Consider the following 288,358-nt stretch of genomic DNA (forward strand, 5'->3'; position numbering starts at 1 on the left):
CAAATCTCTTACTATCTTTTCTTTCAGTTAGTCCTGATGAAGGGTCTTGGCCCAAAACGTCGACTGTACTTCTTCCTATAGATGCAGCCTGGCCTGTTGTGTTCCACCAGCATTTTGTGTGTGATATTAAACCTGACCCTGTTTCTGATTCTGATTCTGAAATAGCATACTTTTCACAATGTTTTAACTATTGCTGTTTCCCTGTAACAGTTGCATCCATCAGTGTTTCTTTGCATTGCTATGTGGTAAAGAGAGTAAACTTTAACCGGAGCTTCCATAGACAGCAAACCACTTCAGTAAGCCCGGTGGCAAATACAACAAAAGTTGCATCTCGTGGTACTTAAAGGTGATTTAAAAAAAAATATTTATTCACAGAATCTGATTGAGGTTGGTATTGCCAGTATTTGTATTTCATTTTCAATTGTCCCTCAATGTCTATCAGACAGTGGTCAGCAAAAGACTCCCTGTAGGAGTCATAGAGCACTACAACACAGAAACAAGCCCCTTGGCCCATCTAGTCCATACCAAACTGTTATTCTGTCTAGTCCCATCAACCTGCACCCAGACTTTAGCCCTTCATTCTCCTCTCATCCATGTACTTATCCAAATTTATCTTAAATATTTAAATCAAACCTGTATCCACCACTTTTGCTGGACTTGTGGGAGAAACACATGAGAATGATTTCCTGAACAGACTGTCCAAACCACTGGCAGAATGCATCATTTCCAGAGCTCACCAGCAAGCACCAAGACCTCACTCAGTGAGACTGGCCCTGCCCATCGGCTCCTTGCTGCACCGTCACTGTATCACCCACAGCACACACTGCCCCTCAAGGTGGCCACAATGAGAATGAGATGATCATGGCTGTGGACCACGCATTTGCAAAGAAAGTTGGAAGGGTCCTTGTTGAGATTCCAACAGCCCCAATCTGTGGGCTGTTCTTAGGGACACATACCAAGGCAAGCATTAATTTCTGCGAAAAGATCATTAACTCAGTGAAACAAACATTTTACTCTTCCCAAAATTTGTTTGTTTTCCAGTCCATAAGGGAACACTGCCTCCTGGCACTTCCCACGATACAGGATAATGAGCTATGAACCACAAGGCATAGGAGAAGAACTACAGCTGATTTACTTTCCCTCTCAATCCCATTTCCCTGCTTTCTCCCAGTAACCTTTGATGCCCTGACTAATCAAGAACCTCTCAAACTCCACCTTAAGTGTACTCAATGACTTGGTCTCCATAGCTGTCTGTGAATGAATTCCACACATTAATCACCATCTGGCTAAAGAAATTCCTCCTCACTTCTGTCCTCACTTCTATTCCAAGGCTGTTCCCTGAGGGACTCATTGAAGCTTGGTACAGACAGTGCGAAGTTTTTATGGGGAATGACTGCATTCTGAGGTCCTGCCACTCATGGAACTCGAGCAGCTGGATCCAATGAATTCATATGAGTACCAGTGGTGCCCTATACACAGAATGTACTAAAACTACAAATGTATGGAGCCAATAACATGATTATATGATGACCAGCATACAGTACTGTTTGAGGACATCTTCAGTCTCACACTGCTGTGGTGTAAGGTTCCCACCTGCTTCCAAAGGGCGGTAGTCATACTGGTACTCAAGAGGAGCAGGGTGGGCTGCCTCGATGTCTATTGACCAGTAACACTAACATCTAATGTAATAAAGTGCTTTGAGAGGTTGATAATGACGAGAGTTAACTCTTCCCTGAGCAAGGACCTGGACCGACTGCTAATTGCCTATTGTCACAATAGGTCTTCAGTTCAACAACCTCACTGGCTCTGCGCTGGAGCACCCAGACAACAGCAAAACATAAGTAAGTCTACAGTTATTTGGTTACAGCTCGGCATTCAAGCCTATCATCCCGTCAGTATTAATCACCAAGCTTCAAAGACTGGGCCTCTGTAACTAGATCCTTGACTTTCTTATGGGGGACCTCAGTCCTAACATCTCCTCCTCACTAATATTCAACACAGGCACAGCTCAAGGATGCATGTTAGCCCACTGCTCTGCTTTCTGTATGGCTGTGCATAGCTCAATCATCATCTATGACAGGGGCTCCAACCTGGGGTCTACGGACCCCTCGGTTAATGGTAGGGGTCCATGGCATAAAAGAAGATTGGAAACCACTGATCTATAAATTCATTGATGAGAGCACCATTGCAGGTAAAATCTCAGACAACAACAAGGAGGTGTAGAGGAGTGAGAGAGATCGGCTGGTTGAGTGGTGTCTAGACAACCTTGCACTCAAAGTCAGCAAGACCAATGAATAGATTGTGGACTTCAGGAAGGGAAGTCAGGAGAACATTCGCCAGTCATTACTGAGGGCTCAACAGTGGAAAGGGTGAGAGTACTTAAGATCCAAGGGTTCAATATCTCAGAGGTTCTGTTCTGAACCCAGCACATTGAGCAATTATTTAGAGATACAGTACTTCTTGCACTGCCCAATTACAGTCATATAACCAATTAATTTGGGATATGGGAAGAAAACACCTGGAGGAAAACACTACCATGCACCCCCAAGAATATCCGTACCACCAGTCACAAAGAAGGTACGACTGCGGCTCCACTTAATTAAGAGTCTGAGAAGATCTGGTATGTCATCAAGGAATGCTGCAAATTTCCATAGATGAACAATGGAGAGCTTTCTGAATGGTTGCAGCATGGCCTGGTAAGGAGGCAGCAATGCACTGGGTCGAAAGAGGCTGCAGTGGATTGTTATTTCAGCCCCTCCATCATGGGCACAACACTCCTCACCACTGAGGACACCTTCAAGAAGCAATTCCTCAAGAAGGCACCATCCATCACTAAGAGATCTCAATATCTGGGCCATGCCTTCTCCTCATTACCACCATCAAGGAGGAGATGCAGGGACGTAAAGACTCACACTCGGCAATTCAGGAACTTCTTACACACATGCATGAAAGAAATATGGAGGGGTTCTGCGTTATGTGGGAGGGGAGGGTCAGAATGATTGTTGAGTAAAGTTCAGAAGTTCATAGTTCAAGGTAAATTTATTACCAAAGCACATATATGTCACCATCTCCAAGCCTGAAATTCATTTTTGCAGGCATACTTAATAAATCCATAATAAAATAATAACCATAACAGAATCAGTGAAAGATCACATCAACTCGGGTGTTCAACCAGTGTGCAAAAGACAAAAGACTGGCCAAGTGCAAAAATTAAGAAATGATAAAAATAAATAAACAAGCAATAAATATTGAGAACATGAGATGAAGAGTCCTTGAAAATGAGTCTATTAGTTGTGGGAACGTTTCAATGAAGGGGCAAGTGAGTTTAGTGAATTTAAACCCTTTGATTTAAGAGCCAGATGGTTGAGGGGTAATAACTGTTACTGAACCTGGTGGTGTGAGTCCTGAGGCTCCTGTACCTTCTTCCTGATGGTATCAGTGAGAAGAGAGCATAACCTAGGTAGTGGGATTCCCTGCAACAGATGCTGCTTTCCTGCGACAATGCTTCGTCAATATGCTCAGTGGTGGGGAAGGCTTTAACAGTGATGGACTGGGCCATATCCACAACATTTTGGAGCAGCTTCCATTCAAGGGCATTGGTATTTCCATACCAGGCTGTAATGCAGCCAGTCAATACACTCTGCACCACACAATCATAGAAGTTTCTCATAGTTTTGCACGCCATGCCTAATCTTCACAAACTCATAAGGAAGTAGAGGTGCTGTTGTGTTTTCTTTGTAATTGCACTTACATGCTGGGCCCAGGACAGTTCCTCTGAAATGATAACACTGAGGAATTTAAAGTTGCTGACCCTCTCCACCTCTGATCCTCCAATGACAACTGGCTCATGGACCTCTGGTTTCCCTCCTCCTCAAGTCAATCATCAGTTCCTTGGTCTTGCTGACGTTGAGTAAACAGTTGTGTAGGTTCAAAAGTCAACCAATACCATGGACTACAGAGTCCATTCTGCACGGTACTGTTCTACATACTCCCCCTCTGCCATCAGATTTCTGAATTGCCCATGAACCCATAAACATCACCTCAGTATTCTTTTATTTTGCACTATTTATTTATTTTATATTTTAAATTATTTTATGCCTTTGCACTGTACTGCTGCTGCAAAACAATACATTTGATGAGGTAAAAAGACAGTTGTATTAAAGCTGGTTCTTAATCTGATATAGACAGGGTGCCACCCAAAGTGAAGAGAGGCAATGCTTTGTATTGCTTGTATATCTATTTTTATTAATAGAATATATTTTTGAAATTTATAAAATGCCCCTTAACTGAGGCAGCAGTTGGCTGGGTCTGCAGTCACATATTTCCTGAACTAGGATAGGATTTTATAACTAGCTGGCAATTTGTGGTTATCATTACAGAGACTAGATTTTGTTTCATTCTGGATTTTACCCAGTTCAACTTCCACTGTTCTAGTGGACACCCCAACAGTCTCTGGGTCAGTAGTGTAGAACTTTGAGTAATTTTTACACTATCATATTCCCCCGGAGTGGGGACCAAAACCAGCGAACTGCCTCACACTGTCCAACTCTGAGCAAGTCAAGGGGGACTGGTCTCCCCTGTCATACCTAGTAAACCGCTCCAAATGATGATCATTTTCTTCCTCAACAGCAGCTTTTTTTGTCATTTGTTTTAATTTTCGGTAATTCAGATAAAACATAGCAACTTTAAGCTAGTGGAACGAGAGGCTATCCACTAAATAATTATTGTTTCAGATTTCCGTGGGTCTCCCCTAACCTCTGCTCCTATATGACGGGTGGCTTATACAGTCGCTAGAACAATAGGCTATCAACAATTGGCCAGACCTTTTCCATACAGAGGCACCTGAATTACTGCCGAATTGAAAGCACTTTGCACTGAGGCAAAACCCATAGTATAGGTAAATGAAGCAGACCTCTCATTTTAAAGACTACACCGAGTTTCTATTTACAAACACATCAGTGCATGGCCAAACCTGCACAAAAACTTGTGGTAACTTTTATCTTTTTGGAAATAATTGTCTTTTTTCTCCGTGATAATTTTCCCGGATTTATTCATTATTAAAAGCGTCTCCGCGTAAGGGCCTACAGTTGTGAAATTGCTTAATGTGTGTTAAGTACAAAAATGTGTATATATGTGTGTGTGTGTGTGTGTGTGTGTGTGTGTGTGTGTGTGTGTGTGTGTGTGTGTGTGTGTGTGTGTGTGTGTGTGTGTGTGTGTGTGTGTTGGGGGAGGGGTTCTTGTTATGAACAAGTGCCTCTCGTTTACTGCTTAGTTTTAGCAGGAGAAATTCAACATGCAGCCTGCAACTCAGCTGAGGGGAATGTGATCAACAGCGACTTCTATCGAGCTGGTGGGACGGAGGAACCTTTACTGTAGTTAGTACCTGGACTCCTCTGCACAGCGCCGTGTCGAAGACCGGAGGGGATCTGCCCTGGCAGCCCCAGGTGCTAAGTGGTGATGAGCCGAGCTCGGTTCCGGCGCAGTTCATCACAAACCAAGCAGCCAGAGGGGGGAGGGGCGGTCGAGGGGCTCTGTGACCGCGAGAAGCACCTGACCCACAAGGTGGGGAGACGCTTCCCTCGAAGCCCCTCGTCCCTGCCTCCTGTTCTTGCAGGAAACTCAAAAGCTTTTGATAAACCATTAACCCCCGTGGAAAATAAAACAATCTCTTCCCTTCTCAATCTCTGTCAGCGATGAAACGGATTGGGATGATAAAAAAAATCTAACGAGCCACGTTGGCAGCTTGATTTGCGACAACTTATTACAACCTAAGAGTGTTTTTGTAAGTAGCAGGGAGAGTTGGATGAGTTCATCAGACGTGTGTAGGAGTCCGCGCTGCCAAGGGCTGCCATGCACCAGTGGATTTTGTAGATTTTCTTTTGTGTGTGTATTTGTGTGATTGTAAGTGAGAGAGAGAGAGAGAGAGAGAGAGAGATTGGGTTCTATCTGTATATGTCTGTGATTGGGGTTTGTCTGTATTATTTGTGATTGGTGAGCGTGTGTTTGAGCGTTTGTTGGGTATTCGCCTGTGTGTCGGGGTGTACCGGTGTGCCTGTCATTGCGTTTGAGTGTTGGGCGCAGGGTCCCTATCTCTTTTACGGGATGTTGGTCTTCCTGCTTTGGGGCGTTGGTGTGTCTGAGGGTATTGTTTATCCATCATAGTGTTTGGGTGTCATAATGTGCATGCCTGCAGGTGCTGGGCTGTCTGTGGGGAGTATTGGTATGTCACTGTATACTTGAGGGCGTTGTGATAGTCTGTCTCTGCCTGTATCCTGGGGTGTGGGGGTTGCTTTGTGCGTGAGCTGATTAATTAGGATATTGTGTGGGGTGGTGTGTTTAAATATGTTGTAGCTGAGTGTGTAAGTGGTGTGTATATCTGCGCGGGTTGCCAGGCACACACGTATCTGTGTATGTCTGTATTATATCTGCAGACGAGTATTTGGACCGTGCTCGTGTATCTGTGTGTGGCGTAGTGTTGTGTATATATGCGGGGTCTGTGTATGGGGGTGTTCTGTATAAGTGTTGAGTCTGAGGTGGTGTGGGGGGTGTGGGGTGTAGTGTGTGTGTGTGTGTGTGTGTATTACGCAGTTAACAATGAGTTGAAGGTCTCGCAGTTCGAACCCAATGAATCTCAGAGACCATTAGCCGTGGGGATCCCAGGCGGGGCTTATTTAAATATCGAATCTGTCAATGTGCGAGGATGTATATAAACAGCTGCTTTCATCTGATTCCCCTGGACTTCAGTTATGAAATTTAAGCGGAGATTAATGCGCCGGGATCCCTATAAACAGTGCAGTCAAAACAAAGTCGTCTCGCCTGTTATTATACACGAGGGGGCTGCATTGGGAGACTTTCCGTATCAGCGAGGTGGTTAATAAAAAGTGATCGCGGCTCTAATTGATCGCCCCTTGGCCCGGCCGCCCCATGATTCTGATGGCCGAGGTCGGCAGCTATCTGGGAGCCGTGGACGTAGACATACACGCCGTTTCTCTTGGGAATATGCCGCTGCTAGCCCAGGCCGATTCCCCCGGGTTCCTGAACGAAAGGCTCGGGCAGATCGAAGGCAGGCTCCAGCGAGGATCACCCACCGACTTCGCCCACCTGAAGGGAATTCTCAGGCGGAGACAGCTCTACTGCAGAACGGGCTTCCACCTGGAAATCTTCCCGAACGGAACCGTGCACGGCACCCGGCAAGATCACAGCCGGTTCGGTAAGCTGCAGCAGCAACCGAGGCAACCCCCATCTCCCTCGCTCCCCGTCTCTCTCTCTCTCTCTCTCTCTCTCTCTCTAGCAACTGGTGTCTCGAAACACCTTCGCACACGGACGCGTTTGTATCTGAGCGGGGATTAGGAGGGGAGAACTCGGTCGAGGTCGCTCCGACTTGTCACCAAGGTGGAATTCACCTGGGTTGGCGAGGCGCCGGGGGCCAGGGTTCCCGGGTTGAACAATTCGCGTTTCACAAGTGCAGTCGCCTCCGCGCTGTCTGAGGCACGGTCCTCCGGCAGTGCTCGGCAATATTCCTAAAGCTTTTCTTTCTTTCTCTCTCTCTCTCTCTCTCTCTCTCTCTCTCTCTCTCTCTCTCTCTCTCTCTCTCTCTCTCTCTCTCTCTCTCTCTCTCTCCCTCTCCCTCTCCCTCTCTCCCTCTCTCTCTCTCTCTCTCTCTCTCTCTCTCACTCTCTCACTCTCTCACTCTCACTCTCTCACTCTCTCTCTCTCTCTCTCTCTCTCTCTCTCTCTCTCTCTCTCTCTCTCTCTCACTCTCTCTTTTAATGCTGCGGTTTCTGAGTGTGTTTCACGAGGCTGGAACGATTTGGACTGCTTTCGATGTAGCACAGAGTCCTGTCCAACTGTGTGGATAAGAGGGAATTCGTGACGCCTTTTTCGAGTGGTGTAGGGAGAGAGCAGGAGGGAGAGCAAGAAAGGGAGAAGGGGTGAGAGAGAGAGGCATACCCACCGAGATAAATTGAGTCGAAACTCACAGCCGGTGTGGGGAGACAACAAGGGGTCAGGGTCGAACATAATCTGGCAAAGATGACACGCCACTCCGACAGAGTGAGGGGCAGTTAGGCGGACACAGAGGCACGATCTATGGCTAGTTGTGTTACTGAACTGGGTCAGATTGGAGGGGAAGGTCGGGCGGGTTGGAAGTGGGGAGTCACGGAGTGAATGCACGCCAAGGCACACCCCGGGCACAGAAGATTGCGCCTCCTGTCCTGAGCTCACGTTGGTTAGCAGACTCTGTTCGCAACCCCCACGCCACCATCACCCCTCGCCATTCTCTCCCACTTCTTCCAAAAGTTTCGACAGGTGTCTTTCATCCCCATAGAAATGCGACTGTGGTTCAAGGCGCAGAACCGCTCGGACCCAACAGCACCCAAACTGAAATCATCGCAGACAAATCACCCGCCGTCCCAATTAAACATGGGCAGAGATTCTTCAAGACTCTTTTCTCAGAGGCAGGGAGGCTGATTACGAAGCTTTTCCCTTCATTGCTCATTGCCTTCGTTTAAGGCCAGTCAGACAAGTACAAGTGGAAAGCCGAACGGGTGGAAGGTTTCATGATTAGAACCAGATTCAAGAGCCAGACACCGCAGTTAGACACGATTTTGTGAAAAATCGCTGATCGTTTTGTTAAATGTTTAGCGATAGTTTGAAAGGAAAACCAGGGGCTACTTTCTAAATTCAGAATGGTAAAAGCTTTCAGTACCGGTGAGGTGAGTCCACCTTCTCCGGAGAGAGTCGGCTGGGTCGGGGCATGACTGAGGTTCTGTGGCCTGTAGGGTGACTGGCTTCCTGGGTCTGCAGGTGGGCAGTTTACGCGGTGCATGGGGCCATTGAGCCGTCGAGCACTGCGGCACATCTTTGGATGTGGTCGCCCCGGCACACTCGGAGCCCCCGGGTGGGGGGGGGGCGACTTCACTGTGATTTTCCTTTGATCGGTCCCCTCCCGCGGCGCTCCCTCGTGGTTCTGTGACCGTAATTCACTGACCAACCCCCCCCCCCCCCCCGTTTCTGCTGTGTTGCTCAGGGATCCTGGAATTCATCAGCCTGGCGGTGGGACTGGTCAGTATCCGCGGCGTGGACTCGGGGCTCTATCTGGGGATGAACTACAGAGGCGAACTCTACGGCTCGGTAAGTTCCGACATCTTTTCCACACATTTAAGCACACGTGCCAAGCAAAGATGTAATGCGTAATGCACTTGGACCAAACTTTACACTGGGAACTTGGGATAAAGATAATTACTGCCAGACTTTCGATGATGTAGTGGGGGATGGGTATGCTTTGTAGATCTGAACTGGAAAGGGATGAGGGTGAGATCACTGGTGACACAATATCACCTTGGTATTGTTGTACAGAAATGGGTTCATTTCCCCCACCCCTCTCCCCACGCGCACATCACCTTCTTAGCAAATCCTAGAGTGCTTTTCTCCCGATTCACGGTCTCAACCGCCCTATTCCAGTAGCAATCTTTCACAATCAGTCTGGAAATAAACTCCTTGACAGGAAATATTTTCCAGCCTTTTCAGTTCTGAATTTGCATCATCTTTTCCCCTCATCCGCGGTTCCTCTCTGGTCGTTTATCTCCAGTATATCTTGTGTTTTATTAATTAATAGCACGCAGGTGTCAAAGGCGAGACCGGCCTAAGTTTCCCATGTAAGCGGCGGTGTCCCGTCTTCCTCAGTTATCAGAGTTAGCATCTCTGCCCTGAACTGAGGCACGAGATTTCCTTCCCTGAAAACATCTAGATTCATAGCAGTACAGCCCAAATCAATCTTGCCCATCTATCAGCGCAGCCGATGATCCTCCCCTTGACAATCCAGCAGTAAGTACCACAGCGTTCTGCCTTTAGGATAATGATGCCTTTATCTTACGTTTCTCATGACAGAGGAGGAAGTATTTGACCCACTGAGGATCAGAGCATTCCTATTCACCGGCGTACTTTCCCGTTAACTGTGCTTTCTACCCCCCTCTCCCATCAATTACCCCACCCCACCTCTCACTCACACGCTAGAGGACATATTACCACTCTCAGCACGCCCCTGGGACTTGGGAAGTGAGAGGAAAACGGGCCAGCCACACACCGATAATACCAGAGGGCAGAATTGAACCCACGCAGCAGGAAAAGGGAGCCGGAACATGGACTTATAGAGTGGGTGATGAGCACTTGATGATGTTTAATAACCCTGTGGATTTCCAGTGGGGCAATGGAAAATTATTATAATGGTTATGTGCAGGATCCTATTGATAATGGTGAGGACCGTTTTAGCCAGAACTGGAGATTGTGATTGTGACTTACAGAAATGAAATTGTAGATTTTCTATTTGAATTGCTGCCAGTGTAATGGAACCCCTGTTTGAATGCTCCTACACTGGCTATTCTGGCAGGTTACCTATCTGGGGTGTTTTTGCAATGTAAAGGGAGGGAGATGGTGCAGAATGTAATTTCTTGTAAAAATAAACAAGCTTTCCCTAAGCAGATACAACACCTGATAGTGAAATCTTGCCACAGCAACTCTCTGAAGCATATTTCCTGGCTGGTCTAGACCTGTGCTAATAGTAAACCCACTATTAAAAGGAATAACGCCCTTTGACTCACAACCATTCATCAGAAGCTGCCGTATAAACTTGTTCCTCCTTTTAGAAGTCGAGCATTGTTATCAAGCAACAATTGGAATGGTATTTCAGGAGAATGAAGCTGCATCAGGCCTGGCAGTTCCCATCAGGTCACACAGCGCACTATTTTCTGGTCTTTGTTAGACAGAATGATAATCCGAGTTAAAGCATTCTCTTGTGTTAGGTGACAATGTGCTTGGTGTTTGATATTTTAGACAGCTTTACAGCAATGAGAACAATACAGTCTCTCTCCATTTTAGGAATTAACCTCTGTATTGAATATGAGTTATCATTGTCAAGGAAGACAGTCACTGTGGAATAGGTTTGCATCTCATGAAAGGCAACTTCTTTCATATGTGAAATCCTCAGCCACCCCATACTTTCACAGCCAAAGGACCACTTTTGAAGGGCAGTTACCTTTTCAATGTGAGAAACCATGGCAGCTAATCAGTACAGGAAGGCTCCATTGAATTAGGACATGTATATGAGTGATGTCATCAAAGGGACCTCAACACCAACACTGGAATTTCTCACAGTCAATGTTTCAGGCCGAGACCCCTTGTCAGGACTCAGTCCCCGAAATATCAACTTTTATTCCCCTCCATAGCTGTTGCCTGATTTGCTCAGTTCCTCCAGCACTTTAGTGGATGTTGCTCAGCATTTCCAGCATCTGCAGAAGACCTGATGGTCCTGGCTTGAAACTTTAACTGTTTATTCCCCTCCATAGATATCTGAATTGCTGACTTCCTCCAGCATTTATGTGAGCTTGTTCACCTGTTCAGTTTCCTGCCTGTAATGATGGTCTTTTGATATCAAAGCTGGGGTAAAAGGAAGGAAGCAAAGTTATCCTTAAATGAATTCGACATATGAACCCTTCTCTGGTTTCTATACAGGCTCAATGTTTGTAACTTTAATGATTTTCAGCTTTGTGACTCATTAAATATCAAAGCAGGGACAGATTAACTCACAGTTTGCATGCATTTGTTTTGAATAGCTGTTGCCAATAATTAATATGACAAGAGAAATTACTTTCCAGATTATATTTAACCTCAAATGATGTTTCTCCAAGGCACTGTGTCTGAGATCAAGAGAGTCCATGAAAAATCAGAAACAGGGAATAAAATTAAAGAAAGAACTCTGTGTGAGCCCAGAGAAGTTTACACAGAAATAAAGATCCATTTTGTTTATACAATTTAGTATCAGGAATTATTTTATTTGTAATCATTCACCGTCATACAACTCTACATTGGGAACATTTTTGGAAAGTAAAAAGGCAGAGAATTAAAGTAAAATGATAAATTCTAATCGAACATGACTTTGTCTCCGGAAAGCTCTTCCAACAAGTCTTAAACTTTAAGATAGAGTTTGAGCGAGTTTCTTGTCAGTGTAAATGTACATTGTAAATGTTTAAAGGGTTTTACAGATTAAAACAATGACTTTCCCTAACGCAATCTGTGCTATATCTCACAATCTATTGTGAGATATTTCTTACATCCTCAAAGAACTGTAAATTGAAGTGAAAGAAGGGTCAACAATGAAGACCTCATCAGCTATTGGTACTTTCAGATAAAGTAATTTAATTGGTGGATGAAGACCCCATTTCTGTGCCACCCCAGTCTATGATTGTTGTCTTGGACTGGGGTCGAGGGTGTGATGCTGCAGACAGTTATAAGGTCAAGGCCTGTAAATTGGATAACTGGCTATAAAGTCTTTTCATGCTAACATTCAGTGGGAAGTGCAAAATTAATTGTTTTCAAATCAGATGTAACAATCGCAGTTGGGTAGAAAAATGAGTTTATTAAGTGTGTTTCCCACACGTGTTCTCTCTAATGCACATTATTATACGTTTAATGAGATTTGCAAAGGGCTAGTTTAATCAGCATTTGAAATCTCCGTTTACTTAAAAGTGGATTTTAAATGGTGGCAAGTGGTTCTGTAAACCTGGTTTTAACAATAGGGTTTTAATAATGGCATTCCTGCATAATTATAAAGTAATTTCCCAAAAAAATGCATTTAGCCGCTGTCATTTTTTCCCCTTCAATAGAAAAACAGATTTAAAATCATGTAGAGCAAATAGTAAGAGGTGTAATGTTATTCAACAATCTGTGAGGTTCTTTAGTTCAATCTGATATTCAGAATGAAATATACCATCTCATGAAATTAACTGCTTGCACAACTCCAGCAAAGTAATGGCTTAGCATATCAAGGCATCTGCCATCTACTTTCCCTCATTTAAATTGCAAGAATGTCAGTTAAAAATGGACATAAAGTAGGTTTACATCAGGGATTTTCTAATATAAAAGAAAGCTGTTTCTGACAATGTGAAAGTTTTGTGTCAGTCCTACCCTCCCCCACGAGTTTTCTACCTCCCCCTAGGCCCCACATTGCCACTTCCATCAGAGCAAGATGGGTCTACCATTAATACAAGTCGGATTGTTTAAAAGAAGACTTGTTTCCAAGGAGCAGAACTGGTTGTACCAGTTCTTTGCTCCCTCTGTCCATGCTCTCTGTCTGTATGGTGTTTGTGCTGTCCCTCAGTGCTCCCTCTAGTGAGCTATTTGAAACTGACTACAGTACACACACATCCAGAGGTTAAAACATTGGTCTATGTGCAAGAATGCAAGTTTCTCCAGATGGAACTGTGCAGTTCTTTTCCTGTAGATGCTAAAAAGTCCATAGACACCAACAAGAATAAATAAATATATTTTATTGGGTACACAAAGTTAACACATGGAGTTCAAATTTATATAATACCAACTGCGAAAATGAAGTATCCAAAAGATTTAAAGGTATACTTCTTTAAAGCAATGCGGATAGTAGAAACAGGCATTGGTTTTCAATTTCCCATAAGACGTAAGGAGGAGAATATCTTTCTCTCGTTAGTTATTGAGATACGACACAGGACAGGCCCTTCCCGTCCTTTGAGTCCTCAGTTCAATGCCAGCCTAATCAGGGGGAAACTTACAATGCTCAATTATCCTAGCAACTTTTTGGACTGTGGGAAGAAACCGGAGCACCCGGAGGAAACGCGCGCGGTTACGGGAAGAAAGTACAAACTCCTTACAGGCAGCATGAGACCTGGATCGCCTGCACTGTAAAGTGTTAATGCAGACTGCTACGCTGCCGTGCTGCCCAGAATCAGGCCACTCGGCCCATCAAGCCTGTACTGCCATTACTGATTTATTACTCCTCACAAGCCCATTCTCCTGCCTTCGCCCCATAAACTTTGGTGCCCATATCAAATGTATTCCCTATCTCTCCCATTGCTTTCTCTAATCCTCTACTTAAGATACCAACAAATCCTAGTCTTACTGAATTACCACTTTTAACTGGTTGCTGCACACAAATGAACCTTGAAAGCAAATGCTGTTTGCAGGAACCATTACTTTTGCTCAGCTGCTGCTCATGGGTACCCTCTCTCCAGATTGTACTGCTGCTGTTTGCCTTTTGCCCAGCTCAAAGTGATGCTACCAACTCGAGCATCCTCACTGCCAACCAGAACATAAATGTTCCAATGAGACTCTGACCCTGACTCACCAGGTCAAGTTACACTTTCTGGAAAAAAAGTGTTGAAAATTTGTTCTGCGTCAAGAGCTTGATGGAAAGCCAAACAAATTATTCTTCCATTCAAATCAGTCTCATTTGAAATGATAAATAAGACAAAATCGATTTCCTGCAATTTACCATCTTTTACAATGGGTGCATGTTCATTCAACCAATTCTGTCGAAGGGAAAGACTTCATATTTTAAAGTAGCCTTGATTTCTAACGTGAGGGGGATAGAAGTTCGACAAGAAGTTTGACTTTTTTTTCTGGGAAGTATTAATGTTTTAAAATATCTAGATCTATTTGCTATTTGGCATTAATGGTGGGCTACTGAAGACTGTCAGTGAATAGTTTTATACTGAAGACATTGCATGAGACTGGAGCAGAATTAGGCCATTTGGCCCATTGAGCCTGCGCTGCCATACCATCCTGGCCGAGTTATTTTCCCTCTCAACTCCATTCTCCTGCCTTCTCCCTGTAATCTCTGGCACTCTGTCTAATCAATAACCTATCAACCTTTGCTTTAAATATACTCAATGATGCAGCCTCCACAGCCATCTGCAGCAATTAATTCCACAGATTCACCATCTTCTAGCAAAAGAAATTCTTCCTTATTTCTATTTTAAAGGGATGTCCTTGTATTCTGATTCCATTAATTCTCTTACCCCACCTACAAGGTAAATACTTAAAATGAATATTGTTATAAAATAGCTGGCATTATGGATTTTCTATAGAGACAGTACTGTGCAAAAGTCTTAGGCATATATAGGTACAGCACCTACGCATCAACTTTGTATAAACACGTGGATACTGCGAGACATTATTACGTGGCTTTGAATAAAGATGGATCACCAGGAGAAGGATATAGAACTACACGGCACCAAAAATTTACTCACGTTTGTAGATTTCTATGCTGTATGTAAGGAGCAGAGAGCAAGTTGTAAATCGGGCGTGAGCAAAGGATGTTTGGAATACCAAAGGTGGAATGTAATGGGAGGGGTGCGGGAGAGGTGGCAGAGAGGAGTGCCAGGGGTGGGGGCACGGTTGTGTTTGGGTGCAGACTCACCCATTCCGGAGACACCAGGCAAGACAATTCAAACAATTGGTTTATTGATCATTACAGAATGTCTCTCTGGTGCTTTCTGCTCACTCCCCTCTCCTTTCCTGCTTTCCCTCTCCCTGCCCCCTTCCCACTCTCAGTTCACAATAGAAACCCGTATCGGAATCAGGTTTATCATCACTCACACATATCATGACATTTGTTTTTCTGTGGCAGCAGTACAGTGCAATACATTAAATTACTGCAGTACTGTGTAATATATAGCTAGGGTTCCTAAGACTGTTGCACAGTCCTGTAGGTTGGACTAATTTCTAATTGTAGTATGTAGTCTCCAACTTGTTAACAATATTCTTCACGAGACGTGCACCTTCAACGGTTCTTCCTTCATTTGTTAAGCTTCAGCTAATGAAAAACTCGGATTGAATTAAATAGTAATGAAAGTACATGAACTATACCCTCTGACTGACATCTGTTTCTTACAGAAAAAGTTAACACCCGAGTGCGTTTTCCGGGAGCAGTTTGAAGAGAACTGGTACAACACCTACGCATCAACTTTGTATAAACACGTGGATACTGGGAGACATTATTACGTGGCTTTGAATAAAGATGGATCACCACGAGAAGGATATAGAACTAAACGGCACCAAAAATTTACTCACTTTTTACCCAGACCCGTGGACCCTGAAAAAGTACCGACTTTATACAGAGACCTCTTGAACTATAGTTGATAAATTCCACTGCCTTGCATGTGTTGTACATAAGTGGGGGCTTCAGCTGTCCGGGGGTGCAGTGCCAACGACAACCTCGTGGCCACTTTGAGACGACCACTTTGGTTGAGTCTATTACCACTACTCATGCTATCAAGCCATTATCAAGTGCACAGTTCCAGGATTTTCCTTTATACTCACACACCTATATTCTCCACTGAATTTTTTTTTGCTTCTGGATAATGGTTGAGGAGGAGAGGAACAAAGCCTCGAGAACAATGGACACTTTTATTGCTGGAAAGGCCACTAAGTGGTGACAAACGCTGCTGCAAATAAAGGAGCTTTGAGCTAAAATTTATATATTTATCAAAAGTTGATATATTTCGAATCTGTGGATGAGAACCTGCTGAAAGCTGTTATTTACTATGCGACATGGAAGAGAAGAGCCAACAGGATATAAGGTTCCCAGCCTTTGAGATGCCTAAATTGACCATGGACACTGTATAGATCAACAATAAACTATTTATAGAAATGTCAATATTATATTTATTTTATATATTTATTTATTACATAGACTATATTTTTAATGACAATGTATAGATCAGATTGCTATCTGGGAGGATTAGATCCTATTGAAATGTAAATGACCACTTTTTAAGTTATGAAGATCTATGAATGTTGAGTTTGACAATAAAAATACTTTGTTTAAAGCAAAAACGTATATTGTACAATTAACATTACTTGTTCACCCAATAAATAGAAATTATTATGATGGAAGTTTCTGATAAAATTAAATCTGTTACAAAATTCTCCCGAATACTTCTTAATGTAGCAATTGTTATGCAAATATTTTCAGTGTGCAGTTTGCAACTCCTCTTTATGTTGGTCTTTAATATATTTGAATATTGCTCACCTACCTCATCTTTGAATAAGTTTTAATGCAGATGGTTTCATTCCTTTACAGTATATTCAAAGTCTGGTAAAAACTGCAAAGTGAAATCTCAGCTTACCTTTTCTCATACAGTGATCAACTTTTTCAACCATTAGTTAGACCATTGATTCATTTCAGTGTTACAGTTTACAACAACCTCTTGAAATGGAATCAAACAGTAAAATTCCTCCCCGCAAATAACTGGTTCAGAGCTTCTGTCATTGGCTGGTAAGAGAGAATTCAATTGTAACCACATTTGGAAAGGCAAGTTCAATACCAACATGTATGCAAGAGCTTCCTTAATGTGTTTTACTTTCAGGAGCAAGTCCCAAGCTCAACACCCTCCCCGACCTGCTGCAAAGATGCCTGGGACATGTCACTTACTTGTTTTAAACACTCAGAAGGTTACATATTTGCACCTGTTAAAATGGAGGCAAAAAAACTAAGAATGTATTTGTTTAAAAGTTATCAAATCTCTCTTTTATTTGCCCACATAAAGATATTGAAGCAAATTTCAGAATATCAAATCAGTAGAAAAATTGCCAATTTCTGGAGAATAAAATCCCCTGATTTAGCTTCATTAGGCCCCAGATTATGTCTTTATCTTAATTGAGATGTTTACAACCTTTCTCAAACCTCTACTGATAAGGGAATACTTTCAGAATCATTATTTTTGAAGGCATCCTCTTCAGATCTTCCTTTGGGTGGTGTGTGGTTTTGGAAACGGTTTGATCATCTGTTGATGATGTTGCATGCTGATAGATAGTAACCTTGGTTGGGAAGCCATCTAACCAATCCCCGTGACACTGTACCCCGTACCTCAGTCTGCCCAGGATGCTTCAGAACAACCAGAGGAGAATCTCAACGTTTCTTAATATTGCTCCTTAATAACAATATACAGCACTCTTTAGACAAAATGAGAGCCAATGCCTCCAGCTGTACACTAACTAGCAAAAATTAAAGTTTCAACAGTGCAGTGAACTCTCTTTCGGTACAGCGGAAATGGTGCATCTCCAGCGATCTTGCCTCCTTTCCAACCCAGTTAGTGCTCACTGGTAGGAGGGAGTTCAGTACTGAGGGTGATGCTGTCCAATGGCAGCTTCAAGCAATCTATAGTTTATAGAATATATTGTCTCATCCTCTGTCCTAACAACAAAACTATGGTCCTTTAACCACGGTGCAAAGCTTTCATATGTCTTTAGTGTTTTGATAAATGGTATTCTCACTCCAATCCAAATTGCCGTGTGCAATGAACTCGCACTCACCCAAAGGAGGTTGAGAGTACTGCTCCACAACTTCAGTTAACTTCCCAGCAGTAGTGATGGAAGACCACCAGCTCAGGTCCCAGCGGTGAATGTTTAGTATGCCTTTAATTCTTTGGCCAAGTTCAGAAGCCAGCAACCTCTTGATGATTGTGGGCCGTTGCTCTAATGCCCAGATAAACATGAATTAATCCAACAATGCAGTAGCTGCAAAGATGCTTAAATATCTGGAGAGGAGAGAAAGTAACTCATTCCCCACATTATTTTTTATGGAATACATGAGGACAGAGCGATTGAAGGAAATGTACATTAAAGTAGAAGAGGATTAAAAAATGGAATAAAAAATAAAATGCGATTTTTATCACTCAGTCAAGAAATAGATTGGAGACGAAAGGAAAATGAAAAAGAAATAAACAGTAACCAGAGAAATAAGAAAATCAATATTTTCTTAGCAGTTTATACGACTAAGGCATAGGAGCAGAATTAGGCAATTCAGCCCTTTGTCTGTTCTACCATTCAATCAAGGCTGATTTATTATCCCTCTCAAACCCCTTCTCCCGATAACCTTTTATTAATCAACAGCTTTTCAACCTCTGCTTTAAATATACCCAATGACCTGGCCCACCATAACTGTCTGAGGCACTAAATCCCACAGGTTCACTGCCCTCTGGCTGAAGAAATCCCTGCTCATCTCTGTTCTGGGGATTAGCCTTCTACTCTGAAACTGCACTGTCTAGTTCTCGACTCCCCCACTGTACGGAACACCCTCTCCACGTCTGCTCTATCCAGACACTTTAATAGTCGATGGGTTTCAATATGAACCCGCTCTTTCTCATTCTAAATCCCAGCAAGTACTTGCCCAGAACTGTCACATGCTCCTCACTGTACTTCTCCTGACATTAATATAACCCACATATCATGCAGAAAACATACTCTAAAAGATATTTAAAAAGAACAAACCTGTATGCTTTCTAACTCCAAAACAAAACCAATCGAAAGAAAAACTTGGAGCTGGGAATAACCTGCATTTACTCTCAGTTTCACTTTTTAGTGAGCTGTGCACTTCCGACTCGCTGGTGTGATGACGTATGCCATTCACGTACTTTTACATGTAACCCGTAATGACTTATATAAACAACAAAGATTGCTTAATCAAACAATATATTTACAATATTATTCAAATATTACTGAAATATTAAATATACAGCACAGCCTACATTACTTCTCTGCAGGCGGTAAAATATTTTTAACTTTCCTTAAGAGTTTGTAGGACCCCATAAGTGAGGAGCTAGAGAAAACCAATGAACTAACTCCGTAGCTTACGCCAATGAGTAACAGCATAGAAAATTACTACCAGTTTACTAATACAATCAAAACTCAAGAAAATCTGAAACAAAGGAAAAATTATAGAAGAATTGGATAGCCCTGGTTACGAATGGTAATCAACAATCTTGCATGTCTGGCAATGTTCTCTTAAAGGAACAAGCAGTCAGTTGGAACATTGAAGGGGCTGCTCTTGAAGCACCAACTAGTTCTTTTACAGTACATAGAACATAGAAGATTATGGCGCAGTACACACCCTTCAGCCCACAATGTTGTACCGACCCTATAACCTATTCTAAGATCAATCTAACCCTTCCTTCCTACATACAGTAGTCCTCCACCCTTCTATCATCCGATTGTCAATCTAAGAGTCTCTTAAAAGCCCCTCATGTATCTGCCCCTACTTATACCCTATATTGACTGTTATTATTAAGATGTAAACATTGTAATGAAGCAATGTCAGTTTGCAGTCGATACTTTAGACAAGATAAAAGTCCCATCAGTTCATACCGGGTACAGAAGGCATGTTGTACTGTATTGGCTTGTGTCATTTGGTATCTTGTTAAATGCAAATCCGAGGATTACATTTTGCCTCAATAAACAATTCAATTGGTCTTATAGCATGGAATGATTCAACCCCTCTGACAGCTTTAGCGAATTAATATATATTCCTTTAATGTATTTTACACCAGAAATATTTCATAAATGATATCAGATAAAATGAGATTCAATAAACCTCGAGTTGGTCTGTGCTGTGTTGGGAGCTGTGAGGAGCAGGGCAAATATTGGGAAGTGTGAGACATGATAATTCCACTGGGTAGTTTGTAAAACAATGAAGTGGGCACTGCGAGGTATTAGCTCCTGAATAATGCAATGCTTTACTTAGGTACCCACACCAAAAGATAAAATACACACCTGGGGATTCTGTGATTACTGCTTCCGTCAGCAATACCCAGCCTTCCTAAGATTCACGCAACATTAGGGGATGCAGGACTGGTGCTGCCACCTCGTCTCTTCAGACCAGCCCTTCAACCGAAGCTTCCTCCCTTCACCGATCACAGTCTGTCCTCCTCTATACTGAAGAAATCAAACTACCATTTTTCAGGACACCTGCACCCTGAGTCCTTGGTGGCCAGGCACTTTTTCCCATCCCACTGGGTTCTCTATTATTTCCCTCCTGTACTGCTCCAACACCGGCCGAGGAAACAGCACTTACCCTCCCACCCAAAATCAATTATTATCCAAGTACATCTATGTCACCATATTCTACCTTAAGATTCAGCTTCTTGCAGACACTTACAGAAAAATAAAACAGGTTTCAATAAGTACATTTAATTGCAGAGAAATGTATTCAGTATACATCCTGAAATTCTTTTTCAGGACATACATTAGAATTTATGAAAACTAAACATAAACAAAGACTAACAACTAATGTGCAAATGAAGACAAATTGAGCAAATTTTAAAATAAATGAGAATGTAGTTATATATAATAGAGTGGATTACAGTTAATTGGGGCACATCTGGACTTGTACACTTTAAAGGGTTTGCCCCTTTCAGCTGATGATTCATGAAAAGAGCTGAAAAGGTAGAAAAATGACAAACTATTGATTAACTGGGTAACGAGTTGTGTATTTAAATGAAAAACAGAACAAATTTGAACAATATTAATACTATTACAATATTATAAAACTGTGTGTTTGCTCCTAATAGCTATCAATAGAGGAATTGCTGCTGCTGTGTTTTCATGGTTGACTGGGAATGAACAGAGTCAGCACAGACACAGACACGGACAATGAACTACCTTCATACAATGCTTTTGACTATTGCATTCTCCACATCTTCATTTTCTTGCAACATGCAAGATCATTGTTGATACCTTCAAATTATTTGTAATTCCAACTGTTGAAGTAGGGGAACCATTTCATTTTCACTCCCGGCCATTTCCGGCATTTCCAAGCCTGAATGCCCGAAACCACAGCGAGTAAAACAGATCTGAATTGTCTTACTGTTTATTTCTCATCAACTATCAGTGACAAAAATCACTGCTTTCTGAACGCAAGCACGCTGACACTATTTAAAAACAGATTGCTCTAAATATAGTATAGTGACTAATGGTTATGCAAGTGCACACATCTGACACTAGTTAGAAACTGTTCAGCAACAGTCTCCTGGGCCTTTTAAGTGGCAGAATGTCCCAAATCAACAAAGGGGATCTTGGCTATTTTCTTGATTGGTCTTTGTTCTTTAAGAGTTATCCCCGATAAGTGGCTGTACCAATTAACGGATGGCTCAATTAACCAGAATCTAGTATACTAAGAATGTGAGTTGTAGAGTCATTGAGAGTGAGTCCATGGGTTGTGGAATCAATTCAGAGTTGACGTGAGTGAAATTATCCACACTAGTTCAGGAGCCTGGTGATTGTGATTGGCTCCATTACACCCTTCTAAGATCAACAGTGAATTCAACAATTTCAAAAATAATCCAAGTTTATGTCCCACATTTTGAGTATTCTGTTTCTCTCCCTTCCATCTCAACGGTCTTTCATGAGAACTGGGAAAATAATAAATGTAACAGATATTTTGAGCTGCAGAGAAACTGAGGAGGGGCAGAGGAATCAAACGGAATGGCTGGAGAGAAGATGGACCAGTTGAGATAGAAAGGCACAAGTGATGCTGTTGTTGGCTGAAAGAGGGTGAGAATTGTCCTTGGGACAAAGCAAAGCACATCTCTGCTCCTGCCTCCACCAACCACCGGCACTGCACTCCCCACTATTCTCACCCCTCTCATCGGGATGATTCTCTTTACACCTCTTTTGTCAGTTACATATCCACATTCTTCCTTTAATGCCATTGGCTCATGTTAAAACTGGCCATCCAAAATTACAATCATTGTAAGTACAAAGCAGAGGAATTTTGGAACTGAGGTTAGCGACTTTAGCTAAAATTGTCATAAGATTTTTATAAACCTTTCCTATTTTAGAGTTGCACCTAATATTCTTAAAGAGATTAGCTTAATTAATTTTTTGCACTTTTTTCTATACCACTGATTTTACTTGAGGCACCAGATTCTTCTTGGTTTGTAACCCTATTGTTTTGAGTAAACATTGAGACGGGCAAGGAACACAACGGGATATGGGCGGAGAAATGGCAGATGGAATTTAACCCGGCCAACTGTAAAGTGTTGCACCTTGGTAGGTCAAATGTAAAGAGACAAGACACTGAGAGCCAGATCCTTAGTGAGATGCACACATATAACATTTTGGCACAGTGACATATGCCATTCACATACATCTTACATATAACCCAAGGTGAATCATATCAACAATGAAAGAATATTTAATCAAACAATGTATCTACAATGTGTCCAAAATACACTACACTTAATAGTGTTGGTGAGCAGAGGGATTTTTGGGTCCAAGTTCATAGCTCTCAGAAGCTGGCTACACAGGTTGACAGGGTGATTAAGAGGGCATATGGCATGCTTGCCTTTACTAGTTGAGGCATTGAGTTGAAAACTCATGAAATTATGTTGCGGCTTTATAAAGCTCCAGTTAGACGGCATCTGGAGTATTGCATACAGCGCAGGTCGCCCCGCTATAGGAAGGATGTTAAAGCTTTGGAGAGGGTGCAGGAGAGAGTTACCAGGAGAGTGCCTAGATTAGAGGGCATGTGAATGAAAGGTTGGCCAAACTTGGGTTGTTTTCTCTGGAGTGCCGGAGAATGAGGAGAGATCTAATAAAGGTTATGAGAGGTATAATAGATTGGGTAGACGGGCAATATCTTTTTCCAAGGATTGAAATATCTAATACCAGGGAGCATGTGTTTAAGGTAAGAGGGGGTAATTTCAAAGGAGATGTGAGGAGCAAGATTTTACACAGGGAGTGGTGGGCACTGCCTGGGGTAGTGGCAGAGGCAGAAATATGAGACACTTTAAAGGGTCATTTAGATAGGCACATGGATGTGAGGAAACTGAAAGGAAAGGGACATTGTGTAGGCAGCACACACAAAATGCTGGTGGAACACAGCAGGCCAGGCAGCATCTATAAGGAAAAGCCCTTTGTGACGAAGGGTCTCGGCCCGAAACGTCGACAGTGCTTCTCCTTATAGATGCTGCCTGGCCTGCTGTGTTCCACCAGCATTTTGTGTGTGTTGTTTGAATTTCCAGCATCTGCAGATTTCCTTGTGATTGTGTAGGCAGAAGCGGTTAGTTTAGTTGGCCATTTGATTACTCATATAATTGGCTCAGCACAACAGGCTGAAGGGCCTGTTCCTGTGCTGTACTGGTCTATGTTCCAGTTTCATCTGCAGGCTATTATAATAGCACCAAGCAGCTGTTTATCGTGATTCGAATTTAAAATGTATCCTCAGCAGATTTTCCAATGGAGCCTCTTGCATTGATTTTGGCCAGTTCTGACTGATAACTTCTCTGTCAGATTACATGCTGTCCTATAAATCTGAAGACCCAGCTAAACAGGTGCCTGACGCATAAGCTAAAAGGCAGCTGAACTGTGGCAGATAAAGGCACACCACACACCATGTGTGTCCGTTTATACTTTGTGGGAGAGGGAAACGGGCAAGAGGGGGGGAGATGGATGTGAGAGAGAGAGGGAGTATGTGTGTGAGAGCAGAAGAGCAAAAGTGTGAGAATGCAAGAGTGCAAGAGAGTGAGAGAGGAGTGTGAGCAAGCATATGAGTGCGAGTAAGAGAGAACATGAGGGAGTGTGCGAGAATGTGCACAAGAGAGTATGTGAGTGAGAGTGTGCAAGTTTTTGTGAGTGACAAAGAGAGTGTGGATGAGTGAGTGTGGGAGAATGAGAGAGTGAGAGACACACACAATTACAGAAATGATAAGTTGCATCTGGAGAATATCAATAGACTTAAAAATGCAAAGGGGATTTTACAGAGAACATTTCCCCATTATATATTGAGCAAAACACATCACCACAAAACTATTCCAAGTAATATAAAACACTAATTTGGACACTCCATGGAGACTTCCAGGCAGCAAATCCAATCTCCGATCCTGGCGATCATTCACCACCCTTTCCCTGAACAGTTGTCCAGCTTTAGGCTTAGAAATGGCAATTGTAACCCTATTCCTCAAAACAGTGAGAATGCCCTTTCAAGTTTTCAAATTGTTAGTCATGCAAGAATGTCATCAAATATCACACAATAAGCCCTATGTTTTCTATTCAAACAAAACATTGGAACAACCATTTTTTTCTACTGGAGTTCCCATGATCTCATTTTATTAATAAGTGTATTAACTAAAAATTCAGCAGAATATCTAGACAGCTTAAGCATCACATGTAACAAATAGTTACTTCTCAACTTTTATAAAAATCTTGGTTTTCAGTATCTGTCCTCAGTCCCAGCTGAGAAACATCTATAGAAAAGGGAAATAATGAAATCTAGAGGGCAAACCTAGACATAGGGATAACTGGAAAGATAGAAACTGCCAATACAACTATTCTTCACTGGACTTGCTTACTAAGCATTTTCTACACAGAAAAATGCATTCAGAGATTCACATAATGCTGCATTTTGTGCGCAGAGGTTGCAAGATTGAAATGCTTGCTTGGGCCTTTTCAGATAGAACAACGTAGCACATTCAGAACTCAAACTGGACATCAGCTTTCTCATCAATGGCAGAACAAGCCTTGCCTCAGACATTTCGAAAGTTAAATTAAAATGTGCAGCATTGTCTTCAGCAGCACACACTCTGACAGAGTCAGGATTGTGGAACTCAGGTAGGTTACTGTGAGAAAAAAATACTTGAATAATTCGAAAATTTTCATAAGAAGAAAACCATTCAGTTCAACAGTCACCAAATTATTTGATGGAACTGAGTTCAGCTGAAAAGTCTAATAATCATAACAAAAATTGGGTGCCACTGGAATGTGTTAATTGCTCCTCCCTAATTGCCCACATGAGGGCGGTAGTGAGCAACTTTCAAACTTCGCAGCCTGTAAAATGACAAGTGCTCCCGCAGTTACTGTAAATTGGAAGTCTTGGGACTTTGATCCATTACTGACAAAAGAATAACTTCTAAGTCAGGATGGAGTTCATCTTGGGAGTGCTGCAGTCTCCAATCCTATGCTGCCCTTGTTCACCTAAGGAGGAGATGTTCAAGATTTGGCAGGGATTGCGGAAAAACTTTCAGTAATTTGAAACGCTGGAGGAACCCAGCAGGTCAGGCAGCATCTAAGGAAATGAATCAACAGTCGATGTTTCAGGGTGAGGCACTTTATCAGCACCGGAAAGAACGATGTTAGAATAAGAAGGTTGGGGGAGGGGAAGGAGGACAAGTTAGAAGATGATAGATGAAGCCAGGTGAGTAGGTGTTTTGGGGGTGGGGGGGGGGGGTGGAGAGATGGAGTAAGAAGCTGGGAGGTGTTAGGTGGAAAAGGCTGGAGAAGGGGGAAGCTGATAGGGGAAGGCAGTGAACCACGGGAGAAAGGGAAGGAAAGACACCAGGGTGAGTTGATAGACAGGTGAGGAGAAAAGAAGAGGCAAGGGGGACCAAGAGCAGGGAATTGAAGAATAAAGAACATGGAAGGGAAAATAATTACAAGGAGCTGATGATCATGCCATCAGATTGGAGGCTACCCAGATGTGTTGCTCCTCCAACCGGAGAGTAGCCTCGTTGTGACGGTAGAGGAAACCACGGACTGACATGTTGAAATGGGAATGAGGGTTGGAATGAAAGTGGTAGGCCAATGGAAACCCTATTTTTTACAGATGGAGCGAAGGTGCTTGACAAAATGGTCCTCCCATTTACATTTCCTAGGTAAATGCTCTTTTCCACTGTTACGTAATGGAAGAATTACTGTACTTGGAATTGAAGTACAGGTTGTTTCCGGACTACAGCAGAGTTCCATTCCTGTGAGATTTCCATAACCCAAACCATTTGCAAGTTGGAAGTGTAGCCACAAACCAAGTTCCCTCCCAGCAGAAGATGCCTACACTCCTGTAGCGATTGGCAAATATATTTCATATTGTATTCAAATCGTATTCCATCTGGGTAGCTTCCAACCTATGGCATGAACGCTGATTTCTCTAGCTTCTGGTAATTTCTCCACCTTCTATCTTTTTTTCCATTTCCCATTCTGTTTACCCTTTCCTACTTTCTCTTCTCACCTGCCCATCACCACTCTCTGATACCCCTCCTCCTTCCTACTATTCTATGGCCCACTGTCATCTCCTTTAGGATCCTTTCTTCTTCAGCCCTTAACCTCTTCCACCTATCACTTCCCAGTTTCTTACTTCATCCCTCTCTTCCACGGCAGATGGAAGAATGATTTGAGGCAATATAAAGACCCTGAACCATTCCTCATCCCTATCTCCATGATCTCAATATTCCAGGCCCATGATAGTCCCAAACCCTCACATGCATTGAGATTAATGCTCTTAGCAGAATGATCCTCTGCTGGTTGTATAATCCCATCAGCCCACATCCCCAACCATGTCTGTCACCTTCACCCTCAGGCCTTGGGTGACTAATGAACCTCCATCTCCCCTGCCAGTCCTGATCCTCCCTGGAGTCTTATCCCTTTTCCATGACCTCTAACTTTGACCCCACCACACTGGTCCGATGCTTCTTAAATTGTCTGTCCTCTTTCTACTGGGACACCAGGACAGTAATTGGAATCGAGTCCTACCCACAATCTCTCTCCCAAATCCCCGGACTCCAGCAGTACATTTTCCATTGGACTGAAGGCCTTCGGGTACAGTCCATGTCTGAAATGGCTGAATGCACCACAGTGCAACACTCATTTAGGCAATTAATTTCAAGGCCCTGCTTATGTGAATTTCATCTGGACGTTTTGCAATCATACCATTTATATATGGGATTGGTTCACTTTGTTAGAATGCATCTTACATTCAACATTGCAGAACTTTTGGAACCCAATACACAATACCAAATTGGTTGAATTACTTTGGAGTTTTGTCAATTTCCCTGCTGTGTTAATTACAGTAACCACAGATCTCTCTGCTTTTCCACACATTCACACCCATTAGATAATAAAAGCCGAAAAAATCAGCTTCAAAGTAAAACATGAAGTGACATACAAGTTAGCAGATGTGGTCGACAATTTCATTCCAGAAATCTCACTTATGGAGATAAAAAAAGGTGAAACAACTCTTTGGCAACAAAATAAACATGAGGGCTATTGTAAAGGCATGACCCAGAAACACAGATTGGTTTAGTGAGGTCGAGAGCAGTACATTTCAGATGAACTATAACTGACTAGCATCCACAGAGATCTTAAAGAATACCTTGGTCTCAAGTAAGCTGAATCTAGTGGAACCACAGGGGAAGCCTGGGCTCCTGAAGTCCGTTATTTAGGATGAAGTTATGGGGAAATTGGAAGCACATGGTAGAATAGGACAAAGTCAGTATGGGTTTCTAAATGTGGTGGGGGGGGGGGCTCTTAGAGGGAACAACAGGCAGGATAAACAGCGGAGAGTCAGTAGATGTTGTTTACTTGGATTTTCAGAAGGACTTTTGACAAGGTGCTGCACAGGAGGCTGCTGACACCCCATAGTATTACAGGATTACATAGTATTAAGATGGCTAGAAGGCAACATGAGTGAATCTGTAGATGCAGGAAATAAATAAAAACACAAAATGCTGTCAGAACTCAGCAGGCCAGACAGCATCTGGGAGGAGTGACTCCTGATGAAGGGTTTCGGCCTGAAACGTCGTCACTGCCTCCTCCCTTAGATGCTGTCTGGCCTACTGAGTTCTGCCAGCATTTCGTGTTTTTAAGATGGCTAGAAGATTGGCTGAATGGCAGGAGGAAGAGAAGGGGAATAAAGGGCTTTTTCCTGGATGGCTACTAGTGATTAGTAATTTTCGACAGGGACTAGTGTTGGAACTGCTCATTTTCACATTACATGTAAATGATTTGGAAGAGAATTAATTGATGGTTTTGTGGCCACACTTGCAGATGATACGAAGATAGTGCTGAGGAAGCAGAGAGTCTGCAGAAGCACTTAAATTGGGAGAATGGACAAAAAAGTGGCAGATGGAACATATGCACTTTGGTAAAAGACATAAAGGTGTAGACTTTTCTGAACAGGGAGGAAATACAAAAAGGAGAGGAACAATGTGACTTGGCAGTCCTCGTAAAGGATTCACTGCAGGTCCAGTCGGTGATAAGGAAGGAAATGTAATGTTAACATTTATTTTGAGAGGACCAGAATATAGAAACAAGGATATAATGCTGAGGTTTTTCAAGGCATTAGTCAGACTACACTTGCAGTATTGTGAGAGTTTTGAGCCCCTTATCTAAGAAAAGATGTCCTGGCATTGGAGAGGTTCCAGAGGAGGTTCATGGGAACGATTCCAGGAATTAAAGGGTTAATGTACGAGGAGTATTTGATCGCTCTGGGCCTGTATTCACTGGAGTTTGGGGGGGGGGGGGATCTCATTAAAAGCCCTCAAATATTGAAAGGCCTAACTAGAGTGGATGTTTCCAATAGTGGGTGAGTCTAGGACCAAAGGGCACAGCATCATAATAGAGGGACATCAATTTAGACTAGAGATGAGGAGGAATTCCTTTAGCCAGAGGGCAGAGAATCTGTGGAATTCATTGCTACAGATGCCTGTGGAGGCCAATCATCGGGTATATTTAAAGCAGAGGTTAATAGGTTCTCGACTAGTCAGGACATTTAAAGTGTTTTTTGAGGGGGGAGTGTTAAAAATGGAGAATGAAGAATAAGGATTAATGAATTGGACATGTTGGAATGGCAGAGCAGTCCTGATGGGCCAAATGGCCCAATTCTTCTCCTTTGTCTTATGGTCTCATTACAGACAGCCAAAGACTTGTGAAGGTTACATCATGTCTAATTGGCTTAATCCAAATTCAGTCAGTGTTATTGGGGGAATACGATGAAAAAAGCTTAAGAAGAGGTTGGAAAATGTGTTGAATAACACTGCTAAGGCAGAGAAATAAAGAGAATGCAAATCCATGAGAGGTGAGGAACAGAAACACACCTAGTTTGAATGACTGGCTGACCACCTAGTGGGGATTCAGTTGGCATTAAAAACAAAAGGAACTTTTTGGGACCTCTTTTGCCTCCTGTTATACATTTGATAGGGTGTATGTGATGTCCAGAGAGTGACAGCATCTCTGCTGAAGGGGCTTGCCATGCCCATTCTGGGGCAGCTTAAACACTTCTGGTCTCCACAGGCGATGGCTCTCACCTGTGGCTCCAAGTAACAGACACTGGTTCTTCAGGCAGGCTAAAGCAAGTAAGGGTAGCCACCAGGTCTTATACCCTGGTGAGGTAGGGCCATGCCAATCTAGTAAAATCAGCTCTGGTGACTGGGTGGATGACGTCAATAGTGAGACCCATTGATCATGAAGGTGGTTCTCCAATGTTTCATGGAGAATGATGGGCATAACGAGGCACAGAAGTAGTCATGGTTATCCACTGCAATCAAGGGGACCCCAGTTCTGATGACTAGCTGTACCACTGGACCTGGACTTGAGGTCGAGAGATTGGAATTGCTGCAGTGCCACAGCTTTTCCGCTTTTAAAAAGGTTTCAAACTGTCATCGTCAGATACAACAGACAACCAGTCAATCATAAGTTTGATATCTTCCTTTCAGTTGTGTCTTCTGAGTTTTTTTTTGAGTAATTTCATTTCAGCACCACTGCTTTGGAAAGGAGTAGAAGAAAAAGTAGAGGAGGGGAAAGGGCAAAATAAGAAACGAGTAGCATTGCAAGTGGGAACGAGAGATGAATGTGCGGTGGGTAATACTTAATATCACACGGTCTGAACGATGCAACTCAGCCTGCCACTAAAAGGGAGCCAAGGAAAATAACATAGGACAACCACAAAGGAATGAATGAAAAATAAATTAAATGCTGGAAATCTGAAATGGAAACAAATAATTCTGGGAAAATTTAAGTCATTTGTGAAGAAAGATGCTACCTAAAACACAAATGCTTTGTGCTCTTAGCTGCTGACAGAAAAATCAAGCTCACTTACTTTTATGTGGAGCTTAGCAGGAAGAAATGCAAGACTTGGAATGGAGGAATTTGAGATAATTCAAAACCACAGGGTCAGAATATTAGACGCGAGCCTCTGGAGACAAGCTCAGGTCTCAGGCAAGCCCAACATAAGGAATGCAGATCTATTCCCCTCAAAATATCAATCTTATAAACTATTGAATATTCTCCAGGGTTCTTTGCAAAGAGGGGGTGGTAAATTATAATGACAACGGAAAAGTCTTAATGAGATCTTGACAAAACAAAAGAGACTAGGAATTGCACAGATAGTTTGTCAAATTCCACCAGAAAGTGTTCTGGCAGAAATTTACAATGCAGACCTAGACAATTTGGCCTGTGTTTGCACTTATCATGAGGCGCTGTCTTAAACCCTCCAGAATCATAAAATGATGCACACCAGGAGGCCACCCATCAAGCACACGCATGTTTTTTCCCCCCAAGGAGCAGACATCTCTCATTCTCCACCTTAGCTTTTGCCACATTCACTCAGTGGCCATTTTATTAAGCACACCTGCTCATTAATGCAAATATGTAATCAGCCAATCATGGTGCAGCAACTCAATGCATAAAAGCATGCAGACATGGTCAAGAGGTTCAGTTGAGTCCTGAGCAAACATCGGAAGGGGGAAAGAAATGTGATCTAAGTGACCTTGACTGGAATGATTATTGCTGCCAGAAACTGACTTCCTGAGATCTTCATGCACCAAGGTCTGCTGAGTTTAGAGAACAGTTTGAAAAAGTGGGTGCCAATTCTGAGAGTGAAAACCCCTTGCTAATGAGAGAGGTCAGAGGAGAATGGCTGGATTGTTTCAAGCTGACAGTAACTCAAAAACCCATGTATTACAACATTGATGTGCAGAATGGCATCTTTGAATGCACAACACACCAAACTTCGAGGTGGACAGGGCTATGGAAGCAGAAGACAAGAGGCGCCTAATAAAGTGGTCACTGAGTGGGGATCTTTATATTTCCTACTTTTACAAATTAATCTAATGCTTTGAAAATTACTTGAGTTCAGGCTGTGCAATACAGATCACAGCTTGACGCAATTTATTTATTTCTTCAAGCAGACTTCTTTTACTGTTTGCCGTACTCCCATGTTCTGTCCTTTCTTCACATTTAAACAACTTGTTTCCTCTATTGCATGCATTATTTTTAATATTACTGCTAAATCTTAATTTAACATTTTTGGATCTGAGAACCAGTTGTTTCTTTATTCTTGTCACAAGTTGAAACTTTATTTTGTACTGTTCAATTAAATTTAATTTGCATCCTCTTTTAAGCCTTGGCATCTTTTCCAATTTATAGTGCATAGAATTGGACAGCTGGTCTTAACTGGGACATTTGGCTATGGTTTTCTTATTTTCCTCTTTATTCTTCTTTCAACAACAGACCACATTGGTTGTTGGAAGATAAATGGTTCATCAGGGCTGATCTGGTCCTAATCACAAAAACCCAGTGGTGCATGCCAGAGCCTCTCATTTCTCTGCATCCCCTTTCAAATCATATCTCCCCCATCACTGAAAATATGATTTCCTTTCATAATTTTAAAACATCGCTGTACACTATCTGTATTCCTGGTGTTCAGTTGAAATCAAGTCTTCAGTAATTTATTTGTGATATGGAAACTCCAGGAAAACTGCACTGCAAAGTTTTCATCAGCTTCAATATTTATAGCTTTTGCTTTACGACACAAAATTAACCTTTTCTATATGGTGGTACCTCCAAGTCCAGTGGACCTAAACCCTTCAACTGTAACACATTTTACTTTATTAATGCATTATTTAAAATAATATGTCACATCATATATATTTAATGATTAGAATTCAATCTGGCACTTTGCATCATTTCTACCCTCTCCTTAGTATCAGTCTGCTTTCTGACCACCTTCTTGTGGCTTCAGACACCAATAATATTAGAAGAAACAATTGATGGAAGGTACAGTCAAGTGTGGATAAGCACAGCTCCAATGCCACATTCAAGCTTGAAGATAACACCACTGTTGTAGGCTGAATCAAGCGTGATGAATCAGTATATTGGAGGGATATTGAAAATCTGGCTGAGTGGTGTCGTAACAACCTTACTCAATGCCAGCAAGACGAAGGAGCTGATTATTGACTTGAGTAGCAGGAAACTGGAGGTCCATGAACCAGTCCCCATCAGGATGGAGAGGGTCAGCAGCTTTAAATTCCTCTGTTATCATTAATGTTTATTAAGGTGGTTAAAAATGGTAGTAAGTGGTTTACTGAAAGATTTCAGAGTTTGGAACTTTGGCAGTGTAAGGCACAACACAAATGAGAGTGATTGAATGGGTTAGAAATGGAAGAGTGTAGTTTTATTACCAGAGATAGAATTTGAAATCAAGTTGCCAGTGTAAATAGTTGGTATTAAACAATTTATCCAAAGCAACTTGAATTACAAATACATTACTTAAAAGCATAAATTGAAAAAGCTAAGTGAAATGCATTCAGGGCATTTCAGTTACATTATATTCTCTCTCTCTTTCTCATACATATACACAGAGCCCCCCCAGCATCTATTAATGGCAACAAATAGCTTTGTAAATGGAAAACATGCACCACATAGGTGCAATGGTGTTGCAGCAAAAAAAAAATTGTAAAATGATTTTTCTTAAGGAATTATTGTTTTCTTAAAATGAAAGGAAAATCTGAAGAGTGACAACCCTCAAAACCAAATGCAGATATGCACAAGTGAGGGAGCCTTTCACAAAAAAGAACACTTCTAGAAAACAAGTAAGCCTTGATTACTGACTTTAAATTATTGTTGTAGTCAAATGGATGGGGTTTACATGTCAGCTTTGATCTCATTGAAAGGTGGAGGAAAAGCCAATGGCATATACCCATTTTCACAACCAAATTAGAATGTGTCAACTGAGAGTGGAATTTATTGAAGAACTATTTCTTGGACTGTTAAGAAATGCCACGATAGTGTTGAATGTTAGAACAGGCTTGAGAAGTTTATTTCCTGTTCTCATTTATTTTCTTCTATTAATAATTCATGGACAGAACATCAGATTTTTATTAACTAAATTAGTGATTGATTGACATTCTAACCCTGGTCAAAGGATCCAAAACCATTAATAACCTTTTTCAGGCAAGTGAGGTCTCTTTTCTTTTAAGGACTACTGATACACCAACCAGGGATACAGAAAGTTAGACTCAGGAGGTAATCTGCCAGGCTTGCTTTAATAGGGCTGATTTCAGCAACCATTTTATTTGATAATTAAAGATAAGATGAAAAAAGGGGAAGGGACATTTCCCATTATATACTGGAGTATTTTAGTGAATATACCAAGAGCAGGATCCATAATGAGGATTAAGCAGATATACACTAAGCTTCAACATTAATTTTGTATTATATGAAGTGGTTTCATGCATGCAGTTTAACAATAATGATTATTTTATACCCTTTTACTTTAGAGTTTCAGTCTGACTGCAGAAGAAATAGCAAAGGCTTGAACACTTTACTCAAAGTTCCCTAATGAGCTTTATGTTTGAGGTAAAGCCTGAACACATCATTGTGATTGTTTCCTTCAGAATAGCAGAAGGTGTAATTTTTTTAAGAACCCAAACAAAAGAGAGCAAAGAATTCCTTCTCAATATAATTTTTTTCTTCAGATACATAATGATAAAGTTGTAATAACGTAAATTAATTCTAAAGACTGACAAGGACAACCCAAGAGATTTCAGTTGCCCCCAGGAATGGACCAAAATCCACTAAATGCAAAAATATTCAATTACAAGTTATCATATTCCAGGCCTTGCCAAGAAAAATATACCTAGACAAACCAATTTTCAGGAAACATTTTAATAAATAGCCTAAGCAAATTCATTTTGTTATTTTTATTGAATATTAAATATTAAAATTTCAATGTTTTGATACGACTTGCAAAGGTGACAACACAGTGTGCGTACTTATTCATCCACTACAATTTCTATTAAAACACACTGCCAGAGCTTATTTTACACACAATAATCCCTATGGGATGAAGTTGCATCAGTTCTACAATATTCAGGGTAGTGAATAAATACAGTTGAAACAATTTCTAAAATATGTAGAAAGCAAGCAGGATTGTTACATCTTCCTAGCTGTTGAAATCCAACAGCAAATGATAGTTTAGGGCTTGCTTTTACTATTCAACTAGGGCACATCTGATACAAAACATGTAACTAAGCAAAGAATGCTTTACATCCAAAATTAAGGACAGAACGAGTTAGAAAATATGGTTTTCCGCCATTTTTAGTCTTAATACAAGCTGCAACATATTTATCAGTTAAGCAACAGCAACTATGTAAATCACATCTAACTTTATAAAAAATTAACAGTGTGGGTGATGTAATTTGTTGTCCAATCACAACCATAATATATTTCACAACTATTTCCTGGTAAAACTGTGTGCCAAACAGAGCACAGAAAATTTTAAAGGTACAATGCGACTTTAAAGTGAAACATACCCAGCAGTCCAAACTTTATACTGTTTATTTCATCTGGAAAAAAATACATATGTATTAACTCAATACCATCAATGTGAAATCCATGGCTTCATTTTTTTTTCTTATATTTAAGAAAAATAAAAGTAAATAGATTTGAAGGTACTGTCAGAATATTTGGTAAAATGTCTGCTGGCAATTGTTGCTCTTGCTACAAAAAGAAGAATTCTAAAGAAGAAATCAATTATAGTAGAAGAGAGCACTGTGAAAATAAAGCCAATTGAGTACCAAAACCAAGGAAATGAAAATGATCTCACTGCCCAAATACATTTTAATGTATGAATGTATATATTCTCTTGAATGTATGGACACCTAACTTTAATTGTTTAGAGCTTCAAAAGACAAAGTCTCGACAATTAAACTGCACATTATATATGACATCAATTTTGCAAATGATGAGCAAAAGAGGTTAAGACTCAGGTAACTGGCTAGCTCAATACTGGCTTGGGATGGGAGATGGGAAGAGGGAAGGGCAGTAGATGTCATTCTACCAAATGAACAAAATACAGTATTAAAACACACACACACACACACACTTCTACTCCCACTTCCTAAAGATCTTGTAAGCAATTTGAGGAACAATATATGGATGTAAATTTATTATACAAATTTAGAATTTCCCAAAGGTGTTACTCAGAACTGCAGACAGGGCACAAGGTGATCAATATTTAAGGGTAAAAGTGGATGGCCAGTCTATTTAAAAGACAAATCTGTCACTGAAAGCAAATAGCTACTGTGCAAATGGATTTTATTTTTTTAATTTATCAGCCAAATACGTAAGTCACATCTTTCAATAAAACTAAGAGGCTTGTTATATTGCATCAATTGCATAGTGAATACAATAGACTTAAAAACAATATGTCTTTTATAACACACAACAGCAAATAAAGACTTGAAACTGTTACATTTTGCTGCTGCAAGTTCCTAATAAAATCATCTGAATATATTTGCATGAATCAATCATTGATGCAATCAGAAAACACTCATCTTTCATTCATCATTTCACTAGCTAAATAGCTTTGAGTTGTAAAGATTTGAACAAAATTGCAGCCAGAGTGCAGAGTAATTTTATTTTTGGTTTACATTTGGCTGACAGAATAGAAATGCATATTACCATACTAATACAAATTTATGCCATTTTAATCATGTATGAAACAAAATGTCATGTGATTACATAAAGAGAGATCCTTGTAGGCTTCTGAAATTTACATTACCTGTCCTTAATGTGTTCTTTAGTCTTTGAAGAGAAGCATCTTGCACTTACCACAGATAGTCAAGATTCTCAATAGGAATATAATTCCATTAAGATTAAAGAAGTAATGCAATGATCTCATTTTGTTTCCCCACCAGAACCTAACAATGTCTTGTTTGGGAATCAAAACCTGCAAATAGGCAATACATATTGACTCTATTGAGTACGTTCAAAGGTAACAGAAATGGTTGAGTGAATTGTTAATAATTCAGATGCTTTTATTCAAGAGAAGAGCACTGTACTAATTAATCTAGATTCCTTCCTCAAATGAAAATCAACAATATGCACCAGGAGCATGACCTAGCAGCATCTAATAGGCGGAATGAATTTCAAGATTTTTTTGATGGAAAACCAACATAGGGTGGTCATTCTCCCCTCAAGCCAGCCCTTCAGATATTGTATGAAATACCCTCAAAGCTAGCCCGTGATATTGAAGATGGTTTTTAGTTGACTTCATTTAATCAATTTTCAATCTGTATGATTATGTAGAATATATTAATAATTGCTTTCTGATTCCTAAAGCACAATGTATATTGTTAATGTTACAGATTTAGTCTAGCCTTCATCTGCACAGTGAAATCAAGATACTTTCTTTGTGACAGCTAAGAGGTGATTAGGGCCAAATTTTTCATGGGCTTTGATACAGATATCACATTCAACAAGGAGAGAATTTAGCAAATCAACAGTCTCAATCATTATGGTTCTGACATCTATAGCTGATGGAACACCAAATCTAGAAGCTCACAGACAATAATAATTTCTACGTAAAATGGAAAGGGCTCAGTTGCCATTTGCAAAATGCAAGTTACAAAAACTGGATGATGACTTTCCGGGCAGCCAGGGAACAAGCTCAGTTATCAGTAAAGATGTAATTCCAGTCCTGATGGAACAGTCGGGTATATCCTAGACCAGCAACAATCAAATCATTATCCTAATTGAGAAACTGAAACCAATCAACTGCAGTTGGACAGCTAGTTTCTTAACAGCACAAATGCATGGGTTAGCAATTTATGCTCACTTACTACATAGATCTGTAATGTCAATGAAGATTCCCTGACAATGCCATAACCAGCACCAGCAAGGATCAAATGGTGCCTTTTAAAGCATATGCCACAGAATCAGGAAATGCTCATACTTGCAAGAGTCCTTATGGAAAAGGATGACATTCTTACAGTAGAAGCTAATTCTAGCAAAGTAACAAATGTATCAGGCTGCATAAATTGAATCAATGTTTGGTGAAGACTACATCAATAGTAACCCACAGGGCATGACTGGGCACTCTCTAGTTCATCCACAGTTAAAGACGTCCAGAAATAACATCACACCCGAGTTAACAATTCTGGCTTAATATCTATCATCTGGCACATAATGAAAGGCGAGATGAATTTAATTTCATATTGGATTCACAGGCAACAAATTAGCCTAAAGAGTTAAAGCCCATTGATCTGTATTACAAAAGCTGAAAAAAAAAATACACTAAATCAATAAACTGCACAGTGGAACTGCTAAAGAATTAATCTCAATTTGTAAGAGAATGGAGGCTTTATTCAGAAATTTGAGTTGTCATTCATAACAATTTCCAAATGAGACTAGCAAATAACAGCATCTTGATTTATCAAAGATAAACCAGTTCTAGAAGTTTCAGCAATTCAGAAATGTTACTGTTTTGGAACAAGAGGTTTAAGAATAAAAGGTCATGGCGGAAAAACCTTGACTTGTTAGTTCTGAGACACGCAAGCATTATCACCCAAAACTATTTCTGGAAGGGGCAACAATAATGAATTGTCCTTTTGTCAACTTGGGCTTATTCCTGTGATATAGGAAGCATGTGAAAAAAATGATAATTTAAATACATTTTCATTGGTCAGTGAGTTCTGGACTCTCAACTTCCCACCTCCCCAAAGAATTTCAAATTGCTCTGATACATCATAATTAAACAAAACTGGCAGAAAGAAAAAAATATTGGAAGAAAACTGGTTCTCCTCCACACCAGTCACATATTTATTAAGGCTATATACACAATGTTAAGATTCCTTGGAATCTCCTATGACAGTTACCACTGAGTATCTCAGCATGATTCTATGCACTCAAGTAGTGTCCCAGTTATAAATTGGTCACTTGTTTTTCTTCAGTTCAGAAATGTGCTTGCTACCATAGCAAAGGCACAATATTATGTTTGTGTCTTCTGGTAAAATCTCTTATTATAATGGCTATTTCTTTGAATTTTTTATTCCTTGTTTCAGTTGTGGGGGGCCAGGAGACTGCCCCTTCAACTGCATGGGTGCAGGTGGTGCTCTCTGTAAAGGGGGTGGCCGTATGCCAGGCGCAGTTTGTGGGTACATAGACAGTCCTCTTAAACCCAAGTGTGGATAACCAAGTATCGGGCCAGGGTTTCTTGAAGACAGAAACTGGTTTAAAAGTGGTGTCATTGGATACTGTTGCTGCTGCTGTTGTGCCATCTGGTTGATCTGCTGCTGCCGTCGGCTCATTAATATCTGTTGCACTGAACGTATTAGCTGTGAATGGAAACGAGAAATGAAAATGAAAATTGCATGCAGGATCCAGACTACAGGTGGGATGCTAAACATCTCTGAAAGGGCATCCCTTAAATCCAAACATAAATGTTCGAAAATCCCAATTTTCAATGCTACCTGTCCATATACTGTAGGAGTAACTATCATTAGATTCATTTCAGTGTTGAATATGAGACCAAGAGAATTGTTAGTTATAAATGTAAGTATTTGTAATGCTAGTAAAAGGCAGCTTAGAAATCAAGATACTTTGCTTCTCATCCCCACTTTGCATAGCTTGTTTTTTTTTTCAGGAGGTATTGTGAGGAAAGACTCAATGACTTTAAATCTTTCTTGTAGCAACCTTGATTCTGAATCAGCAATAAAAACGGCAATCTTGCCTCCGGCACGGACAAATTAAAAAATTTGCTTTTTAGAAGGTAACTTTTCAGGTTTATTCTCAGATAAATGAAAATAAAATGGACGTTCTGTGCAATAGTAGCTCCTATATTTACTGCAAGTGAGATTCTGAAAAGTACTATAGCTTTCTTTGGCTGCCCAATAATACCAGCCCCTCTAAGGCAACAAAAACCGATTCAAAATGATTTTACATGTAACACAGCTAAAACAGATAATAGTCCAGCTGTGAGTGTGAAGTACCCGATTCTTAAATAATGAAAGCTGAAGGATTTAATTTAGTTGAATGTGGAAGTTTATTTACTTCAAATTGAAGATAATAAAAAGTATGATTGTAAAATTACAGAAATGTTCAAAACCTTTACACATTAGTAATAATTCTTATTGAAATGAAGCATATTCAAGATGAACTGCAGCTATAGAATGTCATCTTTCTTTAACAATGTTTCCTCATCAATACAGATATTAAGAAAGAATTAAACTAACCATTGGGAACACAAATTCTCATGAACACCTTTCCAAATGAGAAATCGACAAGACTGGATATAGCAAAACACAAATTATATGTCGTTGGGAAAATAAAGACTGACAATACTTATCCCATAAACTTGAATGCTTATTCATTACAAACAGGTTTCAATAACCAAAAGATCTTACCAGCTGCTGCTTTGAAAGGATATCATTGTACATAGCTTCTCGACGTTTTATTTCCAACTCTTGGGTTGCTTGCTTTGTGAGTGACACTGCTTGAACCTGTTCTTCAGTCAGGTTGGGATTCTCTTTCCACTAAAAAAAAGGAACAGCTGTTAAAAATACTACAAACCTGGACTAGAGGAACTAACAAAAAACACTAGCAGTGCACAGTATATGACTAAAACATCTTGTGGCACAGTTCCCTTAAATAGCTCATGAAAATTCGGCCCTAAAGCAAATTTGTAAATAATTTCCATGTCCAACAAGCATAACACAGAGCAAGACAAAAACACTTATAAAGACAAGAAAGCTTGCAGATGCTTGAAATCTAAAGCAATAATGTATTCTTCAGGGCTGAGAAGGAAGGGAGAAGATGCCAGAATAAAAAGGTGGGAGGAGGGGAAACAGGCTAGCTTTAAGATGATAAATGTAGCCAGGTGGGTGGGAAAAGTCAAGGGCTGGAGAAGAAAGAATCTGATAGGAGAGGAGAGTGGACAATAGGAAACAGGGAGGGAGAATGTGACCCAGGGTAAGTAATAGGTAGGTAAGAATAAAAAGGCCAGAGTGGGAACAAGAGGAGGGGGCAGGAAATTTGCTTACTGTAAGGAGAAATCAGTATTTATATCATCAGGTTGGAGGGTACCCAGACTGAATACAAGGTGTTGCTCCTCCATCCTGAGAGTGGCCTCATCTTGGCACAAGAGGAGGCCTTGGACTGACATGACAGAATGGGTATGGGAAACCGAATTAAAATGTTTGGCCAACAGAAGTCCTACTTGTGGGAGATGATACAGAGGGCCTCAACAAGCGATCCACCATTTTATGACGAGTCTCATCAATTTACAGTAGGCCACACCGGGAGCACTGGACACAACTGATGATTCAGGCAGATTTGCAGGTGAAGTGTTGCCTCACCTGTAAGGACTGTTTGGGGTCCTGAATGGAGATGAGGGAGGAGGTGTATGGGCAGGTGCAGCAATTAGGCCACTTGCAGGGTAAGTGTCTAGAGGGAGGTTAGTGGGGAGGGACGAATGAACGAAGGAAATCTGGGGGGCAAGTGAGCCCTGCGGAAAGTGAGGGGGACAAATTAATTTAGTCAGAGGGTGGTAAATCTGTGGAATTTGTTGCCATGAGCGGCTGTGGAGGTCAAACCATTGGGTGTATTTAAGGTAGAGATAGATAGGTTCTTGATTAGTCAGGGCATCAAAGGGTATGGGGAGAAGGCAGGGGAGTGGGGATGACTGGAAGAATTGATCAGCCCCATGACTGGCAGAGCAGACTTGATGGGCTGAATGGCTTACTTCTGCTCTTATATCTTATGGTCTTATAAAGATATGTTTAGTGGTAGGATCTCTTTGGAGATGGCATACATTGCAGAGAATAATGTGCTGGACGCAGAGGCTGATGGGATGGTAGGTAAGGACAAGAGGGCCAATATCACTATCATGGCAGCAGGAAGATGGGGTGCACGCGGATGTACGGGAAATGGAGCAGATGCGAGTAAGGACAGCATCGATCATAGAGGGAGAGAAGAGGGTGAGAAGAGGTATAGTCAAGATAACCGTGGGAATCAGATTTATAAAAGATGTTGGTTGACAGTTTGTCTCCAGAGATGGAGACAGCAAGATCAAGAAAGGGAAGGAAGGTGTCAAAGATGGACCAAGTGAATTTAAGGGCAGGGTGGAAGTTAGAGGCAAAGCTGATAAAATTGACAAGCTCAGTATGGGTGAACAATGCTGTGCCAATGTAGTGGAGGAAGAGTTGGGGAGTGTAACCAGGGAAGGATTAAAACATGGACTGCTCTACATAGCCAACGAAGGGGCAGGTATAGCTGTAGTCCTTGCGAATGCTCATGGTTACCCTCCGAGTTTGGAGAAAGTGGGAGGAGCCAAAGGAAAAATAGTTCAGGGTGAGGACCAGTTCTACCAGATGGAGAAGGGTGGTGATGGAGGGGATTTAGTTGGAAAAAATTACATTTATCTGAAATCAATATTTGCCAATGAAAATATCCATTAGCATGTAAAAATCAGAGCAGATAAGGCAGAAGCAGTAGATGTAATATATTTGCACCTCCATAGATATTTGATAGAATATTATAGAAAGTTACAATACAAATTAAGAGCTTATGACATTGGGGGTAACATACTAGCACAAATTCAGAATCAGCTAACCAACAAAAAACAGAGTCCAGATAAAGGTTAGTAGCTAGCTAGTGAAGTGGCAGAGGGCTTGGTGTTCGGCCTCAACAATTTACAACCATTTCATCTAAGTCATTAATATTGTTAAGGGTATTGCAGTTACATTTGCTGACGATGCAAAGGAGGTTGCGATGACTTTTTGAAGAGGCAGGTTAGTAAGTGAATTAAATACGCCAGATGGAGTACAATATGGGAAATGCAAAGAAAAACAAAATGGATCCACGTGTGTGTGTATTTATGCATGCACATCGTAACCCAATGTTGGCCTTACTGCAAAGCAGATTAGTATGGAGGCGAGGACGTTTGACTATTACTAAAAAGATAGTCAGTGAGACCATGCATACAGAACTCTGAACATTATTGGTTCTTCCTACCCTCTCCATTTTTTCTTTATAAGAATATACAGTGGATTCTGGTTAATTGGGGCATTGTTTAATTGAGGCAGCTGTTTATTTGGGACAATTCTTAAAAAACAGAAACTATATTGTTAAAACAGCTGGGGTTCCCTTAAGTTTATTTGGGACACTATACCACTTAATTGGAGCAGGAGACTGTTGCTGAACAGTTTCTAACTAGTGTGCACTTGTGTGGCTGTTAGACCCTACACCAGGGGTCAGCAACCTTTACCACTGAAAGAGCCACTTGGACCCGTTTCCCACAGAAAAGAAAACACTGGGAGCCGCAAAACCCGTTTGACATTTAAAATGAAATAACACTGCATACAACGTTTTTTTTTTTGCCTTTATGCTATGTATAAACAAACTATAATGTGTTGCATTTATGAAATTGATGAACTCCTGCAGAGAAAACGAAATTACATTTCTGCATGCAACAAAAACATTTTGAACTCCGAAAAAAAGACGTTGGGTTGGTTACTTTTAAGTAAAATACTCAATGTCTATTTGAGTCCTTCTTGTATTTATGAAAAACGCCGAACTTAAATTTTCCACCAGCAGCAAACCAAAAATAACGTCAGCCAGCTGTCAGCCTGAAAAATAAAAGGACTATTTCACAGAACAATGAAAAAATATGAATATACGTAAAATAATAGGCAATTAAAATATCTATCATACTTGGTTAATGGTATTTCTGCTCCTGGACCTCAGTGCACAGCGTCTGCACATCAGGGCTGTATGACGTCACCTTCATCTTTACACAGGATCGCAAGCTGTCATCTGTGAGGCGTGCGCGATGTTTGTTTTTAATAAAGTTCATGTTGGAGAACACCTGCTCACATACATATGTGGATCCAAAGATCGACGGGACTCCAAGCGCATACTTTTTAATGTTTACATAAATGTCGGGCATAGCATTCCATGTTTCGAACACGTTTGTCCGGTTTTGGGAGGTTTTCAATATCACTCCATTTGTGATTCTGAGCAAGAATGGTCTTCTGACGGGCAACATCTTCAAGGTCTGCTGTCAAGCGTCTAAACTTGGACACCCATATGTCTTTGTCGGCTATGTCGGCCAGTTCCATCTGAAGATCAGGTTTACTCACACCTGCCAATGCAGTCGTATTCAGTAGGGAAGGATCGATGCTTAAGGGAGTGACCAGGAAGGATAATGTGTTTTTTTTCCTCTCTGAACTCACAGAAGCGTTTCCCAAACGATGTTTGCATTGCGATGATTGCAGAATGTAAATACTCCGAAATTATCATGTCGTGACCTTGTTTGAACTCTCTCGAATTGGGGAAGTGAGACAAAGTGCCTTTCTGTAAATCTCTGGCAAGCACTGTCAACTTGCGCTCGAATGCCAAAACATCCTCCAACATGTGCAGGGCTGTGCGTCCTTTCCCCTGAAGAGCTGTGTTCAGCGTGTTCAGGTGCGCTGTCATGTCTACCATGAAGTGTAGCTTTTCCAGCCACTCTGGCTGTTCCAGCTCAGGAAAGGTGAGCCCTTGCCCGAGAAAGTTTTCACCTTTTCCAGACACGCGACAAAGCGTTTCAGCACCTCCGCTCTGGACAGCCACCGGACTTTGTTGTGCAGCAGGAGATCAGAATATGCAATTTCCAGCTCGTCCAGTAACAAACGGAATTGATGGTGATTTAAACTTTTTGCCATTATTTTATTGACAATCTGAATGACAACATCCATTACTTCTGTGCATTCCGGAGGAAATGTTTGAGCGCACAGTGCCTCTTGGTGCAAGATGCAGTGAAAAGTCAGCAGCTTTCTGTCCAGCGACTTCTGCAGTAAAGCCACAATTCCCTTGTGCGTTCCCGTCATATTCGGTGCCCCCATCAGTAGCTACTGACACCAGATGGGTGGTCTTTATTCCTTTGGCTCTTAAACAATTCAAGACAGCCTCACAGATGTCCTCCCCCCGTGTTTGGTCTTTTAGAGGTATCAACTCAATCAGTTCTTCCTGTGGCCCGGCAGAGTTTACATACCGGCAGAACAACGCTATTTGTTCAATATCACCTTTGTCTTTAGACTCGTCACAGGCAATCGAGTAGGCCACAGCTGAATTGATGTCTTTAATTTGCTGTCTTGTGATGTCTTCTGCCATTTTTATGGTTCTGTCTTTGACAGTCTTTGCAGAGAGGGGCATATCCCTGATTTTCTGCACAATTTCACTCTTGTTTTTAAAGTCCGTGAATAGATGTTCTGAAATCTTAATGAAAGATTCTTTTATATATTCACCATCTGTAAACTGCTTCCCGTGCCTGACTATTTCCTGAGCGGCAATATAACTGGCGTATGTCGTTGATTTTCCAGACTTCATCCATTTCTGGAAATGATTTTTGCTCAGATCAACCTTCCGCATCAGTTCCGAAACGGCTTTTTTTCTCTCATCTCCATCCGGATATTTTTGAGCAAAGGCTGCGTGTTTATTCTGGAAATGCCTTGCGACATTTGACTTTTTGTTGTTTGCTAGTTTCTCATTGCATATTAAGCATACCGGTAAACCAGTCTCGTCAACAGTGAAAGCAAATGAATCTGTCCACGTATCATTAAACGTTCTGTTTTCTTCAGTCACTTTTCTTTTTTTAGAATTCTCCATAGTTGGCTTACCTTGGATCGAAAAATCGCTCACTGGCGGGTGTCAGGTATTGGCAGTGGTGACGTATATTAATAGCGATAAAAACACGTTGTAGCGGTGTGCTCACGCAGTCAGTAAACTGCAGTCGAATAACTTTATTCGAACTAAACAGCCTTGCTTTTAAGCCTCCCTCAACCCAGCCCCCATGGACGCAGATGCTGCAAAAGACGCGTACTCACAAACCCCCGTAGGCTATCTCCCTTAGCCGGAATGCTGGCTAATTGTGAGGAAATGTGTCGCCACACTTAGATTGTACAAGATCACCATAATTTTCAAATTTAGAATTACATTTCAAAAGCTAACAAACTAACATAAAATACATTTTAATTAAATACTGACCAATTATTTCCCAAAGCCACAGGGAGCCGCAGCACAGAGGTGAAAGAGCCACAAATGGCTCGAGAGCCGCAGGTTGCCGACCCCCGCCCTACACCATTCTTAAAGTAATCGTGTGTGCTCATGTTCAAAAGGCAGTGATTTTTGTCACTGATAGTTGGTGAGAGATAAAAAAAAAGACAATTCAGAACTGTTTGCTCACTGTGGTTTCAAGCAGTCAGGCTTGCAGATGCCAGAAAAGGCCGTTAGACAATATGGAGCAAACAGTTTTTAAACAGCGTCAGTTGTGTGTGCTTGTACTATGTTATCCATTTTGGGGCTGGATGCTGATTCAAAAAGCAGTGATTTTTGATTTTGTTTTTTAATTTTAAATTTATGCAGGAAGGCAATGGAATTAGTCTATTATCTGCATCAGGTGACTGTGCTGATTTTGTTCATTCACAGTCGATCAAAACAATACGGCAGTGATGAATTCTGTCATAATTACTGGAACTAAAACATTTTTATAAAACTGTAGTTGTATTGGCAGTGTTCTAGTTAGTTCTTTATTTCATTTAAATACATAATTTGTTACTCAGTTAAACAGTAGTTATGCGTTTTAACAAGTTCCATGAAAGTTTGGCTAATAGGGGCAGCCACTCAATTGGGCCAAAATGTACTGGTCCCGATATGCTCCAGTTAAACAGAATCCACTGCACTTGCATTAGAAAATGCCGGGCATGCATGTCCTAAACTTACTGGTGTTTCAGAGAATCAAAGGTGATCTTATGAAATATAATAAATTCTGATGACAGAATATTTCCATTGCAGAGTAAATGCTGAACTAGGGGACATGACCTCACGTTAAACTGAAGACAAAGATGAGGAAGACATCTTTTTCAGAGGGTTGTGTCACTCTTTGGAATTCTAACCATGTGAATCAGTCAAAGTATTCAAAGCTATGATAGACCCAATTTTCCTCTATAGGGGAATTAGAGTAAGCAGATAAATATAGTGAGGTCAAAAATCAGATCAGTCATGATACTGTTGAATAGCAGAACTGGTTCAAAGGCAGAGACTAATCTTGGCTCCATTATCTTATGTTCTAGAAGAATCACAACCATTTAGAAGTACAAATATGGCCACATTAATATTTGCAATAGTTCTCCATATCTACTTGAGGTGAATATTAGTAGGGAACATATTTTTGTCTGCTCTCAATAAACTTAGGTTTGCAAAGAACACACTTGACTACAATGAGGCAAAATCATTTTTCATGCTCTGTGCAGATAGCTTCAAAAGCATATACAGGATTACTTCTATTTGTAAGCACAGTTAAGTCACTTCTTTACCATCTTAAGCCATCTAGCCTTCAAAAGGTAAGGAGGAAATTATGGAGGGATTGTCTACTGAGTCTCTGTGGGTGGAAGTTAGGAACAGGAAGGGGTAAAAAAAAAACTCAACTGGGTGTTTTTTTTAAATAGACCACCCAATAGTAACAGGGATATCGAGGAGCAGATAGGGAGACAGATTCTGGAAAGGTGTTATAATAACAGGATTGTCATGGTGGGAGATTTTAATCTCACAAATACTGATTGGTTTCTCCCTAGAGCAAGGGGTTTAGATAGGGTGGAGTTTGTTAGGTGTGTTCAGCAAAGTTTCTTGACACAATATGTAGATAAGCCTACAACAGGAGAGGCTGTACTTGAGCTGGTATTGAGAAATGAACCTGGTCAGGTGTCAGATCTCTCAGTAGGAGTGCATTTTGGAGATTATGATCACAATTTTATCTCCTTTACCATAACAATCGAGAGGGATAGGAACAGACAAATTAGGAAAGCATTTAATTTGAGTAAGGGGAAATACGAGACTATCAGGCAGGAACTTGGAAACACAGATTGGAAACAGATGTTCTCAGGGAAATGTATGGCAGAAATGTGGTAAATGTTCAGGGGATATTTGTGTGGCGTTCTGCATAGGTACATTCCAATGAGACAGGGAGAGGATGGTTAGGTACAGGAACCGTGGTGTACAAAGGCTATTGTAAATCTAGTCAAGAAGTAAAGAAAAGCTTACAAAAAGGTTCAATAAACTAGGTAATGATAGAGATCTAGAAGATTATAAGGCTAGCACAGGATTAAAGAAAACCCCAAAGCACTCTACAAGTACTTGAAGAGCAAGAGGATAAGACATAAGAGAATAGGACCAATCAAGTGTTACAGTGGAAAAGTGTGTATGGAACTGGAGGAGATAGCAGAGGTACTTAATGAATACTTCGCTTCAGTATTCACTATAGAAAAGGATCTTGGTGATTGTAATACAGCAGACCGAAAACCTTGAGCATTCAGATATTAAGAAAGAGGATGTGCTGCTGCTTGTGGAAAGCATCAAGTCGGATAAGTAACCGGGACTGGACGAAATGTACCCCCAGGCTACTGTGGGAGGCGAGGTTCCGGAGGATTGAAGAGTTGCAGATGTTGTTCTCTTATTCAAGAAAGGGAGTAGAGATAGCCCAGGAAATTATAGACTAGTGAATCTTACCTCAGTGGTGGGTAAGTTGATGGAGAAGATCCTGAGAGGCAGGACTTATGAACATTTGGAGAGGCATAATATGATTAGGAATAGTCAGCATATAAAGGTCGTGCTTTATGAGCCTGATTTTGAGAATGCGGCTAAACACATTGATGAAGATAGAACAGTAGATGTAGTGTATATGGATTTCAGGAAGGCATTTGATATAAGGTACCCCATGCAAGACTTATTGAGGAAGTAAAGAGGCATGGGATCCAAGGGGACGTTGCTTTGTGGATCAAGAATTAGCTTGCTCACAGAAGGCAAAGAGTGGTTGTAGACGGGTCATATTCTGCTGCAGGTCTGTGACCAGTGGTGTGCCTCAGGGATCTGTTCTGGGACCCTTACTCTTTGTGATTTTTATAAATGACCTGGATGAGGAAGTGGAGGGATGTGTTAGTAAGTTTGCTGATGACACAAAGGTTGGGGGTGCTGTGAATAGTGTGGAGGGCTGTCAGAGGTTACAGCGGAGCATTGATAGGATGCAAAACTGGGCTGAGAAGTGGCAGATGGAGTTCAACCCAAATAAGCCTGAGGTGGTTCATTTTGATAGGTCAAATATGAAGGCAGAATTTAGTACTAATGGTAAGACTTTGGCAATGTGGAGGATCATAGAGATCTTGGGGTCTGAGTCCATAGGACACTCAAACCTGCTACGCAGGTTGACTCTGTGGTTAAGAAGGCATACGGTGCATTGGCCTTCATTAACCATGGGATTGAGTTTAGGAGCCAAGAGGTAATGTTGCAGCTATATAGGAGCCCATTTGGAGTACTGTGCTCAGTTCTGGTCACTTCACTACAGGAAGGATGTGGAAACCATAGAAAGGGTGCAGAAGAGACTTACAAGGATGTTGCCTGGATTGGGGAGCATGCTTTATGAGAACAGGTTGAGTGAACTTGGCATTTTCTCCTTGGATCTCCTTGGATTCTCTTTTTACGCAGAGAATGGTGAGTGCATGAAATGGGCTGCCGGCAACGGTGGTGGAGGCGGATACGATAGGGTCTTTTAAGAGACTCCTGGATAGCTTAGAAAAACAGAGGGCTATGGGTAACTTTAGGTAATTTCTAAAGTAAGTAGTATTTTTGCACAGCATTGTGGGCCAAAGGTCCTGTATTGTGCTGTAAGTTTTGTATATTTCTATGTAATAACAAAATTTAGAAGATTAAATTATGAAGGGACTTTGCATAAACAAGGTGAATATTCTTCCAAATTTGTGGACTGATCTAATTTCTAAAATGGATTTTAGAAAGATCTTTGTTAGCAGGGGGTATGCAAGTTAAGATAAAAGAAAGCCAGGGATAGCTGACATTTCAGGTCAGGACACTGCCTCAGAATTGAGAGTATAGTGGGAAGATAGCCAGTATAAGGAAGAAAGAAGATAGGAGCTGGTAGGTGATAACTGGAATCAGGAGAGGTGGAAGAAGCAGCCAGGTGTGGGAAGGAGGAGCTAAATTGATATGGAATGGAAAAACACATACTTGAAATTATATAACAATCTATTTCTTAACTCTCACAATGAACTGCCAGTATTCACTGCTCCATGTTGATTTTCCAAGCGGCATATTGAGTCAGTGTAATACTCTGTAGAAAGTCAAGGCCCCAAGTTAAATGTTATTAAATACTGGGCATTATTACATTGTCATTAAATATTTTCCAAATCTTGAGCTAGATGTTATGAAGCATTTATTATGAGAAAATTCAATAGGCATCACTTCTGAGACTTTGACCAATGCACAGCTATACACCACTGTATGACCAAGGAGTTACTTAACTGTGTTTACAATAGAAGTAATTCTGTATATGCCTTTGATAGCAAGAAGAAATCTAATGCTATAAGAAGGCCGCCTACTTTAACAACAGGATATAAAGATTTTGAGATAAGTACTGGAATTTCTTACCACTTGTGCAATGAGGTCCTCAAGAGCCTCTGCTCTCACACCTGCTATACTAGAACTGGCTTCAACTACTTTCTCTCTGCCTTGGTTGATAAGATCCTTAAAGGACAAAAATAGGAGTGAAATGGAATGAATTCAAATTCACAATTGCATTAAATAAAATTATTTAATATTTTCACTTGATACAAAAAAAATTCAACACAGAAAAATTCGGACCAATCTGTAAAATTGTGTTATTCATCTATTGAACCAAATTATTAATAAGAACACATATTTTCACAATTCTATAAGATATCCTCATATACTGTTGATCAATACACATGTTTGACAAGCATTGCAAACAGTAGTTTATTCTGATCCTACAACTGTGATATCATGCAAATTAGTCATATTCAACAGTGCTGAACTACAACAATATGATTAACTTCTGATTTTGGAACAGAAAAAATAAATCAGGAATTCTGCTTCTAATCAAGAATATGCAGGTCCAACAGCCACATCTTAGCAACCCAACACCATTTGCCAAACTCTGAGATGTTTGGATGAAGGCAAAATGTGATTTAAAAATTGAATGCTGCACTAAATTTAAAAACATTTGACTCCAGAACAAGTCCTCTCTCAAGCCAAATACTTGCCATCATACAGAAAGCAGCAATTCCGTTAATAGCTGAAGTATACTACAATGAAAAGTCGGGGAAAAAAAAAGCATCTTTCTACTTAGAATTTATTAATATAGAGCATCCTCTTATAGAGCACTTTTTAAGATAATCATATAAACACAGTACTTTGAACCTCACATAATCACCCAATTAAGGTACTGGGAATACTAGTTACACGTGGATCAGATTACCTACCTCCAGCTGTTGATTACTCATTGCGGATAAAGTTGCTATGTTGAAAGGAAAATGTGTAGCTTGCAAGCTGAAATTGGCACCAGGGAAATTAGTCCCAGTTGTGATATTAGTTCGTAAGGAGAGACCCTAGAAGTAAGGAAAGAGAGAAAACCAAATTTATCATTCTGAAGCTGGTGAGAAATATGAAACTCCGAAGGCACCAATTCCATCTTAAGTCATTTGGTAACTCTACAAAGCCCAGCATTTCCATATGCCATCTGCAAAGAAAGGGAAATTAGAGTTACCCAAATATACTTCCTTCCCAATTTTTATTTTTGGCCATCCTAACAATAGCAATTTAAAAAAAAGGTCAGCCCAATAAACAGCTTTTGGCTATTTCTTCCTAATTACTCCACCATCTTTATGCAGCATAATTCCTGTAAATGAATTTATCAGAAAACACCTGATTTGATGAGAGTGAAATCAGTCTACTTACATTTACTCATAGGCTAGAAATTTATGAATAATATTGACTGTTTCTTCAAAGGAAATTAAATTCCAAATTTCCTATGCAATCGTTACAATTGTAGAATGACAGAAAAACCTTATATATTAGGAACTCAACCAGTACTCATTCTGAATACTTACTCTTCTGACAGAATTTGTGGGCAACCATCATATTTAACAGTCATGGAGGTAGATCGGCAAACATTTCATTAGCACCCTACCCAAACAGATTAATTCAGTTTCTCCTTTTCTGGGCTACTTCCTATTTTGAGTGGGCTTATCTACGAGGTATATTTTAAAACTGATTTCACATTATGCAGGTAATTTTTAAGTACTAGAAACAAAAATGTTTGCTATAATTTTTTAAAAAGATACCTCCATCAATAAAATGCAAATTCTTCATCACAAAACAATTACATTTGGCATTGGAATTCAAATATTAAAATTTAAAATTTGACCAGAATTATTTAACCAACATAGTATTGCTATATTTGTCTATATGGCTAATTTTTCCATGGCTTGATAACCTCCAAGAAGCTGATTTTTAAGGAAGATAATTCATGAGCAATTTGGTCTATTTTGGAAATTCATATCTACATTTTTGCTACAGAATTATTATTTTAGACCAAATCAGTATGTGTCTCTGGAAATTTATGCTTCTTTGATGTAATTGCTTAGATAATCTACAAGATACTTACCTTCTTTTCTGCTTCATATTCAGCCCATGCTGCTTTACGGTCCTCCTCACTCAGTTCTTCCTCCTCCTTGTGGTCCAGAAGTGAGTCATGTTCATGATAACCCACAAGGTAGTCTTTCCTGTTTTGAAGTATTTCTGCCAAAATATGATCCTTTGAAAAAAATAAAGGCAATTAATAATTTTACAGACTGGACTATTTCCTGGACACTTACAAAACCATTTGAAAGAGAACAACAAAACTCTGCAATAACATCATAATTGCAAGAATACTGCAAATGTTAGAATTTTAAAGTAGATAGGCTGAATATGCTCAGGTCAGCTAGATTCTACATTTAGTGACTGAATGGAAATGGCATTAGTAGACCAAAAAGAAGACATGGAGGAAGTGCAAGTAGAAAACAAATGAGTACATGAATTAGTCAGCAAAAATGTGAAGGGGAAAAATACTGGAGATGCTCAAAGGCCGGAAATGCTGATTTCTGAAATAATTTAGCTCCATGTCAAATTCTGAAGACACTAAAGACCTAATGGTCCTGTTCCTTGTGCTTGCATTGAGCTTTGAGGCTGAGGATGGAAATCGTAAAGAGGTGGAAGTGAGTTAAAGAATTATAGCAAGAGAAAACTAGAAATTTGGGGTAAAAATTGAAATTGAGTAGAACTGTTTTGCAAAGTAGTTACCCACTGTCAAATATTCAGTCATGATCCAGTTTCTCCCAAAATTAATCTGAAACACTGGGGGCTGTTAAAGTTCACTTCCACAACCTGAATCCTACCTAAAATCTCTACATACATTGCAGTTGGTGACCGCTGCCATGTTGTTTCAGCAGTTAAACTTAATTTAGTCCAAATTAAGACTGTTGGCTAAATTATCAGGAAAATCAAAATTGCCATCGATGAAAATAAATGTATTAATGTACATTGCGCAGTTTTTCGTTTCCTTCATTAAATGAACCTGTCAAAATTCATAAAGAAACAGAGTTCCAAACAATTAACACAAACATATTTTGAACAGAATAATAATTTTTCTCTATAATAGAGGACTAGAACAGCATATAGAGGGAAAGTAAATTTGATTCAGGGACTAGAATTGCAAAATCACTAGGAAAGATACAGAACAATTGGACTCTATCTTTCTTAGTGTTTGACAGATTGCAAAGTTGCCAGTAAGGCTCTGCTTCAAAGTTTCAAGGCCATTGGTTCCCTAAAAGTTTTACATGCCTCTGATAGACATTTAAAAATACTACAATGCAATGTAAACAATTCTTAAAAATATTCAAAATATTAATTAAATTATTAATATAAAAAGTAAAATGAATAAATTTCGTATTTACTGGCCAAGAATGCACAGGGGAACAAATGTAATTTCTTATTTCTAGCAGGTCTGACAAGCATAGGATCAAAGAGGTGCTGGTGCTGGTAAATCCTAGCAACAATGAGTTCAACTTTTGCATTATAACTGGACCCAGTGACGTAGCAGTGACAGCTGTGTTTAGGCTGGGTCTTGCTAGTGAGGAAACATCTGAAAGCGGGCAGTTCTGTCCAATGTCCAGCTGTTTAGTTGAAAGGATTAAACAAAAGATGCATTGATTCATTAAGCAAAATGAGCAAAGGCCTGGCAGAATTTCAATCAAGTCATCCATTGCACCTGAAAAGCTTAGAATCTTTGAAGATAAAATGCCAGCAGTGGAGATCATAAATGATGCAACTGTCTAAAGACCAGGTAGTCACATCCTGTCAATAACCAGCCTCAGAATAGTCAACAAGATACACACCTTCAGAATAAGAGGTTTTTAGTGCAAGCAGAAAAACATCACATAAAAGCTATACAAAGTTCTGGTTAACTATCAGCAATCCTGCGCATAGGAAGATCTAAGTTATGAACTGTGTGCAAAATGCATTTAAAAGAATGTTATCTATACTCAGAAGTTACATAATTTTCTGGAATAAAGTATATAGGTTATACAGTATTTTCTGGAATCTTTAAAAGGTTAGATGATTTGATTAAAATTTTCAAAACACTGTCCTAAGGCAGAGAAAAGTTTAACCGGGTTAAGAATTTATGAAAGAACCTGGTATAAATGAAGAAACTGCTTCCACAAATTGCTTGGTTAACAGTTTAATTTTGAGGTTGACATGTCATTAGTTGAAGTACAGGTCCACAATCCCTTATCCAAAATTCTAAAATCCAAAAAGCTCCAAAAACCAAAGTTTTTTCACCAACAGCTGATGTCACTCAGGTGTGATGCGGCAGTACTAGCAGAGGCCGCCAGATGTTAGTTATGGCTCAGCGCTTGTACTGGTTACACGTGCGTTTGCTGTTCGCTGATATTTTGTGTTCACTGTTGACTTTGTGTTTAATTTCACTGTGAAAATGTCAAAAAAAGCTGGAGATACGCCTATGGGTAACAATGAGAAAAAGAGAAGGAAGCATCTATCATTATCAGTAACACAGAAAATGGAGTTATTGCAGAAGCGTGATCGTGGTGCGTCTGTGCGGCGTCTTACCGAAGAATATGGTGTTGGAATTACCAATGTATATGATTTAAAGGAACAGAAAGATAAGTTATTGAAGTTTTATAGTGACAGCGACGTTCTACATTTATTCCAATAAGTCATTTACCATGTGTTTGATTTGGTTCGTTTGAAGCTGTATATTTTTATGTTTTATTGAATGCTTTTGTTGGAAATAAAAAAAATTTCTTGTCATTATTCCCTAAACAATCAAGTATAACAACTATTTACATATATATTTACATTGTATTAGGTATTATAAACAATCTAGAGATGATTTAAAGTATATGGGAGGATGTGCACAGGTCTGGAGTTTCGCTGTGTCCTAAAGTCCACTGCACTGAGACAGGTTAAATAAGGGACTTGAGCATATGTGCTTTTTGGTATCCGTGGGGGGGTGTCCCAGAACCAATAAGGAGAGATTTTGAAATCTGAAAAATTCTGAATTCTGAAATGCAACTGGCCCCAAGGATTTCGGATAAGGGATTGTGGACCTGTATTTATATTTGGTCACGAATCCGCCTATTTCTTCATCCTTGCAATTCTTAACCTAAAGAGGACTATGGAAGCTCCATTGCTCAATATATCCAAGACAGAAATTAACAGATGTGTAGCTATTAAGGGGATCAAGGACTATTGAGTTGCTGCAGGAAAGTGGCATTGGGATTGAGAACAGCTACATTCTTATTAAATATTTAAACATGTAGGACTAAATGCCTACTGGCTCAATCTTTGTTAAAAATATCGATGAAGGAATTCATGGGCTTTGACAAGAAGGTGGTATAGTAAACGTGCATAAGGAATATGTTCAAAGGCATAGATCAGTCTATAAACAAACTGCACAAGAAATTTAATCAATGTTGCACGTGCACTAAAGAGGATGCTGTACTTCAGAAAACAGAATCAAACATGTTTCAGTCCTATTGCAGGTTGAAACCCTTTGGTCTGGCAACTCCCGTAACTGGGGATGCTTTAAATCTGTAGTTCAGAACCATACTAATAAATTCTAACCACACTTTAAAATTAACCAAAGTCTGTATTAATTGGCAGCTAATTAACATATCAGTGCAACTTTTGCTACCTCAGCCAACAGCATTTTTAACTTACAGAAACTTCAGGTCATCGATAATTATAAAAACCCTTACACAGCTTAGTCTATTTGCAAAATGAACTTCTGCTCAGAGGATGGTGATAGGGGCAATTTCTGTGGTCTGGATTTTCTATGACTGCCAGACAAGACAGTTTCAATCTATCTTAGCTCACAGTGATCAATTTTGGTCAACCAGTAGTCTATTTATTTCCCATAAAGCGAAGAATGTTCAAAAGTAATTCTAAAAAAAGCCTTTATAGAGGAAATCCCCACTTCAAACTCAATTTGTCCTGAAGACTTCACATGGGTCAATATATCTTATTGGCTTGGCCTGTGGCCCATGACCTCCAAATGTGGAGAGCTTCAAAAGCCCACTGTCTCCTTGATTCTGATTATGTCTTGAGTTTCAACTTCAATTGCACAATGAACATGAGAAAAGGGTTGGCAGGTTGCAAAGCTCTAGCCAATTTGGCCTGCTATCAAAGCTGAGGGTTATTTACCAGTATTTAAATATCTCTGACATTCAATAACATTTTAAAATCTATTCAAAATAAGAAAATCCAAAACACTGAAACATAATTAAGACTATTTAACTAAATTGAAATAAAATAGTAACTTTGCTTCCTTTCATCCCATTGCATGCAGACAAATGATCTCAAATCTTCCCCGGTTCAATGTTTTCCAAGTTTGGCAGCACATATGCAATGGTCCTGAATTTGCTTTCATCTACCAAAAAGATTTGAGCCAATAAACTGCGTCCCAAGAATGGCTGACAAATAAGTTTCAGCATTGATATCAAAAATGCCCACTCCACATCACTGAGTGGCTACACAAATGATAATCTGAAAGTGTGCAATACTCTGTCAAGTGAATTAATGAAGTTTCAGATATTCTGACAATTTTACCCACTTGCAAAACAATTAATGCCTTGGTAGGAAACATAAATTTGTTTGTAATGGTCACTGCATGTACAGGAAAATGTATGCAATTATAAAAATAAACACTTCGCAGGAATTTCTTTATGTACCCATACTAACACCTCTGGAGACAAAATCAACATTGTGCAACACAATACCTGCCTACTCTGCCAATATTGTCATGAAATCTGGTTCAGATTACATCCAACTATGCTAGTTTGTTTTTTTTTGTCCAAGCTTTCTCATACTCTGGATGGGGGTGATGAAAAGTGAAAGCTCCTTCAAATATATATGCAATTATTACATCACTTCAGAGCTGTATGCCACTTTTTTCAAGAAATACGAATTGTTTATACTGCGTGAAATGTCAGAGATGAGAACACTGCACTCTCTTCACAAAACCAAAATAACGGGTCATTCATGGTATCAATATAGTAATTAGGCTTTACAATTTACACTGACTGAAAATTTAATCAGAGTTTAAACCACACATTCAAACATCAATTTTTTGTAAATATTTAGAAGGCAAAATAAAACTAAAAATCCCCTGAATTCCAATATCCCACTGCCATGTTAAATCAAAGCAAATCATTTTGTTGAAACTTAACAGAAGTTTCAGCAGACTTAATCAAGGAATTAATTAATAACACCATAAAACAATAAATTTATAAGAAATTATTTGAGGCAAAACACAAACTTCATAATCATTTTACTTGATTTCTTCACAATAGCCAAGGATAAGTGTGAATTTTTCTTTGCTGAGATTATCATTGAAAGCCAATGCTCACTGGACCCATGCTTTTGAGAAACAGTGAAATGAAACTGCCAGTATCATGTGGAGAGAATAAGCAGGCATCTATAGCATTATTGCCCAAGACCAACTCTCATTTATTCTTTCCCCTGTATTTCTGAAATGTAGAGAATTTTGTGTCTTTAGTTAATACAACTTTGCTTAAGATGGAAAACAAATTAAATAGTTCTGCCAAATCTAGTTTTTATGGGTATTAAAAGCAGGCAACATCTACAACTCACAATGTGGAATAAAATCTCAATTGTTTCTGGATAACTTTAAATACAGAGAAATTGATGCTTCTAGCCTTTTCAGCTTAGTAAACACTCAATTTGATTTTCTAAATTTTAACGACAAATTAGTCGCTATCCTTATTAGCTAACATCTTTGTTTATAATTTAAAATGTGCAGGAAATTATATGTGGATATATAATAGACAAAGTAGACAACATTCAAAAGGTGCCTGCAGACACAAAACCTGCAGGAGTCGTAGGCCATGCAACTTGGACCAGACAACAGCCCAAAAATTATCAAAACTTTTCAAAATCAATCTTGTTTCCCAAATCTTCTCACAGCAAAGGATGCTATTCAGCCCAGTATAAACCCATCCATCCATAGTAATTAACCCAATAACTTATTTTCCCTACATTAAAATCAACTCTCATGCCAACCCCTCACCTTAACGGTATTTTTATACCACTCCCCTACACTGGAGGCAATTTATAATAGTCAATTAATCATTGTGAACCACATTTAATCTCCCTAAAAACTTACAATCAATTGTTAATCTCCATTTAAAAATCTGGGCCATGGCAAGAATCTTTGAGAGCCAGTAGAAATCCACGCAAGAACATGGAAACTCCACAAAGAGAACACTAAAGATCAGGACTGAACTTGGTTGCTGGAGCTGTGGACACTAACTCTAGCAGCAATGCTACAGTGCTTGCTTAATCTCTCTGTTAGATTTCAAAAAAAACTTCTCAGTTATGAGCGTACTCATAGACGAAACATTCACAACTGCACAAGGTAGTTTAGTCCAAAGTTTAGACACCACCAACAGAAGAAATTACTCTGATCACAGACACAAAATTGGTGTCCGTTTGATTTGAAACAATGGCCATCGTTCTAGACTTTCTCATTATAGAAAGTAATTCTCAGCATCCACTTAATCAGCATCTGTGGATTCATCTTTAGATGAACTCATTCTTCTGAGAACCACAGAATATGCCCAATCTACTCACTTTCTCAGTTTTATCATGTGAGAAAAACTGTTGAACTGCCAGGAAAGGTTATTCTTCCTCAGATAAAGTTTGAAACTGCATATAAACCGCATAAGTGTGGTCTCACCTTAGCCCAACATGCAGTGGGATTTATTATCCCCCTCGATCCCATACTCCTGCCTTCCACCACCCTCTAAACCTTTGACACCCTGACTAATCAAGATTTTTTCAACCTCCCCAATAAATATACTCAATGACTTGGCCCCCACAGCATTATTAAGAGGAAATTTACACGGATGTTGTTGGGTCTGGAGAACCTGAATTAAAAGGAAAGTTCAAATAGGTTAGGGCTTTATTCCCTTGAACATAGAAGATTGAGAGGGGATCTGACAGAGATATACAAAATTTTAAGGGATATAGATATAGATAGGTTAAAAGCAGGCAAGCTTTTTCCAGCAACACACACAAAATGCTGGTGAAATGCAGCAGGCCAGGCAGCATCTATAGGAAGAAGTACAATTGATGTTTCGGGTTGACACCCTTCGTCAGGACTAACGGAAAAAAGAGATAGTAAGGGATTTGAAATTGGGAGGGGGATGACTCAAAATGATAGGAGAAGACAGAAGAGGGAGGGGATGAAGCTAAGAGCTGGGAAGTTGATTAGCAAAAGGGGTACAAGGCTGAAGGAGGGGAAGTATCATAGGATGGAAAGCCTTGGAAGAAAGAAAGGGGAGGGGAGCACCAAAGGAAGATGGAGAACAGGCCAGGAGTTACCGTGAGAGGAAAAGAGAGAAAAAAAAATTAAAAATTACGGATGGGGTAAGAAGGGGAGGAGGGGCATTAATGGAAGTTAGAAAAGTCAGGAAGGGGTGGGGTGAAGCTAAGAGCTGGAAAGGTGATTGGCAAAAGGGATGCAGACCTGGAGAAGGGAAAGGATCATGGGATGGGAGGCCTAGGGAGAAAGGGGGAGGAGAACACCAGAGGGAGATGGAGAACAGGCAAAGAGTGATGGGCAGAGAGAGAAAAAAAAAGGGGGGGGGGAAATAAATAAATCAGGGATGGGGTAAGAAGGGGAGGAGGGGCATTAATGGAAATTAGAGAAATCAGTGTTCATGCCATCAGGTTGGAGGCTACCCAGACAGAATATAAGGTGTTGTTCCTCCAACCTGAACATGGCTTCATCTTGACAGTAGAGGAGGCCATGGATTGTCATATCCGAATGGTAAAGGGACGTGGAATTAAAATGTGCGGCCATGAGGAGATCCTGGTTCCTCTGGCGGACAGAGCGCAGGTGTTCAGTGAAACAGTCTCGCAGTCAGCATCGGGTCTTACCAATATATAGAAGGCTACATCAGGAGCACCGGACACAGTATACCACACCAGCAGACTCACAGGTGAAATGTCACCTCACTTGGAAGGATTGTCTGGGGCCCGAATGGTGGTGAGGGAGGAAGTGTAAGGGCAGATGGAGCACTTGTTCTGCTTAGAATAAGATTTTTCCACTGAGGTTGGGTGGGACTACAACCAGAGGGGAATTTTCTTCACTCAAAGGGCCATGAGAATGTGGAATGAGCTGCCAGCACAAGTGGTTCATGCAAGCTCTATTTTAACACTTAAGATAAGTTTGGACTGGTATATGGATGGTACAGGTATGGAGGGCCATGGACCCAGTGCAGGTTGATGGGAGTAGGCAGTTTAAATGGATTGGGCATAGACTAGATGGACCAAAGAGCCCATTTTTGTGCTGTACTATCTACCATTCCATGACTCTAACATTTGTTTTCCTATGCTTTATACCTGCACACTACCATTGTGACTTATTCACATGAACATCAAATCTTTCTTAAAGCTTACATTTAATTGTTGATCTCCAATTAACAAATATTTCTTGTGAATAAACTTTCTATATTCCCTTTCAATCACTTTGCACCCCTCACCAACCCCAGCACTGTATTATGAGTAAACTTGAATACATTATGATCCAATTTTCAGCAACAAAACAGTAAACACTTGACCATACCCCACTATAAAGCTCATCAGTCCAACTTGCCCAGTAGAATTTGTTACTTCTCACAACCTTATTTCTTCACTTGACATTTCAGGAAGTCAAAGTACACTGACAGAATGGACACAGATTTTAGATGTTACAGAAATTTGGAGGTATCTAGTCGAAGCAAGAATGTGGTGAATTAGTCATGATATTAGTAAATGGTGGAGCAGCCACAAGTGTCAAAAATGGGCTATTCCTGCTTCTGCTTTGGTTATTGCATTCATATGACACCTAAGTAGCGTCATTCCATGTGAAAGAATTCCAATGGATTCTGCTAGACAGACAATGTTCGATTTCTTGCCAATTTCTAAAACTGACATCAGGATTACTTCCAGTGTACATCAATTGTTTATTTGATTTGTCGGTGCTACAGACACTGGAATATGGAGCAAAAAATCAGATTGGTTGGAGGAACTCAGTAGGCAATTATCATCTGTGGTGGGGGGAGGGTGGGGGTTGGTTCTGGAAGAGGAGGTTAAAGCCCTGATGCAGGGTTCTAACTTGAATAGTTGACAATCCTCTCCCCATACCCAAAACACGTGCAAATACTGCTTGACCTGCTCAACTATCACGAATCATCTACATACACTTTTGCCTTGAACTTAAACTTAATATTAAATTAAAATTTAGATATTTGGACCTTGAAGGCATTTCCTCTGCCATATGATTTCCTTCAGGTTGATCAGTTTTATGACTTTGACCCAGTACAACCAGGGTCAGACAATAAAACTTGTCAACATGAGAAGGAAATCGTAAGACTTATTTCTCTGGACCTCCCACCCAGCAGAACTCCATAATAATTTACACAAGCCTTATAAACCCCAGCTCCAGTAAACAAATAATGAAATTTCACAAGTCAATGAGCTTCCATCTGCTTCAATTCAGTGACAATTTTCTACCATACTAATGCATGTTATGGAATTGTGAACTTGAGATACATTGTTCATTAAGATAAATCATACTGATATTATTCAAAGCTCTCCAACTATAATCACTATTACTTTGCTGCAAATTAAAATTATCAACCATCATGATCTAAACAACAAAGAATTACCTCAGCTATACTGTTCTATTTGCTATTAGTGATTATAAATTGCCAGTGACATGAAACAATGAGATCACTGTTGGAAAACTGAGGTATATGTTACATGGCCACTTTGTTCTCCAATTACCAGGATACATCCAGGTTAGATCAATCTGATCAGTGCTATTATGATCAGCAATGTGGTGCTACAATTATCCATGCAAACAAGAGCTGTTTTTTCCCTTCCCTGACACAGCAGATTTCTAGATATACTCATAAGTTCAGAGTGAGGCAAAAACTTCTAATCTTTGAGCTGGATCCAAGAGCAGCAAGTTCACAATGAGTTATTAATACTACAATAAATAACACATGTATGAGGTTTATGGTTTTTAAACATGAGCACACAGTATTTCTGAGTTAATACATGAAACACAATGGGATAAATATCATGGTTCTTTCATATTTCAAAACCAACTGATTGACTAGAAGTTGGAGCTTCAACCTTTCATATTCCATAACCATCAAACTCATGACAAATGGAGAGTCCTGAAGCAGGTTTCACAACAACTTATCTTACCTCCATTGCATTGCCATCTTCAGAATCTCTCCATCATCCGATGCAGACATTTTAACACTGACTACAGTGATAGGATCTGCCTTCACATACAATTTCACTCAGTTTTCCTTTCAGCCACTTTCTTAACTGCCTTCAGATACTGTCAAGAGTAAAAGCATCCACTTCGATATACTACAAATCACTTTCCTCTGGTATTTTCTCCCCCCCCCCCCAGCCTGAAGTGGACTGACTGATGTAAGCTCATAGGTTATTAGTGGATTCCAGTTAATTGGGCCATCGGTTAATCAAAACAACCACTTATTTGGGACAACTCTGAAAGAACGAAAGCTAAACGACAAAATAGCTGGGATTCCCTCCATTTATTTGAAACACTGTGCTGCTTAAGGAGTCTGTTGCCTTAAGGAGTCTGACAGGAGTCTGTTGCCGAAGTTTTTAACTAGCATCATTTGCATACACTTCTATGGTCCTTACACACACAACCATCCTTGTGGCGAACAGTTTTTGAATAGCATCAGTTTTGCGTTCAAAAGCAGTGATTTTTGTCAACTGATAGTCGGTGAGAAATAAGCAGGAAGACAATTCAGAAATGTTTTGCTCACTGGTTTCAAGCATTCAGGGTTGAAAAGTGAAAAATGAAACTATTTCATTACTTCAACAAGTTAGAAACTACAAAGAATTTGAAGGTATCGACAAATCATCTTGGAATGTTACAGTGAAAATTAAGATTTGGAGAATCCAATTGTCAATAGTATCGTGCGAAGGAAGTCCGTTACCTTTACTAGGTGTCTGCACTGATTTTGTTCATTTACAGTAAAGAAAACATGAAGCTGATTAATTCCACCATTGATAAGTATTACAAACTAATACACAGTTCTATAATACTGCAGTAGTGCTCTAATTTGTTCTGTATTTCATTTAAATACATAATTTGCAAATCAATTTTGTCTTTTTTATACTTAAACTATTTCCACGAAACCACCTAACTAGGATAGCTGCTTATTTGGGCCAAAATGTAGTGGTTCCGATGTATCCCAATTAGTTCTACTCCACTGTACATATCTAAATATTGCATATGGTAGATGACTGCGAATCTGGTACTGGTATCAGATTAATTCAAGTTACGTAATTTAAATTAAATCAACTCTGGAATTTAAACAAAAGATTGTCTTAGTTACAGTGACCATGAGGTGACCAGATGGTCATATGGTACATAAATATCCTTATCTAGTCTGACTCAAATGCAATGCCAAACCCACTGATGTGGCTGACACAAACTGGTAATGTTCCCATCCCATAAAGTGCTTAATGTTTGATCATAAAGCACTGACAGCTTTATACTAGCTGTTATTTGAGCAGTAGCTCCTTAAAGTTGTATGCAATAAAAAAGAATATAATAGCTTAAGTTATCTGATCAACTGATAACTTCTAGTTCATATGTTAAATCATATTTCATTTATCCTGGAGAAGGCATTTGGAAGTTTATTAACAGCTTTGTCTTAACAATTACATCACCATCAAATACCAAAAAAGTCTTTACTTTTATTCTTTCCATCCTTAGATTTGTATTTGTTAAACATCTATGTCTATTTATCATTATTTTAGAATGACAGTTGCAAATATTTTCCCCAAAATTATATTATTCATCTTATTCAACCTTTCACCTTAACATCTTGTAAATCAAAGTTCTTAAAGATCTTCCTGTCAAGCATATTTCTGTTGGTGCCTTGATTTTACTTAAATATAATCCTTAAATCAAAATTTAAAAAAATAGCAATTCAGGTGCTGTCATAAAACTCATACCGCATCCCCATCATTCCCTACATTACACAGATTTAGTACATACTTAAAATGGCCTCAACCAGAAAACCCCCTAATTTTGATTTAAGAGTGTGTGAAAATTCTTTTCAGCAGTGCTGGAATATTCAATGAGATAGTTACATTCGTGCATCTTTGAACCTTGGTTAGGTTGAGCTGTACTTGCTCTTTGTAAATACACTTAGTAGCCACTTTATTAGGTACACCTGCTTGCTAATGCAAATATCTAATTAGCCAATCATGTGTCAGCAACTCAGTGCACAAAAGCATGCAGACACAAGACCAGAATACATAGGAGCAGAATTAGGCCATTCAGCCCATTCTGTTCCACCATTCCATCATGGCTGATTTATTCTCTGTCTCAACCCCATTCTCTTTGCCTTCTCATCACCCTCGTAACCTTTAACACACTGACTAATCAAGAAGTTTTCAACTTCCACTTTAGATACACTGAAAGACTTGGCTTTCACAGCATTGTCAAGAGGTTCAATTGTTGTTCAGAACAAATATCAGAATGGGGAAAAAATGTGATCTGACTTTGACCATGGAATGTTTGTTGGTGCCAGATAGGGTGGTTTGACTATTTCAGAAACTGCCGATCTCCTGGAAATTTCCTACACAGTAGATTAATGTTCGCTAACCTTTTTAAGCCCAAGATCCACTACCTCAGCCATGGTGAAAGGCAAGATCGACCTACTAAATTGTTTAGGCACATGCATGTGCACCGGGCAGAAGGGACCAGAAGTGGAACCCCACAGCCCCGGAAGCAGTCTCTCTTTGCAGGCGGCTTTCCATAGCAGGAGTGCTGCTACATTACCATTATCTTAATTGGTATTACTTGTTTTTATAATGCTCGTATTACAACACCTCTAATTCTATGTTTCATTATTTAATTTTATTTCAACATGAAAAATAAATGTATAAAAATTGACTGTTGCACTCAGTGTGATGACTGGGGCTGAATACTTTCTGCAAGTTCGCTGAAATTTGGATCATAACTACAGACAGCCAGTCTGAGACAGTCTGTGAGGTGTCTGTCAGTAAGACAGCTCCTGCATTTAGATTTAATCATTTTCATCTTTTGCAGCATAGTGCCCTCACAAACCTCCTGACAGACTGAATATTTGAATGGACAGTTTCCTTTGTTAGACTGAATGTTGAACCTGCCACGTTTTTCAAGTGTTTTACGTTGGTAAACTGTTACTGAGACACTAGTATAAGTTTCAGGGGTACGCAAGCTAATGACACCACTGTTTTTTGTTTCCCAGTTCTTTTACATTTGGGGAACGTTGGAATTTAAAGGGGGAGAAGTGTTGTAATGTGAGCATTATCAGACATCCCACCCTGCAAAAACTCATTTCAGGGAGGTAGCACCATCAATTTGCGGAAGACTCCCGGGAGAGGTGGGATGTCTGCAATCGAGTAGCTCCTTAGCAGCTAGCCAGCTACTTTAAATAACGTTAGCTATGATAATGAACGAATGACACCTGTTAAACTCATCTCAAAGTGTCTTTTACATTTTAACCCACCATGGGCAATAGAAAAGTCACTGTTGCAATCAGTGCAGCGAACAGCACTGTCATTATTTTTGATCCCTATTAAGCAGGGGTACACTTTAGTGTAGTCTGGGGTGAAGTACGTTTTATATTTTCTTTTTTCTTGGAACACTGCCATGGTGCACTCTCTCTTTCACTGTCTCTTAAAAAAAAATCGATTTCCAGGATATTGTATATAATTTGCAGGCGTCAGGGTGCCGCTATCACTATGCGGGAGACTCCCGGAACTTCTGGGAGAGGTGGGATGTCTGCATTATAAAGATAGGTTGATGCCAATTAGGGTAATGGTGATGTAGCGGTGCTCCCGCTGTGGAGAGCTGTTTGTGGGGAGAGGTTGTTTCCGGGTTTTACTTCCTGTCTTTTCTGCCTGGTGCCCATTTAAAATTTTTTCCGGGATCTACTGGGAAAGTCTCAAAGATCAACCGGTCGATCGTGATCGACTGGTTGACGACCACTACAATAGACTCTAGAGTTTACAGAGAATGATGCAAAAAAATCCAACAAGTGGCAGTGCTGTGGGTGAAAACACCTTGTTATCGAAAGGTCAGAGAATGGCCAGACTGGTTCAAGCTGACAAGAAGATCACAGTAACTCAACAGTAACCACTTATTACAAGTGGTGTGCAGAAAAATATCTCTGAAAGCACAGCAAATCAAATCTTGAAGAGGAAAGGCCACAGCAGCAGAAGACCACATTGGGTTTCACTCCTATCAAATAAAGTGGCTACCTCATGCCAATTACTCAGAATCTGGCTAGCCCAACCCAAATCCACTTTTGAACTTGACACATGCATCAAAAGAATTGCTCATAATCAACCATTGTGTTTTGGTTGATCGTGGTCTTGTTTTTATTTAATAGCAGAGCAGATCCTTCAAGACAGTGACAGTTTGTATCAATGAAGTGAGGTCTCCAGAGTTTTCAATTTTTATTGAGCACTGTATAAATTATGTGATGCTGAGGAAATTGCAGGGAAACTGTCTCTGAGAGCTTTCCTCAGTTCTTGGTAATACGTGAGGGGGGAATTTTTGTGAAATATTTTCATCTTTTCAGATGTTTTAGTTAATTTGAAAAAATCAAGGCAGCTAGCTAGTTAACTGGAACTATACTCCAGTATCACAAAAATTGCACCACAGATAGCAACAAAGTTGATTCATATTGGAGTTTTGATACAAGCTTGGAACTCTTGTTTTCTGCATAGCTCATTTATCATGTTCAGAGAACTCAAAAGATACAAACATTTTCACAACACAAAGCCAATTTCAAAAGGAATTTATGAAGTCACCAACAAATTAATTGGTACAAATTCAAACAGTATGGGGAGACCAGATGTGCTTTTCATATCTCCAAGTATTACTAAGATTGGGAGTCAGATTGGAATCAATTTCTGAATTACATCAACACTTACAATGATCCACACCTGAAACTGTTTTGTATCAAATCCAGCAGCATAATTACATCTTTATTCTCTGTTCTGTGGTGTACTAACAGGTAGTTCTACTGAATATTCTAACTTACAAGAAACTAACAGCAATTTAAGAATCCAAAAAAGTGTCACTTAAAATTTTGAATACTGTTTTAAAGTCAAGTTTTCATTCACACTGTTATGACATTTTCAAAAGTAAATTTGCCAGTCACTCCATTCAAATCTCTTAAGTAAATAGAGTCATAGAGCACTACAACGCAGAAATCATGCAATCTATGCTGGCCTGGCTTTCTGCCTAGTTAGGTCTCCAACCACAGACCTCCATACCTTCTCATCCATTTATCTATTCAAACTTCACTTAAATGTTACAATTGAACCGATACTTACCACTTCCACTGGCAGATCATTCCACATTTGCACCACCCTTTGACTGAATAAGATACCCCACAGATTCCCCTTAAATATTTCATCTTTCACCCTAAGACATCTTGTTCCAGCTGTACCCACCCCAAGGAGAAAAAGCATGCATGTATTTACTCTATCTATACCCTATATAATTTTGTATAAATTCACAAGGTTTCCACTCAATCTTCTGTGCTCCAGGGAATACAATCCTAATCTTTCCAACTTATCCATGTAATTCCAGACCTCAAGTCCTGGGAACATGCTTGTAAATTTTTATCTTTCAACCTTCCTGACACATCTCCTTAAGGTAAGTGACCCGAACTACACACAATACTCTAAATTTGGTCTCACCAACATACAACTTCAACATAATATCCAAACTCCTGTACTCAATGTCCATATTTATGAAGGCAACATGCCAAAAGCTCTCTTTATGTCATTATCTACCTGGTGAGCAATCCTTTTGTTCTACCACACACCTCAGTGTCCTATCATTCACTGTGCAAGTCCTACCCAGATTTGTCCTCCCAAAATGCAAAAAGAATTATCAGAGATTTAAAAAATTTAGACAAAACTGTTGTCGAGGGAGCATTGGAAGAACACAACAATATTTAAGAGGCACTCAGACATCCTATGAACAGACAGGGAATGAAGTTACAGACCATATGGAGGCAGAAGTGCAGTTTAAATGGCATCATGGCCGGCAGAGCCATCATGGCCAAAAGGCTAATTCCTGCCCTGCATTCCAGATTCTAAACTTGGTGAGGTGCTTTCCCCAAGTTTGGTGCTATACATTGAATGCAACAGGATAATAATAATCGTAAATGTTAGCATAATAAACAACATGTTCTGATTTAAGTGGGAAAAGAATACTGTGGTCAAACTGTGACAACACAGTAATGTAATAGTTAGTGTGGCAGTATTACAGCTTGGGGAATTCTGTAGTTTGAAGTTCTATTCTGTAAGGAGTCTCTATACACCCTGCCCGTGGATTTTCTCCAGGTCCTCTGGTTACCTTGCACAGTCCAAAGACGTAGCAGGTAGGTAGTCACTGTTAATTGTCCTGAGATTAGGCTGTGATTAATCGGGATTGTGGCGTTGTTGGGGCAGCATGGCCTGAAGGGCTGGAAGGCCTAATCCGCATAGTATTGCTAAATAAATAAATGCACATAAACTAAAAATATAAACTATGTAAAATGCAGCAACAAGGCGGCTTTCACTCTGAAATTTCTTCACAAAGGCCACTTTTCTGAAAACCTTTTTACAATTTAAGATCTTGCCATAAGCCAATGGTTGATTACAAACACTACTCAATTTAAAACTTTTGCTATTGCAAGTTATATTTACTAACTGCAAAATACCTGTATGACAATGTAATAATAATTTACAATATTTACAGATGAAGTGCCAAACGTTTTATCTTCAGTTGAAAGCACAAACAGCAGGATTTTAGTACCAACAGCTGAACATTGCAGGAAGTCCACAAAACTTATACTATTATTTCTAAAATATAAAGTATTTAAATTATATTTTTAATCCTTGATCTGAACTGCCATTTGACAATAGACTTAACAGAAGCATAATGGTTAATATCAATTTAAATTTACGATATTTATAATACATCTGAAGTACACCATTCTCAGTAAAACATCTGGCATAATGCACAGACATCAATTGTAGCACTTAAGGGTGACCTAACCAACATAGCATGATGGCAGCTATTATCCAACCAAACAGTGGATTGGTTTTTCAGCCCTGGTGCCAAAGAGTAATCTCAAGCTGTCAACTATTAAAAACGCCTGGCGGCACATCTCCCACAAGAAAGATTCTGCAAACCTTACATCATTCTTCTCCATTTCCATCCAACCCTGCTTCTTTTCATCTAATTCAGCCACCAGAATAATTTCCAACCAGTATGTTGTTGCTTCTCATCCATTTCATTTAATCTCACCAACCCTGGTCTGAATTGTACTCATTTCACTGGCAATTTCCTTACTTTTCATCTTCAATCTTCTGCTTTTCTCATTTTCATCCACTTCATCTTCCCTTTTCTTTGCTCTTCTATGGATATTTCCAACACCAAGAAACCTTTATATTTCTCATCATTTTACTTTCAGTCTAATCTTTTCTTTCCCCTAACCGTGTGTCTCTCTTCTTCCTTGGCTACCATTCCCTCTACCTCTATTGCAAAGTTACTTTGACCACCCCGTCTTCATTTTCCACTGTTCTCTCTTCTAGCTCATCACTCTAGATCACGGGTTCCCAACCTGGGCTCCATGGACCTCTCGCTTACTGGTTGGGGTTCATGGCATGAAAAAAAAAGATTAAGAACCTCTGCTCCAGAAGCACCTTGCTGTCAATGATAGATAATAAGATGAAAGTGAAATTCTTGATCAAGATTTCCTATTTGAGAGTGAAATGTAAATATGAAAAATATTTATTGATGAACATTGATACAAATAAAGGAGCAAACCTTGGGCAAAACAGGAGTATCTCTTTTCTTCTTCTTTTCAGAGTTTGGATCATCTAGCTGATCTGGTTCAAAGGTGTAGAGTTCAGTCAACTCATTCATTGTGAAGTGACGTTCAATCTGTTGCTGGTCGACTACACGGAATGAAAGTGACTGTTTTGTTACTTGACGATCATAAATCTTTTCCTCCATGGTTCCCTGTATTTAAAAGCAATATAGAACTTTATGTTTTCTTCAAATACTCTCTAAGCGCAAGCCCTCCACAGTACACCTGATAGCAAAATTGACTTATCAGTAAAGATTTTGCTTTACTTATTTGATTGAGCAGCCTTAGAGAAAATAATCACATGTAGGATTTCAACTGCAATACATTATGTGATGGAGAGTACTAGGTAAACTCACACTTTTCACAGTCGCGTTTACCCATACAAACATTGCCTTGTTATTCTGCTGTCAGTGCGCTGGTTATACACACTTCAATGGCTTCCCCAGTATGTTCTCATAATGGGTCCTAAACCAGGTTGATGTGCTCGGGTTGGCTTCATGGTGCCTTTCCTGCCATACATAGCAGAATATTCAATTTCTTTAGTAATGGGGATGTAGAAATGTGTATATATTGTTTGTATTTAATGTGTATATATTTTGTAAGTACATTGTGGGGTGCATCATATTCCAATTCCTGTGTGGTCTTAAGTTAGCTTTGTTGGTAACTAAAGATGGTCATGTCCTAGATTTGAATAAAAAGGGGTTCATTGCCCTCAGTGAGTGAGAGGTAGGGGCAGTGAGGAGTCCATGCTGGACAAAAGTAGTATGGAGCTATTACAGCATTTTCTGGAAGGTATATTTTGTAGATATTGGCAGTTTTTTTTTGCTATTTTTACTAATTTTTGTAAGTTTGATTTTTGACACATGTAATAAACACCCTTGCACTAAAGTGCTAAGCAACTTCAGCCATTATTTTCTTTGGTCACTGGGCAGTGAAAAGCTCGAGTGGACAAAGGGAAGTAGAGACCGGGGAGCGAATACAGCAGGATGCCGAATAAAAGCAAGAAAGTCAAGGAGCCCAGTAAACCCAGCAAGAGTTCCAAGAGCGGCGTCAAGGATGTCACCGAGAACATGGAAGAGGTCCAGCACGGCCAGTTTAAGTGCTCCTTCTCAATGCAACAAAATTAAGTACTCTGGAAGAGCACAAATTCTGAAGAGAGATGCTAGAGTTCATCCCGCTTCAACACAGCTAAGAATAGAGTGCTTCAGTAACAGATGGCACTTAAAGATGCACAGACTCATGAGAGAGAACAGCTGCTTGTTTAGAAGTTGTGTCAATGATGTGTTCTCTTTGACTTTGTCCCTGAGCCTCTCAGTGACCCCAAATACTAAGAAGTGAAATGAGCAGGTTTGAACAAGATGGAGGAATCTATAACACACAATTGGGATGTGATCGCAGAAGCTATTTACCCAGAGGTTGGTATGCTTTCAATAAACCTATGAAATACATGGGTACAAAAGAAATACAAAGAAATAAAATTAGTGCAAGGATGTTTATCAAAAATCAAACATATAAAATTAGCGAAAATAGCAAAAAAACTGCCAATATCTACAAAAAGTTATCTTCCAGAAAATGCCATAATAGCTCCACACTACTTTTGTCCAGTGTGGACTCCTCACAGCCCTTATCTCTCAATCAACGAGGGCAATGAACCCCTTTTTATTCAACCCAAGGACATACCATCTTTAGTTATCAACAAGGTTAACTTAAGACCTCACATGAATTGGAATATGAAGCACCCCATAATGTAGTTACAATCATATTACAAAATAAAAGTATCTACCTTAAATATGGTATGCAAACAACATGTACATAATTACATATCCCCATTACTAAAGAAATGGAGTATTCCACCATGTATGGCAGGAAAGGCACCATAAAGTCACCCTGAGCGCATCAGCTTGGGTTAGGACCCATTATAAGAATAAACCAGGGAGAAGCTGAAGTGCAGACACTCAGTGCAACAACAGCAGAATGACTAGGGAATGATTGCGCACGTGTAAATGCACATGAGTATGGAGTGTGTGTGCTGAATGCACTCTGTTACACATCACAAATTCACTTCTGCCATATTTAGCCAATCAAAATATCAAAGAGCATCAGTAGCAAGTGTGATGTGTGACAATTACTCCAAAGTCACTTTTGAATTAAGTTCCTGCAAGGGTTAAACAAACCAGCCAGATGCTGGAATTTGAATGCACTTCCCTTCAGGTCTTTCAAATGCTTCTCAGAACAGTAGCTATTGTCTGACACCATTTACAAAATATCTTACTCATGGAGTCAAGTCCTGCTTCCATTAGTTACAGCTAGTTCAAATCACAGCTAATTGATGGATCACATGTGGTAAAGCGGTATAGTTGTAGAATACAATGAAACAGTTTGCTTTGAGAAGCAAATCATTACAAAGATATTTTACTAAAAGAATCAACAGCATGTTTCATTATAAATTTATTTACCCATGGTACCCAGAAATTAAATACAACTGAATAGGAGGATGCTGAGAAACAAACAATTAAAATGCACTGCCACAAATATTTCAGGCATTTTTTTTAAAACAGATGTGCTAATAATTTTAGGATGAAAATTCTTCCTTAACATACTGCAACTGCACAGAAGTATAACATTTCACATAAATACACAAATTAAAAAAAAACAAAGAATGTAAATTACTTTTTCTACTCTTGTTTGCCTACTTAAGAACCTCGATATAGGCATTATTTAAGAAGTATTCAAAATGTGGAATTTAAAAGTACGAGGAAATCATGTTCAACCCCTTCACACTGCTTTCTGCTGTTATTTGGATACAATCAAAAAAGAAGCAAATAAGCTCCAGAAAATAAATTCCTTCTAAATGCCTGGAAGCGCATAAAACCTAAAAATACATCACTTGCAGTAGTACTCAATCTTCAACATAAATTACTTCAAATTTAGCAAGACTCCCCTATGCCAATTTCATAAGGGAAGTAAGCTAAAGCTAATTCAACTTTGCCAAAGTTAAACAGTTACCAGCTGAATCTAATAGTGAAACTTAGGATTACTTTACTCTTGATTTACCTGTATTTTCTATTTCAAGGTTGAAAGCACTACTCTATACTATTTTCTATTTAGGTTGAGGGTAGTATTTCATAACCTACATATTACACTAAGAATACCCAAGTAGGGAGCCCAATAAAAGGAAAAATGAAGGAAAATTTTAAAAATGAAACATGGGGAGGAAAAAAAACTTAAATCAAATTTTAAGAATACCTTATCGGAAAATACTAATGTACCTACACAAAGATTTAAATTCATTTAATTCTAAATACACAGAGGAAAGAACGACAATCTAATTTTTCATCTATTTGCATCAAATGCAGATTCTGGAAATCCAGAGCAATACACATAAAATACTAGAACTTGGAAGGTCCGGCAGCAGATATGGAGTTGGATAAATAGTCGACATTTCAAGCCAAGACTCTCTTCAAGACTCATGATAAAAGCTCTTGGCTCAAAATGGCAACTGTTTATTCTTTTCATAGATGCTGTCTGACCTGCTAGGTTCCTTCAGTGTGCTCGTGTTTCTGATGATACAAAGTTCCTCAATATTGAAACATTAAAAAAGGAAAGCTCTCCTTGCACTCATTTTTATGGAAAAACTAGGAAAGTATCAAAGCTTCTGATCATCATCAAATTATTTAATCTTTCAAGAATTTGTATGCAATAATTTCTATTCAAACAATCTTTAAAATATATATAATTTTTTACCTGAGCCAAGAATCTGTACACAAAGACGGGCTTTATCTGTCCAAAACGATACACACGAAAGATGCTCTGGATATCGTAAGATGGATTCCAAGAGGCATCAAAAATTATGACACGGTTGGCAGCCACAAGATTAATCCCCAGTGAACCAGCTTTTGTGGAAATGATGAATAGACGGCCTCTGTAGGAAATGATTGCACAGAGATGTTAAATTTCAAGAAGTCAAGAGTAACGAAACAAAAATTTTAATAAGAAGTTAAGATCATAAGTCATAGGAGCAGAATTAGGCTACTTGGCCCATCGAGTCTGCTCTGCCATTCAATCATGGTTGAATCCTATTGTCCCTTCCTCAGCCCCCCTCCCCATAACCTTTGATGTTGTGTCCGATCAAGAATCAATCTCGCCTTAAGTACACCCAACGACCAGGTCTTCACAGCTGCCTGTGGTCACAAATTCACCACCTTCTGGCTAAAGAAATTTCTCCGCATCTCTGTTTTAAATGGACGTCCCTCTATCTTGAGGCTGTGCCTTCTTGTCCTATTCTCCCCCACCATGGGAAACATCTTTTCCACATCTACTCTGTCTAGGCCTTTCAACATTCAAAAGGTTTCAAAGAGATCCCCTCTCATCCTTCTGAATTCCAGCAAGTACAGACCTAGAACCATCAAACGTTCCTAGTATGATATTCCTTTTATTCTGGGAATTATCCTTGTGAACCTCCTTAGAACCCTGTCAATTCCAGCACATCCTTTCTTAGATGAGAGGCCCAAAACTGTTTACAATACTCAAGATGAGGTCTCACCAGTGGCTTATAAAGCCTCAGCTCTTGTATTCTAGACCTCTTGAGATGAATGCTAATGTTGCCTTCCTTACCACTGACAACCAGCAAGTTAACCTTTAGGGTGTTCTACATAAGGAATCCCATGTCCTTTTTTATCTCAGATCTTCGGATCTTCTCCCCATTTTAGAAAATAACCTGTACATTTATTTCTGCTACCAAAATGCATCACCATACATTTTCCAACATTATATTTCATTTGTCACTTTCTTGCCCATTCTCCTAATCCTTCTGCAGCCTAATCCTTCCTCAACACTACCTGCCCTTCCACCAATCTTCCTATCACCTGCAAACTTGGCAACAAAGCCATCTATTCTGTCATCTAAATCACTGATATACAACATGAGAAGAATTGGTCCCAACACCAACCCCTTTGGAACATCACTAGAAGGGAGAGGGAAAAAAATATAAACCCAATTCAAATCTTCAACTAAGTACATAGGAATGAGTAGTTTAATCATATGTATTGTCATTTACAAAGCATAACTACTGCTATACATAATAGAAACAAAAAGCTTGGTGGTGAATAAAATGGAACGAGTTTATCAGGGGAAGGGGTAGAAGTGGATATAATCATAAACATTTAAAAGACTTTTGAATAGGTTCATGGATATGATTTATAAGGGATATGTGGCAAATGTAAGCAAGTGAGACTGTTTTCAGGAAGGCACATTTGTTGGCAAGGGCGAGTTGGGCTTAAGGCATGCTATATAACTAAAATAAGCATCAGCTATTCAAACTGTTTACCCAAGTGCGATTTGAACAGGTTCAGCATGTTGTTTTAACAATGCTCATTCTTATAGAAAAGTACAGTACAGGCCCTTCAGCTCTCTATATCTGCATCACCACGATACCAAATTCTATCTGCCCACATCCCTCCTTTCTTGCCTGTTAATGTGACATCTAAATGCCTCTTAGATATTGCTGTTGTATCTGTTTCTACCACCTCCCCAGTACCTCATTCCTGGCATCTATCACACTGTGTAAAACACTTGTCTTACAAATCTCCTTTAACTTTTCCCCTTGCTCTTTAAACCTATGACCTCCAGTTCTTTGACATTTCCATCCCGGGAAAAAACAGAAACCATGTACCCACTTATTACCCTCCAATATTAGCAGATCACCCCTCAACCTCTAGTGCTCTAGACAAACACATTTGAATTATTGAGCTATCCAAATCTATTAAATATGCATTCTTAAGTAATACAATTAATTTAAGTACTCTGTAATCAGTGAACAATAATTAAAGTTTCTGAAGAACTATTGAGGATCATTTTAACATTTCTATCATTTTAATTTATACATCTGTAAAAATGAACCAGTTGCTGGCAGGTTTTTAATGTCAAAAAAATCTTTTTGGATTTTAATACCTGACATTTGTTACATCATTGAACTCTTCAGCCCACTTTTTCCTTGTTTGTGCACTTGTGGATCCATCCATTCGATAGTAATCGATGTTTCTGTACCACTTCCCATCACCTACAATTTAATTGTGAACAGAATAATATTTTTTGTATTCATAATTATGAACCAGTTCTTGCTAAATCCTCAAATGAAGAACAAAAGCTAGCTTAATCAGCTTTTTCTGATCTCAGGTAAAATTAGTCAGCTCCATCATGGATATTAGCCTCCACAGTATTCAACACATTTTCAAGAAGCAGTGCCACTGGAAGGCAGCATCAATCATTAAAGGACCCCACTGCCCAGGACATGCCCTCTTCAAACTGTTACTATTGGGATGGAGGTACAGAAGCCTGAAGGCACACATTCAGTGATCCAGGAACAGCTTCTTCCCCTCTGCCATCCAATTTCTAAACAGACAGTGAACCCACTTTTTTTATTTCAGCTATTCTGCACTACTTATTTTAACTTAATTATTTTATATAATATATATCTAATCTATACACACACACACACATAATGTAACAGTTTTTTTTCTCTATATATTTATCATGTATTTCATTGTACTGCTGTCGTAAAGTTAACAAATTTGACGACATATGCCGGTGATATTAACTCTGATTCTGATACTGATCTTAGTTTTCAGTTGTACTCTGAAGGTCATGGTCAGTGTCGAAACAGATTATCCAGTTGAATTTTGGTAGTACTTAACCATTTGTTTCATAATTAGCTGCATCTATAGAAACACAACTGTTCTAGTACATTCATCTACAAGTGGCCACCAAGAATTCAACTTAATACTTCTTAAAATTGTAGTTTGACTTTAAAACAAAGGCTTATATTTTAATTTATATTGTAACCTGCAGAGAAAATAAAAGGCCAAAACGAAACTAAGAAACTAAAATGAACAGAGATCAAAGAGCCCAGGGTACTGAAGGAGACCATTTTTCTTCAATCCCACCTTCCACAGTTTGCCTCCACCCAGCAATGAAAAGCAAGCATCCCTGCATTTTGGCATTCATAGCATATACTTTTTTAACTATTTCCTTTCAAGATGTACTATTATATAATCTTCAACAGTAAACTACCTTTCCTGAAGTCCCAAAGAAGGGTCTCAGCCAGAAATGCTGACAATTCATTTCCACAGATATTGCCTGACCTGCTGAGTTCCTCCAACATTTTGTGTGTGTTGCTTTGGATTTCCACCTTCTGCAGAATTTCTCATGTTTATGAAAGTACCTTTCTGCCCATTCATCTGAATCAATATGCACTTACCTCCACTCTATTTAGCCAATGCAAATGCCCTCATTTACTTAGCTATCTATGCTTACTTCAATAAAGGCGCCTTCATTTTCCTAACTTCACTAAATATTTTGGAAAAACCCATACTTGGGTAATTCCTTTATACAGGTCTCCTCAAGCCAACTAAGTAAAATTTTCAGTTCTTTAAAATTAATGTTGACTGTAAATGCCTCTTTCCATTCACTAAATTCATCCCGACTTATACATTATAGAAGCATTGCTCTCAAGTCCAACGATATCATTTCATCTCTCAGCTTTGTTGCCCCTCAGTGGAGTCTATTCATGCTTAGTCCAACACCCTGCATTATTTCTAAACATGCACAATAATGTTTTAAGAACTTGTAGAGGTAAATCAGTAACCGAATGGGCTATTGCTGTGCTTTAGTTGATGAAATGCTCAGTTTCAGACTCTTCCTTATAGTGAAACCTGCAGGACTCAATTTGTTTTCTGTAAAATTGAAATAACGCTAATAGAACCTGCCATTTTAAAATAACCCATAAAAAACATTCAGATGCAGCAACAATTTCTGCTGTAACCAAAATTTTCTTTAAATATTTTGCCTTCAGAATCATGCTACTTAAACCTGTTGCTTCTGTTCTTACAAATAATTATAGATCCTCTTTTTTTCAATTATCTCGTGGTACGAGACAAGGTTGTCCTTTAAGTCCTTTATTATTTAATATTGCATTAGAACCCTTAGCCATTGCTATTCGTGAGTCTCCTAATATTTTTGGTATCATCCGTAATGAGAAGTTATACAAATTATCACTTTATGCTGATGATTTGCTGCTATATATTTCTGATCCTAATAGGTCTATTCCTGCTATTTTATCCTTGTTGGCTCAATTTGGTAGTTTTTCTGGTTATAAATTAAACTTAGATAAGAGTGAATTATTCCCCTTAAACGCGCAAACCTTATTGAATGACAGGATGCCATTTAAAGTTGTTACTGATAACTTTATCTATTTAGGTATAAAAATCACCAAGAAATATAAAGATTTATTTGGACTGAATTTTTTACCTATGCTTCATCAAATTCAACAACTTACTACAAGGTGGTCTCCCTTATTTTTATCATTAGTTGGTCGGATTAATGCTATTAAAATGATGATTTTACCGAAATTTTTATATTTATTTCAAGCTTTACCAATTTTTATTCCTAAATCTTTTTTTGATAACATTGATTCAAAAATTTCCTCATTTGTGTGGCAAAATAAAAACCCTAGGTTAAGCAAAAGGCAATTACAAAAATCTAAAAAAGATGGTGGTCTAGCTTTACCTAACTTTAGATTTTATTATTGGGCGAATAATATTCGTAACCTAACGTATTGGAAACTAGATTTGGACTCACCATTGTGTCCACAGTGGGTAAATTTGAAATGTAGTGAGGTAAAGGGATATTCTCTATTCTCCGTTCTTGGTTCTTTTCTTCCTGTTGATTTAGTTAAATTCAATAAACAGATATCTAACCCTGTTGTCAAACATACACTACGAATTTGGTTTCAATTTCGTAAATTTTTTAATCTGAAAAACTTTGTTCTGGACAGCCCTATTTTATTTAATTTTTTTTTCAAACCTTCATTGACAGATCAAGCTTTTAGCATATGGAAAAGGAAAGGTATAAAATGTTTTCGTGATCTTTTTTTTGAAGGTACTTTGATGTCTTTTGATCAACTTTCTAACAAATTTAAATGACCTAAATCTAATTTCTTTAGATACTTACAAATTAGAAATTTCTTACATAAAATTCTCCCATCTTTTCCCAATTCAACTCCATTGGATTTTTCAGATTTGATTTTTACCTTTAATCCTTGCCAGAAGGGATTAGTAGCTTTTATTTATAACATGATTATGAAGATACAGCCAGAAATATCGGATAGAATTAAACAAGAATGGGAAAAAGAACTTCGATATAATATATCAACAGATAAATGGGAAAAAATTTTACAAATGGTTAATTCCTCTTCTATTTGTGCTAAACATGCTTTAATACAATTTAAAATTGTACATAGAGCTTATATGTCTAAAGATAAGCTTGCTCGATTCTACTCGTATATCAATCCTCAATGTGACAGATGTCACTTAGAAGTGGCTTCATTGACCCACATGTTTTGGGCATGTCCCACTTTACATAACTATTGGAAGGACATTTTTGATGTCATTTCCTCAGTATGGAATATCGATTTACAACCCCATTTTATTACTGCAATTTTCGGTATACCAAATGAAGATGGTAATCAGTTTTCCCCTTCAATCAGACGAATGATTGCTTTTGTAACATTAATTGCCAGAAGGTCTATATTACAAAACTGGAAAGAAGTAAATCCTCCTACCACATCTCAGTGGTTCTCTCAAACTATTTCCTATCTGAGTTTGGAAAAAATTAGAAGCACTATTTTTGATTCTTCAATTAAATTTGAGGAAACCTGGGGACCGTTCATTCGACATTTTCATATGAATTAATTTGGCCTATTTCAGATCCTTTTCTCTACTTATTCTTGTTCAGGTATGGAGTTCCGGAGTTTTTTCTTGACACTATCACATACTTATAAACTGTTATTATTGCCCATGTTAGTTTAGTTTAGTATTTTTTTTCAATATATATTTTCTTCTATATATTTTCAATTTTTTTTTCTCTTTTGATGATTATTTTTTTTTCATATATTTTTATATAGACTTGATTGATTTATGTACCTTTTGTTGAATGATGTTTAATAGGATATTATTATCCTATTACTAATGTAATTTCAAGTTTATTGAATTTGTAATCTATTCATTATCATGCTTTGTTTTTTTTTATATATATATGAAATTTAATAAAAAGATTGAAAAAGAAAGAAAGAAAGAATCATGCTACTTTTTAAAAAAAGCAAAAAATCTGTAAATAAATCAGGATTTGTACTTCCAGCTCTTAATATGCAGAGATTTACCTCTCTGCTGTTACTGATACAGCACAAAATAATGTACACAAGTTGCAACATTAGGTCAGGACAAACAAAACATTTGCCATTTATATTGACAGCCTTAGGGACAGCCAGTGAAAATAAGGCTCTAGTCTTAATGTTTTATACTTCACAATCAGACTTCCATTGGAACCATAATACTATTTCTAATATGGCTTTGTAAATTGGTGTCTTTAATCAGTGTAGCTTTAAATGTTCCACTCTTCAATTGATAATTTAAATCAGAAAATACAACCTAATTTTTCAAATTGAGCAAATTATCCTCTTATCTTTACCTCTGCATAAAAATCAAATTTAAAAGAAAAATATATTTAACCTGCTATGTTACAATATTAACCCTATAATTTCACCCACATGTGCATGGTATTAATTACTAAGAACAATCTATCCCAGACAAATTACATCCCCAAAGTAATACTGCCAGGAATCAAGCTTCTAATGTCTGAAATACAGAACAGCTGTAGATTAATTATGTTGTGAAGCAAAACAACCTATTGCCAGATGTATAGCAAAGTACTGTTTATCACTATAAGCACTGGTTAATTAATCAACACATTGAACAAATTAATGTTAACCCCAGTGAAAATACTTCAAATTATAGTTACAGTATGAGGCCACTCAACCCATCAAATCCATGTTATATAAAAAGACAGGATTGGGTCATTCAGCTCTTTGACACTGCCCTGCAAATGTGAATGTAAATGAATGCTCATCAGTAATATTGCATTTTCACTCTCTTCCCATATCACTTAATGCATTTTTCATCTAGAAATTTATTTAACCACGACTTTGGCATCATCATCCCAGACAATAATACAATTATTGTCATGGCCCAACACAGTACAGTTATGAAGAGGGCACACCAGCAGCTGTATTTCACTTGGAATTTGAGAAGATTTGATGTGTCAAAGTCTTTAGCAAATTTCTACAGATGTACCATAGACAGTATTCCAACTGGTTGCATCACTGACTGGTATGGAGGCTCCAATACACAGTATCAAAGAAGGCTACAGAGGCTTTAGATAAAGTCAGTTCCATCATAAGCACTAGCCTCCCTATCACTGAAGATACCTTCAAAAGGCAGTGCCTCAAATCAGCGGCATCCCTCATTAAAGATCCTCACCATCCGGACATGTCCTCTTCTCAAGGATTATTAGAGGAAGTACGGGAGCTTGAGTATGCACACTCAAGGTTTAGGAGCATCTTTTTCCATCCTGCCATCAGATTTTTGAAGAGTTCATAAACACTACCTCACTATTTTGCTCTGTTTTTGCACTAATTTTTATGTATTTCTTATTGTAATTTGTAGCAATTTGTTAATGTATTACCACAAAACAACAAACTTCATGACGTACATCAGAGAGAGTAAAACTGATTACAATTAAAATGATTTAGCACATGGCATTGACAGCTCTGTAGTAGCAAATACTACAGGTTCATCATTGTGTGTGCAAGATTTTATCCCCCCTCATTTTTGTCCTACATCTTTTGCTCTGTAACCTGAGACTTGACCCCTCATTCTAGACATCCCAGCCAGGGGAAACATCCTTCCCACATTCAGCATGTCTAGCCATATCAAAATTTTGTAAAATTCAGTTAAATCCCCTCTCATTCTTTTAAGCTCTAGTGAATAAAAATCTAGATGACTTAATCTCCGCTTATACTGCAGTCCTCATCAGTCTGGTGAACCTTTGCCGCACTTCCTTTATGACCAGAAAATACTTGGGTAAAGATACAACTCACACAACACTCCAGGTGTGGTCTCATCAAAGGTTTTTGTAAATGTAGTAAGACGTACTTGGTCCTTTACTCATTTCCTATTTCCTTAAAGGCCAAATACCGGATAAGCAAAGAAAGCCATTCACTATCCAACTTCTCTATTCTAGTAGAATTCTAATAAAAGCTAAACCAGATATTTTTGCTTCTTAAAATGGTAACAAGGATTTTTCAATTTAGCCAAATTACAAAAGCAGGATCCAGCCCTCCCCAGTCCTCTTTGAGTAAATCAAGTTTCCTAAACTTAAATCTAATAATCAGCAGTTATAGACCACTTTGGTAAATGAATAGATCTGTCTTATTCATTCCATTTAGACCTCAATTTTATCTACCTCAATAAAATTCACCTCTCTCCAGCCACCGTCTCTTTCTCTCTAACAACCATTCCCCATCTGCAAAATCATTTTCCAACCAAAATTCGCTAGGGCTAAAATTTTTATCTCTCTCCATCAGTTCAAACAGCTCCTTAGTGTCAAATACCTTTGATAGTACCTTTGAAAGGAAGCCCTCCAAGTATGCAGGATCGGTCAGCAACTGCCAGCAGGTTGGATGGAGAGCGAGGTGCCTCCCAGTGGAGGCTGGATGGAGGGAATTTGCAGCCCGTTCCTTAGCCAGAGCCTTCAGCAATTTGGGCATTGAGGGAGCGAGGAAGAGGAGAGCCATACAGCAGAGAGGGCCTCAAGATGGCTCAGGCTCAAGAGAGGGGAGCCATGGAGTCATGTGTAGCTAGCCATCTGGACACAAGCTGGGGTCTGATCAGCCCCGGATGGGTCACCTGGAGGACGGTGGATGATGTTGAAAGACCCAAAACACCCAATGATTCCAGGAATATCACAGAAGATGTGTCCAGAGGAATCAGTAGATGTATGTACACAGCAGTATAATGTGATGATCAGAATTGCATAAAAATTGACCAGGTACAACATAACTACTGTTCCATACAGCTCTATCATAAACACCTGACACTAGTACTACCTCCCTCGAACAAGCTAACTCAATCAATTACCTTGCACACCTTCACCAACTTAACTACTCTGATAGCTTCATGGATATGCACAGATGCCCTCCGAAGTCCCTTTTCACTTCTCAGCATCCAATTTACACATTCTTCTTCCTTTTTGTCACACCACCCCAAAAGGATTATGTAATGCTTCTTTGCACTGAGTTCCACTTACTGCAATTCCACCAATCTAGCCTGCCCATCAAATACCTTCCTGTAGATACTTTTTCCCATCAACCACAAATCCTTTTCACTATTGCATATTTTTCTAATGATTTCAGCACTTAACCAACATTTAGGACAATAATTCAGAGGAACACCACCAAATTGCTTAAACTATAGATTTTTCTTCACATCACTAATCAATGCCTCTCTCCCCTGGATCCTTGGGGCTTTCATTTTTCAGATCAAATTACCATGTGGACTCCTGCTAGATGCAGTAAAATTCTGTTAACTTAGTATATTTAGGTGGTGCTGGACTGCAATTTTTTTGGACTATTGGATGACACTGCAACTTTCTAAAGTGAGGGAACATGCAAACATACTACAAGGATGAGAACGGATCAATGGGCTCAGGATTAGTTTTCAAGTTTACACTTCCTTCAAGAAACACCAATGAGGAACACAAAGAAAGGCTTCCATTTTGGACAATTTCAGTGAAATGTTTAAGAAAACAAATCTCTCCTTGTTGCATTTGGAAGTCCTTTTTGGAGACTGGGATTTAGAGTTCAATTCACAAGACCAAAATGTTTTTGTCAATAAGAAAGAAATCCCTCAATAAAGTTAAAAACTACTAATAAGAGTGATATGTTAAGGAGGAATGTCAGATTGTTACAGAAAATTACTCAAAGGATCATCAGGGGATGGTAAGCAAAAAAAGTCATGATATATTGTACTTATGATCAACATGTGGCATTGATTGCAATCATTTACCCTGATCCTGAAGAATGGCAACTTTAGAATGGATATGAGTCTCCAGGCCCACTCTACCAGGCAGTGAAGGGCATGGTAAATATCAACTTTGAAATTCCACTGTGGTAATACGTGTTGTTTAAGGAAAATTGAGATGGGGTGGGTGTAGTGGTAGGGAGAAGAGTACTGGAAGGGATACTAAATATTAAACTGATATTACCCATTAAGTTTTACCATACACTACAAACAGTTTAGAAGTTACCATGGTCATACCGTATTGTTAATATCCATATTATTTGAAGATATACTAATTGTGGATTTAATACTTTATCCTCTTCCAAGTTGGTAAAGACTCTCAAGTCAGTATTTACAAAGTATTTAAATACATGTAGACTAAACAGCAATTAGAGATAAACACAAATCAAAATGTTCACTAAGTAAAATATTAGAGCACCAACAAGGTTAATTTCAATGCAATATAAAGGCGTACCAGCCAGTTGTGAATGTCAGCTAAGACGATTTTAAAGTAGTTTCAAATTATTGCAATTTTTGTTTATGGATGTATAAACAAAATCCGTAAACAAAAATTGCAATAATTTGAAACTAATTTGAAATAATCTTTGCTAGCATCCACAACTGGCTGATACCTTTCTGTAATGTAGAGATCAGTCACAAGCTTTCTTAGAGAATTACTTGCACAATAAGCAAATTTAAAATTACCTTTATAAATATCAGATTTGCCATCTGTTTTTTCTCTATTTGCTATCTCCAGAAAATCTTCTATTAAATCCAGTGAAATCAGTGACTGACTGAAGACAAGTCTGAAAAGAAAAATATTTCTCTCTTTAATCAATTGACCAGTTTTTTAAAATTCCCCTTTTCGGTGGTTAATATGTTTAATTTCAAGGATAGTGAATTCATCAGGGAATGGGAAGAAGTCACAGAATATTTGGTATTATTTATCAGTAATATTAAAGATAAATATCTTTCTACATCACTATTTAGTTTACTGTAAAATATATACTCAACTAAATATTCCCTAATACTGCAAAAGCAAATGAAGACCATAAGAACTACTCTCTGATGAAATAAATTCCACCTCATCTGTTCTAAATGAACGTTCCTCTATTCTGATGCTGTGCCCTCTGGTGACTCACCCACTACAGGAAACATTCTCTCCACATCTGCTCTCTCTTGGCCTTTCATTCATCTGAACTCCAGTGAGCACAGCCCAGAGACATCAAATGTTCCTCATATATTGACTGCTTCATTCCTGAAATCATTCTTGAACCTCCTCCAAACCCTCTCCAATGCCAACACACCTTTTCTTAGATAAGGGGTCCAAAACTGCTCACAATACTCCAAGCGCAGTCCAACCAATTGCTTATAAAGCCTCAGCATCACACCCTTGTTCTTGTATTCTAGACCTCTTGAAATGAATGTTAACATTGCATTTGCCTTCCTTATTATCGACACAACCTACAAGTTATCCCTGTGCAGGATTCCCTACAAGTTAACTTGTAGGTTCCTTTGCAACTCTCACTTTTCAATTTTCTCCCCATTTTAGAAAATAATTTATGCCATTATTTCTTTAATCAAAGTGCATGACCATACATTTCCCTATACCATATAGCATCTGCTACTTTGTCCGTTCTCGAAATCTGTCTGATCCCTTTTCCAGACACCCTCCTTCCTCAACACTACCTGCCCCTCCACCTATCTTAATATCATCTGCAAACTTGGCCACAAAGTCATAAATTCCATCATCTAAATCATTGAAATATAACATGAAAAGAAGCCCTCCCAAAATCGACCACCACTAGCCACTGGCAGCTCCCCAGAAAAGAGGCCTTCTTTATTCCCCTTCTTTGCCTCCTACCAGTCAATCTTCTATCCATGCTAGTATCTTTGCTGTAATACCCTGGGCTCTTATCTTGTTAAGCAGCCTGTGAGGCACTTTGCCAAAAGCCGTCTAAAATCCAAGAAAACAACATCCACTGACTTTCTTTTTTCTATCCTGCCTTGTTATTTCCTCAAAGAGAGCCCCCCCCCCCACATTAGAGTGACTGACTTTAGCCTGTTTTATCATGCGCTTCTGATTTCCCCATAAGTTCATCCTTAATAATGGACTCCAACATCTTTCCAACCACTGAAGTCATGCTAACTGGCATATAATTTCCTTTCTTTTGCCTCCTTCCCTTCTTATAGTGTAGTAACACTTTCAATTCTCCAGTCCTTGAGTAACATTCCAGAATCATTACAAAAGCCTCCACAATATCTTCAGTAACCTCTTTCAGAACCATGGGGTGTAGTCTATCTGATCCAGATGACTATCTATCCTCAGATCTTTCAACTTCTCAAGCACCTTCCTTAGTAACAGCAACTACAATCACTTCTGCTCCCTGACAATCTCACATTTTTGGCATTCTGCTAGTATCTTCCACAGTGAAGACTGACACAAAATACTTGTTCATCTGCCATTTCTTTGCCCCCCCATTACCTCTCCAGCATTTTCCAGTAATCTGATACCAACTTTCGCCTCTCTTTTACTCTTTTTATATATTTGAAAAATCTTTTGGTATCCACTTTATTACTATTTATTACTATTTCATCTTTTCTCTCCTTGTGGCTTTTTTAGTTGCCTTCCATTTGTTTTAAAAGCTTCACAACCTTCTGACTTCCCACAAACTATATGTCCTCACCTTGTCAGTCATAGTTGCCTCATCGTCCCTTTAGAATACTACGTCTTTGGGATAGATCTATCCTGCATCTTCCAACTTGCCCCCAGAAGCCCCAGCCAAGGCTGTTCTGCTGTCATCCCTGCTAGTGTCCCTTTTCCAATCAACTGACTATCTTCTCCCCCTCAAACTGCAGGGTGAATTCCATTGTACTATAAATTAATGTTTCCTAAGGGTTCTTTTACCTTAAGCTGCTTAAACCAAACATGGTCCATTACATACACCCAATCTAGAATTGTTTTGGCCCTCATGGTCTCAATCACAAGCTGCTCTAAAAAGCCATCTCATAGGCATCCTATAAATTCCCTCTCTTGGGATTGAGCACCAACCTGATTTTCCCAAACTACCTGCATATTGACATCCCCCCAGGACTATCATAACATTGTCCTCTTTATATGTCTTTTAAAAAAAAATCTCCTGTTGTAATTTATATTGCACATCTTTGCTATTGTTTGGAGGCTTGTATATAATTCCCAACTGTCTTTTTACCTTTGCAGTGTCTTAACTCTCTCCACAAGGATTCCAGATCTTCTGATCCTATGTCACTTCTAAGGATTTCATTTTTTTAAAAACCAAAAGAGCCTTCCTACCTGCTTGTCCTTTTGATACAAGGTATATTCTTGCATATTTAGCTCCTAACTATGATCCACTTTTAGCCATAACTCAGTGATACCTACGTCATACCTCCCGATCTCTAAGTGCGTCACAATATCAACTACCTTATTCCATATACTGCCGTACATTCAAATACAACACCCTCAGTCCTGTATACATCACCCTTTTAGATTTTGCCTCCATGTAACACATCAACTCATCCCACTGACTAGAATTTTGCCTCACCATCTGTCCACCTCTTCATCCTCTTTCAGTTGTTACCATCACGTTCATGTATTTAGCCCCTTAGTTTCTACCCTATCGCAGACATTCCCTTTCTTCTCTTCCCCTTCCCCACAACTTAAAACACATTGATTTACCTGTTTCCAGTTTTGATGAAAGGCCACTGACATGAAATGTTAACACTAGTTTTTTCTCCCCTCCGCGTGATTTGACGCTCATTTGTTTAGATTTATAAATTATTCAAGCAAGGCACCAAAATAACACATCTAGTTCTCCCAAAGAAATAGCTGTTACTAAAAAGGAGTCAGCAATGTTCCATTATTCCACATATTTCTTCATGACACCAGATCAAATGCATTCAATCTGTCCCACCAATCCCTCTGCTTTCCCACATTGATTTATTTCCTTGTAATATATCCTCTCATAGCCTCTCGACAGATTGTCTCATTCTCCACTTGAAGGAGAGTCATATTATAGTAGCCTACATGTCTTTTGCATGTGGAAGGAGACCAAAACACCCAGGGAAACCCACATAGTCACAGGTAAAACATACCAACTCCACATAGATAATCTCTGACATAGGAATGAAACCTGGGTTGCTGCAGCTAGTGTTGATGTTCTGATTGCACACTCTAGATTTACTTGTTATTCCAACCTATTTTCAGGCTGCTTAAAAGATGATGTTATCACTTTTGTGGATTCAACTTTAAGTGCTGAATCTTTCCCTTTCTTTTAACAATACAACTAGACATTAAAAAACATTACCACATTCTAAAAATATGATTGGTCCTTATCAATAATGCAGCACAGGCATAATTCTTTGTTTTTAATACTTCTGGCATTTACAGGCAAATCCTTGGATTGCCAACCAAACCCGACAAGTAAAAGACCATGCTTCTGCTGCAATGAAAATTCCTGAAGAAATTTCTATGAATAATGTCACAAGTGCAAGTAGAAATACCAGACTATTATTAATAGGGCTGAACTTCACAACCCCTCCAAACATATATTCTAGATTACATTAAGTTCAGTAGATGCATTTCAAAATTACACAGTACTCCCACCAAAGTACACTGCGATTATTCTTGTTAATTAATATTTTATTTTTCACTGTCTACACTACATCTACATTTCAGTTTGGCCTTGATTTTTGGAAGTTGTGCAAAGTTGACAATTTGAGCTGGGGAAGTGCAGTGAAATTAAAACATAAACATTAAATCATACCATTTTCAGAAAGAATGCACTCAAAATCAATAAAACATTGTGGGCTTATAACAAAATGCTGTCAACTTACACTTTTTCCCCAATTGCTTCTGACATATATAGAATTTCAAATAAGATGGCCATTTTTCCAGAATGGTGAACTAGCTCCGCATCAGCGTCAGTAATGAATTCTTTGTACCAGTCAGCTGAAGGACTACCTGGATTGGAACCAGTGGAAGGCTTTGCTGCAAGCACCAAAATTAACATCACTTAGAATATATTTACAGTGTAGTAGACTATATATAACACACAAATTGGATTATATAACACCTAATGCTACTGATAATAAAGCAAGATTATTTTTACAACTTAGGAGAATACTCAAACACTTGTTAATTCCAAATTTGTATCAAGAATGATCATAACATACTAATTTATTCTGTTTAGTTAAAAAAATTAATATCATGTATTGTAGTTCGAGTATCATATCATATTAATGTGAATTACGCAAAAATTAAGTATAAAACTAACACCAATAAGTTCTCACCATCATCAGTTTTTACAGCAGACTCTACAGGTTTCTCTTCCATACTTCCTTCTCCTCCACCACGTGATCTTGAATTCCAGACCTTGATCACCTCTACATCGTTGTCACTGCCACTCTCCTTAGAGCTGCTTTCATTTTTCTTTCCACGCTTTTTCTTCTTTTTACTAAATTTTATGTACAAAAAATTAGAACACACATCTTACATGTAACTCCTGCAGTACTTTCTCAGTAATACTGCTGACATAATCAAAAAACTGCATAAAACAGTTAAGCTCTTAAACTCACTACATTATTGCATAACTGTTACAAAACTGAATCTTAGCAGTTTACAAAAATAGCATCTGCACGCATCAATCCCAAATTTGATTAGTTTTAAATGTTAACTAAAACTGAAATATTTATCTAAAATACAGGCCTTTCTTTGGGAAATTCATCACCTCAAAAATGCCTCTCATTTTTCAAGACTCGGCATTTTACTTAGAAGGTATACTTCAGTGCTTTCAGTATTCAGACTTTAAACTTTATAGACTATCTAACAAACATTTCAATATACATAATCCAAGTTGTCACCATTTTACATCATGGATAAAATTACCAGATTAATATAAGAACTGAAATGTTATGAAAGTGCAATATGATTGTGTTTTCAACACAATAAGAAGAATTTGCAAGCATAATTCAAGCTATTCCTTATAACAAAATAGGTAAGTAAAAAGAACCTTTTCTCATCTTCAGAGGAAAGACTCATTGAGGTCTCATCCGTATCTGATGCAATGAATTCATCCATACTGTCTTCATCAAAGTAACCCTAAATCAACAGAGAGAGACAGATTATTCACTTTTAACTTTAGAAAATTATACCCTATGTTACTGAAACAACGAGCAACGGTTTATACTCCATCACACAACTCCTCCTTTGTTCATGTTCTACACACTGGAACACCACACCCAACAACACAGTGGGTGTACCTTCACCAAAAGGACAACAGCTTATCACAGGCAATTACGATGGGCTACAAATATTGGGACTTGCCTGTGTTAGTTAAATGTTAGAAAAATAAATGAAAAGTGATGCTTTCATTTCTCAACAGGAAGTTGACATATGATCAAAGTCTGTGAACAACTCCTGAAAATGTATTTTACTTTTTTTTAAAGAATAGAAATTATAATTAAAGCAATACTAAAGTGAATAAATGTAAATATAAATGACAAAGGTACAATCCAATCACAAACAAGAGAAAATCTGCAGATGCTGGAAATCCAAGCAACACATACAAAATGCTGGAGGAACTCAGCAGGCCAGGCAGCATCTATAGAAAAAAGCACAGTTGACATTTTGGGCCAAGACCCTTCAGCAGCTCTTGAAGGGTTTCAGCCTGAGACATTGACTGTACTTTTTTCCATAGATGCTGCCTGGCCTGCTAAGATACAATTCCATGCAGGAAGTTGAGAACCCTATTTCCCATTCAACCCAAATACACTTGGTGACAAACATGGCAAATTAAAAACGCTGTATCCAAAGGCCTGTAATTCTTAAGTACCCCTCATATAATCTTGCTGCTTCAAGATATTTCGATGTGATCTACCGAATACTGAAGCCAAAGTTCAAGGAAAGCAAAACTTGATACCCAGATCTTACCTGTCAATTTTGTGTTCAGATATTGATCATCTAAAAAGCCACAATCATTGAAATGACTAATAGTTATTCCAAATTTTCAGCAGTTTTAGTTTCAATATAAGAAATTAATTCTTCTAACAAACTCAGTTAAGATTCTGCCTTCTGAACAATAATAGTGACTAATACTTAAGTAATACTGGCATAGCTATCTGACAATATCAGGTTCTGACTGTTATAAACTAACTGTTACCAAGTATCACAGCCATCCAAATTCTGAACAGACACATGGGAAAAGATAATGTTTTCCTTCTGATCTGGTTAGATCACCAGGATTGCTTACTACATCTTATCTTTGAAAAGGAGAGGGAGCTTGTTTTTCTCACCAAGCACTTCATATTCAGTTTTCTACTCGCATGATCATTACTCCATTTGTTTTCTTTTTCTCTTACTCATGAACATGTTAAACTTTTCAAAGATATTTTTTGCTACTGTTGTTTACAGATCTGCAAATGCAGCTAAAGTACAACTCAAAGTTGTGCAAGCTTTAAGAGATTTGCACTCTATTTTCTCCATCAAAAAATATATTCCGAACACTACAGTAGTTAATTACAAAATTTATTTTTGCCTAAAAAATTAAATATATTTACAAGTGCAATTTAAAACAGGCAGAGAAAAGGCAAGAATGCCTAGTTTATCGTCATTGAATAACCTGATTATTTAAAAAAAATTAAAATGATGTAAGATTCACTTGATTAGTGTTGTCAACTTTAACACTTAATATTTAAAATGCTTAAGTTTCTTCAGTTTAATTTTACAAACTTGTTTCTTTTAATTTTGACTTCACCAATCTCAGAAAACTTTAAACTTATTCATTTTTCAGGATGATGTCATTACTGGCAAGGTTCAGATTTTTTGCTGATGCTAATTGCATGATGGCAATGATACCATCCGAAAATGGTACTGTGAAAGAGTTCCAGAATACAGAGCCAACATCAGTAAAAGGACAGCAGCGTTCAAGTTGGAGGAAGATATAGACCATGGTACTCTCACACACTTGAAACAATTGTCCTCCTTGTCAGTATTACTGAGTTCGCAGGTTTGGGACATGCTGTCATACAGTTCATAGAGAAATACAGCACAGAAACAGGCCCTTTGGCCCATGTAGTCCATGCTAAAACCACCTAAACTGCCTACTGCTAATGACCTGCACCTGGACCCATAGCTCTCCATATCCCAACTATCCATCTACCTTCCAAACTTCTCTTAAATGTTGAAATTGAGCTTGCATGGGCCACTTGTGCTGGCAGCTCATTCCACCTTCTCATGCTCCCCTAAAACTTTTCAATTTTCACCCTTAACCCATGACCTCTGGTTGTAGTCCCCCTGACCCTGCTTGCATTTACCCTAAAATCTACCCTTCATAATTGTGTACACCTCTATCAAATCTCCCATCAATATGCTATGTACTAAAAAGTAAAGCCTTAACTTATTCAATCTTTCCTTATAATTCAGAACCTCCACACCTGGCAACATCCTTGCGAATTTTCTCTACATTCTGAATCTCAGCCTTGTTTACATCTTTCTTGTAGATAGATGACCAAAACTGCACACAATACTCCAAATTAAGCCTCATTAATGACTTACACAACTTCAACATAACAGTGCATCTTAACTCGATACACTGTCTGTGAAGGCCAATGTACAAAAAGCTTTCTTTATGACCCCATCTACCTGTGATGCTACTCTCAATGAATTATGGACCTGTATTCCCAGATCCTTTTGTTCTACCACTCCTCAGTGCCCTACCATTCACTGTGCAAGATCCACCTTGGTTGGTCCTACAGAAATGCAAAACCTCGCACTTATCTGTATTACATTTCACCTGCCATTTTTCTAGCTGTAAGCCATGATAGCCCTCCTCACTGTCCACTACATTCCCAATCTTGAGGCCATCCGCATTTGCTTATCCAGTTAACCACATTATCTTCCAGAACATTGATAAAGATGAAAAACAACAAAGAACCCAGCACCAATCCCTGTGGCACACCACTAGTCACAGGCCTCCAGTTAGAGAGGCAATCCTGTACTTTCACTCTCTGGCTTCTCCCACAAAGCCAATGTCTAAATCCAATTTTCTACCTTATCCTGAAAGCCAAATGACTGAACCTTCTTGCAGGCGTCCATGCAGGACCTTGTTAAATGCCTTACTAAAGTTCACGTAGACAACATCTAATGCCTTGCCTTCAGCCACTTTCCTGATATTTCCTCGAAAAACTCTATAAGATTGGTTAGACATCATGCACGAAGCCATGCTGACTATCCTTAATCAGCCCACATCTGTTCAAATACTTTAATATCCGGTCCCTTAGAATACCTACCAATAACTTTCCACAACTGATATCAGACTCACCTGCCTATAATTTCCTGGTTTCTGTTTAGAGCCTTTTTCAAACAGCGGAACAGCATTAGCTATCCTCCAGTCCTCTGCTACCTCTCCTGTTGCTAAGGATGTTTTAAATATCTCTGCTAAGACCGCTGCAATTTCTGCACTTGCATCCTGTAGGGTCTGAGGGAACACCTTGTCAGGCCCTGGGAATATATTACCTTGACTTGCCTCAGGGTAGCAACTATCGGGTCTTCCAGAGGACCAGTTTTGTCTCCAACAATTCTTTTGCTCCTAACACACCTGTAGAATCCCCAAGGATTCTCCTTCACTTTGTCTGCTAGCCTTCCTAATTTCTTTTGTAAGCGATCTCTTGCATTTCTTGCATTCCATAAGCACGTCATTAGTTCCCGCACTGCCTTTTTTCTCTTAAGCAGAGCCTCAATATCTCTTGAAAACCAAGGTCCCTACACTTGTTATCTTTACCTTTTATTATGATAGGCACATACAAGCTTTGTACTGTCCAAATTTTGTTTTTGAAGGCCTCCCACTTTCCAAGTACTGCTTTGCCTGAAAACAGACTGTCCCAATCCACACTTGCCACATCATTTCTGATACCATCAAAATTATTCTTTCTCCAATTTAGAATCCCAACCCGCAGACCAGACCTACCTCTTTGTATATTTGAAACTAATAGCATTGTGGTTACTGGATGCAAAGTGTTCCCCTACATAAACTCTGCCCTGTCTCATTCCCTAATAGCAGATCCAGTATTGCATGCTTTCTTGTTGGGACTTCAGAAGATTACCTGCTGTGCATTATGTAAATGCTACGAACTACAGTCACCGCACAATAGGAATTAGTGTTTTAGATAGTGAATAAGATGCCAATCAAGCTGGTTACTTTGGCTTCTTTCAATGACACTGAGATGCCAATGGATAGAATTCTCATGGCCCTCACAGATGCTTTACAGATGGTGGAAAGACTTGGGATGTCAACAGGTGTAACTTGACAGGATACTTAACTACAGGCAATGCTCAGCACATTGTAGTGTAGGTATTAGACTCCTTTAACAAGAGGAAGCATCCTCTCAAGTACTCAGATAAATTTGTATGCCTCCTTAAGATTCTTCTCATTCTTCTGAAGTCAGGAATTCACAAGCTTGGCCAAATGAATTCGCTTTGATGTAACAGACTTGCTATCCCAGAAACAAGACTGATGAATGTTCAATGGACTCCCATTAACACAAGTAAACTCTTCTTTACATCAGGAGAATTAAAATAGAACAGAATACTCAGGATTGGTTTTACCAAAGCCCTTCATAATTAGAGCAAAATGGTCTTCAAATATTCTAGTCTATGAGAAAATGAATCTCAGGGTAGTATATGGTGACATATTTTAAGTACTTTGATAATAAATTTACTTTGAAATTTGAGGCCCAACATTCTCCCATTTTTCACAACTTAAAAATTGATAATGAATTATTCTTATTTAAAATTTCAGATCATTAACTGTACTTTATTTTCATAGCAGCTTTGGTGGGACTTGAAGTCCCTGGTCTCTGGATTATTATCCAGTGATGAAGTTACTACTCTGGTCACCATCACAATGTATTTGGTGAAATTGGTGTACTCAAGTTAAAAAACTCAGTGCAGTGTGATCTAATTGCTTTGCTGCATAGCTCACTGGCATCAATGAAAGGTTCCTACACTCAATCTTGAATTACAGCAAATACATTAGTTTTAAATAGATATATTTTTCAAAATGTTCTAAAGATGACAAATTCCAAGTTCTATTACATATTGCAACAAGTTTTAATCTTATTAAATGTTTTTAACCCTTTCAAATATGGTTCATAAGTGAATATATTTGACTATTTATGCAATAAACAATTTATTTCCGTAATCTGCACCACTATTTGAAATTTACTGGAAAATATTACAAAAATAATCAATAGAATTCACTATATTCATTTATTCTACCTTGTTTTCTTTACTGATGTAGTCCAACTGAAGACACCAAGGGTGGGTCCAAATCCTACTCAAAACCTGAAAATCTTGAAAGAGTCTTGTTCCGGCTCTACCCCTTCCACCTTCAGTACTAGTTCCTACACCTGAAAACAAAATGAGCAATTTAGAAGTCTTACATATTTTCACACCTCCAAACAGTCAAAAAACTAGTTCCATTTAACTTCTATTTCAATAACTAAAGAAATGTTTTTGTGTACATATTCACTTGCTAACCAATAATGGGATCTATTTTAAGTCACTTTGTAATTGTGCTTCAACTCATGCAATTGATAATAATTTTTTACACAAAGTGCCAACTCAATTTACATTCCCAAGAAAACTTAGGAAAATTTTTAAGATAACATCAGTATTCATTTGAAACTGATATATTATTTAGTCCAAAAATTAGCAATAAACAACTGTTCTCGTGCCATTTCTTCAGGCATCTAATTGCTGCCAACCATTTACATGCTGCCCTTGGTGATATCACTCAAATATCTGACATCAGCTCCCAGATGTATGTGAATGACATCAGAACCTTCCTAACACTTATCGGCCTATGTCAATGTCCATCCATGAACAAATTGCGTTTTCCTACATTAAACAATGAGAAAAGTGAACATTCCCACTGCAAATTCTCTAAACTTCACTAATGATTAGATTCCAATTTCCTTGTGTCTAACTTGTTATACCAGCATCAATACAATACATTGTACAATAAACAGATTTACTGTCTGTGGTACATTACCATGGACAAAGTAAAGTCATATTTTCTATAACAGTGGCTAAACTTTTCAAAAATGTTAACACAATGCACTCTTGGACATTCCAAGATAGTGAAAGTCATATCAAGTTTGTTCTTTCATCGCTATGTGTCAATAACAATACGATCTTCATTTAGATATGCAGGTGAATTTCTTTTCTACTTCCACCACTCCTCTTCATAGCTGTCCTTCTGTACGTTTCAGGTGATCGATCCTGTAACATTACTTTAAATTTATGGGATTCTTTGAAGTTTTTTTTTAAAAAAAAGCAGCATTATATATGCTGATTACCAGTTTTTGCTTGTTTGGGAAGAATAGCTAAGGATAGATCACAGTCATTCATACCATATATTCCTCACAGGCAAGAATTGGCAAATAGAATGCAATGCAGAAAAATTACAGATGATTTGTCCTGCCAAAATGGAGAAGTATTACAAACCTTGCAGATCTCTGAAGCAAAGAGATCGAGAGCCCTAGTACAAGCTTCATAGAAGGCTAATGATGTTGTCAGTTACTAAGGAACTGAATTACAGGCCGTCCCCGGGTTATGAACGAGTTCCGTTCCTGAGTCTGTCTTTAAGTCAGATTTGTACGTAAGTCAGAACAAGTACATCTGGTATTATTTAGCGCCCCTTAATCAAACGTTTGTCTTAGTATATAGTATATATTTTACCTTTCTATGCATATAAAACACTTAAGAAACATATGTATTCCAATAATTAAACCACTGCTTTGCTTAGTAGTAACTGTAGCTTTCATCGGGGCAGGGCCTTTCACATGCTCCATTATTCTCACTTTATCCGTTATCCTTTAAAATTGTTCCAATTGACCGACTGTAGCCTAACGCTTTTCCAATGACCGATAGCGTTTCACCTCTTTCCAAACGTTTTATTTCCACTTTATTTTCAATCGTGATCGCTTCCCGTCAATGGAACAGAAACACTGCGGGAGGCAGGTCCCGACCTGCGCTGGCTCCCGAGGTCCGCTGGGTCCTAAGGACCACAACACCGAATTCCCCAGGTGCTAAACTGCACCGCATTGAGACAGGTTAAATGGGACAAGTGGGGGCAGTGCTGGGTTTGGGTATTCGATCCCCCACAATATTCCGCGTGGGAATTTAAACTGGAGGTGGCATTTTTTTTAAAAACAAGGTTGAGTTGCGAGCTCAATGTCAACCCGGCACGGATGGTACGGGAGTCACTGGATCGACATCAACTTGGCACGGGAGCGGTCTGTCTCTAAATCGAACTCGGGAACCTCCGTTCTCTAGTCCTGTGCTGATCTGACTGCGCCACCAGCCGACCGGAAACGGGTGGGGGGGGGGGGGGGTGTGGCGGGGTCAGGGTGAATCTTACTAAGAAAAATTTAAGCCAAATACAAGTTAAACACTCAACACAGTGTGAATGGCAATGACTTAAAATGGCAGACAGCGTCGCAATCCAACTTAAAATGGTGGATGGCGTTCTTCCTCGGTTCGTAAGTCCGAGGTAAAATTTATTTTTTGTAAAGGCTCACAACAGCCCAAGAGGAGTAGAAGCAGAACACTACCTCACTTTTTAAATATGCATTATTTGTTTTTTTGCATGATTTTTAGTCTATTCAATATACATATAATTTATTATTATTTTTCTTCTTCTATATTATGTATTGCATTGAACTGCTGCTGCTAAGATAACAAATTTCATGACAACAGCAGGTGATAATAAACCTGACTCTGAATTTTTGGAAAGTCTAGGGAAAAGGTACATAGGTACCTGATAAGCAAGGGGTTGGTCAGTCAGGTGGAGGAATGCAGCGTTGATGTTAGAATCATATTTGTCATGATCTCATTAAATGGCCAACAGACTCACAGGACATATTCCTAATGGATATGTTCTATTATTCATAATAGTTCAATAGTACTTAATGTGGTGTGATTAAAAAATTATAGGGTATGATTATGTCACAAATTAAGCGGGGCATTGCACTCAATTGCTAAATGCAAAGTGCATTATTGAAGTGTCACATGTATGCAAAAAAAGCTTGCATTTTTCATACTGGCAGAATGCAGATAGAAGTATTCCCTAGGTATTACTTCTCATTTTCTAGTTCAAATTCAAGTTAAATTGTCAATTCAACCGTAGCCAAATGTGTTCCTCCGGAGCCAAAGTGCAAAACACAGAACCAGTCACACACTTTTATATGGAACATATAGTTACAATAGCAGAAAAACATACAGTTACAATAAAATAATATAGCCAAGTCCCTGAGTGGTATGGCCTATAGATTAATGGCACATGTCATGTTGTCTTGGAGCCAAGTTTCTGCAAGAGCAGTCATGTAGCAGTTCCTCATCACATGCCAGTGCAGCCACATACGAACACAATCCAGCTGGTCTTCCATGACCAAACAATGAAGGGCAGCACTAACGAGAATGGCCAGTCCTCAACCCAGTGCTGACTTCAGGTCCCCACCATGCGTAGGCTCTTTCCTACACCACCTCTGGCATCTCTTCCTATGTGGCTGCAACAGGCAATGCCTCAAGATGAGAAACTGGTCCTTGCAACTCCACTGCTGTCTTTCTTGCCAATGAACCAGTGAACTGAATGCGCAGTATCCTACATTACCAATGTCTAACAGGATCTTGCAACGACACTGTTACAAGACAATCATTTGCACCATTTATTGCACCAGCACTAAGGAGCTGGTGGTGGACCTGAGGAGGGCTAAGGCACCGGTGACCCCTGTTTCCATCCAAGGAATCAGTGTGGACATGGTGGAGGATTACAAATACCTGGGGATACGAATTGACAATAAACTGGACTGGTCAAAGGACACTGAGGCTGTCTACAAGAAGGGTCAGAGCCGTCTCTACTTCCTGAGGAGACTGAGGTCCTTTAACATCTGCCGGACGATGCTGAGGATGTTCTACGAGTCTGTGGTGGCCAGTGCTATCATGTTTGCTGTTGTGTGCTGGGGCAGCAGGCTGAGGGTAGCAGACACCAGCAGAATCAACAAGCTCATTCGTAAGGCCAGTGATGTTGTGGGGGTGGAACTGGACTCTCTGACGGTGGTGTCTGAAAAGAGGATGCTGTCCAAGTTGCATGCCATCTTGGACAATGTCTCCCATCCACTCCATAATGTACTGGTTAGGCACAGGAGTACGTTCAGCCAGAGACTCATTCCACCGAGATGTAACACTGAGCATCATAGGAAGTCATTCCTGCCTGTGGCCATCAAACTTTACAACTTCTCCCTCGGAGTGTAAGACACCCTGAGCCAATAGGCTGGTCCTGGACTTATTTCTACTAATAATTTACTTATTATTATTTATGGTTTTATATTGCTATATTTCTACACTATTTTTGGTTGGTGCGACTGTAACGAAACCCAATTTCCCTAGGGATCAATAAAGTATGTCTGTCTGTATTGAACTGTACACTGCCTCTGATGCCTTCTTCCCTGGGTGGCTGTATTAGGTGACAATGCAGTATGCAACAAATCCAGCTCCACTGCTATCCAGCAACTCAGTACTAGGGTAGATCTGCAGTACCTGATATTCTTAAAATCCAGTGTTTTGTGATTGTAGAAAAAAGACGTAAAGGATGAACAATCACACCACAGTTTGGACCTGGAGTTTGCGACCACTGTTTGGGACTGCAGGCACAGTTGTCTTACCAAAGGTACCCGAGATGGTATATTTAAGTCAAAGCAAGCAGAGTAAATGCAAAGCCAAACACACAAAATGCTGGGGGAATCTCAGCAGGCCAGGCAGCATCCAGGAAGAAATGAGCAGGAATGTATTTAGAATGAACTAGAGAACATACAAAGTGCAATGAGGTACTTATTAGACATGAATAATAGCTGAGAGGGACATAAATCTAGGTCTAGAAATAAAAATATTTGAAAATGGGTAAATACAAAGCAAAGCATGAGCAGAATTTTGATATTTTTAAAAAATTAAGATTCCCTGAATACAGAGTCAAAGATATAACATTATTATTCCAAAACTATAGTTTGACAACTATTGTGACCCATCATAAACCCCTTGAAACCTGACAGCCAGCCACAATGAATGAACGGCATTAACATTTACCACCACCAGACAACAATTGCAAAGGTTCTGCTAAACCATATTAAGCATTCCAACCACCCAGGATAGTACAAACAGTTATTTAAATACAATGATTTAAATGCAGCCAGGGCCCCAAATCTGGACAGTAGGACAGGTATGTGGCCAGAGGCGGAGTTGGAGCATGGGGCACCAGGAACGCGGGTAGGTTTGCCATTGGAGCGGGAGTGCCTTATATTTTACTGACTCCCTTTAAGCTTCCTGGGTTCATTAGAAAAATTATTTTAGAACTGAGGAACATGTTATGTGAAATCAAAGTATAAGTATTGATATATGTAACATTCAACAATCCTAAATATCTGCTAGTCCAGCCTAACAAAGTTGAAAAGATGCCAAATTATTGGTGTTTTACTGTAGTTATAAGCTGATCGAATTGTGCTCAATCATTTTTGGGTAGTCTAATATAGTAAAGATAGGACTATCGAAGGTAGTTTATGATATTTTGAGACACAAGGGAGAGCAAATGCTAGAATCTACAACGAACAATCTGCTGGAGGAACTCAGTGGGTCGAGTATCACCTGTGGAGTGGAGGAGGATGGTTGGGAGACCCAAAATGCCAACAATTGTCCACACTTCCCCACAGATGCTGGTGACCTACTAAGGCTCTTTCAACAATTTTTTGCTGCTTCATTTGATTAGAAATTATTCCACAGATAAACATTTAATCATTAAATAGTCAAAAAATTATTGGGGAGAAAATAACAGTAGAGAGAGTGATGGAAGGACATTTCAATACCTAATCAATGAATAATAAATGTGTACATTAGCATTAGTAACAAAAGAGATGGTGAAAGATGAGGTCAGTTCACACAAAAGTATTTGAATATGGCATGCTTTATCACATGTCTTTTTGAGACAAATCCTAAAATAAATTGAAAGCAAATTTGATGAGTGCAGTGCATAAAAATGAATACGAAGTAGGGAATCAATGAACAGAGATAGGAATGAAATGCAACAGGTGTCCCAGGTGGTTTATGAAAGGTTGAATAGCAAACCCATTCTAAAAGGCTGCCAGCACCTTGTGTAAGTTCAAGTTTAACAGCAAAGTCCACTGGTACCTTTTTTTATTTGATTAAGACACATGCTTCTACTCTTAAAAACACACTGAAAGCCTATTAAATAAAAACATTCTCACATAGCATTTAAAGATTAAGTCCTCATCTGACCTTTACAAGTCTTTTATACTCCCTCCCAACTTCATTAATAAAAGTCCGAACTTAACAAAGTTTAGTTACATCCTTGGAGAATTGGAAGGACATTAGGAAAGGTTGAGCTCAGGAAAATGCCAACAAATATGCTTTTATTTAGAACTACCTAAGCATCACCCACAGATGTATGGCAAGCACTAAGTCTACAGCAGCTGTGAGGCAAGGTCCAAGTGCATTCATTGTCCCCAGTGACTGCACAGAGCAGCACCACAGGTGCCGAGGCCACTTGTACATGTAATTTCACCTAACATACCAGACAAGTGAAAACTGAAATTTATATATATTATGTGGCCAGGTTGGCATATACAATAGCTTATAAAGGTAAATATTTCACAGCAGAACAAAAATACATTTGGAATGATGACAAAAATATAAAATCCCAAATCTAAGTCAGTTTTCAATAAATCACACCATACAAGGAACTCAGTTGGGCAAAATGACCTTGTTTCGCAGCATAAACCAGACATCTGGTTTAAATTCACCCTAGTTAAGCCCCTGTATGCCATTAAAATGCACAGCAAACTTGAATGAAAATGAGGTGCAACTTTAGTTAAGAAACTTCATTTAAGTAAAAGCCACAAGATGAATGCTCCATTGTAGTTCTTAAAGATTACTAAGTAGATCTTGCTGAGAAGTTACTGTCCTCAAAGAGTTTTGTAAAATGTTGCACAAGTTGTGCTGATTAGGTAATTATGGCCACAGATTCAAAGTGTTCTCTGATTGCACAAGAATAAGCTTTTGGCTAATCAATTGAGTTTTAAAATCCATTTATCACAAACAGACCGTAACAAAATTGTTATTGATAAATATCTACCAACTTGGCAGTATTTTGATAACAGAGTCAGTACCATAATGCAAAACCCTCAAACTTAACATCTGATAGGCACCTTATCCTGTTCATATTGACACTACATAGTAACTAAATTCTGAAAAAGTATTTTGTAATACTAAATACTTGCATTTTATTTCCTTGCTTCTTGAATATTGTAACACTATTTTGAAAAAATAATTTTGTGCCACTGTTTAATTTGACCAATTTCCCTGTTAAACGTACCCATATCCTAGCTCCAGTATAAATTGTTATCAATTTCTGTAATATTGGAACTGCCTGAATGCCATTTCTTCCATTCTATGCAAACTTTATTTTGTGCATGTGTTTCCAATGTCTCCCTACTACTTTATCTGTTCGTTCATTCACACTACGAACAATTCTAGTCACCAGTATTCTTGCCTAAACCGGGTTATGAGCAAAACAACAAATGAAGTCAAATGGACAATGAAATCACGTTCGTTTCTGCTCTCCTCTATTACTAGCTCCTGTTTCTGTGACTAGCCTACACCTCTAAATATCACAAAGTAGCTCATTTATAGCAATGATTTAAAATCCTTATCTCCATTGTAAATTTGAAAGAAGTCTTTAAAAAGAACTTTCTGACAGTTTACAGGTTTATCAGCTGAATAAATCTGAAATCTACACAGATGTTGCAACAGGATCTATCATTCTTTTTATTTCAGATGTTAAATACTCCTGCATTTAAGCTCTGCTGTGGGCCATTAGAAAGCAGTTGCACCATCCTGCCTCAGAAATCAGCCTGCTTCTCATAGGGTGGGAACATTTTACTGGCAGTTCACCAATCACAATTGTGATCCGGGCCAATGAAAATTAATTGGGTCTCACACCAACTCTGCCGGGTAGCCACCACACTCACACCCAGTCTGCTCAAGATGCATGCAAAAATCACCTATAATTTTAGGTTTTTTAAAATGCCAACATTTTGATGAAACACTTGGATCTACAGTCACATTCCACTACTCTCTCCACAATGTCTAGACAGCAGGAAGATCCAACTCCAACACTCCACACATTACAACGCCATTCCGCTGTACTTCTGAAAATACACAAGTTATTGAATTGTGTTGTTCTTCGTGGGAAAGGCAGTCATTCATTTCTTACAGGCATGATTCCTCTTATTAAACAATTTGAGCAACATGCAAAAGTGATCAGAGGCTACAGAGTCAGCTATTCTTTTAATGTCAACTACTTGTTTTTTTTTACCTGGAGAATGAAAGGTGCAGGCTTTTGGAGGGGAGTGATGGAAGCAGACACAATAGTGGCATTTAGTTAGATACATTAATATGCAGGCAATTGAAGCATTTGGATCTTGTACAGACAAAAGATGATTAGTTTAATTCACCATCACATCCAATGCTGATGTTAGGGGCTGATGAGTGTGTTCCTATGCACATCATGCCTCTATGTTCACTGAATGAAAATTTAAAAGGTACTTGCTACTAAAATCAAAATTGCAAATGTTTAAGAAGTTTTGTCACACACCTGTGAAGTGGTCAAGGTAGTACTGATAAAGTTTGCACTGAAGTGGCATCATTCTCACAGCAAGAACATACTCATGTTTTGGAGGCAAGAATTTTGTAAGTGCAGTATAATCTTTGCGCTGTGGAAATAAAAATAAATAGGTTTTACAACATTGACCTTAATGTATCATTAATCCTAGAATACTCTGATTTGAGAAGGGAAAAGGTGCAGCCCCTATATATATTTCCCCTTCACTATAATACATTTGCCATTTCCTCTTAACTAGAGAAAGTAACTTTGCCAAACAGAATAAGAAGTTTCATATATACATGGCTGAACATAATGATCAAAAAAGGCCAAAAAGGATATCAAAAAGAGCAAGAATCTTTAAATTAACTCACTGGACTCAATCCGTTATATAAACCACTTATGCGAGGTTCTTGAATATAAGAGACCAACATATTAAGATAAAAGGATGTTTAGATGAGAGATTTGGCAGAGCACATAAAGCAGTAGCATGCAAAGCTGGTTTCAATGTTAAGCGATAAACAGAGTAGTCACACTACCGAAGAAAGGAGGAAGAGGGGAGGAACTATAGATCAATGAGGCCGATATCAGTAAAAGGAAAAATGTTGGACTCCGTTGTTAAGGAAGTAATAACAAAGCACTTTTTTAAAATATAAAATGTAAGTAATATTTGACAAATGTGTTGGAATTCTTTTTTAAGAGATGGCCAGGAGAAAACACAAGGAGATCCTATCAGCATTTTGAAAGGACTATTTGCTGTTGTGACTCCGTGATCTGTTCTACTGATCTCACCAACCATTCGCTATATAGCAATTCCCTATGCAACGTTGCAATGAAAATGAAGATTTGGAGAATGCAATCTTCAATAGCATTGCATGAAGGCAGTCTGTTATCTACACTAGGTGTCAATCAAAAGAACATGGCAAAGCACACAGGATGAATTCCTCCATCAATAACTACTAGGAACCAATACTGTTTTATAGTACTGTTGTAGTATTAATAATGTTCTAATTTGTTCTGTATTTTAGTTAAATACATAACCTGATAATTAGTTAAAAATGGTAGTCTCTTTTTTTAATATACTTTAAGTATTTTCTTGAAATTTTGACCAATTCAGGCAGCCATTTAATTGGTTCCAAAGTGTCCCAATGAATCTGAATCCAAAGTAATGTATGTGGTCTATACAACCTTTACAACAGAGAAACCAGATTGGATACCTGCATTTGGTCTGTAGGGGGCAGAGTACAGCACTCTGTTGCTTGCCACTTTCATTCTCCATTCCACTCTAATCCACTTGGTTGAGGCCTCAGCAATATGAGTGCCAACGTAAGCTTAAAGCCAAACAGTCATTTGGGGATATTGTAACCTTCTGGATTTGTTAATGGATTCTCTGGCTTTTAACTACTCGCTTTCTTTGCCTGTACCAGAATCAGTCACTTCTGCTGAAATGATTGGTTTGTGTATTGGCTTAGCTTTTCCTCTATTACATCAGCCTGAAGGATGGGACATCTTACTGTCTTGTATGTCACAATTTTCAACATTCAACTGTTTGTATTTTCACTCTCTTAACAGCTTGCACTTTGTAGATTTTCTTCATTTTTTTTCCTGTCTTACTGTCCTCATTAGGTCACTGACCTGACATCTTCCTCAATTCTGGCCTCATCCTATCTAGAGTCTGGGTCCTAACTATTCTTTCACCCCACAGCTTGATGTTAACTTATTTTTACTTTCCTAATTTTGATACAAAAAAATCTTCCACATGTATTTGGAATACATTTGTGATAAGAGTGCAAGGGCTCATTAGATTGTTCATAGAAAAGCAGTTTGAGGAGAAATTACGCCAACTACATCCTCCTTGGAAACATTCAAAATTCTTACAGGTTCTCGACAGGATAGGCACAAGACTTCAATGATGTAATTGAGTTGAGGTACCAGAAAGAGGCCTCTCCACAAAACTCATCTGAGGTCTTGATATCCAGTAAAGTCATAACCTTGACACTCAGAACCATTTCACAACTTTGAAAAGTGGTGTAAATATTAACAGAGATGTCTAGAACAGGAGTCACAGTCACAAATTGAGGCTTCAGTCAAACAGTATGGATAGGAGGAAATCTTTCTTCAAAAAGCAGTGAACCTTCGTTTCTCTACACAAGGCTATTGTGGAGCCTCTGTCGCTGAATATATTCAAAACAGAGAATAATAATTTTAAAAAAGGATATCAGAGATTTGGAGTTGTTGCTAGAAAATTACATTGAGTTTGCCATAATCTTATTGAAAGGCAGAGCATGCACAAGGGACTGAAGAGCCTAATTACTGCTTTTATTTTACTTATGCTCTTTGCAAATTTGTACCCAAACTGGAATAAGGGTTGTTAAGATAAAAACAATTAACTTTAGCACTTACTTGCACACAACCTGCCAACATTTCATACAAGATGTGGGCACGTTTCTTCATTACTCTTACATCCACTAAAGTTGAATCTGCACATTGTCCATTCTGAATGGGATTCATAAATCTGTTCCTGAATTCCTTTATTGAGCCAAGAAGGTTCTCTTTAATGAAGTTCACCATACAGTGATCTGCAGGAGAAACATTCCAAACACTTAAGATTCAGACTTCCTATGAGTGCCACCCCACATCATTACCTGCCTAATTCCCAAAATTAGCTACCAGTTGGAAGGCCAATATACCTGTTGTAGATGGTCCTAGAGAATACTAGTTAATTAATGCCTTGTGTAGCACAAGACTTCAATGACGTAACTGAGTTGAGGTTCAGAAAGAGGCCTCTCACGAAACTCATCTGAGGTCTTGATATCCAGTAAAGTGCTAACCTTGACACTCAGAACTATTTCACAACTTTGAAGAGTGGTGTAAATATTTAAAAGTATATGAAAAAGTTCAAATGAAGAACTTACAAAATATTCTCAATTAAAATCATTAAAAAACATGCAGCTTGTTTTATTTACTGCACACCTTCTCAGCTAAACAACCCTCATTAAAACATAAATGTAAGGTCAATCTTGTTCCACGAAACTTGTATGGGTACATGGACAGGAAGGTATGATCTAGATGCAGGCAAATTGGACCAACTCAGGATGGTACTTTGGATGGTGCACATGTGTTGGGGCTAAAGGGATTGCTTCATCAGTTTCCACTTTCAATGATCTGCTGGAGGTACTTCGTACTTTTCAAAGCTTTAAATATTCCATTTAGCTCACAGACACAATTTTTGTATTCTACTTGTATATACTCTGCATTGTATTGAAGTACACAAGTATCTCTGTTTCCTCAGGTAGCTGAAAAAATGGCACGTTCTCTTTGACACTCATCAGCTTTTACGTATACAATATAGAAAACATCCTCTTCTGGTGCATCACAGCTCAGTATGGCCACTGCTCTGCTCAAGGCTGGAAGAAACTTCAGAGTTGTAAACACAGCTCAGATTACATAAACCAGCCTCCCCTCCACGGACTCTGTCTGCGCTGAACAACATACATGACAGTGTAATCTGGCCCTTAAGCCCACGATGTCGTGCTGACATTTTAACCTGCTCTAAAACCAATTTAACCCTTCCCTCCTACTGTACATAATCCTCCATTTTTCTATCACCCACGTGCCTATAAGTTTCTTAAATGTTCCTAATGTACCTGCCTCTACCATCACTACTGGCAGAGCATTCCACACACCTACCACTCTCAGTGTAAAGAACTTAATTCTGACATCCTCTCTACACTGTCTTCCAATTACCTTAAAAGTATGTTCTTTTATTGGCCACAGCTACCCTGGGAAAAGAGCACTGGCTGTCCACTATCTTGTGCACCTTTATCAGGTCATCTCTCATCTTCCCTCACTCCAAAGAAAAAAGCCCCAGCTTGCTCAAACTATCTTAGAATCATAGAACATTACAGCACAGAATCAGGCCTTTTGGCCCTTCTTAGCAGTGCCAAACCATTTTTCTGCCTAGTCCCACTGACCTGCACCTGGGCCATATCCCTCCAAACACCTCTCATCCATATACCTGTCCGTTTTTCTTAAGTGTCAAAAGTGAGCCCGCATTCACCACCTCATCTGGCAGTTCATTCCACACTCCCACCACTCTCCGCGTGAAGAAGCCCCCACCCCCCCGTGTTCCCTTTAAACTTTTCCCCCTTCACCCTTAACCCATGACCTCTGGTTTTTTTCTCCCCTAGCCTCAGTGGAAAAAGTCTGCTTGCATTCACTCTATCTATATCCATCATAATTTTATACACCTCTATCAAATCACCCCTCATTCTCCTACGCTCCAGGGAATAAAGTCCTAACCTATTCAACCTTTCTCTGTAACTCAGTTTCTCGAGCCCCGGCAACATCCTTGTAAACCTTCTCTGCACTCTTTCAACCTTATTAATATCCTTCCTGTAATTAGGTGACCAAAACTGTACACAATACTCCAAATTCGGTCTCACCAATGTCTTATACAACCTCTCCATTACATTCCAACTCTTATACTCAATACTTTGATTTATAAAGGCCAATGTACCAAAAGCTCGCTTTACAATCCTATCTACTTGTGACACCACTTTTAGGGAATTATGTATCTGTACTCCCAGATCCCTCTGTTCTACTGCACTCCTCAGTGTCCTACCATTTACCTTGTATGCTCTACCTTGGTTTGACCTTCTGAAGTGTAATACCTCACACTTATCCGCATTAAACTCCATCTGCCATTTTTCAGCCCGTTCTTCCAACTGGTCCAAATCCCTTTGCAAGCTTTGAAAACCTTCCTCACTGTCTGCTACACCTCCGATCTTTGTATCATCAGCAAATTTGCTGATATCTTCATGAGATATGTTCTCTAGTCCAGGAAGTACACATCCTTCTTATAATAAAGTCAACCAGAACTTAACTCAATATTCTAGGTGTGGTGGAACAAAGGTTTTATAGAGCTGCAACACTGCCTTGCAGTTCTTGAACTCAATCTCCCGATTAATGAAGGCTAACACACCATATGCCTTCTTAACAACCCCATCAACTTATGCAACATCTTTGAGGGATCTCTGGGCATGGACTCTAAGATTCCTCTGTTTCTCTCTAGTGCCCCAAGAATCCTGCATTAACTTCGTATTCTGCCTTCAAATTTGACCTTTCAAAATGAATCAATTCATACTTCAAGTGAACTCCATCTGCCAATTCTCAGCTCAGCTCGGTGCTGTCAATGTCCTATTGCAACCTACAACTCTCTACACTATCCACAAGTCCACCAACTTTTGTGGTCATCTGCAAACTTATTAACCCACCCTTCAACTTCCTTAGTCAAGCCATTTATAAAAATCACAAAGAGCAGGGGTCTCAGAACATATCCTTGTGGAGCAGGTCATCCACCTCGAAGCAGAATACTCTCCATCTACTATATCCACTTTTTATGACAAGCCAATTCTGTATCCACACAGCCAACTTTCCCTGGATCCATGACTCTTGACTTCCTGCAGCTCTGATAAATCTGCCAACATAATCAAAGATAACACCCACCCATTCTCGTCCCTCCTAGCAGGCTCAAGAAATACAAGCCTGAAAGCATGCAACGCCAGGTTCAAAGACAGCTTGTATCCAATTGTTAAACGACTATTGAATGGTCCCCTATTATGATAAAGTGGCCTTTTAACCTTAATCTATCTCATTATAGCCTTGAACCTTGTTGCCTGCTTTATCCTCCATTCCAAGCAGCATACACATAAAATGTTGGAGAAACTCAGTAAGCCAAGCATCATCTATGAAAACGAATATAGTCGGCATTTCGGGCTGAGACCCTTCACCAGGACTAGAGAAAAAAGATAAGGAGTCAGAGTTCAAAGGTGGGGGAAGGGGAGGAAGAAACACAAGGTGATAGGTCAAACTGGAAGGTGGGGAGGGAGAGAAAGTAAAGAGCCCTACACCACCTCCTTCACTACCATTCGGGGCCCCAAACAGTCCTTCCAGGTTAGGTAATACTTCACCTGAGAGCCTGCTGAGGTCACCTACAGTATATTGGTAAAATCCGACGTAGATTGGGAACTGCTTCACCGAGCACCTACGCTCCATCCGCCAGAGAAAGTGGAATCTCCCAGTGGCCACCCATTTTAATTCCACCTCCCATTCAGACATGTCAGTCCACGGCCTCCTCTACTGTCGCAATGAGACCACACTCAGGTTGGAGGAACACCACCTTCTATTCTGTCTGGGTAGCCTCCAAGCTGATGGCATGAACATCAATTTCTCGAACTTCCAGTATTCCCCCCCTACCTTTCACCATTTCTCTGTCTCACCTTAACTTACCTGCCCATCACTCCCCCTTTTCTTTCTTCCATGGCCTTCTGTCCACTCATATTAGATTCCTCCTTTTCCAGCCCTATAGCTCTTTCACCAATCAACTTCCCAGGTTTTTACTTCACCCCTCCCTCCCTTCTAATTCTGACTCATCCTTTTTTTCCTCCAGTTATGATGAAGGGTCTCGGCCAGAAACATCGACTATATTCTTTTCCATAGATGCTGCTTGGCTTGCTGAGTTCCTGCAGTATTTTATGTGTGTTGCTTGGATTTCCAGCATCTGCAAATTTTCTCTCGTTTATTGAATCCTCCCTTTCATAATTGTTTTCCCTTATACTACCTCAACACACTGATTTGATGCTCAAAGGATTCTTCGATTTGATTCAGTACAAAAATCTGTATGGATGTAATATAAAACCTCAATACATGTGAAAATAATAAACTAATTTAACATTTTAAATCAGATGGACCTAATCTTCAATTGTGTTAATTCCTGACATTTAAACATTAGTTTAATTTAAATAATAACAAATTCAATCTCAGTATTTATATCACCAGAGATTTTTTTTGCATTTTTTTATCTTCAGCAAGGCCACAATGTTATTATCATTGATGGAACAAGTACAGGATCAGATTATTTATTGACATACAACATAGGCCCTTCAAGTTGCACTGCCCAGCAATCCCCTGATTTCTTCTGAGCCTAATCACGAGCCAATTTACAATGGTATTAACTTACCAACTGGTATGTCTTTACACTGTGGGAGGAAACTGGAACACCCGGAGGAAACCCAAAGAGTCACAGGAAGAACGCAAAAACTCCTTACAGGCAACTGCAGGAATTGAACCTAGGTCACTGGTACTGTAAAGTGTTGTGCTAACCACTATGCTACCGTGCAGACCCTAAATTATTTAAGGACAAGTAGATAAATGAGGAGAAAGGAATAGATAGTTAAGTTGAGAGATTTTATTTTGGAAAGGATTATTTGGAATGCAAAAACTGGCAACATCCATTTTGGCTGATTAGCTCATTCTGTGCTGTATTTGTTATATAAAACTTACATGCTTAAAATGTTCTGTAATTCATGACATCAATGTATTAAGAAGAAAATGATGTTAAAATAGGTACTTACATTCAACAAGATTATTTTGTAATGGTGTCCCTGTAAGAATAATCCTCCTTTTTGTTCGGATAGAATTCATTGCTTTTGATATGGCTGAAGCTTCATTCTTAAGTACATGTCCTTCATCACAAATGACAAAGTCTGGACCTGCAAGAGAAAAGATTCATAAGACACTTGTAAATCCTAAAACCAAATAGTAATCACTGTAATAATTCAAGACATAATTTCACTAATGAAGTTTCATAACTGTAGTATCTGTTTCATTATTTTTGTTCCTGTTTTAAACACGGACATTAGCTAAAACCACTAGTCATACAACCTTGCTGCATCAATTATTTGACCCAATATCTAGCATGTAGTATGTCAATAGAATGAGGAGCTCTTCAATCACATCACAAAGATTAAAATATTTTAAATTTCAATTTCATTTATGTAAAATACACATTAAATTATTTTCCCCATTCTCTCCAAGACTGGGGCTAACAGTGAAATTGTGATTAATAGGCCTTCTGGCAACAAACTATTTAGATATAAAGGTTTCATTTCAGATGTGGTAAATAAGCTATAAACATATTCCAGCAATACATTACTATTTAATCTACAACAAGCAAACTTTAAATTGAATAATAAACAGAAACAACAAACATTAACATCAGTATATTTCTGTTACAGTAAGAAATGAAAAGGCTGCATAGTAAAACTTCGGCAAGTATCAACATATTAAAATTTCAGATGGTATTGTAGTAATCCCCCCCCGCCCCCCCCATCTCCATGCCTCAATTTAAAAATGTAGAATTAGGTTCTAAATCAGCTGCAACTTCAAATGACATAAACCCACACCACCAGGTTATTATCCCTCAAACATCAGGCCCTTGAACCAGAAGGGATAACTTCACTCAACCCCCATCATTATTCCCACAACCTTGACTGAGTTTCAAGGACCTTTCATCTCATGCTCTTGATATTTATTGCTTATTTATTGATTTTTTCCTTTGTATTTGCACTGTTTGTTGTCTTCTGCACATAGGTTGTTTGCCCTTCCTGTTTAGTGTATTCTTTCATTGATTCTATTGCGTTTCTTGAATTTACTGTGCATGCCCATAAGAAAACGAATCTTAGGGTGACATACATGTACTTTGATAAAAAATTTACTTTGAACTTTGAAACTACTGATCTTAATTCCATTTTCATGAAATTTTAGGCTTTGGCCACTATGGGGCGAAGTAGTACATTGTCTGTCAAGCAACCATTTTCACGCAGTTTAGTGAACCAAGTTAAGTACATAATTTTCCGCAAATGATTGATACCAATCCCTCATGGTTAAAGGTACAATACTCCAACTGAATTGTCCTACGATTCATAGAAGAAATTACACTAAATACTTATTATCTGCAATGAATGCCATTTGATGCTTCCCAGTTAATTAGCATCAACATGCGCTTTGTGGGGTGCAATGTCTTCCCCCACCGTATCTTCTCCTGGCCCAGCCCAGATAATAGAAGCCAATATTCCACTGAATATTGCATTCTAACTCAGAAAACTAAAATGAAATAAAACAGGTTTTAAACACTAGAATATTATGAAAATGATTTGAATTGTATTTCATTAAATGTTCCTTATGATGAATGATGCTAATGCTTCAATTTATTCAATTACAGCATTGCCTATTTTAGCTGAAGGAAATCAGATCCTACCCAAAACAATGCTTGTTTGAGTCAAAAAACAGAAGAGAATTAGAGCTAGGTTTTGGAATCACCTTCCACATTTGTGTTGCTACCTCTTCTCACTCCTGCCATCTGGCAAAAGGTACTGAAGCATTCGGGCTCTCACGACTGGACTGTGCACCAGTTTCTTCCTCCAAACCATCAGACTTCTCAATACCCAGAGTCTAGACTGACGTCTACATAATTTATTATTATATTGAAATTTGTCCTCTACTGTGCCCGTTGCCTTGTTTATTAATTAATTATTGTACTGCCCTGCACTGTTTTATGCACTTTATGTAGTTCTGTGTAGGTCTGTAATCCAGTGCAGTTTTTGTGTTGTTTTATGTAGTCTAGTGTAGCATCTAGTTGTCTCACATAGTCCAGTGTTGCTTTGTGTTGTTTCATGTAGCACCATGGTCCTGGAGGAACGTTGTTTCATTTCTACTGTGTACCAGCAGTTTCATTTCTACTGTGTACCAGCAGTTTATGGCCGAAATGACAATAAAAAGTGACTTGACTTGCACATGTTGTAAAAGAGCATTTAAATGGACAAAGAGGAGTAGAAGATGTATTGAGACCAAGGAAAAATATGATAGATCCCAAAGAAAATTAGCATCACCACCAACAAGGCAGACCATTTAAACCAGATTAACATCCCAGCTCATATTTTAGAACTTTGTACAGACAGCGTATTCAATCAGGAACCTTCAATCTACAAAATATCACTTTTCATTACTTGTAAATTATGGTAGTCATTAACTTAAAATCTTCAAAAACACAGATTAGTAATTGCACATTCTGCACCAGCTCCACCTCAAACACAGTGCATCACTCTATGAGGCCAAGTTTGCTTGAATCGCACGTTTCTTGTGCTCCATAGTTTCCAAATGATTTAGATCAGGGGTTCCCAACCTGGGGTCCATGGATCCCTTGCTTAATGGTATTGGTCCATGACATAAAAGGGGCCGGGAAACCCTGAGCTAGATAAAAAACAAGCTACAATGTAATAAATGACTTTTAAGGAAGAATTCTAAGCTGCATGTTCAAGTATTTTAACATCACTGCTTAAAGAACATGCACTTAAATTTAAATTGTCTCCCAGTTCTAGACTCAACCATTATATGAAATACAAGTAACTGCAGATGCTGCAATCCATGGTAAAAGAAAAAGAAACAAACTGTTGAAGGAATTCAGTAGGTTAAGCAGCACAATGGTGGTGGTGGTGGTGATGATAGTGGTGGGGGGGGGGGAGCGGGGGAATGAATAATGCAGGGTCTCAACCTGAACACTGATAATTCTTTTCCCTGAGATGCTGTCCATGTAACTAAGGAAACCAAGGTAGCATACTTGAACAATTGGTGCCCTCTCACACTCACCTCAATTATAAGCAAATGCTTTGAGAGGCTGGTTAAAGACTACATCTGCAGCATGCTACCACCCACACTTGACCTCCTACAATTCATCTACCGTTGACGCCATAGCACTACACACCGTCCTCACTCACCTGAAGGGGATGCACACATTAGGATGCTGTTTCTGGACTGCAGTTCAGCATTCAGCCCCATAATTCCCTCCAGAAGATTGGAAGCTCAGATACCTTGGCCTGCACCCCAACTTGTGCTGCTGGTTGTTAGACTTCCTATTGGATTATCGACAGGAGGCAAGGATAGGTTCCCTCACCTCTGCCCCTTGACACAGGTGCCCCCAAAGGTTGATTTCTGAGTCCCCTTTTCTACTCCCTTTACACACACAACTGTACTGCAACAGTTCCAACCTGCTGATTAAATTCACAGATGACATGACTTTGATTGGCCTTATTTCTAGCTGTAATGAGACAGCCTACAGAGGATAGGTTGAAATCCTGACACAGTGGTGCCAAGATAACAACCTCTCCCTTAATGTCTAAAAAACAAAAGAGCTGATTGTGGATGACAGGATGAACAGAGACAGGCTCGGCCCAATCAACATCAATGGGTCTGCAGTTGAGAGGGCGAGTAGTTTCAAGTTCCTCAGTATACATATCACCAATAATCCCAGCTGGTCTGTACACACTGGCTTTGTGGTGTAAAAAAAAGCACAACCCCATCTCTTTCACCTCAAGGATCTGAAGTAGTTTGGCATGGGCCCCCAAATCCTCAAGACCTTCTGGAGGGGCATCATTGAGAGCATACTGACTGACTGTATCACCTGGCATGGGAACTGCACCGACCTTGATCGCTGGGCACTGCAGAGAGTGGTACAGACAGCCCAGCACATCTGTAGATATTAATTTCCCTCCATTGAGACATTTATAGCAGCAGGTGCAGAAAGAAGGCCTGGAAGATCACTAGGCACACCAGCCACCCCAGCCATAATCTGTTTCAGCTGCTTCCGTCTGGCAAACACTACCGCAGCGCTAAAGCCAGGACCAACAGGTAATGGGACAGCCTCTTTCTACAAGCCAATAGACTTCTAAATTCACATGTCTGTACATTGCAACTGAGTCATAATGCAAAGATTTTTACTCCCTCATGTTGTGGGATGGATGTAAGATCTAAATAAATTCTAAATTCAATCCACTGAGTTCCTCAAGAAGTTTGATTTTTGCTCCAACATAGACATTTATTTTTAAACCATATATCTCCTGTTAATGTGTTGAAAACTAAACAAGACATCCAGTTATCTATGTCCCAGAAAGTACATATTTACCTTGTCCAGTCATATCTAATTCTCTTTTTTTTGAAATCTAAAACATTTCTGGAAAACCCATATTGCATCCTCAAAAGAACCATAAATCCAGTGCAGCATCCAGAATTGCTCACCATATTCCCAGTACAGATTGATTGTGGTTTTGCTCAGCTGTAGCTCAATTCAGAGTCACAGTCATACAGCACAGTAACGGCCCCTTCAACTATTCAGTCCATGCTGACCAAGATGTCCTTCCAAGATAGTCCCACTTGCCGAAATTTGACCCATATCCTTCTAAACAGTTCCTATCCATGTAACTGTCAAAGTGATTTATTAAATATCATTAATGTACCTGCTTCAACTGCTTCCTCTGGCAGCTCACTCCATACAGGGACTGCCCTCTGCGTGGAAAAAAATACCCCTCAGTTTCCAACTGAATCTCTCTCCACACATTTTAAACTTATGCCCTCTAGTCACTGATTTTTCAACCATGTGTAAAAAGACTATGCATTCACCCTATATCTATGCCCCTCATGATTTTATGCTCTTCTGTGACATCACCTATCATTCTTAAACAATCCAATGAATAAAAGTCCTGGATTGCTCAACTTCTGTATTTTTTTATTTGCACAATTTGCAGCACAATGATTGTCAGTATTAGTTTATCTAGAGTTTTTCATAAATTTGATCGTATTTCTTTATTTTCCTGTAAGTGCTTGAAAGAAAATGAATCTTAAGGCAGTATATAGTAACATATGTATTCTGATACTGAATTAACTGATATTGACCAAAGACCATCGAACTGTAACATTAACTCTTCCTTTCTGTACAGATATTGCTTATTCTGCTGAGAAATTTCAGCATTTCTGCTTGTATTTCAAATTTGTAGCTTCAGCTGTTTTTTTTTGAAAATCAACAATTTATAATATACTCCAGAAATTTCTCAAAAGTGGACATCAGATCAATTATTCTTCAATTAACAAGAAACTATAAATTTCTTTACTATGGAAAACACTATTTTCCAGCCTAAGTTCTCCATTTGAAAAAGAGTCTGACTATTTACCCATCGATGCCTTTTATAATTTTAACATGCTTTTAATCTCTGGGACTTAAACAGCAGAGCTGTTAAAGACCCTGATCGAGGGATCTGGTGAAGGGATGTGTTGCATCTTCTAGAGCCGCAGGGAAAAATATCAGAGGTCCTTTCAACTACCAGTGTCTGTCTCAAAAGTGGTGCCTCAGGTGTATAGGGTCATAAAGAAAGTTTTTAGCACATTGGCCTTCATTAATCAAAGTACTGAGTACAGGAGGTAGGATGCTACGTTGTAGTAGTGCACGATGTTTGTAAGGCCTAATTTGGAGTACTGTGTGCAGTTTTCATCACTTACCCACAGGAAAGATATAAATTAGGTTGAAAGAGTACAGAGAAAATTTACAAGGATATTGCCGGGACTGGAAGACCTGAGTTATGAGGAAAGATTGAATAGGTTAGGACTTTATTCATTGGAATGTAGAAAACTGAGGGGAGATTTGACAGAGATATACTAAATTATGAGGGGTATACATAGGGTAAATATATGTAAGCAGGCTTTTCCACTGACGCTGGGTGGGACTACAACTGAAGGTCATGGGTTAAGGATGAAAGGTGAAAAGTTTAAGGGGAACCTGAGGGGAAATTTCTTCGCTCAGATGGTTGAGAGTGTGAAACGAGATGCCTGTGAAAGTGGCTCATGCAAGCCCAATTTCAAAGTTTGAGAAGTCTTGATAGGTACATGGATGGTAAGGGTATTGAGGGCTATATTCCCAGTACAGGACGAAGGAGTAGGCAGTTTAAATGGTTCAGCATGGACTAGATGGGCTGAAGGGACTGTTACTGCGCTGTATTTTTCTATGACTCTAAGACATTATCTCACAAGAATAAGAAAGCCTCCACAATGATGAAGTCTTTCAGCCTGAATAGAACAATTTAAAATGTACTATGCTGTGGATGTCTATATATGGTAGTTGCATTACATAAAATACTATGTATATAGTTGAGATGAATTGAGTTGAGTTGACTGCTAAGCAGGGAGGAATGTTGTGTATTTAATGTTTCAACAATATTTGAGTAATTGTGTGTGTGTTTGAGAGAGTGTGTGAGTGAGAGAGAGAGAGAGAGAGTGTGTGAGTGTGAGTGTGAGAGAGAGAGAGCGTGTGTATATTTGATTTGCAATCTTGTTCCTTTAAATAATTCATTACAGGTTATATGTACAAATATGTGAATTGTGTATGTTACTCTACCAAGTGATAAATGCGCCCCTCGCTTAAACACTAAGGTTAGCCCTGCAATTCAGTCTCTTGTGTCACAAGATATAACTGGTGCTTCACAGTCTCCGAGGGAGCTTGATGAGGTTTGGAGCAGTGTCTGCAGCCTGGAAGCCAAGAAGCTTGGAGATGGGACATAAGCCTATGATTGATTTCATTTCTCGCCGATTAAAGTGTCAAGCAAGATTGACATTAATGAGAACGAGAGCAGAAGTCAAACAGGTGTTCAGCGGCGTCTGCCTGTGTTTGACAGGTGTGTCTCTTTCGCTCAATGCTGCTACAGTGTCCTGGGTCTCTGGCAAGGATTAATCAATGTGGTTTGTGGATTGGACTCTGTAGTTCATGTTACAGTATGTGTGTTTCTGGTTTCTCCATTTTTATTGTTATTTTTGTGTGACTTTGATTGGGATGGAGTGGTTCTATGGCCTGCAATCAACACTAAGTTGAACTGAACATTCCTAGACTGTTTCAATGGCTTTGTAGTCTGATGTTTTATATTCTGTGTTTTTCACCTGTTTTTGCTGTTTGCTCAATTTGTTCTTTTCTTTACATTTTGGGTGTTTGATGTTTTATTTAAATGGGATCGCTGGTATTTGTTTCATGGCTGTTTGTGGAAGGACTAATCTCAGGGTTGTAAACTGCATACATACTTTTAATAATAAATGTACTTTAAATCTTTGAGATTTTCATCCAATTTCAACTCCCCTTCACATTCTGTGGAAAGCGGCCAGTGAGTGAGTGGGCCAGTGAAGGAGTGGAGCTTAGCTCAGCAGAAAGCCGCTGATTTGACAATCAAGATTTGAATAGCTCAGACTCAGCAAGAAGCAGCTGATTGGGCAATTGAGGTCAGGTGACCAAGCAGTTTGAAAAGCTCAAACAGATAAATAGAGGGGTAACTCAAGCAGAGCGGCCAGTGAGCCAGTGAAGGAGTGGAGCTTTGTCTCGAGAGGCGGAGGACGAGCTTGTCACCCAGTTAGTCTTTACAATGCCTTCTGAGACGGTGATGTTCCTCTCCTGTGAGATGTGGCAGTCTTGGGGGAACTCCCCTCTCCCGCAGATTCACATCTGCCAGAAGTGCATGTGGCTGGGCGATCTGGAAGACTGTGTGAAGAATCTGGAGCAGCAGCTGGATGACCTTCGACTCATAATGGAGAATGAGGCAGTCATAGATGAGAGCTACAGGGAGGTAGTCACAGCTAGGCTGCCGGAAGCAGGTCGTTGGGTGACAGTCAGAGGGGGGAAAGCGAAGGAGAGTGGACAGGTAGTGCAGAGCACCCCTGTAGCCATTCACCTGAATAATAAGTTTACAGTCCTGGATGCTGCTGGCAAGGACGACCGACCAGGTGTGAGCCACTGTGGCAGGGTCTCTGACACCGAGTCTGACCCTGTGGTGCAGAAGGATGGTGAGAAGAGGAGAGCTGTTGTCATTGGAGACTCTACAGTCAGGGGAAGGAGACAGGAGATATTGTGGACGTGAGGAGGACACCCGCATGGTTTGTTGCCTCCTGGGTGCCAGGTGCATGACATCCTGGTACGAGAGGGAAAGCAACCAGAAGTAGCGATACATGTTGGTACCAACGACATAGAAAGGAAGAGGGATGAGGTCCTGAAGTGTGAGTTTCGGGAACTAGGCAGAAGGCTGAAGAACAGGACCTCAAGGGTGGCATTCTCAGGATTGCTGCCAGTGCCATGTGATAGTGATGGTAAGAATTGGAGGAGATGGCAGTTGAACGCATGGCTGAGGAGTTGGTGCAGGGGGCAGGATTTTAGATTTTTGGATCATTGGGATCTCTTCTGGGGAAGGTGGGACCTGTACAGATTGGATTGGTTGCACCTGAACTCGAGGGGGAGCAATATCCTTGCAGGTAGGTTTGCTATCAGGGTTCGGGTGGGTTTAAACTAATATGCAAGGGGGATGGGACCTGGAGTGATAGAGCAGTGAAAGAAGTGCATGGAGTAAAGCCAGATCTAACATATAGAGAGGCTTTGAGGAAAGAGAAGCAGAATAAAGGATGTGAAGGTAGAAAGGTAGAAGGGCTAAAGTGTGTGTATTTCAATGCAAGAAGCATCAGGAACAAAGGTGATGAACTGACAGCTTGGATACATACAGGGAATTATGATGTAGTGGCTATTACAGAGACTTGACTGGCACCAGGGCAGGAATGGATTCTCAATATTCCTGGATTTCAGTGCTTCAAAAAGGATGGGGGAGGGAAGGAGAGGAGGGGTGGCATTACTGGTCATGGATACCATTACAGCTACAGAAAGGGTGGGTAATGTAGCTGGATCCTCTTTTGAATTAGTATGGGTGGAAGCCAGGAACAGGAAGGGAACAGTTACGCTATTGGGGTATTCTATAGGCCCCCTGGTAGCAGCAGAGATACCGAAGAGCAGATTGGGAAGCAGATTTCAGAAAGGTGCAAAAATAACAGGGTTGTTGTGATGGGTGATTTTAACTTCCCTAATATTGATTGGCACCTGATTAGTTCCAAGGGTTTGGATGGGGCAGAGTTTAAGTGTGTCCAGGACAGATTCCTGTCACAGTAATGTTGACAGGCTGACTAGGGGAATGCCATACTACATCTAGTATTAGGTAACGAACTGGGTCAGGTCACAGATCTCTCAGTGGGTGAGCTTCTAGGGACAGTGACCACTGCTCCCTGGCCTTTAGTATTATCACGGAAAAGGACAGAATCAGAAAGGACAGGAAAATTTTTAATTGGGGAACAGCAAATTATGAGGCTATAAGGCAAGAACTTGCGGGTGTGAACTGGGATGATGTACTATAGACATGTGGTTGTTGTTTAAGGATCTCTTGCAGGATGTTAGGGACAAATTTGTCCCAGTGAGGAAGATAAAGAATGGTAGGGTGAAGGAACCATGGGTGACAAGTAAGGTGGAAAATCTAGTCAGGTGGAAGAAAGCAGCATACATGCGGTTTAGGAAGCAAGGATCAGATGGGTCTATTGAGGAAAGGAGCTTAAGAAAGGACTGAGAAGAGCAAGAAGGGGGCATGAGAAGGTCTTGGCGAGTAGGGTAAAGGAAAATTCCAAGGCATTCTTCAATTATGTGAAGAACAAAAGGATGACAGGAGTGAAGGTAGGACCGATTAGAGATAAAAGTGGGAAAATGTGCCTGGAGGCTGTGGAAGTGAGCGAGGTCCTCAACGAATACTTCTCTTCGGTATTCACCACTGAGAGGGAACTTGATGACGGTGAGGACAATATGAGTAAGGTTGATGTTCTGGAGTATGTTGTAATTAAGGGAGAGGAGGTGTTGGAGTTGTTAAAATACATTAGGACGGATAAGTCCCTGGGGCCTGACAGAATATTCCCCAGGCTGCTCCACGAGGCAAGGGAAGAGATTGCTGAGCCGCTAGGATCTTTATGTCCTCGTTGTCCACGAGAAAGGTACCGGATGATTGGAGGGAGGCGAATGTTGTCCCCTTGTTCAAAAAAAGGTAGTAAGGATAGTCCGGGTAATTATAGACCAGTGAGCCTTACGTCTGTGGTGGGAAAGCTGTTGGAAAAGATTCTAGAGAAAGGATGTATGGGCATTTAGAGAATCATGGTCTGATCAGGGACAGTCAGCATGGCTTTGTGAAGGGCAGATCGTGTCTAACAAGCCTGATAGAGTTCTTTGAGTTGGTGACCAGGCATATAGATGAGGGTAGTGCAGTAGATGTTATCTACATGGATTTTAATAAGGCATTTGACAAGGTTCCACACAGTAGGCTTATTCAGAAGGCATGGGATCCAGGGATGTTTGGCCAGGTGGATTCAGAATTGGCTTGCCTGCAGAAGGCAGAGGGTTGTAGTGGAGGGAATACATTCAGATTGGAGGGTTGTGACTAGTGGTGTCCCACAAGGATCTATTCTGGGACCTCTACTTTTTGTGATTTTTATTAACAACCTGGATGTGAGGATAGAAGGGTGGGTTGGCAAGTTTGCAGACAACACAAAGGTTGGTGGTGTTGTAGATAGTGTAGAGGATTGTCGAAGATTGCAGAGAGACACTGATAGGATGCAGAAGTGGCAGATGGAGTTCAACCCGAAGAAGTGTGAGGTGGTACACTTTGGAAGGACAAACTCCAAGGCTGAGTACAAAGTAAATGGCAGGATACTTGGTAGTGTGGAGGAGCAGTGGGATCTGGGGGTACATGTCCACAAGTCCCTGAAAGTTGCCTCACAGGTAGATAGGGTAGTGAAGAAAGCTTATGGGGTGTTAGCTTTCATAAGTCGAGGGATAGAGTTTAAGAGATGCGATGTAATGATGTAGCTCTATAAAACTCCGATTAGGCCACACTTGGAGTGTCCAGTTCTGTTCGCCTCACTATAGGAAGGATGTGGAAGCATTGGAAAGGGTACAGAGGAGATTTACCAGGATGCTGCCTGGTTTAGAGAGTATGCATTATGATCAGAGATTAAAGGAATTAGGGCTTTACTCTTTGGAGAGAAGGAGGATGAGAGGAGACATGATAGAGGTGTACAAGATATTAACAGGAATAGACAGAGTGGACAGCCAGTGCCTCTTCCCCAGGGCACCACTGCTCAGTTCAAGAGGAGATGGCTTTAAGGTAAGGGGAGGGAAGTTCAAGGGGGATATTAGAGGAAGGTTTTTCACTCAGAGTGGTAGGTGCATGTAATGCACTGCCTGAGTCAGTGGTGGAGGCAGATACACTAGTGAACTTTAAGAGAGTACCAGACAGGTATATGGAGGAATTTAAGGTGTGTGTGGGGGGGGGGGGGGGGGGTTATATGGGAGGCAGGGTTTGAGGGTCAGCACAATATTGTGGGCCAAACATATTGTGTAATGTGCTGTACTATTCTATGTTCTATTCCCACTCTGATCTAAAGTATGTTTCCTCAGCCTCTTACACTGCTGTGGTGAGGCCAAGTGCAAACTAGAATCTTCATATTCCTCTTTGATAGCATGCAACCCAATGGTATAAACACAGAATTTTCCAATTTTAATGTAACCCACTCTCCATGCTCCTTTCCCATTCCCACCAGTTCACTCAGCATTTCTCTCTGTTTGCCTTTCCATCTGTCCCTTCTTCATTAGGCATGTTCATCACTCTTCCCCCATCTGCTTCCCTCTGTCCATCATCTCTCCTTTATCCTGATGTAGCCAGGGACATCATTCCTCATTATCCACACCACCAACAACTTTGGTGTCATTTGCAAACTTACTCATCACATCTCCTACACTCACAACCATTGTTGTTAATACACATCACAAGCTATAACAGTCCAAGTACCAAACCTAGCAGAACACCACTGGTCAATCTTCTGATCAGAAGAGTATCCTTCACTACGATCCCATCTTTCAAATTAATTCTGGATCCAATTAGTCAGCTCAAGTTTTTCCCCATGTACCTTAACCTTCTGGACTAGCTACCTGATGAAAACTTATTAAATGCCTTATTAAGCTTATTAAATGAGGTAGGAATCCCTGCCTGTACAAAGACATGCTGACCATCCTCAATCAGCCACTGCTTATTCCTTGGTAGTTTCTCTAATTATTTCCCCATCACAGATGTAGTTCCTTAAGCCAGGGGAGGTAGTGAGGATAAGCTCACACTACCTATTAAATGCTCCCACTGGCATGCATCTCATATTTCCTCTGACAATCAAGTCAAGTCCTGGCCTTCATGTGTGGCAGGGGAAACGTGGGTTACTGGCCCCTTAAAACCAGTCACTTTGGGCAGATGGGGCTCATCAGCTGTAGTTGGCAAATAATCTGGAAGGAAATCTCTGACCTCAAACCTCCACTGCCTTGTGGCCATACCCACTCATGTGGAAGGCTTAGGGAGTAAACACCCTGAGGAATATCCAGAACTGGAATTCCAAAGGTAGTCCTATATTGAGTTCAACAATGACTGGCAACTCTTGGGCTCTGCTGGTGCTAAACTGTGTTGATGTCTGTCATCCCTTTGGATTCAACAGGAAAGGGGGAGCCTACTACATGGGCAACATCTAGCTCTCCATTGTATTGCCCTCGCTTGCATATCACATACACAGCTGGGTCATAACATAATCAAACACGACCAATGGAGGGCGTCAACTGGTGGAAGGCTTTACCAATATGCAGTTATCTCAGCTGCCTTTATTAAATAACAAAGCATTAGCTGCCCTCAAATAATGTTCCCATGGTCTGGGGTGGGCAGGGAGTACAACATTTTGCATTCTCTTGATAAATTTCATGTATAACAATCCACAGGGCAACTCAAATATTCTAAACATAACTATTTCTGTAGCATAAATTAATGAGAGAAAAATAGAAATATACACAAACATATTTTGATGAATAACAAGGATGGGGAGGGAAAGCAAAATAAAATTAAAATCTATTGTTCAATCAAGAAAGTCCTTTATCTGAAATACAACATGGTCAGTGCACAGAGAAAAACAATCACAGCAATCAAGTTTAAAAAGACCAATTACCTTTAAGAGTTCAAAAAGTTCTTTTGGGGGAAATAAGTAGGCTTTTTTTTGAAAAAGGCAAAACTGCGAGATAGGCATCAGCTGACTTTTCAACTTTTTGGAGATGAAGGTCATTACCAAAGTTACTACAATCTGGCAACCATTTACAATTATAAATTGATGTTAACACCCTTCCCTGCGAGCCACTGGCAAAGTTGGAACACATTTTCAATATTTTTTGAAGTATTTATCATGGTATTTTCTCTGGTGCAGCAAGTAGTTTGTTTCGTCAATTTTTTTCATTTTCCAAGAACTAACTGTTAATGAAGTCAGAACAACTGGATCACTGATGTGCAGCTAAGGGATTCTGCTTCACAAAACTTAGAAAAATAAGGAGATATGTATTGTAAATTCTTAACCTACTCTCCTGCATTGAAGACCAAAATACTAACTGCAATTATAAATACAAAATTTTAGAAATGAAAACATTCAGAAACAAAATATCATAGGATGAGTGTAGAATGAATGATTAGTAGATCATAAGACCTAGAATAGAATTAAGCCATTTGCCCCCCCCCCCCCCCCCCAAGTCTGCTTCGCTCTTCCAGCATGGCGGATTTATTATCCCTCTCAACCCCGTTCTCCTGCCTTCTCCCTTTTGACAGTCTGATTAATCAACAACCTATCAACCTCTGCCTGAAATTTCCCAATGACTTGGCCTGAACAGCAGTTTGTGGTGAAGAATTCCACAGATTCACCATCCTCTGGCTAAAGAAAATTTTCTTCACCTGTTCTAAATGGATGTCTCTCAATTCGAAGGCTGTATCCTCTGGTCCTAGACTTCCCTACTATAGAAAACATCATGTCCACGTCCACTCTACCTTTCAATATTAAATAGGTTTCAATAAGATCTTCTCCCCCATTCTTCTAAATTCCAGCAAGCATAGGCCCAGAGCCATCAAACACTCCTCACTATTAACCTCTTCATTTATTCTTGAGAACCTACTCTGGACTCTCACCAATGTCAGTACATCCTCCCTTAGATCAAGAGCCCAAAACTGCTCACAATACCTCAATTGTAGTCTGATCAATACCATATAAAGCCTCAGCATTACATCCTTGCCTTTGCAGTCTAGTCCTCTCAAAATGAATGCTAACATTGCATTTGCCTTCCTTACTACCTACTCAACCTGCAAGTTAATCTTTAGGGAATCCTGCATGAGGACTCCCAGGTCCCTTTGCACCTCTGATTTCTGAATTTTCTCTCCATCTACTAAATAATTCATGCCTTTATTCTCCCTGCTGAAGTACATAACCATACACTTCCCTATACTACATTCCATCTGACACTTCTTTACCCATTCCTCCAATCTGTCTAAATCCTTCTGCAGACTCCCTGCTTCCTCAACGCTATCTGCCCTTCCCCCTACCTTCACACCCTCCACAAACCTGGCCATAAAGCCATCAATTCCTTCATCCAAACCATTGACATACAATGTAAAACGAAAAGACCCCTACACCAATGCCTCTGGAAAACCACTAGCCACTGGTAGCCAACCAGAAAAGGGCCCTTTATTCTCACACTTTGTCCCCTGTGAGTCAGGCAGCCAATCTTCTGTAAGTCTAGTACCTTTCCCATAATACCATGGGCTCTTGTTCAGCTGGCTCAGGTAGAGCACCTTGTCAAAGGCTTTTTGAAAATCCCAATAAACAACCCATTGACTCTCCTTAGCCTATCCTGCTGTTATTCCCTCAAAGAATTCTAACAGATATATCAAGCAAGATTTCCCTTTGAGAAAACCATGCTGACGTTGGTTTATTTTATAATATGCCTCCAAGTACCTCAAAATCTGATCATTAATAATAAGACCACAAGACACAAGAGCAGAATTATGCCATTTGGCCCATCGAGTCTGCTCTGCCATTCAATCATGGTTGATCCTTTTTATTTCCTCCTCCTCAACCCCATTTCTCCAGCCTTCTCTCTGTAACCTTTGATGCCATGTCCTATCAAGAATCTATCAACCTCTGCCTCAAATACACCCAAAGATCTGGTCTCCACAGCTGCATGTGGCAGCAAATTCCACAAATTCACCATCCTTTGGCTAAAGACAATTCTCCACATCTCGGTTTGGAATAGATGCCCCACTATCTTGAGGCTGTGCCCTTTCGTCCTAGCCATCATGGGAAACATCCTTTCCACAACTACACTGTCCAGGCCTTTCAATATTCAAAAGGTTTCAATGAGATCCCCCCTCATCCTTCTAAATTCCAGCAAGTACAGACCCAGAGCCATCAAACTTTCCTCCTGTGATAACCCACTCATTACTAGAATCATCCTTGTGAACCTCCTCTGGATCCTGTCAATACCAGCATATGCTTTCTTAGATGAGAAGCCCAAAACTGTTCACAATACTCAAGGTGAGGCCTCACCAGTGCTTTATAAAACCCTTAGCATCACATCCCTGCTGTTGTATTCTAGACCTCTTGAAACTAATGCTAATGTTGCAGTTGCCTTCCTCACCACCGACTCAACCTGCAAGTCAACCTTTGGGGTGTTCTGCACAAGGACTCCCAAGACCCTTTGCATCTCAGATTTTTGGATTTTCTCCCCACTTAGAAAATTGTCCACACATTTATTTCTACCACCAAAGTGCATGACCATGCATTTTACAACATTGTATTTAATTTGCCACTTTCTTGCCTATTCTCCTAACCTAAGTCCTGCATCCTACCTGTTTCCTCAACACTACCTGCCCCTCCACCAATCTTATCATCTGCAAACTTGACAACAAAGCCAACTATTCCAACATCTAAATCATTTATATATAGCATAAAAGGAAGTTGTCCCAACACCGACCCCTGCCGACCACCCACTAGTCACTGGCAGCCAACCAGACAAGGATCCTTTTATTCCCACTCGCTGCCTTCTTCCAATCAGCCAATGCTCCAACCACGTTAGTTACTCTCCTGTAATACCATGGGCTTTTAACTTGTTCAGCAACCACAAGCATGGCACTTGTCAAAGGCCTTCTGAAAGTCCAGATATACAACATCCACTGCATCCCCTTTATCTATCCTACTTGTAATCTCCTCAAAGAATTCCAATAGGTTTGTCAGGTGGATTTTCCCTAAAGGAAAGCATGCTGACTTTGTCCTATCTTATCATGCATCACCAAGTACTCCATCACTTCATCCTTAATTATTGACTCCAATATCTTCCCAACCACTGAGGTCAGGCTAACCGGTCTATAATTTCCTTTCTGCTGCCTTCCTCCTTTCTTAAAAGAATGGAGTGACATTTGCAATTTTCCAGTCCTCTGGCGCCATGTCAAAATCCAGTGATTTTTGAAAGATCATTACTACTGCTTCCACAATCTCTACCACTACACCTCTTTCAGAACCTTAGGGTGCAGTTCATTCTAGGGTGAAGTTATCTTCTCCCTTGTAATAGTAACTGCATCCACTACAACATCTGGCACACCACTGGTATCTTCCATAGTGAAGACTGATGCAAAATACATTTAGTTCACCTGCCATCTCATAGTCCCTCGTTATCATTTCTACGGTCTCATTTTCTAGCATCCCTAAATCCATTCTCATCTCTTTTTTTTGCATACTTGAAAAAGCCTTTACTATCCACTTTGATATTATTTGTCAGCTTGCTTTCATATTTCAGCTTTTCCCTTCTCATGACTCTTTTAGTTGCTCTCTGTAGATTTTTTAAAACTTCCCAATCCTCTATTTTCCCACTAATTTTTTACTTTGTTGTAGGCCCTCTCTTTTGTCTTTCCATTAGCTTTGACTTCCCTTGTCAGCCATGGTTGTATGATTTTGCCATTTGAGTATTTCTTCATTTTTGGCATACACATGTCCTGCACCTTCCCCATTTTCCCCAGAAACACATGCCATTGCTGCTCTACTGACATCCCTGCCAGCAGCTCCTTCCAATTTACTTTGGCCAACATTCTACCAACCACAGAAGTCAGACTAACGGGCCTATAATTTTCTTTCTCTGCCTCCTTCCTTTCTTAAAGAGTGCCGTAACATTTGCAATTTTAGAAAAGTAAATTAAATACATAGCTCTAACTAATACCAAATTGCAAATCAACTATTATTTCAACATGGGACTAGATGACAACATGCTTTTATTACCCAATGGTAAATTTATAACTTAATAAGTATGATGAGCAGATATATACAACTTGTACAATTGAAAGGAAGACTCTGATTTACGTGCACAGGAGCTATGATCATATCTTTGCAAAAATGTTTCATCAAATATGGACTAAATCAGGGGTTCCCAATCGTTTTTATGCCATGGTCCAAAACCATTAAGCTCTGTAGACCCCAGGTTGGGAATTCCTAGACTAAATGAAATAGCAGTATCTGCAATTTTCGAAGTGATATGTTGAAAATTTAATTACATCAAAATGCATGTAATAACTTCCTTGCACATTTTAATCAAAACTTGTGAAAGACATACTGACATTTACATATTTTTCATTCAGAAGCATTTTATTCCTACCATTTCAAAGCACTTTATGATCAACGAAGTACTTTCTGAAGGATAATCACTACTGGAATGTAGGAGGAGCAACAGCAACCATCTTGCACACAAGATGCTTTAATAATAACAAGATAATCTGCTGTAGTATACTGACAGAAGGACAAACATAGGTATACTATGGTTACTTCCTCTGTTCTTTAAAAACAATGCTCCAAGATCTCATCAAGTAGGACCTCAGCTTAAAACCTTGTCTGAAAGAACAAGAAGAATGCAACAGATCCACTGTGCTCTGGGCCAACAGGCTACAGACAGACATACTATATTGATCCCGAGGGAAATTGGGTTTCATTACAGTCACACCGACCAAGAATAACGTAGAAATATAGCAATATAAAACCACAAATAATAATAAGTAAATTATCCCAAGTGGAAATAAGTCCAGGACCAGCCTAATGGCTCAGGGTGTCTGACACTCCGAGGGAGGAGTTGTAAAGTTTGATGGCCACAGGCAGGAATGGCTTCCTATGACGCTCCGTGTTGCATCTGGGTGGAATGAGCCTCTGGCTGAACGTACTACATGTTGGAACAAATATGGGAACTATTTAGCTTATCTGGATCAGGACTTGATTTGAGGGTGCTCCGAATGTAGAACAACCATTAAACTGCCTTTTAAGTTGCTTCAGACTGGACACCATCAAAAAGTTTCCTTGGAATTGAGTTCTGATGCTAACCATCCATCCACAAACAAGAGAAATCAAAACCAACATAAAAGCCAAAGAGAAGGTACAGAGCAAAAATTAGAGGGAAGCTTTTAAAAACCAACTAAAAACGTAATTGAGAAGGAAAAGATGGAATATGAAAGTAAGCTTGCCAATAACATTAAAGAGGATACCAAAAGTTGCTTCAGATACATAAAGTGTAAAAGAGGCAAGAGTGGTTATTGAACCACTGGAAGTCCCAGGGGTCAAGGGTTCTGAAGTGTGTGAAGTTACCATAACTAGAGAGAAGGTTCTTGGGAAATTGAAAGGTCCAAAGGTAGATAAAGTCATGTGGACCAGATGATATACACCCCAGAGTTCTGGAAGAGGTGGCTGAAGAGATCACGGAGGAATTAGTAATGATCTTTCAAGAATCACTAGTTTCTAGAATGTTTCTGGAAGACTGGAAAATTGCAAATGTCATTCCACTCTTCAAAAAGGGAGAGAAGCAGAAGAAAGGAAACTACAGGCCAGATAGTCTGACCTCAATGGTTGGGAAGATGTTGTTGATTATTAAGGATGAGTTCTCATAGTACTTGGAGACACATGATAAAATAAGCCATGGTCAGCATGGTTTCCTCAAGGGAAAATCTTGCCAGACAGATCTGTTGGAATTCTCTGAAGAAATAACAAGTAGGATAGACAATGAAGAATCAATTGATGATGTGTACTTGCATTTTCAGAAGGCCTTTGACAAGGTGCTATACAAGAGGCAGCTTAACAAGCTAAGAGCCAATGGTATTACAGGAAAGATTCTGGCATGGATATAGCAGTGGCTAATTGGCAAGAAGCAAAGAATGGGAATAAAGGGAGCCTTTTCTGGCTGGCTACTGGTGACTAGTGGTGTTCCACAGGGTTCTGTGTTGGGACAGATTCTTTTTACATTACATGTCAATGATTTGCAGGATGGAATTTATGGCTTTGTTGCCAGGTTTGTAGGTGGAGGGGCAGGTAGTTTTGAGGAAGTAGAGAGGATATAGAAGGACTCAGATTTGGAGAATGGGCAAAGAAATGGCAGATGAAATTGGTGTCGGGAAGTGTATGATCATGCACTTTGATAGAAGAAATGAAAGGGTTAACTATTTTCTAAATGGAGAGAAAATACAAAAATCTGAGGTACAAAGGGACCTGGGAGTCCTCGAGCAGGATTCTCTAAAGATTAATTCATAGGTTGAAGTATGTGGTGAGGAAGGCAAATGCAATATCAGCATTCATTTCAAGAGGACTAGAATATAAAAGCAAGGATGTAATTTTGAGACTTTAACCTCACTGAAACCCATTGAATGGTGAAAGGCTTTAATAGAGTGGATGTGGAGAGGATGTTTCCTATGATGGGAGAGTCTAAGACCAGAGGACACAGCCTCAGAATAGAGGGGTGTCCTTTTAGAATAGAGATGAGGAATTTCTTTAGCAAGAGAGTGGTGAATCTGTGGAGGCCAAGTCAATATTATATTTAAGGCAGAGATTGATAGATTCTTGATTGGTCAGGGAATGAATTGATATGGAAAGAAGGCAAGAGATTGGGACTGAGAGGAAAAATGATGGAGCAGACTCGACAGACCAAATGCCCTAATTCTGTTCCTATATCTTATGGTCTTATAGTCTGTCCAAGTACCAAAACTTGGGTATATAAAAAGTACTTCTGATCTAGCTGGAAGTTTAAAATTTAAGTAATTTGGAAAACAAAATTATATTTGCAGATAAAGTGACAAGTTACATATTCTTAAACAGAGTGAGGTAGGTCAGTTCTAGTTACAAGAAAATCAATGACGTTACTGGGTATCACATTTAAATTTTCCCAAATTAACAGCTAAAAGGATTATCCTCAAATTGATAAAATACGTTTGTAGAATGCTTGCTAAGACCAATTTCAATATTACATCTGGACTAAAACCCAAGTCTAGATGGTTATTAATAATAGCATTGAATCAGTAGACTTAGCTTTTGATTGGATTGATAGGGATTCTTCTCTCAACTTAGACAAACATTAAATAATACAAAGGTGTTTAAAAACAATCAACATAATAAAAGGACTAATCCAAAATTGATCTAGTGTGGGTCTCAATAAGCGTTTTTTAAAAATATATTAAACTCCTACAATTGTATTGGCAATTTAAAATTAACTGTTTACTGGACTTACCATTTTAAGTTGATAAAATAAACCATTTTAGCTTTTTAACTTGTGCTGACTTTCATTAACAGTCTCCTGGATCATAACAGTAATAGAACACCACATGTTCCTTTAAAACTACCTTACCATTCAGTAACTTCAGTTGATGGAAACTGTTTCAAGTCTATATTTCATCACAATCACCGTTTTTGTGTCTAAACATCTTCATAGTGAATGACCAAGCTTAAAGGATAGAAGGGTACCTTTTCTAGACAGCATAACAAGCAAATGCAGTTGTAAAGTCTTTGGGGTAGCTATGTACACAGATCATTAGAATTTCAAGTATAGACACAGACAATAAATATTAATAAAAGATCATTATATCTACAGACCGAAAAACCATTTATGATTTATTCTGCAGTTACACAGTTACGCCATACCTTCAGCACGGAGCACATTCTTGGGCATTACATCTTAAGGACATAGATGACTTAATGACAGTAAGCTAAAAATTGCAACTAGATAAGACACATAGTATTTACTTTAACAAATAGCAGCTGATAAAAAGTTAATTACTTATAAATATGAGACTGGGAGATTGTTAACCAATAATATTCAGGAATATTGTGAAAAATTATATGTTGTTAAGCCAGCCACGATCTAAATGAAGAGCGGACCAGGCTCCAGCATTAAATAGCTTAATCCACATCTTATGTTGCTGTGCTAAATGGATAACATAGCCAGAACATTACAAGGCTATCAAAACTTGTCTGAAGAGCAATAAACCAAACTAAAACTCACCAGGGTTTACTAAAGTCTTCTGGAACATTTCTTTCATCTTCCTGCTTTTTACATTTCTGCCTTGTGCAAGATTTCGATACATTTCATAACCTAGAATCATTATACCTCCATCCTCCACCCATCTTTCAAGAAGGTAGGCTCTCTCCTGAGGACGCTTAACTGTCGCTAATTCATTAACCTTAAAGACAGAAGATAAAACTACTGTATATTGCTGAATCCATCAAAATCCTGAAGTTTCAAGATTTAAAACATTCAAGGATGAATAAATACTCAAGCATTTTGTAATAAATACATATTAAAAGACAGCTTTAAATAAAATCAAAACTATATAATACAAACACAGATTTTTGATTGTGCAGCAACAGTACAGAATGGCAAATTATCTTGATAATTGTGTTGAATGCAAGTGCAAATTACCAGGTTTTCAAAAGACTGTGCTAATATTATTAAAGATTTGTGCTAATATTATTCCTTGTGACTAGACATGCTGTTTGTGAATATGTACTGTGATTTATATCTTGGCCCCAAAAGAACACTGTTTTGTTTAGCTGTATACATGTGTATGGTCGAATGACAATTAAACTTGTACTTGAAAAGAAATTACTTTTCCTATTATGCAAGACAGCAGGAACTACATCTTTTCTGTTGAACAGCAGACCTAATGATTTACCACAATAAACCAATAGTTCATGGCATTTGCTATGTAGTAATATTCAAGTTTGCACATTCTTTAGTCAGATCACATGTTCCTAATGGCGTAATCTTACCCATTAAAAGTTTTAAATACACACTTATTTATTACTAGGGAAATGCACGGGAAGCACAGATTCCATGGAGTGTCATACACACATGAACAAGCCCTCCACATTCATGTGAGCCATCAACCATTATCTAAACTAATCCTATTTCCCAGCACTCATGACTTGCATGCCAAAGCAGTTCAAGTGAACCTCTGAACACTTCCTAAATGCTGTGAGAACATTTGACTCTGCCATGTGCTGCAGGCAGTGTGTTCAGAATTGTAATGAAAAAACTCCAGCACACCATAACATAAACTCTTTTGGTAAGGGGTAAAGTAGCTTATTATGTATACTATCTGTACCCATGATAATCCTGAACACCTCAATCAGTTCACCTCTCAGCTTTCTGTGCTCAAAAGTAAACAAATCCAGCTTATTCAGTCCACCACCCTGGCTGAAATGCATCATTTTAAACAATATCCTGATGAATCTCCACTGCTCCACTGCCAATGTCATCATATCTTTAATACAATGTGGTGGATAGAGTTGTATACCACCAGCTCTAGCTCACTAATAATGTCTAATTCTCTGCTCTCATTAACCTTCTTATCTCTTTGTGCTGTTGCCTTCAGGGAGCCTCAAATATGTACAAGGTCCCTCCACTAAATCTTCTAAAGCTCTAATTTGTGATTGTAGTACCAAACAAAACATAAGATTACAATAATTTTTGTAAGCACTGTGGTAAAACCAATGGATCAAGTAAGCAATGGTTCATAGTAAGTACTGATTACATACATAATGATGATTTGATCTGTATTACCTAATGTAATCTAAAACACAAATAGATATTTATTTATTTAATAAAAATGAGGGTTATCTAACAAACAGCCTGTCTATTATCAACACGTCCTTGTTACATTCCTCATCCTCTGAAATATCCAGATGTTAAAGCTTTTTGAATTACAATGATTAAAAAAATTGATTTGAGTTAAAAATTTACTTGAACAATAACAATGATAATAAATCTCCAAAGCTTTACATTGTATCAAAATATGTCATCCAAGAGCAATCAAAAAGGTAACTCAATGCTTTTCAAAATAATATATTATTTCCAAGACAATAACACTATTTTAAGCAAACTGTAAAACATTCATTTTGTTAGAGAGAATGCTTTCACTATTAGGAGAATCCATAAATACACATTTTTTATAAAACTAATAGTGACATTAAATAAAAATTCTTCCCTCAGTAGTTAAAACATGGATTTGCTGGAAGAGGAAGAGGAAATAAACAGCATAAAAAGTAATTTATTGAAAACAGATAAAGATGGGGAATGCCTGATCATACAGTGGATGTAATGAGAACGAACTAACATGAAGGACAAGCACAATATAAACCATTCAGGTCAGAAGGCCTGTTTCTATCCTGTATATTCTATGCAGAAGACGTCCATTCATTAATTTAAATGAACAGTTTAAAAATAACATTATATCCAAATTTTGCCTTTCCCACCCTTGTTATCTCCCACCATTGTCTCCTACCCCCTTTTCTTTCTTCATGGCCTCCTGTCCAACCAACCAACTTTCCAGCTCTTTACTTCTTCCCTCCCCCTTCAGGCTTCACCTAGTGTTTCCCTCTGCCCTTCCCCACCTTTAAATCTACTCCTCAGCATTTTTTCTCCAGTCCTGCTGAAGGGTCTGAGCCTGAAATGCTAACTGTACTTATTTTTTTCCCCATAGATGCTGCCTGGCCTGCAGAGTTCCTCCAGCGTTTTGTGTGTGTTGCTTGGATTTCCAGCATCTGCAGATTTTCTCTTGTGATTATATCCAACTATACCAGTCATCCAATACACAACCAACTCAATTTCATAGGGTAAAATAGTTACCGAAGACTTATTTTTCCAAATGTAAAAACTGACCAAACTAAGATGTCTACTTGCATGAAAGCTGAAACCTATGCAGACCAGCTGGGAGTGGCAGAGAGTGCCTGCAGCAGGGCAGGGAGAGTTTGAACCTGATGCTAAACCACACATGATGAGAAGATGGGCAGATTAAACAAACAGGTGTGATTCATCTGGTGATGTTGGAAAGAGAATTGAAAACCAGAAACTAATGCAGACAACATTTCGTTGAGAAATTCCCCAGAAATTCAAACTATTCATATTGGTAATTTACATCAGAAGCCCTCTGCAATATTTTAAAAAGAATTTCAATTTTTAGATCAAAGTTTTATCATTCTAGCAGTTTCAAAATGTGATCTCATTTGCATTCAAACTTCTGTTAGTTGATCATTAGAAAGATGATCAAGTTAATACAAAAAAGAAAAACTACATTTTAATCCCCTGCAATAAAAAGTCAATAAAACATTAAAGAAATGAAACTCAAAAGCTAAAAATTTATAAAATACCTCCAAGCATTCATCATCATCCAGTCCTTCCTGCCATTTTGAAAATTCATTGATCCAATTCAACACAGTATTAAGTGGGCAAACGATTAAAGCAGTTCTGAATTCAAGTTTCTCAGCTAACAGCACAGTATGCAAAAAGGTCACAACCTGTAAGCAACATACACAAAAAAACTGTTATAGAAGATCAATTTAAATCATTACAATTTTATCCATTTTCTCTTTCATGTTTTTACTCAATGTGCAAAAGCAGGATATACAATCAAAGGTTCATATTGAATGCTACTCAAGACAAAATACAAGAAATACAGCTAAAACTAGTAAAGAGGATGAATTAAGATATATTGAAATAAAACTCATAATAATGAATTAATTGGAAGTGCTGACAAATTGTGGAGATATATTTTTCTGAGCTTAGCTTGCTCTCCTCTAGAGGGAAATAGATATAATGTAGAAAATTGCCTTAATATAAATTTTGAGTTTAAAAAAAAATCACTGGATACCTTGCTGAAACAACAATATAAAACCACAAATGAAAAAATAAAACCAAAGCCTAAATTAGTTTTAAGAGCAGCAGTTTAATGTTTAATTTAGTGGTGTACATTTGAATTTAATGCAGGATCTAAAATGCTCTATCTGAATGTAACATCATGCATTCAATTTTATGAATGTGCAGCATTAAAAACATATTTTGGTTAGAAAGAACAGATTGACACTACAAAGCAATCTCATACTCATGACTCTGCTTTGGACACTTTTAACTTGTTTTTAGCTGACATGTGAAAGTTGGGTTTTATTATTTATTGTTATGTTTATTATTTAGTGTTGCGTTTGTTATGTTATGATTGCACTGCTGCTGGGAAACGCTGTCTCATTCTGCCCTGCAGAGCTGATGTATGGTTAGAATGACAACAAAACAGTATTTCACAACTAAATGCCGCCTGATGCTGAGTAACAATAGTTGGCAAGAAGCAGTGCAATATTTTAGGATAATTGTATAAGAAGTGGATGTTGACACTGATTTAAATGTAGATCAGGTTACAGTAAAGATAGTCAAAGCCAGTAAAAATATTTTTTTTTATCTGTAAACAGTAACTGAACTTTTGAACTTTAAACCTATATATGAAATTAATCTCTGTGAGCATTTTCACTATTGCTCACTACCCGTTTTCATATTAAAAGTTTTTCTTATTCACAATAAACAATTGGTTCTATATAATCAACTGCTCTGTTCTCTTTCACCTGTTGCTTCAATGCAACATTTTTCAGTATTAAGCTGATGATTGTTCTGAATAAATTTGGCTGATTGAGTTTATATTTTTAGGGTGCCAAATCATTAATGGAGTCTTCCAGCTCCTGCCTCATCTCTACTATATTCTGCCAAACTAGTATTGAAAACTGTGTGCAGCACTTTAAGCTGCTAGATATTTAAATTCACAACAAATATGAAATCAATTGCTATAAATTTTGCAATTCAGGGAAAAAATAGATCTTTTTTGTTGTCGTCCTTAACTGCTTCCCCTTGAGAACTACACCAGGAAACACAGCCAAAGATTTACTGTCAAGTGGGATTTGAAGCGCATGGAAATCATCCACATTTGTACACGTCAATGCAAGAACAAAAGCCAAAATAAAGTAAAACCACAAAAAAATAGAATATACTGGATATGTTCAGTCTTGACTGCATGTACAGAGATGAACAGAATTAATTTAATTCAATCCAATCAGAAAGCAGACTGATCCAAACCTTTTCTGTTTACATTTTCAAATCTGATATCAAGCAATTACATAGTGATATCAACACTAGAATGACTGAATGCACATCTGTTTCAGTGTATATTTACAACATTCAAAAATGCTATGCATTAAAGTAGCTTAATTTGGCTGCAAGATGGTGTTCATCTGTCAACGCTTAAAGGCTTTTTTGTGAAAGCCAGATTCTAAGAACTTCAAGATACCTTGGACCTGTAGTCTAATAGTAAATCTGGATTTTATTTGTAATGTCATTGTTATAAATCTCATGTTTTCAAATTCTTGTGAAAGCAAATAACTATAAAAAGCTAAAATCTGGCAAACTACCAAATGGCCTCCTTAGTTTAAGTTTCATTATTTCAGACTCTACACTTACCTGCAATGTCTTTCCAAGTCCCATGCAATGTGCCAATATGCACCCTGAGCCTGGCTCTTTTAAGGCCTTGCTCACTGACTCACAGCAACAGTCCCACATAAACTGTACACCTGTATAAACAAACATGCATTTTTAATCAAAATAAAAACTATACAATCAAGAAATCTATATTTCTACAACATAACCTACATTACAGGAAGGTTATACTTCAGATAAAATGTATTTTAATGTACATATACAGATTTCTTAAATTTTTTGCACAAGTTTGTGCATGATCCATGTATAAAAAATGGCTTCCATCTTTTTTGCAATACAACAATCTGCCATTTTCAAATTAAGCTTCTCCTTTGACTATACATTCCAGTAATATCAAGATTGTGGATCACAAATCACAGCTCAAAAGATTTATAGCTACAAGCTTTTTGGTTCTCTTGCACAGCAAGTTTGGAAGCTACTCCTGAGTATATTTAAGATGGAGGTTGATAGGTTCTTGATTAATCAGGGCGGCAAAGGTTACAGGGAGAAGGCAAGAGAATGGGATTGAGAGGGAGGATGAATCAGCTATGGTGGAGTGACAGAGCAGATTCAATGACCCAAATGGCCTAATTATGCTCTCATATATATTGGACTCATATATTCAGCTACATGACCTCAGGGTGAAGGATCAATTAATTCTACGTTCTAATCTTGGCATATATCCATATAGCAGATGCTTTAAAGTAGGACCATGTCATCAGACCTTTGCATTTAGGCTACATCTAGCCACTGTGTTGTATACATGTGGACCATGTGCCACTTTCTAAAGAATATTTCTACACAATACATTGCAGGTATGCAATACATATAACAGGTATGCATGTCATGAGAATTAAGTACTTGGTAGAATTTTTGGAGGCAAACAGGAGATAGATCAGTTGGTTGAGCAGAGTCAGAACAACAACCTTGCATTTAATGTCAGTACTAAGGAATTGATAGTGGACTTCAAGAAGGGGAAGATGAGAGAAAACATAACTGTCCTCATTAAGGGATCAGCAGTGGAAAGGGTGAGCAGCTTTAAGTTCCTGGGTTTCAACATATTAATGCAATTAAAAAGAAAGGATGTCAGCAGTTGTTTCATCATAAGACTAAATCTCCTTAAAGTCTCTGTAAAGTTCTACAGATATACTGTGGAAAGCATTTGGTTCTGGGGGCATCAATATACAGGATTGGAAAAAGTTGCAGAGGGTTGCAAATTCAGTCAACTCCATCATGGGCACTAATTTCCCCTCCTTCAAGGGCATTTTCAATAGTAAATGCTTCATCTGTCATTAATTCTGCTCAGCTTCCATGACATGCTCTCTTCTCACTATTACAATCAGGGAGGTGATACAGGAACCTGTAGGCACTCACTGTTTTAAGAACAGCTCCTTTCCCTCTGCCATCAGATTTCTGAATGGGCCATTACCACTTACCTCACTTTTTACACTACCTTTTTTAATATATTTGTTACTGTAACTTATAGTAACCTCTATGTATTGCACTATATTGCTACAACAAATTTCACAGCACGTGTCAGTGATAATAAAACCAATTCTGAATACACTTTGCAAAGCTTAGAAAATGTTGATTTATTGCTGCATTAACTTTTCACTGTTGCAACAGATGGAGCACTTATAACATTGAAAGAATAAATACCTTTTTGGACTACTGAAATATGATACCAAATTTCCAGAATCTTTCTCTGTTCATTGTATTATCTTTTATGAAGACATTGCAACTGGACAGTTAAAATATATAAAAGTGTTATAGGGACAGTCCTGAAAGTGTAATTTCCATTCATCCAAATGTTCATTAACCATTCTAAAAATTAACTGAATAGCTGATTCAATGCTGCTGTGCACTGAACTGCAAGGTGGTTATTAGTCGTACATTTGTATATATGCCTGCAGAACTGCTGGAGTCTATTACTGCTATCCTTAAAGGGCAAGTCCTACCAATGACTTGGTGAGCAATGGATCTTATGCTTTTCAACAATATTACAAGGCATGTATAAAATCTCAGCTTATCACTCCCAGGGAAGATTATATTGCAAAGGCATCTTTCAGCTCTTGAAAAAAGTTAAAGATTCTATGACGAAACTATGTGTCAGAACATTTTTTCCCATCTCAAGGGTAGGGCAAACATACAAACAGAACTTTATGTAATTGTTTGTACACATGAGGAATTCCATGGGTGGTTACTAGGATTATTTGATAAGTTTCAGGCTTGTTATGATGACCAATACATCTGTAACAGTTACTTGAAAACAAACCAAAACTGCTGAGAGACTAAGCCAGATAATCAACACAGTATGTCTCGCTTCCAAATAACAAATTTTCAAATCAAGAAAAGCAAGTTTGATCCTTTATCACGAAACCATGATGAATGACCTTGTAGTGGTGATAAACTAACCCAACTAAATTAGCAATATGACAGTATAATTAGCAGATCTGGTTCATGAGCACCAGGGTGTAGCAAAGTAGTCAATAGACATTTAGTGTCTTTCTTTTCACAAGGTGAAATTTTTGCAATAAAAATATATAAAAGTCTAGTCTGCCTTGTAGTTGTAAATTTCATTTGTACTGTAAGCTAGATGTGGCCATGCCTGACATTCTGAAATTTTCCATTACAAAAATGTAGTAAGTAACAAAGATAAATGGATTCCACACACTTCCTGCTTCTTTCTTTATCCACACATAATTAACTCCTGTTCAGCTAAATATACAGTGTCAACAAACTTCAACTTTCACAACTTTCCTGCATGTATTAACGCCATTGAAGGGCTGTGTGATTAAAAATAGAAAATACTCTGTAGGTCCAGGAAATAGAAGCTTGCAGGGAGGATGGGGAAGAAGCAAGACTGGGGTGATCAAAGGAATGAAATGTCCTAACAAGGAAGTGAGTAGCAACAGTTAGTGAGAACATAGACAAAACAATGTTGTGGTTATAAAATGCAGAGCAGGAAGGCATATGCCTAGGTCCTCCACATGCTCCACATGAGCATGTCCTCCACACCCAGAGTGGGGAAAAAATATAAACAGGCTGAACCAGTATCAGAAATGGGTGATCAGAAATCTAAAATCTCAGTTACTTAATTCCTCTGAATCAATTGTCCTCCTTTATGTTCTCTAAGATTGATTGATTGATTGATTGATTGATTGAGATATGGCACAGAACAGGCCCATCCAGCCCTTCGAGTTGCAATGCACAGCAGCCCCTGGTCTAACCTAATCATGCAGCAATTTACAACGACCAATTAACCTACCAACCAGTGCTTCTTTGGACTGTGGGAGGAAACTGGAGCACTCGGATGAAACCCAGGCAGTCACGGGGAAAACATACAAACTCCTTACAGAGAGCAGCAGGATACCCAAAGGCTTTCTTTTAAATCTCTATGGGCTCTAGAAAATCACTGTCTCAAATGAAATCACTATAATGTCTTTCCCCTTGGGAACAGAGATGAAAAGTATTCACTTTAAGATATTAAGTATTCACTTTATCATCCTGCCCTCTGGCTCAACGTGCAGGCTGCTTGTCTGGTCTGTAACAAGCTGCACTTCTTCCCTAGTTATCCTTTACTTTTAATATATGTAACACCCTGGGTCGCCTCAGGCTCGCTCAGCTCGTTCTTGTCTAGGGGGAGCAGCCTTCGGCCCCGCCAAACCGGGTAATCAGCTGGTGTGGATGCTGTGTGATGTCCCCGCCTCGCCCACAAAGACAGTACACCATATGCGATTAAATGAGTACAATTTATAAAGGTTACTATAACTAAGTGATTAATAACGATACAGTATATATGAAGAGAAAATTAAAGAAAAGGCGCCAAACTTATCAAAGTCCAAACCACTTCGTGCACAACCTTTGGAGCTCAATTTCTGAAGTCTTCTGGCCACCATTCGATCCCCTCCAAACTCCTCGACTCTCCAAACAGCTCAGGACCCTCCGAACTCCTCGACTCTCCAAACAGCTCAGGACCCTCCGAGTGGTCAACCAAGCACATCTAGCTTCATCCCCCCCCCCCTCGGAGAATCTCCCGGCCTCGGACCCCCCTTTGGGGTCCGATCCTCGCCCAGCTTAGAGCATTGCGTCCTCTCTCTCGACCCCCTCGCGCCGATCTGCCCAAAAGCCCGTCAACAAAAGCTTACAGACTCAGAAGAAAGAACATTAATCCCCATTTGGTTTACAAAGGAATACCATTCTCGTTATCAGTAAATTAGCATTCCTGCTAGTTAACAAAAAGAAACCCTTTCCCAACAGTAACAAAGAAAAAAGAAACCCCCTTTACACTCTCCCTCCACCAAATAAAAGTCATGTCCTCATGACTACTAAATAACTCGCCACCTTTCCTGCCAACACACCGTAACCCAAGCACAAACAGTGACATCTCCTCCCCACACAGTAACCCTCACGCCCTGTTCCTCAGGCGCTACTTAGGCCAACTATCTAGGAGTTCCCTAACCCTTCTGAGGCCTCCGTACCCCCTCACCTAAACCCTTCAGGCTTGGACACAACTGGGAATACCTTGGGCCCACTACCAACTCCTCTCTCAACCTCTCACTCAAGCCCCACACTGCACACAGCTAACCCTCCCCGCTACACCTGACTCAATGGGAGAAGGGCCAAAGGTCTCTTCCTCAATCGAGGGAAAGTCAGCAAAAGGCAGCATGTACCACACATCCAGCACATCATCCATCGAATCTGTATTCTTCCTCATTCCTGTGATCGGTAGCTGCTGTTTGATCTTCTCCAAACTGAAACACATGGCCTGCACTGCTCCCGCAGTCTCTTCAGCCTCCTGTTCAGTATTCACTGCACTTCTCTCCAGCTTTTTCTTCCTCATGACTTCTTCCAGATCAACTTTCAGATTTTGCACTTCATTTGAACTGTCGACAGTCATCTTCAGGTTCCCTTCAAGCTTCTGCTTCTCTCTTCTGAGATTCGTCTGTAATTTCTTCACCTCCGCAAACTCCCCTCTCCGGGTTCTCAGTTTGCTATTACCCTCAGTCAGACAACTTTCTTCATTCTCTCCAACTTGTAAGTCTGAATGGTTCCAGATCACTTTCTCTAGTCTCTCCGTCTTCATTTCAAACTTGATTCCGTAGAGACAGTAACTCACGAGCTGCGACCTTCGCCAGCCCTGGCACGTGTCCCGAAAACACTTTAACTCGGTAGTTCTCAGCTGCTCCTGCAACGACCTCACTTCATATTCTCCTGAGGCAAATCCAAACACCAAGAGATCATCCACACACACCAAAACTCCAAACGCCTCCACATCCCCTATCGTCTTCCACCTGCCCCGCAGGAAGGTTGCAAGGGCTCCAGATATGCCCTGTGGCATCTTTTCGGACCCGAAGACTCCTAGGGAATTTATAACGGCCGTCTTCTCCTTGTCGGCCCCACTCATCGGGATCTGGCAACATCCACTCCTCAGATCCAGCACCTTAAACCATTTCGCACCACTCATACAGGCCATCGCCTCTCCGGCCCTCAGGGCCATATTCTGGTCACTGACAGTGCGCCTCTTCAACGCAATATAATCCACACACACGCTGCCTACGTCTTCCACGGCTTCAGGGGCCAGTCGCCGCAACCTCTCTCTCTCCGAGGTGTCTTCAGCAGTCAACTCCGCTCCCTCGTGGTAGTTCGCAGCGTCCACTAAGAGGGTCTCACCCTCAGCTACGTCCCCCAGGCCGTACCACCACTGGCTCTTGTTTGAATTCGGAATCAGCCCAATGCTGCTACACACGTCCACACAAGCAGCTCGAAACTCTGGGTGCATCGACAATGCCTCCAAACAACGCTCACCCGCCTCCTCCGGGCAGGCCCCCAAGCACACCAGCAGGATATTGGTTCTCTCTAGAACAGAAACGCTGCCCGTCTCAACAGGGTCCGGACACATCAGCATTAACGATTCATGAACCTCAGTCTCCTCCACATTTGCCTCTAAGAACTCCATTTTCACTGACCAACTACCGTCGTCTGGATAATCACCGGCACTGGTACCCCGAATCTCCAGTGTCCTCAATGTCGTCAAGGGTAAATGTTTCCAATAACGGTTATGAAACAAACTGTACAGCAACTTAACCGGCGCCCTGGTGCCGAGGATGGCTTTAACTTGACTTCCATCCATCCATCCGTAACAACACCTGTGCGTGTGGCCCCTCTAAACCTTCAGGAATAGGGTCTGCTCCTTTCGGGAGTTCCTTGGTACATTGCTGGGAACGTGCTCCCCCAGAGACCCCAAGCCATTCCCCCACTGGGCCTCCTCTCAGTTTCCCGACACCTCTCGAATCAACGGAACAACTGATCCCCTTGACAGATCCCCTTGGCACCTCAAGCAATTTATCTGCCCCCCTAGGCAAAAAGGGATACCCTAAAAACTTCCCACCAATCTCCTGCCACAGATATAATAAGCCCCCCAGCTGCGGCATTTGACTTCCAGTCGAACCACACGCATTTTCCCACACTTTCCCAGAACTGGCAGCGGTCACTTCGAGGTAATTGCGCCTGACAGTTCTAACAAAGTCACCAGCCCGCCTACTCAAACTTTCAACCCGTCCCTGTCGCTTTCCCTCAGCCAAGCACTGCCACTCACCCAACAACTGAGAGGTCCGCTCCTCCCACGCCTCCGCCCCTTTAGGGCTGGACATTATTCCAACAACCGGGCGGAGCTCACCACTGCTGAAACATCCCAACCTGTCACTCCTCAATCTCCAAACAGTACGGACAACCCATGGTCCCACCACCATTTCGTCAGCACTAGTCGGAACTCGAACAACGACAATTGCTACCAACAGCAGCCACCCCACCCAACACACACAGCGATAACCAGCAATCGCACACCCACAAAGGCACACCAGCTCTTCGCCGCAGACACAATTTAAATAGGGTGATCACACAGCCTCCACAGAAATCAACCCCGGACGAGCACCCCACAATGTAACACCCTGGGTCGTCTCAGGCTCGCTCAGCTCGTTCTTGTCTAGGGGGAGCAGCCTTCGGCCCCGCCAAACCGGGTAATCAGCTGGTGTGGATGCTGTGTGATGTCCCCGCCTCGCCCACAAACAGACAGTACACCATATGCGATTAAATGAGTACAATTTATAAAGGTTACTATAACTAAGTGATTAATAACGATACAGTATATATGAAGAGAAAATTAAAGAAAAGGCGCCAAACTTATCAAAGTCCAAACCACTTCGTGCACAACCTTTGGAGCTCAATTTCTGAAGTCTTCTGGCCACCATTCAATCCCCTCCGAACTCCTCGACTCTCCAAACAGCTCAGGACCCTCCGAACTCCTCGACTCTCCAAACAGCTCAGGACCCTCCGAGTGGTCAACCAAGCACATCTAGCTTCATCCCCCCCCCCCCTCCTCGGAGAATCTCCCGGCCTCGGACCCCCCTTTGGGGTCCGATCCTCGCCCAGCTTAGAGCATTGCGTCCTCTTTCTCGACCCCCTCGCGCCGATCTGCCCAAAAGCCCGTCAACAAAAGCTTACAGACTCAGAAGAAAGAACATTAATCCCCATTTGGTTTACAAAGGAATACCATTCTCGTTATCAGTAAATTAGCATTCCTGCTAGTTAACAAAAAGAAACCCTTTCCCAACAGTAACAAAGAAAAAAGAAGAAACCCCCTTTACATATATATATGAAATGCCATGGAATTGTCTTTAATCAAATGTGCCAGAGGTATTTTGAGATACTTTGACCTTCCATTTTCTTTTTTTAAAGCATCATCTTACAGTGAATACTTCTGAAGGATTGCCATACTTTTAGTATTATGTCAACTATAATACTTTAGAAAATACCATGAAGTGCATAACAACTTCACAGAAACCTTAAAACAGGAAGGAACCACACTCACAATTATAAAGTCTCTCAAAGAGATGGCAAGAGCAATATTGGAGAACCTAAGGTACCCAGTTGCAAGAGTAAATGTACATCATAACTGCTTTTACAATGAGTGTCATATTTTAACTCAATCCATGCTTTTTGGCTCTCAGCTAGCATACCAAACGTACAGTTGTAGTGCCCAGCACACACGTGCAAAATGGTCTGAACAGGTAGCCCTTTCTCAAGATGGTTGTAAAAGTTTCACACACCCCTTAAAGACTCAGAATCATTAAGTAGACGCCAACTGTAGCATGTCATGCATAGCTCAAATTTTTATTGCAACATCTGTATCTGAGTGCCCCACCCCACCTGCATAAGCACAATGATCGAGATACATTGCATCTGCTCTTCTCACCTAGACGATGCCATGAGAGTCTCAAGACCAAGAAAATTATTGACCATACACAGCTAACCAAGCGGAAACACAGAGACAAATATTAGAATCGGATTACTTTTACACACAAATAATTAAATCTATTTACCACTTCAAACAGTATTGCAATGCTACTATGCAGGAAGTAAATTCAGAATAGCTGACAGGTCAAAGGTAGTTTTAAACATTCTATCATGGAAGGAAGATGAAGGCTTTGCTCGCCAGAATTAATTTCAGATGAGTCAACTTACCTTCAACAGAACTACTCCCCAAAATGAATTTTGTTCCTTAGCTTTCCATTTCTGATGCCCCTTGTCCTCTGTATCTTAATTTGTATGTCAAACTATATTGTGCGGAGCAACTTTTCCTTACATATGCAGATAATCAGTGAAGGAAGGTCTGTTAAAATGAACTACAGTAAAACACTGAAAATCCTCCTTCCAGAAAGCATGATAGTTTGACCTCAAGCATTCCAGGGCCTGTTCCCATGCTCCCTTGTAACAAACTAGGGTCTCATTCCCACATTTAGAATTATAAAGATAGAACAATACAGCATGGATATAGGATCCTTGGCCCAAATATACCAGGGCAGTCTTGACCCTTCCAGCTAGTCTCAATTTCCTGCATTTGGTCCAATTCCCTTGAAGCCCTGTTCCTCCACGTGCTTATCCAAGTGTTTCTGAAATGATACTCCTGGTCCTACCCTAAGCAATACCTCTGGCAGATCATCTCATATATTCATCCCCCTATGAGTTGGAGAAAGTTACCTCCTCAGGTCACTTTTAAACCTTTCCCCTCTCACCCTATACCCTAATTTTGGATTCCCTACCCCGGGGAAAAGACAACATCCACTTTATTTATGCCTCTCAATTTTAAACACTTCTGTAAGGTCACTTTTCATTCTTCTACATTTCAAAAGATAAAGACCTAGCCTAGCCAGCAATCTACCTATGATTCAGGCTCTATAGTCCTGGCAAGCCCCTCAAATTTTTTTCCTGCAGTTTTAAAGTTTTTGTTTTAAACTTTCCATTTCTTTTAAACTCACCTGGTTTACTGGAAAAATTAATTATTCTGCTGTGTAATGCCTTAAATTCAGAAATAATTCTCATCCTGAAAATCAGCACCAAAATCCCTAGAATTATTAGAGTTTTACTGCACTACTACTGTACCCAGTGGTGAACACCACTGCATCTCAGGAGCCAACTACAGCTACACTTTCTTTGTTCCATTTTAAGGTGTTTGCAAAGAAGTATAAAATACACTCTGAACATCCAATTCTGGAAAAGCAAACTGTTAAAAGAATAATACCATTACTCATTTCCTCTAGGTATTCGCATTATTTGGCCTGAAACTTCCTGCAAAGTAATTCATAATACACTTTTCTATTCATGTACGCACAGGAATATTGTGGATGGCTCTCATCTTATCTATCTATGGTGTTCAGTTAAATCTCATTCATCAGTATTCTGTCAGAACAGTTGCTGCTTAATCTTCAACATTTCCCAAAAATATAAGAAAAGATTTTATTCGAACTTCGCGGCCTCACTTTAAAGCCTCCCTGATCCCACCCTCCCCACGCGCGGATGCTGTAGGGGGCATGTATTCACAGTCCCGCGTGGGCTTTTCCCTTTGTTGGTGAAGCAGACCTGGCGCCTTTGTGCCGGCGCACTGGCTATTTGTGAGCTGGTTCGAGTGCGCTAGGAAGTGGGTTGCCACAACACCAAATTTTTGCACACAGGAATAAATTTTGGACTAATATTACTTTAACATTGCAAGAAAAAGCTTGTGAACTCTTTCCATTATCTGGTTCTGCATTACTCATAAAATGTGGTCTGATCTTCATTTAAGTCACAATAATAGACAAACACAATCTGCCTAAACTAATAACATACAATCACACTCTTCATGTCTTTATTAAACACAATGTTTAATCATTCACAGTCCAGACTAGACAAAGTATGTGAACCCTTGTTCAGTGCTTTTCTTATAGTGGACACGAGGCCAGAGACTTTAGTAAGTTTTAGAGATTTTTGCAGGTCCATTGCTGTTACCCAAGGGTTTTTTTTCACACTTCCTTCAGTATTCCATTATGCTCTTGGTGTGATCTTTGCAGGATGCCCACTCCTATAGAGAGTAGCAACAGTACTGAATTTCCACCATTTGTAGACAATTTCTGTTACAGTGGACTGATGGTCTTAAGAAATTCTTCTGTATCATGACTGATCCTCATATTCATTTCCTCCCACAAAATCACAATTTCCTCCATTTCCTTTATTTCACAAAACCTATCAAATTTAGTCTTGACTATAGTCAATAACTGAATCCCCACAACATGGAAAGCCAAAGATTTGCAGGCTTGTTTATAATTCTCACAGAAAATGCCCAGTGATAGGGGAAGAAGTTACAGTGTACCCTAGGAAGCAAGAATAGATGGACTAGTCTTTGTCAACTGAAACATTAGCTTAACAAGATCAGATGTTAGATCAACATATAAAACATTCCCAAACAACTATCATTGACAAATAAATAAACTCACCGTCCACTTGATGGGGTTTCAGTTTTCGCACCAAATTTCTATGGACTTGGACAAGGCATTCTTTTGTCTCCTTATCTTCATCAAGGATCAGTTTAGTGGTTATTGGACACTGTATAGGCGATGCACCTTCCAATACTTCTACCTGCTGTGAATTTTAAAATTTGGAGAATATTTTTAATTTATACAATGTGCATTAATAATAAATTTGGCAATTCTCATCAACTGAATGTTTCACAAACTGTGTCAGGTAAAGCCATTAAACAAGCAATTTACTGTAGCTATATTTTACAGCAGTTTGCATCAATGAAGTGACCATTGCATAACCAGCAAGCTAGGAAATAAATTTCAGGCAGAAGTAAATGAAAGATAAGATCATAGGTAATATTTTTAACTGGGCAAACTGCTACTGTTCAGACAAAACACTGTCATTCATTATGTAAACAGTTATATCCTGCCCATAAAAAGCAGAAAAAATTCCAAATCCTCGGCTTCAAATTCCTAACCTGGGCCCAGAACTGAAATCCAGAGCCAAGGTGGACTTAAAGTAGCACATAAATGAGCCTGGCATCAAGGAGTCCCAATAAAACTGAAGCTGATGGAAATTGCCCACTGTCCCTTAGTTTGGCTGTTGGAGGGCAAACTTAATCCCAGAACAATGTTGCAGGACTTTCTCAGGTAGGTGGTGCCCTAAAATATTCCTAGCTGCTTCATCAAAGACCTTCCTCCCTGCCAACCCAACTGCATCTGCTAATCATTCCCTCCCTATCTGGTTATATCACATACCAGCCTCCTTCAAACCTCACACTTATACTGCTATATAATGCAATCTTCCCTCATTGTACTGATACAGGGACTTGATTTGTACCATACAGCTTTTGGCTCCACAGATGCTATTTGACCAGCTGAGTTTTTCCAACATTGTTTTACGCTCTTCAATGATCATCTGTCCATTCAAAGTCCAGAAGGTTCACTGCATTCTGGAGCACTCAGCTCTATTTGCACCCTTCTCTGTAAGGACAAAGTCTGAGCCCACATTTAATACTAAATTAAATACAAGACTGCACTGATGTGAGGCAGTTAAATTCATGCCACACAAATGCCAACGATGACTTCTAACAAATCAGACTAACAAAGGTTCAGTCACATGGTATTTGAAATGAGGTAGTAAAATGGATTAGACACTAGCTTTATGGAAGAAGCCCGACAGTGGTTGTAGAAGGTTGGCTCTCTGACTGGAGGCCTGTGATTAGTGGTTTGTCACTGGGATCGGAGCTGGGTCTGTTGTTGCTTGCTATCTATATTAGCAATCTGGATAATAATGTGGCAAATTGGATCAGCAAAATTGTGGATGACAGCAAGATTGGGTGTGTAGTGGATAACGGGAAGAACTATCTACAGCTTGCAGCAGGATCTGCACCAGCTGAAAAAAGGGTCTGAAAAATAGCAGATGAAACTTAACTCTGACAAGTGTGAGGTGTTGTACTTAGGGAGGACCAACCAGGGTAGGTCTTACTTCGTGGGCGAAGGGGTACTGAAGAATCAGAAGGATCTAGGAAACAGATCCATAATTTCTTTAAAGTGGCTTCACAGGTGGTTAGGGTTGTAAAGAAAGCTTGGTCTTCATAAATGGTCACATTGGTCTTCATAAATGAAAGTAATGAGTACAGGAAACAGGATGTTATGTTGATGTCATGTAAGACGTTGGAGAGACATAATTTGGAGAATTGTGAGATATTTTGGTCACCTACCTACATGAAAGATATAAATAAGATTGATATCAGAGAACGTCTCCAAGGATGTTGCCAGATCTGGAGGAGCTGAGTTATAAGGAAAGATTGAATAGGTTAGGACTTTATTCCTTGGAATGCAGAAAACTGAGGGGAGATTTGACAGAGGAATACAAAATTATGAGGTTATAGATAGGGCAAATGCAAGGCAGCTTTTTCCACTGAAGCTGGGTGAAACATGAGGGGGAGGAGAAACTTCTTCACTCAGAGGTAGTGAGGGTGTGGAATGAGCTGCCACTGCATCCAAGTGGTGGATGAAGTTGATATCAAAATTTAAGAGAAGCTGGATGGGTTCATGGATGAGAGGTTTATGGGGGCTATTATCCCGGTGCAGGTCGATGCAAGTAGGCAGATTAATGGTTCAGCGCAGATTAGATGGGCCAAAGGGCTTGCTTCTGTGCTGTAGTGTTCTACAACTCTAACAATGTTTGTAAGAAATTAATTTATATTGCAATACCTCTCTCAACCTCTGCCTCTCTTTTTCTCTATCAGCAATGCGCTTTCTTCTATCTTCCTCTTCTTTTAGGGCATTTTGAGTCTCCGTTCGCAAATTGACATCTTTCAAAATCTTTCTTATCTTCTTCCGACCTTTTGCAGGGGATTTTATATCATCTTCATTTTCTTCATCATCACTATTACTTTTATCACCAGATTCTGAGTTGCTCTGCAAAATAAAACAAATGTTATCTGGTCTGATAGTACAATCCAATTCCATGATTTATTGTAGATTAAAGAAAGACACATACAATTACAAGAGAAACAACTTCATTATGTGTTGACTGTTTTCCATTTGCTTTTTTAAAAAAAATGTTCAAGGGGAGGTATTACTAAAACATTAAAAAGTTTCATCAACAGACAAAATCCAAAAGTGATCCAAAGAAGTGTTAACATGCAAAACAAAATAGATCCCAATCAGATAAGGCGCACATGACAAAAAGCTGATGAAAGAATGATGATAAGGAGCATTCAGAAGAAGAGAGGGTGGGTGTGAGGTCTAAGAGAATGGGGAGGGGTAATATCAGAAGTTGCTTTCACAGCTATAACACACATGCCAGTAGTGGAGCAGTTAAATTAAAAATGAGTAAATATCCAGGTTATTGCTAACACAGACCTGTTCTACAGAGTAATATTTTGCTAAGTCCCAAGCATGAGATTTTGGTGAGGAAGGATAGAAAGTCCAGATCTCGGTGGAACAAAGAAGACCTAATAGGATAGTAGTTGGTCTAAACAGTAGAGACAATGTAGGGAATGTCATCAAAAAAACAAGTATGCATATAAAAAGCATTACAGTAATCATAGGTGATCCTAGAGTTTGTAAAGACTGTTCAAATCAAACTAAAAATAATAACGCAGAACACATATTCCTACAGATGATCTGAGATTTTTATGGGCAAGCATATTAATGAACAGGGATAAGTTAATAATCTGTTCATGCAGTATCTCTAGGGAAAAACATACAAAAACAATAGAATTTGACATTAAATTTCCAAATGAGGCTGTCTAATCTGAAACAAGAGCTCTGAATCTAACAGGGAAACTGCTGAGGTTCCTATGATAAGATTGAGGAATTCATGTTTTTCAAAGAATAGGTAATGCCAATCAAAGTAGGGAGCACAACAGGTGTTATGTTACTTTCTGGTTCAAAAACAAAAGTGAGACAGTAGTAGCTAAGGATAGCATTAGATAAAGTGAGGATCTAAAGTTGCCAAAAAAATAGAAAGAGTTGGGTCAGTTTAGAATTTAGCAACAAGACCAATAGACTGATTAAATATCAAAAATGGAGTCTATTAGTAAATAAAAGTAGATTATAAAAGCTTTTATAAATATGGTAAAAGAAAAAGACTAGCTTGAGTCTCTTAAGAGAGTCAGAAACAAGGGAATTTAGAGTTTGGAGTACACTCTATAGACCAAATGGCCTAACTTTCTCCTTTATTTCATGGTCTAGTTCACAATTAGAAATAAAGAAATGGAAAAGCAACTAAACAAATCCCAGGTTTTCTTTAAAAAGAAGAGAATACAAATAACTTCCCTGTTGTTTGAATTTATATATTAACCATCTTGATGAGAATACAGGTGGCATGATTAGTAAATTTGCAGATGACACCAAAATAATGATGCAATGGACAAAGAGAGGTCATCTAAGGTCAAAACAAGACGTAGATCATCTGGGATGGTGGTAAAAGAATGGCAGATGGAATTTAACTCAGACAGATCATACACAGAGGATGGCAGGGACTTGGGGAGCGTTGCTGAACAAAGCAACCTAATTCTGTAAGAAAACAATTCTGAACATGGCAACATAGGTAGACAGGATGATGGTTTATGGCATGTTTGACTTTATTGGCCAGGGACTGAGTACAGGATCTGGGATGTCATGTTACCATGGTGAGAGCAAAGTTTAGTACAGTCGACCCTCCTCATCCGCGGGGGATTGGTTCTGAGACCCCCCGCGGATACCAAAAAATGTGCATGCTCAAGTCCCTTATTTAACCTGGCTCAATGTGGTGGTCTTTAGGACCCGGCGGAACACCAGACTGTATTTAACATGTATCAGTGAGGTGGACTTTAGGACCTGGCGCAGCTCTGAATCGCAGGGTTTCTGTTCACGAAAATAATCACGATTGAAAATAAAGTGGAAGTAATATAGCCATCGGAAAGAGGTGAAACACCATTGGTCATTGGAAAAGCATTAAACTACAGTTGGTCAACGACTGGAACAATTTTAATGGAGCATTTGAAAGGCCCTGCCCCAATGAAAGCTACAATTATTACTAAGCAACGCAGTGGTTTAATTATTGAAATACATGTGCCTCTGAAGTGTTTTATATGCATAGAAAGGTAAAATATATACTATATACTAAGACAAATGTTTTACTAACTGAGGCTACATAATACCGATGTACCTGTCCCGACTTCAAACCCAACTTAAAGACAGACTCAGGAACGGAACTCGTTCATAACCCGGGGACTGCCTTTAAATCATCTCTAGATTACTTACAATACCTAATACAATATAAATGTTATGTAAATAGTTGTAATACTGTATTGTTTAGGGAAAAATGACAAGAAAAAATAGTCTATACATGCTCAAACGACGAGTGCTGTTAAGAGAACTTCCGGGTTTTCCTGATCCGCAGTTGGTTGAATCCGTGGATAAGGAGGGCCGACTGTATTATTATGTGTAGTTCTTGTCACATGAAGTGATTAGGGGATATGCCTACCAATCTATTCCATGCCCTCACTTTGGGAAGTCTGATCATGCAGTTGTACTTCTACTCCCATTAGAGAGACTGAAAACTGTAGCACCAGTAGTGAGGACCAAAATGGTTTGGACAAGGGATGCACAGGAGTGCCTACTTTGAATCGGTGGACTGAACTGTATTCAGGGATTCATCTTTGAATCTGGATGAGTATGCTGCTGTTGTTACCAACTTCAGTAAAACCTGTGTAGATGAGTGCATGCCTACAAGGACTTACTGTACATTCCCAAAGCAAAAGCCGTGGATGAACCAGGAGGTACGTCATCTGCTGAAGGCTAGATATGTGGCATTCAAGTCTGGCAACACAGGCCTGTACCAGAAAACCAGGTATAATTTGTGGAGGGCTATTTCAAGGGCAAAGAGACGACTTCGAATGAGGGTGGAGGCGATATCAGATGCATGGCAACTCTGGCAGGGACTGCAAGACATTACTTCCTACAAAGCGAAACCCAATAGCATGAATGGCAGTGATGCTTCACTACCAGATGAACTCAATGCCTTCTATGCCTGCTTTGAAAGGGAGAACACAACTATGCCTGTGAAGATCCCTGCTGCACCTGATGACCCTGTGATCTCTGCCTCAGAGACCGATGTTAGACTGTCTTTAAAGAGAGTGAACCCTTTAAGGCAGAAGGTCCTGATTGGAGTACCTGGTAAGGCTCTGAAAACCTGTGCCAACCAAATAGCGGGAGTATTCAAGGACATTTTCAACTTCTCACTGCCATGGGCAGAAGTTCCCACTTGCTTCAAAAAGGCAACAACTATACCAGTGCCTAAGAAGAATAATGTGGGCTGCCTTAATGACTATCACCCGGTAGCACTCACACCGACAGTGATGAAATGCTTTGAGAGGTTGGTTATGAGTAGACTGAACTCCTGCCTCAGCAAGGACCCGGACCCACTGCAATTTGCCTATCACCACAATAGGTCAATGGCAGATGCAATCTCAATGGCTTTCCACATGGCTTTAGACCACCTAGACAACACTAACACCTACGTCAGGATGCTGTTCATCGACTATAGCTCAGCATTTAATACTATCATTGCCATAATCCTGTTTGAGATATTGCAGAACCTGGGCCTCTGTACCTTCCTCTGCAACTGGACCGACTTCCTAACCGGAAGACCACAGTCTGTGTGGATTGGTGATAACATATTCTCCTTGCTGACGATCAACACTGGTGCACCTCAGGAGTGTGTGCTTAGCCCACTGCTCTACTCTCTATATGCACATGACTATGTGGCTAAGCATAGCTCAAATACCATTTACAAATTTGCTGACAACTGTTGTTGGTAGAATCTCAGATGGTGATCAGAGGGTGTACATGAGTGAGATATGTCAACTAGTGGAATGGTGCTTCAGTAACAACCTGGCAATGTCTGTAAGACGAAAGAGCTAATTGCGGACTTCAGGAAGGGTAAGACAAAGGAACACACACCAATCCTCGTAGAGATCAGAAGTGTAGAGAGTAAGCAGCTTCAAGTTCCTGGGTGTCAAGATCTCTGAGGATTTAACTTGGTCCCAACATACTGAAGGAGTCATAAAGGAGGCAAGACAGTGGCTATACTTTATTAGGAGTTTGAAGAGATTTGGCATGTCAACAAATACACTCAAAATCTTCTGCAGTTGTACTGTGGAGAGCATTCGGACAGGCTGCATCACTGTCTGGTATGGGGGGCTGCTGCACAGGACCGAAAGAAGCTGCAGTCAGCTCCATCCTGGGCAGTAGCCTACAAAGTACCCAGGACATCTTCAGGGAGCAGTGTCTCAGAAAGGCACGATCCATTATTAAGGACCACCAGCACCCAGGGTATGCCCTTTTCTCACAGTTACCATCAGGTAGGAGACAAAGAAACCTGAAAGCACGCACTCAGTGATTCAGGAACAGCTTCTTTCCCTCTGCCAGCTGATTCCTAAATGGGTATTGAAGCTCTGGACACTTTGGAAGCTTTTTAAATAGACAATATTTCTGTTTTTGCATTTTTTTTTAAAAGATCTACTCAAAAGACTAATTGATTTACTTATTATGTTTTAGTTTATTTATTTTTTTCTCTGTCTGCTAGATTATGTATTGCATTGAACTGCTGCTGCTAAGTTAACAAATTACACGTCACATGCCAGTGATAATAAACCTGATTCAGATTCTGAATTAGAGAGGATGTTAAAAAAAGGACTCCTGTATCAAGGTTATCAGGCTGAAACTCAACTGTTTATTCTCCATATTTGCTACCTGACTTGCTGCGTTCTTCCAACATTATGTGTGTTGCTCTAGATTTCCAGCACCTGCAAAATTTCTTGTGTTTGTGTTCACAAGAATGTTGGCTGGACTGGAGGACTTGAGTGACAATGGATAGGATGGGTCTGATACTCCTGGAATGAAAGCTAAAACGCCACCTTCAGAATTTTAAAAATTATGAGGGGCATGTATTTAAAATGAGAAAGGAAAGGTTTGAAAGGGACCTGAGTGGGCAACATTTTCCCCACTCAGAATTGTAAGTATACGGAACAAGCTTCCAGAGGAGGAAGGGTATAATTACAATATTTATAAGAAACTCAGGGAAGCATGTGGATAGTACAGATTTAGAGTGACATGTGCCAAATGCAGGAATTAGCTCAGGGAGGCATCTTGGGTGTTAAAGACTAGATGGGCCTATGAGGTCACTCCCACATGTATATGAAGCTCAGTCTTCTTACAAGGACAACCTATCCACGTCCTTTTGGTTTTTTAATATATTTATCCATCAAAGCAAATTATTTTAATACATTAATATTTCAATACAGGTCATAGATGAATATCAAAAACTCAAAACATTAACTATTGTTTCTTTTCCCACATTTGTACTCTGATCTATTGTGTATTTACAGCAATTTTTATGTCACTATAACAATATCCAATATAGTGCAATTCAGCTGCAAGAAATTGATGGGCTAAGTTTGCTTTCCTTGGAGGACGGGACACTAAAAGAATAATGTTCACACCGTATTTTTAGGGCCCGATTGAGACCACACCTGGAATAGTGCTCAGTTCTGGGCTCCTTACCTAAAAAAAAATGTCAGAGGGAATGAAACTTAACAAGATAGATTCCTGAAATGGAGAGGCTGGTCAACTAGTCCTGCTTTCATTACAGTTTGAAAATAAGGAGGAGATTTCAGTTAAATATACAAAATTCTGACTTGGCTTGACAGGCTGCTGTTAGGAACAATGCTTCTCTGACTGGGTGTTCCACAGTCAGGAGAAATTGTCTGGGTGCAAAGCAAAATATTTAGGATTTAAGTGAAAAATTAATCAGATGGTAAACCTGTGGAATTTGCTATCAACCAATAGGTAAGAGGCCAGGTCAGCAAATATTGCAGAGGTAGACACATTTGTTGACAAAAATCTTTAATGAATCTAGTACTGCAAAGGAGATTTTACAAGATGTTCTACTACTGAAGCTGTTGCTTCATGGCTCCAGTGACCTGTGTTCATTCATGACGCTGTCTTGTGGAGTCCAGATCGCCTTGTGACTGCATGGGCTTACTCTGGCTTCTTTCCACATACTCCCCCCCCCCCACAAAAAAAATATTAACTGCAATTGCAAACTGCCCCTAGAAGTATAATCTGGGCTTAAATGTTGTAAGGAAACATGGAATGTAGGATTACCCATGAATGGCAGCAGAGGCTTTAAAGACTTCATTCCTTTTTCCTTCTCTGGACAGCAGGTTGTTAAGACTGTTTAACACAAGTACCAGAATGTAAAGTAACCAAGCCACTAGAACTCTGATATTTACATATGGTTTCTCTCCAACCATGTTGACAAATTGAGTGGCCATGTTATAAAATTTTTTGTCACTGAGCCAAATATTAGGAAATGCCTAAAAAAATACATTATAGAAAGTCAATAATGCCACTTGTACAGTATTTCAATGCACACTTAATTTTTTTGAACAGCCTATAGTGTTCTAAGTAACTGTCAAAGCTGTAACCAGCAATTTGTCCAGCTAATATGCCAGTTCTCATAAGATGATGTAAATGAAGTATCAATAATTCTCTGCATTGCTTGGATTTCCAGCATCTGTAGATTTTCTCTTGTTACCAATAACTCTTCCAACATATTGATTGCAGTACTGTGGGTTAAATGCAGATTTAAATACTCCAATAGTAGAAAATGTTCATATCATACAAACAACTAGTTCAGAAAAACTCAGTAGTCTCACTTCACAATTAGCACCTATGCAATTACCTTTTCACTTGATGAGTTTTCCTGAACTTTAATTCGCCTTCTTTTCTTTTTCAGCAAGTAGCTGCGCTGGCTTTCCTCTGCCTCTTTTTTTGATGCTCTGAAAAAGGGTGGAAAACAATGCATTTAATTTTGTTCAAACCTTCAACTTGGTAATGCATTTTTTCTGCTAAGCAACAAACTACAGATTTCCCTCATGACAAACCTACATAAGAACTCAGATCTGCACGAGGTAAAGAAAATTGAGTAAGGGTTAATGGACAAGTACCTCAAAGACCAAAAATAACATCATGCTTCAAAATATTATTTGACATTCAATTCAATAACAGGAAGTTGAAAAGCGAAACATAAAGGGCAAGAGGGTAAGTTCACTAAACTTCTCAATGTTCTCTTCAAGCTGTCACCAGCTAGATTATCCAAGTTAAATATCTCACCCGCCCATCCCCCACCCGCACACCACTCCAAGGAACCTTTCTTTTCAAATCCTTTTATTGCATTATAATCAGTTAAATGAACATGTCAATAATAATACCAAGAGAACAGGATTACAATAATAGCTATAACACATACGAACTTAAGTTCCAAATATCATATCTAGACATGTCCACCCAATCTCTTGATAATTGAAACAGGAAAAAGTTCAAAAGATTTGTTCAAGAGAGAAAAAAACAAACAAAAATCCCCTAAACTAAACAGAAAACAAAACAAAAAACTGGGCTGCCATAATTTATTATAATTATTCTGTCCTTGACTCTGTTCCTCCTTCCATAAACTGTTAAGTATTAGGAAAGAGGATTCAAAAAAGAAAAAAAAATCAACTGAAGTTATATGTATGGAAATATTGAATAAAAGACTCCCAAGTTTCCTCGAACTTAATCGAGGAATTAACCATGCCACACCTTATTTTTTCTAGGTTTAAACAAGCTATAGTTTGAGAAAACTATTGAAGTGTAGCAGGGGGATCAAAATCTTTTCATTTAAATAAAATGGATCTTCTGGCCATCAGCGTAACAAATGCTATCAAACAGCAGGTTGAAGATGATAAATAACTAGAATCAATCATTGGTAATCCAAAAATTGCAGTAACAGGATGGAGTTGTAAATCAATATGTAAAACTGCTGAAACTATCAAAGATGTCTTTCCAATATTTTTTCAAAAGAGGGCAGGGCCCCAAAGCATATGGGTTAAAGAAGCATCGTCAGAGTTACATCTGCCACACATAGAATCTATATGGGAATAAAAATGGGCTAGTTTGTCTTTTGACATATATATTCTATGAACTACTTTAAATTGTATTAAAATATGTCTAGCACACATTGAAGAAGTATCAACTAATTTAAGAATCTTTTCCCATTCTTCTATGGATATACTTTAATTTCTCGTTCCCATTCATTCTTTATTTTCTCAGATACACCTGAAGGGATTTTCATGATCAAATCGTAGATAGTTGCTATTACACTGTTTTGTAAGGGATTTAAACTTAAATTTTTTCCCTTAATTTCAGCTTGATATGACATCGGAAAGGCAGGCAAAATAACATTCAAAAAATTTCAAATCTGTAGATATCTAAATAAGTGCAATCTAGGCAAATTGTATTTATTAGCTAACTGTTCAAAAGACATAAAACAGTTATCTATAAATAAATCACCTTTGAGAACATCCTCCAATTTGCTTCCTCACTGCAACCTTCTAACATAATAGATGTTGAGTTGAGATCTCGTCTTTGGAGTCTATTGTGGTTCACACAAATAAGGCCTAATAATGGGAGTACTTAATAGGGGGGTGGAGTAGGGGAGAAGTAGCAAAACAACCGTTGCCTGTATACTAAAGCTTCCACTGATTCCACTGGTGACTGTTTTAAAGGTCTTGATCTTTAAAACACTTCTCCCTCAGATAGTCGAGTATGTGTTGGTGAGCTTTAGTATCTGCCTTCACTGAAATGCAGTTCCTGACACAAGGAAAGTTGTCCTCATTTTCCAGAATCTTGTTTGTCAAGGGACGGTGTTATCTAAGTCAAGTGAAGCAACAGAGGCACTTAGTTTTGCCAGTGCTTGAAAATTCCTCCAGCTCCAGGAACAAGTTTGCGGTGACTTGGAACTAATGAAGTGCAAGGACTCTTGAAGTCTGTATACTGTACCTTAATAAACTGAAGGTGAAGTGACCTTACATCTAGAGTGGAAATTACATTCATTGAGCAGGTTTGGATAGTTGTCTAGATTAATCCTACACGTTTGGGAGGTGTATTAGAAGTGTTATGCAATACTGCAGCAAGAAATTAGAGGTTTGGAGCAATGGTGTATCCTTGCTTGACTTTTTCTGCACTATGAATTGCTTTGTGGTGAAAGCATTGATTGGAATCATAGCATGTGCCCCATACAGCAGGAGTCAGAAGGTGGAGACATTGTTGCAATGGGTTAAAGAAAATTTCCCTTTCTAGCGCAGGAACAGCTGCACTTTACTGGCAGTCTGACCGAAAGCAACAAAGACCTAGTATCAAACCTAAGATTACATGGCTTGATGGTCAGTGAAACACTATGACACAGTCACCCAAAGGAAAGGTCTGTACAATTCATTGCAAAAAAAAAGCTTTTTGCTAGGCAAATACATTAATTTATTGAAAAAGAGATCACCTACCTTGTCCTTGGACGTTTCCGTTTATCATCAGAATCACTTTCCTCTTCACTACATTGAGATTCCTGAAAATCAGAGTCACTCTCTTCTTCAGTAGTACCTTCATTACTACTTACTGAAAGTAAAAGTATATGAGATCATAAAATTTATCATTTAGCAAGAAAGAATTAGATGTAGAGATTTCCAATAGGAATCATACTAAATACCAAGATCAATTCAAAGGCAGTAAATCAATGTATTACAGTACATTCAAGGATTCTTCCTAAAACACCATGATCACAACGTTTATAATCTACACATCATCCATTTACCTTTCCTTCTGTTCTTGCGCGTGCCCTCCTTTGCTCCATCTTTGACTTTGACTTTCTTTTCATTTCCAGATTCACCATCACTCATTGAGAGTTTATGCCTCAAGAGCCGATGCCTATAACGTGGCTTCTTTGTCATTTCAAAGTCAGAGTCTGAATCTGAGTCAGCTTCAGCTTCCTCTTCATCTAGTTTAATTAAGGACAAATTGAAAATTAGATGTTACTCAGAAGTCACAAACAAGAGAATCTGCAGATGCTGGAAATCCGAGCAACACACACAAAATACTGGCAGGGTTTCGGCCTGAAACATCGACTGTACTCTTTTTCATTGATGATGCGTGACCTGCTGAGATCCCCCAGCAGTTTGTGCATGTTACTGAAAAGCATCATTTTGGATTTAAGTTATTCATTTCAGTTTTAGATAGTTATTATTTTGTTTAGAATTAAGTCAAATGGAAGACTGTTGTTTGTGTTTTGATTGTGATCCAGGGAGTCAAATAGTAACTCTTTAGTTTTCTACATTTTAGTCCATTCAACTATGTAAGCAAGGTTCAAAAGAAAATTCTCAAGTAAAGACATTTTACGGTAATTATAAACCTAAAAAGAAAATAAAAAGCAGAAAGAGACAAAAATCAAAAGTCATATAGTCAAAGTGTAAGTCAGCATGGAAATTGGTTCTTCCTCACAACTGATCTGTGCTGACCATAGCACCCTCTCTGCTAGTCCCAGTTGCCCAGATACAGCCCATAATGCTCCAAGCCCTTCTCCACATACTTATCCAAACGCCTCTTAGTAAGATGCTGCTTATTTTGTTCAAATTCTAACTCTTTCTAAGTCATAGGCAAATTTTAATTTGTGGTTTTAATTCTAAAAAATGCAAGCCCATATTTAATTTGATGTTAATCTTAAACCTTTTAAACTTTAAATCAAAGGTCACTGAAATGTCAAAATATCCTGCCCAATTAAAATAGCCTATTTTTAAAAAATACTTTCAAAAAAACATGCACACTGGTCTCTAACTCAGCGAGCTGCAGATTCATGAGCCGTTCCAAAAGCAAACATCCTTTTCAGATAGATGCTTCAATACAGTGCTGAGGAACTGCTCAACTGCTGGAAATTTCGAACGTATAAACTGGAGGATACAATTAGGATTATAGACCACCTTATAGAATTGCTGAAATGAGAAACAGTACTATTTTGTACTCTTTCATGTAGTACCACGGTCCTGAAAAATGTTGTCTCGTTTTCACTGTGTTATGGTCGAAATGACAATAAAAAGTGACTTGACTTGACTTGATTTGCCTTGTATCACAAATAACTGCTACCAATTAATTTTAACAGATCAATTTTTTTGAGAATTAGCTTGAGAATTTCGTGAAATTTGTTGTGCCAAAATTAAACACCGATTTTTACAATTTAAAAGCTGCAAGATATTTTAGGAATTCCTGAAAGGTACTTTAAAATTTTTTTTGTACGTACCACTGCTAACTTGTGTTGTCAAATGTAGGACTCAATGTAAATACAGCATTTTGATATTTTAGCTTGAAAAGCTTATTATTAATGCAAAAACACTGAGAAAGTAGGACAAATAACACATGTAAGACTGAGTGAATATTTAGTACAATTCTTGATCATTTCTTTTGCTTACCATTTTCTTCTTCATCTTGTTCATTTCTTTGGTCAGATTTCTTCTCTTCTTCAGATTCTTCCTCTGAAGATTTATCATCATTAGATGATAAATTTGCATTTATTTCTGCCAATAGCATCTTCTTGGCAATTCTGCCAAAAGAGGGGGGAAAAGGTTGAAGATATTACACTGAAACCTACATTAACAGTACCATTTAAACAGTTCTTTGTAACTAGATTATTTTGTGTGTAAAGATTCACATTAAATCACAATTAATTTTCGTAAATTTAAAATTTTAAATCAGGAATAGGGGCTGTGGTGAATGCAAGCAATAATTTGAACACAGTATAGATTTAAATGTTAGACAAATTCAAACACATTTATACTAATCAGTAATAATTCTTGTTTAACTCAAGAAAAAGTAACAGTCATTAAGAATTACCCAACAGCGCCTGATACCATAAGATCCAAAATCAAAATGGGAAAAAGTTCTTCAGGGTACTTATGTTTCATGACTTATATGAAGTTATCAAAATTTCACCAAAATAATTATCCATTTTGTAAACACTATATTGTTGCATGTAAAATACTTTGATATAATCAAAATCAAACATTTACATTAACTAATTTAGAAGAAACAAAATTAAAGAAAGAACATTAACGTTTATTTCGAAACAATGCAATTCCACTCTCGTCCTTGTTATTTCCTTTTCCAGTTTCATTCAAGGCACATTTGATTGACAATATTTTACCAGTGCTCACAGTTACACAATTAGTTTAGAATTTGATCAATTCACTATTCTCATTCTTTTAAAAATTCAATGAAGCATGAATAAATTATTTATAAATTGAAAAAAAACCCCTAGAAACCAAACACTAAAAAGGTGGATGCAAATGGGAGGTAGTGCCAGTAACAGGAAAAAGAAAAGGCAAGAAAAACGCATGAATGAACTTATCAAGCAGTTTGCTGGATGCTCAAGTTACCCTGAAAAACTACACAACCAATAATGTACACTTTTTTTTAAAAGTGCAAGTAAATACAGCAATGTATTTATGAAAAGCAATATCTCACAACCAATAAATAGAATCATTGGCCAATTTATAATTTGTGAGGGCCCAGAAACAAAAAAAGGTGGTCAAGAAATTTTTTACTACCTCAAGTGTTAAGGGATCGTTAATATGTTCCAATATTAATAAAACAGTTCAAGGAATGCAGTTCTGCCAAGAATGCACGAAAACACAGGCAATGGTTATGTACTTAAATCTTAACAGCTTAACTGAAAGGGTAGAGTACTTCGAACTGAGTTTTTTTTACACTGCAAAAGGATATTGCAAATAATCCTAACTTAAAAACGTTCTATTTCTATCTAGTTTATCTAGACAATAAGAAATTGCGTAACTGAGATAAAGGTTTCTCAATGCCTCAGTGCACAAGTTATGAAAGGTTATCAGGCAGGTCCAGCAAGTAATCAGGAAAGTTAACAATATTATGCTAGGGGAATTGAATTCAGAAATAGAGAGGATTTTCTCCTGTTATGTGGAACACAGATGAGACCACACCTGTAGTACTACACACACTGTTAGTCTCCTTAATTACAGAACAATGTTTTGGCATTAGAAGTTCAGGACAAAGTCTACTTGACTAACACCTGAAATGTGCTAGATGGTTTATGAGGAAAGGCTGGATATGTATCCACTGGGATTTAGAAGAATGATAGAGAACTTGACTGAAACTTGACTAATGGCCCTTGGCAAGAAGATATGGACAAGATACTTCCTTGTGGGAGAATCTAGAGACAGTGGTCACTGTTTAAAACAGAAAATAAATGTTTACCTATTTAAGACATAAAAATAACCCCACCCCCAAACATAAGTATTATAAATCTTCAGATTTTTCCTGAAAGGATGGCAGATGCAGATTCTTAGTTCTTTTTTGAGCAGTAATTAATATTTCAGAATCAAAGTGGTAGAAGAAAGATCACAGGGTGAATGTGGTGGATAAGTTACAATCACATCTACAATTATTTTATTACATAGTGGAATATAGCTAAATAACCAAGACCATCAGGCCATAAAGCATAGGAGAAGAATTTGGCCAAGTGCCCTAACCTTGTTCTTAAATTAGCAAGCGTTCACATTCCAGTCCAAAGAACAAATTATACAAAAGAGAATAGTTTTTTAAAAAGCTTAAACCTAAAAATAAACTTAAGACAACACAGGTACTGTCACAATACAAATCAAAATTGATTAAGAAAATGGTTCAATCTTTCCTCATGCAGTGTCTTTAAATAGCCTCAAGAGGGAGTCAAAGCTCTAGCAAATAATGGACTTCATGCATTAACGTGTTTCATTAAACCTTCAAATCACTCATACATGCTTTTGTGTAAATGTGTTATACGATTTGAGTATGGTAAATACTGCGGCATTTCTAACTACAAATCTATTGCTAGCATTATACAGTTATAACCTGTAGTTGCATTGGTCCACCATTTCCACACGGACCATCAAGCATGCATTTACACAAAACCCTACATCAATCCCATTATGTTCTCCATACATTCCTATCAACTCAATTTAATAGCAAATTAACCTTCCAACACACGAGGATTGGGAAGAAACCATAAAACTATAAGACAGAGGAAAAGTTTAGGCCTTTCAAGCCATTGAATCTGCTCTACCATTCAATCACGGCTGATTTATTTTCCCGCAACCCCATTCTTCAGCCTACTCCCTGTAAAATGTGTCACCCTTACTAATAATAATCTATCAACCTCAACTTTAAATATCTGGCTAAAGAAAGTTCCCTTCATCTCTGTTCTGAGGGGATGCTCTTCTATTCTAAAACTGTGCCCTCTGATCCCACTATCAGAAACATCCTCTCCATTCTGATTTCAATGAGATCCCACCGCCACCCCACATCATACTTTAAATTCCAGTGAGTACAGGCTCAGAACCATCAAACATTCCTCAAATATTAACCCTTTCATTCCCAGGATAATTCTCATAAAGCTTCTCAGGACCCTCTCTTCCAATGCCAATAGATCCTTTCTCAAATGGGGCCCAAAAGTGATCACAACACCTCGAATGTAGTCTGACCAATGCCTTATAAAAACCCAGCACTTCTGTACATCTTTGCTTTTATATTCTAGTCCCATTGAAATGAATGCTAACACTGCATTTGCCTTCCTCATTATCAACTCAACCTGCAAGTTAACCTTTAAGGAATCCTGCACATTTTCAATTTCATGTATGGCACATTATCAAAAACCATGTAAACCACATCCAGTGACTCTGTCTATCCTGCCTGGGTTTTCTCAAAGAATTCCAACAGATTGGTCAAGTAAGTTTTCTTTTTAAGGAAACCAAGCTCATATAGCCTATTTCAACAAGTGCCTCCAAGCACCCCGAAACTTCGTCCTTAATAATGGACTCTAACATTTTGTGAATCATTGAAATTAGGCTAATTGCCTGTAATTTTCTATCTTCTGCCTTCCCTTCTTCTTGAAAGGTGGAGTGACATTTGCTATTTTCCAGTCCTTTGCAAGCATTCCAGAATATATTATTCCTGAAAGATCACTAAGGATGAAGCTACATTAGCAGTATCATTGAGTCCTCCAATATAAAACAATCACTGTTATTTGTGTTAATGCTCTTTTTTTAAAATTCATTAATAGTTTAAATGGTGAGGCCAGCTAAATTACATTCTTAAAGTCTGTCTACCTTCACATCTTAACATCATTCTTCAGTTGGCCTCTGCATGTTTCTACCAAGTATAAATAGCAACAGTTCTGCTTTCTTGAATGCACCTGGCACCATAACAATGCATTATTTTGAAATCAAAGGGACCACTTTTAAAAATCTATCCCTAGTGCTAGAGTTTTTTGCTTAATGCTGGGGAGATATCGCTTATTCAACCAGGCAGGTTAGCAGACTTCAACTGTTCTTTTCTGTTGAATTTTTCCCAAAAATGACACTTAGTAAAGCTACAGAGTTACACTCTTCATACTCAAATCAACTTAATCACTACTCCCTTGCTTTGCTTTCCCCACCAAAAAGAATTTTAATCTGAACAGCTAGCTACTCACTGCAGGGAAGAATCACTTTCACTACTTTTATTATAAGACAAGCTATAAATTATCTGTAGGTTTTTTATCTCTGCACCTGTTGTTAATCAACCTTCTTCAGCCTGAGGATACTTTCCCTCTCTGCTACAAGCTCAATATTCCACATAATCCCTGCCAACAGTGAGCACCTAATTTCTGTTTGGTGTGATGATATTTCTTTGCAGACTCTTACAGCTCTAAGTTACTACTTCTGCACTCAAACGATTAATAATATTGCATTTTCAGCGCTAATAATCATGAAACTTCATCTTGTGGTTCCACAGAACATCTTTTATATTGCACACAACAGTAAACAAAATATCCAATTCTGTACAGGATTTTGTTTTGTTGCTGTTTATTTGGCAAGAAGAATTCCTCACAAACTACTGAAACATCTTTAACATATGTGGGGCTGTATCTAAAAACTACTAAACCCAACTTTAGTGTCAATATATTTGCACTGGTATTTATTGTGTGTGCAGGAAGGAAACACTTCAGCCAATATGCTACTTGCACACTGAGTTGACCCTTCAAAGACAGCATTCTATGAGACAGAAGCCACAGAAATTTTCTCTAGACACCAGTAATTCTAACAGCTCAAATGGACAGATCATATGAATATTTTCTTCTGTTAATAGTGGTATTACAAATTATAAAAAAGTCATTTTTAGCACTGAATCACAATTTCAATCACTTGTGCATTTTGTCTGTGATTTTTTCAAAGATGCAAAATAATTTAGTTCAAAAATCTTAATGCTGCAAAAAAGTATTTAAAAAAATATGAAGAAACAGCTCCAGCAACACAAAACTAATTTGGGGGAAATCAAACAAAAAAGTGATTAAAAAAAAAATCCCAACTGTTGCTTCAAAGAAAATAGGTAGTTAACATTCCAGACTGCTAACCAAGAAGTGATACTCGAAATGTAGATTATTAGCCACCAATAATATGCTGTAAGATGTCAACATTTAAAAAAAATTATTGCCACTGCACTGATTCTCAAATGATTTGCTAATTGACCAGATGCACTTGCAGTCCCAAGGCCAATCTCACTTTTTCATTCAATGAAATGTATCTTGATACATGTATTAATATAAATACCATGATGAGTTTTGAAATTGCGCAAGGAGTTCCTACTAGAATAGAAAGCAGCCTGGTTTACAGAACTATACCATGTGATTTCAAACCCATCACTGTTTGTGTCAGTACTTTTAATGTTTCCTTCAGGTACTTAAAGTTTATTAATGCCACAGCGTTATTAATGTTTGTTAATAATAGCACCTTTAGAACATTATGAGGCATATTTATAGTTGTTTTAGGGATTCATTAGGTGCAAAGTAGAGGACCTTAGTAGCAACCACAGTTTTTAACATTTGTGAGAAGTATCTACTCCTCTCGTGGATAATGAGGATTAAATGTAATTCTATAAATCTTGCACAGAGGGATTCATTATTTATTAGTGAAATTAAAGAATCCACATTTAGAATTGTGTGAAGATAAGTTTCTGATGATAATACAGAACTAACCACTGCATCAGTGGTAACTGATAATCTTGGTAACCTAGGAACACTAATGCATGCAGCATCTTAAATCAAGAGAGAGATCTAATTACTTAAGAGTACACCTGAAGATCAAAATAGCTGAGTTTCCTTTGTCTTATGCTTTCTTTACTTACACTGTAATAAAGTGTGATGATGGGCAGCATCGTCTGGTCTTCAGCATTTTCCGATTCCTGAGTTGGCCATCAGACTGAAGCTGATACTTTCACTTCAAGTCAACTAATCAGCTGCTTAGAACCCAATCCATGGCATACAGTGGGCAACAAATGCTAGTTGTCACTCTTCAGTCAATTGACCCAATCATCGTCCATTTGGCTTCGGGTTCATTTAAACACATCAGGTAGCATACTGTGCATTTCAAAAATCAGTGAATCTGTGCAAATTCCTTGTGAATCCATTACACAAAGGCCAAATGTGCAAGAAAATGGAAATATGGTTCCCTTCCCTTTCAACCATATGAGTTCAGGAATGCAAGTTTGACCCACAGATGAAAGAGCAGATTTCTTTCTACAAATTTTCTGGAAACGATGCAGCAGCCAAGATTAGTGCCAAAGTCCTCATCTTCAACACAAGCTGAACTGAAACAATTTTTTATGGGTAAAACCTCTGACTATAAAAGTAATTGCTTCAGATCAGATTCAATCAAGTTCTGCCACTTTTAATTTCTCAATAATATGCAACAAAAAATAAATGCAATTTAAGCAGCAAATACACAGCACAATATACAAATATTGAAGTATCAAAGAAATTCACTGGAATTACTTGACAATAATTCAATATGCATAATTCAAACTTTCAATTGCTTGTGTAAAATGCACTGCCTAAAATGTGAAATTGTCAAATGTTTTAATCACATGCTGAAATGATGAGAAATTAAGAACTGTGAAGTACTCAACCCTCTTTCCTGCATTTCACCATGGAGTGATTATTTCACAAGAGAATTATTTTTTAATCTTGGAATTATACAAATGTACAAAAGATTTCATATATATCTGATATTACTGAATTAAATACAAATTCATTTTCCAAGTTTACATATCTAATCTTGAAGTTTCACCAAGTAATACAAGAAATCAGGAAGCATAGTAATCTGCACAAGGCAATAAATTATGGTTAAAGCTATATTGCCCCAGAAGAATGAGAGAACTGAACGACGCGAGCACAACCACCTCAGGTAACCACTGTAACAAAAAATAATTGCTTGATTGCGTACTTGATAAGAACACCAAGCACTTCAATACTCAATTATGATAAAATGAAAATAAATTTCTTGCATTTTACTACTGTCAATTTCAAAGTAGATCTTCTAATGGAAATCTTGACTTATAAAATACTTAGTCACTACATTGTAATATTCAAAATATGAACATTGATGAATGTAGAACATTTAAAGTAGATCAGCTGAAAACCTTATGTTCTGTACTACATTTTCACCAGTCCAAGTATGCAATATTTCAATCAACCTTTACAGTTCTGCAGCTCTATTCAGAAATCTGAATTTAATTATGAAACTCAAGCTTTAGACATATCTGAAACAATCTTTGAAGTAATGAAAGTAAGAGATAAATTGTACATTGAGGGGGCAAGAACCAAACTAAAGTGAAATAATTTTCTAGGTGAAAAAAAGTTTCTTGTCCAATGTTGTTCTGAAGACTGTGACATTTTTTAAAAATTCTGAAATGCACGCTTTTTCTAGTATTTTCCATTTAAAACATCTGAACATAATTAGGGAGAAATCACTTGGAAGTACTTTAGGGCCACCAAGACTCATGATAATTTAGTTTTAGTAAATGTGGCATGCTAAGCCATAGGAAATAGAACCATGTTAGCTTGTATCTCTAGCCTTTAGTGTTAACAGCTGTGCAGACAATGAATCATTGAATGTTGCAGCAGAGAATCAAGACATTCACCTCACCACTAAATTTTTCTCCATTTACAAATGCATAACTTTCAGCAACTAATTTTCTTTAATAACTTAATGATTTCATCAATAATCTGAAATTCTATATTCCAACTATCTGAAAAATTATAACTCTTTTCCACTGATGATAAACTTAATATAAACTTAAATTTATAATATCCTACCAACTAATGAAATCAATTTATACAATTGCCTTAGCTCAGCCCTCAGAATATTTCAATTCTTCAACAAATTTAAGACTTAGAAATTATATATTTTTTTCAAATCTTTCACTCATGGCATAACCAAAATTATAAATACATTGCGCTCCTAATTAGATCAGTTTTCTCTGAGTGCTTATTGATCTCAGAGTAGTCTCCACTCAGAATAATTTATTTTCCAGTAATAATTATACTTACAAGCGAGCACCATTTTTGAAAAAGGATTTAATGATTAAATTTAACTTACAAATATTTTAACAACAGTCTGTGTTTCTATAACACTTTCAACATCACAGTGTTTCAGGTAAGTGTTGTCAAAGGAAAAGCAACTCTGACAAACCTTGATGCCTCTAGCAATTCAAATGCTCATCTATCTCTCCACAGAATGAAGGCAAGTTGTTCCCACTATTCCTTCCCTCCCTACTACAAACTTACTTCCATGTCTCAGTGACCCCATCTTTCTTTTTCAAAATTGCTTTATTTACAGGAAGGATGCAAGGCATTTCAGTACTCGCAGACTTAAAGAAAAAATTCTGAAAATGCCAAAACACACACCATGGTCCTGGAGGAACGTTGTTTTGTTTTTACCGTGTATGCATTGGCAGTTTATGGTCGAAATGACAATAAAAAGGGACGACTTGACTAATTCTATTAGAAAATCAAGTCATCAATATTTTTTGCTGGAAATTAACTATGCCAAGATTGAAACACATTACTTGATGATAACTCTCATCATTGCTTGTGGATAACTGAGTGCCACCTCAATCCAGTGAACAGAATGAGGTGGCAGACACTGCACTGGGGCACAATACCACTGAATTCCTGAACAAGACGGGAAGAACTCATTTAAGGTCTTCTTTGGTGAATTCAAGAGTCAATTGCAACAAACCGGTATAAATTGGGGTGGAGCTTAGCAGACAATGGCGCCTAATGGCGACTCCTCTGCTTGCATTTTCTGGAACAGCTCTATTTCTATTTTTAATATCTTTATTTTTCTCTTTCAGGGTTCTTTTGAAGACCCTGACCTGGAGTTACATGCTGACTTCAGTTCGCGGGACCCTCTCTCAGGGCTCACATAACTGGCTGTTTCTCGATATCTCAAGGACGCGGCTTGGAAGATTAGCTCACCTTCAGAATTTCAGGATTTCGTGGCTCTGTAGACAGGCGGAATCGAGGTCGATGTCTCTGTGTAGTGGGAGATGGAAGGTCTCTGGTTGTCTGCAGAGACCAGTTCTTTGGGCACAGAGCTCAGAAAAAGCGATGCAACAGACTTTTAACATTGTAAATCAGTGAGCTGTTTGTTTTGTCTCCCCTCTTGCTGCGAAATGGAGACAACTCTTTTTCCCTTATTAGGGAGGGGGAGAGAGAGAGAAAGAAAGAAAGCGAGCCTGTGGTATGTTGAATTACCAGGTGAATGAGTAGCCTTTGGAGTATTGCAAGACTGTGTCTTTTCTGATGCTTTGCTGCATGCTTGAGTGCTCAGTGGGTGGGGGGGGAAGCAATGCTTTTTTTGCTGTTAGGGGAGAGAGCTGGGGGAGGGGCTTTGTCATTCATTCTTTGGGGCATTCCTCTATTTTCGTGGATGGTTGCAAAGATAAAGAATTTCAGGATGTATTTTGTATACATCGCTCTAACATTAAATGTACCTTTGAAATTCATGTGGATGAACATTGCTTATGCATTACTTCCAGTAAATTCATTAGTGTCAGTTTTAAGATTGTAATACTCAAGATAAGTAAATGGTGCCCTGCCTGCAGCACAGTAAAACAATATCACACCATTAGTCATAAGCTGCATAAGTATTGAATGAAAAGTAGGCCTTTTGGCCATTAAGCTCACTTCACTATTCAATATGATCACAGATGATCTTGCATTTTAATTCCATTTGCTGCCCAATATTCACAACTTCTAACAAAACATAGTAAACTGAAACAAAGGAATACAAGAAATAGGGGGCAATCATCTTTTGTCGAGTTCCATTACATTAAATTCAACTATGCAGATCATTACCTAACCTGTTTATATTTCATACTCAAGCACAAAATTCCAACCATAAAGGGAAATAATATTTTACTATATAAATGCCCACATTTTTACCAATTTAAGTATTCTCTTAAACTCAGAATACAAATGACTTTTGACTAACTAGACGAGAAGTTTAAATTGAAGGAGGCTGAAAAACATTTTAATGTAAAGGGCAAAAAAAATTCAATTATGACCTAATCTGAATGCATTGCTGCATTCACTATTGCTAATCTAAAAACAGCATCAACTGAAGACAGCAGCTTTGGCTCAATTCAAACTCAGCATACGTGGAAGCATACAAAATGCAGCATCCATTATTAAGGATCCCCATCACCCAGGAAATGATCTCTTCTCATTGCTACCAAGATGGTGATATAGGCATCTGAAAACACACAATCAATGGTTCATTAACAGCTTCTTCCCCTTCACCATCAGACTTCTAAATGGACAATGAACCCATGAATACTATCTCAATGTTTTTCCCTCTCTTTTTGTACTATTTATATACTTCAATTTTCTTTTTTATACTTACTAAAACTTAGCTTTTATTATTATATATTGCAATGTATTGCTGCAAAATGAATTTTACGACATATGCTAGTGATATTAAACCTGATTCTGATTCATGATGCTATTTTTAAGGAAAGTGCACATTCCATTGCAGTAAAACTAGTGTTTGCCAATGACAAGACAATTACCCTGTATCTGCATTCATTCACTGCATACCATTAAAAGTAAGAAAGTTGTTTGGCTTATCTACAAACTGGAATATAATAAATCTGTCATATTTTTAAAAAAATTCCATAAATCTTAAAGTGCAGGATATTTGTAACACAAACATCAAAAAAAACTTTAAATTCTTGTTTATTATAGTGAAAAATAGTATGAGTTTGTTCAATCCTAAATTATGCACGGCTGGTACGCATGAAAATTTACTTTAAAATTTTCAAGCTGTCTCTTGTGAACGTCATCACTAAACAATTCAAATGTGGAACTCCAAGTTAACTTTTATCTTCACAATGTTCTAATCAAAATAAAGGAATTACAGCAAAGTGAATTAAATTTCATTTACCCACTTGATTTAAAAAAAATCATCTATAATATATTTGATGTTAAAACATTAAAACAGATTATGCCGTGGAAGATTTTTAAAGTTAGGTGTACAGTAGGTTGAATTTCGAGATATTTATGCTCATTGATTACAAGCAAATGACATTGCATGATTCAGCTAAATATTATTAAAACTCTTGTTAAAAAAAATTTAAATGGAAGTTGATTTCACTTTGGATGCCAGTGATTACATCTCAATTATTTGATCTATAAACAAGAAAAACTTCCAGCAGCATATTTGTACTCAATATCAAACATAATAATAGCAGTCTTAAGATCTGCAGTCCAAGGCAAAAACAGATGCCTTTTTCTACATTTTTTCCAATGCAAATATTTTATGCACAATATAGAAAAGAACAAGTTGTCTAGAAATACACAGTTAACATAATAACATTAAAATAACATTTTACATTGTGGAAAATATAATGTCGCAAAAGGTTAACATATACTGATGTAGCTCCATGTGGAAAAAGTTCAGAAGACTATGGTAAAGTCACAAAACCAATTTCCTGTTCTTTTTAAACTGAGCTATTCTATCAATTTTACTATTTGGCACAACTGCTCATGGCTTAGTAATTAACAGCTGTTGAATTAGCTTATGTTTTTAATTATGGATGTTGGTCTGTCCCATATGAATACCACTCTTCATGTGGTTTAACTCACAGCTCTACAAAATCTTTCCTTGAATGCCTTCTGGGTGCTTCAAATCTGGCCAATCTTGTCTCTCTCCCTGAAAATAGTCCGAGTTTGCACACATTCACCGTAAGACTAATTTTAAGTGAGTGCTTCCAAGCACTGCTTTCTTACTTTGATTAGCAATACAAAATATTAATGCTTAATACAATACAAAGTATTTGGCAGCACTACCACAAAACTCTAAATGGCTGGATTTATATCTTCATAATAATTTGGAAATTGTGTCAAAATGGCTAGGTTATATTTTAGATTATTCTGTTCAATGTTCTAACCTGAAGAATATAAGAACACCAAGGCAGTGGTGTCAAAGTGATATGGGGTAATGACACATTCAAAGTCAAATACCATTTTTCAGGATATCATAATAATTCATTGAAACTAATCCCTCTTAACAGCTGCACCAATTGATAACTCTCTTTTTCATTTATATCCAAATTTAATTAACTCCTTTGATGACAAATTAAAACCTGGATGGTATGTTGCCTTCCAGATGCCAGGGTCAGAGACGTAACAGATTGAGTACGTACACTTAAGGTGGAGGGTGAGCAACCAGCAGTCATGATGCACATTGATACCAATGACATAGCTTAAAAAAAAAGGATGAAGTCCTGAAGAGTGAAGATAGGGAGTTGGGAAGGACGCTAAAAAAGGACCTCAAAGGTAAAAAGCAGGATCTCTGGAATGCCACAAGCAGTAAGAATAGGATAACATGACAGATGAATAACTGGCTGAATAGTTGCTGCAAGAGGCAAGGTTTCTGACTTGTGGATCATTGGGATCATCTTCTGAGTAATGTACGACCTGTACTAAAGGGGCAGGTTACCCTTGAACTCGAGAGAGACAATGTCCTTGCTGGCAACGTATGTGAGCAACAAGATGACTAGAGTGAGGATAGATCTGCTCAGGAATAAAGGGATAAAAGTGCCAAGTGAAATGAGATAGGGGAGAGCCTAATAAATAAGTTGTTTCACTGTGGAAGGGGTACTGTGCTGGAGTGTTTTGATGTCTAGAACAAAGAAGCATGCAAGATTCTGAAAGACATTAGAATAGAAAAGTTGCTGGGCACAATGGGTTACACCTCAAGTTACACAGGAAGCGAGTGAAGAGATTGCAGGAGCAGTGATAATGATCTTTGCATCCTCCCCGGCCACAGGTGTAGTTCAGAGAACCGGAAGATGGCAAATGTTGTTCCATTGATCAAGAAAACTAATGGGGATAATCTTGGGAACTACAGTCTTACATCAGTCTTACAAACTAATGGGGAGGATTCTTAGGAACAGAATTCACAAGTGTTTGGAGAAACATATCTCTATAGGGATAATCAGCATGGCTTTGAAGTGCATGTTGTGCTACATGAGCCTGACAGAATTTTTCAAGCAGGTGACAAAGAAAATTGATGAACATGGAGCCATGGATAAGGTGGTGTACATAGATTTCAGTAAGGCATCTGACAAGGATCCCCAGAGTTGGCTCATTCACAGTCATGAGGCATGTAACCCATGAAAATTCAGATGGCTAGGTTCAGAAATGGCTTGCCCACACAAGGCAGAGGGTGGTAGTAAATGGAACATGGTGGTCGGTAACTTATGGTGTTCCACAAACACAAAAATGTTAAAAAATATTTCTGCTGTTTTTACTGAACTGGTGATTCTGTTTTAACAATTTCAGAAGCCAAAAGTAGCAAGTCAAAATATAGACATATCCCCACCTAATGGGAAGAAATGCTTCTACTTGCCCCAACGAATGCACAGTGAAAAGATGAGTTTAAGTTATGACTCATTTCAAAAAATCATTGGGTACATAATAGACCAGCAGCTCCCATTTTACCAAATAGAATTCCATCCAAAAAATCTGAACAAAACTCCTGTGGAGCATATATTAGAGGCTGCAGGGTCTTCAAAATACCAAATTGTTCTGAACCCAAATTCAGAAATAGAGTGACAACTGTAAATGAATAGGAAAACCCCACCTTCAGTCTCTGACAAACAAACTACTAAATATGATTTTTTAAATTTTGTCACGAGCTTGTGTATTATTCTCAGGATTGAAAGAAAAATAATTAGCTTTTTTGGCTTAAATTGCCCTTTCTAATCTTTATACAAGATAAAAAAAAACAAGTTTATTAACACAGCTCTAAGTAGAAAAATATCCTCTATTCTTTCCAAATCAAAAATTAGAAAACCCAGTCCACAAAGAAAACTAAAGAAAAAGTCTTCATCTAAGTAGGCATGATGCAAGCACATCTAATTAAGAGGTAGAAAGTACTGTGAAGAAACATATCATGTAACAAATTTTCCCAGATACTTCAAAGCATGTGGTAACCTTACAGATAATATTCAAACATGCAGAATCAACTAACACTAAAGAGTGACAATTAACCTTAGTTTTGAACATTAAATTCCACTTTTAACATTTTGATCCACAGTTTCAACAAGAATATTGGAGAAGTTTTTTTTAAAAACATAAAATGGGTTTATTAAATAAATTTCAAAACTTAAAAGGCTTGAAATTATTTCAAGTGTTCTTACAAACAAATTAGGGTTAACGTTTAAAACAAAAAGGAACAAATGCTGTAATTAAATCTTGGTGCTTAAAGAAATGGCCATGATTGCACAACATACATTTCTAATAAGTTTTTGTGAAGTCCACAATGTAGAAATTATTACCTATTCTCAGGATCATCGTCATAATCGTCACTGGCGCACTGGGTGATATTTTTTGAATTGCCTTCTGCTTCATCACCTGTAAAGACATAGAACTAACCTAAGTTCACTGACTAACAGCCTTGTAGAGAACTGCCACCATGTGGGAGAGCTCAGGGCAGCACGTTTCCAATTTCCATAATGGTGCATTACAATGTGGAAGTCAAAAGTTAGATAGAGGGAAAACCAGCACACCCAAATGCTGCTTCACTTCCTGCAGCCAGAGGATTCCAGGCAAAGGAATTGTAAGCCCATCTATTTAACCTTAGCATAATCACAGGACAATGTACAATAATCAATTAACCTACTAACCGGTACATCTTTGGAACGTGGAAGGAAACTGGAGCACCTAGAAGAAACACAATCATTCACAGGAAGGAAGCATCTGAACTCCGACTCACCAAGCCATAATAGCATTATGCTAAACGCTGCGCTACTGTGGTGCCCCTATCAGATAAATCCATATAAATCATCTGCATTAGCCTCTGCACACCTGCATATACGTCATGGATAACACCATGTTCAGTTTGTTAAAATCAAGTTCAGAGCTTTGCTCAAGAGAAAAACATGCATTGAGGGGAATTTATCTATCAATATCTCTAGTATCATAATGACAAGAGTGGCTGGATTACCGTCTTCTCTAGTCCAATGCCATTTATATTCATCCTGTGTGACAATCCTATCTGGCCTCTCAAGTCTGCTGTCAATCTCATCATCAAAACTAAAACTTGCTATTCCCACCCATCCCCATTACATTTCACAAGGAAATCTGCAGATGCTGGAAATTCAAGCAACACACAGAAAATGCTGGTGGAACACAGCAGGCCAGGCAGCATCTATAGGAAGAAGCACAGTTGACATTTCAGGCCGAGACCCTTCGTCAAGACTAACTGAAAGGAAAGATAGTAAGAGATTTGAAAGTAGGAGGGGAAGGGGAAAATGTGAAATGATAGGAGAAGACCGGAGGGGGTGGGGTGAAGCTAAGAGTTGGAAAGGTGATTGGCAAAACGGAGACAGAGTTGGAGAAGGGGAAGGATCATGGGACAGGAAGCCTAGGGAGCAAAAAAAGGAGGGGGGGGGGGAAACCAAATATATCAGGGATGGGGTAAGTAGGGGAGGAGGGGCATTAACAGAAGTTAGAGAAGTCAGTGTTCATGCCATCAGGTTGGAGGCTACCCAACCAGTATATAAGGTGTTATTCCTCCAACCTGAGAGTGGCTTCATCTTGACAGTAGAGGATGCAATGGATAGACATATCAGAATGGGAATGGGACGTGGAATAAAAATGTGTGGCCACTGGGAGATCCTGCTTTCTCTGCTGGACAGAGCATAAGTGTTCAGTGAAACGGTCTCCCAGTCTGCGTCAGGTCTCACCAATATATAAAAGGCCACACCAGGAGCACCAGACGCAGTACACCACACCAGCCAACTCACAGGTGGAGTGTCGCCTCAGCTGGAAGGACTGTCTGGGGCCCTGAATGGTGGTGAGGGAGGAAGTGTAAGGGCAGGTGTAGCACTTGTTCCACTTACGAGGATAACTGCCAGGAGAGAGATCAGTGGGAAGGGATGGGGAGGGGACGAGTGGACAAGGGAGTCATGTAGGGAGCGATCCCTGTGGAAAGCAGCAAGAGGTGGGGAGGGAAAGATGTGCTTGGTAGTGGAATCCCATTGGGAGGTGGCGGAAGTTACAGAGAATTATACATTGGACCCAGAGGCTGGTGGGGTGATAGGTGAGGACAAGGGGAACCCTATCCCATTACATTTCACCCCTTTTCATATCTGCAATCAATCCTAAACAAATAGTCAAAATTTCTGCTGTTATTCTTTGAGGAAGAAAGCTCCAAACGTAAATGATCATCAAAAACTGTCATACGCATCCTGAATGGGTAGCATTCTTTTTAAAAACAAGGTTACAGAATTCTCCCAGAAGATGAAGCATCCTTTCCAAATCTATGTTATTGAGAGTTTTCAGGATCTTGGTCAGGAGTCGCCAACCTTTTTTGCATCACGAACCAGTTTAATATTGACAATACTCTTGTGGACTGGCCGATATGGGGGGGGGGGGGAAGGGGGGGTGTTAATCACGACCGGAATACAGTGATACTCAAAGGGGTTTCCTTATGTCCAGTCTATCCCACAATTTAGTTTTCGTGGCTATCGGCATTTGCTTCTGTCCTGCTTGCTCAAGGTACCGAAGCAGTTTTGAGGGCTTCATTGCCTCATTAGACAGCCTCCGGGCCCAAACTCCAGCCTCCCGCCCGCCCACTGCCAGACACCTTGGCCAAGTGTGGCTGGTTGTGGGTGGGATGAGAGGACAAGGTAAGGGCCAGAGGTCCCTGTGCTGGGGCCGTGGTGGTCACAGTCCGGAGAGAGCGAGGAGTGCAACAGGGCACGCGCCCGCCCCCATTGTAGGTAGGTAGGATCTATTGGCCAACAAAAGTTTGGCTTGAGAGATGACTTTCAGTAGATCGCTGCGAGGTAGCTGCTCTGCTACTTACGAAACGCTGAGCCCGAATTAGGTTGTCTGCGAATATTTTAGCACCGGCTTCCCCACAAACATTTGGTGTGCTAAACAGGTTTAGAGGCCCCCATCTGTCCGCGCTCCAGGCCAGTAGCAATGGCACTTCCCGCCAACCATGCGAGGCGGCCGGTTACCCGAAGCCAACCAGTGATCCCTGGCGCTAGGGTATCACTGCATTTAGGCGATTGATGACCACGCGTGGGTAATGACCTCGCGTGCGTTCAACAGTGGGTGTGACAGGGAATGAGGAAAGGTGCAGCCGACTCATATCATTTCATATTGTCAAATCATATCATTTCCTCACGGCCACCACGGTAGCACATGCTTTGCGGCCTAGTGGTTGAGGACCACTGATCTTGGTGACAGGACAAATAGTTCTACACGAATTTTTATATGTATCGTTACTTCCATAGAAATTCAGTGGAATACTGTGTTTAAACTTGACAATAGCACAACATCACTACAACTACATTCATTTGTCATCAATGTTTCTCAATGATAACACAAATACCTATGTCAGGATGCTATTCATCGACGAAAGCTCAGCATTTGATACCATCAATCCCACAATCCTGATAGAGAAGTTGCGGAACCTGGGCCGCTGGACCCCCTCTGCAATTGGATCCTCAACTTCCTAACCAGAAGACCACAATCTCTGCGGACTGAGATAAGATATCCTCCTCACTGACGATCAATACTGGCGCACCTCAGGGGTGTGCGCTTAGCCCACTGCTCTACCCTCTATATACTCATGACTGTGTGGTTAGGCATAGCTCAAATATCATCTATAAATTTGCAGACGATACAACCGTTGTTGGTAGAATCTCAGGTGGTGACTAGAGGGTGTACAGGAGTGAGATATGCCAACTAGTGGAGTGGTGTCGCAGCAACAACCCGGCACTCAACGTCAGAAAGACAAAAAAACTGATTGTGGACTTCAGGAAGGGTAACACAAAGGAACACATACCAATCCTTATAGTGGGACCAGAAGTGGAGAGAGAGAGAGCAGTTTCAAGTCCCTGGGTATCAAGATCTCTAAGGATCTAACCTGGTCCCAACACACTAATGCAGTTATAAAGAAGGCAAGACAGCACCAATACTTCATTAGGAGTTTGAGTGTATTTGTTGACATACCAAATCTCTTCAAAAATTTCTATAGATGTACCATAGAGAGCATTCTGACAGGCTGCATCACTGTCTGGTATGGAGGGAGGTATTGGCTACTGCACAGGATTCAAAGAAGCTGAAGAGGGTTGTAAATTTAGTTGGCTCCATCTTGGGTACTAGTTTACAAAGTACCCAGGACGGAGATCTTCAGGAAGCGGTGTCTCAGAAAGGCAGCGTCCATTATTAAGGACTCCAGCACCCAGGGTATACCCTTATCTCGTGGTTGCCACTGGGAAGGAGGTACAGAAGCCTGAAGGCACACACTCAGTGATTCAGGAACAGCTTCTTCCCCTCTGCCATCTGATTCCTAAATAGACATTGAACCCTTGGACACTACCTCACTTTTTTAACATACAGTATTTCTGCTTTTGCACAATTTTTAATCTATTAATATATACACACTGTAACTGATTTAGTTATTTATTATTATTATTTTATTTTGTTTTCTTCTATACTATGTATTGCATTGAACTGCTACTGCTAAGTTAACAAATTTCACGTCACATGCTGGTGATAATAAACCTGATTCTAATTCTTCAAAAGGCTACTTAGAAACTATGAAGAGAAATTATCCTTAATCAGAGTGCCAGCATTTAAAAGTACCTCATATGCAGCAATCATGGTTATGAAATACAAGCTTTTAAAAAGCCTGCTGAAAAGATTTCAACCCAAATGACATACTACTCATTACCAAATGAGGGATGCATATACAACGGTGAACAATTGTATCAATAAATGGGTTCTGCCATAATCACTTTGTTTCAAAGCAACTATGGTGCAAACACTGAAAAGAGATGAATTCCAAACATGAGATGATGGCAACTGTCTTTAACTGGCACACAATCAACACCCTAAACATTGCGGCATACTGGGGCCATGCTACGCATTGCCTATAAAATGCACTGGCTTCTACTCCTGAGGACAACAAAGGCAGCAGGAAATGGGAACACTTCAGCAAGCTCCCCTTCAAGTCACACAACACCCTGACCTGGAAAAACATCACCAGTCTAGTCACCACCAAACAACACACAAGTTTCTTCATCAATAGTATTTCAGCGTTTAAAGGTGGTTGCTCATGATTACCTTATTAACAGCAGTCAGAGATGGGCAATATATATGTTGCCAACAATGATCAGATACTAAAAACGACTTTTAAAAGTAAGCACTCAATTCACCATTGATTTCCTCCACCTACTAAAACTATTTAACATAGCAATCAAAAATTTAGAGTTTGGTCTTTTATTACTATACTAAGAAAACTAACTCAGTTTTCAAGATAACACACATAAAATATTGTAAGAACTCAGCAGGCCAAACAGCATGTATGGAAAAAAAAGCACAGTCGACATCTTGGGCTGAGACCCTTTGGCAAGACTGGAGGAAAAAATGAGATTTAAAAGGTGAGGGAGGGGAGAGAGAAACACAAGATAGCTGAAACTGGGATGAAGTAAAGCGCTAGGAAGTTAATTGGTGAAAGAGATGCAGGGCTGGGTGGGGGGGGGGGGGCCTAATAGGAGAGTACAGAGCCAAGGTTCATAGAACATAGAATAGTACAGCACATTACAGGCCCTTCGGCCCACAATGTTGTGCCAACCCTCAAACCCTACCTCCCATATAACCCCCCACCTTAAATTCCTCCAAGTGTTCTTGCCAAGTGTTTTGAGAAAGCCAATATAGTTAAATAGACAATAGACAATAGGTGCAGAAGTAGACCATTCGGCCCCTCGAGTCTGCACCGCTATTCTGAGATCATGGCTGATCATTCACTATCAATACCCAGTCCCTGCCTTGTCCCCATATCCCTTGATTCCCCTATCCATCAGATATCTATCTAGCTCCTTCTTGAAAGCATCCAGAGAATTGGCCTCCACCGTCTTCCGAGGCAGTGCATTTCACACCTCCACAACTCTCTGGGAGAAGAAGCTCTTCCTCAACTCTGTTTTAAATAACTGACCTCTTATTCTCAATCCATGCCCTCTGGTACTGGACTCTCTAAATATGGCATGCTTTGAGAACACAATACAAGGCACTCATGCAATATGTAAAAATACCAGATAAAATTCACCTACCTGATGACTGGCAAAATCGAGATCCAGTCGCAAGCAGAACATTTTCCATGATAGGCTGTATTTTTTGTTCATCGCTGCTTCCTTCTCCAGGAAGATCATGCTTGTCCATTTGCTCAGCTGCTTCGTCACCATCTGACGAGGATGAAGAGGTTTGCTTTCTTTCCATAGCTCTTTTCTTGCGTTTCAATCGCGTTGTCTTCTCTTGAACAGATTTTGCAGAAGCTTTCTCATCATCTTTGAATGAATCATCCTCATCTTCCTCAGTTGCCTGCTTTTTTGCTTTCTTTGAAGATGATTTTTTTGCAGCACTGATTTTACTCAAGTTCTTGATTTCCTTTTCTAGGTCAGAATCATAGTTGGAGGAGTCAGAATGATGTCGTCTTTTTTTATTAATAACGCAAGTCCTTTTACTAGTTCTTTTTCTTTCCTTTCCACCAACATCTGAACTGGAGGTCGAACACTTCCTCTTCCGTTTAAGACCATCTGTGCTATTTGCTCGTGGCATTCGTTTTCTCAGGTCGAACAACCTTGTCTTTTTACCTTTTTGTGATGAATCACTATCCTTATTATCAGCATCAGATGAACTATCATGTTTCACTGCTGCCTTTCTCAGCACCTCTGGTATCTCATCAGAATCAGAGGTAATTTGTTCACCAGGTTTATGCAATGTATCTGATTTATTAGGATCAGATTCTTCCATCTCAGATTTGACACTCTCATTTGATGATTTTGATCGGCCAGTCTTGACTTTGCCTGAAGAATTTACTTTTTCATTGTCCTTTGATTTATTTTTTAATTTCCTACGTTTTTTGTCACCACCACTATCAGTGTCTTCCTCTGATCTAGAATTGACAGTCCCTGCCCCTCCAGGACGTCTTAGGGGTGTAGTCTTTATACGAGGTGAGCGCTTTGTATCAGGGTCCTCCGACAGAACCAATGCATCATTTGCAGTATCGTTTTCAACATTTTCTTCATTGGATTTTTTCTTCCTTCTTTTTGTAAAATTTGTTTTGCTCATTTGAGATTTCTCTGCTATCTTTTTGTTTTTAATTATACTGCCTGCAGCACTGATGCCATCCCCAAGCCCTATATTAACCTGGCTACCATTTCTATCACCACTGTCTTCTCCAGTATCATGGTCCTTATCTTCACCTGTATCAGATGCTGATGCAACTTCAGCACCACTATTGTCATCAACTTCACCAGCATCATTATTATCCCTCATTGCCTCACCTTCACTCCCATCCCCAGCAGCCTCTGCATCACTGCCAATATCCCCAGGAACCTCAACTTCTTTGTCATCATGCCCTGCAGACTCAGCTTCATTTGCCCCAGCCTCCGCTTCACTATCACCACCACCCCCTGCCTCAACTACACCTCGTTTACTCCTCTTCGGCAATTTTTTCCCACGTACACCCTGTGCTGTTTTCTTACCCTTCTTCTGTGAAACAGAGGACAATTTTGTTGAAATTTCACGTTTCACTGAACATTTTGTACTCGAATCAGAGTCAAACTCTGAAGATTTTTCTGAATTATTACGACTTTCAACAGGTGCATTTGATAACACAGTATCTGGCATTGCACATTGATTTGCAGAATTACTCACTGTATCCATATCTGGTAGCAATGAGTCAGAAGCCTCAAACAAACCTCCAGTTAGTGAAGAAACACATCCCATATGCAATGCCTCATCTAAACTGTTAAGTAAAGTGGCTTCTGTCATTTCTGATTCAAGCCCCTCGCTTGAGCTCCCTTGTGGAGCATCAGAATTGTTTTTGTCCAAAGGGTCACTTAACGAACAGTCATTAGCAATACTATTTACTGCTGGATTAAGCATTAATTTATCTTTGTCTGTCTTTATTTTTTCATCTTCAGTAGCCTTATCAAGTTCACTTGAAACCAAAGTCACTTCCATTTGATCAGATTTGTCTTCTGTCAAAACTGATTTTTCTGCAATTGTTTTACCAGGTACTGCATTATTCTCATTTTTAGTGGATTTCTGTGCCTCACCTTTGATAACACAATCTTGTAAGGATTCAGAAGATTTTTTTTGCTCCGTTTCCAAGTCTTGAATTTCTTTATCTATAACCTCCTCCAATGCATGATGTACTTTCTTTAGATCACCAAGCACAGATTTAAAAGCTCTCAATTGTCTCATGTTTACATTAGGCTCAGACTCACCCAAGTCTTTTTGTTTTAAAAAATTAACAAAGCTAATATTCAAGTTAGCAGTTGTATCAATTAGTTTGCGAGCCTTCTTCAGAATCTCTTTTGGTACTTTCAATGCCTTGTAGGAATATGTAATAGTTCCAGATCCTGAAGAAAGACTCTTCAATGAACTTGTATCTTTTTCCTGTCCATTACAATCTTTACTGGAAATTCTTTGAGTATTTTTATAATCTTGATCTACAGACTTGTCACTGTCATGAGGGCCTGGAGACTTGCATTTCTCATTGTCAAATTTAAACTTTTCGAAGTCTTTCTTCCTTTTGTTTTGCTGCCAAAGCTGATCAAGACACTCAAATACACTGTCACAAGCTGTGACCAAATCCAGTAAAGGCTCTGGATTACATACATAGCAGTACCACTTTTTGTTTTCATCCATAATATTGGAAAGTTCTTTTCTACCCAGGTTACGCAATATGCAGCTTTTACAAAATGCATTGTGACAAAAGTCACAACAAATCAGATTTCCACCTTCAGCACACCATCTGCAGCGAAGAACAAATATGAGTACAATAAAAAAAACACACTGTGTCAAAGGAATAATCATCTTGATCCTTGAAATTATTTTCTTTAATAGATGACTCAAGCCAACAGCTGCAACAAGAGCAACATGGCAAGGAATTGCATCACATGCAGCTTTAGTACAAAAAAATTACATTCATCTCATTAAAACTGTTAAGAATGAAATACAAAAATCTGATTCCTACTTAAACATGTATCCAAGTGCTGAGCTGTAAAAAGCATCCAGCTCTGAAGATGGCTGTTGTATCTTCACGATAGCTCAGTCTTCAGCCTTTTAAGAATTAGTAATTATCTCAAGTTTGAAATGGAAACCTCCCATTAAATTGGTTTGTTATATCTTTGTTTTACTGGTTCAGAACTTAAGGTCAACTTTAATCTACTTGAAACAAAGGTGCGCAGGATTCATGCTATGATCATGTTAACTTTCCACACCCTATCCACCCCAATCCTTTCCTATAATCACCCATGACAATGAGACAAGAATATCAGCAGCCCAGCGAGAGTGGATATTTTAAATGGCACCCTGACTATGTATCCTGAGGGAAGGGGAGGGAAACAAACCTAGGAACAAAATAATAAATTTGTCATAATTGCAGAGGTACAAGAATTGAATCAGGCAAATTTCAACAAATACCCTTAAGCCACAAAGTCTAATCAAAATGATCCTTAAAATTTGATGATTAAACTTTTCCAATCCTATTTTTTTTGTGCTAGGAGGTTTTAGGCACTTAACCCAATGGAGCTTTAACACCTGAAAGTTCTAATGTTAAATTTTCATTTTTTAAACTTGTGTAAAAAGGGAATGAATAAAAATTGATCGAACCAGAGTTCAAACTTCAGGTATGTGACTATAAGTAAAGGGAAATAAAGCTCTGCTCACCTGCACTGTTCATCCATATCATCAGCATCTCTGCTAATGTCATCACTCATATAGTACTTATGACAGTTCTGTAAAATGTACATTAAGAACTCAGTTACATACATCATGAAAACATTTAAACAGCTGTATTATTACAATCCTTTACTTAACTCAGTTACGCCACTGCTCTGCCAAGTATATTGAAATCAATCTTCACAGTAACTGCAGCCCTTGCCCTTGCTTGCTCCAAAAGAGGAATTCATTAACAAAACGTAATCAGTGAATTTATTCCAATAAAGTGGTTTGCTCCATAATTAGAGGGAGAAAACCTTTTGAATTCTAAGTTATGTCAGCAGTTGGTTATGAAGGCCTATTAAGCATCTGACATCTTATGAACAAGATTCTATTTTATTATGCAAGCTATCAAGTTTTGAAAGACTATACTTCCAGTCTTACAAAATATAAATCAGACTTCAAACTCTACAGCATAATCAACATTACTGACTCAGCGATACCGTGCGGAGCAGGCCATTCCTGCACTTCAAGCCACCTCAACAAACCCAATTAACCCCAACCTAATCACAAGATAATTTACAATGACCAATTATACCACCAGATACATCTCTGGACTGTGGGGGGAAACCAGAGGACAGGGAGAAAACCCACGCATTCGAGGAGGAATTACAGAGTCTCTTTAGAGAATGGTGATGGAACTGAACTCCAGAACACCCTGAGCTGTATTAGCATCATGCTAACATTATAAAGTATCAAAAACCCATCTGGCCAGAGGATGGTTCTATACATCAGATTCTCAAGAAGATAAAGTGACTACCCTTGCAATTAATTAATGCAAATCCATGGATTTCCACATTGTATGAAATGTTTAAGGATTTAGCCTTCCACGTCAGCCAAATAAAATTAACCTGATAAGACCTCCATACAGGAGCATTCTCAGTCATGTTTAAATTTGCCACTTATTTAATTGCTTTAAATACCTGATCATTACATCATAAGTAGTTGCTCATATTTCACATATTTCATGGTATATTTGGAAAACACCTACCTTACAAATAAGAACTTTCAGTGCAGGATGCCGCTGGACTGAATCCTTATGAAAGTGGTTTACTTGCTGCCCGCAAGCAGTGCAGCTGACTATTCCTTGCAGATTTTCATCTGGCAGTGAAAAATGTCAAGTTTACATTGTATATTAGCTCAATAGCTGCCAAAATAAGACAGAACTGTATTTCTAATGCAATCTAGTACCCAGAATTATGTTGCACACCTTCAGGTGCAAAGGGACCAACAGCCAATATTTCCACGATAAAAAATCACCCTTATTGCATTCAAGACCGGTTGTAAGGATTAGCATACCACTAGATTTTAAGTTTTAAAGTTCCGAATCAGAATTCTAGAAATAAATTCACTTGCTAACCCAAATCAGGAACTACATTAGGATAAAGATTAATCCAGGCAAAACCAATGAAGCAGAAATCTTCATCCCAAAATATCAAAGTCAAAATTCTGAATAATAGTTAATTTTTAAAATAATAAGCACAGGAAATACTTAGCACCTGTGGAGAAAGGGCAAACTAATAAATTAACCAGAAATGGTAATTATTTGTCAGAGCATCTACAGTGCCTTGAAAAAGTAGTTTGCCCCCCACAACTATTTTCACATTAGTCCCATTTTCTAAATTTAAAATATACTGAAGTAGGATTTTTTTGACCTAATCTACAAACATTCCCCATCATGTCAAAACAAAAGAGAAATTACAAAATCTGGCAACAATATATTAAAAATCATAAAACAAAAATGCAAGGCTGATAAAAATATTCATCCCGTTTATAATTACTATGCTAACTTTCTGCAGGTACAATACTGGATCTTACCAACTCACCCAATATGTAACGTACCTAGATAATTGAAGGATCACCTGTTTTCAATGAATTCAATAGAATAAATATCCACTCTCTCTGTAAGGTCTTAACAGTATGGTAAATTTTCAACAGACCAAATCACACTGCCCTGCTCTTTAGACAAAAGAGCATTCAAGACAAGTCAGAGAAATGACCATAGAGAAGCACAAATCTGGGAAAGGGTCAGTGGCTACAACTGGAGATGAAGTTTATGGCTCCACAATCTCCAAGGCCTTGCACAAAAAGAGTTTTTATGGAAAAGTAACAAGGAAGAAGCCCTGGTTAAAATAAGCACATCCTTGCCCATCACTTAGAAGATACTATAAACATGTGGAAGAAGGTCTTGTGGTCTGATTGAGACTAAAGTGGAACATTTTGGCCTCAATACTAAGCAGTACATGTGAAGTAAATCAAATACTGTGTGCATCAGCCAAGTAACACCATCCCTACTATAAAGTATGGTAAATCTGGTCAAGGTTGATGGGAAGATGAAAGCTGCTAAGTATAGAGAGATCCTGAATAAAAAACTAGTCACTGCCAGAAAGCTTAAAGTGGGGCAGGAAGAGTACAAAAGGAGAACATTTTTTTCTTTGGCACTTTGATCAAGGAATGACTGCAGAGGCATGTGGACATCAGCGAGTTAGACCGGCATGAAGAGCTTAAAAAGAAGTAGAGGGAGTCTAATTATGAGGGCTTTGGCTCAACAGGGCTTTGGCGATAATGGGTCGAGGCGAGGTAACTTATTTGTAAAGAATAGGAAGTATGTCTGTGAGACTGGTGTACTGTACTGGGTGTCAGATGTGGTCCAGGAGATGGCTACATCTGCACCGTGCATCAAGCTGCAGCTCGATGATGTTTGTCTGATCAGGGAAAGTGAAGAGGTGATAGAGAAGAGCTATAAGCAAGTAGTCACACTGGCACCTCAGGAGACAGATAAGTGGGTAACAGTCAGGAAAGGGAAGGGAAAGAGTCAGAAACCGGGCTGTCCCCCTTTAACGAGTACTACTGTTTGAGTACTGCCAGGGGGGAACCTACCTGGGGAAAGCAACTTGGCTGTGCCTCTGGCTCAGAAAGGTAGGGAAAGGAAGAGGATCGCAGTAGTGATAGACAACTCTACAGTTAGGGGGTCAGACAGGCGATCTGTGGACACAGGAAAGAAACACGGATGGTAGTTTGCCTCCCAGGTGCCAGGTCTTCTGATCGTGTCCACAACACCCTGAAGTGGGAAGGTGAACAGCCATTGGTCGTGGTACATATTGGTATCAACGACACAGGTAGGAAAAGGGAACAGGTCCTGAAAACAGACTATAAGGAGTTAGGAAGGAAGTTGAAGAGCAGGACCTCAAAGGCAGTAATCTCGAGATTACTGCCTGTGCCACGCGACAGTGAATGTAGAAATAGAGTGAGGAGGAGAATAAATGTGTGGCTGAGGGATTGGAGCAGGGGGTAGGGATTCAGATTTCTGGATCACTGGGACCTCTTTTGGAGCAGACATGACCTGTACAATAAGGATGGGTTGCACTTGAATCTGAGGGGGACCAATATCCTGGTAGGGAAGTTTGCTAAAGCTATTGAGGAGAGTTTAAACTAGAATTGATGGAGGGTGGGAACCGAACTGAAAAGATGGAGGAATGGGTGGTTGGCTCACAAATAGAGAAAGCTTGGGTACAGTGCGAGAGGGAGGATAGGCAGGTGATAGAGAAGAGACGCCCTCAGACCGATGATTTCAGATGCATCTATTTTAATGCAAGGAGTATCATGAACAAAGCTGATAAGCTCAGAGTCCCCTATCACTGCTGCCATCCTCTTCCTTTCCTTACACTTCTAAGGCACAGGGCCGGACTCTGTGCCAAAGCTGTGGCCACCGTTGCTTCCCCCAAGGAGGACGCGCCCCCCCTCCCCCACAACAGTACTCAAACAGGAATACTTATTGTTAAGGGAGAAAGCCACAGGGGTACTCTCTACTATCTGACTCTTGCCCTTCCCTCTCCTGACTATTACCCATTTGTCTGTCTCCCGAGGCCCCGGTGTGACTACTTGCCTATAGCTCCTCTCTATCACCTCCTCACTCTCCCTGACCAGACGAAGGTCATTAAGCTGCATCCCCAGTCACTAACACAGTCCCTAAGGAGGAGCAGCTTGATATACCTGGTGCAGCTGTCGCCGTCTAGGAGGCTGGGAGTCTCCCAGACTTCCCACATCTGACACCCATTACAGAATACCAGTCTCACACACATACTTCCTGTTTCTATTCTTCACAAGTAACTGAACTCGCCTCAACCCATTAACGCCTAAGACCAGTTGAGTCAAAGCCCTCCTACTCTGTCTCCCTCTACTCTGTTACCTGCTCTATAAAGCTGTCTTCTTTTTAAACTCTTCTCGCTGTTCTAACTCACTGACGTCCACGTGCTTGTGCAGTCGTGCCTCCATGATGTACAAAGACTGTTGAAAATCTAGTTAAGAAGAAAAGAAAAGCTTACTAAAGGTTAAACAAAAAAGTAGTTAATGATAGAGATGTAGAAAATTATAAGGCTAGCAGGAAGGAGCTTAAGAATGAAATCAGGAGAGCCTGAAGGAGCCATGAGAAGGCTTTGGCAAGCAGGTTAAAGAAAACCCCAAGGCATTCTACAAGTATGGGAAGAGCAAGAGGATAAGATGTGAGAGAATAGGATCAATCAAATGTAATAGTGAAGAAGTGTGTATGGAACCAGAGGAGATAGCAGAGGTACATAATGAATACTTTGCTTCAGTATTCACTACAGGAAAGGACCTTGGCGATAGTAGGGATAACTTACAATGGATTGAAAAGCTTGAGCATATAGACATTAAGAAAGAGGATGCGCTGGAGCTTTTGGAAAGCATCTAAGTTGGTTAACTCACCAAGACTAGACAAGACGTACCCCAGGCTACTGTGGGAGGCGAGGGAGCAGATTGCTGAGCCTCTGGCAATAATCTTTGCATCATCAATGCGGACGGAGGAGGTTCCAGAGGATTGGAGGGTTGCAGATGTTGTTCACTTATTCAAGAAAGAGAGTAGAGAAAGCCCAGGAAATTATAGACCAGTGAGTCTTACTTCAGTGGTTGGTAAGTTGATGGAGAAAATCCTGAGAGGCAGGATTTATGAACATTTGGAGAGGCATAATATGATTAGGAATAGTCAGCATGGCTTTGTCAAAGGCAGGGCAAGCCTTACGAGCCTAATTGAATTAGATTTCAGCAAGGCATTTGATATGGTACCCTATGCAAGGCTTATTGAGAATGTAAGGAGGCATGGGAACCAAGAGGACATTGCTTTGTGGATCCAGAAATGGCTTATCCACAGAAGGCAAAGAGTAGTTGTAGACAGGTCATATTCTGCATAGAGGTCGGTGACCAGTGGTGTGTCTCAGGGATCTGTTCTGGGAATCCCTTCTCTTCGTGATTTTTATAAATGACCCAGATGAGGAAGTGAAGGGATGGGTTAGTAAATTTGATGATGACACAAAGGTGGGGGGTGCTGTGGATAGTGTGGAGGGCTGTCAGAAGTTACAGTGGGACATCGATAGGATGCAAAACTGGGCTGAGAAGTGGCAGATAGAGTTGAACCCAGATAAGTGTAAGGTGGCTCATTTTGGTAGGTCAAATATGTTGGCAGAATATAGTATTAATGGTAACACTCTTGTAGTGTGAAAGATCAGAGGGATCTTGGGGTCCATGTCCATAGGACACTCAAAGCTGCTGCGCAGGTTGACTGTGTAGTTATGAAGGCATATGGTACATTAGCCTTCATCAACCGAGGGATTGAATTCAAGAGCCGAGATGTAATGTTACAGCTGTATAGATCCTAGTCAGACCCCACTTCGAGTACTATGCTCAGTTCTCGTCACCTCACAACAGGAAGGATGTGAAAACTATAGAAAGGGTGCAGAGGAGTTTTATAAGGATGTTGCCTGGATTGGGGAGCATGCCTTACGAGAATATGTTGAATGAACTTGGCCTTTTCTTCTTGGAGCAACGGAGGATGAGAAATGACCTGATAGAGGTGTATAAGATGAGAGGCATTAATCATGTAGATAGTCAGAGGCTTTTTCCCCAGGGCTGAAATGGCTAACATGAGAGGGCACAATTTTAAGGTGCTTGGAAGTAGGTACAGAGGGAATGTCAGGGGTAAGTTTTTTTAAAATCAGAGAATGGTGAGTGCTTGGAATGGGCTGCCAGCAACTGTGGTGAAGATGGATACAATAGGGTCTTTTAAGAGGCTCCTGGATAGGTACATGGAGTTTAGATGAATAGAGGGCTATGGGTAAACCAGGGTAATTTCTAGTATAAGTAAAGGTAGCATTGTGAGCCGAAGGGATGTAATGTGTCATAGGTTTCCTATGTTTCTAAGTTCATTCTTCATCAGGACCCAATGCACACTACCAAAGCAAACATGCAGTGGCTTCAAATGAAGAAAATTGATGTCCTTGACTGGCCCAGTCAGAATCCTGACCTTAACCCGAATGAACATTTCTTGCAAAACCAAGATTGTTGTCCTCTGCTGTGCCCCATTGCTTGAGCAACTTAGCAAGGAGGAATGGGCAAATCTTACTCTATCGTGTTGTGCAAAGCTAATAGGGATTTATCAAAAAAGACTACTGGCTGTAATAGCTGCAAAACTAAGTAACGAGCAAAGAGGGATGAATATTTTTGAACTGCTGCTATTTCAGTTTTTGAATTTTAGTTTTTCATGGTTTACAATTTTCCCTGTTTTTTTGGGCTCTACAGTAAAGAAAAGGAGCACGTGATTCACAAATTAAATTCTCAGTTAAATGGATCAATATCCCTGGTTGTAATGCTCATTTATGTGCACAAAGTGGTGGGGCTGAATACTTTTTCAAGCCACTGTATGTCTGTTTTATTTCAGATTCCTTAAGTATGCTTTTCAATTCAAATTACTTATAATTTTAGAATTTCTTCTGATTAGTTAACAATGTATGCTGTCACAAGAAGATTCCTAAGCCAAGTCGTTTTGATGTCGAGGAAAATCAGAAATGCTATATAAAAAAAAGAGGCGGAAACAATAAAACAACAGTCATGTCCTCACTCCATTGGCATCACACTTTGCAGCCAGACTAATTGCCAAACAGTGAACAATTATGGAGTAGACCATAAAACAGACATTAACTGAAGGCCTACAGTATATAAATGCAGTTAAGTTTGAAATCAGTCATTCTGGACAATTCAGTATTTAAAAAGTTAAGAAACACGAAACAGCAGCTGTCTATAAACACAGATAACTGAACATACTGATCAGATTTAAAAATAGTTGTATGCTAGCCCTTACGTACAAGGGCTTGAATGCAATATTCGTGAAGTTTTACTGTGACTATATGGCTACTTCTCCAATTACATCCAAAGTTGTGCACACAATTCTGAGTAACACTACAATGTGGAAGTGAGCGCATCACAGAACCACATTTTTATTAATGCCACTCCATGATTTGATTCCGAGATTAAAATTACAGGGTTTCATTTGTTGGCACATTCAGGGGCAAATGGGGGAAGTTTTAAAAAGGAATTTGAAAGGTTGACAGATTTTTGCTGATGAGAAGGTTAGGACAAGATGACCCACAACAAAATCAAAATCAGGACAATCAAGGGAGAAATTAATGAAAGCCTTAACAGCACTTACTTGCACATGGGTTACCTGTTAATGTAACAATCTTAAACCCAGGGTTCAGGATTTTGCTAGGTTTTAAGGAAGTGAACACAGAATTTAATCCCTCTCAGTCTTAGCTGATGACTCATTCCTAACCAATCATAATCTCAATAAAAGGAACAGGGCCACGGGATTGAATTCTGTCCAAAAACAACAATTGCTGGTTTTATAATTATTACTTATGTTTTAAACCTTATTTTCACACTTAAAAATCAAAACCAAATCCATTCTTCCCCTGCGACCAGCCTGGACAAGACTCAAAATAATTTCAATAACTTAATCAAGCATTTAGCTACAACGTCATTAGAATTTTAATAGTTGAACAAAATATTTTGTCTACCTCCACGTTTCTTAGATGTTTCCATTTTGTTCTTAGGATTTCTGTTTCTAAATTCAGGTCCTCGAAAGTTATCTTTATCTTCATTCCATACTGGTTCAGGCTGTACAACTACTGTGCCTTAAAAGGTTTTTAAAAAATTTAAATGTAAAATATTAAACATTATTAAAAATAGACAATTAATATTAGCTATTTTTCTTTAAAGAGAAAAGCTGTTAAGTTAACAGGAGATAGAAGAAGCTGGTGGCTTACTCCTAGCCAGGTATCAGTGTTGTACTGAACCAGCTACACACAGCAGGAAAGAGAAACCCACACTGGACTATCCTTTTGATGTTCCCCATGTCCTGTGGAGAATATTCTGGGCAAAGTCTCCATTGAGGCACCATTAAAATCAGGACCTAAGCACAAAGGGAAGTTACAAGGCACCACATTCTTCACATTCAACACACTTTAAACAAAAGATGCCATACATATGAATATCTGGGTAAAATCTGTGTACATTTTAGTTACCATCTCTGACAAATTATTTAACATTTTTCCTCAATGCTCTAATGTAAAAAATGGTGTGGCGTTCTAGAATTTTCAATGCTAGATATTCAACTTAGATTCATTGAACAGTTTACATTTTATCCTCTAGAAATTATAATGATTATTTACAAAGTCATACCATAGTCATTTTCAATGACCAAAAGTGCAGATTTGTGCTTACAGCATTTCCCAAACATTTTGAAGTGTACAAAACTGTGAGACCTACCTTTAGGCAAACAATTCACATCTAAATTGTCTGTGTCCTCAATATTTGAAGTTAGTTTTTCACAATCAGATGTATTGTCATTTGATGTTTCATCATCTGATACAATGTGCTTTGTTACAAAAGAGGGTTTCCTTCAAAAAGAAAATTAAATATCGCTTTCAAAGTTTGCAAAAAGTTTCACCATCAGAAGCACAATAGCACCATGGATCACTGGAATATTCATGGTGTGCCACTTTGACACCACTACTTTCATTAGTGTAGGAGATGCCAGCTTCAGTTATTTCCAACAAACTTAAAACTACCAGAAGTTTCAAATGGTTTCCTTCAGTGAAGCTGGCAAGCTGACAGTACTCAAGACCTTTTTGTTTTAAAAATAAAAATTTTACTCACAGCATTATACAGCTCCTCAGAGTTGGTGCAAGTTACAAGCACCTACTTACACTAACCCCACTTTATTCTCCTTACATTCCCATCAAATCCCCCAGATTAAAACACTCATCTATACACTAAGGAGAAATTATAGTGGCCAATTAACCTAGTATCCCTCATCTCTGGTGTGCGGGAGGAAACTAGAGCATCTGGAGAAAACCACAAAGGGAAAGTGTGAACTTGACACTACAAAAAGTAGTGGATACGACCCAGTCCATCACAGGTAAAGCCATCACCACCACTGAGCATATCTACATGGAGCGCTGTTGTGGGAAAGCATCCATTATCAGGTACTCCAACAACCCAGGTCATACTCTTTTCACTGCTGCCATTAGGAAGCTGGAACAGGAGTCTTAGGACCAACACCATCAGGATCAGGAACAGTCATTAACCATCAACCATCAAGTACTTGAACCTGTGGGGATAACTTCACTCTCTCCATCACTGTACTGTCCCCACAACCTTTGGACTCACTTTCAAGGGCTTTTCATCTCATTTACTCGATATTATTTTTGTTAGTAAAGTAGAGGTCTCCATTAGGCAGAGTTGACCATGGACACTGTGTGCTAGCTGTTGCCTATGTAGCAAGCTCCCCCTCTCCATGCATCTGATGAATCCAAAGGAACTAACCAACGTTGGTACTAGCAACATTGCAGGAGTTGCCAGTCAGCAGTCTGCATTGAACTCAGCGTAGGACTGAATGCCTTCGGTTTTCCCCTATATCCTGACTGGATATAGCCACAAGGCAGCGGAGGTTTGAGATCAGTTTTCCTTCTCCTAGATGAGCTGCCAATTGTGGCTGACGAGCCCCAACTGCCTGAAGCAACTGGTTTTAAGGCGCAGCCTTTGCCCCTTCCCTGTTAGTAGAAATTGTTCGGCCTTATTTTTATTATTACAATTTTATTCCTTTTGTATTTGCAGTTTGTCGTCTTTTATACATTGGTTGTTTGTCTGTGGTTGGGTGTGGTCTTTCACTGATTCTATAATGGTGCTTGGATTTACTGAGTATGATTGCAAGAAAACAAATCTCAGGGTTGTATATGGTGACATATGTACTTTGATAATAAATTTACTTTGAACACTGGACAACACTGGAAGTAGGAAATGAATGTGAATTGCCAAAGTTTTGAGGCAGCAACACTAGTGTTTTACCTTTTGCTAAAATAACTAATCAACACATCGTCACAGAATCCAGAACCTATCAGTAGCAATATTCACATTTACCTCTTGATCCTATCCTTTACAAATTATCAGAAGAAAATATGTTATAGAGCTAAAAATGAAGCCACTTTCCACTTCAAAAGTAAAATATCCCCTGCAACCAACTCTTAGGGAATATGTAGCAATAGCCCAGTCAAAAAATAACAATCTACAATGATTTAATTGAATGGAAGAAAATTTTCCAGTTCCTCATACATATGAAATACTAACCTTCTAGAACGGGATGATCCCGAAGACTTTGATTTTTGACTGGACACCTTTAAACGTAAAGGAACAGATAAACTTAGGCTCACAAATTCTTCATCACAAAGTAACTAAAATGAATTGATGTGTAGTTAAATAAGTTTAAGTACATGGATAATTAACTTTGAGAATAATATTGAAGAAACATATTTTACAAAAACATGAAGCCAAGTTAAATGCTGAATTCAAGGCAAACTATTAAGGATGAGAAGTTACAAATGATTCCATTTAGTTTAGTCATCTTCGGGAGCTTAAATACATGTCAGTGAGGACACAGTTTGATGCACCAAAAGCCGGTAAAATCAAGAGCAGAATAAAGCTATTTAATTCAGATACTAAATCGAAGAATTTTGCCCACATACATACAAGTGGTTACTTGATGATGGGCCATGGGAACCATGGAATTGCAAGAGGAAGTTCTTTTTTGTAGTTAGAGAGAATGGGCCTCAAAGGACTGCTTCAATTCAAGACTTGAAACTAAGGGAAACGCGCTTGCAGAATTGAGCTGCCACAGAAATGTTAACAAATTTCTTGTTAGACAAAATTAATTATATTCATAAGACCATAAGGTATAGGAGCAGAAGTAGCCCATTCGCCCATAGGGTCTGCTCTGCCATTCAATCATGGGCTGATCCAATTCTTCCAGTCATCCCCACACCCTTTGATGCCCTGGCTAATCAGGAACTTATCTATCTCTCCCTTAAATGCACCAAATGACTTGGCCTCCACTGCCTCTCGTGGCAACAAATTTCACAGATTTACCACCCTCTCACTAAAGAAATTTCTTCGCATCTCAGTTTAAAAGGATGTCCTTCAATCCTGAAGTCATGCCCTCTTGTCCTAGAATCCCCTACCATGGGAAATAACTTTGCCATATCTAATCTGTTCAGGCCTTTCAACATTCAGAATGTTTCTGTGATATCCCCCAACATGCTTCTGAACTCTAGGGAATACTGCCCAAGAGCTGCCAGACACTCCTCATACGGTAACCCTTTCATTCCTGGAATTATCTGTGAATCTTCTCTGAACCTTCACCAATGTCAGTACATCCTTTCTAAAATAAGGAGCCCAAAACTGCACACAATACTCCAAGTGTGGTCTCACAAGTGCTTTATAGAGCCTATTCAAAGGATTTTCTTCAGCTATTGGGAAAAAAAACCCTCCTGGTCATCCTATTGTGACATCCCACTTCTTTTTTTGCGATAATGGAGTTTCCAGTTTTTCTTTCAAAGAAGGTTTGTTTGCATTGAAACTGTTACTAATTTATTTCCTCAATTTTGAATAATATTACTATGAAGTACAAGGTGAGTCAATAATTTCTCAATCAATATCATTGACTAGATACATATGTGGAAATGCTACTTCTGAATACCAGCTCAAAAGTATTCCCAATTTTATTCCTTTTCTTCACATCTACCACAGCAAACAGTAAAACCAGTCATAACAAATCAGTTATGACTGGTATCATAGTTACTGCTTGGAAAGGTCATGGATGGATCTTTTTCAATCTTCCACTGCTGATATAAATAGATCTCATTCACAAAATAATGACAGCAAGTTCTAACTTGAAATTTGAATGTATTATTACAAAGTACAGAAATAAATTACGTGCTTTCTTAAAGTAACCTCCCATTAGCATTTACAGTTGATTTACAACTACTAACAATAAAACTACTAGCAGTTACAATAGTTCAAAATTATATCATAATGCATTGTCTACATTTAATATTTGACCTAATTTTATTCCTCCAAACAGTGCCGCCTTCTTGAAAAACAAAGGAGGAAAAAAAATGTTCTTTCACTGGTTGAAAACTTACACATTTTATTTCTATCCTTACTACAAATTCTCACTGGATTAAAATACAGGAAGACATTTTATTCCAGTTGTACATTCCAAGAATGAGAATTTTCCTTACTCGGTGCTCCTACTGAGTTCTCTCCTGTCACTGAACATGTGCTAAGCGGAAGGCCTTCAAATTGAAATTTTGAGATTAAAGAGTTTGTATGCTCCTGTCAGATTAAAAGGCAAAACTAAAAGGTTTATGGAACCTTAGTTTTCGAAGGATATTGCAGCCCTGGTTAAGAAGGACATATAGCCAGCTAGGAACAAACAAGGTACTTGAGTACAAGAAATACCAGAAGACACAAGAGGAAAATCAGGTTTAAAAGAAGGTACAAGGTTGCTCTAGGAGACAAGGTGAAGGAGAATCCCAAGGGCTCCTACAGATAAGTTAAGAGCAAAAGAATAGCAAGGGACAAAACTGGTCCCCTGAAGATCAGCGTGGTCATCAATGGATGGAGCAGAAAGATGGGGGAAGATCAGAAATTGATTTTTTGCATCTGTATTTACTCAGGAGACAGACAGTGTGGCGAAGTGAGGCAGAACAGCAGTGTGGTCATGGACCACATATAGATTACAAAGAAGGTACTTGCCGTCAGAAGGAAATTAGGGTGGATAAATCCCTAAAGTCTGACAAGATTTCCTATATGATCTTGTTGGAAGCTAGCACAGAAATTGCAGAGGCCCCAATCAGATGTATTTAAAGCATCCTTAGCCATGGGTGAAGTGCCAGAGGATTGGAAGATAGCTAATGTTATTCGTTTGTTTAAGAATCACCCTAAGAATACACTAGGAAATTATAGGCTGGTGAGCCTGTCATCAGTAGTGGAAGTTATTAGAAAGTATTCTGAGAGACTGGATATACAATTACTTGGAACTGATTAGGGATAACCAACCTGGCTTTATGCATGGTAGACTGTGTCTAACCAATCTTATAGTTTTTTAAGGCCGTTACCAGGAAGGTAGATGAAGGAAAGGCAGTGGATATTGTCTAGATGGACTTTCGCAACGCCTTTGACAATGTTGGGTAGGACTTGCACAGTGAATGGTAGGGCACAGAGGAGTGCAGTACATAGAGCGGCCTGGGAATACAGATCTGTAATTACTTGAAAGTGTTGTCACAGGTAGATTGTATCGTAGAGATAGTTTTTAGCACATTGGCCTCCATAAATCAAGTTCTGAGTACAGTAACTGGGATGTTGAAGATGTACATGATGTTGGCGAGGACTAATTTGAAGTAGTATGTGCAGCTCTAGTTCTGTCCTACCTACAGGACAGAAGACCTACAGTAAGATTGAAAAAGTACAAAGAAAACTTACAAAGATTTTGCTGTGTCTTGAGAACTTGAGTTGAAGGGAAAGACTGAATAGGTTAAGACTTTATTTCCAAGTACTCAAAATTATGAGGGGTAGAGGTAGGGTTTTTTCCACTTAGGCTACGTGAGACTAGAACTAGACATCATGGGTTAAGGCTGAAATATAAAATGTTTAAGGGGAATATGAGCGAGGTCTTCACTCAAAGGGTGGTAAGAGTATGGAACGTGCTTTGAGCAGAAGTGGTAAATGCAGGTTCAATTTCAACATTTAAGAGAATTTTGGATAAGTGGAAGAATAGTTCAGCAGAGCAGACAGGCCAAAGGGCCTGTTTCCGTGCTGCAGTTCTCTATGACTCTTCCCTCCAATCCATAACAATTATTTTTTTTATAAAAGAATTCAGTTAACATTTCAGGCCAAAATCCTTCGTGAGTCTTCATGAAAGGTCTTGGCTGGAAATGTCAAATGTACGTTTTTCCATTGATGCTGCCCTGCCTGCTGAGTTCCTTCAGCATTTTGTGTGTGTTGCTTGGATTTCGAGCATCTGCAGATTTTCTTGTTTATTTTTTGGAAATATTGCTGTCAACAAGATACGAAAACCAAAAGCAGAAATATTTTAAGAATGCAGATGAGATAAATAAAGCAATCATTACAATGCAATTGTTGGACCTTGTGGTCTATCTAGACAAACTTGCTAATGAATGAATCAGAAGGTAAGAAAGAATAGAAATCATCCACAAAAATCTAAAACAAAATGTAATGAATTTTCAGGATTAGCCTGGAAAAAAATGTGCATACAGAATAATAAAGAACACTATGTACAACACAGAAGTCTCACAAATAAATTAAGAGCATAATGTGAGGCAATTTTAAAAATAGCCCACAGGAGGACTTAAGAGTACTGAACAGAAGGAATGAGTTTGCAATTAATTCACATTCCTTTCAACTCAGGACAAAGGAGTTAGAATTTACAAATAGATCATCCAAAGAGTCACATAAATTAAATAATTAGGGTCAAAAGCAGATGTTAGGCAAAGAAAATATTGCAATTAAAATTAGGTAGTCAAGAAGCCACTAAATTTCCCATGCATTCTTTTATAGAGTAAAAATAGAACAAACCTCCTTATGCTCCATACGTGAAATAGAAAAAAGAGCCGGGTTCCCTTCACCTGAAAAAACAAGAATCACCCACATTCAGACAGTTTTAAAACCTTTTTATTGAAATCAAACAATCTCCCAGAAAACATATTTACTAAGTATGCTTACAACAGAAAAGTTTTTCCAAAATCACGTTAAAGATATTAGAATATAAACTAATTGGCAGCAAAGACAAACTTTGCTACCAATTCCTAACCAGCTCTTATTTTCATTTAGCCCATATCTCACTCTACCTTTGCCTTCCTATATCTGCTTCACCATTATGTTCTTCTTGGAGCTCTTGCCTCCCTCCCCGAGAGGATTTTAATTGTTGTAGAATTTAGATCTGACCTCTTGTGGATTTAGTTATATGCTCCAGTTTGGTACTGCCTTTGTTTGCTGACAGCAAAAGCTGGAAATTAAGAAATCCAGGCAGAAAAGGCTTCTAACCAAAATCCATTGAGCCCATAAATTCCTACGACTTTCCAATATTTCCTGTAAGAATTACATTTTCCTGTTTCATTGCATCCATTCTGATAATAACATTTTCCATGCCAATATTTCCAAAATGACTCCCCTCTTCCTTAACAGCTTCTACTCTTCTCCTCTGGCTGCATTAACTACAATTAACTAGACTTTGTCACATTCCCTCATTTCAACCACACCTCTTATATCACTGCATCCCTTTATCATTTTTCCTTTCACAAACAGTCCCAACTGTTCTCACCACTCTTTCTCCATCTTTGCTATTTAAAACCTAACTTATTTCTAACTTTTCCTTGTTTTGCTGAGGTTTTGACTTCTCAGCCTTTTCTACCTGGATTTCTTAATTTCCAACTGTTGCTGTCAGCAAACAAAGGCAGTACCAAACTGGAGCATATAACTAAATCCACAAGCGATCAGATCTAAATTCAAGAATCCTCTACACGCAGTCACAGAATTAAAATCTTGTTGGGGAGGGAGGCAAGAGCTGCAAGAAGGACACTATCCAAAATAACTACAAGAACAACACACACAAAAGGCTGGAGAAACTCAGCAGGTCAGGCAGCATCCATGCAAATGAAGAAACAGTCAATGTTTCAGCTCGAGACCCTTCTCCAGGACTGGAAAGGAAGGGTAAAGACACCAGAATAAAAATATAGCGGGGTGGGGGAGAAGGAAAGCAAGAAGGAGATGGGTAAAACCAAATGGGTGGGAAAGGCTTGAGATGAAGGAATCTGACAGGAGGGGAGAGTGGACCATAGGAGAAAGGGAAGGAGGAGGGTACCGAATGGGAAATAATAGCAGTTAAGAAGTAGAAAGTGTCCAGGAAGGGAATAGAAGAGGAGAGGGGGAGGGAGAATTATTTTACCAGAAGGAGAAAGCAAAATTCCTTCCGCCAGGTTGGAGGCCACGCAGATGGAAATCAAGGTGTTTCTCCTCCACCCTGAGGGTGGCCTCACCTTGGCACAAGAAGAGGCCATGAAATGTTATGTCGGAATGGGAATCAGAATTAAAACACTGGGCCACTGGGCGGAAGTGCACAACGAAGCTGTCCCCCAATTTACGATGGGTCTTACCAATGTAGAGGAGGCTACATCAGAAGCACCGGACACAAGAGAAGTCCCCAGATTCACAGATGATGTGCTGCCTCACATGGAAGGACTGTTTGGGGCTCTGAGTGGAGGTGAGGGAGATGGTGAATGGGCAGGTGTGGCACTTTTGGCCAATTGCAGGGATAAATGCAGGGAGGGAAATTATTGGGAGGGATGAATGAACAAGGTAATGACAGAAGGAGCAATCACTGGAAACCAGTTGGGGGGGGGGTAACATAAAAAATGTGCCTAGTGGTAGGATCCCTTCGAACATGGCAGAAGTGATGAAGAATGATGTGTTGGATGCAGAGAATTATGGGTGGTAGGTGAGAACAAGAGGAACTCTATCATTGTTAAGGCATCAGGAAGATGGGGTGAGCGTGGATATCTGGGAAATGGAAATGATGAGGACAGCATCAAGGTGGAGGAAGTGACACCCCATTCTTTGAAGGAGGGGGGCATTGCTATATCCTGGAAAGGAAAGTCTCATCCTGGGAATAGATACAGCAGAGATGAAGGAACTGAGAAAAGGGTATAATAGCATTTTTACAGGAAACAGGGTGGAAAGAAGTATAGTCAAAATAGCAATGGGAATCTATAGGTTTATAAAATTGTTGGTCAACTATTTGTCTCCAAAGATGGCAGCAGAGAGATCAAGAAGAGGGAGGTGTCAGAAATGCACCAAGTGAATTTGAGGGCAAGGTGGATGTTGGAAGCAGTCGATGAATTGACGAGCTAAGCATGGGTGCATGAAGCAGTACCAATGCCGTGGAGGAAGAGTTGGGGATTGTTACCTGGGTCCATGTGGGTACCCATGGCTACCCCTCAGGACCAGAGAAAGTGGAGGGTGAGGACCAGTTCTGCCACATGGAAGAGGATGTTGGTGGTTCCCCTCCATAGTGATGCAGGAGCCATCATGTGAACTCCAAAGACAGCCAAAACATTTGCGACAAATCTTCCACGAAAAATGAGAAGTTTAAGCAGAATTGTCAAGAGACAGCTCTAGCAACCCAGATTTCAATCCTGACCTTAAGGTGCTGTCTGTGTAGCATTTGCATGCTCTTCACATGACAGCATGGGCTCACTCCACCAGCCCAAAAACGTGCAAGCTGGTAGGTTGATGACCACTGTAAGCTGCCCTTTTTCTCATCTTTCCTCTTGAGTTCAACTGTTTGAATCATGTTTGAACTAAGAGGCTTAGAAGAGATCTGGAGGACTCTGGTCCTGGAAAAACCTAAAATAGATGTTAGTGAGAATGCTATTGGTGGTATTTGAAAAAAAGCTTCCATCACTTGACTGAAAACAGACTAACTGAGCAGTAATTCTAATCAGATTTATGTTAGATAGCAATTGCTTGGGCAATTTTCCACAAAATTGCTCAAGTTCTTAATGTTGTTACATTGAAACAGTTTGGATAGCAGCTTAGCTAGTTCTGGATCCTAGATCTTCAGTAACATAGAAAAAACTATAGCACAGTGCTGTGCCAAACATGTACTTACTTTAGAAATTACCTAGGGTTACCCATAGCCCTCTATTTTTCTAAGCTTCATGTCTTTTCCAAGAGTCTATTAAAAGACTATCGTATCTGCCCCCACCACCATTGCCGGCAGCCCATTCCACACCTTCACAAATCTCTGCAGAAAAATCTTAACCTCTGGTGTGTGTGTGTGTTTTTTTTAAGTAACACATTCAAATTCAGAGTCAACAATGTATATACAGTATTCTGTGACATGGAGAAGGCAATTAAATCTAATTTTCTAGACGTTGTCACCAAAATTCAAGCATCACTTATAAAAGAAACACTGACTGAATTACAATGAGCTGGAACTCTGTAATTAGTGGTGTTCCAAAGGCATCTGTGCTGGGATTTCTGCTATTTGCAATGAATATAAATGACACGGATGAAAATGTAGAAGGGTGAGTTAGTAAATTTGCAGATGATACCAGATTGGTGGAATTGTGGATAGTGTAGGATTAGCAAACAACACAGCACAATATTGATCAGTTGCAGATATGCAGAGAAATGACAGATGGAATTTATCCCAAATAAATGTGAGATGTTACCCCTTGGTAGGGCAAATACAAAGAGACAGTACACTGTTATGGGCAAGTGCTGCTGATCAGAGATCTTGGGATCCAAGTTTATAGCTCCTTGAAAGTGGATACACAAGTTGATATAGTGATTTAAAAGGCTTTTGGAATGCTTGCTTTTATTAGTCAATGCACTGAGTTCAAAAGTCAGGAAGTTATGACGCAACTTTATAAAACTCTGGTTAGGCCACATCTGGAGTAATGCATACAGTTCTGGTTGCCCCACTATAGGAATTATGTTGAGGCTTTGGAGAGGGTGCAGAAAAAGAAATTTTACCAGAATGCTGCCTGGTTTACAGGGCATGTGCTATCAGGAACGGCTAGACAAACTTGGACTGTTTTCTGTGGAATGGCAGACACTGAGGGGAGATCCGATAGAGGCTTATAAGGCTATGAGAGGCATAAGTAGAGTAGACAGCAACTACCTGCTTCCCAGGGTTGAAATATCTAACACCAGAGGGCATGCATTGAATGTGCCGGGGGGGGGGGGGGGGGGCGCAGTTGAAGAGCGATGTGAGGCATAAGTTTTTTACTCAAAGAATGGTAGATCCCTGGAATGTGCTACCTTGTATGGTGCTAGGAGGCATGAACATTAGCTTTTAAGAGGTACTTGCATAGGCACATGGATGTAAAGAAGGTGGAGAGATTTGGACATTATGTAGGTAGAAGAGATTAGTGTTTGGTGTTTTTGATTTGCTTTTTAACTGGTTCAGCACAATATTGTGGGCTGAATGGTCTGTTCCTGTGCCGTACTGATCTATGTTCAAATGTGTGCAATTCTAGGGACATTGTAGTTACATTTTTTTAAGCTAAGAAAGAACATATTGTCCAGTTTCTCAAAGGTGGCATCAGTAATGGGAAGAACAGTTAAAAGAGGACTGATAGTTAACCAGAATAAAGAATACACTGGTACCTTGCTTAGCACCCACAACGCATTCCAATAAACAAGAGCACTAACTAATCAGAAATTACAGAGTTCATATCAGCATTCTACAAAGAAAGAGGCATTACCAACAACAAGTGTCATCGACCTGGTACAAACTCAACCTTTACACTGATATGTGCTGCGTCAGCGTGAATCTAGCTGTACCCGATGTTTTACATAGAAATGGGTACAAATTCTTGATGGCAGTCCAGGAACAATGAAGCAGTTACAAGGACAGTGTAGAGAGAGACTGCCCGTCAGCACCAGTATTGGGAATGCCAGCACTATACCTCTCCATGTGTTGACACAATATCCAGATTCTAGAATTTTCCCTCATTACCTTTTGCTAGATATGTTTGAAGTGCTATCTCCCACTCCCTTTGCTCAGCCGTACTGCTCTCCTCCGCCAGAAGATTATTCAATCACAATAAGCTTCAACAGCCAGCGCAGTGACCTGAAGCCAGTTAGTTACACAAGCTTTCTGGAACATTTTCATCATCTTGCCAATCTTTTACTTTTCATCTGTACACGACCTCATTGAGAACAGTAATTTAAAGTGATTCGTTAAACAATGAAAGATAAAAGGTCAATGATTGAGGCTCTGAATTGCTAGCATGACAGCATGTTGAAAATGGAGTCAACAGGGGCATCCAAAATATTGTAGAATATTCAAAAGAGAAACACAATGGCAGGGAGTGAAAAAAGAGTGTGCAATGAAACTCAGTTGAGCTACACTTGCTTAACAATATCTTACTGACCTATAGCTCGCTCATTTTCACCAGCGACCTGGCTCCATAACTCATCCTTGCTCCAAAACACAAACCAGAGTGCTGAATAGCAGAGGTGAAGCAACGTTGATAGCCCTCACTATCTAACCAAGCATAGCATCCTGGAGCCCTGACAAAACTGAAGTCCATGGGTATTAAAGGAAATAAACACTTCAATGATTGAAGTTATACTTCACACAAAGTAAGACAAGAATGATTGTTCAAAATCAATCTACCCTGCCCCAAGACATCGCTGCACAGGTTCCAATGGTAGTGTCCTAGACTCAGCTATAGGTCATAAAACAGGAACAGACCCTTGGCCCACATTGTTGTACCAAACTAACTCCTGCTGCTGACATAACATGCATATCCCCGCCATTTCCTACATGCTCATAAGTACCTGTCTGAGTCTCGAGAATGTCTCTACTGTATTTGCTTCAGCCACCACACCAGACAACACATTCCAGACACCCACCATTCTGCAAAATAAAATCTTGTCCTGCATAAATCTTTTCAGCCTACACCCCTCACCTTAAATACATGCCCTCTGGTATTAGACATTTCTATCCTGGGAAAAAGATTTTGGCTCTCTACATAGACCTCTCATAATCTTTCAAATATCTGTCAGAGCTCCCTTTAGCCTCTGCTGATCTAAAGAAAACCCAAGTTGTCTGACCTCTCCTCATAGTACATACCATCTAATCCAGGCAGAATCGTGGCAAACGTCTTATGCACCATCTTCAAAGCCTCCAAATCCTTCTTATTATGGGGTGACCATAGCTGAATGCAATAATCTAGATGCAGTTTGTCTACTTTTATAAAGCTGCAACATAGTTTTCCAACTCAAGAGCTCAGTTCCTTTGTTTAAAACAAGCATACCATATGCTTTTTCACCACACCGTGTAGCTAATTTCAGGGAGCTATGGACTTGGATGCCAAGATTCCTCTGAATATCAATGCTGCTGAGGGTCTCACCATTAACTGTCTCTTTACATTTGATTTCCTGAAGTTCAAACTTCAAATTTAGCTGCATTAAACTCTGCCTTTTTTCGAGTCATATCTGTGATCTACCTCCTGCAGTATCATTTGCCAGTCTTTTTTGTTATCCACAATACCAATCTTGGTATCATCTGCAAACTTACTAACCTACCCATCTATGCTTTCATCCAAGTCATTTAAATAGCACAAAAAGCAGAAGTGCCAGAATGTATCCCTGTAGAAGGCTATTAGACACAGAACCCCAGCCAGAACAAATCCCATCGACTACTACCTTCCTCCATCTTCTATGTGCAAGCTGATTTGGAATCTATATGGCTGATTCACCTTGCATTCCACACATCTTCAACCAATTCATCAATGACCTTCCTTCTATACTTAGTTCAACTTCTGAAATGTTTGCTGATAAATACACAATACTCAATTCCATTCATAGCTACTCTGCAAAGGAGCATGTCTATACCTGCATGCAGTAAAAAACCACACAATAATCAGGCATAAGTTGATTAAGTGGCAAGTAACATTCACAAGAGACGGACAAGGACAATCTCCAACAAGGGAGTCTAACTATTCACCTTTGGAATTCAACAACCCCTCTCCCATCCAATTCCTTGCTTCCCCCCAGACCACCACCAGCAATCTGTAAGAACTTAACCAGACTGGCTGGCCACATAACTATGGGTGCCAAAAGGAAGGTCAGAGGGCAAGTATCATGACGCAATCCTTTCTTGATCTACAAGATAATTCATGAGCATGATGAAATGCTCATAACTTTACTGGATAAGTATAGATCCAAAAGTTCTCAAATTCAACACCACGTATGCCAAAGCGATAGATATGAAATGCATCAATCAACAACTCTAATATACGTTTCTTCCATCATGGCAAACAAAGACAACAAAATGTACCATACACAAAATGCACTGCAGTTATTGGCTCAAATTACTCAGACAGAACCTTTCAGATATGCACTGAGGACAGGGACAACAACAATATATGAACACCATCCCAGGCTGCACAACATGCACATTAGAAATAAATCACAGTCCATGATAAATGTTGGGTCTAAGTCCCAACTCTGCCCTCTCTCCAACACAGACATCATCTCGAGAAGAGCTACAGCAGCTCAAGATGACAAAACATACTTAGCTTCTTAACACTGATCACGTAGACACAACTCAAACCCCAAAATATTATGAATATAAACTCTAAGCTCAATGATAGGTAAATTTCTATGTTCAAAGAGAATGTGCGGATTGATTAGAGAAAGCCAGCATGGCTTTGTTAAAGGTCAATTAAGTCTAACATGCATGATAGAATTTTTTGATGAAACAAGGGGTTTAAGAAATACAAGAACACAAGAAATAGGAAAAGGAGTAGACCATGAGCTTCCTCGATCTGCATCACCATTGAATACAACTATGTTCTCAACTCTTTATCTGTGCCAATTCATCGTAACTCTTAATTCTGTGAACTTTTGAAAACTTATGTCTACTTTAAACATAGCTGATGATCTGGTTTCCAACATGCTTGGCAGGGGGATGGTGACAAAGAATTCCAAATATTCACAATCCTCTGACAGAAGAAATCTTTATGCTCTTGTTGTAAATGACTGACCCTTTATTTCGCAGCTATCTTCCCCTTGTTCATGACTTTGAACTTAAAATAAAATTTATAAGGCACTATTTAAAGATAAGTTATGCAGACCATGAAAGAGAAAGTAAGACCTGCAGCAACATGGACAGAAAATTGCAGAAATAACGGGAAACAGAGTCATAGCAGTTACTTTTTGATCTAGATAGAAGCAAATAGCGGAAGGTTAGTATTTATATTTAAATATTCTGTGTATTAATACTCTAGACATGGATGCACAGAACACAACCTCCAAATACACACATGACAAAATTTAGAAGTATAATGAACTAGACTTCATAGAAACAGGTGGTAGATGGAGTAGATGTAATTTAATGCCAAAAATCAAGAGGTAGGAATTTTGGTAGGAAATTTTGGTAGGAAGGGTAAGCAAAAGAATTTGAGAGTACAATTCTAAAAGACATTCAAAAAAATAGTCTGTGGATTTAACTGTGGGTGCAGGACAGAATTGCAGATAGTGCAGCTGTTTCAGCACCAATAATCTGATTTCCAGTGCTATAGGTAAGGCTCGTGTTATTTTCCCTTGTAGCCATATGGATTTCCTCTCATGTCCCAAAAATATGCTGGTTCCTAGGTTAATGAGCTACTGCAAAAAGTTAGTGGGAGAACCAGATAGGTATTAATGGGAACATGCAACGCATTAGATGTAAGAGTAGGATTAATGGCATTAACACAATTGGCTGTTTCTATAGGAACTACTGCATATGACAGAGGAATAGCACTATTGAAAATGGGACTTTTTAAATTAGTTTGACTTTATAAATAAAAACATTCAGTATTAAAGCAAGGGAACTATAACAGAACTATAAAAAATGGTTTTACCATAACTGGAATATTGAATCCAATCCTGGAAACCACACTTAAGGAAAGATGAAGGCTTTGGACCGAGTGCAAAATAGGATTTGTCAAAATGGTTCTTGTGACAAGATACTTTGATTATGTGTTTAAGTTGGAGAAGCTGGTATTTTTCTTCATGAGCAGAAAAGAATGTCATATCTGTTAACTTAAGAGTCAATTCAGAGAATGTTTCCATCAGTAAAGGAGAACGTTGGTAGCTGGATTGCTCTTGCACTAGTACTGATTTGACAAGGCAACCTGCCTCTTTCCTTCTGGGCAGTAGCATTACAAGACAAGTGAAGCCAGTCATTATCAATACCTTTTCAGAGATTGTCTACCTGGTGTCAGCTGTCGCATAACCAGGAATTGTGATATGCACCAGCCACTCAAACGACCATCCACTACCTGCTCCCACTGCTTCACATGCCCCGATCTGGGGGTGGGGGAAGAAAATGGGTGGGCACTACACTTTGACCAAGGATAACCTGCAGGCTAGCAAGGGATGAAGCGCCTTACACTTCTTCTGGTGGAGGAATATCTCCAACCCACCATGCAGAATGCAGTAACAACAGTAACAGAATGCAGTTACAAACAAAGTGCAATGCCGGCAGAAAAAAAGAGATGTGGGGTCATAACAACATAGACGGTAAGGTCATGAGGCTATCTTAAGTCTTACAGCAGTGAGATAGAGGCTATTCTTGAGCCTGGTCGTACACACATGCTTTCAGATTTTTATATCTTCTGACTGATGGGAGGGTAGAGAAGACAGTGTGCAGTGGGTTCATGCACTTGCAGAGCAAATTAGATGCACTTGCAGAGCAAATTAGATGCACTTGCAGAGCAAATTAGATGTAAATGAAAACTGCATGCCCATTCACCCAAGTTCAAATCATCAAGAAGAAAAATATTATTTCTACTAACTTGGGAAGGAACCCAACACATCTACTCCAATCTTCACAAAACATATCATCTTCACGCTATTTTCTGAAATAATATCAATTTCGCAATACACTGCCATTTTCCTTTCACTTCCCTCCAGCTAGCTTGGATATCAGTATCCATTACATTTAGCACAGCTAGTAAACCAAAGATTAACTTTGGAGGCCCTGATCCATAATTCTCTCCAAATATCTTCAGATTAAGATGACTTGTCCTCAACACAGACATGGACTGCAACCTCTGGCTATTCTTTATTCAACCTTCCAAAGAAACCAACAGCAGCATTTAAAAAAAAAGTATTTAAAATCTCCAGGATGCATGTTAAATTCAAAATAGGTTTTGTTTTATTTTTAGTTACATACAAAACTCAGTAAGAAGCATGTGCTATTCTTTACCCAAAACATCAATGCTTTAGTCCCTTTGGTTCTGTGTAGCAGATGCTTCATGTTAATCTTTCACTCAGTCTTGAAACAAACAGTCAACTGTGTTATACAAGAAAAATTTGATTACTGAATACAAAAACATCTAATGACTCAATGGAACCTTCCAAATAAAGAAAGTATTTTCCTTATCTTCCCTTTCATTACCAATTTGAAATGCACTAGCTGTGGTTTTTCAGCTAGAGGAAACAGTTAAAAAAATACCTGCGTGTAGCAGCAAAACTAACCCAAAATCAAAACAAGATATTTGCTGTTTGCCTGCAACCGTACGGAATGTTATACTTGTGACATGCCCATAGCTACAAAATATTGCAAAAGCATTTGATCCTTTATCAGCAAACATCCAATTGTTGAGTGTTCTCAGTAGTCAGTAAAAATACGACCTCAGCCGATCCCAAGCTACAAATTGCTACAAAAATAAGCAAGAATACGCAACTTATTCCCTTCACTTTTACCACATCCCCACTCATGTAACTAGTTACCATAATAAACCCCACAGCGCAGAATATAAAGCAGATAGAGAATAGATTCATGGTTCCTCCATTCTAGTCCCCAAACTATTATACTATAATAATTACAACTACATACTATCAAGACAAAGGAGACATGAAATCTCCACATTTACAATATCATCTTATAGTAAGCAGTCCATCTTGGATTGTACTCTGCTCCTGACAAACCACGTAGTCCCTCTTGACTGCATTCAGGAAAATCTGTCTTGAATCGCTGCTGCCAAAACTCACCCAAACACAAAATTAAATCCCATTAGCTGTCAGCTCTGGCCAAGCATAGTGTCTTCCACCACCATGATCTCCCTTCAACAGTCCAATAATAGTCCAACCTAATAATTGTTCTGATTGCATAGGGTCTATCACTAACACTCCAAATTACTTACAATGGCTTCAATGCTTATGCACATTCACCCCTATCAGCAGCTCAATTTCTGGCAAATAAACATGCTTCAGGTGAGACTATTCCTGAAGATCTGATGAGGAATGTTCCCTTTGTGGACAGGCTTATGTTGCTGTATACAAACATTAGAAGTTCACAATAGTTTTCATTATCCAGGTCAGCCACCTCCAATCCTGAAATGGTGTGGCTACACACAATCTTCTTTGATCCATCACGTGTAAATTTCCTGTCAGGTTGAGCTTGTTAATGAGGCTCACTGTGCAGAATACTGTTGTACTTCCTTGATCTAGAAAATAATAAGTAACCATTGTCTTGTTACTCTTCTTAAACTCCACCTGAACTGGAATTATAGGAAGCTACAGTCATGAACGCCTGTCTCCATACATTGCTGTGTTTGCTTCACTCATGGCCTGTTTTGAATCTGCACCCTTTTCATCAGCTCTGGGTTCAGTTTCAGCTCAATTTCCACAATAGCCAGAGTAACTTTTGCTTATCACCAAAATGCTCCCATAGTAAAGCTTAGTAGGCCTTTAGATATCCTTTTGAAAAGCTCTCGAGTAACCTCCAGTGAACTGTTCAAGAAAATGGAGATAGTCACCATAATCCTTAGTCTTGGCTTCAATGCTATTCTTGAAAGCCCTCATAAATGAATGATACTGCAAAGGATCTCTTTTTAGGCAGAGATGCAATGCACTGTTTTTGCATCACTATGCTTCTTATTTCCTTATGTGTCTATATGGCCTCCGGCACTGCATTTAGACCTTTATCATCTGAAACACTAGTGCCATCATACTGTAAATCAGTATCAGAGGCACAATGTCCTATTGGTGCAGGCTGAGAGTGAACTATCCCTTGAGGTTCAAACCTGTGGTTCATAGATACTTGTTCTTTAGAAGTATCCACCCTGACATCAAGCATGCCGGATTTTCCCTGTTCCATGTCAACATGGGAATTCTCACCATGGATCTGCTCTGCTGCAGCACGTTTAGCATCCATAGCACTTGAAGCTCTTAGCACTGTAACTCTGGCCACCTTGGCTGCAATTTCATCCTGCAAATTAAGCTGCTCCATTTTACTTCGAAGTTGTTCTTTCTGTTCTTCCAAAGCGTGCTCCATTTTCTTCTGAAGCTTTTCCACCAAGGTGTGCTTATCCCTCCATATTTGTTATCTCAGCTAAATCAGCCTCCATTCTAATGCATGCCGATGTGGTATGACACATGGGTTGATCTGGTAACAGCTGCAGAACATACTACATGTGTGTTATGACACTGTCTCCAATTTTATACCTAATCACAGGATGCTCTTTGCCTTTGTAAATATTTTAATTTCCCCCAGGGAATTGACCTTTAACATCACATTTGTTTAATTTCTCTTAGTCTTAAGTTCAAGGTCACTGCTTCTAGCTGAACTCATTTTGTCTCAGACAGAACATTAGCTTCAATTCAGCTTTTCAACAATGGAAGTAATATTTCAGTTCTTTAGCCTTTCAACACAACCAAGGATAGAACAATTCAGGCAAACGCCACTACTGAGCTTTTTAGTCGAACCCAGTTGGACAAGGCACCAATGACCATTCAAAACTGTGTCTCAAACCCAAACACACAGCGTGGATCAACAAAAGGTAATTACTTGCCACAAGCTGCTCCAGGCTGCAGTGCTTCTAATTTTTTGGACACATCTGCTAGCGGCAAAACTAATCCAAAATCAAAACAGAATACGTATCTTATTCCCTTTGCTTTCACCACACCCCTACTCATGTGACTAGTTACCATAATAAACCCCACAGCACAGAATACAAAGCAGATAGAGAACAGATACATAGCTGCTAAACTATGGTTCCTAATTTTGTACACATCAATTAAGTCTCCCCTCAGCCCCCTCTGGATGGAGATGTTTAGTCTTGCCCTCTTTTAAGATCTGAGTACATAAACTCCAAGGTTTCAGTATTCCTCCAGACTTCACAGTTCACTGCATGTTCCCTTGCCCTTGTTTCACGTCTCCAAATTACCTCATTCCTCCTTGGAATAAATTCTATTTGCCATTATGATGCCAACTATCTACATTCTCCAGCAGTTAAAAGCTTCCCTGCCCAAACCTATTAATTACAAAGCCAACTACTACATCATTCAAAGCAATATACAAAATGCTGGAAGAACTCAACAGGTCTTGCGGCATCTATGGAAATGAATAGTCAATGGTTTGAGCCAAGACCCTTCATCAGGACTGGAAAAGAGAGGGGAAGAGCCAAATAAGAAGGTGGGGTGGGGGAAAAGGAAGGAGTGCAAACTAAAAGGTAAAGGTGGATTGAACTGACTTTACTTCTAACATCCTTCACATACACGGAGAGTAAAAACCAAGTGGGTGGGGGAGGAAGTAAGAAGCAAAGAGGTGATGGATGAAAAATGTAAAGGGCTAGAAAAAGAGGTATCTGATAGAAGAAGCAAGTGGATAGTCACAAATTTCCCCATCATGCCTGCTAAGTTAAAGTTGATAAATTCAATTTAAATGATTTACCTGATGCTTGATTTACGCACAGTTCCGGAGAGGAGAGGGTTTCTTCACCTTGCTCTGTTGACTGAGCCAGATATTCGTGAAGCTTCTGTACTAATGTATTCAGCTTGCTTTCACTGTAAATATAAGGTTTTCTTTTTTAAAAAATGTGCTATTTGTATTTAAAATTGCAATAACAAAGACCCAAAATAAAAAAAAAATTGTGGTTAATGAAATACAATTAAATCTTGACAAGTACAGATCCCTGTTTGTGTAGGCACAAATTCACCATAAGCTTATAGATTATTATTTTCTCAATTTCTTCACATCCTGCTTAAATACATTGACTTGAATTGGATACAATACTCGGAAACTAGAACACTGATTAATTACCTATGGAATAGGGTGGAAAAAAGGTCTAAATGGCAAAGTAATTGATGTGCAGAAGGCACCTCAAAGTCAGCATGAAAATTGCTTGCAAGAGTAAAGAGGTCAGACTACAAAAAGTGATTTAAAATATCAAACATTGCAAGAACAGAATCAGTTAGCAGCTGTAATAAAAAAAACTATTAAGGAATAATCAAAAACAAAAAAACACTAGCCAAATTTTGAGGTCAGTAATGAATGAATATTGTTTATTAACATCACAACTTTCATGGACTCTTCTTGAATAAGTGCTTGAAGAGAATGTCACCACTTTGATGTTATCATTAAAGCACATCCAAAACAAAAAAAGCAAGAGATAGATCAGCTTACAACACAATTAAAAACGGAATCATTTTTGTTATTAGTACCAGGAAATTGATTTTGAGTAAGCATTTTATGAATGGTGAACGCAAAACTGAGATAACAATTCAAGGTATTAAAATTTAATTTAGGTAAAGCAATTTTAAGCTTGCCATTGTTAACTCAGCTGAGCTGATGATGGTCAAGGCTCCAAGAAATATTGTAAGTATTCAAAAGGCATTTAGTATAATATAAACAGATACATATTTCCATAAAACTAAATCTCAACTTGTACTCTATAGGAACCATGACACAGTAAATAAATAAGCACAAAGCTCATAAATAACCTTGCCTGAATACAACAAAGTGGCTATCAAAGCTAGCAATAAAAATTCAAATATATATTGAGTTTTAAAAGGAGACAAAAAGGCTACAGGCTGTAATGGACAGCAAGGAAACAAGTTTCTTGCAATGAATACCTTTTCACTTCCCTCCCCACCGATTAGAAGTGCCAAAATCTCCTTTAACAGAACCCCTCACTCCTATGCCAGTGTTCTTAACAGAATACTTTACTTCCATGTTAAGACTTTCAGGCATGCATTAACATTCCTGCTTGACTTACACTTAGAATGAGCAAATGGATCCAACAAGAGCCATTACCAAAATAGAGGTCTGCTTTTCGTTTTAATTTTAAGCTCCTGATACAGTAAAATTCCAACTGTACAGTAGGCTCTGGAATTTTGGTGGTGCCATACTAGCAGATTTTCACATTATTGTATACTATATCAATTAATTCATTTAAAAGTTAGTAGTATAATAAATTTTCCAGTAGTTCAGGCAAACTCAAAGAGTGGAATCCATTGTAGTGTTATCAGTTCATGCAACTAATCTTGCCTTTTATTTTTAAAGTTCCGTTCAGCTGTTTTGTGCTAAAGATCACTCTCATCAGTAAGCTGTCCAAAGTCACATTCAATTGGAATAGAGAGATTTGCCATCACACTCTCCCTGTTATGCTTGAATCTTAAAAGTTTAAAATGTTTAAATCATAATTTCCCATTGTTCCTTTAGAAAAGGATATGTTATATTCTTCTGCAATAGTGGTTCCACACAATAATAAATTTAATTGCACAACCGCAATTAGTGACAAAGAGAGCACTTGGAAAATAATGTACCTACAGGAATTTAGAAGCTACCTAAAAAGCTGCGTAAGCTACATCAGATTTTCAACAGCAATGAGTAGGCTGAAATTAAAAACAAATTCTCATACTCAATAAACTTCAACAATTTTTGAACAAAGAAATAGCATTCGTAATACACCAATCCTCTGGCACTACTGTGGCCAGTGAGGATGCAAAGATCATCACTAAGGTGCAGCAATCTCTTCCTTGCACCCTGGAGTAACCTGGGATATATCCTGTCTGGCCGTAGGGACTTGTCTATACAGTCGGCCCTCCTTATCCGCGAGGGATTGATTCCGGGACCCTTTGCGGATACCAAAAAAACACGGATGCTCAAGTCCCTTCTTCAACCTGTCTCAATGCGGTGGACCTTAGGATCCAGCGGAATCCCAGACCTTATCTAACCTGTCTCAGTGCGGTGGACATTAGGACCCAGCGGCCAGGCTCTGAACCCACAGTGCTTCTGTTCACGAAAATAATCACGATAGAAAATAAAGTGGAAATAATAAAGCGATCAGAAAGAGGTGAAACGCCATCGGTCATTGGAAAAGCGTTAGGCTACAGTCGGTCAACAATCGGAACAATTTTGAAGGATAAACCCTGCCCCAATGAAAGCTATAATTATTACTAAGCAACGCAGTGGTTTAATTATTGGGTTTTGGGGGTTTGAGTTTTCGATCCTTCACATCACCCAGGCACGGAAGGAGAACACGCTCAGAAGTGGTCTGTCACTGGATGGAATTCAGGAAGCTCCTGAGCCCGGCACTGAAACATACGCTCTGAAGTGTTTTATATGCATAGAACGGTAAAATATATAGAAGATATTAAAACAAACGTTTGACCAACTGACGCTAAATAATACCGGACGTACCTGTTCGGACTTACATAGAAAGAGAACTTCCAATTTTTTTCCGGTATCAATCCATGATAACCTAAGCACATCCTCTGTATACTTTAAATCATCTCTAGATTACTTGTAATACCTAATGCAATGTACATGCTATGTAAACTAATTGTTATATTGCATTGTTTAGGGAATAATGACAAGAAAAAAAAAGTCTGTACATGCTCGAACAACAAATGCTGGAAGAGCACTTCCGGGTTTTCTCGATTCGCAGTTGGTTGAATTCGCGCATGCAGAATTCACAGATAAGGAGGGCTGACTGTACTCACCTTTTTCACAAGTTCTGCCACGTCCTCGTTCTTAATACTGACATGTTCTAATATATCCACCTGTTTTATCTTGTCCTCACATATATCAAAGTCCCTCTCACTGGTGAATACTGAAGCAAAGTATTCATTGAGAACCTTCTCACTTTTATCCCTAATCACTCCCAACCTCACTCTAGTCATCTTCCTGTTGTTCACATAAATGTAGAATGTTCTGGGATTTTGCTGAATCCTTCTTGCCTAGGCTCTCTCAAGTCCCAGTCTAGCTCCCCCAAGTCCTTTTTTAAGCTCCTTCCGGGTGAACTTGTAACTCTGTAGATTCTTGTCTGATCTGCTCTTCTTAAACTTTATGCTTCTTTCTTCATCTTAACTAGATCTTCCTCATCTCATCTCTAGATGGAAGGATCCTTGTTATTATTTGTATAAATGATTTGGATGCAAAAGCACTAAATTTGATCATTAAGTCCACAGACGACACATAATTAGTATGTTGCTGATAGTGAAGAAGGGAGGTACTCTTAATCAGGTGAGGAAATGGGCTCAGGAGCGCAAATGCATTTCAATACAGCCAAGTAAGAGGTGTTGCATTTTGAAACAGGGAATTAGGGAGTATAATGCAACAAAGAGACCTAGGAGTACAGGTGTATTATTCTGGTCACAATGGCGCCTGTATACAACGCTCCTTCAGTCGACATCTTCTGGATGGATCGTGAAACCATTTACACCACTTTTATGTCTTTTACACTTGTTTTTCGTCTTGAATATAATTCTGGATCTGTTGCAGCCTGTGATTTGCAGATTGGATATCGTTTGGCTGTTTCAGCACTCTGCCATTGCCATGAGGATTCCAGGAGGCAGAGGCAATGTGCACGAACTTCGTGGCAAAAAAGCTGCAGGGCGTGAACTGATGTTTCACATGACCTTGCCAATAATAACTTCCACTGTTCACCAATTAAAAGCGATGAGGGAGATTGAAACATCAAGGTGAATGTGGAAGGTGAGTACCGGCTGCCTGGCTTTTGATCGCTCTGCTGCCAGAGAGGGTAAGGGCTGCCAAAGTGCCTGGAGAATGTTACCCAAAATTATTCTCTTTCATAGTTTTGTGGCTATCTGCAGAAGGACAATTTTAGAGTTGTATACTTTAATAACAAATGAACCTTTGAACTTTATTTGTTGAAAGTGGAGTGAAATGATGATGGCGCTAAATGGTGACTCCTTTGCTTACAACTTCAGAAACAGCTCTATTTCTGTCTTTGCTATCTCTTTGTTTCCTTTTCAAGGTTCTTTTGAAGACCCTGACCTGGAGTTATACCCTGACTTTGGTTCTTTGCAGGAATGGGACCAGCTCTCAGGGTCTCATGACCGGCCGCTTTTTGATATCCCAAGGACGCAGCCTGGAAACCCAGTGAGCCTTCAGGGTGCTAGATTTTCATGACTCTGGAGAAGGGCTGATTCAACGCCAGTGACACTGACTGAGGCACCGCGGGAGAACACGAAACATCAGGAGCAGCAGGTTAGCTCCCAAGGGCTGTGTGCCCAGAGATCTGAGCCTTTTGGAGGCCAACTCCAAAAAAAAAGACTCAGAAAAAGTGGTGCAACAGATTTTTAATACCATAAATCAGCCAGTTGTTGTATCTCCCCTGAAACAAGGATACCTCTTTTTCCCTTATTAGGGGGAGGGGGAGGGGGAGAGGCACTGTAGTATGTTGAATAACCAGGTGAACAGGTAGTCTTTGGGGTACTGCAAGTCTGTGTCTTTATTGATGCCTTGCTGCATGCTTGAGTGCTCGGTGGGGGGGGGGGGGGGGCCTGATGGTTTATTGCTGGTGGGGAAAGAGGAATCATTGCCTTGCTGCTGCTTTTGCATGGGGGGGGGGTGCTGGGGATGCAGCTTTAGGGTTCTAATGTTTAAGTGTCATTCATTCTTTGGGGCACTCTCCTGCTTTCATGGATGTTTACGAAGAAAATAATTTCAGGATGCATACTGTATACATTTCTCTGACATTAAACATACCTATTGATGTGATTGCACAGGTTGATAGGGTAGGGAAAAAGGCATTTGCCTGCTTACTTTCATCAGTCAAGGCAGAGTATAGGAGTTGAGACATTATGTTGCAGCTGAATGAATGAGTCTTTGGTGAGGCCCCACTTAGAGTACTGTGTACAGTTTTGGTCACTATGTTTATGAAAGATGTAATTAAACTGAGAAGACTAGAGAGAAGATTTACAAGGTAGTTGACAGACCCGAGGACCTGAGGGAAGATGTTAGATAGGCTGATTTTTAATTCCTTAGAACATACAGAATGATGGGTAACTGTAAAGAAATGCTTAAAATTATTAGAGGCATAAATAAAAGTGGATACTAACAGTCTTCCCCAGGGTAGGAGTCCAAAACTAAAGCGTAGAGTTTAGATTGAGAGGAGAAAGATTTAAAAGTGACCAGACTGGCTACATTTTTCCCTATGCTGAGGGGGGCGATTATATGGAACAAACTGCCAGAGGAAATAGTTGAGGCAGGTGCAATAGTTTCATTTGAGAAACAGAGCTACATGGCTTCAAGAGATATAGGCTGAACATAGGGGATTGGGACGAGCTGAGTGGGCACCGAGGTCAGCATTCACTTGTTGGGCTACAGGGCCTGTGTCCCTGCTGCACTGTTCTAGGACTCAAATACATTTAGCACAACCCTAGTAAATAACAAAACTCTTTACTCAAAGAGTTCATCACATTCACTTGGCCTTTATTTCAACAGCAAAGTAATTACATGCAGATTTTTTAAAAATCAAAGCTGTTACCAAATGTTTGGAAAATTGTGAACAAAATGGGAACAGGCACTTTTAGAATGGCATCTTCTACAGGAAATCAGAAGTATGTAAAAGCAAAAGTATAAATTTTTAACCAAACCCAGATTTGCGCTCCAAATAAAGGTGCAGAAAATATCAATTGAATAAAAAATTGCCTACAAAAAGCAAATGGAGAAAAAAGTTTGGGACAGATACAAAAGGCAAAGAAAACATGCAATTTGATGTTCATTTAGAAGTGAATGCACAAACACTATTGTGCCATATTAAATCACTAATAAAACCAAAATTATTATTTTTACACAACTCATAGAGAGAAACTAAAAAATCTTCCAGAGTTCAATGGTCATTTGTGCCACGGAGATGAACATCTCCAGATCAATGCTGTATGATTTAACAACAAACAGCAATAGCTTTAAAATAACTCTCACAAAAATTGGCACATTGTTGTTTGTATTTAGATTTTCTTCACTACTGTTAGCAATTTAGTCCCATGCAGTTGCTCTGATGATTTAGAGCAGGTGATTTAGTGAAGACATCATGTAGTTAAAGGAACAATGATGTTTTGTAAAGTAAGTTTTGAACTACCGCATATGTGAATGATATTTTCTTCTGAGGAAGCCTTTTGCAGTTCTAGCTGGCTGACAAAACCAATGTGTCCTGCCGGCTGTCAAAGTTAGGGCAGGTGGTGCTTGACCAGGCAAGTTGTTTCAATGCTGGTAACGTGGGTCCTGCGAATGGTTTCGGCCTTAAACAATAAATGTCCTCATTTCCTAGATGCTGCCTAAATTCCTCCAGCATTTTGTGTGTCATGCTCCTTCCTCTGATTATGCTAGGTTTAAGCTCCATCATGAAAGAGATTGCCAAGATGATGAAGGAGATGTTTCATCTTCTCACGGTCTCTAACAAATAGTGTTAATAATGCAGCTGAGTCACGGAAATCGATGGGCCCATGATTGCTTACAATAGAAGAACATCTCAGATGGTGCTGAAAGTCGAGGCCATTTGTCTGCAAAGCTTGATAACCTCTTTCATGATGGAGCTTGGGATGCCCATTTTGCGGTCTGCTGTCAGGAATAAGAAAGGCATGAACTGGCAAGTCAAACCAAATGAATATAATTATAGCCACATTGCTGAGCAAGTTGACCGGGAACAGAATGCCAACATGGTTCACTTATCTTGCCAATGGACTTAGGGTTTTGCAGAGACGTATTTAGGACTTTACAGATTTGGATTTAGGATTTCTTACTTATCACACGGTGATGGTAGCAACTTGTAAAATGATACCCAGGATTACGCCAAATCACATGGAGTCTAGTGTTTCTGTATAAATTCTGGCCATATGCCCTGGAACAGATCAGAGGGGACTGTCTGACAACTTGTTGGGAGGTGGAAATAAGACAACTTGAGTTTCATTTCAATGTCAAAGAGAGCCATATTTTCTTTGCAATTAGAACCTACACCTATCACACACTGCAATCTGATGAAGGAAGCAATTACAGCAACAGTGGCATCATGAATCTGCACAATTCCGACAACTTTAGTGTCAATATTATTTTATCATTATATCATTATATTTATCATACTAAATAAACCTATTATTGCTCAAGCAACACTAGAAAATTTCCTGGCAACGTGTTCATGTTAAGTGGCATATCCAGATTTACTAATTGGCCCTTTCCATTTACAAAATTGAATACCTGTGAGTTCACTAACTAAAGAATAGCAGAGAATTGGAAAGGGTGTCAGACACATGTTCAACCTTCATTGGCAAAAATGAAGGGAATTTTTATTTCTAATTGTCAATGCCAGAAACCTAGAGCAAGAACAGAATGCTGAGAATCCTTAGCAGGTCATTCAGCATCTTTGAAAAGATAAACAGTTGTTTCAGATTGAAGATACTAACATGAAACCTTCATTTTGTTTCTCTTTCCACTGATACTACTTGACTTGATGGATAAATTCAGAAGAGCAAGGAAAAAAAACTGCTAGTTTAATATTGAACAATTTACAGTTTTCAACCTTAGAAGTGCTTCTTCTGCACAAATAAAAATACATGCTGAATCACAATGGATTAAAAATCCTTTCAAACCATTCTAAACAACCAAGAAATTTGGGTATCCCAATTATCTAATATTGAAATGGTAGAATATAAAATATACCAGCAAAATACCCATGAAGCTTTTTACTTTGTAAGTTAATAATACAAGGACAACACCTCTGATCTTTGATAAATCTTCTACATCTTATTAAGTTAACCATGACAAATGTTTAACATCTCATTCAAATCATAACCAATAAAATGCATGGTTGTGTCTGGTGGTCTAATACAGTTAAGCCCAATAGACCTTGAACCAAGCTTGAGGAAAACATTATTACCAATCTTAAGCACTAAAGCTCAGAAACGTATGTCAGGATTGTTACAACTGCATGATGGATCACTTACTTTAGGTCACTAATAACCAGAAAAATTACAGATTGTATTCCGCACTAAATTAGTTGACAACAGTGTAAAAAATGTTCTCTACAGATTGGTTGCAAATGCAGGAATTCATGCAGGGAGGACATATGGATGATATCTACCTTAGTTGTAATACACTCCATTGTTAAAGGGACAAGAATTCCATTTTAAACTCATGAAAATGGTCAACCAGAACAAGGTGCCCATGATAATCAGCACCCATGGAACCCTACTCTCCCAAGAAATCAGGAACCTAAGGAGGAATTAAGCAAAACACACTTTCTTGCTTCAGTCCTGTAAACCAGTCAAGTGTAATAGAAGACAAGAAATGCTGCAGATACTGGAAATTGATGGTAGTATACTAGAGGAGTAAAAGAAATAAATTTCTTTGTGGTGCTTTTTTGAATTGGGCTGTTCCTTTCCTCACAGAATACTTCCCATCTAGGACGCATTTTGCAGAAGACATAAATCTTAAACAACAGAGGTCAATCAGGTCCAGTTAAGTACTTTCACCTTTAATTACAGAGCATGACCACATCACATTAAGGAAACCTTTGTTGCCTGGACAAGCTTTTTGCTAGAACTGATCAGAAATATTTTTTTTCCTCACTCTAAGCACATTATTGGTCTTGAATTGGTCAGATTTTTTTGAGTACGTTCTCGAGAGAAAGAACAAGCATGTTCTGCCAGAATCAAAGAGTAGATAACTAATTTTTTGCTGGTCATTTCAGAAGCCATCTTCAACTAACCTGTTGCACTTCATATAAATTGCAGAATCAAAATCCATTGGTCACAACAAAGCCTGCAAGCCTTTAATACAATGCATACTGTTCCAGAACCAGCCATGCATCAAGTTGAGTTATTCCAGCCCAACAATATTAATATCCACCCAATAAAGTGGAAAACTGACCACCCAGTCCAGTTCACAAAGTGCTTGTTAATTCCTCTCGCCAATTATGGTCCTTTAATCTATCGTCAAGCAGAATGGTAGAAAATGTTATAAACAAGTTGCATTTAATCATGAGTAACCTGCTCACTACTTTCCAATGTTCTGCTCGGACCACTCAGCTCCTGGCCTCATCGGTCTTTGTCCAACATTAACAAAAGTAAAAACCAATGCAAAGGAAAATAGTTATTGCTGCTGGAGGTCAACCTCAGCCCAACATCATCATTGTGATAGATGCTCAGGGCTATGCCCTGTGTTGAATCATCTTTAATTCAATGTTCATTCCATCAGGCTGCAAACTACCATTAGGAACATGAAGCACTATTTCTCTAGTTGTTACATGATCTATCCCATCCCCTCCCACCATTAAAAGGCCAAAGATGGAGATAATTGTTTGTGCAGTTCAACATATTGGACAGATGTCAACATCTCAACATCCTCCTCTGCTAGGGAGAGGCCACACAATCTGGAGAAAGAGCACTTCATGTTCCTTCCGGGAAGTCCACAATCCGATGGCCCAAGCACAGAACTCTCCAATTCAGTTAACCTGTCTTTTCCTCTATCCTCCTAGACTACCCAGTTCCTTCTGCACACACCCATCATCTCTCCATTTCCTGAATCACCACTTCTTTCCCATCCACCACAAAATCCATCTGCTCACCAGAACTTGGTCCCCTGCCCCCACTGCTCTCAACTGCCCAACCACCTCCCTTACTTCGTTCCCTACTCCATCTTCTTTTCCTATCATATTCCATCACCTACAGCCCTTTGTTTGCCACCACCTATCATCTCCAAACCATTGCTGCTATATCCACTCTTTTTGGCTTCATCTGCCCACCACCCCTCTTCGCCTGGATCCACTAAGCACTTGCCACCTCTAAGCCTCACCTCTTTAGACTAGTTATCTCACCGCTACTCATTCAGTCTAGATGCAGGGTATCAACCTGAAAGTTGACTGTCCATTTTTCACTACAGGCGCTGTTTGATCTGCTGAGCTCTTCCAACAGTATATTTTGCTCCAGGTTCCTGTATCTGCAGTTTTATGTCTCCTAAGCAGTAAGAAAAATTCACACCCAGCATAAGCCAATAAACAAATGTCTCAAACAAGTCTATGTGGTGACAAATACAATCTCCAAAACTATATCAACATTAAGGATATCACTGGTTAGAAATTCAATCAGTTACATATGGCTTCAACAGGTTAGAGCTTTGTATTCTGCAATAACTGACAACTCTGAACTGTTTTAAGCAAAGCTATTACAAATAAGCAACATGATAGTCAACCTTCCACTGTATATATGCTGCTCCAATGACATTCAGGATAATACTGGCCATTTGATTGAACCTCAACTGCCAACATAAACTTCACCAGCAAACCACACCAAAGTACATTATCTACACAGTAGCAACTCAAAGACATTTTCAACAGCACCATCCCCCTGTTGTTTAGAAGGATAAAGGCAGTTTGGCAAAGGAAAGACCGCCATCTGCAAACCTTCCATTATTCCTACATTGCTTCTAACAACCAACCAAGAATGCCAGAGAATTACTTTCACCACATAGGTTACAAGTTCAAGAAAGCAACTCTCCACCATCATTCCAGCTGTAATGAGAACTGAGAAATGCTGGCCAGGCTAGCAAAGGCGGCGAAAGCTAAACCACTGACCAAAAATATTCCCAAGTCAATCATAATAACTTTAAATAGTAATTTATTACATTTTAGCTATTTCCTTACTGAATTTACTGGCATCCAATAATGGTACTTTCTCAAGGCAAAAAAAAATCCAACTGGTACAAAAAGAGAACAAACAGCTTCCAATAAATTAAAAACAAAACAAAATTATTAAGTAACTTGCAGCAACTAGTTATGATTCTGCAGGTTTGGATTGTAACTATTCGTTAGATAGAGCACAGAAACAGGCCTTTTATCCAAATGTCAACCATTGCAAAATCAAGTTTACTGAGTTGTAAAGATGGTGATAAGGGTATAATAATGGATGTGGTATGCATGAACTTTCAGAAAGTTCTAAATGTCACGTAAAAATACTTGATATTAATCAAAGGATGTGTACCACAATAAATCAGTGACGTATAGCTATGATCAAACTACGTCCATCACAGACGGTGGGTTCTCTTTCTTCAGAACTCGCCAAGCATCCCGCGCTTTCGTTTATCTAGGAGCAGCTTGGTAGATAGTTACTTTATTGACCCAAAGGAAATTACAGTAACACAGTAGCATTACAAATGCACAGATATAGAAATATTAGAAGAGATGGAAGAATTAAAAAGTTACCTTAAAAATTAGATGTACAAGATTTACAAGTTCACACTGATAAGATGGTAGTTCAAGAATTACCGCAATATTATACAGTAATGGGTCTGCACAGTGATGGCAGTGCTGCACAGGGTGTCTGCGATAGCAGGGTGTGGTAAAGAGAGATTAAACCAAGGTTAATAACCGGCTAACAGGAGGGATCATCACTCCCCCAGCTATAGGTTGACTCATTATACAGTCTAATGGCCAAAGGTAAAAAACACCTTATAGCACACATTGGAGCAACGCAGTTGTCTTTGTCTATTACTGTAAATGCTCCTCTGATCAGCCAAGGTGGAATACAGAGGGTGAGAAACATTGTCCAGAATTGCCAGGATTTTTGTTCTACCACAGCCTCCAATGCGACCAACTTGAACCTGCTGGCAGCATCCGCGTTGATCCCACTGCCCCAGCACACCACCGTACAGAAGAATGTACTGGTGACAACAGACTGGTAGAACATGTGAAGGAGAGGACTGCATACTCCAAAGGACATCAGTCTCCTCAGGAAGTAGAGGTGACCCAGGCCCTTCTTGTACACAGCCTCTCTGTTGGTGCTCCACTCAAGTCCATCATCCAGGTGCAGCCCCAGGTACTTGTAGGTCCTCACCATCAATAGCAACAGGGAGCACTGCAAGTTTGGTCTTCCTAAAGTCCATCACCATCTCCTTAGTCTTACTGATGTTGAGCTGCTGATGATTCACCTTGCACCATTCGACCAAGTCCTCCACCAGGGCCCTGTATTCATTACAGTCCTCTCTTCATTGCTGAGTCATCAGGGAATTTTTGCAGATGACATGACTCAGTGTGCCTTTAGGGTGTGTCCCTATGGACGATCTGATTACTCGCTGATGTTACCAACTGAAGCGTTGCAGGAGATCCCTGGGACAGCAGGTGCAGCTGTTCGAGACCTCTGCACTCGATTGATCAATCACTCTCACACGCGAAGTTTAAAGAGAATCTGCTAGTTCCCGGGTCGAGGGTGCTCAAATAAGCGACACTACAGACTGTAACATTGAAAGAGCACGCTACTGGTCTTCCCTCCTGCTGTGGCAAGAGTGTTATCTTCCTCTCCCTTATTAGTGAGAGATAGGACCTGTTGAAATGTCAAAGTGTTAGGATGGACAGTAGTTTTATGATGGACTGGAAAACATGGTGTTTGGAGCTTGCCACTGCATGGTGGGTAGTGGGGGGGGGGAACTAATGCTTGCTGAAGTAAGGGGGGTGGAGGAGGGAGAGGGTCGATGCTTGTGCGTGGGTGGGAGGGTACTGACATTTTTCTGACATTCACTCTTTGGAGTTCTTCCTCTCTGTTTTGTGGATGCCTGTGAAGAGTAAGGATTTGAGGCTGAATACCGTATATATTTTCTGATATTAAATTGAACCAAAAAAAAACCATTAAGGAGCAGCAGTTTTTGGGATATTAAAAAAACTTATGAAATATTGTTTTGGGTGCACTCTTGCTACATGCACAAAACACGTGGACTCAATCTGCAGCTACAGAAATGAAGGTACATCTAATGAATGCGCTACACACCAAAACACTGACAGACAGAAGTAGTCTTACACAGCAAATGAAAAGTGAAAGTGAGGAGCTGGACTGTAAAACAGAGTATTATTGTATTTGCACGTCTCTTATGTCCATAATGACAAAGCAGCTTTTAGAGCTGTCGATGTAAGGTGACAGCCAATTTATACAAATTTCCACAAATATTACCTGGGCACTATCACATGCATTCCTAATACTGACTGTGCATTTCTGGCCATGATCCATGGTGATAACTCTTGGGAGTCTTTTTTGAATCCCATGCATATACCAGGCTGCAAACTAAGGCTTAGTTTAACCTATCAATTGAGTATGCTGAACTCCCTGCCACAATGAACAATTGTTTTGATAGCTGCACAAGGACAAAAAGAGATCCACATCAAGAGATATACAGATATCAATAGTTGAGTCAATGGCTATTGAAATGTATACGTTACAAAATTATATGAAATGTGGAGATTTAGAATAACCATAGTTTCTCCTTTTCAAATATAAACTTATTTGATGCTGTTTTGATTTATGTACAATCCTACACTTCTGGGTGATTCGTTAGCTTCTGTGCGAGAGAGGGGTTGGGGTATTTGGGTCTGCGAGATTTTGCTTCTTTTGCTTTTCATGCTGGGGGGGGGGTGGAATTGATGTCTTTCAACTATTTATATCGATTTCTGTATTCTATGACTACCTGGAAAAGACAAATGTCTCAGATGTATTTTGTATAGCTACTTCAATAAAATGAATGTTTGAACAGAAGTTCACCTGGTAATATATTTTAAATCTTGTAGGTGCTCTCCTTAGCAACTTCTTTTCAAATAAAAATGCACGGTTATTTCATAATTTGAGCTTCACATGTACACATCGCCATTGCACCCACCAGCTACTAGAAGTCCTAAAATCAAGAAACTATTCACATAACAAGGAGCTTCCATTATAAGGGTCGGAGGGAAAGGTCAAACACAAGAAATTCAAGCCAAATTCAACATTTCTGAATGCTTGAGCAACAGATAAAATTATCCTGGGCCAAATTTATTGAGATCCTCTGAAACCTTTCAAACAATAAGGTCAAAAACAACTTGTTCAATTCTAGGCAATGGCATGAAAGGATAGATTGTACCTCATTTCTGATTGTATATTTACAGTCTTTGGTTTTAATGTTGCAAATTGCTCGAGGATACTTACTTATTATGACCAAGAACACATATACAATGAACATCTAGCTTTTTTAAAATTTCAAAATGCGTAATCAAAATCCTGAGCAGCCTCAAACGTCGCCGACTGCTTTATTTCCCTTCCACAGAATCTGCAGAATTTCTCCTGCACGTTCGTGGGCGTTAAACGAGAAACAATGTTTGGATAGGGTTTTGAACGGAGCCAACTCACATCAACCTAACCTGCATACCCCTACCTGGCCATCAGGACCCAAAATGGTGAATCGACCGGCAGGCCTGCGGCCTAATGTTGAAGAGAAGACCCCAACACATCAGATCCGTTATATATGCGTGTGCGCCTAAACGGGTTTTCTTTCCATAGAAGCTGCCTGACCTGCTGAGTATTTCCGGCGTTTACTGTTGTTACTTTAGACTTCCGGCATTTTAAAACGTCCATACATTTTAAAATGTTTGAGTCTCCACAGACTGCATGGGGGCATACAGAGTAGGGGGTTCGATCACGGGCTCCCTTCCTTCCGGATGTGCTGAATGAGTGGAGAATGTGGTTGAGGATGGATGGTAGTGTGTGAGTGAGGTCGTAAGCAGGCGGTAAGGTCGCCATTTTATTTGAAGATGGGGCCTTGAGTGGATAATAGCGCCCGGGGAGGAGCAGGTATATCACTGCTGATGGTAGCGGCGCCCCGGCCAGGCCTGCCGGATAAAAGCGACAGGGGGGAGGGGCGGCACCTGCTCTTACTTCCTTTCTCCTCCCCCCCCCCCATCCCTCCCTCCCCGCCACTTCCTCCGCCGCTGCCGTACAAACCCGACAAACGTATGGCTTTTCACCTAGAAAGTACCTCCGCGGCTCCGCTGTCATCTCTCCCGCGGCTGCTGGAAGGCTCTCATCGACGGCGCTGGCGCTCTCGTCCCTCCGCCCCGAAGCCCGGGCCGCTCTGTTCCCCCCCACCCCCGGCCGGCCGCCCGCCCGCCTAGAGCCCCGACACACAATGCCGCGCCATTGCTCGGCCCCCGCCCCCCGCAGCCGTTCGCCGACGCGCTCTCCTGGCGCGAACACCACACCCCCGCCTGCCCTTCCAATTGGCCCCGCCGCCTTCAGTATCCTTCTCGCCCATTGGTCTTTCCCAAGGGCATGCGTTGCCCCACTCGGCGGCCTACCGTCCCGCTTCGTCCCACCTTGAACATCGGGGCAACGGCGCAGCCTCGCTGTGCTCCATCAGCAACTGGGAAATTTCCCCCAGACTCACCATGGTGCTGCACGAAACAAACGCAGTCCTTAATTAGTTCGATCATCACGACTCAAGGTTCCGCCATTACCGTGAAAGGAAGATGTTCCTATGGTGACCACGGCTGTCAGCGAGAAACATGATGTTTCCCCTGCTCCAATTGGAAGGGGCATTCTAACGCAGACGTCACGGATAGATGGTTTCCCGGCAGTAATACGCATCGCTAGTGGTTAGTTTCGCCGCTTCAATGAATTGATTGGTTGCCGGTTAAGTTACCTGGTAACTGTGTTCCTATGGCAACTGAGATGTTCAGCGATGTAGCAAAGCATAGAATGTATTAGAAAACACTTTCAAAATGTAGGTTCATTAATGTGAAGGTGATTCGATATTTCTTCTTTCTGAATGTAATGAACACCCATTTTTGGTCAAATTGCTCACTATTTTGTTCATAGTCCTGGTTGGAGGTAGTCCATTCAACCCATTGAGTCTGCTTTGTCATTCAATTCGAATTCCACTTCAACACCATTTTCCTACTGTGTCCACTTAATTTCTCTGATATCCTACAATCTGTTGATCTTCGTTTTAAATTCGGTAATGGCTGTAACTTTCAGAGTAGATACTCCAAAGATCCAGTCTGAAGAAATGTCTCCTCGTTTCAGCCCAGGCCTTATTTGACATTAGTCGTGACATCTAGTTCTAGAAATCTCAACCAAGGCAAAATCCTTCTGCAATCTAGCATGTCAAGGCCTCTCTGAATTATATATGTTTCAACAGAATAACAAATAATGAAAACTGGAGAATAGAGGCTGAGTTTACTTCTCATATTGACAAACTTGGCATGCAAGAAATGTTAGGTGGATCATCCTAGCATCCTCCAATAGTAAATACATATTTTAGATTAGGAGAACGCCCTTATGTATTTGTAATGGCAATATCTGATTGGTTGGTATGTAAATAAGTTTTTCACCACATATACATGTAATTCCTCTAGTATCATTATCTCTACTACTACAAAATATTCCAGGTATGGTCTCACCAAAGCCCTTTATAGATACATTATTTAGATATTTAAACATATTTAACTCTTGAAATCCATCCAAAATTATTAGAATTAAGTTCAACATACCATTTCTTCCCTAATTGACTGCTAATATTGGCATTTTACAGCTCTATTAATATCTGTATTTGTAGATGAGTATCAGCATCAGTATCAGCATCTCTCTTGTACTCTAAGGAAAACTCTCACCTCTCTGTTGGACCTATTTTAAAAGATACCTTAAAATACTTGTGTGACACCAGTTGACAAGAGGGAAGCAAAATATTGAACTTAAATTATAAGCCAAGAGCAACTGTATGGAAGAGATAATTAAGCAGAGGAATTAATTGACAGCACAAAAGAAGATGACAAGTATGAACTGAGAAATTTGGGAAAAGGTTATAATTTTTAAATTTATGTCAGAAGCAAAGGAAAGTTTACAATGTAGAAATTCTTAAATGGAAAAATACTTAAAAGACAACTATATCCAGAAGTGCATCACACATGGGTAGTTGATTAACCGATTATGTTACCTTCAATCCAAGATTTGTTGGGTACAGGTTTATAAGGAAGCAAATCAGGTTTATTATTTCAGTTTGTGCCTCCATTCCTTGATATTCCTGTTGAACGTGATAAACTTAAAGGCTCAATTTTAGAAGGAAACGTTGTTCTGTTTCTCCCTAATAAGACCATTGATCCTTCACAATGTTAAAGGTATTGAATAAACGAAAATGTTGCTTAACTCTAGATATTTCCAATAGATTGCATCACAGTGGATATCCAGATATCTTGCTTTGATATCTAAACTGTTACTTTTAATTCCCACTGATATGAATTCTTTCATTGTTACTCCTTTGTTTCCATTTTTATTTCTACCTTCATTCACAGTCGCTTTTATTTTATTCATGTTTTACAAATGGAAGACATTTCTAGAAGTTTAATTAGATTTCTAAATGTGAAGGCAATACCTACTTCACAGTGGTTGAATATTAAAGAGGCTGATAAGGATTTCATGCTGAACAACTATTTAATGCCCTTTGTGCCTTAGACAACAATGACAATAATAGTCTGAAATGGCTGGAATATATACGCAGAGGTGTCTACCAAATATATCAAGAGAGACCCTTGTATCTAAATGTGTGCAATTGTTAATGACTTCTAGGTTATTCTCATTAAAGTTATCCTCCGGTTTTCCTCTTTTCCAGATCCAGGATTGTTTAATGTCATTTCCATACACAAGTGTGAAGGTGAACAAAATAATTGTTACTCTGGATCTGATGCAGTACCAAAAAAAACACATGAAAATGAACAGAATGATTAAGAAAACAATTGTAAATACATAACTGTATGTATATGTGTATATAAATATGTTAATTTATGTCCATAAAATGATACTCATCACAGGATTAACTGTATAAAAGATGATTCTGACTGGAAATGATAAAGTAGTTGGGTGGAAATATTGATCAGCTTGGTAAAACTGTTTTCAAGTCTGGTAGACCTGGCATGGATACTACATAACCTCCTTCCTGATGGGAGTGGGACGAATAGTGGGATGCTTCATGATATTGCTGGCCTTTTTCTGTATATGTCCTTGATAGTGGTTAGGCTGGTGCCAGTGATGCATTGGGCAGATCTGACTACCCACTGTAGAGCCTTCCTGTCAGCCACAGTGTAGTTCCATTACAATGATGCAGCATATTAGAATGCTTAACTTCACACCTGTAGGAGGACATGAGTAATTATGTGCACAGTCCTTCATCCTCTTCAGAAAGTAGAGATGTTGGTGAGCTTTCTTGATAGTGTAGGATGCGTTCTGGGACCATGAGAGGTCGTGCGAGATGTGCATTCCCAGGAGTTTGAAACCACTTGCAGTTTCCACTGCTGTAGAGGGGTGGAAGTGGTGCGAGTTCCCCTGAGGTCAATAACCATCTCCTTCGTGTTGTTGACATTGATAAAGGTTATTTGCCTGGCACTGGGTCTTGTGATCTTGCACCTTGGAATGTGAGGTGAGGTTTTACAAAAAACTGGTCATACATATAAAAATTTTTGTGGGGCGAGAGTAGAGCAGTTTGTTAGAGTAATTTAGAAGATACAGGATCATTTCATCCCAAAGCAGCAGCACTTTAAGGGGATGAAGAGGCAATTGTGGCTGACGTCAGAGAGCCTAAAAGCAAAAGAGTGTATACAATATTGCAACAACTGGCAGGAAGTTAGATTTGGGAAGCTTTTAAAAAGCAACAGAAGGCAACTAAAGAATAAGGGGAAAAAGATTAAATATGAAGGCTAACCCATAATATAAAAGTACAGTATATCAAAAGTACTTGTATTTTCAGATATATAAAAAGTAAATGAGAAGAAAAAAGTTAACATCAGACCACTTGAAAATTATGTTGGAGAGGTAGTAATGGAGAATAAAGAAATGCCAGATGAACTGAATATGGTTTTTTGTATCAGTCTTCACTGTGGAAGAAACAGGCAACATACCAGAAATTTGGGGGGGGGGGGTGCATAATTGAATGCAATCACTTTACTAAAGAGATGGTGCTTGGGAAGCTGAAAGGTCTGAAGGTAGTAGCTAAATACATTGTGTAGAGATTAGTAGTAGTATTTCAAGAATCACTGTAGTCAAGAATGGTTCCAAAGGGCTGGAAAATCATAAATTTCACTCCACTCCCTCAGAGGGAGGAAGACAAAATAGGAAATTTTAGGCCTGGTAGCCTGATTTCAATGATTGGTAGGATTTTAGTCCATTAAGTACAGTACAAGGTTTCTGGATGATTGAAAGCATATGATAAAATCTGCTGAAGTCAGCATGGTTCCCTTAGGGGAAATCTTGCTTGACAAATCTGCTGGAATTCGTTGTAGTAGTGAGCAGGGTACACAGAGTCAGTGAATGTTGTTAACCTAGATTTTCAGAAGGCTGCTCAACAAGATGAAAGCCCATGGTATTACAGGAAAGATATTAGTGTGGATATATTTAAAGCAGAGTTTGATAATGGATATCAATTGTTTAGAGAAGGCAGGAAAATGAGGTCAAGAGGGAAAAAATACAACCATAATCGAATAGCAGAACAAACTTGATGGCCCAACTCTGCTTCCAAATCTTACTGATTTATTGAGATACAGTGTATATAGAACCTGCTGACCCTTTCAGCTGCACCACCCAGCAATGTTCGATTTAACCCCAGCCTAATCACAGGGCAATTTACAATGACTAATTAACCGACTAACTGGTACATCTTTGAACTGTGGGAGGAAATCAGAACACCCAGGAAAAATCCATGCATTCCATGGGGAGGACATAGAGACTCCTTACAGGTGACATCAGAACCTAACTCTGAGCTCTGAGCTGTGGCATCCTCTCCACACAAGTGGAATTGTGTGTTCAAAAATAAGGGGACACCACAGGACATGATGAGCATTCAGTATTTTCTTCCAATAGAAGCAGACTCAATAAATATTTTTAAGAGGTAGCTAGACACTTACCAAACAACGTGGATAGAAATACAAATTTGAGGTTACAGTTAGATCAGTTGTGATCTCATAAAATGGTGGAGCAATAATGAAGACTTAGCTCATTTATGAGTTCAAATGCACAGGCAATGAAGAGCTTTTTTGTCGACATTATTGGACATAAAAATAGGAAGTAACCAAATGTTAGTCAAATCCAAAACATTTGGCCAAGTCATCTGACTTGAAGATATGATGAATAATCAGTCAGCATCAGAAAATTCAACTAGCCAGTGTTGCAATGGTTACCCTCATTCCAATGCAATAGCAAGTACCAGTTTTATGCTGATAAGCTGTGTCGTTTTAATTCGTTAAACTCCTGTTGGACATGGGTCCATTTTCTTTGTGGCAATTGTTCAAGCATTGATATAGGTGGCATGGAAATTTTACATCACAGATTTAATGCTTATTCTCTTTAGTGTATATTCATTTTGAGTTGATGGTATGAATCTCATTGTTGTGGATTAGGATTTATCAAATAACAAGACAAATATTTGGAACAATTCTTTCTGAACCTCCAGGACCTTAAACCTCAAACAGAATATACTGTACCATCAAAGTAATACAATAGCAAGTTTTAGGGTTATTTCAGGGTTATTCCCAGAGTTTGGGAATTCACAGGGTTTGTCTCTGTTGATTTGCATGCATATTCTTAAGTGTTCACCCAAACTGGACAATTAGAAATCATACAAAACACTTCACAAATAACAATTTTAAGACTCTTAGGCAGAATAATAACTTTCCGTTCTTTTCTAAATTCCTCCAGCCTTGAAGCTTTGGATATGTCTGAACCACTGTAATTTTGATTAATCACTTATTCCAGTTCAACATTTGGTCATCTATGCTAAAATCTCTTAAAATATCTCAATAAGATATATTTTGTTCATTAAAATGGAAGTTGTTTTCTACAAGGTGTCTCAACAAAGAAAAATCAAGTAAATTTATTATCAGATTAGCAGTTCTACATAGGTAGAGAAAAAAAAAGCATGAGCAGAATTAACCAAGATTCGTTTCAGCTTTTAGAATTTGCCTTATTGTAAATTTTACTCTAGAGACTGGCAACTGCCTGTATTAGTGAAAAGTTAATGCAGAACATCACAGAGAAGTATTTCAGCATTTTGTTCAATTACAATACAGCAAATTTAGAGAACAGTTCAGTAGAATTTGTACAAGCCCACTTGGTTTATCAAAACAATTGACAATAATCCTGCCAAAATTTATTAGAAAAGACAAATATACTGTATACAGATGATTTTAAGACTTAGAATGTAAAAATATAAAGCAAAACCAGTTACTAATAGTGTTTAGCTGGCAGGAGTGAAATGATAAACAAGGTACCCGAACAATTTAGATCCATTCCTTAGTTTTACTGGTCTTCAGATGATAATAAACAGTACGTGCACATTGTATTAAATTACATATGAAGGCAAAATGTTAAGAGTAGTACTTAAGCCACAGGAAAACAAAATTAAATTATTTAGGAAAATAAATTAAAAGTTATATGTAGCATTGGATACAATACCACTAGAAGCAAATTTAAATTTCACTGAGTTTGGAGTAGATACTGAATCAGTTACTAGAAGCATTTCTGTAGCACAATTACAAAGCGCTATTAAACCAGCAAGATTTTTTTTTAAAATACCATCAACGAAGCAGTGTTAAAAATCACATGGTAAAGAGTACCATAATATTGTTTTTTGGAAAGTATAAACCACAGTTAAAATAATTCCCAGCAAGATTCATATCACCACCCTCCCAACAGCTGGTATTCACATGGCTTCAATTAATCAAGGTTTCAGGTTCTTACAATTCATGCAATTCAAAAATCAGGTAATACAAGGCAGCTAAAATGCAAAATGCATGTAAGCAAGAGATTTGAATATGTAAGAAAGCTTTGATAGGACTACACATGTAGAATTAAGTTTTTCATTTAATGACCAGCCTAAATTCCAATTACCAGAATGAGGTGATCTATTATGATATCAAACAGTCCAATTCAAATATGTTAATTATACAGAACTAGTCTGACATTTAAAATTTGATTACAAGGCTTTTTTTTATATACTATTACATCCTATGGATGTTGACTCACCATATTAAGGATGTAATTCCATAAATTACAGTGACAATTTTAGTACGAAATATTATGTGGCCTTTAGCATTGCTCTGGAACTTCATTAGTCTGGCTATATGGCATGAAAATTGAACTTAAATGTTCATTCTATTTTTCCAAATATAAAACAATGAGAAGTTACATATAACAAAGACTGACAGTACGTGGGGCTTAGCAGTAGCAAGGGTGAAAAAGTTGTTTAGACCAGTTGTAAGCAAGGGAATTAATCCTTCATAACAATGGACGAGGGTTTTGAATTATAATAATGTTGTGGAATGGGTATCTGGAAATAGTAATGGAATGTGTTGCTTGATTTATTGGCCTCCATCACTGATGCATTAGAGATTAGAGTGCAGGAAAAGAGAATACTAGAAAAATGAGATAGGCTGTGGGTCATTCAGGTGCCAGGTATAGAAGTTGGAGGAAGCTGTTAGAGGGTAAAGACAGGTATGTTCATTTGTCAACACAAGGAAACCTAGTAGCATCAGTATGTCAAAAGATGTGGTAGACTGGGGAAGGGTAGGCAGCATGATCTTTCTGTAATCACTTCCTTTGTTGCACTTTAAAAAATAACCACATAACCAACAAAATCTACCCTCTACACACAAGTGTAATAGTCACATTGTATTAGTTCAATGGTGGTGATTATTATTAGACTTGTGTGGCTGAGTGAGGTGCAAGGGTGGAAAAGGGTAGCAAGGGTGCCTCTTTTACACCCAGCTTGAAAATCAGTTCAAGGAAACCTCTGGATGGGCAGTACAATATTGTTCTTGCCTGTCACACTGATATTCTGTGAAAGAGAAAGTAATTCACTATTACTTCCAGCAGATTTTAATATTTAATAATAAAGCACCAGAAAATCAAAATTGGAAATGCAAATAATACAAATATAAAGAAATGGCTCAGAAACCACGAGAAGCCCAACTGTAATTAAAGAATTGCAGAACAGCCAAATGCAAGGCCATACTTGAAATATCATTTTGAATCTGTTCTATTGCTATCTAGGTTATTGTTCAGTGTTTAGGTTAAAAGGTTCTTAAATAATGAAAGAATGCATTCAGGGATGACTGTTTAACTCTGATGCCACCACACCACTGCCATCCTTCATCTTGCTTATCTGTATTAACATTTAACAGAAAAACATCAGGAAATTTCAATAATATGTCTTTGCTGAATTTCTTTTCCCCAAGCCTGAGAAACCAAGGCAAATAACATATAATACACAATTCCAATTGAAATTAACAAACAAAAGAGAGGTAATTTTAAAACAAGTGTTGAAATGATTATTTTGTTCTGTTGGTAGCATTTCTAAAGTTTTACAGTTTATATTGGGAACTGAAGAGAAGGTTACATATTACTTTTGATACTACACATAGCAACAAACTTAGCTCACAGATATGAATTCAAATTTGTTGCTTTTTTTCTTAAAAATATGTAAACTGTTTTCATACAATCCAGTGTTGCAACTTGAGGTAACCAGCAGCTTTTACTTAAAAGTCAAAGAACACACTATGCTATATTTTAAACATAAAGATTAGTTATAAATAACTTCTGCCCAGTTTTACTCCCCTTCCCGTTTCTTCTGAATGTAACATGTCGTTGAGTCCTCAAGTACTGGGAAAGAAATTCAACAGCAAGCAATTTCACATCTTTGTGATAATCTATCAATCTGTACACTTCTAACAGCATTGACTGTATTACGATGCATTTCAACTGTATTCGAAATTGTACTGCATGATTTGCACTGGGTTTAATAATTTCATTCTTGTGATGCATTACATGGTAAACATAAATGCATTCAGAAATGTAGAACAAAAATTAACTGCATGTTTAGATGAAGTAGCTAGTTATATGAATTACGTCAAATGTAAAAATTAAGGCGTCAGCTTATATTTTACTCTTTATCAATATCTTCAACAACCTTGCTTATGAATCCAGACACCAAGAATGCACCACACACATACTTTTATTCTGAAAAATACAAATAAAAAAATCCGCAGATGCTGGCAATCCAAAGAAAGTAAAAGCAAAAAATGCTGGAATTAATGAGAGAGATGGAGAGATGGGGAGGGTGGGAGGGAGAGGGGGACCGAACATTTCAAGTTGATGATTTGCTGAGTATTTCCAGCATTTTGTGTTTTCTTATTTTTAATCCAAGTTGCAGTAACATTTTGCACTGTAAAAATTTTACAGAATCAACATTCAACGTCTTAATCTTTTACTTAGATGCTCACATAAAGTGGACTGTGTAAAAATTAATTTTAAGAGTTGGAAGCACTGACCTGGTTATTAAAATACAATGGGCATCAAGTCATTGCTTTGTTGTAAATGTTATATTTAGCCAAGTTCACAGTGTAAGCTAAAGCTGACATAATATACATAATGAAATGTGATATTAAGTCAACTTATTAAAATATTTCAAAAATCACACTTCACAAGTTCAATCGTATGCAAATCAGCCCTTTGAAACCTGAATCTTGGAATAATTCCATTTAAGGCACTTCATTCAACAGAAATTACTCGTTTTTTTTAAAAGCTGCAGATTAATTTTGATAATTTTCTATTTTACCCCAATAATACCCAAAATCTTATTAGTAAATAACTATTTTAATATTTTTTTTGTTGGCCATCAAAAACCTAAGGCACCACAGGCTCTCTTTGGTTAAAGTCTTCTTCTGAGAGACCTCAAATTGAATTGTATTAGGGAGGTATTCTGGAACACAACTAACTTCTAAATTTGATGTTTAGTTTTAACTTCTCACACTACGGTGTGGTGCTGTGCTGTTCTTTCAGCTTTTATCTGTTTCTCCAGGATTAACTTATAAGAAAGCTAAAAAGGCAAAAATAAAAAGTGTAAGGTTTTAAATTAAATTACATGAACATCATTCCAGAAATATCATGCAAATAGGTAGTTTAGCAGCACAATATAACTAATTTAAGGCAAGAAACATTCAAAATATCTTAAAGATATGCCAAAATGCAACTATAAAAGCAGAAGAAACTTTAGGGAGTACTTTTTAATTTGCTCACTGTTTGCAGGTGTGATAAGACTCTGAAAATTTTTATGGACTTCCAAATTTCCTAAAAGATCCCTCATTTCTCATCTTAAACCCTCGCTCTCATTTCCTTTAGAGCAGTAACAATCTGACCCAGCAGTAAGGAAGTTCCAGCCAAAGATTTGGTAGTAAATTGATGTTTTAAAAACTGATCAAAATTCTCACCCTGCTTCACTCACCCTAGATCCCATGTGATTTAACCTTTCACAAAACCAATTTTATATCCAACTGGCTAGCTCATCCTAGATCCCATGTAACTTCATCTTTTGGATCAGCCTGCCATGTAGGACCTGGTCAGAGGCTTTACTAAACCCATATAGACAACATCTACAGCCACACTGTTGTCAATTCTCTTGGGCACCTCTTCAACAAACTCAAACATATTCATGACATAATTATTTCCCACATACAAAGTGATGTTGACCACCCTTAATCAATCCTTTCCAAATACTAGTAGATCATCTCAGATTCCTTCCAACAACATTTAACACATTCTTCCCAGCCCAAGGGGTAAGGATTGAAAAGGAAGAAATCTATTAAAAATGAAATGCAAAAGCTTGTAACTAAATGGTGAAGGATAGCATAATATTTCTTGCGACTGGCTTTAATAATATGAACATTTCTAACAGCCCCATATATGGTCAATGCAATAATCTCTTCACTAAATTACATCTGCAAAATAAACCACTGACCGATAAGGAAAACTGCCTATGGAAATGAATTAGTCAGAACTCCCTTTTACAATGATCGTAGTACATTACAAATTACAATGGCATTACAAAACAAACACATTTTTCATTTTATATTTAGTGGCCAATAACTAAAAAACATTTTAAGTTGTATACATCAACATCTTACCTGTAGGGATATCCATGATATTTCGCTCTGAAAATGGACAACATCAAACTGAAGAAAAACACAACCAGTCCTAGTCCTGCCATACACAAAACTGCAAGGTAAAGAATAAAATAAATCTGAATTTCTGGTTCAATACATCTTCCTATTCAGTTCCTTTCTTAAGGCCAATCAACGAACTACTTCAACCAAAATATCACTCATTTTCCAATGAAACTTTCACAAGCACAATGCAGGCTCAAAATCACCACAGCTTTTGTCGTGCATATTTTACAGGAATCACACACAAATGAAATGTGGGATTTTAGATGTTGAGCAGAACAACCGGCTGCCTTTTAACAATAATAATCAGGTGAAACTTGATGAGCAAATGGAGCATGCCATTTCTTTCAATGTGCCCTGACACAGTCTTCTTTGGCATAGACCACTCCCAGCTGATGAGCAAAGCCTGGTGTAGGATTCCTGAGGACGTAAGTGACCATTCCACCCTCTAAGCTTGCAGACCTGCAATGAATTGTTGTGCTCCCAGAGGTACAATCAAAGCTGATACTAAAAATTAGATATATTTAAATTAATTGAAATAAGGATGATCACTTATGTTCTGTAGACAAAATATTCTTTCAATTTACATAGGCAATTTTCCCAGCCTAACTGCTGCTAAAATTCCACATTGCTCTGATGGAATCCTGTTAAGAGAACTGGAACAGTGTGTGTGCTGGAAGTTAGTTGAATCCAAGGCTACACTTTAGCCTGTGCTCCAGATTCCTGAGATCTGTCGAGTCAAATAGGTAAAGGCAACAGATCTAAGCAATTCTTCTCTTTCAGTGAAGATCAGGGACAATATTATTATACAAGTTTTGGTTAATATATTCATGCATTAACACTCTGCAATATTGCCAGCTTTTAAGAGAAATAGACAACAATGACTAAATCAGATAGTTGCATTTTTTTCGCAACAGCATGGCTATGATGAAAATTTTAACAATAGATCTCTTCCCAGTCAAAATGTCTGCTTCCTCCTCATAAAATGTAGTAACATGCCGCAAAGCAAATTTAATCACATTATGAATCCAATACAATATAGACAACCGCAAACACTACAGACTCAAATAAATGCTCATTTTACTATTATCTGTGAAGGAAAAGCCAACAAAGGAAATGTTGCAGCTTAAAATGGAACATACCCATGAGCTTATCATATGTTTTGATGGACTTCCTGTATTTTATATTAAATTTGACAAAATAAAGGATGACGTTTTCATGCAAAAAAAGTCACAAGAAACCTTCAGTATTACAATTATCTGCAGGTTCACATTAACAATAAATGTACTGGGCATTCAACAACTTAGATTATGACATACTTTGTATTTGCAGTAAAAATGCAAAATGGATGCAAAAGTCACTACCACTCAAAACTCAGCTGGTGTCAAGGTCTTGAAGAATGGTTAGAATAGCACTGTACATTTGAATGGTTGCAAATTAGTAAAATTGCTCAGCTAGTTTTTAATGACAGTATATATTTCGATAGCTTGCTCAAACTCAAAAAAAGTTTATGTGGTTTAAAGTGTTGGTAAAATAAATTAATCCTCATCAAAATAATTATCCTCAATAAAGCAGTAACTGATCACACAGCAGGATGTTGTACTTACTTCTTCGTTTGCCTATATCCATATCAGATGTGGCTGCTTCATGAAGTAGTACCATTCCTAATGTTATAGCGGCATCTGTATTGTTGGTTAAGTATAACATCCTTAAAATTGCATGGGTGAATTTACTGATAAAGACAAGTTCTGTACAACTGTCATTCAAAACCTCAAGTACTAAATTGCCATTAGTTAACTAAAGACAAGGTGAGATGACTGAAAAATACATTTGCAGGTACTATGGGTCCATACAGTTAACATGATGACAAAGTCATAATCGTGAAAAACAGAAGTTGATGTATTGATAGTAATAATTTTCTGAAGGGATACAATGAAACTAAACTGTTTTTAAGATAGATCTTCACAGAATCTGTCATAATGCCACTGAATAGCAGTGGACTGATAAGGGAGCAAAGTTAAAGACAGCAGTAATTATTCATAAGCTAGCTGATTTGATAGTGGTACAGAGACAGACACGTACTGTATATGTAGAGTTTATTCAAAAGGTAAAAGAACAGTTGGAAACTGGCAGGCTTTTAAAAGGGTCCAGAGGCAGCATGTGAGAGACAGAGAGTGAGGAAGAGCAAGAGAGAAAAAAAACACCTGACTTTAAGGAAAAAGGAAGTGTACTTCACATTTAGGCAGCTGGGTTCCCTTAAAGACCATCACCCTGATGTTTGGAGCTCCAGGAGATGGCTGAGATTTTTAATATTTATTTCTATTCAGTATTTAGTAAGGAGAAAATCATGGAATGAGGGTCATAAGGAGCGAGGTCTTGTATCATATGCATATTATGAAGAAGCACACCAAGATAGGCAAATCCATAGGGCCTGACCAAGTGCACTTCTGGGTCTTATGGGAGGCCAGTGAAGAAACTGTGGAGGATACTGCAGAGATGTTTGCTTCATCATTAGCCAATGGCAGAGTTCCAGAAAATTACAAGGTGGCTAACTTTATTCCATTGTTTAAGATGACAAGGCTGGGAAACTACAGTCCAGTGAAGCTGACTTCACAGGTATGGAAGTTATTGGAGAGAAATCTGAGGGACAAGATCTATCATCACTTGGATAGTTAAGGACTATCAGGAATAGTCAGTATAGTTTTATGCGTGCATGATTTTTTGGAGTTTTTCTGAAGAAGTAACAAAGGGGATTGATGAAAATAGCTATTGGCTATATGGACTTTAGTAAAGCCTTTCATAAGCTCCCACATAGGCTAATCTGGAAAGTTAGGTCGTATAGGATTCAGGGGGAATGAGCAAGATGAATTCAGATTTGGATGGATGATATGATGCAGAGGATGATGGTTGAAGGTTGATTCTCCCACTGGAAGCCTGTGAGTAGTGTGTTGCCCTAGGGGTCAGTGTTGGGACCTGTTACTCATTATTTATATCAATACTGTGAAAATGAATGTACGTGGCACAATTAGCAAGTTTGTTGGTCATACTAAATTATGGGGTCTCTTTGATAATGAAGCAGGTTACAATTACGAAAAGAAATCTTGATCAGAAATGAGATGACATATGGGAAAAAAAATTTGAGGTAATGCAGTTTGGGCAATCAAACCAGGGTAGGACAGCAAATACAGTGGAACAAAGGGGCCCAGGATTACAAGTACATAATTTGCTGAAGGCAGATGTGCAAGCAGACAGAGATTGCCTAGAATTTCGCGCTTCCCAACCAACCTACGTTTTATATTAACAGTAGTATCTACGCTTCAAATACATCTTGCTACAAACATGGGTAATAATGCAACCAGAAGTGCAAATGAAGGTTACATTTTAAGAATCATTTCCTATTCCCAGAAAAACACTTCAGTATTTATAAAAGAGTTAGAGTCAAGGTCAAAGGATACTTAACAAAATAACGATGTGTGTTTCAGCTACAAATTGTGCTTGACTGCTTCCATGAATGTAACTCTGAAAACGGCAAAGTTAACAAAAATAAAAAGTTCATAAAGATTTCAATTTCAAGCAGTTTATAACTTTACAATGTTGACAAAAAACTGTACAGTGCATCTGGTCCAAAATTTATCATTAGCATGAAAGCATTTATGTAGCAATACTTATACTTGAAACCTACCAGAACTTGTACTAATACCAGAAATAATACAATAATAGCCATCATTTGAACCCCCACCCCTGAACTTAAGTCCCATTGTTATACGTTGTTTAAAAAGACGCATCAACCTTGAGCACCACCTAGTGGTGAGCCACATCAATCTCAAATTTTAAACCTCATTACATTTTTTTTCTAGTTTTAATTTCTCTGGTTTTCAGAGGAGATAAAAATAAAAATGTTATTATGTGTCATGATTTTCCCTATTTTTCAATATAGGGAATTGAACGTATTATGTAACTTCTGTCATCAATGACACTTTGAATGACAGTATCAAAAATTAGTTGGCTTGACAAAAAATAATAAAAATATACAAATCATGAAAATGAAGAATTGAAAGTTGTAATCACCCAACACAAGCAATAGGTATAAAATAATATACTTTGAAAATTAAGGTAGATTGAATGACTTACCACTTGACCATTATGAGGGTTCTTATGTGCATATGGCGGACCTCGGATGTGATTCCACATCTGACCAGAAGTCATTGCAAGTACAAAACACTGCAAGTGAAAACACATCAATAACTGAACATGCCAAATTTTGATACATCACATTTTGCCACTGAAACTCTCAGATCAAAACAAATTCGTCCCCAAACTTACTCCAAGCTGAAGCTGACAATGCAGAGTGGGGGGGGGGGGGGGGGGGGAGAAGGGGGATTGCATTTGTGAGCCAAATTGAACAAAGCATTTCCTTAACCAGTGTGATGTCATAAACAGACTAAAAGAAAATTCAGACAATAATTTTAGCACAGAGAAATGAAGGAAAATAAGTTTGACTGAACTTGTTTGTAGCAACATATTAAATGAAAGCTATATCCTTTATGCTTTCTCTAAAAAGTTGAATCCCTGATGGAATGAAGTGCCAGTATAATTTTTATTGCCCCAGGATTGATTGGCACTCTTTCATAGGAAGCAAATATTTTTAGATACTTAACATTTATGGTAGATGGAGAAACTAGTGATCCTATCAAAAACCAGATTAAAACACAATCTTAATGCCAATGTTGAATATATTACATCCCTCAATTTTATTCTTAAAGCATACCATTTCCAATGAGCTATTTTCAGCCATGCATTTTTAACAAAATTGAAGTTGTATTATCTAGTTGTTCACAGTCAACCATAGGGATAGCATTAAAATAAGTTGTTTCACCTACCAAAGCAACAAAGGCCCAGCCATTTTTATTATAGAGAAAGTCAAGGTTATTCCGCCTTAGATATACGAGTCCACCAATTATAGCGAGTAAAAATCCCAGCATTAAGGGACCAGCATAGTTAGGTGGCCTTATCACACGAATCTGTTGCAAATAAAATATAATTCTTATTTTGCTATGATATCACAACTAATATAAAACAAAATAAAGTACGCCTTTTATACATATCAATGTGTCAAAGCACACCCCAGAATAAACCTGACACGAAAAACAAAAGATATGAAATTTATAACTTGTATATGATACTATTAACATTAAACATCATATTTGTTCTCAAATGTACATAATGGATTCTCTAATTTAGCACAGAGTCATCTAAATGTGTATACTAATATACTTCAAAACAGTGACCCTGGTTATTTCATAAATATTTATGAAGCCTTATGATGTGAAAATTAACTGTGAGTACATTTTAAAAACAGTTCAAATATAAAATGTATGTGATTGTGTTAAGTATTATACAAAACCCAAGCTCTCTTCTGACATTGAATTGCAGGAACTCTCAAAGACTTTAATTCATATTTCATTTACACTTCTGATCTTGTTGAGTATGCTATTGATCTATTCAAAGTGTTCTCAGATGCATACATAGCATAGTATGTGCTGATCTACCCAACATCTGCTGAAACAATGCCTTCAAATACTAATTTCCCTAGTAGAGAATTTTTCACTAAGTGTTTGCTAAGGAGCACCACAAGTCTCATGGGCACAAGAACTAATTCGTAACCAAATGCCAGATTGCAGTTTTGCCTTCATCACACATTCCTACTTAGTATGATAAAGATGGGCAATGGATGCCTGGAACTGTCACAGTGTGGAACAAAAGTGCTCCCTCATTGTTATAACATAGAAGTTCCAGAATATTGATCTGGTGATAGTAAAATAACTAAAAAAGCACTTGAGGCAAGTGATCATGTGAACGTTGCAGTAAGTGCATACCTGCTGACTCCTCATCCTTCTGCATAATGGATGTCATAAATTTGGCAGCAGCATTCAAAGACTTACTTATTGTAGTGCTGCAATGCATCCTGCTGACATTTGCTGAGAATGACTACCCAAGCACAGTAAGGGTGTGGCACTTTATGTAAGTTCAAGTCATTACTTTCGGGAATTAAGAAAAATATAATCATAGATGTATAAAATACTCCAAATATTTTTTCATTTTCACATTAATTTCCTTTCCCAAAACATCAACTCAGTCAAATGTCAGTCATTCAATGCAAGAATTTAATTGAAGCACTACAAGACAACTAAGGTTTCAGTACAGAGGACATGTCTTCATTTGATATCTGCAAATACTCCTCCATTTTAACTCAAACAAGAATTGTTTACTGTCTGAAGGATCATCTACTCATTGAACTGGAGAAGGCCTCCTTAGTTTTTCAATGCAGATCAGAAACAGCTTCTGAAGACAAGCTACTAATTTAATGGGGGGGGGGGGGAAGGAAGCACATTATAAACTCTGGAAAAAGCATTGTAGGTATTCAGCTGAAAGAGATGCAAGGAATAATCTTGTTCTGCAGACTTTGAAGGTACAACATTTCCAATATTTTACATTTTCTTTGGTTAAGAGAGAATTGGGGGAATAAACTAACATATACTTACATTTATTTCTGTCCGATCAGCAATCCACCGTGCAATCTGTTCAGCTGCAAATCCTCGAACTTGAAGTTCATAAGTGTCTGCTCGCTTTGGTTTCCCTTTAGCTGGAAAATGCATGAATGTTGGAGCAGAATTCATATTGAGCTAAACAAGAAAAAAAAGTTACAAATAGTTAAGCTTCTTAATTTTAATACTTCAAAACTACATTTGCTGATCAGAAGTTCTTTGGGGCCTGCAGCCTTCCAATACTTGACTTAGGTAGCCATTCTTATCTATGGCAGCAAACATTTTATGAGGAATTTACGATACAGGAAACAGAAAAGGGCTTTCCGACGAGTTTTCTACATTTAATGTTTATCTGTCATGGACTAGTGAGACTCAGTATGTTAAAATCAGGAATGTCAGCTGAATAAAGGCAGAAATAATGATCAAACCATTCCATTGTAACATCTCAACATTTTCTTGAGGGCTTCTAGAATACAAGTTACATTGTCATAAAGATGGTGGGCTCTCAACCATCTCCTTGTTATGCTCTGTACTGACAAAGAAGGAAAAAAAGATGCTCAATTATCAAGATCAATACAACATAATCATTTCTTAATGCTGAACTGTCTGCACATGAAAAACTTTGAAATCTTATGTAAAACAAAGTAAAGAATTCTGCTTCATCTTAAGAAATTAAAAGGCTCAAAATAGAAAAAAGTATAGATGCCAGACAGCTGAAATAAAACATGTTAAAAATACAAACACTAAAATTCAAGTACATGGCCATTTGACAGAATTAATAAAACAAAGGAATCAACACATTTTAAATTGCAGGGAGGGGGTGGAATAAACATTGGAACTGCCTTTTCATGAACATGAGAAAGTCTGCAGGTGCTGGAAATCTTTTTTTTTAAATTTTCTTTACTTGATTTTTCAAATGATTACAGAAGGAAAGAAAAAAAAAGGAAAGAATGCCTGGATATCGGAAGATCCCCACATGCTCCATGGAGTTCATAAGAGCTTTAGTATATATATTTCTTTCTTTCCCCAAATAACCAGTAATTTTATCTTCGGAGCACCTATATATTTAGTCCTATCTTTTGTAAATAAGGGTGCCAAATTTTCAGAAATATTTCATATTTACCTCTTAAATTATACGTAATTTTTTCAAGGGGAATACAGCTAAAGATTTCGTTCTTCCAACGATCTATACTTAAGTATGAATCTGATTTCCAACTAACTGCAATAGCCTTTTTGGCTACTGCCAATGCAATTTTTATGAATTCTTTCTGATTCAATTTGGGTTTCTGTTTTATCCCTTCAATATCGCCTAGTAAAAATTAATATTGGGTTATGTGGAAGTTGTGTTCCAATAATTTGTTCCAGTAAAACTCTTAAATTTGTCCAAAAACGTTGAATTTTAAAACAAGATCAAGTAGAATGTAAAAAAGTACCAATTTCTTGATTTCATCGGAAGCATTGATCAGATAAATTTGGGTTTAATTTATTTATTTTTTGTGGTGTAATATATAATTGATGTAAAAAATTATATTGCACTAATCTTAACCGGACATTTGTTGTATTTGTCATACTGTCAAGACGTAGTCTTGACCAACTTGTTTCTTCAATTTTAATATTCAAGTCAGTTTCCCATTTTTGTCTTGACTTATGAATTCCTTGTTTAATTGCCTGCTTTTGAATCAAACTATACATACAAGAAATAATTTTTTTAAATTTTTCCTTTTTGAATTAAAGTTTCTATTTCATTAGGTTTCGACAATAACATTGTTTGACCAAGTTTATCTCTTAAATAAGCCCTTAATTGGAAATAACAAAAAAGTGTTGTTTGATATTTTGTATTTATTCTTTAATTGATCAAATGACATAATATACCTCCTTCAAAACAGTCTCCTATATATCTAATCCCTTTTTGAAACCAGTTGTATGGAAGTTGGTTATCCATTGTAAAAGGAATGTTTTTAAATTAAAGGTCTCTTTGTTAATAAAGATTTCCTTATCTCATCATCATTTATCTTATTCCATAAATCAATCAAATGTTTTAATATAGGAGATTCTTTCTTTTCCTGTATCCATTTAGATTCCCACCTATATATAATATCTTCTGGTATATTTTCTCCTATTTTATCTAGTTCTATTCTAATCCATGCTGGCTTATCTTCATCAAAAAAGATGCAATAAGTCTAAATTGATTTGCTTTATAATAATTCTTAAAGTTTGGAAGTTGTAACCTTCCTAGATCAAATTTCCATGTCAACTTTTCCAACAATATTCTTGACATCTTACCTTTCCAAAGGAACTTCCTCACACATTTATTTAACTCTTGAAAAAACTTCTGGGGTAGTTGTATTGATAGTGTTTGGAATAAATATTGTAATCTAGGAAATATATTAATTTTTACAGCATTTACTCTGCCTACTAATGTTATTGGTAACATCATCCATTTATCAAGATCTTCTTGAATTTTTTTCCAATAATGGTAAATAATTTAATTTATATAAATTCTTTAAATCATTATCAACTCTTATACCTAAATATTTTATACCATTTATCGGCCATCTAAATTGAGTTATTAATCGACATTGACTATAATCTCCTTTAGTAAGAGGTAGAATTTCACTTTTATCCCAACTTATTTTGTAGCCTGATATTTTCCCATATTCTTCCAATCTAGAAGATAATTTACGTAGCGAATACAACGGGTTTGTTAAATAATGCAGAACATCGTCAGCAAATAAGTTAATCTTGCTAACTTGTTATCTCCTGGTTAACTTTGAAACCCTTAATACCTGGGTCCATTCTAATTAATTCAGCTAATGGTTCTATCACCAACACAAATAAAGCAGGTGATAATGGACAACCTTGTCTAGTTGACCTTGTTAACTGAAATGATGTTGAAATTTGGCCATTTGTCACCACTTTAGCTTTGGGGTTAGTATTTAAGGTTTTAATCCATTTTATAAACGATACTCCTAATCCATATTTTTCCAATACCTTAAATAAAAAATCCCATTCCAATCTATCAAATGCTTTTTCTGCATCTAAAGCAACTGCCACACTTATTTCCTCCCTCTTTTGTGCCAAATGAATTATGCTAAGTAACCGAGTTACATTATCTGCCGATTGTCTATTTTTGATAAATCCTGTTTGATCCATATGTATTAATTTTGGTAAGTATTTAGATAATCTACTAGATAAAATTTTTGCTATTATTTTTATAATTGGTGTTTAACAAAGAAATAGGTCTATATGATGTTGGCTTTAAAAGATCTCTTATCTTTTTTTGGCAATACTATTAAAATAGCTGTAGAAAAAGATTCTGGAAGTTTATGCGTTCTTTCCGCTTGGTGTATTAACTCCATAAAAGGAGGAATTAGTAAATCTTTAAACTTTTTATAAAATTCGGGCGGAAAACCACCTTCTCCTGGGGATTTATTACTCTGAAGTGATCCTAGAGTTTCTTTGACCTCTTTTAATGTAAAGGGCAAATCTAATCCCTTCTGTTCTTCCAAATCCAATTTTGGAAGTTATTTGTGATAACAACCTTTCTACCTCAACATTATCATTTTGTGATTCTGATTGATACAGCTCCGAATAAAAATTCTTATAAGTTTCATTAATTTCTAAAGGTTTATAAGTAATTTTATTTACACTTGTTCCAATTGCATTTATCGTTTTGGAAGTCTGGTCTGTTTTTAACTGCCAAACAAGAATCTTGGGTGATCTTTCACCTTGTTCGTAATATCTGTTTAGTTCTCATAATTGCTTTTTCTGTTCGATATCATGTCACGTGATGACGTAGGATCGAGACGTGGAAATCCAGCTCTCCCATAAAAAAATCAGTAAATTAATGTTTAAGTAAGAAAAGTTAGTAAATACTTTCTAAAAGTTACTTATAAACTACTCAGGATTGTTCCAAAATATGTCTCATAAGCAGAAGCAGAAGAAAACTACTACCTTGAAGACAGTACAAGTTGGAAAAGAATCGGGGCCCGCTGCCATGAAAGGGCCGTGGGCTCAAGTGCATTTTACCTCCGGCGATACAGAACAGGAAGTTGCGGCAACATCAACCGTCTCCAAAGAAAAAGAGCAACAAGAATTGTGCATGCGTGAAGGAAGGGGCATGCATAAACACGGGCAACCTGAACTACAAATCCCAGCTACAATCGGAACTGGAAGTGAAAGTAAATCTGAGGTAGATTCAGATTCTCTGGATAAATCAGACGAAGATGAAGGTGTTGGAAATCTAAAGCAACACACACACAAAATGCTGGAGGAACTCAGCAGGCCAGGCAGCATCTACAGAAATAAATAAAGTCAACATTTCAAGCCAAGACATTTCTTCAGGAACGTCTTTTGTCAAAGAGAAACTGAATCAGTTCAGTTCAGTTTCAGTTTACTGTCATTGAGAAACTACAAATGCAATGCAGTTAAAAAAATGAGACAACGTTCCTCCAGAATGATATCGCAAAAGCACATGACAAAACAGACTACACCAGAAAATCCACATAACATTTGGCAATCCCCAATCCAGAGTCCGGAGAGGTTGCTGTGTATTAATATTGCGCTACTATCTTAGCGCATTCCCCAGAAAGGAGCTCCAAATCCACCAGACAAAACAAGACCAAAAACTAAAGCTACAAGATCTGCACGAAACCACATAGTCACAACATATAGTTACAACAGTGCAAACAATAGCATAATTGATAAAAAAAACAGACTATGGGCACAGTAAAAATAGTCCAAAGATGTTAAAAGACTATAAGTTCAAAAGAAACCACCACACAGTTTCCACAAGTCCTCAGGGTCCCGATAGACTTGTCATCCCACGCAGGCGGCAGAAGGGAATACCCCCACTATGGACTTCCATGGCGCCACTGGACTCAGCCTCACAGACGCAGCACACAATGAAAGCTCCGTCAAATCCAGCCTCGCAGACATAGCACACAGTGCAAAGCGCCCCGAACGCAGCGGACTCCGATTAGGATTGCGCACAGCACCCCGCTAATAAATAACAGATATCAGCTCCGGAGTGGCCGCTGCAAGCTGCATCGCGCTGCCATCTTGGAATCTCAAACTACAAAATATACTACATATGGTGTTAGTGCTGTTTGACAGTGATGAAGGTTTGTGAACTGCTGATTAACTGTCCAGATGAAAGATAAGATACACAGCAATGACTGAAAGCAGGAGAGAAAGGATAAAAAAAATCAGTACTGGAACTACACAGAAAAATATTCCGGATAAGCAAAACACTAAAGATACTACAAATCCAATACAGTATAGGACAGAATGCTGTAAACATTAGATAGGCCAGGTAGTATCTGTGGAGAAAGATTTACTATATTAAGTTTACAAGTTTACATTAAGCTTTCATCAGAACTGGCCTCTACTGATACAGCTGGAAAGACTGCTTATAGTCCATTTTGCCAAGTCAAATAGAGTCAGTGTCATAAAAAAGCACAGCACAGAAGCAGTCTGTGATGAACTATTTAAACTGCCTACTCCCATAGACGACCAGAGCCCTCCATACCCCTCCGTGTACCTATCCAAACTCCCCTTAAACATTGAAATCTCGTTTGCATGCACCACTTATGTTGGCAGCTTGTTCTACACTCACACGCCTCAGTGAAGACACTTCACTTAATATTCCCCTTAAACTTTTCACCTTTCACCCTTAACCCATGACCTCTAGTTGTAGTCCCGACCAAAATCAGTGGAAAAAGCCTGCTTGCATTTACCCTATCTTACCCAAATACTTTTGTACACCTCTATCAAATCTCCCCTCATTATTTTATATTCCAAGGAATAAAATCTTTCCTTATTACTCAGTTCCTCCAGTCCCAGCAACATCCTTGTAAATTTTCTCAGCATTCCCAAATTTATTTAGAGCTTTCCTATAGGTAGGTGCACACAATAGTCCTAATTAGGCCTCACCAACATCTTCTACAACTTCAATACAACATACCAACTCCTGTACTCAATACTTTGATTTATGAAGGTCAATGTGCCAAAAGCTTTCTTTATGACCATCTCTACCTGTGAAATAATGTTCCTTCAGCTTATTTTCTACATTCTTGGAACAGGTTGAATTGACAGTGGAATGCAGAAGTGGCAGGCAACATATGCAGGGTCATATCTGAAGACTGAATGAAGATGTTCCAGAAAGCAATGATCCATTTGGGTTCTCAAAAAAAAGAGAAGTCACGTTGTGTGCACTGAATGTAGTATATTGGCACTGGAAGTACAAGTGGCCAATTTGGAGATTTTATCCAGACCATGCACCCGCTATCACATCCTTAAAAATCCAACAGCTCTGGCCTGTTACCTACTGGAGATTTTTCATCATCAGCTGCCAAAGTGACATTTCATTCCATGTATTCCAATCCAACTCTGAACTTGCAAAACTATTCAGCAAAGATCAACCTCAACATTGTTATCAAACCTGCTGAGGAAGGCAGTGTACTGTTTGGTGACATGAGTGCTATCTTGTGGAGAAGATCATTCGTCTCTCGTAGGGACTCCTATAGTCAAAGAGCTAATTTCCTTGAGAGATATTCCCCCAACTGGCTCATTTTCAGTCCCCCAATCACACACAGCCTGCTTCTAACTCCCCCTCACGATCCACATGCAGGATTGTCCATCATTTCAGCCAATTCTTGTCTCAAGAACTAAAAACCTGATTTATTTCTGCCCTGACACTATTCCTTCCACTTGTTCAGTCTCTCCACATATGCATCTCTAAAACCCTGGGGCCATTTTATCAGTCACCAGTTGCCTGATCACAAGTGGCTTATTTTCACTGTAGATATCAAATCTTATCTCTCTACCCTGTAGCAGGATAACCCCAGGGTTCTTCGGTCCTCCTTTTGCATAATTCTCCTTGCTTTGCTGAACTTGTTCTCACACTGAATTCTTCTAAGGTGTTCACTGTTTTGTGTTTACCACGGATGTTGCTTGACATCTTGAGTGTTTCTAGTATTTTCTGTTTTCAATTCCACATCAGACAAGGTCACTCATTTGTTCCAAATCAGAATGTGTAGCTCTGAAAACCCAAGATTCACTCGCCTGTTTGTTGGATATGTAGAACAATCCTAATTTCAGTCAAACTCACTCCTTTTCCATTAAAAAGGCTACTATATTAGAGTTGCTTCTATGCTTGTCCAAAACTCAAAAGTTACATCATGCTTTCACTATCACATGGTCCATCTGTTTGTCAATTTCCTGCTGTTATTTTCATGAATCCCCCTTCTCCTATTTGCTTTCCAAGATGCCCCCCCCCCCCCATTTTAGTGAAAGGTCACGGACAGAACTGAAAGATTGACTTTATATCTCTATCAACAGATGGCATGTAACTTATGACTATCTGACATTTTCCATTTAAACACAAGGCCTCTCAGTTAAAAAGAAAAGATATTTTAAAACAAAGTGTTGATGCTTATGATGAGGACAATATATTTCAACATACATTTTAAGTATCTTAATAAAGTTGGTCTCCACAAGCTACTATGCTGACTCCAAGGAAATTAATGACACTTATTTCAAATACGACTGAAAATAATTGAATAATAAAATTGAAACTGACCTGGTGAAATACATCAGATCCTTCATCAAAATCCACCAAAGCAAAGAAAAGTTTATTTGCAAAAGAACTTGAATAACGCCAGGAGTTGGCCAGGATTTGATATTCTTCATCCACCTGCCTTTCAAGAATTAAAATAGAACTGATAAATTTTATGTTCAAAATAATTATTAATAGATATAGCTCATTGAAGTACATTTGTGATATGATTTGAAAAAAACATAGTCACATACTTGCAAACAGTGCACTGGCGCTGTGGCTGCAAAGCAGTGAACATCACCACAATAGAGTAATTCCGTGGTGGAGCCTTCACAAATCGACGGAACTTATCACCATTCATCCGGATTACAGCTCGTCTGTTTGCCCATTCCATCAACTGTCCAACTTTTTCAGACAGAATTGTCTATCAAGTCAAGAAAAAAAGATACTGGACAATTAATTTGGTGTCAAAACTGTTCATTTAATTAATAACATGCAAATCTTCAAACAACTAAATAGTGTACAAGGAATGGATGTTTTAGTTGTATGGACTGGTATCTCTTCCCCTAAAGACCAAATACCATAACTCGGTAATATTATTCATCAGGACACCATCAGTGGCTCTAAATTCTATAAGTGACACAAAACATGGTTTGAAATACACTTCAAAGACAAACTAAAAATGTGATCATTGACACTAAAGTAATTTTTCAAACATTCACAAACTTATTATATTCTGTAATTTGCTCAGTTAATAACTCAGAAAGGCATGTCAAATCAGTTCCTTCATTTGCCTTTAAGTTTTTAATCTAGTTTTATAAAATAAACACAATCATTATCACAAGTTTGAATGACCCGTTTACCATCAATTACAAGTCCCACATTCTGCTGGCAAGTCTCTGGTTTACAAACACCTAATCTTTCTGTTGGGCAATTCAAAATAAAGATCTTCAAAATTATATTTCCTATTGTTATCAGAATACAGTCCAACTATATTGGTCTAGGTAAACTAGACTCACTTTATATCATGCATACCTCTGCTGCAAATGGTGGATGAAATCAGAGCTTCAAGTGCATGAAAAACCTTTCCAGTATTTGAGCCATGCAGCAAATACTGCTGGTAAGATGTTTTTCATTATCAGGTAGACAGTGCAAATTATGCAATTTGTTCAGAACTGCAAATTCTGAGCAGTTCTGAGGCATTTACTAACTTGAATATATGTGTACTCCAAATGCATCATGCATTTTAACATTCCAAAAAAAGTCATTTGGCTAAACCTAACTTGTTTGCATTATCAGCTCCACAAGAAAACTTTCCAGAAATCTTACCTTTCTTGTACAACTGGTAGCCCACTAGATGTGCTGAGCCTTTGAATGTCCTATGCAAGTTTAAGTTACTGTTACACCTAAAGCCTGTGATTTAAAGTTCTTGCAGCTAATTAAGTCAGCAGTTATTAAATCTTGCATTTCATCTCTGCAATGCCTTTATGAGACAACTTTTCCTAATCAGGGATATTTTTCTTCATCTTTTCATGTCTTCCTCAGCTGAAGACAATCAAGCAAGCTTGTATTTGTACCAGCAACTTTCCCAATCTCTCTCTGTGATACTACACTTCATCTCCAACATGTTTTGTATGAAAACAGAATTATTTTACTGAACAAGCAGAAAACTGTACAACCTTTTATCTTCACCCTTGAACAGAATCATCCCAACTTAAGCTACATGGTAAGGAATAGGAGAGCAGTCCCGAGAGACAGCATTCTTGAGGGATCATCTGTCGAAAAGAAGGGGAGGATCACTCTACTGAGGATACAGTCAGCGAGAATTTGAGGAGCAGTTGTGCAGAGAAACCACACATAGTCTTAAGAATAGGGCTGTACTAGTGTGAGATTTTACTTCTGTGATATTGACTGGGCCACCCAGAACATTAAGGGCCTGGATGGGATGGAATTACGTACATGTGTCTCGTGTCCATGACTCTACATACAGAGGGCCCTAATCAGTTGGGTGCAATTCTGGACAACCTCTTAGGAAAAGAGGAAGGGTAGGTAACTGAAGTGGCAGTCAGGATTAGTTTTAAATATAGTGATGGAAAGACTTAAGCCACATCCAAAGGTCAGGAGCTAGTTTTGAGGAAATCAGTCATCAAGATGAACCTTTTTGAAGAGAAAGGATCCATGCAAGTGTGTGGATGTCAGCCAGTGAGAACAGCGAGAAGAGTTTAATAGCAAGAGAGTTTAAAAGGACATGGTTATTTCTTTGGTGGTTTGATCAGGGCACGACTGCACAAGCGCATGGCCAGTGAGAAGAGTTTAAAAGCAGACAGCTTTATAGAGCGTGCATTCGAGAAGCAGGCAATGACAGAGTAGGAGGGCTTTGGCGATAATGGGTTGAGGTGAGGTAGTTTGCCTGTGTAGAATACAGACAGGAAGAATGTGTGTGAGGCCGGTGTTCTGTGCTCAGTGTCAGATGTGGGAAGTCCAGGAGACTCCCAACCTCCCGAATGGCCACATCTGTACCAGGTGTGTCGAGCTGGTACAGCCTTAGGGACTGGGTTAGGGAACTGGAGATGCAATTCGATGACCTTCGTCTGGTCAGGGAGAGTGAGGAGGTGATAGATCGGAGCTAAAGGAAGAGTCACACCAGGGCCTTGGGAGAGACAGATAAGTGGGTAACTGTCAGGAGAGAGAAGGGCAGGAGTCAGGCTAGAGAGAACCCCTGTGGCTGTACCCCTTGACAATAAGTACTCCTGCTTGAGTACTGATGGGGGGGGTGGGGGACAGCCTACCTGGGGGAAGCAACAGTGGCTGTGCCTCTGGCACAGAGTCTAGCCCTGTGGCTCAGAAGGGTAGGGAAAGGAAGAGGATGGCAGCAGTGATAGGGGACTCTATAGTTAGGGGGTCAGGCAGGTGACTCTGGATGCAGGAAAGAAACACGGATGGCAGTTTGCCTCACAGGTGCCAGAGTCCGGGATGTTTCAGATCACGTCCAAGATATCCTTAAGTGGGAAGAACAGCCAGAGGTCATGGTACATATTGGTAACAACAACATAGGCAGGAAAAGAGTCCGGGATGTTTCAGATCACGTCCAAGATATCCTGAAGTGGGAAGAACAGCCAGAGGTCATGGTACATATTGGTAACAACAACATAGGCAGAAAAAGGGAAGAGGTCCTGAAAGCAGACTACAGGGAGTTGGGAAGGAAGTTAAGAAGCAGGACCACCAAGGTAGTAATCTCAGGATTACTGCCTGTGCCACGTGATAGTGAGTATAGGAATAGAGTGAGGTAGAGGATAAATGCGTGGCTGAGGGATTGGAGCAGAGGGCAGGGATTAAGATTTCTGGATCACTGGGACATCTTTGGGGTAGACGTGACCTGCACAAAAAGGACGGGTTGCATTTAAATCCCAGGAGGACCACTATCCTGGCAGGAAGGTTTGCTGACGCTATTGGGGAGAGTTTCAACTAGGATTGCTGGGGGGTGGGAACCAAACTAATGAGATGGAGGAAGAGGTAGTCGGCTCACAAATGAGAGAAAGCTTGGAGACAGAGCAAGAGGGAGGATAGACAGGTGATAGAGAGACGCCCTCAGACCGATGGGTTGAGATGTATCTATTTTAATGCAAGGAGTATTATTAACAAAGGGGATGAGCTTAGAGCATGGATCAGTACTTGGAGCTATGTAGCCGATTCAGAGACTTGGATGGTGCGGGGCAGGAATGGTTACTTCAAGTGCCAGGCTTTAGATGTTTCAGAAAGGACAGGAAGGGAGGCAAAAGAAGTGGGGGCATGGCACAATTGATCACAGATAGTGTCACGGCTGCAGAAATGGAGGAAGCCACAGAGGGATTGTCTACGGAGTCTCTGTGGGCGGAAGTTAGGAACAGGAAGGGGTTAATATCTCTACTGGGTGCTTTTTATAGACCACCCAATAGCAACAGGGACAGCAAGGAGCAGATAGGGAGACAGATCCTGGAAAGGTGCAATATTAATAGGGTTGTTGTGATAGGTGATTTTAACTTTCCAAATATTGACTGGCATCTCCTTTACAGCAAGGGGTTTAGATGGGGTGGAGTTTGTTAGGTGTGTTCAGGAAGGTTTCCTGACACAATATGTAGATAAGCCTACAAGATGTGAAGCTGTACTAGATCTGGTATTGGGAAATGAACCTGGTCAGGTGTCAGATCTCTCAATGGGAGAGCATTTTGGAGATAGTGATCACAATTCTATCTCCTTTACCATAGAATTGGAGAGGGATAGGAACAGATAAGTTAGGAAAGCATTTAATTGAAATTGGAGGCCATCAGGCAGGAACTTGGAAGCATAAATTAGGAACAAATCTTCTCAGGAAAATGTATGGAACAAATGTTGCAAATATTCAGGGGATATTTGCATGGAGTTCTGCACAGAGACGCTCCAGTGAGATGGTAAGGTACAGGAACCGTGGTGTACAAAGGCTGTTGTAAACCTAGTCAAGAAGAAAAGAAGAGCTTATGAAAGGTTCAAAAAGATAGGTAATGATAGAGATCTAGAAAATTATAAGGCTAGCAGGTAGGAGCTTAAGAAAGAAATTAGGAGAGCCAGAAGGGGCCATGAGAAGGCCTTGGCGGACAGGATTAAGGAAAACCCCAAGGCATTCTACAAATATGTGAAATGCAAGAGGGTAAGACATGAGAGAATCAAGTGTGACAGTGGAAAAGTGTGTATGGAACTGGAGGAGATAGCAGAGATACTTAATGAGTACTTTGTTTCAGTATTCACTACAGAAAAGGATCTTGGCAATTGTAGGGATGAGGTACAGCAAACTGTAAAGCTTGAGCATGTAGATATTAAGAGGATGTGCCAGAGCTTTTGGAAAGCATCAAGTTGGATAAGTCACTGGAACTGGAAGAGATGTACCCCAGGCTACTGTGGGAGACAAGGGAGGAGATTGCTGAGCCTCTGACGATGATCTTTGCATCATCAATGAAGACAGGAGAGGTTCCAGAGGATTGGAGGGTTGCAGATGTTGTTCCATTATTCGAGAAAGGGAGTAGAGATAGTCCAGGAAGTTATAGACCAGTGAACCTTACTTCAGTGGTTGGTAAGTTGATGAAGATCCTGAGAGGCAGGATTTATGAACAGTTGGAGAGACATAATATAATTAGGAATAGTCAGCATGGCTCTGTCAAAGGCAGGTCATGCCTTACGAGCCTGATTGAATTTTTTGAGGATGTGACTAAACACATTGATGAAGGAAGATCAGTAGAGGTAGTATATATGGATTTCAGCATGGCATTTGACAAGGTACCCCATGCAAGGCTTATTGAGAAAGTAAGGAGGCATGGCATCCAGTGGTTGCAGACAGGTCAATTCTGCATGGAGGTCGGTGACCAGTGTTGTGCCTCAGGAATCTGTTCTGGGACCACTACTCTTCGTGATTTTTATAAATTACCTGGATGAGGAAGTGGAGGGATGGGTTAGTAAATTTGCTGATGACACCAAGGTTGGGGGTGTTGTGGATAGAGTGGAAGGCTGCCAGAGGTGACAATGGGACATTGATAGAATGCAAAATTGGACTGAGAAGTGGCAGATGGAGTTCAATCCAGATAAGTGTGAAGTGGTTCATTTTGGTAGGTCAAATATGATGGCAGAATATAATATTAATGGTAGGACTCTTGGCAGTGTGGAGGATCAGCGGGATCTCGAGATCCGAGTCCATAGGACACCAAAAGCTGCAGCGCAGATTGACTCTGAGGTTAAGAAAGCATTGGCCTTCATCAATCGTGGGATTGAGTTGAGGAGCCGAGAGGTAATGTTGCAGCTATATAGGACCCTGGTCAGACCCCACTTGGAATACTGTGCTCAGTTCTGGTCACCTCACTACTGGAAGGATGTGGAAACAGTAGAAAGTGTGCAGAGGAGATTTATAAGGATGTTGCCTGGATTGGGGAGCATGCCTTATGAGAGTAGGTTGAGTGAACTCCATGGAGCAACAGAGGATGAGAGGTGAACTGATAGAGGTATATGAGAGGCATTGATCACGTGGATAGTCAGAGGCTTTTTTCCCAGGGCTGAAATGGCTAGCATGAGAGGGCACAGTTTTAAGTTGCTTGGAAGTAGGTACAGAGGAGTTGTCAGGGGTAAGTTTTTTAAAGTTGAGAATGGTGAGTGCTGCTGGCGACAGTGGTGGAGGCAGATACGATCCTGGATAGGTAGATGGAGCTCAGAAAAATAGAAGGCTATGGGTAACCCTAGGTAATTTCTAAGATAAGGACATGCTCGGCACAGGTTTATGGGCCAAAGGGCATTGTGCTGTAGGCTTTCTATGTTTCTATGAATAAATGGCAAGTGGGAGGCTTTTAAGAGTGGGATATCAAGAGTACAGTGGCAGCATATTCCTGTAAACCTAGCAAGGTTAGAGAACCCCAACTGATGAGCAACCTTGAGACTTTAGTCAAGAAAAAGGATGCACACATTGAGTTTAGGAGGTCAGGAATAAGTGAATCACCTGATGGCTATTGAAAGATCAAGAATACACGAGAGAAATCAGGCAGGCAAAGAGAGGGCATGAGATGGACCTAGCAGGTAAAAGAAAATCAAGAGATTCTACAGCTATATTAAAAGTAAAAGATTGAATACAGAGAGAGTCTCTCCATAACATATCAGCAGGCCATCTATGTTTTAAGCCATAGAACATGTGTGTGACTTTTAATGAACATTTCTCCTCAGTGTTTGCTTGAGAGATAACGAGAAGCAAAGATGTTCTGGAGAACATTCATATTACCAGTGAGGAGGTATACATAGTTTTACATTACATTAAGTTCAATACCCTCCCCACCACCAGTGGTGAATATACAGAACAGGCTACCAGAGAAAATGGTTGATGCACATGCAACAGTTTTATTCAAGCACTTGGATTGGTACATGGAGGAGGAAGGCTTTGAGGGATATGGGCCAAATACAGAAAATTGGGACTAACTGGGTGGGGACTGCTGTCAGCATGAATGAGTTGGTTGCAATTCTATGATGTTACTAGCAAGTGAACAATGCTGCATATTCAGAAATCGTTCCAAGTCACCAAGGATTCCTTTGACACCACTAACAAAATAGGAATCTTGCCAACTAACCTACCAATAATCAAGATCTTTGATGAAACTAATGAAAGTGTGAATTGCTGTTCATGTCTTGGATCCCCCAAAGACATTGATAATGCAATTTATCAATGCCTCCTGCATGCAGCTTTGACCAACAGAGGAGAATTTTTGATGGCCAAGGCCCCAAACCGAACAAACCAAACACTGATTCCCACAATTCTGGACACTCTGGAGACAGGATCTACATAAGGTACTGCCAGACATTGAACTATCATTGATCCATCTTCGAAAACAAATTATTAATTCATGCGGCAGGATAGGTAAACTAGCATCACCATCTCCTTCCAGCCTAGCATCCCAGTGCAAGGCTATAAACAGCCACAGGTATTTCTGATATGCACACACAGTATCTGCATACTCTCACATGGTATGAGATTAACAAGATAAACACCTGAAGAACATTTTCAAAAAAGATCATTCAGTAAGTCTCTACAGCTGCCACATGCAGAGGCTGTACACGATAAAAAAAAATACACACATTTCAAACAAGGCATATACACTTCTCACTAAACATCACCCACACCCCAGCCATGACAGGGCTTGAAAATTATTCATTCAATTCAAAGGATTCTTCATCCAACTCATGACTAACGAATTGTAACAGTAGTAAGACATTGCTAGCTCTGAGGGACTGCTTAAGAAGATCACAACCCAAACACAACTAAGGTGAAGGTGTAATTGTCACCTCTCACAGTTAGTTTCACTTATACCATAGCAGAAAAGAAAACTTTTCTTGAATTGTAAGTATTTAGAGAATTAAACTAGTCTGTCAATTCACTCAGCACATTAGCTTGAACATATGTTCAGTTTTATCAAGATAACAAAGATTGATTAATCTACTGTCTTTACTTGTTTCTATCGTTGGTTTATGTCTAACTTTTACGACTCAATACATCTCTGCATAAACTGCTCTCGAATAGTCCCAGAATTTCATTGGTGTTTAAGTTTGAATATTTATCCAAGGCAGAGTCCTACAGATAGCAAACATAAACCGTGACAGGGAATTGATGTCAGTGATCTTTCAAAATAACCGGAAAGCCAGCTAAAGGTTAAGGAACAAGGCACTCCTCCATTTTTATTGCTGCGCGCTTCCTCGACAGCTTTTATTGATGAGTCCGGAAAGGGGAGAGCTGCTGGAGCAGTGGTCTGACTGGAACGGCGAAGTGCAGCGTACACCCCGGCGTTAGCTCACTCGGCCCCTTTTGCCTTCCGCCATTTCACCGGTGCCGCCCCTTCCGGTTGCCTACTCGCTTCCCCGTCCACTTCCTTCAATAAATGAGTGAAGCCACCCCCCTTTCCAAACCTCTTTCTTCTTCTGTCCGTCGGACGGAATCCCACAGGAAAGAAACAGCACAAGAAGCGCCACCGAGAACCGGCCGCCTCCCATCCCGCTCTCCGCTCGGCCACGCGATAGACCGCCAGCCAGCGCCGTGACGTCAGACTGCGCCGGAACCGTCTGCTCGGCATCTTGCGATTGGTTGAGTGGGTGAGCGCTCGGGCGCTGGATCACCTCGTTTAGACGTTTCTGATTGGCTCCCTTCCGTTGCTCTCAAATGTTGAGGTTGCTGTGGTTACAATAGAGCAAGTTGGCTGCACTGCTGGTCAAATAGTTATAGGTTGAAAGGCGTAAAGAAAAAGAAAGCTTAATTTTAGGAACGACTAAACACAAGATTAAAAACACGAGAAATTCTGCAGATGCTGGAAATCCAAAGCAACACACAAAAACTGGAGAGACAGCATCTGTGGAAATGAACAGTTCGGACTGTGGCCTTTGGGTCTGAAAAGGAGGGGATGATGCTGGAATAAAAAGGGGTCGGGGGGAGAGGAAAGGAGGTGTTAGAAGGTGATAGGTGAAGCCAGCTGGATAGGAAAGAAAAAGGGCTGGAGAAGAGAGTGGACCATAGGGGAAATGGATGGGCTATGCTGATAGGCAGGTCAGATGAGATAAGAAACAAAGAGGGGAGGGTGAGTGATTTTTTTTCCAAAAGGAGAAATTGGTATTCATGCCATTAGGTTGGAGGCTACCAGACAGAATACAAGTTGTTACTCCTTCACCTTGAGGGTGGTCTCATCATGGCACAAGAGGAGGCCATGCACTGACATGTCGGAATGGGAATTGGAATTAAAATTCCAGGCCACCCTGAAGTTCTGCTTTTGGCTGATGGAGTGGAGTTGCTCGGTGAAATGGAACCCCAATTTGCAACAGGTCTCACCAATGTAGAGGTGGCCATATGGGAAGCACTGGATACAATAGATGACCCCCAGCAAACTTACAGGTGAAGTGTTGCCTCACCTGGAAGTACTGTTTGGGTCTCCAAATGGAAGTGAGGGAGGAAGTAAAGGGGCAGCTGTAGTGCTTTGACCACTTGCTGGGATAAGTGCTGGGAGGGAGACTAGTGGGGAGGGACAAACATACAAGGGAATCATAGAGGGAACGATCCCTGTGCAAAATAGAGAGTGGGAGGTAAAGATACGTACGGTGGTCAGATGTTGGAGATGTTGGTCCTTTGGAGATGTTGGAAGTTGCTGAGGATGATGTGTTAGATGTGGAGGCTTATGGGATGGTAGGTAAGGGCAAGAGGAACTCTATCACTGTTAAGGCAGCAAGAAGATGGGATGAGTGCAGATTTTTGGGAAATGGAAGAGCTGTGGATGAGGACAGCATCATTGGTGAAGGAGGACATCTCTAATGTCCTGGAAAGGAAAACAGCATCCTTGGAACAGATGCTGCAGAGGCGAAGGAACTGAAAAAAAAGGGAAAAGCAATTTTACAGGAGAAGAGGTATAGTCAAGATAACCATGGAAACCAGTAGGTTTGTAAAAGATGTTGGTCGATAGTTTGTCTCCAGAGATGGAAACATAGTGATAGAGAAGGGGAAGGAGGCGGCAGATGTTATTTGACCTGCTGAGGTCCTCCAGTGTTTTGTGTGTTGCTTAGAAACTTGACGTGCTGATATGCTAGAAAAAGGGGGAGACTAGGAAGTGACCAGATGCTCCTGTCAGAGGAGAGAGTTTCTCCCTGTGTTTTATTGAAATATATTACATGTTCTAACAGGTAGAAGAAAGGAAATTACAGGCTAGTTAGCCTGACTTCAGTGGTTGGCAAGATGTCAGAGTCTGGATGAGGTTTCGGGGTACTTGGAGGACACACATGGACCAAAGTCAGTAGTTGTTTTCTGGATTTCCAGAAGGCTTTTAACAAGGTGCCACAAATAAGGCTGCTTAACAAGATAAGAGCCCATGGTATTACAGGAAAGATAACAGCATGGGCAGAAGATTGGCTAACCGGCAGGAAACAAAGTGTGGGAATAAAGGGCTCTTGTTCTGGTTGGTTGCAAATGTGATCGAATCAAGGCGGTGAAGTCCGGCTTATCCAAGCAGCAGAACGCATTGTTCAGACAGAGATTTAAGTGCTGGGCCAGATTGAAAAGGTCAGGGTGGCGAGGAGTGAGCCGGTTCAGATCACTGCTCGAAGCAGCAGAATCATATTCGGATGTAGAGTTAAGCACCGGGCCAGATTGAAAAGGTCACAGATTCGGAGCCCTAGGGCTGATTAAGGTCACCGCTCCACCATGTTTACTCAGCTCTGCGCCGAACTATCGGTCTCGCACTCCCTTTGCAAATTTCAGTTCAGAAATGCTGTTTGCTTGTGTTTACTGTTTGCATGAGGTTTTTTCCATTGCACATTGGGTGTTTAATAGTCCTTTATATGGGTTATTTTATTTTCTTATGATCATGATGTGATTTTTGTTCTCTGCACATTGAGTATTACACTGTCTTTTTCATATATATGGGGTTTGTTATTGGGTTTCTTTGTTTTCTGGCCACCTGTTAGGAGACAAATCTCAAGGTTGTATCATACACACATACTTTGATAATAACTACACTTTGAACTAATGGTGTTCCACAGGGGTTGGGTTTGGAACCACTTCTTTTCATGTTATATGTCAATTATTTGGATGACAGAATTAATGGCTTTGTGACCTAGTATGTGGCGATACAAGGATAGGTAGAAGAGCAGATGCTGATGTTACGTACCCGTGGGTATCTTGTGCCTGTCACATGACCATGATGTAATTGAGGCTATGCTGGACATGAGGCAATGGTCTTGTGATGGTGGAGTGATGTCATTTTCCCACCAGTGGGAGGTTGTGATAATTTTTTTCAACAGGGTATAAAAGGAGAACCCCCAGTGACTCCATGTTGTTGCGTATTCGATGTTATGACACAGCTTTATTTTAAAGTGGAGTTTTACTTTTTGTCTTAAGTTTCAAAGGTTATTGCCAGTAGTTTTGCTACACTACTGCCAGGTAAAATCCAATCGGAGAGTGAAGATTCGTTGACGTTCGGGAAGCTGAAAGATCGAGGCAAGTTGATATCAACTGTGAAGCAGATTTGCCCTTTATTTAATCTTCGTACAAGGAATTAATAACTTGTGTCCGTGTTAACTCCTGCTTTGCCAAAAGAGCAGAAAGAGTTGGATGCAGAGTTTCGCCAAGGAAAGGTCAGTGCCTTTAAGCTGTTTTATTTCCTTCAATCGTAAATCCCTCAGCAAAGCATACTTCGGCTGGGATCAGCAGTAACGTCATGAAAGAGGATTTAATTCAAGGAAAGTCTCTCCTTTAGTTGACTATAATTCATTTTGGACTTACTTGCAATACTGCTTTAAAGAACTGAGTTCACATTTCTCGCTTTAAGAACTGTTCAAGCTGCATATTGCAGCCGACTTCTGCTTAAGTTAGTTGTTTGTTTACTTTTGGGGTTTTTTTTTAGCAGTGTTTAATAAATGTTTTATTTGTTATAAAAAAAACCTGTCTCAATCATATATTTATTGTTGCTGGATCGTAACACTGAGGAAGCAAGGAGCCTGCAGAAAGACTTAAACAGATTGGGAGAATGGGAAAAGAAGTGGCAGATGGATTATAGTGTAGTGAAGTGTATGGTCACGTAGTTTGGCAGAAGGAGTAAAGATGATGACTATTTTCTAAGCAGGGAGAACATTTAACAATTTGAGGTGCAAAGCAATTTGAGTCCTTGTGCAGGATTCCCTAAAGGTTACAGATTGAGTCGGTGGTAAGGAAGGCAAATGCAATGTAAGCATTCATTTTGGGAGGGGAGAACTAGAATATAAGAGCAAGGATATAAAACTGAGGCCTTAAAGGCATTGGCCAGGCTGTTTTTGAAGAATTGTGAGCAGTTTTGGGCTCATTATTTAAGAAAGGACTGGCATTGGAGAGGGTCCAGAGGAGGGTCACAAAAATAATTCTTGTAAGGAAAGGGTTAATGTATGAGGAGCATTTGATGGCTCTGGGTCTGTATTCACTGGAGTTTAGAAGGAGGAGGGGGGATCTCATTGAAGCCTATTGAATATTGAAAGGCCTAGATAGAGTGGATGTGGAGAGTATGTTTCCTATAGAGGATGAGTCTATGACCAGAGGACACAGTCTCAGAATAGAGAGAGGTAACTTTAGAACAGAGATGAGGAGGAATTCCTTTAGTCTGAGGGTGGTGAATCTATGGAATTCATTCCCATGGATGGCTGTCCGTATTGAGTTTATCTATAGTTGAAGTTGATAGGTTCTTGATTAGTCAGGACTCCAAAGATTATGGGGAGAAGTCAGGAGAAAGTGGTTCAGAAGGATAATGTATCAGTCATGATGGAATGGTGGACTAGACTCGATGAGCCGAAAAGCCTATTTCTGCTCTGATGTCTTATGATCTTATGCAACAGCAATATAAAGTGTTGGAAGCATTCAACAGCTCAGACAGCATCTGTGGAATTATAAAATGACTTGTGACCTGAAATATACATCTATCAAGAGCAAAAGAATAACTAGGGAGAAGGTAGGACCAGCCAAGGGTAAAAGTGGGATCATGTGCTTGCGGGCTGGAGATGTTGGATGAGGTTCTAAGTAAGTACTTGTCTCAGTATTTACCAAGGGAAAGGATGAGGAATATAGTGAGATCAGTGTAGATCTGCCTGATTTATGCTAGGGCATTTTGAGGTAAAGAAAGAGGTAGTATTGAGTCTCTTTGAAGAACATTAAGATGAATAATTACCCGGGATCTGATGGGATATCTCCCAGATTATTGAGAGGTGCAAGAGATGTGATCATTGGGGCTTTCACCAAGGTCTTTATTTTTCAATCTGTCGACAGTTGAGGTCTCAGAGGACTTGTGAGTAGTTATTATTGCTACGTTATTCAGGAATGGAAATAGGGATAATCCTGGAAACTATATACCAATTGAGTCTCAAGTCAGTGGCAGGGAAGCTACTGGAGAAGATTCTTAGGGATAGGATTTATGAGCATTGGGGTAAACCATGGCCTAATTAGGTAGGAACAGTCAACATGCTTTGTGCAGAGGGATTATGGGTTTTCAAGAAGGTATCGTAGGTGATCAATGAAGGTAGAGTTGTTGACATTGTGCACATGGAGTTTAGTATGGCATTTAACAAGGTCCATGATGGTGGACTCATCCAGAAGATTTGGGATCCATGGTAATTTAGTGATTTAGATTCAGAACTGGCTTGCCTATAGTATGCAGAGAGGAGTAGTCAATGGGATTTATTGCCTGTACTAGTGGTGTTCTGCAGGAATCTGTATTAGTTGTGATATTATGTAAGTGAACTGGATGAAAGTGTAGATGGGAGGGTTAATGACCTTGCAGATGATACAGAGATTGGTGATGCTGTGGATAATGTAGAAGACTGATAAATGATATTGCAGGACATAGATCAATTGCAGATATGGATGGAGAAATGGCAGATCAAGCCAAATGGGAGGCGTTGCACTTTGGGAGATTGAATCCTGTTAATGGCAATATTCTTAACGCTGTTGGCTGGCAGAGGAGTCGTGGTATCGAGTATATAGTTCACTGAAAGTGGGTGCAAAGGTTGATAAGGCAGTAAAGATACATATGGCATGCTTGACTTTATTAGTTGAGGCATTGAGTTTCAAGAGTCAGGAAGATATTTTGTAACTGGTTAGGCCACATATAGAGTATTGCATTCGATTCTGGTCTCCCCAGTACATTAAGGATGTCACGACTTTGGAAAAATATACAGTATGAGATTATGATGGAAACCGGACAGTAGCCTTGGACATGGTGTCTATCAGAAACCCACTCACATGGACTTATACTTCAACAAGATCAAGGATATCAATCAGGCCCTTGAAGGGGCTGACAGAAGTACCAGGAAACCTAACAATGAGGAGGAACTGGTCACTACTGCCTGTCTTCCCTATAGTTCCATGGTTTCTGGAAGGATCACCGGGATCGTGAAGAAATACCCAATTAATACCATCCACAACCCCATATGGAAGCTCAGATCACAGCTTATGCAGGTCAAAGATGACCTGGGACTCAGGTCAGTTGGCATTTACAGGGATATGGACATTGTGTAAGCAAAAGGGGTGATGCACCATCAATAACTCTCGGAGACGGGAGGAGAACGATAGGCTTTTATTAGCAGCAAAACGGAGCACAGCATCTCGGAGACTGAGGGAGGAGCAGTGCCCCAATCGTCTTTATACAGGGGTCTGTGGGAGGAGCCACAGGAGCAGTCAGCAGAGGGGCGTGTCCAGACGGGTATACATAGTTTACCACATTGGGTTAGTTCAGTTAATCATGTAATTACTAGTTTAATTAGTTTGGCACAGTATGTTCAGATTAGCACCAGGCACATTTAGAAATATACTGCTACCTCAACACAGGACTATGTAAATAAATGATACAAGTAAACTCACAATCAATACATCAGATCAAAGCACATTTGACTTGCTAAATATTATTATGAATGGTGATGTACAATGAAACAGTTAATGCAAAAAAGCGGTTCTAGGGCATCCACGTCTTGAATGCTGCTAGGGGACCAGTATGTAAATACTAAAGGCTGAAGATTTTGCACCCATGTTCAACCAGGTTAGCTGAGTGATAATCCATCACAGTGCCCTTGAGAGATCACCAGCATAATGCCCTTATATGTCTGCTGCCCTTCTCAGTGATAAAGGTCACGGTTTGAGAAGTATCATCAGACTGACCTACCCTAATAACAGCAGTGCATTTGGTAGATGGTGTACTCTGCAGTCACTGTGTGCCTGTGGTTGCCGGAATGAATGATTAGGAATGTTGATGAGTTGGCAAACGAGTAGTCTGTATTCAAACCTTCTCTTTCCACCAATGTTGCCTGGCTGGCTGAGTATTTCCAACTTTACAGATTTAAATACATAAAAAATATTGCTGAAGATTTCCTATTCTAAAAGCAATGTGAAAATAGATTTTTCTACCATAAGCTATAATCAGTGCCATATAGATTATGTATATTCTGCAGGATTTGAATGAGAAAAATGTTGAGAAGACACAAGAAAAAGTCAATAGAAAGCCTATCCCTACAAAGAGTTTAAATTAACTGAAAGCAACAGAGATCTAATGGCCAATCCTCCAAGCATGCCACCCATCTGAATTCACCAAATCACCTTCCAGCTATCCTCTTTGCCCTCCTCCCATCTTTTTATTCTGGAATCTTCCCCCTTCCTCCTCAGTCCTGAAGAAGGGTCTTGGGCCAAAATGTCTACTGTTTACTCTCTTCCATAGATGCTGCCTGACCTGCCGAGTCCCTCCAGCATTCTGTGCGTGTTGCTTGTTTACATATAGTTATTTGAATAACTATAAAAATACCTCAAGCATATGACCATAGAGGTATCAAAGACTCTGTGCATTCAAATGTCTGGTAATGTTATCAATAAACAAAATATTGTTTCATAACCTTTTTTTGTTATTAAGTCCAAAAGTTTTTCCTTTCAATTCTGACTATGATTTCTTTAATAACATACACATAATATTAAGTCGTCAAATTTACTTATAAAGCACATTTAAAAACAACCCATGTTGACCAAAGTGCTGTACAAACCATAACAGGTAGCTAAAATCACAAATACAAGAAACAGATATAAACAACAAGGCACTCAGCTTATAGGCACAAAATAAAGAACACACGAGCCTAGGCACAAGCCAAAAATCAGCCACATCAGGAAGATTCAAAAGCTAGTGAATAAAGGTAAGTTTTGAAACTGGATTTAAAAGAGTCAATGGAGGTGGCAGATCTGATAGGGAGGGGAATGCTGTTCCACAGTCCAGGGGCTGCAACAGCAAAGGCATAGTCACCCCTGAGCTTAAATTTAGATCGCGGGACAGCCAGGAGCCCTGAGTCGGCCGACCTGAGGGACCTGGAAATAGAATAAGGGGTTAGAAGGTCTGCGATATAAAGGGGGGGCCAACCCATTTAAGGCTTTATAAACAAACAGGAGAACCTTAAAATCAATTCTGAACCGTACTGGTAGCCAGTGGAGAGAGGCCAGAATAGAAGTAAAATGGTCCCCCTTCTGGGCACCTGTCAGGAGCCTGGCTGCGGCATTCTGGACCAGTTGCAGGCGGGACAGGGACGGCTGACTAATCCCAGTATACAGGGAGTTGGAATAGTCCAAGCGGGAGGATATAAGGCCATGGTTGACTTACTCGAGATCTTTGAAAGAGAGAACCAGTTTGATTTTGGCAGTAGTACGAAGCTGGAAAAAACTGGCTTTTACTACTGAACTAACTTGTTTGTCAAACTTAAAGGCAGAATCAATTATCACGCCAAGGTTTTTGACAAGGGTGGACAGGTTACCAAGACTGTTGGTAATCACTTTGAAGGAGTCGGCGGGGGGTGGGGGGGGACAAATAGGACAACTTCAGACTTGCCTTCATTCAGCTGTAGGACGTTTTGTGCCATCCAACACTTTATGTCCTCAAGGCAGTTCATGGGGCTGAATAGATTTGCCTGGTAGTTTGGTTTCAAGGGGAGATAAAGCTGTGTGTCGTCAGCATAACAATGGAAGGAAATGTCCTGTTTTTGAATGATTTGGCCAAGGGGAAGCATGTATATAGAGAAAAGAGTGGGACCTAGGATAGAACCTTGTGGGATGCCGCAGGAGAAATTTGCTGGGGAAGAGGAAAATTTGCCCATGTTGATGGAGAAGCTTCTATTTTTCAGATAGGATGTGAATCAGTTCAAGGCAATGCCATCAACACCAAACCTGTACTGGAGACAGTCTGTTAAAATGGCATGATCCACAGTATTGAACGCTGCCCTGAGGGCAAGAAGAATTAGGATGGCAGAGAGGAGAGATCATTGTACACTTTCAGCAGGGCAGACTCTGTGCCATGATAAGCCATATAACCTGACTGAGTTCTTTCCAAGATGTCGTTTTGGTGTAGGTAGGGCAGCAATTGACTAAGAATAACCTTTTAGAGAACCCTTGACAGGAATGGAAGTTTAGAAATAGGTCTGCAGTTACTCGGTAAGGTAGGGTCTAAGTTGGGTTTTTTTCAGGAAGATCTGGACCACGGCATGCTAGAAGCAGGTTCGAATGGTACCAGTGGCCAGGGAACTGTTGATAATAAGAGGATGCTGGGACCAGCTATGTGAAAGACATCCTTCGGGAGGGCAGTGGAGACAATGTCAAGGGGGCAGGTTGCAAGTTTCATGGTGGAAACAATCTTTGTAAGGGAGGGTAGTGTGATGGGTTGGAAACGGTCCAGTTTAGATGAACAGATCAGTGAGACAGCTAGGTCACGGTTGGGGGGGGGGTGGATATTCATTCTACTGTCCTCAGCTTTGCTAATGAAGAATTTTAAATTCTTTGCACTTAGCAGGGGACACATCTAAACTTATACTGGGGGTGGGACAAATGACAGAATTTATGGTACTGAATAAGACCTTGGGATTATTCCAAGAGTTGTTAGAAATTAGGTCAGAAGTGTATTTTGCTTTCGCAGACTTAACTGCATCCTGATATTTGTGAAGATTGTTTCTCAAAATTTCTAAGGAAATTTGAAGCTGATTACACTTCCACTTTTGTTCGGATGTAGTATCAATGTTATATCTGCTAATTGAGCTCATTTGTGGAGCAGACTTTGGAAATATTTTTAATATGGCCCTCATAACTTCTAACAAAGATGCCTACGAGGTCGACAATGCACCAATCATGAAGCGACCAATAGGGTTGTCTTTCCATACATTCAAAATATCTTGGAAATGACAGCCCAACTGTTCCAAGAACATATAATTTCAGTTGCATGTAAGTCAACAGCAAACATTGAGGAGAGTGCTCTGCAGAGCTAAAGAGAAAGTCAAGCTATTGGACAAGACCAATGTGGTCTACAAAATCTGATGCAGAAAACATTATGTTTGTTAAATAACTTACATTTTTCAACCAAGTTTCCTAAGCTGCAGCAATAGCCACTTTGAAAGCATAATCAGTGAAAATGCATCACTGATTATACTTACTTTGTGGAAACAAAGAAGCTTTGCTATGCAAGCTATTACTTTAGTCAGTAATTTTACATATTTATAATCTTTAATCAATATTTAATTATATTAAATGATTAAATGCTATATCTATGTTTTGTGGTGATATATTGCATTTCAGGGGAATAACCATGAATCCAATGATAGAGTTAATAAATTTGACCTGTCAGATATAACTTCTGGGGCACAAACTTCTAATAGGTCCTAAATATGAACTGCGGGCAAAACCTGTGTATTACAGCATGACAACCTTATGATATGTTTTACAGGACATAGGGAAATCTGCACTTGCTTAGCATTAAAAATGCTTTGGTCTGCATAGAAATTTGCTTAAACATTGTTATCCATCCAATGGATTATATTTTGTCATGGTAATTGGTGATATTTTACGCAAATTTTGCCATATCTAATGGATTTGGCCTTTTCACTGATTTGTTCAATTTAGCTATTTATAAAAATGAACAGAAATATCATCAATACCATAGAATTTGCTGATATCCTAAGACCTTGGAGCAGAATTAGGCCTTTCTGTCTGCTCTGCCATTTCATCATGGCTGATTTATTATCACTCTCAACCCCATTCTCCTGCCTTCTCCCTTATAACCTTTGATGCCCTTACTAATCAATAACCTATCTACTCTGGCTTAAATATACCCAATAACTCCTCATTTTTGTTCTAAATGGATGCCCCTCTAGTTTGAAGCTCTACCTTCTGTTGTGACTCATCCACCATGGGAAACATCCTCCCTACATCCACTTTATCCAGACCTTTCAAAATTTGATAGGTTTCATTAAAATCTCACTCTCCTAAATTCCACTGAGTACAGGCACTGAGCCATCAAATACTTCTCTTATTCCTGCTCTGGGCTGTCTCCAATACCAACACATCCTTTCTTAGATAAGGGGCCCAAACATGCTCACAATACTCCAGGTATAATCTGATCAATGCCTTATAAAGCCTCAGCATTACATCGTTGCTTTTGTATACTAGTCCTCTCAAAATGAGTGCTAACATTGCAATTGCCTTTCTTACCATTGACTCAACCTGTAAGTTAACCTTTGGGGAATCCTGGCGAGGACCCTCTGTACCTCTGATTGTTGAATTTTCTCCCCATTTGCAATATAGTCCACTCCTTTACTCCTTCTGCCAAAGTGCATGACATGCACTTTTCTACATTATATTCCATCTCCCATTTATTTACTCATTCCCTAATCTGTCCAAGTCCTTCAGTAGACGCCCTGCTTCCCCAATGCTACCACTTTCCACCTTACTTCTTATTTTTATGTAACTACTGTTTCATACTGTGGGTGTCACTTTAAAACGCTTGAATGAGGCGGGACTATGACATCAGTATAACAAGCTGTGACAGACCACTGGGTCTTTCAGTAGTAGGAGAGAGAGAGAGCAGAAGCTTTGGACTGTGGGCAGGAACAGCTCGCTACAATATGGGTAACGTCTGATAATTTCCCATGCTCAAAGGATTGGGTTGATTAATGGCACACGGTGCACATTGAATATGTGACTCACTTCATATGATCCATATGTGAATTTTGGTGGGGTATCCTGTGGCAACCACTTTTGTCAACCCTTACCTGGATTCGGGTGTGCTATGTGGTAACCACTTGTGTGAAGGGATATTCTGTGGCTGTCACCTTGTGATATTCCTAAGTGGATTTTGGAATGACTGGATGGATAAGATCTTCAGTAACTGTTACTTTGTTTACCCAGCGTGGAATCTGGAATTCTTTGTGATTGCTTTCCCTCTACATTTTAACGTGGATTTACAAATCTCTCCCTTCATTTATTCTGTGGATTACTGGACCTTTTCTAGTTTGCTATCTTAAGACTTTAAGAACTGTTCCTAAGCTTGACTGTTTGGGAGACACACACACACACACACACACACACACACACACATACACACACACATATGCATAACACTGTCAACTTCTGTTTATTTCATTTAATTGTCTATATTATGAGTAGATACTAATAAAGATAGTGGTTTTAACATCAAAACCTGACTCAATGTGAGATCTATTGCTGCTGTTATGTAACATAAATTGGGGGCTCGTCCAGGATTGGAGCAAAATTGGAGCTTATTGATTGATTATCAATCTGATTGGTTACTTCCCTTTTGCTTGACTTGTGTGTGGATATCAGCAATGGATATTGATGCATTTCTGACATCACCAACCACTGAGGCATTAGGGAACGCCAGAAAGGACGACTTGTTGGTCATTGCTAAAAAGCTGGGATTTATTATGGTAAAATTTTCTATGACAATGGCAGTGATTCAGAGGAGAATATCTGAGCTCTATGTATCTAAGAAGGAGTTTGAAGAGGAAGTGTTAGAAAGGTTTCCTGAAAGTAAACCAGTTAACCCTGAGACGCAGTTGAAGCTGGAACAAATAAAGTTAGAGACACTTGGATTAGAGATTGAAAAACAACAAGGACAGCTGGAGGTTGCCAAAAGAGAAAATGAAAGTCAAAGGTGGTTTGAAGCTGTGGAAAAAAGACCAAAAAAAGACAGTTTGAGGCTGAACAACAACAAAGATTACTAGAGGTTGCCGAGATAGAAAAACAAAGGCAGTTTGATCTAGATAAGGTAAGGCTCGAGAAGCAACCTGCTGACTCTGGTGATAAGTTTGTTGCCAGTCAAGAAGTTAAATTATTCCCTCCATTTGATGAGGCTGAGGTTGATAAATACTTTCAGCATTTTGAAAAAGTGGCTCAAAGCCTACGGTGGCCAAAAGTTGTTTGGCCTCTTTTGTTACAGTGTAATTAAGGGTAAGGCTCAGCAGGCTTATTCCACCCCATCAGTTGATGATGCAGCTAATTATGAGATCGTGAAGCAGGGCATGCTTAAAGCTTATGAAATTGTTACAGAAGCCTATAGGCAACGGTTCAGGAATTTGATGAAATCTGTGAACCAGACTCGTGTAGAATTTGCTTTTGAGAAGTCTGTGTGTTTTGAACGATGGTATACATCTAAAAACATGCATGTTGATTTTGACAAACTGGAAGAGTTGGTTTTAATCCAAGAGTTTAAAAGGTGCATCCATAATGACATAAAGACATATTTAGATGAGAAGGATGCTGCTACTTTGCAAGAATCTGCTAAATTACCAAATGAGTTTGCTTTAACTCACAAGGTTAAGTTTACCCCAAGTAAGACCTTCCAAAACAGCAGCATGGATAGTCAGGGTAAACCAGAAATTAAATCTGGGATTAGTGATAAAGGTAAGGATGAAGGGAAGCAGTTAAAGGAGAAACCTTCAGGTCCTACTTGTCACTATTGTAGGAAACCTGATCATGTTATGGCTAACTGTTTCCTCCGAAAGAAGAGGAAGGAAAAAGAGGTAGTTCCAGATAGTTGTATTCAGTGCTTTGAAACACCTGTAAATCCACAGGGTTCTGGACATTCTGATGAAGCTGTAGCAAAGGTTGAGACGTCTGACCTGGTTAGGAAAGAATTCATTCCTTTTGTGTCACAGGGGTTTGTTTCAGTGAATGAGGGGTCATCCCTGGTACCAGTGAAAATTCTTCGAGATTCTGGTGCTCCTCAGTCACTCTTGTTAGACAATGTTCAAAAGCTTAGTGATGCGACTGCCGCTGGTAAGGTAAATCTTATTCAAGGCATTGGAGATGACATTGTTTCTGTGCCTCTGCACAAGGTAATGTTGAAGTCAGAGTTAGTTTCAGGACCCGTAAAGATAGGACTATGACCCAGTTTACCGGTGCCGGGTGTTTCTTTGTTGTTAGGGAATGACCTAGCAGGTGGCAAAGTTGTTCCTGCGGTGCAACTGATGACTAAGCCACTCACTGATAATCAAAAGATGGATTTGAACATGTTTCCATCCTGTGCAGTAACTCAAGCTATGGCAAAGAAGCTTGCCAATGCGGATGGTTCTGTGTAGCATTGATCTGCTGCCCATGATAGCCCAAATCGGGATTTAGGTTTTAATGACCTGTCAGCGACTTTCCTGCCTTCATTCTTGGAACATTATCCTTGTGTCAGTAAAGATTTGTCTTTGTCCAGGAAGGAGTTAATAGCAGAACAGAGCAGAGACCCTGAGATTGCAACCTTGAGAGAAAACGTTCTCCCAGGTGATGAGATTGAGAAAGTGCCAGTAGGGTATTATTTCAAGGATGGAGTGTTAATGAGGAAGTGGATACCACCTTATATTCCTGCAAGTGAGGAATGGGCAATTGTTCACTAAGTGGTAGTTCCTAAAGTCTATAGGAATGAGATTTTAACTTTAGGCCATAGTATGCCCTTGGGTGGCCATCTGGGAGTGAATAAAACTGTGGACAAGATTTTTAAACAATTCTTCTGGCCTGGTTTGAGGAAAGAAGTTGCGACATTTTGCCAAACTTGGCACACTTGTCAGGTTATGGGTAAACCTAATTAGGTCACCCCAGTGGCCCCACTGCAGCCTATTCCTGTGTTTGGTGAACTCTTTTCTAAAGTTATTGTGGATTGTGTTGGCCCATTGCCCAAGACTAAAGCTGGCCATCAGTATTTGCTAACCATCATGCGTACAGCATCTAGATTTCCAGAAACCATACCTCTCAGGAATATAAAAGCTAAAACTGTGTCAAAGGCTCTCATAAAGTTTTTCACCCTGTTTGGTTTGCCTAATGAAATCCAGTCCGATCAAGGAAATAATTTTATATTATTCCAGCAGGTAGTTTACAAACTGGGAGCCAAACAAATTACATTGTCTGCGTACCATCCAGAATCCCAAGAGGCCTTAGGAAGATTTCATTCTACCCTCAAAACCACGATTAGGACATTCTGCATTGAAAATGAGAAAGATTGGGATGAGGGAGTTCACTTGCTTTTATTTGCAGTAAGGGAATAAGTGCCAGAGCCCCTAGGTTTTAGCCCCTTTGAACTTGTCCCTTTAGCCCCAGGTCCGAGGACCTTTGGCATTATTAAAAGTGCAATGGATTAACAATGACCTACATATCAATTTGCTAGACTATGTTTTAAAATTCAAGGACAGATTTCAAAGGGCTTGCAACTTAACAAGGGAATATTTAAAATCAGCCCAAGAGAGAATGATAACTTGATATGATACAGAAGCCAGAAAGGGGTCATTCAAGCTGAGAGACAATGTCATTGTTTTGTTTCCCAGTGCAAACAAACCCTTTGCAAGCAAAGTTTCATGGTCCTTATGAAGATGTGGCTGAAGTTAATGATGTGGATTATGTAGTCAAAATGCCAGATAGACTAAGGCCAAAGTAATTTTGTCATGTAAACGTGCTTAAACTGTACCGTGAGAAACAAACAGCAGCTGTGACCATTGTTGTCAATAACAATGAATCTGTACTCTCTGGGAATTTACCAGCTGATCCATCTGAGGCCTATTTTAAATCCAGCATTATTTCAGCCAGATTGACAAATTCGAATTTTTTAGAAAATCTTGATGCGAAATTGGCTCATTTACAACTGCAGCAGCGACAACAGATGGAGCAGTTGATCATGAAATTTAAAGATTTGTTCCCTGATGTTCTAAAAAGAACCACAGTAGCCTCACATGATGTACAAACGTTGTAGATGTCGATGATGCAAAACCCATAAAACAGCATCTGTATCGCATGAATATTGCAAAATATAGACTTGCTGAGCGAGAATCTGTGTATATGTTGGAGAATGGTATCATTAAGCATTCTACTTCAGATTGGAGCTCACCTTGTGTTATAGTACCTAAACCAGATGGTAGTATCAGGTTTTGCACTGATTACACAAAGGTGAATGCTATAACAAAAACAAATCATAATCCATTGGTGTTCTTGAGTAAAGTGAAAAACAAAAATAGAAGGTTGTTGAATTGGTGTTTGATTTTGCAGGAATTTGATCTCTTGATAACTCACATTAAAGGCAAGGATAATATAATTGCCACGCCTTTCCAGATGTTAAGCTTGCAATGTATATTTTAATAGTGGAGTGGGATTCACTATTTATATATGCTTCTGCAATATGTTGTATTAGTCTGTAGTAAGTATGCTATATGGTAGCTGTATATGTGTTGTTCCACATACAGTAGTTTGCAGTTAAAATTTTGCTCTTATGGATCAAAATTTTCCCTTTCTGGGGGGAGGTGTTACGTGACCACTGTTTCGTACTGCGAGTGTCACTTTAAAATGCTTGAATGAGGCAAGTCTACGAAGTCAGTATAACAAGCTGTGACAGACCGCTGGGACTTTCAGTAGTAGGAGAGAGAGAGAGAGAGAGAGAGAGAGAGAGTGGAAGCTTTGGACTGCGGGCAGGAACAGCTCGCTACAATATGGGTAACATCTGATACTTCCCCATGCCCGAAGGATTGGGTTGATTAATGGCACATGGTGCACATTGAATATGTGGCTGTCATTTCATATGATCCGTATGTGGATTTTGGAGGAGTATCCTGTGGCAACCACTATTGTCAACCTTTACCTGGGTTTGCTATGTTGCAACCGCTTGTGCGAAGGGATATTCTGTGTTTGTCACTTTGTTGTATTCCTACGTGGATTTCGGAACGACTTGACGGATAAGATCTTCGGCTACTGTTACTTCATTTACCCAGCGTGGAATCTGGAATTCTTTGTGATCGCTTTCCCTCTACATTTTAACATGGATTTACAAATCTCTCCCTTCATTTATTCCTTGGATTACTGGACCTTTTCTAGTTTACCATCTTGAGACTTTTAAGAACTGTTCCTCAGCTTGGCTGTTTGGGAGTATCTCACACACACACACACACACACACACACACACACACACACACACACACACACACACACACACACACACACACACACACACACACACACACACACACACACACACACACACACACACACACACACACACACACAACACTGTTAACTTCTGCCAGAGAAAGCAGGATCTCCCAGTGGCCACACATTTTACTTCCATGTCCCATTCCCATTTTGATATATCTATCCATGGCCTCCTCTGTCAAGATGAAGCCACTCTCAGGTTGGAGGAACAACACCTTATATACCGTCTGGGTAGCCTCCAACCTGATGGCATGAATATTGACTTCTCTAATTTCCGTTAATGCCTCCCCTCCCCTTCTTACCCCATCCCTGATATATTTAGTTTCCCCCCCCAAACCTTTTTTCTCTCTCTCTGCCCATCACTCTGCCTATTCTCCATCTCCCTCTGGTGCTCTCCCCCTTTCTTTCTCCCGAGGCCTCCTGTCCCATGATCCTTTCCCTTCTCCAGCTCTGTATCCCTTTTGCCAATCACCTTTCCAGCTCTCAGCTTCACCCCACCCCCTCCGGTCTTCTCTTATCATTTCGCATTTCCCCCCTCCTCCTACTTTCAAATCTCTTACTATCTTTCCTTTTAGTTAGTCCTGATGAAGGGTCTCGGCCTGAAACGTCGACAATGCGTCTCCCTCTAGATGCTGCCTGGTCTGCTGCGTTCCACCAGCATTTTGTGTGTGTTGCTTAAATTTCCAGTATCTGCAGATTTCCTCGTGTTTACTGTTAACTTCTGTTTATTTCAGACAGACAGATGTACTTTATTGATCCCAAGGGAAATTGGGTTTTGTTACAGTCGCAACTACCAAGAATAGTGTAGAAATATAGCAAAATAAAACCATAAATAATTAAATAATATTAAGTAAATTATGCCAAGTGGAAATAGGTCCAGGACCAGCCTATCGCTCAGGGTGTCTGACACTCCGAGGGAGGAGTTGTAAAGTTTGATGGCCACAGGCAGGAATGACTTCCTATGATGCTCCGTGTTGCATCTCAGTGGAATGAGTCTCTGGCTGAATGTACTCCTGTGCCTAACCAGTACCATCAAACTTTGTTTAATTTTCTATGTTATGAGTAGATACTAATGAAGATAGTGGTTTTAACATCAAACCCTGACTCAATGTGTGATCTGCTGCTGCTGGTACATAACAGTATCATCTGAAAACTTAGTACAAAGCCATCAATTTATTCATCCAAATCATTGACATACAACGTGAGAAGAAGCAGTCCCAACAACAACCGACACCACAAGTCACCGACAGCAACCAGAAAAGGCCCCCTTTACTCCCACATTTTGCCTCCTGTCAGTCTATCTATTCCAGTACCTTTCCCATATTATCATGGGCTCTTAATTTGTTAAGAAGTGTCATTCTGGCCTGGATCTGGGCTGTACCTTTCAAATATCTGGACCTGACTTGCACTACCGTACTTTCCCTTTTCTATTTTCTAATTATGATTTATAATTTAAATTTTTATTATATTTACTTCGATTTGTACTTCAGGGAGCGCAAAGCACAGAAACAAATATCACTGTGATGATTGTACACTCTAGTATCAACTGTTTGGTGACAATAAAGTATTTGTATTTGTGTGACACCTTGTCAAACGTCTTTTGAAAATCCAAACAAACATCATCCACTAACTTCTTAGTCTATTCTGCCAGTTATTTCCTCGAAGAATTCCACCAGACTTCAGGTAAAAATTTCCCTTTAGAAAACCTTCTAACTTTGACCTATTTTATCATTGCATCCAAAACCTCACCCTTAGTAATAGACTCCAACATCTTTCCAACCACTGAACTCAGGCTAACTGGCCTATAATTTCCTTCCTTCTGCCTGCCTTCCTTAAAGAGTGGAGTGACATTTGCAATTTTCCAATCCTCAGGAATCATTGCAGAATCTACTGATTCTTGAAAGATCATTACTAATACCTCCACAATCTCTTCAGCTACCTTTATAGGAATCCTGGAGTGTAGTCCATTTAGTCCAGGTGACAATTCTACCTTTAGACTTTTCAACTTCCCAAGCACTTTCTCCTTAGTATTAGCAATAACACTCACTTCTGTCCTCTGACACTCTTGCATTTCTGGCATACTGCTAGTGTGTTCCACAGTGAAGACTAATGCAAAGTACTTATTAAGTTCCTCTGCCATTTCCTTGTCCCTCATTTCTACCTCTCCAGAGTCATTATCCAGAGGTCTGATACTTACTCTTGTCTCTTTTTTTACTCCTTATATATCTGAAAAAAATTGTACCCTCTTTTATATTATTGGCTAGCTTAACTTCATATTTCATCTTTTTGCTTTATGACTTTTTAGTTGACTTTTGTTGATTTTAGTATTACGGTTGAACGAGGGGAGCTATGGAGCCATGAGGGAGGAGCTGGCCAAAGTTCAATGGAACAGTACCCGAGCAGGGAAGACAGTGGAACAACAATGGCAGGTATTTCTGGGAATAATGCGGAAGGTGCAGGATCGGTTCATTCCAAAGAGGAAGAAAGATCCTAAGGGGAATAAGGGGCGGCCTTGGCTGACGAGGGAAGTAAAGAGCAGTATAAAAATAAAAGAGAAGAAGTATAACATAGTAAAGATGAGCGGGAAACCAGAGGACTGGGAAGCTGTTAAAGAGCTTAACAGCTTAAAGAAGATAACAAAAAAGGCAATACGCCAAGAAAAAATGAGGTACGAATGTAAACTAGCCAAGAATATAAAGGAGGATGATAAAAGCTTCTTTAGGTATGTGAATAGCAAAAAAATAGTTAAAACCAAAATTAGGCCATTGAAGACAGAAATGAGTGAATTTATTATGGGGAACAAGGAAATGGCAGATGAGTTGAACAGGTACTTTGGATCTGTCTTCATTAGGGAAGACACAAACAATCTCCCAGATGTAATAGTGGCCAAAGGACCTAGAGTAAAGGATGAACTGAAAGAAATTTATATTAAGCAAGAAACGGTGTTGGATAGACTGTTGAGTCTGAAGGCTGATAAGTCCCTGGGACCTGATGGTCTGCATCCCAGGGTACTTAAAGAGGTGGCTCTAGAAATCGTGGATGCATTGGTAATCATTTTCCAATGTTCTATAGATTCAGGAACAGTTCCTGCTGATTGGATGGTGGCTAATGTTGTCCCACTTTTCAAGAAAGGAGGGAGAGAGAAATCAGGGAATTATAGACTGGTTAGCCTGACGTCAGTGGTGGGAAATATGCTGGAGTCAATTATATAAGAGGAAATTACAACACATTTGGATAGCAGTAGAAGGATCAGTCCGAGTCAGCATGGATTTATGAAGGGAAAATCATGCTTGACTAATCTTCTGGAGTTTTTTGAGGATGTGACTATGAAAATGGACAAGGGAGAGCCAGTGGATGTAATGAACCTGGACTTCCGGAAAACTTTTGATGAAGTCCCACATAGGAGATTAGTGGGCAAAATTAGGGCACATGGTATTGGGGGCAGAGTACTGACATGGATTGAAAATTGGCTGGCTGACAGGAAACAAAGAGTAGTGATTAACGGGTCCCTTTCGGAATGGCAGGCTGTGACCAGTGGGGTACCGCAAGGTTTGGTGCTGGGACAGCAGCTGTTTACAATATACATTAATGATTTAGATGAAGGGATTAAAAGTAACATTAGCAAATTTGCTGATGACACAAAGCTGGGTGGCAGTGTGAAATGTCAGGAGGATGTTATGAGAAAGCAGGGTGACTTGGACAGGTTGGGTGAGTGGGCAAATGTATGGCAGATGCAGTTTAATGTGGATAAATGTGAGGTTATCCACTTTGGTGGCAAGAACAGGAAGGCAGATTACTATCTAAATGGAGTCAAGACAGGAAAAGGGGAAGTACAACGAGATCTAGGGGTTCTTGTACATCAGTCAATGAAAGCAAGCATGCAGGTACAGCAGGCAGTGAAGAAAGCTAATGGCATGCTGGCTTTTATAACAAGAGGAATTGAGTATAGGAGTAAAGAGGTCCTTCTGCATCTGTACAGGGCTCCGGTGAGACCCCACCTGGAGTATTGTGTGCAGTTTTGGTAGAATGGCCTTCTCCTGCACCTACTGTCTATTGTCTATTTTCAAAAGCTTCCCAACCCATAACTTCACTCTAATTTAAACTTTTGCTTTTACGCTGTAAAACTTGTCAGCCATGGTTGCCTTATTCTCCTTTTAGAATTGCCTTCTTCATCCTTGGGATGTATCTTTAAATAAAAACATAAGAAATAGGAGCAGGAGTCGGCCATCTGGCGCATGGAGCCTGCTCCGCCATTCAATAAGGTCATGGCTGATCTGGCCATGGACGCATCTCCAACCACCTGCCTTTTCTGTATAACCTTTAATTCCCCTACTATGCAAAAATCTATCCAACCTGTCTTAAGTATATTTCCTGAGGTAGCTTCCATTGTTTCATTGGGTAGAGAATTACACAGATTTATCACTTTCTGAGACAAGCAGTTCCTCCTCATCTCCATCCTAAATCTACTCCCCCAAACCTTAAGGCTATGCCCCTATTTCTAGACTCACCTATCAGTGCAAACAACTTTCCTGCCTCTATTTTATCTATCCTTTTCATAATTTCATATGTTTCTATAAAATCTCCTCCTATTCTTCTGAATTCCAGCGAGTACAGTCCTAGGCAATTCAATTTCTCCTCATAGTCTAACCGCTCATCTCTGGAATCAATCTGTGAACCTCCTTGCACCACCTCTAAAACCAGAACTGCATGCAGTACTCCAGATGTAGCCTCATCAGTTCCCTATACATTTTCATACACAAGCATTCCGAAGTCCCTCTGGACAGCAGCAAGCTGCAATTTCTTACCATTTAAATAATAATCTATTCTTCCATTTATCCTTCCTAAGTGGATGACCTTGCATTTACCAACATTGTACTCCCTCTGCCAGATCCTTGCCCACTCAGTTAACCTGTCTATATCTCTCTGCAGACTCTCCATATCTTCTGTACAATTTGTTTCCCACTCAATTTAGTATCAACAGCAAACTTAGATAGACTACACTCAGTCCTCTCTTCCAGATCATTAATGTATTCGTGAACAGTTGCAGGCCCAGCATCGACCTCTACGATACACCATTCACCACTGATTGGCAACCAGAGTAATACCCATGTATCCCAACTCCCTGCTTTCTATTAGTTATCCAGTCCTCTATCCATGCTAATACATCACCTCCAACTCTATGCCTCCTTATTTTATGGGTGTCTTTTATGCAGCACTTTATCAAATGCCTTATGGAAATTCAAGTAAATAATGTCCATCTGTTTCTTCTATCCACTGCACTCATTATATCCTCAAAGAACTCCAGTAAGTCCGTCAAAAGGACCTGTCTTTGCTGAATCCATGCTGCGTCTGCCTGATGGATCCATTTCTTTCCAGAAGCCTCGCTATTTTTTTTCTTTAATGATAGCTTCAAGCCTTTTCCCATCTACGGATGTTAAACTAACTGGCCTATAGTTACCTGCCTTTTGCCTACATCCTTTTTTTGTACAGTGGTGTGATATTCGCTGTTTTCCAAACTGTCAGAACCTGCCCAGTGTCCAGAGAATTTTGGTAAATTATCCAAAGCTCTGCTATAACTTCTGCCATTTCTTTCAGTACCCTGGGATGCATTCCATCAGTACCAGGGACTTATCTACCTTCAGGTCCACATGTTTGCTCAGCACTACCTCTTTAGTGATAGCTATTGTATCAAGATCTTCACCTCCCATTGCTTCCATAACATCTCTCTTTCCTGCCCCTTCCGAATTTCCCCCAGAAGTGCCAGCCATTGCTGCTCTGCCATCATCCCTGCTAGCGAACCCTTCTAATGAACTTTGGCCAGCTTCCCTCTCATGCCTCTGTAATTCCTTTTTCTCCACTGTAATACTGACAACATGTGATTTTAGCTTCTCCTTCTCTAGCTGCAGGGTGACTTATCTATACTACTGAAAAAAAATGCATGTGGAGTCTTTTTCATCTAGTCTCGAAAGTATTTCACTTAAATAATCTATTACAGCTCAGATGATTTATTGTTGCAATGATAATTTAAGATATTCCAGTCTGCTATTTAAAAGTAATGCAACTGTGCAAGAAAAAGAGTTTTGGCTGTGTGAGGTCATCGCGTGGCAAAACTCATGATAATACAGTTTACCCGTAAAATGTCCTAAATTAGGATCCCACACTCTAAATGTAGGAAAAATATCCTGACTAGCTCCACCATGGTCTGGTACTGTAACTTGAAAGCTCAGGAATATAAGAAGTCTCAGAGAGTAGTGAACTCTGCCCAGTACATTACGGCTACATCCGCCCCAATTATTGATAGTATCTACACCACTGGTAGTACCTCAAGAAGGCAACGTCTATCATCAAAGATCCCCACCACCATGGGTCACACTGTCTTTTCACAGCTATCATTGGACAGGAGGTACAGAATCCTGAAGACTTATGCCACCAGTTCTAAGAACAGCTACTTCCCTTCAACCATTCAGTGCTTGAACCAACTGAGAAAGAGAAAAGCCTTTTTGGAAGTCTGGTTGATCGCCGAGCTTTGTAGACGTTTCAGCTCCAGTAGATGGCTTCTTGATAGGAGCTGAAATGTCTGCAAACATTTTGCCAAGGTTAGTGATTAACCAAACTTCCGAATAGCCAACCCGAGCTACCAATATTCTGCAATATTTCAGAGAAAATCCTAATCACTACAGTTTAGCAACACCCTGATCTCTTTCCACTAAATGGACTTTGTTCTAATGGTGCTTTCTGTAAGTGTGTATTTTATGTTTGTTTTTCTTGTGAATGCTGCCATATGATGCTATGTGCCTCTGATGCATTCATTTACTTGTGCATATGATGATATAACTTGACTTTTGTAGTACTTGATTAAGCACATGCCACAAGTTCAACTAGAGAGTCTCATTTATCATTGCCCCATAAACATTTTTATTTTAAATTCAAAGATTCACCTGAGTAGCAATCTGAAAGCAAAAAAAAAGCTTGAAACCTGAAAAGAATACAATACATGATAGCTCTGGCAAATCTTCAAGTGGCTTCTGTGAAGAGAGAATCAGAATTAACATTTCTGGTTAATTGCCCTTCGTTATAAATGAGGGAAGTTTAGAAAGAAACAAATTTTGGATTACAAATAAGGGTTAGGATGGAGAGAATAAATGTGATATGATGGAGACCAAAAGAAACTGAGACAAAAGCTTCTGGCAGACAGAACAGGGTAAAAACTGCATTTATGTATCAGGAGCTATTGTAGATAGAAGATGAATAAGGACAGAAGAGAAGTGAATGTCTGGAACTGTGAATCAGAATCACTTTATTGCCAGTGTGTAAAACATCCCAGAATTGATTGTGGTTCAGTGCCAAGCATAAAACACAAGACAACACTATAAAAGACAACGCAATAGCAACCGACAATTTACAAACAAACAGTTATGAGCAATCAACAATTAGCACAATCTGAGCATATGAACAGACAAAATAATTAGCAGGAGACACTTTAACAGATATTGTACAGGGACAGTTAGGGTATTACACCTGAGTGAGTTTTGTTGAGTAGCTGGAATGCTACAGGAAAGAAGCCTCGGAGATGTGTAGTCCTGGTGGTGATGGACTTGTAGCATCTCCCTGATGGCAATTTGGTGAATAGGTGACTGCTAGGATGGATGGAGTCAGCAGTAATTTTTTCCAGCTCATTTCTTTGTTCTGGCGATGAACAGATCATTTCATCTCAGTAGATGATGGCCAAAGATCTTCTCTGCTGCAACCTGGACTCGGAGAAGCAGGAGGCAGCTGGAAACCAAACAGTATTAGAGGCGGTCAGAACATTCTCAATGATGGCTGAGTAAAAATTCATCAGGATATGCTCTGAGATATTAAATTGTGAAATGCAAAATACCCCAGTTGTTGCAAATCTGGAATAAATGATTTTGTTGGGAATGCCCACCCGATCAGGCAGAAGAGAGAAAACCTGAGTTATTGCTACATCATGATGACCTGCTGTTATTGCAGATGATGACACCTATTTCTCTTCTTTTTTGTTTTTTATTGCAGGCGGGATAGGAGTTCAGAAGCACATTTAATCATAAAAGGTTGTGTGTTTTCATGTATTTAATGGCAATGCAAATATAATTTTCTAAACATTGTTCTTTCTTTTTTCTTTTTACAATATTTTTATTCAGAGAAAAAGAAGATTTACAGAGTGCAACACATAGATACATCTCAACATAACTTGTGTACATTCATATATTGTAATAAAATTGATCAAAATGTTATAGCATAACACATAAAGGTATACCACTCTGTAATCAAAAATTTAAAGATAGGTCATACATCATAAAAGAATTTTTTTATATATTAAAAAAGTCAACCCCCTACTAACTACCAAAGAAAAAAGCTGATGGATGACAATGGATAATTAGAAAAAAAACATATTCACTTAAGAAGAGAAGATAAAAATATACATAAAAGTCTGTGCACTGTTAAACTTTATAAATTGGAAAAGTAATTTAGGAAAGGTCCCCAAATATCATAAAAAGATTGTTTCCAATTTAAGAC

At 39.2% G+C, this 288,358-nt stretch overlaps 3 protein-coding genes across 6 annotated transcripts; 1 reads left to right on the plus strand and 2 right to left on the minus strand.

Moving 5' to 3' along the window:
* The first annotated feature begins 5,894 nt into the window (after window positions 1-5,894).
* Window positions 5,895-16,745, plus strand: fgf16 (fibroblast growth factor 16). Its single transcript, XM_059976854.1, has 3 exons — window positions 5,895-7,210; window positions 9,029-9,132; window positions 15,703-16,745. Exons 1-3 carry the CDS (start codon window positions 6,925-6,927, stop codon window positions 15,946-15,948), a joined length of 636 nt encoding a protein of 211 aa, XP_059832837.1. The 5' UTR covers window positions 5,895-6,924; the 3' UTR covers window positions 15,949-16,745.
* Window positions 16,746-36,030: 19,285 nt separating this feature from the next.
* atrx (ATRX chromatin remodeler) lies at window positions 36,031-229,975 on the minus strand. 4 transcript variants are annotated; one of them, XM_059976858.1, is made up of 35 exons: window positions 229,845-229,975; window positions 214,317-214,429; window positions 200,651-200,700; window positions 196,346-196,392; window positions 194,486-194,616; window positions 193,735-193,851; window positions 186,861-186,970; window positions 185,819-185,886; window positions 182,191-184,901; window positions 176,398-176,473; window positions 162,141-162,271; window positions 160,496-160,678; window positions 160,188-160,299; window positions 157,556-157,652; window positions 150,529-150,735; window positions 148,285-148,429; window positions 137,462-137,571; window positions 135,337-135,483; window positions 132,191-132,368; window positions 110,919-111,056; window positions 105,907-106,082; window positions 103,498-103,615; window positions 95,052-95,182; window positions 89,788-89,876; window positions 89,069-89,232; window positions 88,613-88,766; window positions 84,464-84,564; window positions 75,759-75,867; window positions 73,554-73,731; window positions 69,767-69,961; window positions 51,917-52,066; window positions 50,733-50,858; window positions 49,882-49,977; window positions 39,816-39,944; window positions 36,031-38,747 (listed from the first exon to the last, which is right to left on the minus strand). In XM_059976858.1, exons 3-35 carry the CDS (start codon window positions 200,663-200,665, stop codon window positions 38,442-38,444), a joined length of 6,945 nt encoding a protein of 2,314 aa, XP_059832841.1. In that variant the 5' UTR covers window positions 200,666-200,700; window positions 214,317-214,429; window positions 229,845-229,975; the 3' UTR covers window positions 36,031-38,441. The 4 variants fall into 4 exon arrangements, with proteins under 4 accessions (XP_059832841.1, XP_059832838.1, XP_059832840.1 ...); XM_059976855.1 differs by lacking the exon at window positions 229,845-229,975 and adding an exon at window positions 229,437-229,600; XM_059976857.1 differs by lacking the exon at window positions 229,845-229,975 and adding an exon at window positions 229,426-229,576.
* An 8,573-nt stretch (window positions 229,976-238,548) lies between these two features.
* On the minus strand, window positions 238,549-263,123 carry LOC132397994 (magnesium transporter protein 1-like). Its single transcript, XM_059976860.1, has 10 exons — window positions 262,981-263,123; window positions 254,796-254,965; window positions 254,566-254,683; window positions 246,981-247,121; window positions 245,319-245,459; window positions 244,570-244,659; window positions 243,894-243,957; window positions 242,046-242,120; window positions 240,400-240,490; window positions 238,549-239,315 (listed from the first exon to the last, which is right to left on the minus strand). Exons 1-10 carry the CDS (start codon window positions 263,062-263,064, stop codon window positions 239,300-239,302), a joined length of 990 nt encoding a protein of 329 aa, XP_059832843.1. The 5' UTR covers window positions 263,065-263,123; the 3' UTR covers window positions 238,549-239,299.
* Between the last annotated feature and the right edge of the window lie 25,235 nt (window positions 263,124-288,358).

The sequence above is a fragment of the Hypanus sabinus genome, chromosome 8, assembly GCF_030144855.1.
Source record: "Hypanus sabinus isolate sHypSab1 chromosome 8, sHypSab1.hap1, whole genome shotgun sequence".
Taxonomy (NCBI): domain Eukaryota; kingdom Metazoa; phylum Chordata; class Chondrichthyes; order Myliobatiformes; family Dasyatidae; genus Hypanus; species Hypanus sabinus.

What these genes read in the sequence shown, in the direction of transcription:
- atrx (XM_059976855.1), bottom strand. Translation starts at nt 229,456, where the DNA reads ATGACAGCGGAGCCGCGGAG. An exon ending in ACAAAATAATCTTGTTGAAT is followed by an intron (nt 106,083 to 110,918) that starts GTAAGTACCTAT and finishes TTTCTCCTGCAG; the next exon opens with ATCACTGTATGGTGAACTTC. An exon ending in CTACCTTGACCACTTCACAG is followed by an intron (nt 95,183 to 103,497) that starts GTGTGTGACAAA and finishes TTTTGTTTTCAG; the next exon opens with GTGTAGGAACTAGTACTGAA.
- fgf16 (XM_059976854.1), top strand. Translation starts at nt 6,925, where the DNA reads ATGATTCTGATGGCCGAGGTCGGCAGCTATCTGGGAGCCGTGGACGTA. An exon ending in GCAAGATCACAGCCGGTTCG is followed by an intron (nt 7,211 to 9,028) that starts GTAAGCTGCAGC and finishes TGTGTTGCTCAG; the next exon opens with GGATCCTGGAATTCATCAGC. An exon ending in GAGGCGAACTCTACGGCTCG is followed by an intron (nt 9,133 to 15,702) that starts GTAAGTTCCGAC and finishes TGTTTCTTACAG; the next exon opens with AAAAAGTTAACACCCGAGTG.
- LOC132397994 (XM_059976860.1), bottom strand. Translation starts at nt 263,064, where the DNA reads ATGGGAGGCGGCCGGTTCTCGGTGGCGCTTCTTGTGCTGTTTCTTTCC. An exon ending in ACGGACAGAAGAAGAAAGAG is followed by an intron (nt 254,966 to 262,980) that starts GTTTGGAAAGGG and finishes TTGACTTGATAG; the next exon opens with ACAATTCTGTCTGAAAAAGT. An exon ending in ACCCTCATAATGGTCAAGTG is followed by an intron (nt 243,958 to 244,569) that starts GTAAGTCATTCA and finishes TGCCGTTTTCAG; the next exon opens with AGTTACATTCATGGAAGCAG.